Below are 288,358 nucleotides of genomic sequence, written 5' to 3'. Positions count from 1 at the left end.
CCCAAACCTGGTCTTTTTCTCTGTTTCTGGAAATGGCATCATTATTTGCTGTCTTTTGCAAGCCAGGCACATAGGAACATCCTGATTCCCCTCTCTCCCTCATTGCTCATAGCCATTGACCACCAACTCCTGATGGCTTAACCTCTTGGGCAGCTCTCCCGCCTGCCATATTTCTTCCTCTCTACCCCCACAATGCTAGTCCAGGTTTCTATCATCTCTTACTAAAACCGTAGTCCCATTTCTATGAAGGGAAGAAAGAATGGAAAGTGGAAGAATACCGAGTTTCTGTTACAGTAACTGTAGGTCCATAACTGTTGGGATAAGTATGATGGTTGATGAACTCTTATGTTTCTCAAATTTGCATCTTTTTGTTTGATACTAGACCATCTGAAGACCAAGGAAGGGTCTCATTTCTTCAATGCTTTTAGCAAGGGAGTTGCTAAGACCTGTATCTAGCTGTTTACAGTGATGGTGGTGCCACGTCTGTGGGAAGAGGAACAGGGAGACCTCCTCTACTCCAGAAGACCCTAAAGTCCAGCGATCCAGGGAAAGCTGAGCATACTGGCTACCTCTCCCTGGTTTCTTGAGTCCTGTATTGGCTCAGAATAGAGAATTTCCTCAGTCCAGGTGTGACCTAGCCCTTCTGTGTGACAAGTATAGAAGCTGTCCTGTCCTGACATTCCCCAGACATGTGCCCAGCAATGGATACTGCCCCTGGATGGAGATTGGCAGGAGGATCCCAACTCACACCTGCACATACCTACATCCAAGGAGTCTGACTGGAACGGAGCTGATCTGCATGGTTTTGTGCTTAATCCTTACCACCTACTGAGTTTGATGCTTGTGATCCATCCCAAGTCACACCTCAGAGAATGGTTCCATAGACAGTCTCAAGATCAGCCTCCCAGACAGAAACAGTTGTGGCAGGAATTTCAAACAGCAGCTCTCACTGCCCCTGAGCTGCTTTTTCACGAGTCGTTCCCATTTCTGTAATTGCCACAAATGGGCACTAGTTTTTCATGCCAGAAGCAAGGGAATCATGCTAACACCATCTTCTCTCTAACCACTTCCATCCACATTTATTAAATCACCAAGTTCTGTTGTTTCCACCTACAAAGTCCTCCTAGAATTTCTGCATCTCCACACTTTCACAGGTACCACCCTAGTCAAAGCCATCATCTTCCTGTGCCCTGTCTGCAGCAGTCACCTCCTAGCTCGTCTTTTGGCATCAACTTTCCACTCACCTCCATCTATTCTCGACACAGACACCCCAGTGACCTCCCCAGAACATGAATTATATCATGCCCTTTTCCCTTTGCTCTCACTCCACTCACTTCTTTCAGTTCTTTCAACATCATCATTCTCTTTCCTGCCTCGGGACCTTTGCAAATACTGTTTCCTCTCTCCAGAACTTTCTATGCTTTTCGTCATCTTGCCTTGCTCATTTCTAAGGCTCCTATTAAGTGTCATTTCCTTGATTCCCCAAACTAAATTGAATTCCTGTCATACTGTCAAATTTACCTATAGACTTTTCTACTTCTCGTGTTTAAACTGATAGTTATACACTTATCTTTATGATCAATTGTTTAATGTCTGCCACCTCAACCAGAGTATAAGCTTCAAGAGGGCAGGGAATCCCATCTGAGCCGAATACCAGTGTAGATTGGCATCTAGTAGTATCTCTGACACAAAGCAGAGTCTCAGGCTGCCATAACATACCCAGTTACCATGGACTGGGTGGCTTAATACATTGACTGCCACACAAAAACCAGAAACCTCTCCTTGGGGACACAGTGTTTTATTATGAAAATAGAATAAAAACTTCAAGTCTAATTTAAAGATAAACATAAATAGAAAAACAAAATTTATTCACTTCTTTTCATTTAATCCATGTTTTTAGAATTAAATTGTCAATATTAATTGTAACAATAAGAACATAACAAGTAAGATTTTACATATGCTTCTCTCACCCTGGGGTCAACACTAGAGTGAGTTAAATACAACTCTCATGGCAGTTAATGTGTTAAACAGCAAAATTTTTTTCTCACGATTCTAGAGGCTTAAAAATTCCACATTAAAGTCCAGGAGGGTCCGTTTCGAGTGAGGGCTCTCTTGCTGGCTTTCAGACAGCCACCTTCTTACCATGTCCTCACATGCCCTTTCCTTGGGCATGTGTGTGGAGGGAGATCTCTGCCTCTTCTTCTTAAGGACACCGATTCTATCATAGTAGGACCCCATTATGACCTACTTAGCCTTAATTACCTCTTCAAAGCCCTACCTCCAAATAGAGTCACAATGGGGGTTAGGACTTCCACATATGAGTGGAGAAGGGACACAATTCAGTCCATAGCATAGCCCAATATTTTTTGAAAATTTGAGTATAAAGTACAGTCATCAATGAAAAATTACTTGCCTTAGATTGATAGCTGATTGCCTATTGTAGCTAGGTTTCGTGAATGGAAGAATTAATTTTTTTGAAACTTTGCATTCAAGTACATTTATCTTAATAAACATTTTGCCTTTACTGTTTATTTTTCCTTTGCTGTGATAGGTTTCCAGGTAACAATGTGGAATTGATATATGGATATATATGTGACAAAATAAAAAAGAAAATGTTTTCTAAAAGTTTGTTAGGATTTAAGGGGGGTTGAAACTTAAGTGTTTTCTTGTCACTTGAATTGAAGAAAGTTTAATCCTAAAGTCCCTTTAAATCTGGTTATATAATTGATTTCCTAATATGATGGTTAATTTTATGTGTCAACTTGATTGGGTTAAGAGATACCCAGGTAGCTGGTAAAACATTATTTCTGGGTGTGTCTGTGAGGGTATTTTCAGAAGAGATTAGCATTTGAATCAATAGACTGAGTAAAGAAGATCCACCCTCTCCAATGTGGACTGGCATGGCCCAATCTGTTGAGGGCCCAGATAGAAGAAAAAGACGGAGGAAAGACAAATTTCCTTTCTCTCTCTCTTTGAGCTGGGATTTCCATCTTCTTCTGTCCTTGGACATCAAAGCTCTGGGTTTTAAGGCCTTCAAACTTACACCAGTACCCTCGCCCCCCATTCCTTGGTCAGGCCTTAGAACTCAGAATTTTTTACACCACTGGCTTTCTTTGTTCTCCAGCTTGCAGATGACATATTGTGGGACTTTTGGGTCTCTAGAATCACATGAGCCAATTCATACACACACACACACACACACACACACACACACACACACACACACACAGAAATATATATTCTATTCTGTGGAGAACTCTAACTAATGCACTAGGCAAATCATTGGCAATGAGATAACCCTGGATCATTGGAAGTACAACAGGAATGACAAATTTGACAGATCACCCCACTGTTCATGCTTAGTGTCTATCCTAAAAGTAATAGAATAAGAACCTCTACAAAACTTTTTGACTATGCTCTGATACCTGTTTTTACTTTCCAGAGTGAATACTTCCTCTGGGTTTATTTCCTGGAACTTCTTCTCTTGTTTTTGTTTGTTTGTTTGTTTGTTTGTTTGTGTTTATGTACAGGGGGTGTGGCGCTATCTAATAACCGTGGCCTCTTCCAGCTAAACAAACTGGCCTCCTAACATCTATTAATGACAAATTGCAATACTTGCTGGACTAGAAAACTATCCATTAGAATCAGTGCAGCTACCAAAGTTAATTAGGTAGCACATTTGTGGATTTCTTTTTCCTTGACTCAGTGCCCAGAAGGTATTTTATATAGCTTCAGCTGTTTTGAGTACAGTTACACAACTGGCTTGAACTTATTTGGGCAAAATCTTAGTGAGTGTGTCATCAGCAATAAAAATTTCCTGGAAAATACGTGTTTTCATACAAAGTACCATTACTTCCACTTTCTGGAAGTTAATTTCATGTGAATCATAATGAACCTTTGATTTCTAGCCTCATACAGCTAGTTGATTCTGACCAGGAATTATGTGGAAATCTGAACAGAAGTTGGTCTAGAGATATGTCTCAGGGGCTAGCCTGAGATAGTGGTTGGCACTGTCAGCCATAAAAGGCATGACTACCAAGGGCTGACACCTTTCACCCTAGTATGCATTCTATCTTTTGGTGTAGTACTTTGTCAGAATGTAGCAAGTAGAGAAATCCCATTGCGCAAATACTTTGTGGGTATCTGTGGTTAGGATCTGAATCTGGTAGACATTCACAAGTGACAGGTGGCAAAAAGGCTGATGAGGAGAAGCTGGGTGATGAGGGTAAGAGCTCTGAGCTTTGTCCTGTGTTTGTTGCTGAGTGACAGTAGAGGCAGACTGCCACTTACAGGCTCTGCGACCTTGAGCAAGCTACCGGACCTCCCTCTGCCTCCGTTTCCTCATCTCTAATAGGCATAATGTTATTATTGCCTGCTTCATAGGCTTCTTTGAGGATTAAATCAGTTGATACACAGAAAGCACTGAGAATAATACCTGGCATGTGGTTAGTACTCCATGTTGCTTACCTCTTTTCCTCATTTTTTTTGTTTATTAAATAATTATCCAACTAACTTGCCTCCACTGAATGTGGTTATGGATAAACCATTAATCCTGCCATGAGAAATGTCTAAAGCAGAGGTTAAAAATGATCATTTGATGCAATAGTTTATAACATAATTGAGCAAATAAATACTTTCAAATATGAAAAGCTTTGGGCCGTGCGGTTTAATTCTTCCCTCTGTTTTTTAAAAAATTCTCCTCTAGATGCTCATTAGGGGTTTCTACCACTCTTGTTTGGGGTCTCTCCTCCAACCTCCCTTTCACTCCAACTCCTTAGTTTTCTTAAAGTTTTTTCCCCTTAGGAAAGTGAAAGCATAACAGCTCCAGCTAGAGTCGCCTGCTTGAAATAGCACTGGCACAGGCAGCCTCCTCTGCAGGCCTCTGCCCACGAGCCGGCCGCCCGCGGACGCTGGGTGTGCGGCTGCGACACAGAACAGACCCCGGCCGCGGGGCCTGGCCTGGGCCGCTCTGCAGATAAGGACGATCCCCCTCCCGAGACCAGGCAGGCACCTCCCATCCTGCCGGCCTTGGAGTCTGTGCCAAGCGCGACACCAGGAAAATCTCTTTTTCATTGTTTGATTTTTCCATGGGTTTTGAAAAAGTTCCCATTGATATAGCCAAGTCCAGAATTAAATTCGACTTCACTGAGAGTTGCTGAGACTCTTTGGCCGGGATCTGCTTGTTGGGCTCGGGGATGGCGCTGCCGACGCGCCCCAGAGCTCCTGCTCAAGTCCCCTTCGCGCACAGCGACCTCTCACTCTGCTTTGCCGTAGGAATTATTCATCTGATGTCGTCAGCGTCAGAGAGACACTGCCGAGGAGTGCTTCGTTCTCCGGACGTGAAGTCATTGACGTTTTTCTGCTTTCCTGCTATGTAGTGAGGGAATTATTAGAAGGGACCTGTCTTTTATAGTCAATTTCTGCTGGGTCTTGTGGCTCCATAGAAAGCCACACTGCCCACCTCCTAGGGCGGTCTGATGGCCGGTGAGCAGGGAACTCTCCAAACGCTCTGTCTTCATACTTCTCTATTTCCTTTCTACGTCATCCTTCCGAACGCAGACAGGGAGAACGGCAATAACGTGAGAAGTTTACATGTGAAAACAGCAACAACAAAACTCACAACCTAAAAGATCCCCTAGGAGATTGCTTTCAATTTCCCCTCCCCCTCCTTTTCGCCCACGCCACCACCAACAGTGACACCTAGTGGTCAACTGTAAATTAGTCCCTTCATTCTAAGTTGCCTTAGCTTTTACTAGTCATTATTTTTATGAGAAAATAAGATTTTCTGTAGAAGCAAAGGAAGGCTGAGTTTTACCTACTTCTAGGAACGCACAGAAAGATATATTCCTCATAATGCAAAACTAAATCATATTATTTGGAAAAGGAGGCAAATGCATATTTTTTTCTTAAGAACATATTGAAACTTTTTATCTTTTTTTATAGCTTCTATAGACAAAGTGTTGGTTTTCTTTCCTTAGGTAATGATCACTTTAATTTTATCATAATTTTAAAAGTTGGAAGCTGCTCAGCAATATTTTAAATTTCAACACCTATAATGTGTGTTTAAAGTATTTTTAGATGAGTGATAATACAAATCAGTCATTTGCATAATCTGTCTCAAACTCTTGGAACCACATTTACTGGCAAAAATGGCTTCCATTTTCATGATACTAATCTCCAGGAAGAGGTGAGAATTTTTACCTTAAGAATTTTTTCAATAAGTAAAAAACAAAAACATCTATATTTGTAATGAAATCTTTTAGATTTAGAGGTTAAAAAAGGAAAAACATCGAATTCATTTTTTAAACTTTTAATTTTTAAATAATTATAGATTCGCAGGAAGTTACAAAATAGCACAGACAAATCCCGTGTACCTTTCATCCAGTTTCCCCCAGTGGTAACATCTTACATAACTATAGTGCAATGTCAAAACCAGGAAATTGACAGTAGTAGAATCCATGGACTTTGTTTAGATTTCACCAGTCTTACTTGCACTCATTTGTGTGTGTGTAGTTCTGTGCAACTTTATCATATGTGTAGATGAATGGACCACCACCACAATCAAGGTAAAGAACTACTCCATCACCACAAAAATGCCTTGTGCTATCCCTGTATAATATTGACATGTGATTGAAACTTTGTCTATGACAGGAATCACACGTATACTGAACTCTATGGCCTGTGTTGTGTTAATTGTTCACATGATAGACATTATTTACTTTTCTTTCTTTCTTTCTTTCTTCTTCTTCTTCTTCTTCTTCTTCTTCTTCTTCTTCTTCCTCCTCCTCCTCCTCCTCCTCCTCCTCCTCCTCCTCCCCCTCCCCCTCCTCCTCCTCCTCCTCCTCCTCCTCCTCCTCCTCCCCCTCCCCCTCCTCTTCCTCCTCCTCCTCCTCCTCCTCCTTCTTCTTCACAATTGCATTCATTTAAAAGGACAAGGGTGGAATTAAAGAAAGAAAAATGATGATTCATCTGATGTGCTCTAACACAACAGATAGGATTTGCTCGAATCCTGGTTCTAAATTTGACACAGAATCAGTTCAACAAATATTACTGGACACTGTGCTGGGTGAGGAGGGGATTACAGGTGCTGACAGAGTGTGTTGTTGAGCACCAGTCCTCAGTTCCCCAGGTCGGGCTTCTCATGGGCCCTCCAAGCCAAAGCCAGCCTCAGCTCCCTAGAGCCCCAGGGACAAGGCCAATTCTAGCTGGAAAGATTGGCAGAGTCACTTCTGATGGATTACAGTCTTTTCAATTCCTCCTTGCTAATTTTTTCTTAGATGTTTTACATTTTCAAAAACGTGAATACCCAAAGAGTGACAGCATGTTGAGAAATATAACTTACCATAAAATATCAATATGATTTGAATTAGCTCCTCTGGAGTAAGGAAAAGCATTTGCTGAAAGGATGATTGTTTTCATCTGTCCATACAGCCCATTTGACAGAAGGGGTACCTAGAAGAACGACAGGCTGGGAGTCAGATGTTTGCCCCACCGCTGCTTTTGGCACTAAGTTACTTGTGATATCAAGTAACATCAAGTGTCTTAGGTTTCTCATGTAAAGACAAGGGGGTTTGGCAGATGATGGCCAAGGTCTTTTCAGTGCTATCTCCATAAAGTAAATGTAAAGGTTTCTTTATGGTTCAGGCTTTTAATTATTGGGTAAGTGATAAAAGTTAATTAGAAATGCTCCATATAACTTAAAATAGGCTTCCATCTCAGAATGAATGCTTTAGAAGCTATGGATTCTTGTAAATATTCTTGGAGGGTCTTGGCAAGACTTTCCTCTGGAAATCACTCTCAATTTTGAAAATTTAGTGAAATTGATTTATTAGTAAATAATGTGGTAATCCATGGTATTATTTGAATACAACATGTCTGGTGAGCAGAAAGCTCACTAGTGAGGAAACTGTGATGCTGAATTCCTGGTTTAAATATGTCTCCTTCCAGCCATGTGATCTTCGGAGGTCACTTCTACTTGAGTCTCATTTCTCCTCCTCAGTTTGCTATCTGTATACTGAAATTTTCTTAGATATCTTTTGGGAAACTTACTAAAGTTGGACATACAGGAAAACACTTTGTAGTCAAAGGCAAGTAAGATATTACTCCAATAGTACTAATGTTTAAAAATATATATATATATGGAAAAACCTCTCAGATGTGTGATTTATTATATGTGCAAAAGAAAAATAGCCTTTAATGACTCGGAAATACTTATTTCTATCTACCAAAATTTAGCAATTACTTTTAAGTATTAATACTGGCAGTACCCTACTTTTGGACATAATACATTTCCGAAAACATGTATGAAATTTAAGTGTGTAAAGGTAGAATAAAAGATTTCATATTTTAAGAGAGGAGGATGTCCATTTCCAGAAAGTTAAAAATTTTGATTGGTTTGATTCATTAAGTCAGTCAATATATGTTAATTGAGCATATACTATGTGCCGGGCACTGTGCTAGATATTTGAGAAATAGCAGGGAAAAAAAAAAAACATAGAAAAAGAGAAACACTACTGATTGGTGGAGCAAGGTGACCAAATAGATACCTCCAGTGAACGTCCCACTTCACAAACACCAAATTCAACAACTATCCATACAAGGAAGCACCTTCAGAAGAACCAAAAATCAGGTGAGCAATCATGCTACTTGGTTTTAACATTATGTCAAGGAAAGGGGCACTGGAGAGGGCAGAAAAGATAATCTTAACATTGTCTATGCTACCGCACCCCCCCCCCACTCCCCAGCAGGGTTGCACCAGCACACTGAGTGGAGAGAGAGTCTGTGTGCCTGGGGGAGGGAGAGTGAAGTGATTGTGGGACTTTGTATTGACACTTAGAGCTGCCCTGGCACAGGGAAACATATCAGAGAGCAGAAATCTGCCAGTGTCCATGGAAGGAGCATCTAGACCAGCCTAACATAGAGAAATCCTCTGCCCCAAAGCCAGAGTTCCAGCTAGCCCCCCACCGGCTGACAAAAAGCAGCCTGGGAACTGGACTAAATCTGTAAGGCGGTCAGACCACAAAGGCTGCAGTTCTTGGGCAATTCTTGCGACTGTGCTGGCTCAGAGCCAGTGGACTTGGGGTGCACATGACCCAGTGAGACACCAGCGGTGGCAGCCAAGCCAGTTGCTGTGTCACCCCTCTCCCAACTACAAGCAGTGTGGCTCAGGGAGAAAGTAGGGGGGAAATTTCCCTGGACTTTGTTTTGCAACTTGAGTACCAGCTTGCCAGAGTAAAATAAAGTACCAAGCAGACTCCTGAAGCAGCTGAGTCCAGGCTTTACTTCCTGAGTCCAGGCATTTCTGGACCCACTCTGGGCCAGAAGGAAACACGCTGCCCTAAAACGAAGGACCCAGTCCTGGCAGGATTCACCACCTGCTGAATAAAGAGCCAGCCTGGGCTTTGAATAAACATCAGAGGTAGCTGGGCAACAGTCACCACTGCTTTGAGTGAGACTGGGCTGGCTTCAGGTGTGACCCAGTGCTGGTGGCCATGAGGGAGTGCCCAAGTCACTCCTTCCCCAACTCTAGAAGCCTAGCACAGAGCATGAGGGAAGAAAGTGAGAGACTTTGCCTGGTAATCCAGGGGATTCTCCCATATCTTGCCCTAGTGCACCAATGCTGTACCACCAAAAGTCTGCAAGAATCATAGCATTACTGGGCTTGGGGCACTCTCAGTGCTGACATGGCTGCAGCGATAACAGCACCCAATTTCCTTTGAATAACTGGAAAGCCTTCTGAAGAAAGATGGGTTCAAAAAATTCAGACTGTGAAGATTAAAATGAATACCTAACTCTTCGATGCCCAGACATCGCCAAACATCCACAATCATCAAGAACACCCAGGAAAACATGAGATCATGTTTTCTCATGTTTTCAGATCTCACAAGATGAACTAAATGAGGTACCAGTGACCAACTGTAAAGTGATGGAGATATGTGGCTTTTCAGACAAAGAAGTCAAAATAGCTGTCCTGAAAAAGCTCAATGAACTTTGAGACAACACAGACAAGGAATTCAGAAGCCTATAGAGAAATTTAATAAAGAGATTGAAATAATAAGTGGAAATTCTAGAGTTTAAGAATTGAGTTGACAAACTGAGAATGCATCAGAGTCTCACAATAGCAGAACTCACCAAGCAGAAGAAAGAATTAGTGAACTTGAAGACAGACCATTTGAGAATAGCCAGAAGAGAAGGAATAAAAAAGAATGAAGCATGCCTACAGGATCTAGAAATTAGCCTCAAAAGGACAATACTAAGAGTTATTAGCCTTACAGTAGAAGGGACAGAGAGAGAGAGAGAGACATGGAGGTAAATGAGTTATTCAAAGAAATAATAACAGGAAATTTTCCAAACCTAGATAAAGATATCAATATTCAAGTACAAGAAGGTCACAGAACACCAAGCAGATTTAACCCAAACAAGACTACCTCAAGGCATTTCATAATTAAGCTCCCAAAGGTCATGGATAAAGAAAAGGTCCTAAGGGAAACAAGAGAAAAGAATAAAAATAACATGTAAAGGAGCTCCAATACATCTGGCAGTAGACTTCTCAGTGGAAATCTTCCAGACCAGGAGACAGTGGCATGAAATATTCAAATTGCTAAAGGAAAAAAACCTTAACACTAGAATATTCTATCCTGCAAAAATATCCTTCAAACATGAAGGAGAAGTAAAGACTTTTCCCAGACAAAAAAAAGCTGGGGGGTTTCATCAACACCAGACCTGTCATCCAAGAAATGCTAAAAGGAGTTCTTCAATCTGAAAGCAAAGAACATTAATGAACAATAAGAAATCATCTGAAGGTATACAGCTCACTGGCAACAGTAAGTACACAAATACGGAATACTCTATTGCTGTAACTGTAGCGGGTATATAAAACACTTGTATCTTGAGTAGGAAGACTAAAAGACAAATCTATCAAAAATAACTACAATAACTTTTTGAGAAATACATAGTATAGAAAGATATGGGTGGAATCAACAAAAAGTTAAAAAGCATGGGGGATGAAGTTAAGGGATGGAATTTCTGTTAAATTTCTCTTGTTTATTTATTTGTGTGTGAGCAGAGTTTCCATATGTTTAAAATAATTGGTTATAAAATGTTTTTTGCAAGCCTCATGGCAACCTCAAATCAAAAAACCCAAAAGAGATACACACAAAAATAAAAATCAAGAAATTAAAACATTACCAGAGAAAATCACTTTTAACAAAGGAAGATAAGAAGGAAGTAAGAAAAAAAAAAAAAGAGGACCACAAAACCACCAGAAATCAAATAATATGGCAGTAATAAGTCCTTACTATCAATAATAACATTGAATGTGAATGGACTAAACTCTCCAAACAAAAGACATAGAGTGGCTGAATGGGTAAAAAAAAAGAAAGAAAAACAAGAGCCAACTATACATTGTCTTCAGGAAACCCACCTCACCTATGCAGACACACATAGACTGAAAATAAAGGGATGGAAAATGATTTTCCATGCAAATTGAAACCAAAAACAAGCAGGAGTAACTATCAGATAAAATAGATTTCAAGACAAAAACTATAAAAAAGGGACAAAGGAGGTCATTATATAATGATAAAAGAGTCAATTCAGCAACAAACTAAAAGAAAACATTGGGGAAATGCTTCAAGACATTGGTCCAGGCAATGATTTTTTGAGTATTATCCCCATAGCACAGGCAACCAAAGCAAAACTGGACAAATGAGATCCCATCAAGCTAAAAACTTCTGTACTGCAAAGGAAACAATCAACAAAGTGAAGAGATAACCCACAGACTTGGAGAAAATATTTGCAAACTACCCATCTGACAAGGGATCAATAACTAAATAAGGAGCTCTAACAACTCAACAGGAAAAAATCAAATAATCTGATTTAAAATTGGGCAAAAGATCTGAATAGATATCTCTCAATAGAAGAAATACAAATGGCCGGCGAACAGATACATGAAAACATGCTCAACATCATTAGTCATCAGAGAAATGCAAATCAAAACCACAATGAGATATCATCTCACCCCAGTTAAAATGGCTTTCATCAAAAAGACAGGCAATAATGAATGCTGACAAGGATGTCGAGAAAGGGAACCCTTATACCCTGTTGGTGGGAATGTAAATTAGTACAACCACTATGGAGAACAGTATGGAGGTTTCTCAAAAACTAAAAATAGAACTACCATATGACCCAGCAATCCCACTGCTGGGTGTATATCCAAAGGAGGGGAAATCAGTATATTGAAAAGACATCTGCACTCCCATGTTTATTGCAGCACTATACATAATGGCCAAGATTTGGAATCAACCTAAGTGTCCATCAACGGATGAATATATAAACAAATTGTGGTACACACACACAATGGAATATGATATAGCCACAAAAAAGAGTGGAATCCTGCCATTTGCAATAACTTGGGTGGAACTAGAGAACATTATATTAAGTGAAATAAGCCAAGCACATAAAGATAAATCTCTCATGTTCTCACCCATATATAGGAGTTAAATATTAAAACAATTGATCTCATGGAGACAGAGAGTAGAATTATGGTTATCAGAGGCTGGGAGGGGTAGCAGGGAAGCAGGGATAAAGTAGAGATGGTTTATGTGTGCAAAAATATAGTTAGATAGAATGAACAATATTTGATAGCACAACAAAGTGACTGTAATCAAAAATAAATTAGGGTATACTTTAAAATAACTAAAAGAGTTGAATAGGATTGTTCCTAACACAAAGAAATGATAAGTGCCTGAGGTGATAAATACCCTAATTACCCTGATTTGATTAATTCACATTTTATGCCTATATCAAAACATTACACTATTATGTACCCATAACAATTAAAAATAAAAAATTTTAAAAACAAAAATAGAAAAACTACTTTCATGGCCTTACATTCTAGGGGATGGGTGGAGGAGACAGGAACAGACAAAGTAAAAGTATATTTAATTCATTAGGAGGTAATACGTGAGAGAAATAAGCATGGGAGAATAGGGTGTATGTGTGTGGGGGGGGGCATTTATGAAGGGTGCAATTTTTTGGAGTGGTCCAGAAAAGTCTGTGTGAAGAGGTGATGTATGTCAGAATCTGAAAGGCAGAGATGGCTGATGGATCCCAGTTACCTTATGTGCAACTTCAGTTCCATACCAAGAGAAAGTTCTTAGAACTGAACTCAGGAGATGGTGCCAGTTTGCCTGCTTGCTTGTTTGTGCACCCACTCACCAGTCTGAGGAATGGCCCCGTGGTTCTCTATCTAGTCGGGCAGAGGGCCCGTGGTGCCTTCCCTGTGCCCATCAGCCATGACTCCTCAATTTCAGTTGTTGGGTTCTCAGGTTTGAATGGGGACCATGTCATCACTGTTAAGAGGGAAAAAGTATTATCAGGGCTTTGGGTCACTTTCTTGTCTACTTCCTCATATTGCAGAATTAAATAATAATGTCCCTTTACAATATAAGAAATAAAAATATAAAAAATGAAACGAAAGTTCACCTGGTAAGAGCGATAACTGTAGTATTGAATGAATAGCTCCAGGTATAGCTTCCTTGAATCATGAGATCTGCGCAGCCACCCTCCCCAGCTGGGAGCCCAGCCAGCAGCCGAGAACTATTTAGTCTCCCGAATTCGCTCTCCTACTTAAAGTCATAGCCAGGACGAGCATCCTGCAAAGGCACTCTTGTGGTTTTTAGCATGCAGGGAATATATCTCTCTAACCTCCTTCTAAGGAGGCCACTCATTTAATTCCCTAATTCCTTGATATTAAAAAAAATGTCCCCAGAGAGATAAAATATGACTTAAAATTGCACTTACATGTCAATGACTGATTAGATAAGAAAGGATTGTGCTGGAAATAAAGGCCCAGACGATGGCTGGATGAGGGTGGGAGGGAAGAGGCTCAGAGAGGGAGGCTGGGGCTGGGACATAAGAACAGAGCATTGGTTGGAAGAACAGCATCACCTCCTTCCTTATTTTGCCTCAAGCCAGCTCTGTCCATGCTAGACAGGAAGGGAATGTACAGGGGGCAACGCTGGCTCTGCTCCTTTGTGTGAAAGCCTCATGGAGTCTGTAAGCTCCCCAGGACGTCTTGGAGCTCTAGAGAGAGTGGAGGGAGCTCAGGACATCTCTCCATCAGGAGCCTGGAAGTGAGTTGGAGGAAGGTGGAGACCATGCCTGGCTGTTCAGTGTAGCCACTGACTAACCAATGCAGGTTTTCCTGCTGAAGGGACCAGTGTGAGTGACCAGGGCTTTGCCCAGTGAACCATGGCCCTCAGTTGGGTGTGGGGAAGAACCAAGAGAGCTGTTTGCTCGAGGCAGCTATGAACAGTATAACTGGAAGTATAATCTAGGCGAACCTAGTTGAGGGAACATGGAGTCAGTGTTGGAGTTGGGAAAACTGAGAGCCATACCAGTGTCCCAGCAGGAGGCTGAAAGCAGGAGGATTGAAAATAGGACAGAACAGGCACAGAAGAGTCTGGAGTAAGAATTCAGAACTGAAGTTGGTTACAAGAGACAGCATGGTTAGGGGTTTTGGGGGCCAGGGAGTGAGTATCAGGATCCTCTGGGCAAGCCCAGAGCCAATAACAGGGAAGCGAGATGGAATCTCTCCCAGAGCGTTTTCCTAGTCCAGTGAGAGGAGCTCCTTCTTAAAAAGGTTCCCACGGGCCCCCACTAAAACGACATTGATGAGACGGCAAACTATATTCTCCTTGCAGATTCATTAGCCTCTTAAAACTCCAAGAAGTCCTGAAACAAATAAACCCATAATTTCCCCAATTAATTTGACCTTGGACCCCTTTTCTTATCTTGGACCTAATCCATTCCTAGAGGCACACTTCGGGAAACACTTTTTTATAGCTCTTTCTCCCAGTCTGGTTACAGTGAATGCCCACCTGAAGTGTCCCTGGCCACTAGGGTGGTGCCTTGCAGAGATTGTGCTATAAAGTAGAGTCTCCTTGCCTTTCTGACACCCAGGTCCACCGGAGGGCACAGGCACTTTGTTCACATCCTCTCCCCTCGCTGCCCCTGTGAGCATGTGGGTGTCTGTTGAAATGTAGCTCAGAGAACATCAACAACCTGCTATATTGGCTTGAAAACTGTTATGACTATGTTACAGGAATACCTTCGATCTACTGGGAAGGGTATTTTTCTCATAGATGGAGAGAAATGCCCTTTTCTCCCGACTTCTCTACCTGTACTTTTCAAATCTGGAGGTGTTTTTTTTTTTCTTCCTTACTGTGATGCTTGACGCTACCTCAAGGCATAGCTGTCAGATAGCTGTACTTGATTGCAAGCTGGTGCTGGCTAACAGACCATGAACCGTTGATAGCTAATATCCTTAGTTACATCTCACCCCTACTGAATACAGGAGCTGAATTGCTAAATTTGTTTTTCCAAAGGACATTGATTAAAGGAGTTGACAAAGCCACTTGAATGCGAAATTTCCAACTGTCTAAAATGAAAAGCTTTCTCGATCTTCCTGTCTTGGGCTGGGGAGAAGGTTTATTTTCCTACTGTGTGTAAATAATGGACTTTGCCTTTTCTGGGAATCCATCATCGTAGAGTATGTTGAATACTCAAACAATGGCAGTCTAAATTGTCCTGCAGTGACACTAACTAGCTGGAACTAATTCAGAAATATGCGGGGAGCATGATGAGGATAACTTCGTGTGTGGGGAAGAAGCAACACAGCTCACCTGCCTCCGTCATAGCCTTGCTGAGCTCAGGACAAATGCTGTCCTGTACAAAGCTACCCAGAAAATATCGAAACCTTGTTATAAATTACATCCAGCTTTGGTTTTTTTTTCTTTTTCTTTCTTTCTTTCTTTTTTTAAAAGAGGCTCTTTTTCAGAGAATGTAAAAGCTCAAATACTTTTTACTCATTTTCTTGCAGAGAGCTGCAGGCATAACCCGCAGCAACAGCCAGTAATTAATCATAGCTCTGAAGATGGGAGCGCACGTTCAAAGACATTTTCAACCCACTGAAACACGTCATGGGTTTAAAATTCTACCACAGAGCAGAATCTCTGGAAGGAAGGTTTACATTCTTCTTGATTTTGATGTTCCTGCTGAGCGTGGCCAAAGGTGGCTCCTGGTAAGACGTCAGAGATGGTGGAATTCCTCGTGAGGGATCTAGCAAAAGGCGAGCATCTCTGGAGCAGAGTGAGGACAAGCAGCAAGATGGGCAGAGACAGCATGTGACACCGAGCAAAATATTAGATGAGTATTTTGGCTATGCTCTTTTGCTGCAATGAACGGAGACTCTTCAAGTTATGCAAGTGATTTATTGGAAAGATGCTTGTGGAACAGCATTGGAATGGAAAATGCTCAGTGATGAAGAAGTTCTAGAAACCACCTTGGCTCTGCTGCTCTCAAGAGCCACAGAGCTGCCCTCTGTTGGTTTATCTGCTTATTTTTGTCATCTGCTCCATTCTTCCTCTCCGTGGACTGGCCTTTATTGCTTACTCATACCTTCCCTTTCCTTATAATTTCAGGTGGCACAAGCTCCCTCTTGCTTTATCCTCTCTCTATATATCATATCATCCTTTTAAAACTTCAGCTCTTATTACTAACCGCCTCATTCTCTTGGCATTTTCACAGTTCATATTCCCAAGACAGCAAATTTGGTTCCGATTACAACTATGGGTTGGGCCACACCATTGGTTGTTGGCCAGTCTATGGATGGCCTGCCTCGGGGTCAGGTGCTCACCCCTGGTCTCATGAGCTGTGACCAGGTGGCAGAGGGTTACAAATTCCTTTAGACCTGTCCCTTCCATGGGGGTAGTGATCGGACCAGGAGCAGTAATTGATATCTGAGGTCACCCTTGTATTCCTGTTCCATAAATTCAGGTGGTCTCTCAAGCCAGCCCATGCAGTGCTCATCCACAAGCCCACACAACTATCAGATATTAGTTCTACTTCTAAATAAGCTTCTAATCTGCCCTGTTTCCTCTATCCTTACCACCACTACCCTACTCCAGGCCATAATTACTCCTGCCCAGTTTCTCCTTAACTAGTCTCCCTGCTGACACTGCCATGCCCCTTCAGTCTTGCTTCCATCTTTCTATGCTGTGAATCTGATTGTGTTTATAATATTCAGTGGCTCCCAACTGCCAGGGGGAAAAAGTCTAATTCCTTGATGTGATTTAAAAGGTTGATAGGCTTCCATGACCACCTGACCCAGGCCAGCTTCTCCTGCTATCACCTCTCCCATCCTTCCCTTGCTCTTTGGCTTACTCAACTCCTGTCAGTTTCTCCTATGCTCCATGCTCTCTCCTGACTTGGGGGCCTTTGTACCTGTTTTTCCCTTTGCCCATCCCCAACTCTCCTCCTTCTCAGCTGGAAGTTCACTTCCTCCAGCTTTTCTGACACCCTGATTGGGTGTGATGAGGCCAGGAAGCTCATCTGCCATGTTTGTAGTTCCAGCCCTGCCCCTGGCCGGTGCTGGCCATGGTAGGTGCTTTGTGACCATGCCCTGCTGATGTGTTGTTGAATCCCAGCACTCTGGGAAGTGATCATTTCCGTGTGGGAATCCAAAGTGAAAGATAAATAAAAGATTGATTTGGAGAAAGGAAGAGAGTGAAGTGAAATAGAGAAGAATGTGGCATAATGATTTTGAAAAACTTGTGGAGTGTAGATGGACCCCTGAAGGAAGAAAAAAGATCTATGGACTTTGATTGCTGAGACAAATATGCAGCCCCCAGAGGGCTAGCTGAGATCAAAGGATTTCGCTGAGGAATCCATCTCAAGGCTATTTAGCCATTAACAACAGCGGGATTTAGGCTGTGGATTAATTTCTTTAGCAGAGAGTTCACCTCCTTTCTAAAACATTTGGAATAGCAGTGGCACTTCGATGAGATATGAACCCAGACATCTGTTTCTTGGGGTTTTCTGAGACAATCTGCCTTCCATGCAGCTTAACACTCCCTCCGTGTTTCCAGTTCCCAGGGCTTTCGGTGCTTCCTGATAAAGGTTCACAAACACCTACGGAACAGCTCATTTGCCCTTTGAGAAACTTGGCCTGTGCCCCGCTCCTTGTGTGCTGCCCACAGAACTTGGAGGTGAGAAGAGACTGGCAACCTTGTGTATCTCTGCAAAGGAGAGAGGCTCACCCCTCTCTGACATTAGCTTTCTCTAGGAGGGTCCTAGAGGAAACCAGCTGTAGTTGTTACCTTTGCTCTACTGGTGTAGAGGAAGTAGTGGGTTTTCACAATAGCTGCGAGAAGCCTGCAAGTGACACCGTTCTCCCATATGTTTGAATGTGAGAGTCTAAGTTATCAAGGTGGCAAAATACACTGGAAGCCAAAATGAGAACAGCCCTTACATGGAATTTAGCAAGTGGGAGATACAGCAGGAAAGGGAAACTATAAACAGCTGGTCAGTAACTCGGCATCAAGAAACTAGTTTTTTCTAGGTACGCAAATTAGCCACAAAATCTAATGGAATCCTTTCCTTCCAATAGCAGATGGTAACCACAGAACAGTCTTCCCACAACCTAGGAAGAAGAAGTTGGCTGAAATCAACATGCACTGCAAGAACTGGGATTCATCTCCATTGACAGGCATTAAAGAAGGAAGAATTTGGCCTTGGAAGCTCACATGGGTGTTGTGGCCTGAATTAGAAAGGCTTGTAGACCACACTCCATGACCATGTCCCTCCTAACTTGCCTCCAAATGTCCTGCCAGCCATGAGGTTTGGTGGAAAGCAGCCCTTGTCTTCCCATCCAAAGCAGCAGTGGCCTATCAGAAAAGCAGGGAGCTAAGTTATTAACTTCCTTGATTGTTCAGTCTGAAGAGATACAAGTTTCTCTCCTCTCAGTTATCCAATCTGAGACTGATACAAATAAACATTAGCTGCATCATTTAAGTCTTCTTTATTCCTGTTTTCCTCTGCAAAAAAAAATAAAACAAAACAAGCAAAAACCAAGCTGGGTTATCCATCTGAGCCTGGTTTTTTTAATCTGCAAAATTGGGGGATTGGAGTTGTTGAAATTCTCTTCTAATTTTAAAGTTCTATTATATGTCACTCAAAATAGTCAGAGGCCACAGGAAAGAGGAAGGAAACATTATTTTCACTGATGGGCCATTCCATAAGAAGAGTAATGAGTACTTGGGCGCAGGGTGCACAACAAGCCTGACTTACAGACTGTGGGTGCCCCATTAAATGGTGGCCTCCCCAAGGTCACAGCCTCCTTCCTGGCAGTGTCATCTCTCCCCTCAGCGCCTGCTGCTCCATAATGCTATGCATGTCATGGACTCCCTGACAGCTGTTGACTTAACTCTTCACAGACTTTGTTTATTCTTCTCCAAGGTGGATCACAGACCTGAACCCAAGGCCCGAGTGGCTGGAGGCACAGGATTGCTGTAGAGATTTGCATTCATTCTCTCTTGTGGTCACTGACCAACGTGTCTGGTGAAAGCTGGATTTATGAAGAGCCGCCCCGCTTTTGGCGGCCTGGCTTCCTCACTCACAGTCAGGCTGTCTTGGGATGTTGATTTTTGTTCTTTTGCCATTGTTTCCCTGCTCCCTATTTCTAATTTCTTTTTTTCAGAGGCTGACGCAGTTATTTCCACCCCGAGTGCTTGGCCCCACTCTCCAGTTCTGGGCTCTGTAACCCATGGCAACAAGACAAGTGAAGCAGGTGATCACACACCACACACACATGCACACACACGCATGCATGCACACAGGCACGTTGTTCTCTTTCTCTCTCTCTCTCTGGCTCTGCCAGTGCTGCAAAGGGGCACACAAAGGGAGGAGTCTCTCCTGGCTGCAGTGCCAATTAGAGACACAAGCCTCATGGTGCTGAATGCTTGGGGCTTCCGGGTCACGATGCAGCAGCTGCTGGGAGCGGGGCAGTGTCTCTTTCTGCTGGCTCCAACTCCTCGTGTTTCTTCAGGCAGCAAAGTAAAATCAGACCTGGCACGCACAGTTAGAAATGGCTTCACAATAGTCCATTCCCTGCAAGCTGGGAATCTTGCTGTATGTCATCATGGGGACTAATAGAATCGTGCCTATTAGTAATAATTGAACTTAAATATATTTGCAGTAAGAAGAAACTTCCTCCCACATAATTTTACAAATGGAAATCATAAGTCATTTAAAATCTGAACTCTCACCCCTCTGCCCCACTCCTGTATTTATGAGTTCTGGGAAGCTTCAACCCAGTTCAACAATTTTTTGATCCTTGCCAAATTTCCTAGTTAGTTTGACCAAAGGATTATGCTCAAGTGGTAAAAATCCCTTTTCTGTTCATGGACTAGAAATACATGGTGGGGCGCAGTGGCTCATGCCTGTAATCCTAGCATTCTGGAAGGCTGAGGCCAGAGGATTGCTTGAGGTCAGGAGTTTAAGACCAGCCTCAGCAAGAGTGAGACCCTATCTCTACTGAAAATAGAAAAAAATTAGCCAGGCAACTAAAAAATTGAAAAAATTAGTCAGGCGTGGTGGCACATGCCTGTAGTCCCAGCTACTCAGGAGGCTGAGGCAGAAGGATTACTTGACCCCAGGAGTTTGAGGTTGCTGTGAACTAGGCTGATGCCACAGCACTCTAGCCTGGGCAACAGAGTGAGACTGTGTGTCAAGAACAACAACAAAAACAACTAGAAATACATGGTGGGTACATTCTTATCTGACTTCGTCAGGACTAGTGGTACTAGTTTAATAAGAAAGTCATTTGAAGTGAGGTATCGTAAAAGTGCTACATACAAACCCATGTAATATTTTATTTTCATTTAAAATAAATTTTCATTTAAAACTTACAAATATACATTAATCTCCCACTCTTTTAATGTAGGGCCAAGGTCTGATGCTTAGAGTTCAACTTGCATAAGCTACATCCTTGATGCATCACCAACCACTTCCAGTTTTAGTTGAGAAGCAATCTGAGCCCAGAATCTATCTAGTTTTTACATTTCCCCCTAACTTTACAACAGTCTCATTCTCACTTTGTTGAAAAGCTAAGTAACTTGCCTTTTTCCCCCAAACAATTCAACTTATTATTCTTGGAAACAACAACTTTATTTTCTTTTGCATTCATATTGCATTGGTTCACATATTCAATAACACTACAGATGACAAAAACAAATGGAACTGACAAAAACTGGTTTGAGGATAAACACAAGTGCTCTTGATGAGGTGGACATCCAACTGGTGGGAGTGAGGTGTGTAGACACATAGAGAGCAGCATTCAGTATCATGGAGCAACTAGGAGCTTTTAGCCCTTCCAGCACATGCCAGTTGAATGTGATTACCAGTATCAGGCATACTAGAATGTGATTCCCAGTGCTAGGAAGCTGATACCAGCATGAACCTAGGCAGCCCCTTTCACTGATTTCCTCCACACATATGCTCCTGAACCTCTATCTTCATCCCTAAGATTAGTTCTTCATATTTAACATTTGCACACCTCCACTTGTCCCATTTGCTCCTCAAATCCAGTATGTCTGGAAGCAAGCCCTTCTCTTCTTTTGTGGAGTAGAACATACTGATTTTGTTACCAGGAGAATTCCTTAATCAAAGGAAATCTTAAATCAGTTTGAAGCCAAGATGAGGGCCCAGGAGCCCAACCTCCTTCATGCTCCTCCAGAGTAATCCCAGAGTAAAGCCTCTGAGGATCTCTAGCATTTTTCAGAACACAGATGGAAAACCTTTGGAATAGGTACACTGTATAGGCTTTGGAGCCAGACAGAGCTGAGTTCCATTCATCATTGTTTCACATGCTATCTCTGTGACTTTGGGCAAATTGGTTATTATCTGAGTCCCAGTTTCCCCAGAAATAAAGTGGAAATAATATAGCTACCAAGAAAAATTGTGAGCATAAGATGAAATGATGCCAAAGAGTACTTGACATGCTGAGGTGTTCAGCAGTGTCTCCAAATCAGTTCATTATTGATGGTCTGTTTCATTTAATGACACCCAGTTCCCAAGGTTCTCAAAGTTTTAAAGTTCAGCCACCAGTGACTTTTCCTTCCCCTTGGACCACTGCTCTTCTACCACATCCATCTAGTCATTTGGGAGGTTCTGCATTTTCTATCCTCTTAACATGATACCCTCACTTTAGCTTTCAGTGCATTCCCATTGTTACTACTCTAGCTCATGCCTCCATTGTCCTCTAACTTCCTGCTAATTTGTACCCATGAATTCCGGCTACACACTGATGACCAATGACCTTCTTGCATCACAGACGTCATTGGGCAGATGGTGCACATAGTCCCTCTGTGGTGCCCAGTGGTCAACCACATAAAGTCCATATGACCGAGATTGTCATTTAAAGTGTTTCAAGCTTTAGATCCTAATCTTGACCACTTCACCACTGACTTCCTATGTCCAGTCAAAGTGACTTTTCTGTTCTCAGAATACAAGAATCTCATTCTTCCCCAATTTCATGGCCTCCATCTAGAACGTTCCCCCTCTATACTTCTGGCTAAGTCTCGTCAAGGTCTCAAGCCAAGGTGGTACTCTTTTTATAATGCATTTTCATCTTTTCCTATTTTAAACATCCTCTTCTGTCCTCCAAAGTTTATACGAATCTTCCCGTACTGTTATTGTTTGTGCAAGATCGTTTCCCTTGTGAACCTGGCTTAGAACTTTGCCATAGAAAGCTTCAGAAAATGCACTTGGGTAAATACTCTCTGACAGATAAAATCCTGATGTAATAGATAAGATCCAGATGAAAAAACAAAACCAAAAACAGATGCTACGCTGTCCTGTGGGTTTATAATGTACTATCTCATCAGCAGTCTCTCAAATGAGGGGAATGGTTACCATTCAAGTCTTGGTTTTCCTCCTGGGTTCTACAGGTAAGCAAGGACAGAGATTAATCCAAAGGAAACATGATTTTCCTTCACTCTGTGTTTTGTTACATGCATAGTTTATTCACGTTTTTTAGAGAGAGAGAAAATGAAACTTCTACAAATTACTACACTGCTATAACCAAGGAACACCCACATGCTCTTTCAAGTGTCTCTTGCTGCCATTTTATTTTCTGTCTTCCAAGCTTGGTCATGGGGGATAATTGGTCACAATTTCCTGAACACACATATAAGAAATTATGACCCCAATAACAATTTCTGACTTGCCCACATCAAGTACAACAAATCTAAAACATGGAACATTATAATGAATGGCAGAAAAAGAACTCAATCGGCATTACCAACTGAGCAAAGCCAAACCTCCCTTATCCTTTTTTATTAAGCTGGACAGACTGGCTAATGGAGGTAGGGGGCCTTGGGCTCCGACAACTCACGGAAGCCACCATTAGCAAACAAACATCTGCTTGCTTCCTTCTGTGGTCCCTGCCAGCTGCAGCTGAGCCACAGTAAATTACGCTGCTAATTCTATTGGCTCGTTCCTGCATATCTCTAATGCAGAATATTGATTTGTGCTGGGGAGCCCGGGCTTGCAAAGATTCTAAAGGTGCAATTCGGGCAAAGTCTGACGTTTTCTAATGCCAGGAAAACTTGTGGTATGGGGAACTGTTGCTGAAGCTGAACGATACCCAGTGATAAGAATTAGAAGAAAAATGCTAAGGTTGAAAACAATATGTCAGTTCATTGAGGGAGTCCCTTTAAGGGTAAGACAGTGGGAATCCCATAGGAGAAGAAAGGCCACCTTTGTAGTCATTAGTGGAAGGCAGGATGATTTGGACCCATTTTGAAGCATGGTGGGAGTGGAATGAGGAAATATAGTCTATCTTTACTGGTTATTTGATGTGGAAATTCTACTAGAAAGAAAAAAAAAACCCTCTAAAATAGATACATGGTTCTTGATTTTTCAGGGGCACCAGTACGTATTGGCTGAGAACTCAGGTTCTGGGATCCCCTACTATTTAGCAGTGTGACTTTGGTAAGGTTGAGCTTGTTGCTTCATCTTTAAAAGGCAGGGATAACTCACACAGATTTGTGCGAATGGAATGTAATATTACATAGCAATCACTTCTCACAGCCCCAGGCACATCGTTGGATTCACTTTCAGGGCTTGATATTCTTCATCCAGAAAACCTTATAGACAGTAGATGTACACCCCTGCAGGCTTGTTTGAGAAAAACGGAATGGGAGTTTGAGACCAGGATGCCACTGAGAAGAAATCCACCAACCACAACACCCTCCAGAGTTTACTAAGCACCTACTTATCTGGCTGGATGAAGTGTGAGAAAGCAGACCCCCCTCCCCAAGGAAATTAACCCACATAAGTAAGGCCAATGGGAATAATACCAGCAGGCATTCAGGGTTATCAGGTTGCTTATGAAGTGTCAGGGGCTTGACATAAGCTACCCCGCCCCCAATTTAACAGCTATTGGGTTTCAAAGAATTATTCTCTGAGTCATCCTAGTCAATTTAAATTCTACTGTCCCTGAAAGGATGAGGTGTGGAAACAAGATTGGGATATGTTTCAAAGATGAAGCTAATATTTATTCCGAGCAGATATTCAGGCAGGAGGCCCTCACCTATACTGACAGCTGCCTGGTGTTTGGTGTTGTGACTTTTCTGTTAGGTAACCAGAAGCCCAACACTTGAAATCATGGGTCACCTCAGAAGGTTCTGTAGAACCTCAGGCTTCCTCCTTTCTGAATTCTGAGCTATTGACTTTAAAATGAATGTTTTGGGAACTATCCTTTCATTAGATGGGGACAAAACCCTGTGTGACTTTATGTGGAATACTCATTCAATCCACACAACATTCCAAGAGTAGGTACAATGATGCCCATTATACAGTAAGGGACACTAAAGCTCAGAGGGATTAAAGCATGCAATTGTCTAAAGGATCACAGCTCGTAAAGTGGTAGAACTGAATGGAATCCATACATGTCCATTTAATTTCAAAGACTATCTTAAATTGCCTACATTATAAGATATATTACAACAGATGAATCGCATGCAACTGCTAAGGTTCAACCAGTTTCAGCCTTGAAAATGGCAGTTTCATATGCTACAACCAAATACCTCATTTGACCCATAGCACATGTTTTATTCAACCTACAGTGTTGATCTAAATTTTCTGTATAGATATTACAAAGTTATCCAAAAAGGAATGCAAGTAAATGTATTCATATACTTTAGTTCAATTCTTCTCATTTTTCTGCTGCAAAATACTGGGGGGGGCAGGTGGGGGGGAACCTGACTGATCCTGCCTCAATGATTCATACATTACTTGACATTTTTCTAATAACTTTGTAATTAATCTTTGTATTTTTTATCAGCTTTATTGTGTTCTGACCAACTGAGCTTATAATTTTGTTTCCCTCTTGTTGACTGCTGAACTTCGACACATTTTGCCATTATGACTTTTACATTACTTCTCAGTTCTTTCTATTCTCAGTGCAGCAACTTTGCTGGAGTAATTATTGCTCTTTAGACCTTCCAAACATGAGTATAATTTTAAAAAACATAAATTATATGAAACTGTATTAAATTTTCTGGGATCTAGAAGATATTCTCAAGGGAGATGAAATCCACTAAAATGATACATACTTTACATGCATTTTAATAGACATTTTACTAGAAAAACCATTTTTGATAACCTGAAATGGCAAAATATATTACTTGTGATATATACGTATATAGGTGAATGTTTGAACATATAAATAATTTACTTAGTAATATTTATTGTCTACATTTCAAATTTACAGCTAGTTAGTGTGTGGGTTTTATAAGCTTTTCTCCCTCCTTCCCCAGTAACTCTGTATCTATCACTATGACCAGATAGTACTTTTAAAGGAAATTTTACCATTTCTCTTTCCCAATGTCTTTACATCCAGTTTTTTTCTATAAGCCTTTTGCTCTTGTTTTCTGCCAACTCTATTGAAAAACATATTTTCTCAATTTACAATTATAGGGACATTCATAAGTGGAATTCAATTATCTTTTGTCTAACTCAGCCAAGAAGAATGTTGGTGAAATAACATTTTTCATTTGCTTAGCACCTTTTATTTTTGGAGAGAACTTTCACCGGCTATCATTTGACATGAATATTACATGTATAGTACCCATGTCTCTGTAAATGCTTTTTTAATTTTAAAAATCATGTAGATGTAGTTGTATGTATTTTAAGCAATGTCTAGGTTAGGCTGTCTAGATTTCCCATTTTTCAGTAATTTTTCAGTTTTGAGATCTTTTCTAGTTTTCAGTCTTCAAACCTGCTCATATGGACATTCTCTGTCATGTTTTTACTTGTTAATGTTACACAGCCGGGTTCAGTACTCTTTTGCTGTGATACTTCACAATGAAGTATCTGACAAATGCAAACACTTTCCTGCACTAGTGGGTGGCATGCTGGCCACTTTGTCAGAAAGGCTCACCTTAAAAGCTAGAAATTTCTGAGAGGTCTAACAAAGCTCAGATGTTTTCGGGTGGTTTTCTCAAGATCATTTAGATTTAAATATTTGAAAAGAATCCTCTAGAGACAACCTTTTAAAAAAAAAGCACATCTCACAAATGATGGAGATGTGGCCAGAGAACTCCCAAAGCCACCACCGCTGCTGCAACAATTTTAACATCCTGTTTTTGTCTTTCTCATCCAACAGCCGCCCCAGTAGTCCCAAGGCGCGTTCCTGCACGCTTATTGCAGGATGCCACAGCCATTTCCTTATTTTGTGTAGCTATTTTTATTAGCTATGTGCACATTGGTTTGGGAAGGGTTAACCCTCAGCTGTGCTGTTGATGTGCCCTTATTCACAATATGTTTCCTTTGAAGCAGGGCTGCAGTGTTTCCAAAGACAATTGCTATAATTCTATGCAGATTTTTCCTGATTAATGAATAGGAATTTTCAATTGAATCTTTAAATGAGTCAGAACAATGTAAGAGATGAATATAATCCTTAAATTTTTTTTTATTAAAAGGCATTTCAAATTTGAAAAACTTAGGCATTTTATACATATCTGATTTATTGCCATCTGTGTTTCTTGAGTCATCAAGCTGTTGTAAAAGTTATATAATGCTTGCAAAAAAATAGTGTGATCTCTTTGTGAAGCTAAATGAAATAAAATATAAAGTTTGTGATACATTAAATCACAAACATAAATATGTACTTTATGGCCAGCTGTTATTTCTAAATGTGCACATTTTAAAATAGAAACATTTACCCAATGTGCTGATTAGCAATTTCCCAGTTCCAAAAGCCCAATTGCATTTAAGATGCAAAAGATTAAAATGCCTAAATAGATAAAGTTAATAGTTCATCTTCCTAAATCCTTTTATATGTTTTAAGTTTTACAGTTTCTTCCAACCCTGTAGACTCAAGGCTGGAGCTACTTTGATGTGGATTTGTGTTTTATGCATATGCTTTCATTGGAACCAAATCTGACTGCATCTCAGACACCCAGAGAAATGTTCGGCATATGAATGCAGGCCATCTGGCCCCATGTTACTTCACATTGTGCATACAGGTTCTTGGAGAAAGTGAACTGTTTTTCCATTACCGTGTTGCAAATATTCAACCTTCATTTTGGCTAAATATCATCTCGCTTGCTAACATTCCATCTCTTAATGATTTTACTCCTCCCCCGAATAAAAATTGGTCAAGGAGAACATGCAAGATTATGTTGACTGTAAAATACAATTCCTCAGGGAGACCTTATTTGCTCGTCCATATAGCATGTCTATCTCCGCAGGTAGAGCAGAATTAGTAAATGCCTCTAGTCCTTTAGGACACATTGGCAATTGGCAGTTCAAAAGTTCATGTGATGCCATATGTCCCAATAATTTTTATCTACATCTAAAACAATGTGGGACTGTCAAATAGAATCCTGCATGCAAACAAATGATGGAATGCAGGGGAACCCTCTGCTTTAGCCTTTCCCTCTTTGTCCGACAAGCTAATGCAATAAGGCCAATAATAAAAGGTTGTGTAGTAGACCTAAAGCCTGTGACAGATAAAAAAGAAATGTTGGAAACCAATGAAGCTTTTGCACAATTAGATTTTTTGAGGCTGTGCTGTAAGGATTGCCCAGAGCCTGTTCAGTCCTGATTGATGGTAAAATCATAACTACATCATATTAGCTCTAGAGTTCACTGACAGGTTACTACAGATTAATATTGCCACTGCTGTTCACTTACCATCAAACCAGGGGAAATATGAATTGAGCTGTTCTTCTAACAAACCCCGCATATTAAAAGGTAAGGTGTTCTACTGAACAATCTCCCCCTGCCACTAAGGAAAGACACAAACAATGTCTATTTGAGAGATAGGGAGATACATCCCAGCATACTAATTAGTTTTCAGCTAGGGGAGCCCCATCACATCGGGCTGGCTAACGACCCTTCATGTGAGCTTGTTCCTTCAGAGCTCTTGGCTACAGGATTGCAAACGACACCCTAAAACGTGGAGCTGCAAACCTTGCTGATTTAAATGCCGGCTGCCAGGCAAATTGCAGTGACATAAATTTGGCCATGTGTTTTGCATCGTGTGAATACGAAACAGGGGACGCCATGGAGCTTAGTTTTGTTTGCATGGGACTCTGGAGGTTTGGTGGGCTATTTTCAGAAATGCTATTCATGGCAAGGGGCAGGGGGATCTTTTGCTTTACTTTGAAAATGCTGACCATATAAGAAATAAACATGTTGCTCTCCTAATTAGATCGTGCTGATAATAATGACATCCTGAAATGAAAGCATTTCATCTTTTTGCTATCCTAGGCCTTGGATAAAAATTCAACTGTGAAAAAAAAAAAAAAAAAAAAACAGGGCTCACTACACAGTATTTGCAATGGAAGGATTATTCCTGATTAGAAGATGTCAGTAAGGAACCACTGGAGTAAGAGAGGTATTTGCACACCCTGCCTTGTGTGATAACAAGAGCCCAAGCTGGTATGAGGCCGGAGACCTGTGCCTTTGGTTCCTCGGTCAAGGTGCTTGTCTTCCCATGGCTTGGAATGTAAGTGAGGGGATTGAACTAGGTGATCTCTAAGGTCCCTTTCAGCACTGTAATCCATTCTGCAGGCCCCAATATCTTATACACTAGACAGTGTTTCTTTACAGGTGGCCCTTGGATTTCAGCATCAGCATTTCCTGAGGAGCTTGTTAAAGATGCTGAGTCTGAACCGCACCCCACATGGTCAGGTGCATATTGAATTTTAAGAACATAGCCAAGAGGGATAGCAATGACTTGGCTAAAGTCATTGTAGACCTTACCATTGTTTTAAAAAGCATAAGCAAAGAGCTAGAGAGTTAGCTAGAGCCGGGGGAAAAAGAAAATAATGTCTTTTTATATATTTAAAGAGAATCTTTAATCTATTATTTGAATTTACATTATCTATTTATTTGAAGAGAAAATGGTGACCCTTTCAATGATCAACTATAAACTCAATAGCAAACTGTAAAATGTATCTGTTAATGGACAAATGACAGACTGGGAGAAGATATTTGCAATGTTTAAAACTGATTCTGGGGGAAAAAAAAAACCTCTGACACTGATTGTTATCTAGAATGTACAAAGAACTGCAGATTAACCAGAAAAAGACAAGAAAACCCATAGAAAAGCACACAAAGGATATGAAGCTCAAACAGTGAACTGGTATCAGAAGGGGTGCTCAGGTTTACTGGTAATCAGAACAGCATAGACTACTTTAGACAAATTAGAATGTCAAAAATTTAGAAAACTGGATAATGCCATGTGTTGGCAAGGATGTGAGGCTGTGGAAACTCTTTTTCATTGTTGGGGGAAGAGGAAATGAGTATGATCATTTCAGAAAGCAAGCTGGCAATCTTTATGAAATTAAGTATGAGTAATTCTTAATGAATAAGGTGGCAAGAGGCCCTCACCTGGGATAGCATGGAAAATCTGAGGTTCTGGCATAATTATTAATAATGCTTATTTTCACTTCCCAAAATGTTTTTAGGAAATAAATTTTATAGTCACCCAACTTCTGCAATCCCACTTGTGAACATATACCCCACAAAAATTTTCACAAAGGGACCATGTACAAGAATGCCTTTTTAGCATTATTTGTAATAATGGGGGACCAAGCTTGACACCTCCCACCAGGGGAATGGATATGTCAACTAGGAGGCTGCATTCTATGTAATTCCACGCAGTAGATGGAGGCAATGTTTTAGATGTATATATAGCAATATGGATAAATTTGAAAAGCAAAATTACAGTGAAAAAAGTAAGAAAGAATGAGATTTAAAGCAAAAATTCCATTTGTCCAAATTTTAAAAACAAATTCAAATTTGTTAAATACAAAACAATAGTAAATATACAAAAATATATGCACATATCAAAAATATCAAAATGCCTACATGAGGGTGAGAGAAATAGGGAATGAGGCTCTGAGGTGAGGAGGAATAAATAATGAAATAAGAGAAGGATATTGGGTAGAGTTATATGATGTGCTATAAAAAGAGGTGTAGGATTATTATAGACCTCTGCCCTTGAGGTCAAATACGTAGGATAAAAGAATGGCTATAATTTTAGTTTCTGTCTCTGGGTAAGTAATGGAAAATTTTTCCTTCAAAAAATATGATTGCTAGCAGGAAATGATAGTTCATATGTAGGAAGGCTTTTTAGTTTGTCCTGTACAACTTTTTCACCAGGAAGATGGAAACTTTGGTCCAGATAATTCTATTGTCTAATAATCTCCTGATAGTAGAGCCACTGACATCGTTATCAGTGAGTAACTCAGATTTCACAGCAAGGAGTGAAACAAATGGTATTTGTAAGGTACATATTTTTAACTCTGTCCTACAACTTTCAATGGCTCCCTATTTCCTATAAAATAAAATGTCTCAGCTTGGCAGTAAAGACCCTCTACCATCTGACATCAAACACCTTCTCCCATTTACTTCCCTAATTTCTCTACATTGATCCTTTGCTCTCCTAAAATGGTCCTTCTGTCTCTGTCATTGCTCACAGCATGTGCCCTGCCTGGTGTACCCTTTTATCCCTCTCCTGTCTCAGTCTTATTCACTTTCAGGACTAGTTTGAGGTTCAGATCTATAGAGCATTGTGTGACCATCACAGACCCAAGTGACCTTGACTTTCTCCTTCATGCTGCTATTGTAGTGCTGCTTGAAATTATAATTACCTTTTCATACATGTGTGTTCTCTGCAGAGACTATGTTATACTGACTCAACACTCTCTTACAAATAGTCCTAAGCCTCTTAAAAAGTATAATTGAATAAATATTTATTGACCCCTGTTTGGATACTGAGGGAGGACACAAAGATTCCTGGGATACAATTCCTGACTTCAGAAGAGCTTATAGTCCAATGGAGAGGCATGTCAATTCCCAGAGAGAAATAAGAAAGTGGAAAATGTCAGGAAGTATCTTAGGGAATGGGCTAGGGCTGTGGAGAGTGATACACGGAGGCTGGATGTGGATCTAAGCAGCCTCCCTGTTTCAGGTTGGACCTTAACCTTTTGTGTTCACTGCTATAAATCTAGGCCTGGCATGTCACTTCAGAGCTCAGGAGAGTTAGACACATAGAAATTCTTCAGGAAGGTCTGCTAGTGATGGTGACTACAGGGTCATAAAGTAATTTGCCCACTACATAGCCAAGGCACCTCTTTTCTGTCTGGTGTATTCTGGGGATAAAATAATTGTCGAGTGAATCTGAACTTTGCAGAAGGAAGTGTTAACCGAGAACTGAGAACAGGGAGTGGTGCCCTTGACTGATTTGGGCCCACAGCCCTGATTCACATGGCCAGAAAGCTGTCATTGGATTGTATTTCTATGTAAGACAGGAAGGCAGTAAGTAATAGAACACCCATCTAAGAATGGGCTAAATAATAGAGATATTTAATGATCTCACATATAAGGATGTTTGGGATAAGTGGTTTCATGGATGACTTAGTGACTTAACCATATTTCTCCATTTCTACTCTGCCATGCTCAGCATGTTTACTTTGTCATCCTCAGACTTACTGCATCTTGCACATAGGTGGCTGCCATAGTCCTCGACTTCACATCTTTGCAAAGCCATATTCAAAAGCAGAAGGCTTCTCTTCAAGATCACTCTCTCTTTGTCAAAGAAGGACATATTTTCCAGAAGATCCTAGTGGGCTTCCCCTTATATCTTTATTGGCCAGATTGGGTACATGGGCATGACTAGCCACAATAGGTGTGGGCTGTTTTAGTGCTATTGTAAGAGGCAGGCTTTGTCAGCATGGAAGAAAGGGGAGGGGATTGGTGGACAAGTAGGCAACCAATAGGAGTCTTCCACAGGCCACAGATGTGTCGGGTTTGCCATAAACTATGAACCTTTTCTGCAATTTCATGCCACAACCTTATGGAATAAAATCACATTCATGAGGAACAGATTCTCACAACTGTCAGATCCAAGTCAAGCTTCTTTTCTTTGCTGGGTGGTGGAGAGTTTTCTTTCATCTATTCTTTCATTCCTTTGTCCAGCTACTCACTCTTCGTATATTTATTGAGCATCTAGCAGATGTTCTTAAATTTGTTTATACCACAAGGCCCCTCGGCAACCAGATGAAACCTAAGGATGCCCACTCAGAATGTTTTTTTAAAGCATTCAATAAAATATACAGAATTATAAAGGAAACCAATTAAATTGAAATACAATTTACCTTTGGACTGTGTGGCCAGATCCTGTGCTGGTGCTAGGACATAAAATAACAGGAATTAAGGAAGGAACGTTGGTTTCGTGCAGCTTAGAGCCTAGTGGAGGAGCCAGCTAAGCCAAAGGTGACTTAAGACTCTGACAGGATATTCTGGGGGCACACATGAGGCCACCCAGCTCAATCTTTGGTTAGGGTTGGAGGAAAAGAGAAAGATTCCTGGGTATGTAAGACAATATCCAAAGGAGTTAACCAGGAAAGAGGTAGTGGAAAATTAGTTCTGGTGGGAAAGAAAAGTAAGTGCAAAGAAAGACGGTGAAGAATTTGAAGAACAATTAAAGTTCAGTATTTCTGGAGCCTAGAGGCCAAAGGGCTGGCTGGTTCTGGAGAGCTGGGCAGAGATGAGCTCAGCCCAAAACATTGCTGAAAGAGTCTGGTGGTGTGTTGAACGAGTGTATTATATGAGGCAGCTTTGACTAGTGAAGACAAGTGACAAGACTGTAGTGACCTTGCTGGGTTTGCTCCCTGTGGCATCTGCAGTCCTCAGCACAGTGCTGCATCAAAAAATGGTTACCTCTGGGTTTCTAATTCCTAGTCCAGCATGTTAAAATACATTTTGTTAGGACTCAGGCAGCTGTGTATGAGAACATGCTCAGTCATGCTCAGTCTCCTAAAACAGAATCTTCTACAACTCTTATTCCTTTCCCCCATCATATGCCTGGCTTAGAGTGGCTGCCCCACCCTTCCATCTTTGGCCAAAAAAGTCAAATTCTTGGCGGCATCTGTGGGAGTAAGGCCTACAGGTGTGAAGGGAGCCCAAGTATTGAGGGCTCACCCAGGACCACGTGGGAGGCTGAGTGGAGGCACTTGCCTGCAGGGCCACCACACATTCAGGGCTCTCGCCCTACTCTGTCACCAGGCTCCATGAGCCCTCCAGTGGCTGCTCCCTTTGTCCACTTGTTTCCTATAAGAGCACTAGAGTCATCGTGCTCTAGATTGCCAGAGTTTCCTTGGTCCCCTCTACCAACAATCCACAGAGTTCACAAAAATGTGGCTTGTGAGGTGGTTCACATATTAGCATACACCTGTCTCCCAATATTCAAGAAATGAGCTAAGGATGGATAGAACATCCAGTGGGAATAGGGCACCCAGATTACCTGAGAAGAAGTAATGACAGTTAGACGTTGTTGGAAGGAAGCTTTTTACATGGCTAGTAAAAAGGACCATTTTACAGTTGAAATAAGAGAGTTGGACTTGACCATGACAACTGTGGCCCTGATTAGGGTTGTAGAAGCTAAGTTATCTAACCTCAAAATTTAGCATCTTGATCACTAAGATTAATGGCTTGGAATGTATGTCTTTGGAAATCCTGGCTAAGCATAAATTCTATGATTTTGAATTGCACCAAACTCTTTCAGTATACATGAGTCTAATTCTCCCTTAAATTGTAACCTTCTTAGTTCTTCCTAAGAGGGATTGACATTCAGCTAAAATTTTTAAATTGATCCACTTTTTGTTATATGGACACTATTTTTTATGGATATCCTATGATTCATGAGTCAATTTGCTGCAAAAATCTCAGGTGATGTGAGTGAATTATTCACATTTCATAGTGGAAACATAGTAGTTTTTCATTTCCCATGTCAGTTAAAATATCTCCTAGATTCTATGTTCTGCATTAAAAAAAAATTCTAGCAAACATGTACGTTTTGTTTTGGAGCATGTTAAAGAACTTTGCACTGTGAGCAGTGTGTTTGTGAAAAAGTAATAGAGCTGGGTAAAATTCACATAAGCTGGTATTCTCTATTCCAGGAGCTAAGAAATGTCATTCTAAGTGATAAAAAGATCCTTATGTCAGTAGCCTCCTGATTTGGTTGAATCAGAGCCTCAGCTCATCAGTTAACTTCACTGTGTCTGATCCTTCATTTGCAAAATGAGAGATAACCTAACTGACAGCCAGATAAGGAGGAATAAAGTTTGCAAAGCACTTAAGACATCTACAGAATGATTTGAAGAGAAAAAGATAATAATCCACTTGGATTATTCTTTGATGACATGGTGGACTGGCCTGGTGACATAATTTATAGGCCCTTTTCTTTGTCCACAAAAGGCTCTTAGGATCTGTGACTGTGTTTCCCTGGAATTGTACTAATTTTTGGCATGTATCAGGCCCTGACCATGACCTAGATTTTGAACAGAAGATCAAGTGAGGCCAGATTAGACCACCAAAGTTCTCTTGCTTCGTTTTGTCTTTTCTCTTGATAAATACCACAGCACATAAAGGTTTAAAAAGAAAAAATATGAAAAAGGTGTTTTTCAAGCAAAATTACTTTTTGAAAATTTTTTCTAAGAATCCTTGCAGAGGGGCACTGAAAGTGAGTGAGGTGAGCTGTTTTTTTGTATGGCAGCTTATAAAATATCAAGGGGAAAAATGTATATATTGTAATTATACAAGAAGAGATCTTATGAAGAAAGTCAGGCACAGAAATATGGATTTCCAAAATATGAAAGACATTGAGTAAAGCAGTGCAAATATTCTAGAAGTTTCTAATTAGGTTTTTGACTGTGGAATTCGCCTTTGGCTAGAGCAAGAGCCCAGCTGTTTTACAACAGGGTCTTTTACCTCCTAGCAACATGCAGACAATGTGTGCCTTAAATAGCAAGGCTATTTTCAAGGGCTACATCTCTTGGTTGTCTACAGTTTCAATAACACATTTTCTGGAATTATAATTCATGTTGCACAGCAGTTATTTCTTTTATTGTTTGTTTACTCAAAATTTTGACCTAGCAGTAAATTCTTACGGATTTTATTTTTTGATGCATTAAGTTTAATTGGAGTGCAAGACTTTCACTTTGAGGTTTTGGTATTTTTTTTTAAAAAAATCATTGGTCTTTAAATGGAAAGGTTTGATGGAATATTAAATTTGATGAATCATAGCAAGTGTCTGTGTTTGTTAGCTTTTATAGACCACATTAAAGAATTCATTAATAAAGTCACACTACGTTGCTTTGAGTAGGTTCTAAAAGGTTAACGACTTGATGCAGGCTGGTGTTCTCAAGCTTTGCTGTGAGGGTGGCTTGTGGCAAACTTAGTTCACTTTGAAATTGGAATACAAAGGAGAGGTTTTATTTCCTATCTGAAACTCTAGAAATGTCTTGGTCTTCTTTCTCTTTTCCTCTTCCTTTCTCTTCTTCAATCATCACCAAAATCTTAGGCACTCAGATGCACATGGTCTAAAGCTGCAGGAAACCCTGGGGGAGCAGTGGTATCACCAGAGAAATCCTCCTCCCTCCTGGCTGCTCCTACAATGACCTTCTAGCAAGCAGAAGATGACTCAACCATGAATCACTCATTTTGAAACAAGAGCTGTTATTGGAGAAATATATTGTTAACTGTTTGATTTTTTTTCCCTTGGAGGCTCTGTTTTGCCAGACAAAATATTTGCAAGGCTCCCATAAGAATAACTTATACATCTATCTGTATCACCTATCCAGAGGGCACCCAATTATGCATTTGTTGACTGACTGAGTAACCACTGGATTCAAGACTCAGGGATGCATATTCTATTCTGTGGCTAGGAGCATTTGGAGTAATTATTACACTTGGATTGTTTACCCCAGAGAATTTTTTAGTCAAACTTTTATTTTATGTGTTAGAGACAGCATTAAATTAAATCAGACTGGAATTGTGTGGCTGCTTTAAAAATTTGCTCAATTGTGCAGTTCCTTAATGTTAAGTAAAGGCTCTGGAGACACTTCATGAAAATTCATGAAATCTGTATCTTTCTCAGAGGAAACTCTTTCTTGACAAAGTCAAGTGTGAAGGTAAATTTCTCTTAAAAAGAGACCTATCCAGGTCTCTTTGGGAGAATTGTGTTGGGAATTGTTAGTAAAATAAATGACTCAAATTGGTTTTGTATGGGAGACAAATCAAAGCATTTCCATGGGGTCGCAGGGCTGACCTGCAGTAGCTTAACCATTTCCTGAGCAACTAGAAGCTGCTTGATTGGATGGGTGATAGTTCCCATGTTAGTCATTGTGGAGAGAAAAAGAAAAGTTCATAAAAAAGAGGCCACCAAGGGTTATATGGCTGCAATTGTTTCCAGGCTGAAACAACTTTGTATCTGTTTATTATTGTCAGTATCTTGTTATATTGTTCTTTCAGAATCAATAAAAGCTAAACTCCCTGCCTGGTTTTACTACTAAACTCTCCTGGAAGGATGTATAGTACTGAAAGTCAAGAATGGCAAAACAGGGACGGAGGCAGAACTCACAGTAATGAGTAAAATTTAAACCAAGTTTATTTAACAACCCTTTTCTGAGAGGAAGTTGTTCTATTAATGTAAAACATATGGAAAGATTCTTGGTCTTTTTGGTTTTTTTCTTAATGTATGAGGTAAATTTTTTCTTCAGAAGAAAAAAGGAACAAACCCCTATAGTAGGATATTGTTCTTTTGACTAAGAAAGGCTATTTTTAAGATTCCTAACTCAGCTTTTCTACACTTCTAAGAGGTCCCAGCTGTCAGTCATCACATGAAGTTCAATTTATCCTATTTAATAGTAGTTTTTATATTTAATGAAAAGGTGGTTTTATAAAAACTAGTTTAACAAGCATAATCATTTACATTTTTCTCTTCTCTGCATTGTATCATTCATTCATGTCTATTTTTAGCATGAGCAAAATAGACACTATTAAGTTTATAATACTTCTTGATGATTACAAAATTCCCAGAAATAACTTTCACCAGCATTGGAGTCTAGGGCTGGACTGCAGTCCTGCTAAAGTTGTGGTGTGCTGGTAAATATTTAACAACCAGCTCCTGGGAGTGGGGATATGGAGAGGACGCACTTGCCAGTGTCCAAGGTATAGATGCTCCCATGATGGCTAATTTGAAACTACCAGCCTTCTCGTGCTGAATGAGGAGTTGGGAGGAGATGTACACAACTGGCTCTTGCCAGACAGTTATGAGCTGTCTTCAGCATGTCACTGTAGACGCCTCCCTAAGTTACATGATTATGATTCTATGATTATTTAACCGATTAGAAAAGGAGAGCTCTGTTGGTTTAATTATTTTTACCCCAAATCTATGAAAACAATTGTATGTAAGACTGGAAATACTGCCCCTTGGTATTAACATATGCTAACTTTATCCAAGCACTGCAAGAACCAGTTCTGGTACATTTCTTTTCCTAAAAGCTTTTGGTTGAAATCAGCTTAACAGAATGTGCTAGGAAAGAAATTCTCTGCATGAGGAACAATAGAATGGTGAATTATTATTATTATTTTTCCCCAGCTTTATTGAGATATAACTGACAAATAAAAATTGTATATATTTAGGGCATATAATGTGATGTTTTGATATATGTATATATTGTGAAATGATTACCATAATCAAGCTAATTAACATATCCAGCACTTCACATAATTACCTTTTTCTGAGTATGTGGTACAAACACTTGAAATCTACTTTCAGAAAATTTTGAGTGTGGATTATTATTAACTGTAGTCAACATGCTATACATTAGGTCTCCAATACTTGTTTATCTTACAATGCAAGATCTGTACCCTTTGGCCAATATTTCCCCAATCCCTCCACCCTTCAGCCCCAGTAATCAACATTCTACTCTGTGTTATTCTGAATTTGACTTTTTTTAGAAATTTCACTTATATGTGAAATCATGTGGTATTTGTTTTTCTGTGTCTGGCTTATGTTACTTAGCATAATGTCCTCAAGGTTCATCCATGTTGTTGCAAATGGCAGGATTTTCTTCTTATTTAAGGCTGAATAATAGTGGAATGGTAAATTATAAAGGGTGATCTACCTCTGAAATTTAAAAAAGTTTATTTTTTAAGATATGGTCTCATTATTGAACTCAGAGACTCTATAGAATGAGGGCATCTTTGAAGGACTCATTCATAGAGTCAATAAAAAATGATGGGCCAATGAAATCTCTAGATCTTTCATAGAGAAACAGGAAAAATAGGATCCATCTATGTGTGTGTGTGCTTGTGTATGTATGTGTGTGTGTATATATGAATGTATATGTATATATGGTTAATCATATCTCTAAGGTGCTTTAAAGGAAGTTATATAGAGTGAGACTTATCATTTGCAGCTGTTTAGGAGGAATGTCTGCAATGTGAGCAGCCCAGTTTTGAAGATAATAGATTTATGAGCTGCAGGAAGCCAAATGTGTGATCACTTGGACCAGAATCTGTTAAGTATCATGTTGCTATTTCTCCCCTTTCTTCTTCATCTTAGGTCACATCTCAAATATGAACGTCACCCAGAGGTTACCCAGGTGATCTCAGGCCATCCCAAGTGTGCAGCTGTGCAGAACTTGATCTTGAAGGACAGATGGCATCAGGGAGAATTCCTTTGTACCTTGCACTGGCCAGGGCTAAGTTTCTGACATTTCTATCTAAAGACAACAAAACGCTTTCACTGCAAGCTGCTCTCTGATGCGTGCTTAAAACCAAGTTGAACGCATTAAAAGGGTAAAGAGGCACAAATTTGCTCACTGTTCTCTGTGATGAATTAAATAAAATTTTGATGGCAGTAGATGGAAGGAGAAGTAGATTTTTAAAAATCTTTCTGCTCTCCCCTCCAAAAATTAGATTTAATATTTATTTCAGGTTGATTCTAATTTTCTATTCATTCCAATACACATTGTATTTATATTATATTTTCTTTAATAAAAAGACATTTTAAATAAAATATTTAATATAAATTATATCTAGCTGAGTTTGATCTCCCTTTCTGATCTGAATAATAGTATAATTCTTGCAATCCCAAACCTTTCCTTAGCAAAACTTAATGTCACTAGGACGTGTTATCCTTTCATGGATTCGCCTCCAAATTTTTCCTTTTTCAACTAGACCATTTTCTCAGAACTCCTTCTCTCTAGAGTTACCACGATCCTTTGAAGTATTATCTGATTTCAGAACTAAGGCTTAACCACCTTCTTTTCAGGAGACTTAAAATAACTCTTATATCCTTCTAATTTAGTAACTTCATTCCACCATGTATCCACTTCAGTCCTCTTCATTCATCATATTTCTGAAAAGTACAAGGCAAAACTGAAATTTAGCATTTAATTTGATTGCTATGTGCTTGAATGAAAAAAAAAATAGTAATAGCTAACATGTCTTGAGTGTTTTTACATCCCAGGCATTGTTGTAAATGCTTCATGTGCCTTCATCACTGACAATAATTTAAAGGAGATAGGTCATATTCTTACCACCATCCCCATTTTCCAGATGATGAAGCTGAGGCACAGGGAGATCTTGGAACTTTTGTAAAATCACGGGACAAGTCAGTGCAGCCAGGATTCGAACTCAGGTTGTCTGATTGGAAAGTCCACATGTTCATCCACCATTCCATGCTTCACAGACGGATCTTACAGTCGTTTTGAAAGCTCTATCTAACCAAGGTAGTGTATGAGGTGGATGGAACACAGGAACAAGGGCCAGAAGATGGGCCCTTAACCTGATGTTTTTCATGAATTAGTTGCATAAATTTGGACAAATTGACCTCTCTGGAAAAACCTAGGCAGAAATTCATTATATTAAGTTCTTAACAAGGATTTTATTTATTTAAAATAAATACTAAGGCTCTCAATGGGAGGCCAATTAAGCAGAGCTTTTAGGATCAATATTGAACACAGGTTCTGGGATCAGAAATGTGGTTGACACAGGGCTCCAGGCAGGATTGGTGAGTTGAGTCCATTCTCTGCCTTTCACCAGACAGGAGATGGGGCCAAGTTAGTCAATCTGCCTGTGAAATGCAGATAATAAAAAATCATCCACCCCAGAGGGTTGTTGAGGATAGATGAACAGTGCACTTAAAACACTTAGCATAACATACATATGGTTCTATTATATATATGATCTGGTGAGGTCACTATTATTAGCTCTACTATACAATGAATAAACTGAGGCTTAGTGAGGTTAAATAACTTGCCCAAGGTTATTCTTTTTCTAAGTGGTGGAGTCAGCATTCTAATCCAAACAGATGGGTGTTTAACTAATAAAATACCTTTCCTCTAGGACAAGGAGGGCATTATATGTTGTCTATTACCTGAACTAACAGTTCTTTTTCCGGGATATCCTCCACCTTCTCACAATTTAGTAGCCAAAGGATTAAGCTGGTACCTATAGAAGACTTCTGGGATTCCCCTCCCACAGACCCATAATCTATTGTGATTGGATAGAGTCTGCCTCTATTCTGATTGGTCAGTGCTACACACACACACACACGCACACACACACACACACACACACACACACATATGCCATCACCAAGCTTTGGTTTCCTTTTCTGGAAAACGAGAGGGTAAAGGAATGCAATCTCAAGTCTCCTTCTAACTTTCAAGTTCTACAGGCATAGGGCCAATCTCCTGGCCCTATCCCACTTCCCACATGCCCACATAGATAAGCTTGTTTTACTAAAAGCTAATTCCTATTTAGCACACAATATTGAGAATCCGAAAGAGGCTGGAAGAAGGCAGACCAGAGACACCAGCTGCCAGATCATCTCAGAAAGAAGAAAACTTTTAGATGACAAAGAAAAAACAAACAAACATAGATCAGGTATAATTCCAAGGGAAACATGCCAGAACCTACCAGAGATTCCACAAGAAGAATGTGCAGAGCAGAACAGGAAGGAGCAAGGTATCGGCAGAGATCAACCCTGGAGAGGCTTGGAGTCCAGTGAGAAGGTTAGGTGGAGCAGTTTGTTTCTCTCTCCCTCATATCTCAGACATTGGGTTCCTGAGCTGCTGGAGAGACTTTCTGCCCACATGAGCAGCCCCGGTGGCTGCTGCCGCCAGTGCGATGGGAGCTTCTTGTGGACAAAGCACCAGGCTCCCACCCTTCTGGGGCACTTCCCACCCCAAAGACCTGAACTGGGATGGCAGGCGCCATAATGTTTCTCTACCCACCATGTGTCTTTGTCCTCCCCGAGAGGCTTAAACTCCTCGGGTTTCATCTTGCTCATTCATACACAGACATTTCCCAACTCTGGCCCAGACTGCAGGAGCCACAGGGGTCCAGTGGGTCCTGGGTGACCTGCGTAACTCCAGTAACTGGACATTCTGGGCGGGAGACCTCCCAGAGAGAGGGACGGGCATGACCAGAGTGCTGGCTTTCCTCCACCCAGACTCTTTTGCTCCGCTTCCCTGCTCCACCCATGGCTGCTGAGAGAGACAATTGAGCCACCATATTGAGGCTTCCACAGACAGTGGGGTTCAGACTTTTCTTCTTGGGGTCCTGCACCAGACTGAGGGGTTCCTGGACTGTGAGCTCCCTGCATGCCAGCTCTCCCCAGTTCTGCTTTCCCAGCTGCTCCATCAGAGCAGGGAACACACTGAGGCAGAGGGACATCAAACCTGCTTGGGCATCCTATGGGCAACTTGGGACCAGAGCATTTCTTCCTGGCATGATCATGGACTGATCTTCAGGAATCAGGGGATGGACCTGCAGGTCAGATCCTATACCCCCAAGTCTCAATTGCATGGCTCAGGGGCAGGGAGGGGAGATTTGTGAATTAGTCTTGGGAGGTGAGGGAGCCCACCTGGGCAGATCAGGAGGAAGAGTGCAGTGTGGGTCCTAGTTGCTACGTGCTCATAGGGCAACTCTCTCCACAGGAGGGCCACACTCTCAGCTCAGGCTGGGGGATCTTGGGCAGAGAACATCCTGGCCCACATCACAGTTGTGGGGGAGCTTGGCTGGCTTAAGCTCCTGCCTGCTGGCAGACACTGGAGGGAAAACCTTTGAAGAAAGAGAAAGTGGAGAAGAGCAAAGCCTACTCCAGACTGCCAGACTGTGAATCTCAGATGGTCCCACCTCCACAAGCAGACTTTCTGGTTGCATGGGGCCACTTCAGCCCCTCCCTGGTGGCTTTGCAGACTTTTGACCCCTACCAAAACAGCTACCTTGCCAGGTTTTGTGGAGCCTGAGGGCAAGCTCACATAACCCAGTCCCACTCATCCACACTCCCCCACCCGCTTCTGCTGAGGCAGAGAATAAGGACTCACCTGGAAGTTCCAGGGCCCCATTCACCACCTGGGGCATTCGAGTGCTTCCCCTGAAGAATAAGAGCTGGTCAAAGGACCCAAAAACAGCGTAGATTCCTCCTTCTGGCAAGCACCACCTACTGACAGGGAGGTCAATTTGCATGCCCTTTACAGCATTTTGTGACCCAATTATACAGGTTGTGGGTTGATTCTCACCCAAAGCACCACCTATTGTCTCAGAAATTAAACTGGGTGTGCCGTTATAATTGATACTGTTAAGAAGACAAGAGGGCTGGGGAAAAAGAAAGGATTTCAAAGACGTCCATCCTCCCTCATCAAAGAGAGATAGGGAATCTGCCTACACACATAACTCACTACTGGTACAGCCCATAAACACTTAGCAACCTGGAAATCCACCACACTAAGCAAATCTACAACCACGGCATCAATCCAGAACCTAGATCACCATGAAAGCACTAAGCAAAGCCAAAAGTTCTTACCTAACATATGCCATTATACAAACACACCTGTACGGGTCAGTGCAGGGGAATAAGCCATATCTAAACAAAATAAAATCCAAAAATAAGAAGCACCAACCTTTCCAGGTGAGAAGGAATCACCAAAAGAACTCCAGAAGTAGGAAAATCAGAGTGAAAGGTCACCCCCGAAAGGGAACAGCAGCTCTCTAGCAGTGGTTATAAATAAAAATCAGTATATTGAAATGATAGATAAAGAATTCCAAATATGGATTATAAGAGAAAATGGAAAAACCAACACAAGGAAACCACAAAATGATTTCAGGAAATGAATGAAAAATTCACTAAAGAGATCAAATTATTTTTAAAAAATCAAATGGAACTTCTGGAAATGAAAAAGTCATTCAAGGAAATCAAAACACAGTTGAAAGTCTTAAGAATAGACTAGATCAGGCAAAAGAAAGAGTCTCTGAGCTTGAAGACAATACCTTCAAATTAAACAAAAGTCAGTAAAAGACAAAGAATAGAGAATTAAGAGGAAGGAACAAAGCCTACAAGAAATATGGTATTATGTAAGGAGGCCAAACATAAGAGTTATAGGCATCCCTAAGGGTGAAGAAGAGGTCACACAAGGGTTGGAAAAATTAGCTGAGGGAATAATTGAGGAAAACTTCCCTGGTCTTGCTAGAAATTTAGATGTCCAGATACAAGAAGCTCAAAGAACACCTGGGAGATTCATTGCAAAGAGGCAATCACCACGACACATGGTCATCAGACTGGCCAAAGTTAACATGAAGGAGGAACTCTTGTGAGCTCTAACATGAAAACATAGGTACTGTACAAAGGAAAACCCATCAGGCTAACTGTGGACTTCTCAACTGAGACCTTACAAGCCAGAAAGGGTTGGCACCCCATCTTGAGTCTTCTTAAACAGAATAATGGCCAGCTTAGAATTTTATACCCTGCAAAACTAAATTTCTTGTATGAGAAAGAAAGACTTTTCTAGACAAGCAAACACTGAGGGAATTTGTGAAGACCAGACCTGCCCTGTAGGAAGTACTCAGATCTGCACTATGCATCTATAAGCATAATAGAAACTCACCAGTGTAAAATTACCCAAAAGCTAAAGCTCAGAGCTCATATAAAATAATGGCTCAAGAGGTAAAACAAAGCATGAAGGTTCTACCTAACAGGATAAACAGAAATGCATCCCACTTATCAATCCTTTCAATAAATGTGAACGGTTTGAATTCCCCACTCAAGAGACATATGCTGGCTGGTTGGATAAAAAAATACAAGCCAAGTATCTGCGGTCTGCAGGAAACATATCTAACATACAAGAACTCATTGAGACTCAAGATAAAGGGATGGAAAAAATATTCCATGCAAATGGAAATCAAAAGAAAGCAGGCATAGCCATTCTCATATCATCAGATAACATAGACTTCAAATCAACAACAGTAAAAAAAGACAAAGAGAGTAATTATGTAAGGGTAAAAGGGAGCAATTGATCAAGAAAACATAATAATCCTAAATATTTATGCACCTAACACAGGTGCACCCAGATTCACAATGCAAACCTTACTAGATCTAAACAAAGAGATAAAGAGCAACATCATAATTGCCAGGGACTTCAACACCCCACTAACAGACATTTACAGAACATTCTATCCCCAAATTACTGAATATACATTCTTCTTATCAGCACCTGGAACAGTCTCTAAGATCACATCTTAGGCCACAAAACATGTCTCAACAAATTCACAAAAATAGAAATTATACCATGTATCTTCTAAGACCACAGTGAGTAGAACTGAGTAACACTCAATTCTACACAAAGTCATGGAAATTAAACAACCTACTCCTGAGTAACTATTGGGTCAACGGGGAAATTAAGATGGAAATAAAAAGATTCCTTCAACTAAATAACAAGGGGACACAAGTTATCAAAATCTGTGGGATTCAGCAAAAGCAATCCTAAGGGGAAAATTCATAGCCTGAAATGCCTACATCAATGAAACTGAATGATCACAAATCAACAATCGAATGAATCGTTTCAAGGAACTAGAAAAGGAAGAGCAAAACAAACCCAAACCCAGCAGAAGAAAAGAAATAACTAAGGTCAGAGTAGAACTAAATGAAACAGAAAACAAACAAACAAAAAATATAGAAGATTAATGAAAAAGCAAGTTGGTTCTTTGAAAAGATAAATGAAATTGATACACCTTTCACTAGATTAACCAGAAATAGAAAAGAAAGAACCCAGATAAGCTCAATCAGAAATGAAAAAGAAGATACTACAACTCATACCACAGAAATACAAAATATCATCTGTGAATACTATAAAAATCTCTGTGCACATAAACTCAAAAAAGTTGAGGAAATGGACAAATTTCTAGAAATACACAACCTCCGAGGCTCAATTAGGGAGAAACAGAATTCCTGAACAAGCAGTTCATTATGACGAATGAAATTGAAGGAGCAATAAAAAAATTTTCTAACGAAAAAAAGTCCCAGACCAGATGGTTTCACAGTGAATTTTATCAGACCTACAAAGAATTGGTACCCATACTGCTGAGATTATTTCATAACATCAAGAAGGAAGGAATACTTCCCAACTCATTCTATGAAGCCAATATCACCTTGATACCAAAGCCAGGAAAGGGCACAGCAACAACAACAAAAAAAACTACAGACCAATATCCCTTATGAATATAGATGCAAAAATTCTCAATAAAATTCTAGCAAACCAAATTCAACAACACATAAAAAAAAAATTCACCAACATATGTATGTGGTTCAACATACGTAAATCCTTAAATGTGATTCTCCACATAAAGAGAAGTGAAAACAAAGACCATATGATCATCTCAATAGATGCAGAAAAGGTATCTGACAAAATTCAGCACCCTTTTATGATAAAAACTCTTGACAAAATAGGCATATATGGAACATACCTCAAAATTATAAAAGCCATATATGATCAACCCACAGTCAACATCATACTGAAGGGGGAGTTGAAGGTATTCCCACACAGAACTGGAATAATACAAGGGTGCCCACTTGTATTCAACCTAGTTTTGGGAGTCCTAGCCTGACAATAGTATGGAGATTCCTCAAAGATGTAAAAGTAGGCCTACCATTTGACCCAGCAATCCTACTACTGGGTATTTACCCAAGGGGGGAACAAAGTCATCTTATCAAAAAGACACCTGCACTTGAATGTTTATTGCAGCACAATTCACAATTGCAAAGATATGGAATCAACCCAAGTGCCCATCAATTCATGAGTGGATTAATAAATGTGGTATATCTATACCATGGAGTACTACTCAGCCATAAAAAATGAATTAATACCTTTGGCAACAATCTGGTTGGAACCAGAGACCATTCTCCTAAATGAAATATCTAAAGAATGGAAAAACAAACACCACGTGTACTTACTATTAAATTGGAACTAACTGATCAGTACTCATATGCACAGATGGAAATAAAACTCAGTGGAAATCATGCAGATGGGAGCGGGAAGAAGGGGATGGGTGAAATCATAACTAATGGGTACAATGCACACTATCTGGATGATGGGCACACTTATAACTTTGACTCACTCAGTACAAAGGCAATCCATGTAACCAAAACATTTGTACCCCTGTAATATTCTGAAATAAAATTAAAAAAAATAGGAAAAAAATTAAAGGTTTTTCATACTCTGAAAAAAAAAAAAAAGAGAGAGAATTAAAGTTACACAAAACAATTACTAGTAGGAATAGCTTTAGGATGTATTGAAATCTGCTTATGTCCTATGTCAAGTGATTAAGAAAATTAAATGCTGCACCTGAGAAAACAGAACATGGACAGACAGGAATAATGTTGTGTGTCTTTTAGGACACACATTAGAACACAAGAGAATTAGTGCCCAGATCTCACTGAATTTATTTCTAATAAAAGTTTCAGAAGGCTGTAACCTTTGAACTACTGCACACTATCTAAAGAAAGATGCAAAACTATCTGTGACTTGTAGTGATTTCATCAGATTCTCTAAAAATGCTTTCCCCCCCTTAATCAACGGCTAGGATATTAAATTTTCAGAACAGTAGGATTTCTATATTTTGATCCTTGCCTGATTTCTTAAAGTTCCCCAAAGTGCCATATCACTTCCTAATTGATTCTAATATACACATGATTTGAGTCTATTTGGGTTCCCCTTTGTTTAAGAACATTGGCAAAAGAAGTTACCAACTGGCATCTCTACGGGGACACCTTCTGTCCAGGAACGCTGTTTAGTGTCTAGATTTCACGACAATGCTGACTTGAATCAGTGCTACTGGAAATGAAGCTGTTTTGTAAAATACTTCAGATTCCTAGTTATTCCCGCTGCTGTCTCTCTAGCCCTGAACATCTCTGGGGTAAAACGAGAGAGGTGCACTCTTCTCTGTGAGGTGAGCCTGCATCCACAGAGGAACAACACCCAGGCTCCCCCATCATGATCTATGTAATTTATTTCTAACTGAAACTCCATCTTTAACTCGGTATTATTTTGTCTTTCTGGCACCCTCCCTTCCCTCTGTGCTGTGTATATTGGGGTTGGTTTGGGGAGAGATCACCCAGAGGGGGGCATCTTTAGCATGGTAAGATCCTTTGGTTGAGCTAAACATTCCCCTCTTGCCTGAAGTTTTTCAGTTTTTAAACCTCATTTTTCACTGTGTGATGCTTGATAAAGATAGCAAAATAGTGTGAGTTGGTAAATAAATGTTAACACATGCTGCAAATACAAAAGCAGTTTCTCCTGCAATTGATAGCATAGGAAAATGTGCAGTAGTATTTGATTTGCACCAGTAGGTGAGAGCCCTGAATCCTTCATTACGACGCAAAATCTGATTTTTGTTTGTGACCAGCATGAATGCTGACCTCTACCCTTTGAATGATCTTTCTGTCTCCCAGAAAGTTCATGAAAAGGTCATGGAGCTGCACTGACTTCCTCTGTGTGAGCATGGACGTGTCTTTGCTATTGATCTGGGAAAAGACCATTCAGTGGTTTTGTTCATTCTATTTTTAATGGAAACCTGATCAGTAATTATAAAATTTTTCTGCTGGAACTCATGCCTGAGTAAGTGAAGAAAGCTAACCTCATTTCATGCTGGTTCTGTAACGTTGGTCATAACTCCCAATTAAATGCATTTCCTGAACCCTTAACAAAGCAAAATATGGCACTTACTGATCGCAAGTTCAAAGCAGGAGAGGAAAAAAAAAAGGCTTAATAGCTGGAAATAAAAACATCAGTGAATTTTTCTTATAGATTCCTTCATGTCAAATTCACATCATGAGTGACTCTCAGTTTTCCCTTTAGATCATCTCGCCATGATCGAGGAGCAAAAATAAAAATGATTTCTAGTATATTCTTGAGGTGATTCCTTCTTTTGATGCTGCCTGTCACCGTAAAAGGGGCTATGAATCTCTGGAAACCTGCTCCACTGTCGGCAGCATAGGCATCGGTTTTCAAATCAGGCTGCAGTAACTGGTACAGTTGGAGGGTTTTAAATCTCTACTAGAAAACTATTGCCATTAACAAACAACAAGGATTGTACAGAAATGGTGAAAAATGCACTTGCGTCATATTTAGAATGATTGTGTGCAGGGGGATATAACAATACTTTTCAAGACTGTAAGCAATACGTATATTCATATCTCGTGTTATTTATCTTGTAGATATACAGCACTGGAAGTTCTCGGCTGCTAGCTGTTAGGCTCGTGGCATTGAGAAGGAAAGATCTGAGGCTTGTCACTGCCATATATCACGGCAGCTGTGCCCTTTGATTACACTGGGGCACCACCAGTCATTAATAACAGGGAAAGCTTTTTGTCTGGCAAATGCATCGCAGCATAGTCCTTTCTTAACACCTAGGCATCTTGGTGTGGTAGCAAAGGTAAATTAAAGATGAAGCTTGTTTATTTTGCAGCCATACTTGTGAAAATAGAGGTGGCCTTTCCAGAACCATTCAGGAAAATGTATTTTTTCCTTGTCTTATAAACTTGAAACATTTTCATGTTTTGCATTTGCTCAAGAGAACCACGTCATTAAGTCTCATTCCAACAAACAATATCAGCACAATGTAATTATGATTTTCATTCCATCACTGTCACATTCATTTGGCTACCAGTGGGTTACAAAACAAGTGATCATTCAAGACAACAATTACAATATAGGCTTAAAAACCCAAGTGGGTCCATGGTTGAAGATTTCTTGAAGAGCGTAATGTGAATGGAATTTGCAAAGTGGAATGCTCTCTGAAAACAACATGGTCAAATTTGATGCTTACTGAGTGTGTTGTTTTGAAGGGTTGATGCCAGCAGCCTGTTTTCCAAGCAGTAGCACTTTCCCATCAAAAGTCATCCAAAAGTTGCCAAATTTCTGGGGAGTATGATTCACAGTAAACTAACTCACAAGAAATGGATTTATAAATCCCACCTCTCTGTGTCAAATGTTACAACTTTTTAAAGGTGAAGTATAATGATCACACTGTGTCAATTTTACCTCTACTTCATTTCTGTTGCCACTGGAATCCATTAAGACCCATCATTTCTTGCCTACACTATCATAATAGCCTCTTCAGTTGTTTTCTTACCTCCAGTCCAGCTTCCCTTAATTCAGAGTTTTTCAAAGTATGAGGCTTTCACAACCCATTGATGGGGGGTGCTATAGTTTGAATGTGTCCCTTCCAAAATTCAGGTGTTGAAACTTAATGGCCAATGTGATAATATTAAGGGTGAGGACTTTTAGGAGGCAATTAGCCCATGAGGGCTTCTCCCTCATAAATGGGATCAAGGTGCTTACGTAAGAGGCCTTGTATAGCACACAGTGTTAGGCCCTCCTGCTCTTCAGCCTTCTGTCATGTTCAGGACATAGTGCTCCTCCCCTGGAGGATGCAGCAACAAGGCACCATCCTGCAGACAGAGAGCAGCTCTCTTCACACAACCGAACCTGCCAACACTTTGATCTTGGACTTCCCAGCCTTCAGAACTGTGAGAAAATAAATTTCTATTCTCTATACATGACTGCAGTCACAAGTATTTTTTTATAGCACCACAAATGGACAAAAACAGGTGGTGAAATCAATTTAGTGTTTCCTCATCAATATTAAAAAAAGGAAAAAGAAAGAGAGCAGAATGGGCTAAAGCATACTGCAGCACACCACAGCGAGTAAGAGTATTATTGCCGGAAAGGATTCCCTTCAGTCATGTGTACATCAGGGTGTGTGTGCGTGTGTGTATGTATGAGCGTGCACACTCTCACTGGTTCCAGATGTAAAATGTACTTCTTCTGTAGTTCTCATCAAAAAAATTTTAATACCTCCACTCTAGTTCATTGTTTCCCAAAGTATAAGATGCTTATAGACATTGGATCGTGTGATGAGAAAGTTATTACCTTTTCATTTCTTTATCTAATCTACATAATTGGGTCAAGAAGAAAGTCTCAGGTTGGTGCTAGCATGTCTTTAACACCCACTTGACACTTAATAAACTCCTTTTTTGGGTCTGTTTTTAACATAATGAGAACAGTCTTCAAGCTCAAATCTTTTGACAAATGTCTGGATTAAATTTTATAATATTGTTTCATTAATATTGCTCCCATTGTGTTCATTTTTAAGGAAAATGACACTGACTTTCCACTGATGCTTGTTATATAATGTTTATTTTAAAATAATTTTAGGAAAAAAAGGAAGCCAATTTAGAGAAAAATACCAAGGAATTCAGAATATTCAGAATACAGGAAGTAGACAGGGCAAAAAATTGGACTGGATATGTAAATTACCAAAGTATTTACTGGAGTTGGGACAACACTATTAATCAATTTTTAAAACTACTGCCAGGATAATCTTTCTAAAATAGGAATCAAATCCTATCATTGTCTCTGCATAAATTTTCTCAGCCTTGTTCCACTGTCTACAGTGTCTGAGGCCTGACTCCTTTTTCAAACTCATCTCTTTTACAATGCTACCCACATCCAAATTTTGCCCTTTCTGTGGGACTGCTACCCTCCCTGTGAGCTCTTGCTCACCCCTCAAGACTCAGCTCAAATGAGAAGACTCCAGCCCCCTGCCCAAGCATCTGGGCACCCTATTCTCCAATCCCTCATAGCACCTTATTTACACCACTGGGATCCATCTGCTACAATGATTTCTAAGGGGTTTTTTTGTTTGTTTTTACATTTTTATTTACTCTAAACCCCAAAGTGCTTTATTCATCATTGTCTCTTAAGCACCTAAGATAGTTTTTGGTACATGCACATGGTGGATGCACGGAAACATGTGAGAATGAATAAATTCCTCATAACAGAAGGTAAACTTGGCCCAAGAGCAGGACCAGACATAATTTAGGAGCAAATTACAAATCCTAAATTTGTTTCATCAGCATAGAGAAAGCCAAAGGAAATTTGAAATTAAGAATAACATAGTCATAATATTCATCAATATTTAGCAAGTGCTTACCAAGGGTATGACCTTCTACATGCATTATCTCATTTAATCCAACAACAAGCCCATGAGGGAGGATCTATTGCTGTCCTCTGTGTGGAAACAGACTCAGTAAGGCTAGGTCGCTTGTCCACAAGGTCAATAGCCCTTCAGTGGTGGAGTTGGAATGCAGAGCCAGGGCTGTCTGCTCCCAGAGACTGCCCCCGCCACCATGCTGTTTGCAAAGGGTGGATAAACTGCCTCTCTACTCTCTAGGCAGAGTGTAATTGGCATTGAGAACCTGTTTCCCAGGGCTCTGCCCCTCTGGGTCCCAGCCACACCCATGTCTGTTGAGAACAGCCGCAACATCTTTGCTCTGCTCACAAATTTCTCTAGCACTCTGCCACCCTGGCTCCTGGGCCTGACAGCAAGTCCCCAGACTTCATTCTGCCATATTGGTCTGACCACAGGCTTACCTCATAGCCACCAGTTCACAAAACAGCATCAAGTCCTGGTTATGAGCAGGACTCTGCTGCCACACTGCTTGGCTATGCAATTCAGCTGTGTGATGAGTCACTCAACCCCCTTGCATCCTGGTCTCCTCAAAACTAAATGATTTCTTATTTCAAAGGTGCTTAGAACTATGCCTGGCACATAGTAAATGTTAAGAGTGTTTGTTAAATAAAGTACAAATCCTCTGGCTTCTGCCAGTTTCGCTTGCTCCAGGTAAACATTTCGCTTGTTTGAGTCTCATCTGCTTCTCACTCTTTTCCAGTGCCCCACAGAGGCTGTCACCCTCTTGAATAGTTGGTCAGAACACTGCCTACCTTTTGATATGTTATAATTTCTTTCATTCTTAAACAATCCTTGCTTTAGGGCTAGTACTGTGCGAAGTGCTATAGGACAAGAACAGATGAATAGTACAGTCTTTGTCCTCAGGGAGCTTAGCATTGCTCAGAAAAGCAGAATGAAACAGAAAGCGTTGTCTCTGTCATGTGGCCTGCTGGGTGTCCCCAAAGGGAAGGGAGAGCAAGTGTTAGCATGTGGGGTGGGGTAGGCACTGAAGGTACCAGAGAAAGCCTAGAGGCTGGGCAAACTCAGGCAGGACCTGGGCAGGGCCACTGGCCCAGGGTTCTGGGCTAGAAGAGGCGGGGCAGGGCAGGGCATTGCAGTAGGGACTCCGGGTGGGTTTGGGGCAGGCCTTGGGGTGAGGTAAGACGCTTCAGTGTAGATCACAGAGGTCTGCAGAGGTTTCTCCAGCACCCCTCCTGCTTCTGCCTACTTGGTGTCCATATCATGCTGATCGCTAAGCCAGCTCCAGGGAAAACGGTGGCAGGGAGTAGGAAGGCTTGAGGGCCCCATCCAATCAGTAACCAACTCTGGGCTGTGATCCTCACAAAGACCCTGAGCAGAAGGCAATTACTAGGGTGCCACACCCATCAGAGAACCAGGAACATGGGATGTGGACAGAGTGAAGAGGCTGTACCTCAGGGATCGGGGAGCATCTAAGTCCCGTTCACCCTGAGTCCAGCAAGACTGAGCCTGCCAACCATTCCAGGTCATGCGCCTGCTGGGGAAGCCCGCAGAGATGAAGCAGACCTGGTTCTCATTGGCCCCCAGCGTCTTTGGACTGGGCCTAGACTGGACAGATAGCAGGCGGGGGCCTTTCGAGTCCTATCAAGGAGAAGCAATGTGTCCCCCAATAGGATCCGTAACACAATTCTGGATGTGAGCAGTACAGCGTCCCGAACCCAGGTGCTTGTGTGCTTTAGAGCAGTGATTTCTTCTCGGGGGTGATCACATAGAGTGGCAATAAGCTAGACCTGGCAAGATACAAGTATTAGTCTGATTTCAGCAGATGGAGTTGGGACGGGAACACAATCCCTGGGGACAGAGAGGAGGTGGGGTGAGAAAGCACCGGGTGCAGGTGAGATATATTTAGAAGTTAGGCATAGAAACTGGGAACACTGAACAGTAAAATTGGCACTGTTTTTAGAATAATCACATTAATTTTCTCATTCTAGAGACAATCTTGACCTATTCTTAATCTCTAGAGGAATTCATTGCTTAAGTGTCCCTTTTGACACCAACCCTCTGTCAGTAACTAAGACTCAGTGTGTCCATGATCCTCAGTAAGGGAGGAGGTACAGTGGTGTGGGGGGTGCAGATATCAGAACTGAGGAGGCAAGAGTCCAGCCGGAATAGGCCATTATCCTGCTGCAGCCCCGGATGACAATCAGTCCATCTCTGCTCCCAAGAGAAACAACCACTAGGTTGGTAAACTAGTTTTGGTAAAACACATGGGGTTGCATTTGATAATATTTAAGTTTCCCTCTGGCCTCAGATTCCAAGCCTCTCTTCTCAATGTTTGCTCATGCTGACAACATCATCTCCAAGTATGTAATATTTAAAGGAGCTAAAAATATTTTGGTTTAACTAGAAGAGCAGCTGCGAATTTTTCCATATCACAATAGAATACTGGTTTTAGCCACCTTGGGAATAAATTGCAAATCATTTCAATAACTATGTATTGCATACCTACTGTGTCCAATGAAGGTAGTGTGCTGAGACAGCGTGAGGTATAAGTGAGTATGACGGAGTCCTTTACCTTGAGAAACTCACCATCTAGTGAGACTAATACTCAAACACACAACCAGGTGAGGCAGTGTAACACAATGCCTGAGAAAGGGGCCTTACACAGTGTGTACTGGTAAATATTTAACTGGTGATCCACAACAAAATGAGGGGTGTACCTGCTTATAGTTCACACCCATTTTCATGCCGTAAATACCCTTACTGTAACTTATTTCAAGCTACCAACATGACATTATGGATGTAGCATTGGAAAGAGATGCTACCAACAGACTCGCTAAAGCTTGTCCGAGCTGGCTCTAGAGCTGGCTGTCTGGTCCTGAGCCTGGGCTCCGGCACGCGCTAGTGTGGTACCAGATTTGTAACTCCTTTAGGCTTCGGCATCTGCCTCTGGAAAATGGGAGGACAGCAGTGCTTATCTCACAGGGTCATCTGAGCATTGTATAAGATAAGCCGTGTAGAACACTTAGAGCAGTGTCTGGTGCATGATCTCAATAAGCATGAATTTAATCATTATAATTAAATATAAAGAGGATGGAAAGATGGCCTCCAGGTAGGGGAGTCTAAGGTTTAAGGCAGAGGTTAATTTTTCTAAAGGTGTGGATGGTAGATGGTGTCCCTCATCTCAAGAGTTGGGGGAAAGCATGGCAAAGCCAGGTAGGTGAGAAAGTACTAGTCAGGTTCTGAAAATTCCGTGTAGCTCAGTTTGGCTAGAATATAGGTTTGCCTTTTTAAAAGCAGAGAGATTATGTGCTTAGGAATTAGGCTGGGCCATGTCATGGGGTCTTCAATGCCTGAAGATCCGACTTACTGCAGGGGGGCAGCGAGAAGCCATTGACTATTTAGAAGCAGTGGGGTGACATGAGGCCCAGCAGTCCTAGCAAAACTTCTTTAAACTAAAGGGGACATGAATGTCCAAGTGAAGTGAGGTGACTGCTTCAAATCACCCTTTGGGAATGCGTACGTAATCTATTATTAAAACAAATATTGACTGGTTACTGTCAAGTCTGGCACAAGACTAAAGAGTGTCTGGGATTCAATCCATGGTTCAGTACTCCACACAATTGGGCCCATGAAAGTTTTTAAATGGTTATACCTTCATAATTTTTAACTCACATCAGTAAAATTTCATATCATGTAGATATCACAAAGACATATGATCTCACTGAGCAGAATCTGTAGTTTACAGAATCACTGATACAAAATAAATTGCTGCCCTTTAGAAGTGACTTGCAAATAGAACTTCCTCAAATATTAATGTTACAGGATAGGAGAAGAATATCCCTTTCTACAGAGCTGATTGAAGGAAAAATTACTGTTGATACTGTTTTCCAGAATGTCACTTCTTTAGAAAATACTTTATTTCAAAATGGTTCATTTGCTCTGGATCTAATTTATATCATTTTAAGGCTTTGTTTTATAAACAATGTTCAAAGAGCCATTTTTTTTTAACAGTTTACAAATTGCCCCAAATCACACTATTTTTATAATAGTCTTAACATCATGCTCTGCTTACCAGTGAAATAAGCAAAGGGGACAGTGATACAAGATGACGTAAGAGGCATAGACAAGGCCCAGATTCGGAGGACTCTGAAATTCTACCCTAGCCACTGAAGGGTTTTAAGCAGAGGGGAGGTGTGTATCTGCTGGGAGGTGAATGGACTTGTCAAGGTACCAAGAGTGCAGGCAGTGAGACCAGTCGGGAAGCTGAAGCCCAGAGAAGGAAAACAACTTGCTCAAGATCACTCAGATAGTTCATGGAAGAATCAACTCTAGAACCAGGTTCTCTTCCTCAAGGTTCAGTGTTCTTGTCATTTTGCAAATAAGGAAATGTTCAAGAGACTTTAATTATTGTTTGTACAGGAGCATCTGGAAAGTTTATCTTCTTAGTCTTCAGAAAAAAATATTATTTTGAAGAGTTTTTACTGTGTGGGTGTGTGTATGTGTGTGCATGCATGTGTCTCTGTTAGGAAAACTGAGAGCAGTGTAGACTGCATAGTCACTAGGCATATGGGTGTGGCAAGCACGTCTTACTGTCTATCTAATCTCCCTTCTTTTCCTGTCTCTTGACCACAGATCCCTTATTTTGCTCAAGATGGCATCGTGTTTTCTGGTCTCCTTTGCAGTTGAGTAGCTTAGTTTTGACCAAGTGCAATTTTGCTGTGGATTTCTGGGGAAGTTTTACTTTCCTGATAAAGCCCCACTTCTTTCTACATCTTCGCCATTTTCTCCTTCCTACATGAAATCATGGAGATGGAAGCCGGGTGTTAGGAGGACAGAATGAGAAGCTGGATGGAGCCTGGTCCTTGAGGGTTTAAAAGCTGCCACGCCAACTTCGCACGTATCACTGCAGAACTTCATGGCAGATGAGGCAAAGTCTATTTGTAATGATGACTATGTAATTTAAACCCTCAGTACAGCATAAAGTCCTATGTGTTATTCCATAAATATTCATTGTGTATTTGACTCAGGGACACAGAAGGGCGTTCTCATAGCTCCGTAGAAAAGGCTGAATAACAGGTCATTACGCAGGTTTATAGGGGCAAGAGGAACCTCGGGCTTTCCAGACCCTCAGAAGTGGCACAAATGCATGACCGCTGAATGTCCTCCCTGAGTAGTCTAACCCCGGACTAGGCTACGGAATCCAAGTGGGTGTTATCCGTAACAACAACCGGTGACATTGAAAAAGTATTTTCACTTTCTAGGCTTTTTGTTCTTCTTGTATTGTCCACTCACCAATCTATTCATGAAGCACACATTTATTGCTTTCTGGTTTCAGTTATTGTACAATTCTTTTAGCTTGCGGGGTATCTGGGAAAATAAAGCATCTGGCAGGTTACGAAGAAAGGCTGACTGTGACCTCGCAGTGCCACGCGGCCACAGCCCCGCAGGCCAGGCTTGTTCTAGGAGACCCGCCATGGAGGTGGATCAATTACCACCGAGGGGTTACGTGCTGCGTGATGGGAGCACCTCACATGTTTTAGCCGTTACAACATCCCCTCTTAAGAGGCTTATGCTTTGGTATTAAAAACAGAATTTGTATGAGACATGAAAACTGGTTATGGCTCACGTTTGGGGAATACAGTCGCTGAGGTAATTTATTTTTCTTTTAAAAAAATACATCTTAAAGTATTTCTTGACATTCGTTGGTTTCTCTTTCAAATGGTGCCCCAGGAAATACTGGCTTTGTGGTCATTAATGGTTCTGAGGGGGGGAACTTGCACTGGTTTTTAAGCGCGGGTGGGGAGAGAGGAAGAAGAGATCAGTGCGTCTGTTATCGGGCAGCAGGGATATACTTTTCAAAAATGCACAGCATCTTGAAAGTTTGGTTTCGCATCACCATTTATATTCCTGAGGAATAGACGTGTCTCTCACTCTGCAGCAGCGTTTCGTGACATTTGGATTTACAATGTTCAAGCTGAAGTCTCTAGCCCCTTGCAGTCTGTCAAAAACAGCTTCTTTGTCCATTTATTTTTGTCTTCCACACCCAGTCTGAATATCTTTTGTAAATTTATACTTGACAACCCTCGTATTTCAGTAGCTGGCTTCGGTTTCACAATCTACCTTGCTTGCTCAGTTACATTAGCTGAAACAACAAATTTAATCCATGATGTCAATAGTAAATTATAGTAGAGAGGTAATATATGTCTGACATCATAAGGTCAAGGCCATGGTAAAAACACTGCAAATTCTGGAGCCATTGCGTTTGATTAAGCGGTGGGCTTGTGCTAAACACTAACATTATGAAAATCAGATTATAAAAACTGCATTTGGCTAATCTTATTTTTTTAATATCTTTTTTAATGGAAAATTTCTAAAAGCAGAAAGCTCTTTTATTCTACACTGCACTGTAGATTTTGCTCCCATGGACATTGGCTGTGTAATTATATTTTATATTTGGTAGTGGATAAATAATTAAAACGAGAATTACTTTCCTGAAAAGATTCATTTAGAGCACACATTTTCTATTACCATAGCTGTTAGATGGGGGAGGGGACGTCGCCTCCTACCTACCTAAACTACCTTGCCATTAAAGTATCTAAATTACCTCGGTGAATTCTGAGCACAGAAGTGGTTGATGAATTGCTTTTGCATAAATGCACTTTCCCTTTGCTAGAATCTAATTTTATGAAACACTCGTGAGTGTGTGTGTGCGCACACACTCACCAAGAGACACACACATATACCAAAGCAACCACTGAACCCTCTCAAGAAGAAAAATTGAAGGCTGGAATTTTCTCTATATAATGAAGTTTTTTTAAACGTTGCCAGTAATATAAGCATCTCTGAGGAAAGCCCAAATGGTTTCATCTCCTGTAGGGAAGAGCAGTTCATGAATCATTGTTTCCAAGCAAAAGTGTTTCATTCCTTTAACTGGTGCCATCAATTGTATTGGCTGATTTTTTTTAAGTATCAAAATTTGATTCTGGCTTAAACTCATTTATTACAAGGAGGGAAAAAAAAAACCTTTCTGCAGAGTGAACCCAAAAGCCATTCTATGGATGAAAGGGTCTGAGAATCGCATCCTTTTTGACATTACAGTGTGTTTAAATGGTTTGATCTGTCATAGGCAACCCCTAGCAGCCAACGAGGGTTTTTAAGCAGCGACATCTCTCACTTGGCTCAGATGCATTTTTATTTGTTAATGAGAAGCACTCATTATAGTTTCTATGAGTTCTTGCTGCGTGTTAGACGTAGGAAAGAAAGCAGTATCTGAGCCCCAAGATGCAAGGTGGTGGAATAATCTGTGTTAGGTATTAGCTCATGGCACAATCATTTGCCGTTTGTGTCCCTGAGAAGGGAGAAAATGACTTTAGCCTCCTGCGTGCCAGGGCTAACTCGCCGCTTACGGGACGTGAGCTGGAGGGATCTCTCTAAGGAATCTGGAGAAGACAAACAGGCTGGCAGAAAAGAAGTAGCCTCCAGTGTCCCCAGTCACAGCCCCTCTGATTTGCCCGCCTCCACTGTTGCACAGCACGTGACGAGTTTGGCTGTGGGCCAGAGGAGAGAGAGAAGGTGGCCAACCAGGAGCAATCCCACACGCCTCGGCCTGTTTCTCTGCCGCCCTTGCAATCCCTTGCCAGGAGCAAGCTGAAGAAACCTATTCCTCAAACTGACCTTGGCTCCAATCCATAAAGCACTTCAGGAAAGAAAATGACTCCTGAACGCTAAGATTATTGCAATGGATAACTATCCATCTTTCATGTCCAAGATTTCTTAAATTTGGTAATTGATGCTCAAGAGAACATGAACAAGATACAATTCCTGCCTTCGAGAAACTTAAAATTGAAAATCCTGACAAAAACCCATAGCCCTCTAAGTCAGCGGTCCCCAAGCTTTTTGGCACCAGGGACCGGTTTCATGGAAGACAATTTTTCCACCGACTGGGGATGGGGGAGTGGGGTGCCATGGGTGGGTCTGAGTGTGGTGCGGATCTCAGGCGGTGATATGCGGCCGGTTTCCTAACAGCCCTGGCTCAGGGGTTGGGGACGGCAGCTCTAAGTAGTCTCTCAGCCTGGAATCCCTCTCTATGTCACAGGGCTGCAAGGGAGGCCGGGAGGGTGAAGAACAGGTGTGTGTCATTCATGATGGGCTTAGTCACGGAGTCTACACGGTGCGCACTGATCCATCACAGCATTACCCCCATTGACTCGCGTTGGCTTACATGCCAGTGAAAGATCACCGGTGAGTATTATGTATCTTGCCTTATTTCGTCAACATGTAATTGAGATATTTTTCGTGATAATAAAATTTAAAAATTATTTAATTTCACTAATTTTTGTTACAAAGTAAAATAACATCCTACAAAGCAGGTTTTCATCATTTCTGGCTGCAATTAGTTTTTTTCTCTACTTTAATCCAAGAGTAAATTTTGCTTCCTGAATGGATGAATATGTGAATTGTTGCTGGTACTATGATCTTCCCATCTGCCCTTAATGGACTTCCCTTTCACTTTGATTGTGAATAGAAGCTTGCAAAAGTTTACCCTCCTAGTTTGGCCTTAAAGACATAGAACTTTGGCTTCTGGACTATTGGGCTGCTTCTTTGGCTAAACAGTACAAATAACTAACAATGGCTGAGTGTGCTCCGTGTCCCCTAGGTATGTGCTTGGAACTTTATTTGCCGTCTCTCACTCAGTATTTGCACCAGCCCTTTGGGTTAGCTATTGCCATTTTCCCATTTTACAAAAGAGAAAACTAGGACTCAGCAAGGCTAGGTAACCTTTCAAGGCTACACATACAATAGGTTGGTTGCCAGCCTATGAATTGATTTCACTTGAGTCAGGTGTCCACCTCTGCTTCAAAAATCCATGCCTCGACTGCCTCCAAATACCATGTGCCTAACCACTGCCCAATGCTGCTCCATCGCTGGTTCCCATTATAAAGTTCCCTTGATATGGATTGTTCTCCTTGCTACTTCTCTCAGTCCCAGAATGACAACTGAATTCCTTTACTATTTAGAAAGCAGTAGGTTCCTGGGTTCACCTCATCACCCCAAATGAGCCCGTTGGCAGCTGCTTGTAGCAAGAGCACCTGGGAACATGACGAATGATGCCCGCCTGCTCCAGGAATAAATAAACTCTTCATTATTCCGTTACCTATTTTCCATTTCCTGCTAAACCTAAGGATTTATTAGCATGATTTAGGTTAATGTGTGACTGTATTGTTTTACATTGTTTTACTTTATATTCTTCACATGGTGACATATTTAGGTGTTCAGATCCTCTGTGGCTTTCTGAACACAGAACTGGATGAGTTTGAGAAGATAACTCTCCCAGCACTGGCACCACTAATTCCTCTTCACGGAGCACCCTTTCTCTAAGGGCTGAGAAGAGATGGGCAGATGGGCACCACGAATCCAATAGGTTTGAAATTTGTAAGGCAGCATTAGGAAAAAAAATTTGTGCTCACTTCTCAGTCATCCTATGCTGAAGGTAAATCTTGTGGGGTGTACTGAAAGCAGAACTAGACAAGACCCCAAAAGGGGTCTACTACTATGTAGCATTTTTTATGAAAATCAGCAAAGGCATGTGTGTGGGTAATGACTGTGAAAAAAGAGACTGTCACTCAGCCCCTTTAACAGAAAGACAGTTATTGCAAGATCACATGTGGACTGAAATAAGGAGGGTGCTGTAGGGTTACCTCTGGCCATGTCTCTCTCTCTCTTTTTTCTCTCTCTGTCTCACAAGTGACATGGTCTTGCTCTTGTGGTGTCTGTTCTCTGTGACCTTGCTGTCCTCTTGGTGTGTCCACTGCTCTGTCCACTCTGCCGAGTTTCTTCTTTCCATCCCCTTTAAGGTTTAGGAAATGGTGGCCAAACACAGCCTGAAGATGTGCTTCATTTGGTTAGCTTAATGTTCAAAACAAACTTTGAATTTGAGTATTTTTTGGTAGGGCATGTATTATTGATTTACATATAATTGCAAATTTGCACATTTACTTTATTCAGATAAAGGAATTTGAGTTTAAAACCACTGTACCCTGCATATATTTTCTCTATTTCTGTCTGCTTATTCATAGTTTTTGCTACTTCTTAACTTTCTATGGCTTCTCAGGCTCTCAGCCCCCATCCAATAATGTGCTCAGCTACACACACGCATGCACACACACACACCCATATCTACATATCTTCACTGCTAACCCTCATTAGATCTGTTTCTCCCCATTTACATTCCTGAGAAAGAGCCTTGCTATACCATACTACATAATAGCAGTCCAAAGCATCACTACTGACATGTTTATTATAATGAGAAAGTACTTTGTAACTTATACAATGCTATACAAATGGAGGGTGTCCATTATTATTATTGTTATTATGTGGTAGTATATATTAAGGTCATATAGGTAGATCTAACTTCCAAAAAAATTCTCTCCTGGCACATGTGAAGATTTATTACTTTGGAGTTTATCCAAAGACCTTAGCTAAGAAACACAGCAGTTAATCTAAGGACCAATTTTTTCACTGGTGTGAACATACCCATGGGTCTTCTGTATGCATCTGTGGGGGAAATTTTCAGATTCAGAGAAATGGCTTGGATTCTTGGTTGAGTGAGGTAGTCTGTAGGCAGAGTCAAGGCACCCTAGAGATACACAGGCAGACATAGATCATTTGGGGGTTCCTTGAAAATAGTTTTCATTTTTGACACAACAAAGCCATCAATGTTGAAAAATGTTGTATGGTCTTAATTATGCTTACAAATTTGGCCTCTTCCTCATCTTTGATACACCCACCAACTTTATTAACTCAGTAATTTACCTGTTTTATTCTGTTCCAAACTTCTCTGCCAACTGGGACTTAGATTAAAAATAAACCCTTATTAGAAGACAAATAGGGGATGATAGAAGCTTTTCCCTGGACACTAAGGCTGGATGAGTCTCTCTCAATGTCTCATTTTATAAAGAGATAAAGACAACCATTATCAGAGAAGCCAAACTACTAGATTGAAAGATTTTATAAATACTTAGACTTAACTAATAAAGTAGCATATGTTTACAAAAATGTAGTCTTGGAGCTCTCATAACTAGAACTAATTAAGGTTGGTAATTAACTTTGGAAAGAACCCAAAAGCAAAGAAAACAATTACACAAATTATCTCTTAGTCCAGAAGATACAAGATTTTGCAAGCACCAAGACTCAGTTGACTGTCTCTTAAGCTTTCTACTGGAAACACTGGAAACCCAACAGGCTAGATGTTAGCCTGTGTGTTATTGTGTTATCTGACTTGGCACAATTCACAGGGATGTTGTGAAGATAAATGAGGTCATAGGTGTGAAGATATATCAAGCGTTTAGAAGGAAAGGTGCTATGTATACCTCAGGTGTTATTAGCATTATTACCGTTACCGGTGCTAGCAGGCTTTTTTCTTCAAGGATGCTGCAGCACAATATCCAGTTGTAAAAATCTTAAGAAGTAAAAACAAACAATAAAAACAAGACAAACAAAGCAAACAACAAATCGCTTGAGTCAATCCAGGAGTGCCTGGTCCCAGCATCCTTTCATCTGTGTGGGAGCTCTGCCTTTTGAAGGCTGCAGGGGACTGACCACAGAGCTTGAGAGCAACATTATCATGGGATCAAATCAAAATTGTGTGTGGGGGTGGGGGTGGGGGGTGGGTGTGAGGGTGTCAATTAATCCCTTCTAATGCCTGCAAGATAATGCAAAGAGCTTTAACACAAGAAAATCGAATCTATGTGGATACTAAGAATTGTTAAGTTGATAATGCCAATTGATCTGCCCCAGGTCTTCGAGTAGTAAGGCCTTTACATTTGAACAAATATGGCAGGGATTGGAGCAGTTAGCTAATGTTAAAAGACATATTTATTTTCAGCATCGTATGAACATCTGCCCAGGATATTTTTTTAAAACTGTGTCTTCCAAGTACCTAATCACTAACTGAAAAAGCCTGATCAAAACTAAGCACTTAAAAATATTTTAATAGCAGGTTTTCTTTGGAAGGACAATATGGGCATTTTAAATAAAAAAAAAGAGTCAGATGCTTAAAAAATGATGTAAGGTTGGTATATGGTTATACACATCTCATTCCCAGCAGTGTTAAGTCAACCTCAGTGGAGCATTGTGTGGAAACAATGTTGAATTAGGGCATTATGACTAGAGAAAGGGAGAATACAAGAGGAACTTGGAAAAATGGGAGAGAAGACATTTAGCAATTATAGTCATTAAACCAGAAGTTCTGGGTTGGAGAGAATCGCAATCGTCATCTACTCTAGCTCTTCCCAAACTTGAAGGTGCACGTAAAGATGCACTCAGAGATCTGGTTAAAATACAAATTCTGACTCAGAAGGTGGATGGGTGGTACTGATGTTCTGCTTTTCTAACCAGCTCCCGGGTAATGGGTCCATAGACCACACATGAGTAACAGGATCTACCCCAGTTCCCTACCCAATAAATTCATGTACTCAATCACATCATATCTTTCACATCTGGTATGGGCTATAGAGGTCACAAAGCACTTTCATATGTCTTCTCATATGATTTTTGTGATCCGTGAGTTGGGGCACAAATTATTATTATCTCCATCTTCTCCCAACCCTGCTTCCTCCACCTGGTTCACGAGCAAGAAACCCAAGGCTTAGATGAGTTGGACAAGGTTTTGTGGTTGCAATGAGGACAGACCAGAACTGAGATCTTCTTACTCCTAACCGAGATCTCTCATCTTAGGGGATGTAAATACCAAATAAATAGGCAGAGAACAGCAGCTAGTTAGAGGAGAAGTATTTCAGTAATTTCTAAGTGTTTCTTCTGTGAAGTTCAGCAGTGCTTTGTATGCATTACTATACAAGCTGATTCTCTTTTAATATTTTTTGTATGAAGGGCCCTTTAGAGACTATGTCAAAAGTTATGGACCTTCCTCAGAATATTACACTCACTCACACTCACACCCAAGTGTTCGGGGTAATGAACTTCCTTGAAACCTGTATCACTACATCCCAGGTTAAGGAGCCTGTCTCTGGCTACCTTTCAGTTTCTTGCTCACCTTGTATCTTGAATTCTCCAACCAGCAAAAACATATTTCCCTTTCTCTGTCTTCTTTTATTCTCTTGGAGATTATGATATGGGTGACATATAATTTATATATAAGCTTCTAGGTGATAGCACTCAAGATATTATCATTGTTGTTTCCCTCCCTTTTGTCCCCTCCTCCCTTCCTCTCTTCCTTTCACTTGCCCTTGCTCTCTTTCTCCCTCCCTCCCTTCTTCCCTTTCTCTCTGTCTTTTATCAGAACACGCTCCTGTCTTTGACTGAATTCGTCTATTAACATCTATATTTTACATGATTTTCTTCCAGGCCAGTGTCTTCACCTAGGTTCCCCTGAAAGTAGAGTCTGATGACCAGGGCTTGTGTGAGTGGGTGTCTTTGGGGGTGATTGCAGGGATCGGGGTGGGAAGCAGAGAGCCTCAAACAGGGAAAGTGGAAAAGCTCATCAAAGGTGCCTTATGGAGCTGGTTCCTGCTGTGGTCAACTAGACCATTTTGCCAGGACCATCTGAGGATATAGACTGCTTCTCAGAATTGCTCACAATGTAAACCACTGCCAACAAAATGTGTTTATCCATCAGCTCTCATGCTCCTTGGTTAGGGATTGCCCCAGCTACTATTATTGCATGTAAACTGAGCAGGCTTCTCTAGTGTGGTTCCTAAGAATCCTAGGGCTTTATCCATTCCTCTAGATTTTCCTGTTTATTGGTGGATAACTAATTTATTATACGCTACAACACAATATACTGTGATGTTCATAGTAGTCTCTAACGATCCTTTTTATTAATATTACTGTGGTATCAGTTGCAATGTCTCCTCTTTCATTTCTGATTTTATTTATTTGCTGGAATTTTTTCTCTGTTTTTTTTCTTAGTCCAGCTAAAGTTTGTCAATTTTTTTTTTTCTTTTCAAAAAACCAACTGTTAGGTTTGCTGATTTTTTTCTATTGTTTTCTTATTTTCTATTTTATTTATTTCTGCTCTAATGTTTACTATTTCCTTTCTTCTGCTAACTTTGGACTTAGTTTGTTCTTTTTCTAGGTCCTTGAAGTGTAAAGGTAGGTTGATTACTTGTGATCTTTTTTCTTTTTAAATGTAGGTGTTCATTACTATACAAACGCATAGAAGCTGAGAGTAGAATGGTGGTCGCCAGGAGCTGGTGGGAGGAGAAAATGGGGAGTTGTTTGGGGGGTACAAAGTTTCAGTTATGCAAGATGAACAAATTCTAGAGATCTGCTGTACAACATAGTACCTATAGATAACAATACTGTGTTGAGCACCAAAAATTGTAAGAGAGTGGATCTCATGTTAGGTGTACTTACCACAAACACAAACAAAAATGAAACCAAAAAAATACAAAGGGGCATGAGGAAACTTTTGGAGGTGATGGATATGTTTATTACCTTGCTTGTGGTAATGGTTCCATGGGTGTATGCATATATCCAAACTCATCAAATTGTATACATTAAATATGTGCGGATTTTGGTACATCAGTTATACTTAATAAAGCATTAAAAAGAAGAAAAATAATCTCAGGGCAGGAAGGTGAGCTCTTTAAATGAGATGCCATTAGCAGAAGTATCTTGCAGAGCCTCTGAAGGAAATGAGCTGTGCAGCGGCTGGAATCCAAGGTGAGGCTGGCAGGATACAGGGTGATACTCAAGAGCTTCTGATGTGCCAGGTCTTCCCCAGCCTGCTTTTGTGTGATTGACTTATGTTAATCTAATAGAGGAATTGAAATTTATTTCTCTTAAATTTTACAATATTGATTTTTGCCTGGCAATGTAGCCTAGAGAATATTTAAAATATTCTATTTCTTTCGCTTACTGTTTCACCAACCCTATCTGGTTTTGCTTGTCTACTTAGGTGGTTTAGACCTTTGGATGTGGAATCTGCTGGCCTGGACTCAAATCCCAGCTCCACCATGAACTAGCAATGCTACTTCAGGGAAGCTACTTAACTTTTCCCACATAAAAATTGGGGATAATTACAGTACCTACATAATAGAATTTTTGTTCCAAAGATTAAATGAAATGATTCTTGTAAAACAATTAGCCTAGTATATGGATCATATAAAATAAGTGCTTAACAAATATAAACTATATTTTAAGTCTGATGAGCATAATTTTATATCTTCATCTAAGTCATTGGGAAAAGTGTGGAACAGGAAATGTTCAAATGAAGACCTCAGTGGTAATTTTTCTGAATCTTTCCTTTAGGTTAATCCGTGAGATCATAAAATCATAGTTTTGAGAGTCTAATCACCAATCTCATGCTTGAGTTCATCACAAAAGAAAACCTCAATTGCTTTGGTGAATTACAGGAATCCTTTATCTACATAACAGTGCTACTCAAAGTGTGGTTGATCAACTATTACTAGTCTGAAATGAGATGTATAGAAATTAACAGTAAGTGGTTACACATTTTTATAACAATTTGACATTGCCTTGACATCTGAATGCATTATCAATGGATTCATTTTATTGAACAGTATATAGACCAGATTAGGGATGTTGAACTCATGAGGTGAGTTATATATAGTGAGCAGTAAGAACATTGTCAACAGTAGCTAAAAAATACATGAATACGGAATCCTTGTCTGTTCAGAAGTTAATTTAAACTATCACTTTACAGAATAAATTGTTAGAAATGCTTACTTGTAAAGAATTGAAAACTTTCGCAAATACAGTATCACCTCCTACATTTTGGAGAAAAAGTTAAAAATGGATATCCTGCTTCCTTTTTGTTGTTACCATGAATATATCTTTGTAAGACTGCTTTCTGTATTTTAAGTGTTATTAAAACAAGGACAGTTTTGATATACATTACCCCCTAGGAGTAGCATTTTCATCAATTTAACCTTGATTAGATAAGTTAACAAGCAAGAAGTGAGCTCATTCATCACATTAAAATCAAATATTGATGTAAACAAATTGTTCATTAAAAGCATGTCTATAGGTGTTTAATGTGAGGAATTTATTCCACTCATAATTTCATGTTGTGATTGCAGAATTACAAAATTTATGAGTATAACAGCAATTTTCTCTATTATTCACCTCTACAGATGTTTTCAATGAACAATGTGTACAGTTTTTTAAAATTCACTTCTTTTTCCTATGTTATGTTTGATAATTATGGAAATGTAATTTTATGTCTACCATTAAATCTAATATTAAAAGAGGGAATGTGTTTCACATGTCTTTTTAATACATTTTTAATTGTCACATTGTGATTATAGACATATACAGGGTAGAATTTGATGTTTTAATACATATATATGTTGTATAAGGATCAAATCAGGGTAGTTAGCATATCCATCGCCTCATGTATTTATCATTTTTTGTGTGTATTGAGAACATTCAAAAACTTCTCTTCTAGCTATTTTGTAATATACAATACCTACTGTTAACCATAGTCACCTACTGTGCAACAGAACACCAGAATTTATTCCTCCTATCTAATTATAACTAGTACCCATTGACCTACCTTTCCTTATCCTCCCCCTCCTCCATCCCCTGCCTAGTCTCTGGTAACCACTGTTATACTCTCTGCTTTAATGATATCAATTTTTTTTTAGATTGCACATGAGTGAGATAATGTGGTATTTGTCTTTCTGTGTCTGGATTATTTCACTTAACATCTTCCAGGTTCATCCATGTTGTTGCAAATGACAGAATTTCATTCTTTTTTATAGTGGAATAGTATTTCATTGTATACACCAGATTTTCTTTATCCTTTTATCCATTGTTAGATACTTGACTATTGTGAATAGTGCTGCAATAAACATGCCAGTGCAAATACCTCTTTGAAATACTAATTTCATATCCTTTGAATATGTACCCAGTATGGAATTGCTAGATCACATGGTAGTTATAGTCTTAATTTTATTGGAAACCTCCATCCTTTTCTCCACAACCTCACCGACACTTTTCTTTTGTGTCCTGACAATAGCCATTCTAACTGGAATAAGGTATATTTCCTTGTGGTTTTAATTTGCGTTTCCCTGATGCTTAGTGATGTTGAGCATTTTTTCATACACCTGTTGACCACTTGTATGTCTTCTTTTGAGAAATGGTAGTTTATTATTATCGGTTTTACAAAAGTTACCAATCTCTTGAATATTTTTGTACTAGATAGTTTAAGCACTGCTCTATGCTATTCACTTGATTTACCGACCCATCAAGAAAACAAAAATGAGTAATTCTTATGAAACTGACTAATATAACCCTTATAAGATCTTATTATCTATAAAACTATTGCAATTGTATCACACAAGACCTTGTAAGGCTGAATTATTGCTAAATGAATTTGCTTTGAAGATAAGTTAATAAACACCAATTTTGACATTCACAACAATGTCCACCAGTCTCATCCATAATCATAGAATATTAGAAGTGGAAGCTATCACAGAAAATGGCACCTTTCAAATGATGCCTGAGACCACAGTAAACATCCCCCCCAGAGAAGGCAATAGGAAGCCTGGAAGGTGGGGTGGGCTGGGAGGGATGCAGGAGCACATGAAAAGCATCACACTGGGTCAGTTTCATTTCTTAGTATAATTTTTCTTGCTGACCCCATGACACAAACAATATGGCCTGGCCTGGTCTGGCAGCTCTAAAATTGGAACAAAGCTGTAATTCATTAGCCAACATTATCAGTTCTGGAATATATCCTGGGATTACCAAGACTTGAAGAAAGCAAAATAAAAGCACAGAAAGAAGGAAGTCAATAATAACAAACCCAGTGTATGATTTTCTTTTTAGGAAAAAAATGGATAAATATATTCATTTTTAAAAACAACTTTATTGAGATATAATTCACATAACATAAAATTCACCCGTTCAAAGTGTATAGTTTAGTAGGTTTTGGTGCAGTAACAGATTTGTGCAATCATCACCACAATCTAAGTTTAGAACAGTTTAATACATCACTTTTATATAAATATTAATCATGCACATATAAATATTCTTCTGAAAAATTTTTAATTATTATGGGTACATAATAGTTGTTTATCTTTATAGGGTGTATGTGATGTTTTGATGCAGGCATACAATGTGAATTAATCAGATCAGGGTAATTGGGGTATTCATCACCTCAGCCATTTGTCATTTCCTGAGTTAGAAACATTCCAATCCCACTCTTTTAGTTAGTTTAAAGTATACCCTAACTTACTGTTGACTATAGTCACTTTGTTGTGCTATCAAGTATTATTCATTTTATCTAATTATATTTTTGCACCCATCAACCATTCCTTCTACATTATTATTGAATAAAAAACTACCTCAATGGTCACCTTAGAGGAATTAAGAGTGCCTAACTAAAGGAGCTTAGCCTCTTGCCACTTCGTTCTTGCTCCAGAGGGAGGTGAAGGGACAGTGCAGGGCTGGAAGCCCTTGCCTCCCAGGGAGAAGCTGGTTGGAGTAAGTGCTCTGCTGTTCCCTCGCCATGTGCTGGTCCTGACTGTGCGTGGTAAGGGCAGGTTTGGGCCAGTAGCTGAGCCTCACCAGTCAGCATCAGTGGTGCTAGTGGTTCCTTAATGTTGACACTAGTCTGATCGCAGCTACCAATGCATGTCTGAGGTGGCCACAGAATATCAGATGATTTTACTTCCCATGAACCTGGATTATATTCAAACCGAACATCTACAGAGGAGAGGGCATACGCATTCCCATTTCTTTTCCTATGTTTCAAGTTTTAAGTTCCTTGATCCACTTCCCACTTCCAAACGTGGTCTGTCCTTCTAGTTTACTCTTTCACACAATTCTTACCCTTTTCTTTGATTCTTTAGGAAATCTGATTGCTACTCTTGGAAGGCTAACTGGGATGAACTGTCTTTTGATAAACTGTTATTATTTTAGTGGCTAGACATTCAGCCAACAAAGTATTTTTTTAAATGCAAATAACACATTCCTTTCCAAGTACACCACTCCAGAGAACCCCAACCACCAATCACAGCCCCATGTGGAACCCTTCATGGATTAAAACAATAAATGTGTTCATCTGGGAATAGGGAAGAAAATGAGAATGTGATTTCATTGAAAACCCAAATGATTTAAAAATAAATATGGGGAAAATATAGTTCCCTAATGCAAACTTCACTGTGAAAAGGCAAACATCATAAAAATGTGGTCTCTGTTTCAGGTGTTCTGGGAACAAACTCACTTTTAGGGTTTGGGGAGCAAGTAGGGAAATCAACAGAATGAAGGGAGGAATCCTGTGTTTGCAGGCCTGTGTAGCATCCTCCTTCCTTTCTCAAATAATCTTTTCTGTTTTGCAGAAGTCTTAATACTGCAACTTTAGTTCTGATACAGTTAAACAGTTTCATCCACATGAATGTAAATAATTCAAAATTTGAAAACATTAGGCAAATATAACACTGGTTTACCTTTGCATTGTCCATAAGGGGAGTGATAGTGAAAACAAACTGTGCAAAGAACTTTGATAACATAAACTCACAACCTAAACAGAGATCTTCAATATTTTTTAAGCACTGCTCATGCACCAGCCCTGGGCACTGCACTCACAGAGTGTGCGTGTCAGAACAGAAGCACTCAGTGAACAGCTATGATAAAACCTAAGTGTGCCATGCTGGACGAAGGGCATGGTGCTATGGGAGAGCATGGCAGAGGTCCTCCCAGAGGAAGTAACATCCTTATGGCAAATGGAAATCATGGTGTTCCCAGAAATGAAATGATTTTAGCTTCACTGCTTAATACTTAGATCAGTAGACACCAACACACAATGGAAACCTACTTCTCTGTTCCATTCAGATTAGAAGCAGCTTCCTCAACTTAGGAAGCTGCCAAAATAGAAATGTTGCCTCAATGCATTTGAAAAGGATTTTTCAACATTAAAGGATGTCAACTGCATATTTTCAGAACGGGAGCACACTGGCAATCTTCTCCATTTATCTTTTTTCTCTAAGATGCTGGCGTCTGTTTCTGCTCTGTTTGCTAAGGTTTTCATTAGAAAAAGTACAATTATATAATTCTTCTCTATTATTAATACAAGACATGTTGTCTTTTGTGAGTGATGAATTTAGACAAGTAAAGTATCTCTGTCTTTATTTTCCATCGTAGTTGGTCATAAATCCTGCGACCTACAAGTGATAATGTGCTTTGGCTTTATGTAATTGTGCTGGCTGGAGCTGTGGATGCTCGTGTCTCCAGTTTTATTGTGTTGGGAAGACAGACAAGTCTTCCAAGTCGCTGATGGAGACGCTGGCAGTGGCCCAGCTCTCTTGGGTGATGATATGTGGATTCCTTTCTCTACGGGATTGCTTTCCTCTGGCTAGCAATTTCCCTCGTGGCAGTGTGTCCATCCTTTGGAAGACCATGAAAAAAGTAGAAATACTCCCCCTCTCCACTACTTAATGGGGGGATGTGTGGGAGGAATGGGAATGGTCATGTTGACTTTGAAAGCATAAGAGAAGTGAGTCACCTTAAGTGCATCCACATTAATTCACTCCTTTCTTCCTCTCTCCTCCTTCCTTCCTTCTTTCCTTCCTTCCTTCCTTTCCTCCTTCCTCCCTCCCTCCCTTTCTCATTCCACATGATTTATTAAATACCTTACATGGCCTGCACTATACTGGGTATCATGAGAGTCCTAAAGGTGTTTCAAGTTCTGGCATGGAACACACACTTGTCACAGGAAATGTGGGGAAGAGTGTCGGCTTTGACAGTAGGTGCTAGAGCAAAATTGGCTGCTACACAATCGACTTCAAAATTTCAGTGACTTCACACAACAGAAGTTTATTTCTCCCTCAAATAACAATCCAAAGCAGATGTTCCTTTCTGTGGCAGGTTTTCCTCCATGTGGTGATAAAGGATTCAGGCTTCTATCTTGAGGTTTGGCCTTTCTCTATGTCTTCAGAATGATTTCCAGCTCAGAGCGAGAGTGGAAAAGGCACAGCCACTTCTTAGAAACCTACTTCTGCTCATTTTCTACTGGCAAGAGCTTGTCCCGTGACCCAGCTAGATGCACAGGAGGCTGGCTGGGAAGTGCCGTCCCTGGCCGAGTAGCTGCATCCCACAGTACAGAAGGAGAACAAAAACACTGAGTGGATAGTTAGCCACAAGGAGAATATGAATGATTTCTCAATCTTTCTCTCTCTCTCTCTCTCTCTGCCCCTCCTCTTTCTCTTTTTTAACAATTAATCTTTAGATGATAATGGAACACTTAGCAGGAAAAGACTGGTGGACATACATAAATAAGGTAGAAAAAGGACAAGGAGATTTGGGAATCTAAAGGTTGGGATACAAGCAGGTCCAACAGCCTATTTTTCAAGTAAGAAAACATGATATTGTTTATGCTACTTCTCATTTTCAAATCACCTACCATGGTGTGATTTGGCTCATTTTCTTTTCTTTTCATTTTTTTTTTTCTTGAAAGGATCATAAAAATTAAATCTAAAACGAATGGAGTTCTTCAGATAGCAGGTTTGGTTGCTTTTCAAGACACCTAATTTACAAAGCTCCCTTTAATGGGTGCCATCTTATAGTCGGGGAAATGAGCCACTGCCTTGGCAGTCAGGTTTGTTAGCTTTTTTGCCTGAATCCCCTCCATTTTCCTCCCAGCCTCAGTGAGCACAGTTTCTTTTCATCCTAATGTGGTGGTGGATAAAACGAAAGGAAATTTTCTTTAATTCAATAGTGAAACTTTCCAGTTGTGAAGCACTTTGAAATACAAACTAATTAATAAACACAACTCTCTTCCAAAGCAGTAAGGATGGCTGTTCTCATTTTTCACAGCTGAGAGGTCTGCAGTTAGAATAGTTTGCCCCAGGCTGTGCACCTCGGCTGTGGAAGAACTTTGAGGCACCAACCCTGTATTCTCTCAAGATGGCATGTTGCCTCTCCAGAGAGTAATTGGCTTTATACGGGTTGTAGCTAACAGTGACTTCCTCAATGACTCCACAGTGCCCCTGGCACCAACTAGGCAATTAGTAATGTTCTTGTCACAAACTGTGAGTGACCCACTACAGAAAATAAAGAAAAAGTGACTCACTGGATGGCCCAATCTCTTACAAATACTTCTAGAGATTGACGAAATACTTTTGCAATCATAAGCACTGTGCTGAACTGGGAATCGGAAAGAGGAGAGTATTTATTCATATCCTCATGGTATTAAGACCTTAGAGCCAAAATTATTATTGTCATTTCACAGATAGAGAAATTGAGACCCAGAGATAGTTGCTTCCAGTAGTAAATCATTAATCGGTCTTTCATCATTATTTTGTCTTGGTTCACAAAATGATAATATGCTGTGAATAAATAGTAGCTATTTTAGTAAAAAAAAAAATTGTGATAGGTGACATCATGTGTGAAAGTTTGCCTTGACCACATCTTTTGTGATGAAATAATTGACTCTGAATTGTATCATGGTGGCATAATCACAAACTGGCCCTTCTGGTAGTGGCATCTGTAGTCCACTGGGGAATTCCAAAATGCTTTTACTGTACCCACAGTTAAAACATTTATATTTCCAAGACTGCATCACAGTTTGGTTATGAGGTATAGGGGCTGTCATTATAAACACTGTTGGCTGTCAAATATAAGAGAAATACCTAGGACAGCACATAGATCTTTGCAGAATCTTTGTTTCTCCCTTCTTGAAGTATATGCTATTTATGTAAGCAAGGGATTAAAGGTCATGAATAAATACAGCCAGGACACTCTGGGTTCATTTGCATTTGTGGCCATAGTGAGATTTGATATTATGTTACAAAACTGCTTGGTTCAATAAGGGAGGCACAAGCCACCTGTGGGTCCTGAACATGGCAACACGGCTGGTGCAAACTGAAACATGCTCTACCTGTGAAATACACACCAGATTTTGAAGATTTTCCTTCATAGGAAAACAAGATTGCAAAATATCTCATTATTTTTGTATTGATTGCATGTTGATATAATATTTTAGAAATATTGGGTTAAATGCAATAGACTATTAAAATTAATTTCACCTGTTTCTTTATATGTGGCTACTATCACATTTAAAATTCTATATTCGAATCACATATTTCTACTGGAAAATGCTGTTTTAGAATTCTAGCCTTTTAAAAGTTTCCTAAATATGAAAGCTTATGCAGGCATTCAGTCCCCTAGACCACCACCAACAGCTTCCTTTCAAATCCACAGAAAGACAATGTTCAAGTGAAAGAATGTTTCTTGACTTTGGACTTTGTCCTTATTATTTTATTTTCTAATATTAGAAAAGACATTAAAGAAAATATTTTTCCTATCTGTTTCCCTTGGCTAACTCCTGCATGTCCTTCAAAACAGCTCCGTATCACTGCCTCTTGGAAGCCGTCCCTCACCACAACACCCTTCTTCCTCTCCTGTCTCGTGGCCGGAAGCTGGCTTAGGTGCTCCGGTTCCACGCTGCCCTAGCTGTATTAGGATCACGGTTTACTTGTCTCTCTATTCCATTTCCTATAAATTTCCATGATCAGAGACTGTCTTTCACTTTTATGGAATATTTACCATATCTAGCACAGTGCCTGGAAACATTTCACAATCATTTGTTGAATGATTACTTAATTGAAGAGTAAATGAATAAAAATAATTCTTTAGTTCATTGTTATTTCAGAGCTATAAATAATAGTAGTTTGCATTTGATGAATACTTTATAAAAGTTATGTTAGCTGATTTTCACAAAAGTATCTGAGGGAAAATCCTTCCTCGTTAGAAGCACCCCATTTTATTAACCATGTTTCTTTGTAATTATCATACTCCCCCGCCACAGGAGTGCTGTGAAAATGATATTGACGGCTACAAATTGCCATGTGAAAATTATAAGGTAAAACTGTATTTGTATTTGTCAATCACAGGTCAACTAAGTTGATGGTAGAGAGGTATTAGCAATACACGTGAAGCATTCATTGGCAGTTGAGAAAGTGTCTATAGAAAAATTAATGTTGTGTTCAGGGTGTCATATAATTTATTGTCCAGACCTAGATACTTTGAAAGTTAATGGGAGTGCTATAATATTTATTCTGGCACAAAAAGCATAAACTGGACTGTCAGGAACAAATCAGGACATATCTTTACCCCAATTACATTAAATGAGAACCATTTCTCAGGCAAGTGACCCATGGGACAGAAGGCATGGATGGGCTGTTCCCACAGTTGATGCAAAGGAAGAGACTCTCACTCTTCATCGAGGTCCCAGGAGTTAGGACTAGCAGTTCCAAGACTCTATCTTTTCTGATGGCCAGGCTCTCTGGAGTGGAGGAAATCTCTCCAAATGGAGCAACCTAATGGGCGCTGTGAGTGGGAGCTCTGTCCCTTCCCATCAGCTCACAGACCCAGAAAACTTCTGGGAGGGATCTCTCCCAACAGATTCCTTCCTTTATCAGTGCTTAGTGACCAACACCTTCCTCTTTCCTTCTATGCCCCCCATGAAGTGGGCTGGAAGGAGGAAGGAGCATTTGAGCTACAGTTCATTAATTTCACAAGCCTCTGTCACTGTCCTCAGTCTGTTCCTACTAACCTTGGGGAAAAACTAAAAGTTGTGTTACCTTGATAAGTGCTTTCAATCAAAACCAGTGCATACATTATTATTATCTTTTGAGAGATGAAGAAATTGAGGCTCAGAGACATTAAGGGATTCACCCAGAGACAGAGTCGTGGTGGAGATTGTCAGGCCCAGCCTGGGGCATTTTCCACTGTAACACATGCTTCATGGAAACACCTCATGAAGACTGCACTGCCTTAATTACATTTACAATATAAGTCTGAATGTTTCCAAACAAATGAAGTGTGACATTCACTCTGTTTTCCATAGGTGGGGCCACCCTGTGCCATTCCTTAGGCTCATTGTCCTTGGACAAATGTGACCTTGTGGATCTAATAACCACAGCCAGGCTAGCGGATGCCTGTGCTGCCCGAGAGCTTCATAGATGCCAACCAGGATTATTTAAGTTTTCATTCAAAATCTCCTTTAGGGTGACTTTTGTGCACCTGAAGTGCCCGTTCAAGAAGATCAACAAATGGCTGAAGACAGATTTTTCAGCCAGAGGAAAGAATTATTACCTTACCATCAGTCTAATGAAAACAGAGGTGAAATACCAACCCGCACTAGATAAACAGCGCACCAAGCCATCCATCACACTCAGCCGCACTGAGCACAACACCCTAACCGATTTCACCTGACTTTCCTGCGCCTCACTCAGACAGGCATTCACAGCATCCGAGAGCTGGGACCTTTTCCAGCAAGTTTCTGTCAGAATAAAGACCCGAACAGGAATCCTTTCAGCCATTCCCTCTCCCGATCTAAATTCCCTGTTCTCTCTAGCTATGGACAGCACTGGCTTCTTAAAGACTTCCTTCTCACTTGCAGGCTCTGCTGAGCTGGTGTTTCCTTCCAGGACCTGGTTTCTACTATTGGGTCTCCTACTCGGCACCTCCAATGGGCAACCTCGTTCTCAGAACCTCCTAGTTGATAATGAGCATATCCACTCATTCAGCAGAAATGCCTGCCCACTAGCAAGCACTTTGGGCATAGAGATACAAGGCCCCTGTCTTGTAGGAGCTCAGAGTCTAGGGCAAAAGAAATCTTGCCTATGTATAAGGTTTTCTTTTACTTTTCACACATATTATCACTCATTTGCGTTTGTAAGCCTGAGTGACTGCTGTGAGTGTTTGTATCTTTCCAATGGTGAATCAAAGACAGCAATGCACGCTTTGTTAACAATGGCCTGTTGAGGGACATGTTTGAAGGGCTCTAGCACATTATAAACTGTCTTGATGTCTGTCGATCTTTCAAATAAGGAATCATAATAGAAACAACATTGAATATTAAATAGATTTATGGAATACTTGTGATGTGAAAGGCATTAAGCATATATTATCTTGTTTAATACTTTACAGCAATCCCATGAGGTTTTAGAATCCCAAATATACAAGAGAAGAAATTGAGCCCTGCCTAAGAATATACATCTAGTGAGCAGCAAAGCTATTATATGGACCCAGGTATTGTTAATGATATTTAGAGATGGTTAATTCACAAGAAACCAATGGTAAATGAAAATGTGGACTGTAGTGGAGAATATCCCTTTCTGAGGCACAGAACCCCTTTTTTCCCTATCTATAGCAACACCTTCCTGGTATCACATTATCTGAGAAGCTGTGTTATTATCATTCAGAAATACGCAACGGGAAACTGAATAGTTTCAGAGGATGTTCCATGCAGACTATGGTAAGGACCATCGCATCCTTGACACTTCAAGCCACACATACATGCATACACACACACACACACACACACACTCACACACACACTCATACACACACACACATGGACACAATCTCCAGTGAGTGGAGTGATTTCCACCTTCACCCCCATCACCATCTCTCTGGGGAAATTCTAGATAAGTCACGAAACTCTGCCTCTGATTACTTATTTTGTGTTCCAAAGCAGTGCATCCAAGGTCACCTTCTTTCCTTACCTTGGGCCATGCTGTATTTCCAGAGTAGTTTTGCAAGTCAGTTCCTTAGTATGCTAATGAGTATGACTGAAAAAAAAAAAAAAAACCGCTGGGAATGGTGATGAAGTTCCATGGCTTAAAAAAATGTTTGAGACATGTAAAGGTAAACTAAGTGAAATAGGCATCGTGACTGTGGAAGCTTGTCCCAGACTGATTTGAGAACAATTGTAGGACTTGTGTTCCTCAGGATTCTGGGCTACCCTCCTGCTTCTTCTGAAATCACTTTTCCCAACGGGTAAGGAAACATTTTGTCCCCTTTGATTATGCATTTATTTCAGTAACTTAATGCTTAAAGGTCAACTGCTTTCCCTATTTCCAAGCTTTTGAGACACCTTGCTGTCACGGCCAAGAACCATCTATCATTTATTTCCATTGCCTCTAACACTTACACTTGTGGAGGAATAAACTTGTAAGTAATCATTTTACCGGAACCATGTCTAATCATATTAGCATCTCACCCACTGTGGCTGCTCCACAAAATGTCAAAAGATAAGAAGAACTGAGATTTTGGGCTTTTCTTCTGTGGCTGTGAACTTGGAAGTAATCCAGCTGTCAGGTCAAAGACGAACTTCACCTGCGCTGTTTCAGATCCATCATGCGTACGATGCAGCAAGATAAGGTTACACCCAGTGAGGTGTTGAAACATGGGAAATCGAACCCACCCCAGGGCCATGTTAATTAAACCAGAGCTCTGCCAAGCAGGGCTTATCAACTGAAGGGGCTGGAGACTCCTTAAACGTGTGCAGCTCAAGATCAAACCCAACCAGCCCTTTCCCCATGGCTGAGAGGCACTCCGAGGACCCGTTTGAAGTACAACCTGAACTTTGCTGGCACCCACCCAAATCCCTACACTACACTTTGATCATGTAGCTCTAAGTGCTGCAGGATTTCAGGCCAAACTGAAGCTCAACTACCTTCACTAACAACGACAAAAGGTGGAGATTAGAGGAAAGCAAGGAAGTCCCAAAACTTCAATCACATGCTAAGGAGATAACCCTACACTGAGAAGCAGTCAGTGCCTCATGAACTGTGCTGTGAGCTCCCCTTTAGGGCAGAGGCATCAACGTCTCCCTCACAGAGACTGTATTTCTATATTTCCTTCTTGCTATTAAGTTCATGGTCATCAATAGCTTTTTGCATACTAACATTTATTTCTCTAATGCATTTATGCTCTCTATGCCATGTCATGTGCTATGGCAGTCAGAGAATTTTGGAAGGAGCTATATTCTGGACAAACACAATGAAGATTTGTTTTTCTTTGTCATAATGGAGCTCAAACCAAGCCTAGACTGGAAAGCTGTTCTCATAATGAGTTCGCCAGTTTTGAGAAAGATGTGGTATTTGTCCAGCCTTTATTTCTTGTGCACCTTTTTCTTGGGGGGCTGTGAAGGGCTGAGAGCCAAGTGTTGAAAGAAGAAAAGCTGGTGTGTGTGGTGTGTGCTGGCGGAGCACGGAAGCTCAGGGAGCCCGTGAGCCGTGCTGAGTGACGTTCTGCATCGTCAGTCTGGCCCAGATGTCCTGTACAGAAGGGATTTGTGGCACCCATACAAGTTTTGAACTCTGGTGTCTCTGTGTATGAAGGGGTATTTCAAGAAAGGAATTTCTTCTGCTTGCAGCCCCTTTCTGGCCTAATTACTCTTTCCCTGTGCATGAAGTAGCTGTGTATGGTGCTAAGTGTCACCTGATGAAATAGTTACTTTTACTGCTAATTTACTAGTAGTAGCCAAAGAATAAGGTCCCTGAATAACTAGATCAAAACAACAAAATCACAACTATTTTCTATGATATCATTATTAGATAAGCATTCACTACGCTGCCTTCCCTCAAGAAGGTGGATTCTAAAACAAAATTCTTTTGTAACTGACGCTACCTCCCTTCACGTCCTTTCACCTCCATAGGTGACTCTCCTGCAAAGACACTATATGGGGTCGGGTGCTCACTATGTCACACATGGTACTTTTGCATTTTGCCCAAGATCCCTGGGCAGTGATTGATTGTGTTGGTATCTTTTTACTCAACAAGTTCATGATAGCTGAGCTTTGCTCCATGTTGGATTGCTATTATTCTTTTAAATCATTAAAACTGTCACGTAAAATAGTCTTTAAAGCAGAAAAGGACACAGCCTAGTCTATCTACTTGGATCTCCCAATCTAAAGCACACATACAGTCCTTCTCCAACCATTTGCTAAAGTGCATGACCAGTGTCCTTCCCCACTGCCAACCCCCACTCTCTGACCTCACTTCCTACCTGTCCCCTCCTTGTTCCTGGTGCTCCATCCCCACCCCACCCTCTGTGCCCCCAGCACACTAGAGGGGGCTTCTGCACTTGTTGCTTCCTACAGCTGACCGCTCTTCTCTGGCTGTCTGCATGGCTCACCCCTACTTCCTCCAGGTCTTTGTTCAAAGGTCACCCTCTTAGTGAGGACTCCCCTGGCCACCCTACCTAAAGCTCTCCTGGCACCAGACACTTTCTGTTCTCCTTTCTTGCTTTATTGTTCTCCCAAATATTCATTGCTATATTGTAAACATATATATATACTATATATTTTATTTTTAGTTTGTTTTAGTGTTTGTCTCCTCAAGTAGAATGTGAGGACAGATAGTTTTTGTTTGCTTTGCTCTCTGTTGCATTCGGGCACATGGCAAGTTTTAATAGGAATTTTTGAATGAATGAATGAGGTCCAGTCTCTCTGCTGGTCACTACTGATGAAGCCAAACATAGTTTCCCACTGCAAGGAGTTTATAGTCTTATGAGACAGACAGATACCAAGTAATTAAAATAAAATATGTGTCCACACAAAAACCTGCACGAAGATGTTTATGGCAGCTTTATTCATAATTGCCAAAATTTGGAGGCAGCCACGTCCTTCAGTAGGTAAATGGATAAATAAGCTTTAGTGCCTCCAAACTAAGTGGAATATTATTCAGTACTTAAAATAAATGAGCTATCAAGCCATGAAAATACATGGAGGAAATGTAAATGTATATTACTAAGTGAAAAAGTCAATCTGAAAAGTCTATGTCCTGGATGAATCCAACAATATGACATTCTAAAAAAGGCAAAACCATGAAGATGGTAAAAATATCAGTGGTTGCCAGAGACCAGGGGCAGGGAGGGGTGCATAGGTGAAACACAGAGGAATTTTTAAAAAGCAATGAAACTACTCAGTCTGATACTATAATGGTAGATATATGTCATTATACGTTTGTCCAAACCCATAGACTGCACCACACCAAAAGTGAATCCTGATGTAAACTGTGGTCTCTGGGTGATCAAAATGTGTTGATATAGGTGCATCAACTGCAACAAATGTACCACTTTGCTGGGGGATGTTGATAAGGCTAAGATTGGGGGGCAAGGGGTATATGTGATAGCTCTGTACCTTCAGTTCAATTTTGCTGTGAATCTAAAACTGCTTTAAAAAATAAAGTCTATTTAAAAAAAAATAAAGTCTATTTTTAAAAAAAAATAATTTGTGAGCAAATCTAAGTGTCTCCAAGATCACTAGTTTGAACATAAAAAAGCAGTGTCTACACTATGAAAAAAAAAATGCTTAGTGCAGGGCTTGTGAGAGGGAAGGGCAGTGGAGCCAACCTGGGCTTCCTGTGGAAGAGATGTTTAAACCAAGAACTGAGCTTTAGGTGAAGGGCCGGGGGCAAGAGAGAATAGGGCGGGTTCCAGGAGCAAAAATAGTAATGGCAGGTTCCAGGTGGCTGAAGTTGGGGTGTGAGAAGGATCCAGAAGTGCAATGAAGCTCCAGAAGAGGGGAGGGCCAGGCCACGAAGGTCTAGCCAGCAATCCTCCAGAGACTGAGCAACGGAGAGCCGTGACCCAGTCGGGATAGCATTGTAACTGAATTTGAGAGAAGCAAGATGAAAAGCTAAAATGAAATAGACCACAGTGCGTGCAGACTGTCAAATCTGCCCCTGGGAGAACCGGTCAACTCTGGACAAACAAAACTAGTAAGCACATAGGGTACGAGGGAAACAATTTCCTGGAGTCCTTACAGTTTGGGGAACACACTGAGCCCATCCCTGCCTCAGCATTTTCACCCACCACGTCCCCCTCACTGGAAAAAACATTCTTTTCACCCATCCATAGCTACTCACCCTTCACAAATACAGTTGCTGTCCACCTCCTCCGGAGAACTCTTTCATAGCTCTCTCTGTCCTTTTCTTTGATCTCCTAAAGTACACACCACACAATTTAGCTCTTAATGCTCTACTTTCTTGAATAACCTGATACCTTATTACCCCAAGTAGAATGTCCTCTTCTTGTTAACAGGGACCCCACCTCCTCCCCACCTACTAGATGGGGACATACTAGGTCCTTCCAAAATGTACCAATTAATTTAGTACCAGATTATTGAATATATCCTGACATTTTAAAATCTTGAATGATTCTTTAAAGAGTGACACTTTATAAATGAGAACACCTGGGCATATGTAGGTCAGCAGGGAAAGTCAGGGGAAGAAGCAAGCTTTAGAGCTATGATCTGGCTATACCTGGCTAGAATTGAGTCAAGTGATCCCAAACAAAAAAAAAAAAAAAAAAAAAAAAAAAATCTGAAAGCCCTCTAAGACAGTTGAGCATTTATGAAGAACAAAGACAGAATATCCAAAATTTAAGGGTAAATCTCAAATATAATCCAAAATTAGCCAATTGCCACAAGACTACCCAGTAGGACCTGAAAACAAAAAGTTTCAGGGGAATTTGGCCAACTGAATAAAAGACTACAAACCTCAGCATGGTCAGTATTGATATCCAAAATAATGGAGTAAAACATACAAGAACAGCTCTATTTCTGAAGTAAGATGTCAGAGCCTTTCTTTCTTTCTCTTTCTTTCTTTCCTTCCTTCCTTCCTTCCATCCATCCTTCCTTCCTTCCTTTCTTCCTTCCCTCCTTCCTTTCTTCCTGATATTGAGAATATTATTAATAGATTCATTAAACATTGCCTCATCATTCATGTACTCTTCCAGTGTCTTCTCATCAGCCATCAAGGACCATTAAATGGATGACATAAGGTCATCTTTACTTATGCTATCTATCTCTTGACTCCAGCTTCAAAATCTCAGTATGCTGCAGCAAACCATCTCTTCAGTGAGAATCTGATGATGTTTGACTGAGGCCTTGTTGAAAGAAGACAACAATGAATGGGTTACACATTGCTGATCTAAATGGAGCAGTCTGTCAGATGTAACAACATGCACACACATAAAAGTTACAGCAGGTCCTCACTGCCCACACTGTTCAGCAATTACCCTAAGTTTATTTGGGGTCAGTAGGCATGATGAGAGTGCCAACTACACAGCTCTAGTTACAGGTGTGTCAGCATTACTATTCTCGGTTCCCATATTCAAGAGTTGATAACTTGGCCGTAAAAACTTATCATGGAATGAATCTTGGCAGATAAAAGTCACTTCCCAGAAGAATATTTTAAAATTATGAATTAGAAAAAAGCTCCACATGCTTTGCCTTTCTCATGTTACTCACAAACCCCAACATGAATTAGCAAGTCTTTTTCCTTTATTTTTTCTTTCTCCAAAGAAATTGTGTAGTTCAGAGACTTTGGGTCAGTTTTCTACCTGACTTGTCTAGTAAAGATTATCATTTGGGGTGAAAAGAATTAAGTTCTTCTGTGCTACACACAGACATTTTCCTTCAGATGGTGAAGGTAGAGAAGGTTGGCTAACACTGAAATCTCGAGTTTGAGTTCAAAGCTATATTTCTGATGAAAACAAGCTAGTATTGAAATTGTGTATTCAGGTGCTCTCTCTTTTTCTTGAACAATCTCTACTACAATTTTAAGTAATGAAAAACGGTAAGAACAAAGATTCAATTTTGTTTTTACCTTACAAATGTAGTAACAGACATTTACTGACTGCAAATTGTGTTCCAGATATTTTGTGAACATTATGCCATTTAATACTCACAGTATTAATGATACTGCAAAAGGCATTAATTAACTGCCTTTGTTTTATAAATGAGGAAACCAAAGCTCAGACAAGTTAAGTAACTTGCCAAAGGTCACACAGCAGAGCTGGAACCAAAACCCAGGCCCATGGGCAGAGGTCAAATCTGTGTTTGTCATATATCTATACAATAATAACAGAGGCAGGTCATGCTAAAAAATACCAACACTTAAGTGGAACAAATTACTCACAGTTAAATATATACTCTAAAGCAGCAGTCCCCAACCTTTTTGGCACCAGGGACCAGTTTCATGGAAGACAATTTTTCCATGAACAGGGGCAGAGGGGAGGGCTCTGTAGCCCAGTCACTAACAGGCTGCAGACCAGTACCAGTCCATAGCCCAGGGGTTGGGGACCACAGCTCTAAAGGCTTAATTTTGCTAACATAACAACAAGTGTTTGAATGGCAACTGCTAGGGCTTTGCAGGACTGGGCCAAAGCAAAATGCTGATACAGGCAGCCCCGCCATTTAGCATGCCCATTTTTGCCCACGTTGTCTTTGGCAATGTCCCTAGTCATCTCCAACTCATTCAAAAAGTTTACAAGAGTTAATTGACCATGATGGCTCGTGGGTAGTATTAACTAAAGCTCTCAAAGATGACTCCCATTTCAGCTTAGTGGGTTACCCTCAAACAATGATTCACACTCATGTAAGCTGAACTTGTACTCAAACAGCTGCTGGTTATTAAAGTTTAATTTTGATCACACCCTTCCCCAATATTTCATAGTAAAAGTCCAATTCATCAGGTTTCCAGGTTTTTCATAAACCACTTTTCCTTCTCATGGTTAGTAATTTTGAGAAAGGGAAAATAATCTCCAATATACAAAATCTTTTACCATCTTTCCTCTTTTTTGTAATATATTCATTATTGTCTTAAGTTCAACAGGCAAAGACCAAATCAACTTCAGTAGTTGGCATGGGGCCTGCTGCAATATTGATGAGATAATATCAATCATGATTATAAGTTTCTCTATCATTATGTGAATATTATTTTATAAGCTTTAATAAGATGCTTGAGTATTTAAGATGAATGGTTTAAAAGTCTAAATTCATATTCATGCCAAATACACAGGACATATTTTTCATAATTGTTCTTGTCCCTTGGGTCAGTAATGCAGTTTATAATCATCATAAAATTTCATTCCTAATTCCTTTTAATTTATCAGAAAGAAAATATGGATGGTTATTACCCAATTAAAATACTCCTGATGCTTTTAAGGTAGACATTATGGGAGTTTTGGAGTTTCACTGAAGACAGTTAAAAAAAGAAAGAACAGCTGCATGACTTCAAAGTGTTTTTAAGTGCTCTGAGTTTGTGGCAATATTCAGCTGTTCAGCAACACCCTTTCCCACCTATCTGGTTCTCATCTCATCTGTGATGTAACCAAGGGAAGACTGGAACATTTTGCCCACATGAAAGACACAGGAGCAGGTACCTAGAGACAGAATTTTCGTTTAGTAGCCATAGAATCCATTCTGACACTTACACACACTTGGCTTACAGTTGCCAAGAGCAGGAACTGGGAATATAGGGTCACCAAACAACCTGACAAATGCATGAATCGGAGTCCACCTCCTTGACTGGATGTAGTGCCACTTGTTCTGTGACAGACACAGGAGCTGTGCCCTTGGGATGGATGCTTTGTGAAGGTGTTTGCTGAAGGTGTTTTCTCTAGATGATTCACATGCTACTTGTTAGAAAGCAACCTGGAAGGTGCCTATGCACAACTCAGTAGGAAAGACTGTTACAAAGGCTATAGTTTCTTCCAGAGAAATTAAATGGATCAAACTGATCAGTAGCCACAAAAAGAAATGCATAGTCATCAAAATTGCATTCCAACTCATTATGAAAGAATTACAAACAGAATTTAGCCTGACGCTCCTTCCTTTGACACACTCCATTTGTCTAATTTCTTCTCTACTTGATCATGATCTTAAGCCATATCTATATTGAAATCTATTTTTATTTTCTTCCCTTCACTTATCAGAATATCTTAACTTCATACACGTGTGTCCAGTTCTCTGAAAAGAAAGCCCCCCAAGTCCATAATATTAAGATAACAGCATTCTTGATTAGGGACCCCGTGAAGATGCTGTATTTGTGTCCAGACTTTCAAATAATCGGTGAGCCTCTCCAAAACAGAGCAAAGTCGAGTCTTTGCAGTGGGAGAAGGATTAGTTGGTCGGTGTGGTGAAGGCAGATTTATTTAAATACATGCAAATAACTCTCATCTGTAGGTGTGTTACAGTTTATAAAGAGCTTTGGCATGCCCATGTTGTATCCTTTGGTAAAAATAAGCATATCCGGTATTCCTAGAAACAATTCACAGTTGTTTCCTAATACACCAGTCATGTATGGATGATACTTGCTTTCCAAATAGGCAAATTTTCACTAGAAATACTTAACTGTAGTATCCACATCATAAAAGGTGATGCAGTAGTATCCATTCTTAAGTAAAAATAATACCATGTTCTTAAAAGGACATTTGTTGGTTTATTACTTAAATGAGTTTCACACACTACAGTACACTTGGCACTAGTTATTGTGTTTTGCTCTAGCATGAGACTCTTATGCCTGAGTACTAACTAGTTACTCCGGTTCTGAAAAGCTATGAATGTTGATATATGGCTCCTCATTATGAAAGCTTACCTCTTTATGGCTTCACCCAGGGGAATGTATGGCTTTGGGCTTTTCTTTTAGGCTCTCTGACCTAGAGGAATGAAGTTTGGAACACAGGATCTGCAGGTGCTAACTTGTAAAGGAGAGTCTCAGAGCTGCAGGTATCACTGCATTCAATAAGCTGGGAAACTCTAGCCAGGGAACAGGGAACAGTCACTAAGCCTTTCAAAGTAGGAAAGGAGCCCCAACTTTTAAGGAGGCTAGCCAAACAGGTGACAAACTGTTGTACTTCAAAGACAGGAAATCCCCTCAAATGTCAAGTTTTAAGGACCCAAAATGACCTATGTTCAAGAAAACAGAGAGCCAGTAATTCAGCATAATGTCTGTTCCAGTCTAATGAAGCGTGTCTGGTGGATATTAACTGGTCCTGAGGATCCCTACTCTAAGTAGATGCCAGCCTTTTCCACTGAAAACCCATGTTTTCAAGATCTTCTTTTAAAAAAGTTATTTGAGTTGACATCAAATTGAAGTTACTATGTAAAGACTCTCTCTGGACCAGTCTTCACTCATAAAATTAGTCTGGTTTAAAATTACAATTACTCAGAATGTTTAAGAAATCTATGAAAATGTTTACAAATCTTCCTGAGCATGCAAACTAAGGGAAAGCAACAGCCTTGGAAAAGGAACAGATGGATTACTGAAAGTTTGAAAGATAGACTGGAAGCTCCCCAATATCAAGGCATGAGATTCCCCAGTACCTTTTCCCAGCTCAGAATGCAAAATCTAGATGGATTTCTTGCCAATCCCCAAAAGTACTTAGGGCTGTGGATATGGTAGTCTGAACCATGTGTCAGTACTAAATTCCTGTCCAATAAGCTCAGAATAAAGGGAGAGTTGGGGGTGGGATGGCTGAAGGAGGGCAGAGAAATGGCATATGCTATTTTCTCAAGGCAGGGCCTCTGTCCCTTCGCACTTGGAAGAATTACTGAACAAATGCGTAAGTGGGAAGGAAATGGATGGGCCAACCTCATCTCAGGACAGAAAAGTTGTCCTGTGTTTACATTTTCAAAAGGCGAAAATCCAAAAAGGGTTGAGATTGCAAAATTCCTGGGAAACCAAAAAGCTTAACCCACATTCCATAATTTTATCAATTTAAGCTTCTCTGAGCAGGGAGGTCAAACTTCACTCTGCCTCCCGCTGACACAGCAAGTCAACTTATTTTGTATGTATAGCTATAAACTGTTTGCAAGTTTCCTAAGTCAGGCACTCGGGATGAATTATGAATGGAATTAGCCAGCCCGACTTGGAATTTCCTCACTTTTACTGGTCTTTAAACAAGATTTTTACACATTCATATGTAACCGATGGACCCAACACATGAAATGGCCCTTCACATAAAACACTCTGTTTTAGAGTGATTTTGCAGTTAAGGAAACCTAAATATGAACTTCTAATGTGGAAAAGGTAGTTTTTATATGCTGTTTTAAAACTGATCTGGAAAACTGATGAGCTGACCACAAGATTTCTGTCAGGAACTGAAATTAAGTTTATATTTTAAAATACAATTTTAAATGCTTGCTTTCTTTCATAAAGCCAATCTGCTTCTCATATTCTTAGCCTTAGTCACCTTAAAAATACATAAATTTGGTATTTGGTTATTGAGTTTTGAAGTTGCAAGGTACAATAATTTAGATATTCATAAATACAGAGCATAAGAAAATCCTTCCTGAGTGCAAAACTATGTCTAAAATTATCATCCAAAGGAGTGAATACTGCGCCTCCTGATTTAATTTCAGCCATTAGCTATGTCACACCTTAATATATATTCTTCCATATAAAACTTGCACTGTCTTAAAATTTTCATACAAACTGCCATGTCCAAATTGATTTCAACAGTAATTTGTGTGCATAAAAAATGAGATCAAGATCAATGCCAAGTTTGAGAGACAGAAATGAACTTGGATTGTTTTTTACTCCAACAAGGCACATGTTCAAACTTATCCCATGTATATAAAAAGAAGATTAATATAAAATATTCTCAACTGTTTATGCAGAAAGTAATACAGAACAAAATCCAATAATTTTTATCATATAGCTGATATAAATATTGAGAATATTTAAAGAAAGGTACTAATTAAAACACATAACATTTTCAAAGTTTAAAAAGCAGTTGGAAAAAATACTTCTGCTATTTAGATAGGATATAATTGCTTGCATACTTTAATGGTCTTATAGATTTCAGTAGTAATATGTGTTTACAAACTTCTTGTCTTTTCCAGTCCCTCAAACATATAAAGGGCAGAGAATATTTTTTCATATTTTTCACAACACGTTAAAAAGTATCCACCATTTTGACAGAACTATAAATTACAGTAATTTTTTTATACCTGATTATGGAATTTCTGTAAGATTGAAAATAGTCTCTGAATTTTTTTCAGAGGTGGGGAGGAACTGTGTGGGTAAACTACTTTAAAATATGTTTTTATATTCATCTAAAATGTATAAATTCCTAAGTCTCTTTATGAAAAGCTTTGATCTCACAATTTTATATAGATTGCATTTACAGGCTTGGAAATTTTGTTCTTTCCATTAAACTCTTTGAATAAGGTTGCATTAATATTACTTAAAAAATTTTTTTTATAAAAATACTTACAGCAATCAAATATCTAGCTGGAGAGAGTTAAAAATAATAGTTGCAATATTTTAATATTTACAAAAATATATTTTTCTGAAAGAGAGATGAACTTCAATCTAAAATATGAACACAGAACAAAATAATACAAGTGTAAAGTTTTCTTTTGAAACCTTTCCTTTTGAGGAAATGTTTATCATACATTTCTAAATGCAAAACTTTTAGTGTACACTATTAAGAAAATCCTAGGTAGTAAAAAAATTGTTTCTGTGCTTCCATAAACATACTTGCTGTACATTTTCAGAGGCAACACTGGCCCGTCACATTCCCAATTGCTATCTGCAGGGAATGGCTTAAAGGCCAGTCACTCGGTATCATCTTGCCCCTTCCCCGGGGGAGGCACAATGAGTCAAAATGGAATTTTATTATTTATATCCATTCTTTTAAATTCTGTTTTTATTAGCTCTCAAAGCCTTTGGTAGCAAAAGTCAGACCACACTGAAGTTAACCTGTTTGCTGTTTTAACCCCGCTGCTCCAGGATATTTCAAATTCAATACTTTGCAAATGACAACAAACAGGTTTTTCTTTTAATTGTTAATAAACACCTTTTCCATATAACTTATAACAAAAGAAAGTATAAAACATGGGCTTATAATTCTCACTGTGAATTGATTATATCTATTTCAGGCTAGAATGTTCACTTAATAAAGTGAACATTGTTTATCAAACGACCCTTGGATGCTCCGTTTGCCCTTGAACATTAAGCTTGCCAACTCAGAACCAAACGCTCTTGCCATCTGGAAAATTAAAAATACAAGCCGTCCTCATCCTAGTAACCCGTGCAAGCCTCTCTAGGAAAAACTGGAAGATCTACGTGGTAACTTTAACTTACCTCTTCTAGAATTTATCAACAGTTTTACCTAAAAAATGTTTTCCTTCTGGCAAAATGTAGCTAATTTTTAAGTGCAGCTTAAAAACTTTGGACATCCCTAAGGAAAAATGACGCCACAAAACGTGTCGCTGAGCATTTATTTCCTATTTCACTCACACTGATGTTGACTCTTCGGATGGCAGCGTGAGCATCATTTTGGAACTGCAAACCAAGACAGACGTGGCACGTCGATGATCTCCAGCTCCAGAGCGCCCGTCTTTCACCGGGCTCAGTTCGCAGCGTCTTTCTCCCTGGAAGGCAAATACTTTTCAGAACTCGCACCTCTCCTTACAAACCTGCGCGGGGCTTTCGGGGGGAGGGAAGGCAAGACCGTGGTGGGAGCTGCTTCTCTCCAGCAACGCGAGGGCAGCTGGGCGTCCGAGCCGTTTCCTGCCGATGGCAGAGTCCACTCGGAGCGGCATGCAGAGGAAGTCGGCCCCGGTTCCAGTCGGAGCCTCCGCGGGCGGCGCGGGGAGATCCCCGGGCGTGGGCCGAGGTCGGGGCCCGGGAGAAGCGGCCGCCGGTGCCCGCCCGCGCGCCTCGGCAACGACCCGGAGCTGGGCGTCCCTGCGCGGCGGGGCGGGCGGGGGCGACGGGTCCCCGGGCCGGCGGGGCACTCGGAACTCCGGAGGGCAGGCCGGGCGGGGCAGCGCTCACTCCCGGAGCCGCGCCGTCCACGCCGGGAACGCACTTGACCCCGCGGCCGGGCCGCTGACCCGCCGCGATCGGAGCGCACCCGCGCCCCGCGCGGAGCCGGACGCCGGCCTCACTCGTTCTTGGCTTCCCGCCGCGGGGCAGCGTGTCCCCGGGCGTCGGCCTGGGGGCCTCGGCGGGTCCCCCGGGGTTTAGCACTGCCGCCAAGGGCCCCTCCTGCCACTCCCAGACCCCGAATGCGAAAGCGGAGACCAAGGGCTGCCTGCGGCAAAGCTCGACTTACACATTTTCCTCCGATTTGGGGAAAATGTCACAGGAGAGAGAGGGAAAAATCCCCAACTGTAAATACGCTGCGGAGGGGGGCGCGGGCGCGGCGCGGCGGGCGCCCTGGCGGGCATTCCCGGTCTCGCAGCGCGCCCTAGTGGACGCCCTTCCGCTCGCCCGCTCCCCCGCCGCGCTCCCCGTCTCCCCGCGCTCCTTACAATCTGCCGTATATTATTTCTTCCGAAGTATTGACAATGTGTGAGACTCCAGTAACCCCGCAGCTCTTGTCTGTAATCAGCACATTTATTCACATTGAGGGGGGAAAAATCCGAATGAAATCCCCGTGACCCTTATTGGGTTACAGTGTCATTTTCCCTGGATCCTCTTTTAAATCCACTCCACACTGCTTCTCTGTCTATTACATGCTAATTTAATTTTACTATGGAAGATATTTTCAGCATTTGCTGAGGACAGTAAATTTTGTAGTTTATGTTATTTCACTTTTTATGACTTTTTAACACTTAATAAAATTTTATTAGAGCACTTTTGTGTTTACAAGGCCACAAAACTCTTGGCAGGTTGTCAGAAGTCCTTTTTATTATGATCCTACTGATATACTGCGAGTAATGAAATAATCATGTCCAGAAATGTATCAAAGGCCAGAGGGATTATCCCACTTAATAGCTCCACAGATGCGCCCAGAAGAATGCGGACACGCGGCGGGACGGGCTGAGAGGCTGCGGGAGGAAGGAGGCAGCCCCGCTCGTTTCTTTAGCGTTTCGGTTGCTTTCCTGAAAGGCTCCATGCAGGGTCATGTGACTTTCTGCGGTCTCAATAAAAAAAAAAAAAGAATTTATTCTATTGCAAAATGTGCTTTTCTTTTTATTCTCCTTGTGTGGGCATTTAAGGCTGTTCCAGTGGCAGTGGGGCTGGCTCAACATATCCGTGTCAGTCACTTTCCTCTCATTTCTAAGTGTACTTTTGTGGCATTTAAGCAGCCGATGGTGACATTGGTGTTGAGCGGTGTGGCTTCCACAGCCCACACTGAAGACATTGGGAGGGACCCAGGAGGGCACAAGGTGTTTTAAGGTCCTTCCCCTCCTGCCAAACAACACCTTTTTCTGTTGCTTTTGGTTTTATTTTGTTTTGCAAAACAGGGGAACAGTGACTTAAGGACTCTGCTTTCTGCCTTATGCCAGAGAGCCAGTATGCTGCTTTTATTTTATTTATTTATTTTGTAAGACTTGCTATGAGAAGGACTGAGATATTGCAGCTTTTATTTCTTTTTTAAAAACTATTGCTTTTTCTTTTAAATAGATATGTGATCATTTAACACATAGGTGTTAAGTTCATTCTTGCTGCAAGAGAAGGCCATTGTACTTCCTGACCCTGAAAGCAAGGTGGGTGGCTGTTTTGTAATTAAATTTTCTGTCTTCAGAATCCTATTTCTCTTTCTCTGTTGTTTCCTAAAAAGTGTATCAACGTGATAAAAAAGATGAGGAATGGACTCATAAAAGGAGTGATTTTGAAATTACTGTTGCTATGTCCATAGCACGTGTTTTTCTAAACTTTAGGTTTGAAGAATTTCAGAGATGTTTTTCACAAGCAACTGTGTATATATACATGTATGTGTGTGTGTGTGTTTCATGTTCCAGCATAATCACATTAGGATTTGATAATCTGTCATGGTTTAAAACAGCCCCTCTCTCTCTCTCGATTGCCTCCATCATACGCATGTGTGTACTCTCCCATTCGGATATATATATCAGGCTGCTCGTGAGGGCTCTTTGATTTCAACTTCAAGGGAGCAATTTAGTTCTTTGTATGTCGTTCGCTAACCACGGACAAAACTTAAAGCCTAATAGTCTACTCTGTGCCCGGGATGGTCTAGATTCTGAAAAGAACATACGAAGGATTGCACTCATCCCTTAAAAAAAATTATGTCCTAAAACTATTGGGGCAGCCATTTTTCTTCTTTTACGGTGTTTTCCATTTACAAATATGAGGCAATTTTCTTTTTCAAATTATTTCTCTTTTTCAAATTATTTCTCTAACAGTTGAACAACTAGGAAAGGAAGTGATGTTAGGCTCTGAGTAAACATTCTTCCTCCATTCTGGTTATTACTGATGGTTTTTGTTCTTCACTTTTTATTGCAAGAGATACAAGATTGGGCAGAGAAAAAGGTTCACATTTTAGCTCTCCAAATTCCAGAGTGTTTTACGTAATGAAATTTATGCTCAAGCGTAGAAATAAAGAGGAGCGTATTAATTTTCATTCAGCTATAAAGTGATAGTTCAGTTTTATAAGTAATTTGTCTCTAGGACAATTTAAATAATACTTCAAAGGCTGCAATATTGTTCAAGTTAGAAATCTGTTTTATTCGAATTATGAAGTAAACCTCCCCTAAGGTAGATGTTTTTAATGCATCAGAGTATGTTTATAACCCTTATTCAAAAATGTGAGAGAGATTGGCTTAAATATGATAACTGATGATGCTTGGTTAGTGTCCATAGGGATTTTAGAGTTCCTTCTGAGGTCTTCAGTGCTGAAAGGAAAGGAAAGAGTGAAGCCCCAATCCTGTGGGCTAGGGAATCCATCTTCAAAAAGAGGAGTAAAGGAACCAAGCCAGAGGCATGCAACAGTCCCCTCCTGTGACCAGGTGCTGTCAGGAATCAGGAAGGTATGGGTGTTAGAAGAGCAGACTCTAGAACCATTTGGCTTGGTTCTGCTCCAATTTTGCTGTGTATTACTTGTGTGGCCTTGTTATCTAATCTTTCTGTACTTAGTATTTTCATCTGTAAAATAGGACCATTGCTAATATCTCCCTCCTAGTTTTTTCGATGGGTTAAAAGAGTTAACTTATCTGGAATGCTTAAAACAGAACCTGAATGCTTCTTAAAGTAAAGGCCAGGAAGACAGATATATCCATCACCTGGCACAGTGCCTGGCACATAGTAGGTCAATACATATTTGTTGGATGAATGTGATTGTTATTTCATTGACTGCCCTAGTTGGTTCAGGTGTGACCCATGAGACAATAATCGAGGCACTGTCAGTCTCAGGGGTGGACTTGACTCTACTGCGAATGGACAGCACTCCAAGAATGTCCAATGCCATTTTACTTTTTCTATAGGTTTCTATGCTGTTTCCTTGATCAGGAACTGGGCTATAAAGTTTTCAAAGAAAGAGAGAGTCCGAAACTTTGAGGGATTTCTATACCACTCAGCGCAGTGCTTTGTACTTAAGTGACAGTTGATAAGACAATATAATATACCACACATATCAAAGTTGTCTGCATTATAATTTATTATTCAATAGATAGTAGTTGCAGACACTATGCCAAATCCTTTGCACACATTGTTTCATTTCATCCTCATACTCATCTTCATACAGGTAGTTATCAAACCCCCTATTTTACAGGTAAGGAATTATGAGGCTCAGAGATGTCTGGTGGCTTTCCCAAGGTCGCACAGCTAGTAAATGACAGAGCTGGGAGTTTAACCCAGGTCTATGGGAATGTAAAACCTATGCAGTTAGCAATCCTCTACACTGCCTCCCAATCTGTTTGGCTTTATAGAGACACTAATCAACTAGGTCATTTACAATTATTGTGTAAACCATGATGAAAATGGAAATGATTAAGGCTGGGACCCAGGCCTATTATTCTTGAATTATCTTGAATCTTGTGCAGTGATTAGAATGTTGGGTTGAGGGGGGTGAGATCCAGGTTCCCTCCCAGGGCTTTTTCTGTCCTCAGCTCCTTCCATTACTACATAGATGTCTGAAAAGGCCTACAGGAGAAGTCAGAGTTAGTTTTTCTCCCCTTTGGAAAAATATTATTAAGCTGAATTTACCTCATGTAGTATTAAAACATCAAGTGACCAGATTTACATGTCGATTAAAGACTAAGAAAGCAGAACTCAGACAAGTGGGTGGCAGATCATTTTTTCCTTTTAACCAAAAGTTTTTAATGGACTTTAAAGATACCTTTCTCCTGAGATACTCAATGGGTGTTCTCACCATTTCAGGGAACAAAGAACAGCCTGAAACCACAAGGAAATCCTTGGTCCATGTACGAGGTTATTTAGTGAGTAAGTGAGAGTAACGCAGGAGTGCTCTGCTATAACCACATGATTAATTCTGTACCCTTGAAACAAACACATCCAGAATCCTAGAAGAGAAAACTAAGGACCCCAGGAGTTGTTCTAGGGAACGTTCAACAACCCCTTAGTGAAAACTCCATCCCAGGATAAATTTCAGAAGCGGATGATGAAACGATGAAAGCCACTGGCCGATATCTGGTAAATCCTATACTTTTCCTGAGAAGAAAGGGCTCATCAGTCTTAGGTTTAGTGAAACTCCACAGCCAAAGAATTAATCTTTGACTCGCGACTTTGTGACAGTTATTGCTGGGAGGAGAGAGAAAGAGGGAGGAAATGAGGGATACCTCGGAAGAGCTCTTGAGTCCACAGACACAAAGCTCCCTGCATACACGCAGAATCCGGGACTCTAAGCCTCAACTGACCGCTCAGGAATCTAGGGCAGTACCAGGCCTCGGTGGCCTTGCTGGGAAAGAGTTCTGGGGTTTTCCAGTCCTCTGACACATGTGACTCTTTTCTGTCTCTGAGTTTTCATTTTTGAAAGAGAAAAGTAATCAGACTTTTAATTCCTGTTTATGGGGTTTTTGCAGTTAAGGATATACTTACAGCTAGTTTTGAGCTCTTCACTATGAAGTATGGATAACTTTTTTAAATAGATGAGAAACTTGTGTCTTGATGAATGTTTGATAAAAGCAAGAGAAAACTAAAAAAGCAACATCAGCTGCTCAAATTCAATCCCATTGAAATAAAAATGTAGCACTATGTACCTTAAAACTGAGCTTAGAAATCTCTAGAAAGAACAAGCGAATAGATGCTCAACCCATGTTGCAGCAAACATAATTTTAAGCTATCAAAACTTTTAAGGACCTTGAACCATTTTCTTCAAATTTGACTTGCCTTTCTTTCTGCATCTATGAATTTGCCAAGTTAAAGTTTATTGCTATAACAGGTTTTGAATGATAGTGCATCTCTTTTGAAAAGGTCTGAGTACTTTTTGATTATTTGATGGAAAGAATGTACCCTTTTTCCATTTTAAGTATCTTTCAAACCAACAGCTCTGATATATATGAAATCTTTAAAAAATATATTCACCCTTTTCAGGCTAAAACCATGAAAGTCATCCGTGGTTGCTGAAAGGATGTTGTGAATGAAATGGTTTCTCAGCTCTAATCGCTGCAGCTAGCCTGTGGATCAGACCTTATTCCTAAAGCTTCAGCATCTAGAATAAATGCAATGATCAGAAAGGCCAAAATACAAAACCTTAGGCAATAAAGCAGTGAGCACACTGGCCGGCTCCCAGGACAGGAAGCCACTGGAATCTGGTTGCTAGGAGACACTCGTCTTTCACTGGCAGCAGGAAGATGTCCTTGAGCATGGCTTCCCCTGTGGTTGGCTTTGGACAAGCCGTGAATCAGACTGTCCCCAGCAGTGCCGCCCTCCCAGCAGGGCCCACCAGCCCACGGCACAGGTGTCACTGAGGGGCAACGATGGGTCCTAGTCCCTCAGAAAGTTTCTTACCCATACCTGATTTTCTGATGTAGTCTTCTGAAACCAACAAGCATTTGATATGTCTACTCTTTGATATGGTTATAAGAATATGGAAAAATAGCTTCCTGGGCAATAATTTAGGGCGTAATTTTATTTAATTTTACAAAATAAAATTACGCCCTAAATTATATGAAGCAGCCTACAAGCGCTGTAAGAAAAAAGAGAGATAAGATAATTAGCTCGTGGTAATTAAAAGGTTTCCTAGAGGAGAGGGCACCAGAGCGGGAGGATTCTCCTGGGGAAGAACGAGTCTGGCGGCTGAACACCCCGCCTGCTGCAGAGAGCGCTCTCAAAGGGCCCTGGGGGGCAACGTGCTTGTCTGTCTTGCTCACAGAAGCGCCCCCCTAACCCCACTCCCCACACACAGGACAGTGCTTGGCAGGGTGTGTGCTCAGTGTTCAAGGGCTGTAGGAATGAACGAAGATACAGGGGGATGCACAGTGGGAGCCTGGTGGTCGCCCGGTGCTCCACAGAAAAGCCAGTGGAAAGAACGCTCAGTGAAGAAGGCTGGCCTCACTGTTGCTGGAACACCAAATCTGTATCAGAAAATGGCGAGAAATGAGGTGGGCTGGGTGAGGTGCAGCCGGGTTATGAAGGCTCTTAAAAACCAAACAGAAAATGGCTTCAAAAATTAGGGAGCTACTGTGGCATTGTGAGCTTGGTGGAGATAAAAATTTTATGGTTTACAAATGCTCTTTCAAATGCATTATCTCTTAAATATGTGCAGTTTATTATATGTCAATTATAACTCAATAAAGCTGTTAAAAATACATAATCTCATTAGATGTTCAATATTTGGTGAAATGGACCTTATCATTATTTCATTTTTACAGATGAGGAAACTGAGACCCAGGGTGGTCCGTGGCTTGCCCAAATTCATAGGGGTCAGGTGACAAGCCAGGGCTTCCAGGTCTTCTGCCTCCATACGCTCCATTTGCTCCTTTCTGAACTCAGCCCTCTGCAGGGGGACTTGGAACAAGGCCGGCTGGAAGCTGGGGAAGGCAGTTTTCCCCTTCTCCTTCTCCCTTGCTTCATTCGTCTTACCTTTCCTTCCCCGTTTTTCCTCCTTCCCAGCCAGTGCCTCAGCTTCGGAGTGACGCCCTGCTAAGCCACACATGTGTGGGGGCTCCTTGGACTGTCATAGCTGATGTAGGGACAGCTCAGGGGCAATGCTGGCCGTCTGGGACAGGAAGGGCAACACCTTTGGATCTGAAATATTATATCTGTGGCACCTCTTTTGAGAGATCTGATGTAAAAGGGAACACAATGAATGAGATTTGGAGCCCATAAAATGGTACAAAGATTTGGACAATACATGGGAAAGTGGCGTTTAAAAACACATTAACTGCCCTGTGAGTTGTATTTAACTCACGCTAGTTTTAAGCTCAGGGCCTCATGAAGCAAAAATTGGGCAAAATCCTGCAGCTGGTTTGTGAAAAATCTTACTTTTTGATATTCTTATTATTATAACTAATATTGACAAATTAACTCTTAAAAAGTGGATTAAATTAATAGAAGTCAATAAATTTCATTTTTCATTAAATGAGAAAGGATCATTTTGTTTTCGAAGTTTTTATTCTGTTTTCATAATAAAACACCGTGGCCCCAAGGAAAAAATTTTTTTCTAGTGTGGCAGTCAGTATGTTAAACATGCATTTAAACGACCATCTGAATGGTCTTCCAGACCTGGCTTCAAAAGCAGTCATCCAAACCTCACGTGTGTGTAGTGATAATCATTTAGATTTTGACTTGAATATTAAATGGCCTCAACTATAAGCACCTAGATCACATTAGAGAGGAAGCATAGTGCTGTGGGCTTTGGAGGTAGATGACTCTGAAGTTGGAATCTGCATTTTACCATTTACTAGATGTTATTAGTATTAGATGTTAATTAGCCTCTGTGAGCCTCAGTTTCCCTGTCCGTAAAATGGCAACAATGAGTCCTATTTAACAAGTTTGTTGTGGCAATTAGATGACAAAATGAATGTGAGGTATGGTGCACAGTGGCAGGCTTGCAGTGAGCCGTCATCAAGTGAATGGTGGCACTGACATCATCATCAGCTCATCTTCATCATTGCCATTATCTGAAACACTCTGGTCTAGTCCATGACATTAGAGAAAAACAATCTTTTTTTTGGGCTTTTGGACTCTCCCAAGGCTGAAACTTATATTTAGAATGCTACAACCTTGATACTTTTTTTTCCCTTAACAGTTCCTTCAGCAGCCTTTTCTTTTCTAACCAACTTGCACATACATAGTTATTCAGCAAATGACACCAAAGAGTTTCTTAGTAAATGTTTGTTGAGTGAATATGTGAAAGGAGCAACACTATATCCAAAGCAAGTTTACTTTCTTCCATTGATTCCAGTGAAGACTCTTTTTTTCATGAAGGGGATGGCGGTGGTTGGTACCTGGTGTTGTGATAAACAGGAGTGATATGGTACATGTAGTCTGTGTCTTCAGGGATTACTGGCCCATGAACCCAATCATTCAGAAATTCCTTTTCATTATATTGCAAAGCAACCAGCTGCAAAAGGAAAATCTAGTTGTTAACTAGATCTAGTTGTTAACTAGTTCTTTTACGGAAAATATTCAGGTTGGCAGGAATTTTTTCACTGAATCCCCTTCTCCCATCCCACCCAAAACCCCAGTCTGCATCATGGGTATAGACATGCTGTAAAACATTAGTATTAAGCAGTTGAATACATGGCAAATGGGAGTAGAATTAAGACAAACAAACAAACAACAGCAAGGAGGTCAAGAAGCCTGCTGGGGTGAAAGACAGTTTGGGACAACAAGACATTTCTTCCCAAGGGGCATTATATAAACAAATGGAAATAAGAGGTCTCTTCTTAATAATAGAGTCAGACATATACACACTCTTTTGTCTTTTATTTTTATTTATTTATTTTTTTGAGACAGAGTCTCACTTTGTTGCCCAGGCTAGAGTGAGTGCCGTGGCGTCAGCCTAGCTCACAGCAACCTCAAACTCCTGGGCTTAAGCAATCCTTCTGCCTCAGCCTCCCAAGTAGCTGGGACTACAGGCATGTGCCACCATGCCTGGCTAATTTTTTCTATATATATTTTTTTAGTTGGCCAGATAATTTCTTTCTATTTTTAGTGGAGACGGGGGTCTCGCTCTTGCTCAGGCTGGTCTTGAACTCCTGACTGCGAGAGATCCACCCGCCTCGGCCTCCCAGAGTGCTAGGATTACAGGCATGAGCCACCGCGCCCGGCCCCCTTTTGTCTTTCAGTTATACGTTGAAAGTAAAAAAAAATTTTAAGTATTGGGCCTATATTTTTCTTTATTATCAGAGGCTCTTCTTCCAGATTCTACCAAGAATGCTGTTACTAGTAGTAATCTTGAACAGGTTCTAAGATCCTGGGAAACCTCACTTAGCTTCAGAGGCAAAGCTCAGATCACCATGTCAGAACCTAGTTTCAGGCCCCTACTGGGACCAGTCTCTGCCACTGTTTCTGTCTTGAGCTATCTCACCTGGGAATCTGGCTCTATATTTCTTTGAATGTGCTCAGCCCAAGAGGCTCTTCCTAAAGGAATATCAGACTAGACCACCAGACCTGTGTCTGAGTAACGCTGCTTTTTCCCAGCACACATTTTGCCATCCATCCATCCCTCCATCCATCCATCCATCCTTTCAACAAATATCCTCACACAGGTTGTATAGAACGGTAAAAGAGTTTATACCATGTCTGTCTTCTTGACTACTTTATCTCCAAAACTTAGCCCCTACCTGGCAGAGGCTAACTATGGAAGGAATATTTGTTCAAAAAATGAATGAACAGTTATAAAATGCCCACTATGTGTTGAATAGAGGGGTATGGATTTGACAAGACACAGTTCCTGCCTTCTTGGTGTTCACAGTTATTTTTCAGGATGGCTTTGTACCCCATCAGAAAAAAATAGGTTTCAGGGTTGCTAATGCTCTCTTTCTGTTCTACTGACTGGCCGTTTCAATAATTGCCTGCATAATGCACTAAAACAGATGCACAGCTCCCTTCAGAGAGAAATGAGAAACAAACCAAACAGCTTCACATCAGACAAATTCTGATCATTTCTTCCTAAAGTGCACAGCACCTTCAGTCACTAATGGTTGTAAGAGACACTGGGGACACTAATCTTAATGTGCCATTTCCTACAGGTCTTGTTAGTTCCTAAAACCATCTGTAAGAAGTTATTGTATTTGGCTTTCTTAAGCCATATTTTTTAAGCAAGACATTTAATTAGCACTTGTTAAGATGTTTCGAGTGCTTTGGCCACTTCTCTCACCCCTGCTGTTTCTTCTTGGTCAGCAGATTTTCTGGAAGTGTTGCTTCCGGGAAAGGGGATACGATGCATCTCTGTTTGGGGGATTGCTGTGCGTATCCACATGAGGCAAGTCGCTGGGGCAGTTGGAGAGACCGTCTGTCCGGCTGTGCAGAAAGGGCCTCCGTGTTCACAGCGGCTACCTTGAAAGGCTTCTGGGTTTGACATTTTTCTGGAGAAAGCTGAGACCTCAAAATTGGTTTGAAACCAACAACTGAAGGCGTGTACACTGGAGTCCTAGAGAAGAATGTCACAAAAGGGAAATGTATTTGAAATATTAAGTCCAAGCACCTTTGTAGAAAGGAGTTTTCTTGTAAGGACATAATTTTTAGGTGCTCTAAGAGACCTTATGAAAACTGAAAAATAGTTCATGACACTGCAAAATCCACCAATACTCACTAAAAGAATAAATAGGTTGAGTATAGTTATATTATTTTTGCAATTATTTAATGCCATAAATTAATTAAAACTTCAAACTGTTTTACAAAGTAAGACATTTTTACTGAATTTCCCTCCAAATCTTTTATCTATATTTGGATTAGAGTGGCTTGATATTTATACTATTTTATGAATCACAAATGCACGTCAAATCTGGTCATACTTATTTTAAGACTATATGGAATCTGTGAAATGAAGAACTGTGTATCTAGATAGGTTAAAAAATGTCATACAATCTACTAAGAGAATCTGTTCATATATATTTTTTAAACACATATTTCAAAAGGAACAAAAAGCAAAAGGCTGCATGTTGATTACTGCTTTAATGATAATTAAAACAAATTTTCCTTCTCTTTGAATTTTAATGTGCTCCTTTAAGGTAATCCTTAATTAAGGGGGAAGTGCAATAAATGTAATATAGAGTTAGCCAAATTATTAAATCTCCATATTCCACATGTAAAGTAATTTCTATTGGAATCCCTTTTGCCTCTGTAATCTAAACATTTACATATATTAAAGGCGGCAGTGAAGGATTAGCGTTTGGCACTGGGTGTCAAAACATTTCCTGCTGGGCCCTCAACCACTAACAAGCTTTTTTGTTTGGGTAGGAGGTAATGGGAGGGAAGGGGGAGAAGAGGGGTTGAGTTGGCCAACTCTTGACATCTGAAATCTTTATCAGTCACAGCAACTTTTTCAATGTGTGTTGATGATTTGTGGTATTGTTGTTTATCCGTATATCATTCACTCAGACTCTCTGTTTAGATGCAAAGTTCTCAAGACCATCTGCAATCTTGATGGGTAGTTGTAGCAGCCCAGCCAGACATCTGGCTGTCAGTTATAATTGCATCCCTGTCCCTAAAGCTGTTGTTAGAGTCTTGTGATTCCCTTTGAACGTTCTACTGCGATGCACCACAGGTTCGGGCGATTGATGTGAGAGTTGGAGTCAATTCCTGGCTTTAGTCTAGTTGGAAACAAGATTTATGAAATTAATCCATTTTGCTGGAAGGGTGGTTGTTTTTGTATGCATTGAGTTTAATGATACATCAGTTTTCTCTGCAGCCTGTTCGACTCAGTCTTTGAACACAGAGAGAAATAATGCATCCGAAAATTATTTTCATGGTGTTGCCATGTTTACTGTTTCCTGTTGTCTTTGCCTGAAAGTGTTTTAGCAAAAATTAGGGTTGAGCATAAAAACATTTGAGGTAGGGGATGAAAGGAGTTGTTATTATGTTTCCTCTCCAGGTTAGCCTCGTTGCCTTTGATTTAAGCACTCTAGACTTAGGACAGGATATGACACCAATTAAAAACATGAAACTTAATTTTTGGACTAAACAATCACATAATCCTTCTTCTGGTATCTGGTTGAGGGTTACTGACATGACATTTATTTTTCAGCCACAATCCTAAATTTATTGGGTTGGTTTTATTTAAGGTACATGCGGCCACTAATATTAGTGCACATAAAAGCCTAGCAATGTCTCAAAATTGTAAAGCTGCTATTATAAAGGGAACATATTTTTTCCTGATGACTGTCAACACGAGGTCAAGAACACATGCAAACTTATTCCATCAGCCCCAGACTCATTCTTCTCGGTTGGAGGCAGGTTTTGATTTAAGATCTAAATTTCAAAACAAATCAATTAATTTTATCTCATAAAGTACAATAGGGAAAAATTTTAATAATAAACTCTCCTTAGCCTTAAATTTAAATTGCATTGCTGTCAAGAGAATTTTACTATTTATTGAAAATCAAGTTTAGATAGTCATCACAAAATAACATTAATTGTTTAAAAACATGAAAAGTAATGTACTGTATTTTGGTAACATTTAACTCACACAATTGAATATTAGTGTTTAATTTTAATGCAAAAATAATTAAAATGAAGGCATGCAAATATAATGAGCCAGGTCAGCCTCCCCATCTTTTCACTTTGACACTTTGTTTAACTCTGGCTAATGATGCTATGAAAAAAGTATTAGCGGTTTCAGTTCAGCCCCTGGTGGTCTATGTCACATATTGCATAACCTGCTGGTGGGTCCTACAGGGCTATTTCTCATTTGCAGACAGTAGCCTTTTATAGTTCTGTCTGGAAGTGGGGGGATCTTGGAGGGAGGGTGGCCTGTTTTAACCTATTTATTATGCACTTGAAAACAGTGAAAATGTTTATAGAAGGGAGTCCAATTAAATTTGGTAAGACACTTTAGTGCATTTATATGTTCAAGTTTGAACCTACAACTCTATACCAAGTGTTCAAGTAAAGCCATTATGTTTAAAAGAAAAAAGTCGCTTATGACTTCTACTCCATGTGGAAAATTACCAAAGACTGCAATTTTTCTAACCACGAACTTTCTCATTTCCCATATGCAGTAGGTTAGCTCCTCCCTATATCCCCAAGGAGTCTGTGTGATTCTGAAGCACTGCAGAAAAATGAGAATTTCCACACTTAGAAAGAGCCAAGGCAGCATTTGTAATGATTAAAAATAAGAGCAGAAGTGAAAGAGGAAGGAAAGATTGGCCCTCAGGTTTCTTTCTCCCCTGTGAAAAATGAGAGTGGGGGTTCCCAGGTGAGAGTCAAATGTGGGCTTGCTTTTAATTTTTACAGGACATTAGGAGGAAAATGAGAAAGAAAAAGAATAGCAACTCTCTTAAATTTCCTAACTCAAAGTTGCTTGCAGTGAATGCTAAAATGAAAGGAGTCATCAAGGCCAAATTCACTCTGTAGCTTTTGTGAACTGTTAGAAGCAATTTCCAGGAACTGTGCTTTTTACTTAGGTTTGCTTTCACTCTCAGCTTGAGTGTTAATTTTTGACTAGTCCTTTCTATCCTTTCCTCGAATGTACACAGCCGGATTCTTCCAGCATTCCTTTCTCTCTCTCATACACACACACATACACACACACATTCTACATATTTAAAGAAAGCAAACCCCTAACCACTCACTAACAGTATTTTAAAAAGCAGCTCGATAGTTGGGTTAGAGAACAGAATTCTTTCAAAGACAACTCTTGTGGGCACAATGTGTTAACTGTTTTTTGTGCCACCATTTTATTGTATGCGAGCGGACGGCAAAATGGTGGTTCCAGCATTTTGTTCCATAAGGGCTTCTTCACATTCAGCCTCCGATCGAAGAACCAGTTTGTATACCAGTAGAAAGCCAGATCTCTCCGGCTGGGAGACTGATTAAATAAAGCATACACACAAACCTTCCACTCACTGCTTTGCAGATGCTTAAGCAAAATTTTAGATACATAAGTACAAAGAGAACAAATTCTGGTTAAAATTAAAAATGCAACAGAAATGATATTTCAGTTAAATATGTAACTCCATGGTGTTGGGCAATGCATATGTTATTAAAAGACCTTCTAACATCACAATTAATAAGCTACCTTGAGAAAAGATCCAAGACAGAGTTAGCATAGAGAATGTGAATGTTTTACTTGTGAATAAACGATCTTTCCAGATCAAGGTTGAGGTCATTGGTAAGCTAGTTTAGGTGAGCTCATTCCACAGTTATTTGCACATGCAAATTGGGGTTCCAATTTTTTAAATATGACTGCCTTTTGTTCATGAGATGAGCTTTGATTAAGTTCTTAAAATATGAATATTAAAATAATTGAACAATGTACCTTTGCTAATAGTACTCAGTTTTAATTAGCTCCTAAATAGAACCAAAACTAAAATGGATTTTTACTTACCCTTAACTGGCTTTCAAATTGGAGACAGAGAAATTTGAGTAGGAGTAGATTTTGGCATTGTCCTCTATTACCTGCCGCTGGATTAACACTCTCTTTTGTCTGAAGAAAAACATTTTCTTATCAATGAGGTATATATTTTTAGACAGAAGAAAACTGAGAGGCTCATAGCATATAGTATTTGGTTGTTTGGGATTTTTTTTTTTTTTTTTTGGCTTTTGACTGCAGTTGCCAAACATGTGAGATTATAAAAACGATCGTGCTTCATAAAATAGACCTGCAGCAACACTGTTTATGGCACACACAACAATATTATTTTCTGCTGTTTGGTGTGCAGAAGTTGTAAATAGGAAAATGTGTAAGCTATTAAATCTAGTAGCAATAGGACTCTTAAAGCAAGGTTTATTATACCAGTGCCTGAGAAGCTTTACTTTTTTATCTCTGTGTGTTAAATTTTCGTGTTTGCAACAGTATTTTAGCTCTGGAGCCATTTATCTGGTAGCATCTTGGAGAAAAAAAAAAAAAAAAAAAAAGAAATGGACAGATGTCCATAAACAAAGGGCTCCACCTGGTGGTAAAGAGGAGGTATGAAATGTTGATGAAAAGAACTAATGCTGCAAAGGCAAACAGATGTTAGGGCAGCATTTGTATGTGTTTGTGTGTGTGTGTGTGTGTGTGTGTCTTGTAATGAATATGTTTGAAGGAAAGAAAATGACACAATCCTCCAAATTTGAATTCAAGTGTTATTATAGCTTTACAGCTAGTATTATTTGATTATTTCAAGTTCAATCCTTCCATTTACAAATTATTTTATTCCAAATACATACTACATCTAAGCAGATATTAACATGTGACCCTGACAGATATTGAGCACAATAGAAGGAAAACTATCCATATCACCTGATCATCTTGCTTTTTAGTAGAATGCCACCTAGCAGACAAATTTAAACAAAGAAAGCATTTGCTCCAACACAAGGGTGTGCTTTGGGTGGCTTTGTGGCTCACCTTGTCAGGAAGACTTGGAAAGCATGTGCTGCTGAGCTCAGTCAGGGGAAGGAAGATTTTCAAATCCATGACGAACAGAAAATTGCTCACTTTTAAATGCCATTTGTGGCTGAAATGTTGAAGAATTTGAATCTACATATTGTGATTCTTCCACCTTTTCAAACTCTAAAATTAGGATAGGAATTACATATATCAAATGCTATGCAAAATGTAAAATAGGCATGCGTTTATGGCTTTCTACGTAAGGTGGAAATTAAATCTTCAGCCTCCAATAAAATTGTATTTCTGTAATAAAACTGCTGCACCTTGACTCTAGACTACATTGAATCCCAAATTAAACACCCCATTTGCTGTACTGTAACAAGCAAAAGGGTTTGCTACACTGAACAATATTACAGGTAGGAAAAAAACGTATTCTATTTTGCTTTACCATCTACGGGGAGTCCACCAAAATGGGCTCATTCCCCATCCCTTCTTTCTTAGAACACGGTGCATTTTGATGAGGGAAATTTTTAAGGTTCATCTTTCATTGCGAAAATTTGTATTTCTTCCTAAATTATATAAATCAGCATAGGTGACTAGGCTTAAAAAAGTCAATCAAGTAGGATATTTACTACAAAATGTCCTACTGCATTTCATGGATAACTCAGGCTGATAAGCAGAAACAGCTGGTGTGCTAAAGGCTAGGTACATTTCTTTATGCATTATATATAGTGTAGATGCTTTTCCCTGTAACATACACACACCGTTCACTCCATATCTGCATCTGAAGCACACACATACTGCTACAAAATCTATGAACGTTTTAAGCTTAGAATCGTTAATACATGTTCTGTATTTATCTCACCCAGTATTGATTTAGAAGAATTAGACTGGATGTTATTTAAAGCAGTGTAATGTTACAGATTAATTTTTTTTTCTCCACCATGCCATGGCCCAGCCAACACTGACTTCTGGCCATTTGTGAAGTGTCTATTAGAAATGAAAGCCTACAAGGGTGAGGAATGGAGAGGGATGAATGGTAATGTTGCTTCGTCTTGCCAACTCAGGTGCAGGCGAGCAAAGACAGGGGGCTGTCTGTGCCTCTCTCTGCCTCAGCTGTCCTCCCTGGGCTCTACTGAGCCACCCTCTAGTGGACTGAGGGGGGAATTTCCTTTCCTGGCAGCTTCATGCTGCTATTCGTTTAATAAATAAGCTCCCCTCCCCCTCTCTCAGGAGATGGTGGATATTATTAACCTTCAAGCAAGATACAGCGAGATGAATGTTAATCACGAAGGGATTTCTAATCAAGTTTAATGGTGTAGGACATAGAGAAGTTGTGTTAGCAGTTTCAATCCTGCTAAAAATGCTAATTGTTATGTTTCGTATGATAGGTGAGGATAATAGGAAAATGGTAACAGCTTTAGAGTTTCAATTTGGAAGTTGTTGCCTATAATTTTGAGGCATATATGGAGGAAAGGGGTAGAGTCTTTAGTATGAATGACTTGTCAAGAGACTAATTAATTTAGGGTTGCTTCTTTAGAGAAATTGGAGATCTTAGGCTTGATGTCTACTTTGCTCAAGAAAAGAGAATTCTCTGCTGGGAGGAAATCTCTTAGTATCAGAAGCCAACAGGAGAAATTTCGGACTTAGAAACAATACGAGTCTACACCAAGGGATACAGAGGTTATAGCATCAAGTACTGATCTTTCAAACACTTTCTATCTTTTACATTTCCCTCCATGTCACTTTTGCCAACATATAAAGACAATGTTTTTAAAGCAGATATTTTATCCTCACCTAGGACATGTAGTAAGAGCACTTAGGAGTCCTAGATGATAGCCGAGAGTAACAGCATTTTTGTCTTCCTCAGTACATCTCTTTACCTAGGCTCTGGTGTAAGGACACCCCACTGTCCCCAGCTTCAGTGCGCCCAGTCTTGTAAAGTTGGCATCTCATGTACCTCTGTGTTCTGTCCTGGCTATTTGAGCTGGGGTTCTTCTGGGGCAGATACACACAAGGAAGTAGAGGTTATTGAATGCTAAATGAGCAATGTCTTCAGTATATACTTTTACTTGACTTCAATTACCCTGAATTCTATGGATCAAGCTTAAACTTCTACTATAATATGTCATGGTGTCACCTACTAATGAACTGGAAAGTATTTGCTGCAGTGCAGCTTACCAGTTGAATGTGGGCCTTGAAAAATTTCTTTGTATTTTTGTAATGTGCATATTTAGTCTAAGTTTAGAAAACACCTAAATAATAAATGAAAGTTATAAAAAAAATCCTTTAAGAATATGAGCCTATATGGGCATGGACCATTTTAACTTTATTTTTCTAGCCTCCATGTGTGGCTTTTGTCTTTTTTTTTTTTTTTCAGACACCTAAAAAACTGATTCAACATAGAGAAGATCTAAGTGATGCCCAGGTGCTAACAAGAGCTATGATATTAGTGACCAACATTATTTTCCTGTTAATAATGATAATTATACTAATTAGTCCAGGCATCACACCTGTGTAAAACCCTTATTCCTATTTTACAGATGCAGTAACTGAGACATCAAAGGTTAATTGCTTGCCCAAAGCCATGTAGTAACTTGGTGAGTACCACAATTTAAAATCTCACACTCTCGTTTCCTTGGCAATGGAGCAAAATTATTTATTGCTTGTATCACAGGAGGTTGGTGTTGATGAACAATGGAGCAAAGAGGTCACACATTATTTGTTTTTAAATTGTAGAGTCTCTCTCATATGAGCAGAGTCTTTTACTAGATGAGTTTTTTAGGTTGAAGTTGCTTTAGCATCATAAAGTGCCACGTATATACTTTTAGCAGAATCAGCAGTCACCCACGCACATGAGGAGATGCTAATTAGAGATGAGACAGACCCCAACATATTCTTGCTTTGAAGACAGAGTAAAATTCTTTTCATTTTCTCTCACAGAAGAATGTATGGGTTTTTTCCCTCTACCCAAATGTTTCAGTGAAAACTGCAACTGTGCTTCAAGAGGCAGTTTTACTTGCATGGACTCAGAGAACAATGTGGAGAATCTATCCCTTGGGATAAAAAAAATTTAAAAAACGGCAACAACAAACTTGAAAACAGATGGTTCTGATACAGTCTGATAAGAATGTAAACAGGAAAATATCTTTGTTGACTTATTTCTCAGTAATCAGTAATAATTATTTATTGTCTAGAGATGAATTACAGATTTCACAAGCATGGCCACAAACAGCCTCTGAAAAGTGAAACTAAATTTTTAACATCAGTGAGGAATTAGTGACCCTTGTCCAACGTTTCTTATTAACATTCTCCTTGATTGATATAAAGGAATGAAACCCTTGCAGAGGAGAATTTCTGCATTCTTCCTTTTTTCTTTGGTCATCATTAGATTTAGAGGTATTATGCCCCTCTGACTAACCCATGAATGGGTTCATTTTAAAAAGAAATTAAAATTGCTCTACAGAGAACTGAAGTTCTCTTTATTCCTTCCCTCTCTCCCTCCACTCTTCCTCCCTCCCTCCCTCCCTTTCTTCCTTCCTTCCTTCCTTCCTTCCTTCCTTCCTTCCTTCCTTCTTTCCTTCCTTCCTTCCTTCCTTCCTTCCTTCCTTCCTTTCTTCCTTCCTTTCCTCCTCTTCTTTTTGGAGGGGGATTTATTATTCTAGATGAAGATGGAATATTCTCTCTTTAGAGTCTGGACTGAATAAAATAAACCCCTTATACTTCTTTGTCAAAGACTTTCTTTCCTGATGGTTACTTAGAGTCAATAAACATTAAATGAGTACTTCTTACTTGCAAAGCCCCGTGCTAGACACTGGGGATACCAAGATGAGATCAGACATACTTTCTTCTTTTATAGGGTCCATGGTTTAACTGGAGAGGCAGGTATGTAAACACATAACTCTCGCTCAGTTTGTCAGACAGTGGACAAAGTGGCATGGACAGGGTGAAGAGAAGGGGTAATCCCTTGGGAGATCAGAGAGCTTCACAGAGGAGCTATTGGATCAGATATTAAATATTGCTATTACCAATTCCTGGCTGTGGCGATCCCCAGGTGTCCGCTGTGACATCCTGAGTAACAAAAATTCAAATTGCTGGCCAGTTTTCTGGATCAGGCCATTGTACACTATCTGTTGTTTGGGCAGCATGTAGACAAGATCATGGGATCCTTCTATGATCCAGAAGCTTTGCGAGGCACCCTTCTTTTATATACAATACTTGTAATAGAAAACTTAGTCTATATTCCTCTGTGATAACATGCCTTTGGAAAGAGTAGTCCCTTTTTTACCATGTAATTCAGGCATCTGAAAATACTTGTTATTAAAATAAACTAGCACAAATAGTCTATGCATTACATCCTAGAGGCTCTTGGTATTTATTTTATTCAACAATATTCAAGAACTATTTAGTAAGTGCTTATTATATGCCAGACACTGTGCTAGGGATGTAGATTAAGAGGACAAATAGTATATGTAACCTCTCCTTTGTAGAACATAAAATATGGTCGGGCAGGACAATATTCAAATTATTTATTAGTGAAAATGTGACAAGTGCTATTGTAAGCAATAAATGCTGTTTTGTCTACCCTAATTCTATTCTTTCTTCTGGAGACAGCATCTAGATTTTGTTTTGAGAACTACCCTTCCCCATTGCGTGCAACCTCAGTGGGGATTCTCAGTCAAGGTGCCCCACCCTGAGCTTGTGATCCAAGCTGGGCCAATCAAATGCTCTTGTCCAGTAATGAGAGCTCTCTCTCTCCCTACAGTTTCATAGTTTATCTTAAAAGTTTATAGTTGATTCATCCTTAGCTTTTCTTTTGATTTTGAGTTACCCTTCTATCTTCCCAGTGAATTTAAGTTAATCAGTTTCAACTGCTCGCAACAACTTATAGTATTTATAGCACTGCCTAACAAGCCAGGCAGGATTCAAACAAGAAGTAAACTAAATTGTGGCATGATTTTGACGGTTTAGTGCAGTTTAAGAATAGACAATCCATTTGACTATCTGTTATGCTTGGAACACACTATTTTGAATATCATGAGTTAGGTGACATAGGATTAATTTCCACCTTCTTGTGTCTACAGTAAAAACATTTCCATAATAATAATAATATCAGGAGTTATAAAATGTATTTTAAAATGTAAATATAATAAACTTTGATCATGTAAAAAGCTATACCTTGACAGAAGTCTAGAGTTGTGTTAACTTTCTTATGTAAGAATATTAAGGTCAATAACTATTTTAAAAAGCTGCTAGATCCAGAAATGTAGGTAAAATACAGCTACCCAACTGAAGAACTAAAAAAATCACAAATTAACTGAAACTGGGGAGAAGATGGAGAGAGAAAGCAGGCATATAAATGAGTGAAATTCTTTGTCTTTTATGGAGAGACGTCAATAGGTATTGACTGCCTAAGGTTGGAAAATCAAGAAAGAGAGATGAAGGCATATTCTTTATTTAGAGTTAAAGTGGAAACCACTGGAAGAACTAAAATATAAATTTATTAACAGTGGCTTCTTTTGGGGAGTGGTTAGGAGGAAAGAGGGCTGGATAGAGGGTATAATTTGACATAAACTTGGCTGGAGAAGATCTGGCATTCCAGAAATATATGAGTCATTAACCTAGTGATGGCATTAAGAAAGAGATATTATACTGGGCTATGTTGAGACAAGTATCATTTGCAACCAGGAAATAATTCTTGTGTAAAATTTATTGTGGGTCGGGCTTTTATTTGAATGTTACACTTTGGGTGTGTAACTTAAAACATATGTGTGAAAATTGCAAAGAATTCATGTACAGAAAGAAGAAAATGATGACAAGGCTTGGAAACTATGTACACAAGAAAGGAGGCAAGTTGTTTATCCTGGAGAAGAGAAGGCTGAAGGGAGATGAAATTAACAACCTATGGGCAGTGAGCTGGAACCATGGAGAAAACCAACCAACCTTCTCCATCTCACTGGACCCAGCAGAAGAAAATGGGTTTAGACCGTATCAGGAGAGGTTCTGTTTTTAAGACACAGAAAGACTTTATGATCTGAAAATGTGGCTGAACTTGGGAACAAGCTGTTCCAAGAACTTTTGGAGTACTTTAGAAATAAAATAGAATGATTTGCTTTCAAAATAAGAATTTGTACCAGACTAGAGATCCCTTTAGAGACACAGCAAGCACATTCTATAGTTAGATGTCTGTGAATTTACATATATAGAAAGGTTAATGATAAAATGGTCCAAATAGTCCTACCTTGGCTGTGATTTCCAGGTGATATCTCATTAGGGAAAAAAAATCAATATTCACAATTTTTTTCTTTGAAGTACTATGCTAACCACTGGTTTCTTTAAAATATATATGCATGCACACATACATATTACTTTATATATCATGTTTTAAAAGAAATTCATATATTCTTAGCAGTAATAGTTATCAAATTCACAGTTTGTTTTTTTTGTTTGTTTGTTTGTTTTTTATTTCAGCTCATCATGGGGGTACATAAGTTCAGGTCATATACATTGTCCCTGTCCCGCCCATCCCCCCGAGTCAGAGTCCCAAGCGCGTCTGCTCCCACTCTCCAGACAGTGCGCCTGGCACTCACCATGTATTCATACCTCGATCCCCTCCCCCCCCACCTCCCCGGGTCTGCACCCTCAAGCATGACCATTCCCCAGAGGGTGCGCAACGCACTCGTCATGTAGGCATACACCCCAAATTCACAGTTTGTACCATTATTAAATATTTATGATTTATTTTCCTAACAACAAAAGTAATAAGTTTTTAATGCTGAAAATCTTCAAAAACACAGAAAGCACAAGAAATACATTTTTTCCCATTAAAAAGTAAGCAAGCAAACAAAAACACATGAATAGATTTAGTCCTCCCTTATCCTGACTGCTGCCAAGTGGTCCAGCTGGGTTTCTCTTTAGCCAGAATCTGCTACCCTCGGCTGATCCCTACAAGAAGGAGATCTGAGTGCAGGATCAGCTGCATCTTCATCTTTCCTCCTCACTGCAATTGGATCTCACTTTCCCATTCTCAGTCACATATGTGTTGAAACAATCATTAGAAAGGTGGTGAAAGAGTATTGACTTACCTGGCACCTAAATCAGAGTTACTCCCTTTTGAAATCTGGTTATATAATTGGTTTCCAGGTAGCTGAGGCCCTGGCACATTTAGTTGAGACATTAAAATTAACATCTGAATGTTGGTTCAGGCATTTGTATTTAACACCTGGGTAGAATTCTTCAACTTTGGACTTTGGGTCTGAAGAATAAGCCTGTCTACCTGAAGCTAATAGTTGCTTGAGATTTGGTATAGTGGGGGCAGGAAGGGGAGAGTGAAGGGAATGACTACTGGTTCTTCAACCAACAGTGGCTGCCACAACAGGATGCCATAGTTTAAAAAAGTCTGAAAATTACAAGCCATACTGACTGCAAGTGACAGAGGCACGTTATTGGCCACATCTTCCCATGCATACATAGACTTGAGTTATGGACAGACACCCCTAATTTTATCGCACGTTGCTTTATTGCACTTTGTAGACATTGCTTTTTTTTTTTAAGTGAAGGTTTGCTGCAATCCTTTGTTAAACAAGTCTATTGGCATCATTTTTCCAACAGCATATGCTCACTTTGTGTCTCTGGATCACATTTTGGTAATTCTAGCAATATTTTCAAACTTTTTCTTTATTATTATATCTGTTGTGGTGATCTGTGATCAGTGATCTTTGATGTTGTTATTGTAATTGTTTGGGGGCACCACAAATAGCACCCATATAAGATGGTGAACTTGATTGATAAATGTGTGTTCTAACAATATATGAAATATTTCAAAATAGCTAGATGAGAGGACTTGAACTATTCCCAATATTTAGAAATGATAAATACTTGAGGTGATGGATAACCTAAATACTCTGACTTGATCATTGCAAATACCATGCATGTACAAAATATCACATATACCCTATAAATATGTGTAAATATTATGTATCCATTAAAAATGTGGATTTATGCAAGTAGGGCCAACCTCAGGCATGGTTAATCAGACTCCTGCTCTTTTCCTCTGAAATTCTCTTTACTCTCACTCTTCCATGTGTCAGCTTTGTTCTCAGACTGACTCTCTTCAGGTCACAAGGTGATTGCTGCAAGCCCTGGGGCTGCAGTTTCCCCATTCATTTATGGGACAGAAACCACTGGTTCCCACAACCAGAGCAAGTATCCTGGGTTTGCTCTGATTGGACTGATGCAAGCTGCAAACCAAGCACAGTGGCAGGTGGGATACGATTATGAAGATTGACTAAGACCAGCAGGGCCCTCCTCTGAAACTAAAGATGGGGTCAGCCCCACCTAAACCCTATCCTGGCTATACAGAGGAAAATCTGGAGCAGCTGTTAAGAATGGGGTAGAGGGGCAATGGATTCTGGGAGAATTACCAAAAAATGGTAAGAGTCCATAAAATTAGGGCTCTAGGTAAGGCTTCCTGGCTCTGGGAAGTGTCTGCGGTGGCCAGAATGTTCCTTACTGATTGAGACCGAAGAGTCTCATCGGCCTGGTCAGACGGGGGCTGGGTGTCAGTCAATTTGACTAAAGAAAATAGATGGATATTTCTTGTAAAAAAAAAATGTTGTGTGTGTTCTGACTGCTCCACCGATCAGCTGTTTTCTAGTCTCTCTCCCTCTCTTCAGGCCTCTCTGTTCCCTGAGACATGACAATATTGAAATTAATCCTAGTAATAACCCTAAAATGGCCTCTAAGTGTTCAAGTGAAAGGAAGAGTCACAAGTCTCTCACTGTAAATCAAAAGCTAGAAATGATTAAGCCTAGTGAGGAAGGCACGTTGAAAGCCAAGATAGGCCAAAAGCTATTCCTTTTGAGCCAGTTAGACAAATTATGAATGCCAAGAAAAAGTTCTTGACGGAAGTTAAAAGTGCTACTCCAGTGAACACATGCATGATAAGAAAGCAAAACAGCTTTATTGTTGATATGGAGAAAGTTTTAGTGGTCTGGACAGAAGATCAAACCAGCCACAGCATTCTCTTAAGCCAAAGCCTAATCCAGAGCAAGGCCCTAACTCTCTTCAGTTCTAGAATTAAAAGGCTGAGAGAGGTGAGGAAGCTTCAGAAGAAAAGTTTGAAGTTAGCAGACTTGGTCCATGAGGTTTAAGGAAAGAAGCCATCTCCATAACATAAAAGTGCAAGATGAAGCAACAGGGGTTGATGTGGAGGCTACAGTGAGTTATCCAGATCAAGCTAAGATAATGTATGAAGGTGGCTACACTGAACAACAGATTTTCAATGTGGATGAAACAGACTTAAGTTGAAAAAATGATGCCATCTAGGACTTTCATAGCTAGAAAGGAGAAGTCAATGCCTGGATTCGAAGCTTCAAAGGACAGGCTGACTGTGATATTGTAAAATATAATTTGGTCTTTCACACTGTTTCCTGGTGTACAGCCCCTAAAATCCTTAGAAACTCCAAAATGATGCCTTTTGTATGCTAATGAGTTGACTGGCGGCTGGCAGCCCCAAGGTAGCTTCAGGATGGGGCTGGTTACCTGAAAGACCAAGGCCGGAGGTCTTGGTAGGGCTGGGACATTCAGCCCACACTAGACCTTCAAAGAGGGGAGAGAAGCTTAAGGTTAAGTTGATCACCAATGGCCAACTGTTTAATTAATTATGCCTATGTAATGAAGCCTCCATAAAACCAAAAAGGTAAGGGTTCAGAGAGCTTCCAGATATTTGGATGTGTGGAGGCAGAGGCATGGAGGTGTTCTCTGGTGAGTCACTGGTTCCTAAAAGTTAATAGTTTACTACTTAAGAAAAGTCTATTATTGTCCATTCCCTGTAACTTAACATGGTTATTTGCCCAAGAAGATCCATAGCATTAATATATTAATATTTATATAAGAAAATCTATGCACACAAAAATTTACTTTTTTATGACACCAATTCATTCTCTGTCATTGTAGATTTTTACAGTCTCAGAGAGCAAAAGATTCTTGGCCTTTCAGTTTTCACTTTCCTTATCTAGGAAATAAAGCAACAGGAGGTGGTCTCTAAGATCTTTTCAAAACCTGAGTAACTTGGATCTCTGCATCTGGGTTTTCCAAAGAGCTAAGATTGGGGTATTTTTCCTTAATTTTGAATACTTCATTATAAAGCCTTTCTAAAGTGTGTTATCCCTTGCCTGATATTGTAAATAGTGTAGGCAGAACACTTGGGATCTCTTCTTGGTGAGCCGTGGGCAGGTGTGTGAGAACACGCACATGGCTGAGTTATATACCAACAGCAATGTCCTCAAGGACTAAACCAACATTCAGACTCCGGCTTTTTGAGTTCTTTTATCAGAAGTGATATAATTTCCGAAAAAAGCAGAACAACAGGAAGAGAAGTGAAAAAGTCTCAAAGGCCACTAATGAATGAGGAAATTGGACAATGGCGAAAAGCCAAGCAACTTTTCACAACCAAAATGTCATTATTTATTTATTTTTTTTTTACCTCTGGCATCTATGTTTACCTCCTGAGCAACTGGCTGGTCTTGGTCTAACGTTTGACCAGTTTAACTATATGGAACAGGAAGGGACAGGAACATGTGAGGCTTTGGGGATGGGGAGGAACTGAGATAACTGAGAGTCATTACCGGGGTTGAGAAGAGGCACCTGGAGGTGAAATGCTTGCTGTCCAGTCATATCGTCAACCAGGGTTTTTGACAGGTTGGTTATTCATGTAGAATGTGCATACATGGTATAATTAATAGGACTCTAAGTTCCTAAGTATGCTGACATGAAAGGTAGATTCGAATCGCTTTCATTCTAGGAGCTGCATAACTTCTTTCCACCATTCCCAATGTCACTTGTGCAAGGAAATGATTTTAATATGCTCTCTCTTTAGCTAGAGGAAGGCGGAAGGGGTGGACACTGAGGACCAGGACTGCAAAAGATTACCCTCTAGTCATGTACCAAATCTGTCCGTGACACAGTCAATCCACTCAGTCTAGTTATTTTCACAATTGGCATCAGCTCCAGGTATAGAAGCTTGAACATATTAAAAATATTCTTTACACTCTGGATAGGTAGTAGGGATATGTGTGTGTGTACACATCCATATTACATGCATATATTTTTTGTAATGCATACATATTATATGTTTTATATATATATATAGGACACACACACGCACACTCACGCATAAAAGCAGAGGTGCAAATTTGAGAAGCACAGAAAGGAACCACTAATTTTATATAATAAAAATGATTGGAAAGGATTAAGGAGGAGAGAAGAGCCCACCTGGGAGTGTGGTGAAACGTTTTGGAGGAGTTTTAGAGGGAGAAGAGAGAATTTGGGGACATCGTCCCAGGCTGTGAGACTTTGCACCTGTGAGAGGAGTCAGAGGGGACTTGGTTGTGTGCTACTCTGCGTTCTATCGCTTCACTTCTCTCCACAAGTAATACTCTGCATCTACAAGACTTTTCCTTGTTTTGAGATTCTAAATTGTGCTTTTGGAGAATCTCACCATGAGGAGACTAGCTCTAAGCTGAACAGTTTTTATTTAGGCTGCAGATACTTTCATTAACGAGAACATAAAGGCATCCCACTGAGGACATCTGAAAAGCGAAGTTGAACGCACTGCTTCACACTCTGCCCCTGCCGGCTTGGTTGCGATCGTCACTTGTCACTTGTGGTCTAGTTTATTTAATAGCTGTAAAACTAGTAAAAAAAAAAAAAAAGGAAGAAAGAAAGAAAGAAAAGAAAGCAAGAAAGAAAGCAGGAGCATTCTAGCCAGCTGCGTAATTTTGGAAAGTCATAGATAACCTCTCTGGGTCTTGTTTTCTGTGTCTATAAAAGGAGTTTGAAATTTCTATGATTCTAAGCAGCTAGACATCAAGCCATCAAGCGGATTGACTACCACCCTGTGGCACAAATGCGTTTTTGGAATAGTAGTGGGGGCTGAGTTTGTCAGAGATTGTTTGAATGAGAAATTGATAGACAAGGCAACTTCTTCCCATCAACTCTGAAAAAATGTGTTGACCTTTGTCACTTGTAGGCATCTGATTAGTATCCTGGAGACTAAGCGTGCCCTTCCAGTTTTGCCACGGAATCAATCCCACTCCGGGACATGGTGCAGGTGACAGCGCAGAAATAGTAAGGGAGTAGGACTGCGCTGTTGCCAAAAGGAACCCAAAGCAGTTTTATGCTTCCTTCACTGCGAGGTGGAAAATTCCATTCCATGGAGCAAGACCATCCCAGTGCTCAGGGATGAGCATTTTGTGTGTTACACGTAACATTTCCAGTTACCCTTCTTTGTTTGACTCAGAGCTCATTAAGGAGCCCCTTCCTTATGATTTGGCTTGCTGGTTAGATTTGCCTACAGGGAGAGAATACGCTGGAGTATTTTTGTTCCCGTAACTGTTATAGCTCATTGTAAATTTTTTAAAAAGAAAAGTAGATGGTATTAATGTGAAAAGGGAATTTAAAGGGATAGAGTGTACTGGAGAAACAGTGGCAGGTAAAGGAGGGGCAGAAAATTGGACGAAAAGAGCATAATTCTGTGACCCTTAGGGGAATTTTGTAGATCGTAGGAACACGGGTTGGAGGTTACCCATATGTCTGTTCTGCTGGTTTGTCAATATACACTTGGAGCAAATGTCCACAGTGGATTTGCCTTATAATCAACGTGGCATTTTGCAATTCATCTCTAACAAAGACTATGAATAGTTTATTAAAGACTAATTTGTATTGTGAATAGTATTTATTGCAAATAAATAAAAAGCATAGTGGTCACAAACAAAATGAGTAAGATCAATTTAAAAATGGAGCTGGCATGAAATTGCTGGAGAGATTTTGATGGAGCATTATAAAATCTCTTCTACATGGAAATATCTGTGTATTTATAGATTGACCTACTTCCATATACTTCTAATTGGACTAGTACTAATGATGGAAGAACTTGAACATTTCAAAAGTTGAACAGTTTTACAGCGACTTCTGTCAAGATACGAAGCATTAGTAGTTAATGGAAAATATATATTAATACTTCTTAAAGGTCATTTAAAATGTGTTATAACAACTATTAAATAAGCATGTAGCTTTATTTATGTCCCTTAAACCTCAAACTAAAAATCTTCAAGAAGCATAAAGACAAATACCTTCAATCAAAAAAAAAAAAAGTCTGCTTAGCAGTCTAAGAAGAATATAATTAAAGAAGCCCATTTTAGGAATATATGCAATTATTTTAAGATCTGTTTATAATTTGCATTTAGTAGCAAGATCGGGTTATTAAGCAACAACTTACCATCCTTAGTAATCACATTAACAAAAATAAAATGTCCAGAAACTTTAGGAAGTTGATTAGTAATCTACATTTTATACTAATTATGGAGGGCACATTATAGATTATAAATATACAAGATAAAAATCCCAGGTTACTGAGTGCAAAAAAATAAACTTTCACATATTTTGACAAGCATTGCCTGGTCTGAACTATTTATAATACTTTAGAGTGTACTAGCACTTTTTTGGTAATATAAAAAGTAATAGAATCTTAGTAATATGAGGTCCCACTAGAGATATTTGCTATTAAATTGTTGCTGAGTGTGCTGAGGTTTGGGGGAGAATTATCGAGTTTGCAGATTAGCAAAGCAGGTTCTGGCAATGTTTTAAAATTGAATCAGTGATGCTTTAAAATGGGGTGTATTTTAAAGATTCACAATAAGAATTTAAAAATAGATGAAAAGATTAGTTTGCTGTCCTCAAGCAGTGTATGTTAATTAGTGTTTTTATGTAAACTAATTTCCTGTTTGTCTACAGGTTTAAGCATATATAAGCAAGGAGTTGGGAGTGAGGCAGAGTTCAGGACAGACTAATTAAAAATGAGGTGTGACATTAATTTTAAATAAGTATTTTCCCATTTTCTGCTTTCTTTTTATTTTTTAAGTCTTTCTCTTTCAACTACTGTCAGAGCTGCAAACACAATATGGCCCAAATATGTGAAATTAGCCTTTTGCCTGTGTTTCTAATTCTGAATTTGATATACTTTAAATGTCACCCTGAATGTTGCCAGTGAGAGCTCTCTTCTCTCCTGGGCACCATAATCTTTGTGGGGACACCAAAGGCAGGGATATGCCACGTGTAACCTTTTGCCACTCGCCGTGAGAAGCTTTCCTTTGTGTCCTTATAGAAACTCTTTCAGCAATGAGTAAAGTTGTCCAATAGAAAAAAGCTACTTGATGATGGCAGAGTTGTTTTTTCTATTCTCTTAACTGTGTCCATCAGTTTAAAAATGAAAAGGTCAGTGGTATGGCAAGAAAGTAAAACAGTTGCCAAATAACTGTTTTAATTATTTTTATTGCCTGTGTTCCACCCTAGAATTATCAATGGTGAGGAGATAGTTACTGGAAATTCAAAAGAGAAATCCTAGTAGGTTGTTAGCAATAGTTTCCAGCAGTCATCTTTGATTTATTTTGAAACAATTATTTAAACCAGAATGAGTTTGTTATTAAGTCACACAAAAGGTAACTTGTATGGTATGATTGATTATTCAAAGGAAATTTGTAATTAATTATCATGAGATATCTATACTAGAAAAAGAACTCCTTTATAAATTAAACTAATTTTCATGGTACTAATAATTGTATTTATACCTATTAGAGCCTTTATTAACTATTAACATTATTTGTTGTTATAGGATAATCTTAGATTTGCAAGGATCCTGAGAAGTTACCCAATTTAGCTTTTATTTATTTATTTATTTTACCTTCAGAGAAGATTAAGCTAAAACTCTATCTTGAAAAGGATTCCTTTTGTGCTAAATCTTGAAGAAGCTTTCCTTCCTTTGAATTCTGTGCTGGACATTTGGCACTTAATATTGGTTGTCCTGTACTGCAATTTTATGTGTGTTCTACCTCCTCAACCAGAGTGTCAGACTTTTCCAAGTCAAAGACCGGATTTAAACATTTTGGCCCACTTTCTCTGTATCCTATCATAGTGGTCTACGATAGAAGATGCTCAATATGCGTTGAAGATGATGATACAACTTATCTTGAAAGTCATGTTATTCCTTAACAATCTTCTCTTGCTATTTGATCAACAACTTGAATTAGAAAATGTTGGAGCTGCTTGGGACCTTGGAGATGTTCTAATCCAATCTCTGTCTCACAGATAATAAAACTGAGTAAGGCCAGGAGAGCAAAATCACTTGCCTAAGAAACATTGCTAGTTAGTTGATAGGATTTGAACAAGAATTCCAGTTTTGTTAACTCCAGGTCCTGAACCTTCTTTTTAGGATACCATCTTATGTTAATACCAGTGTATATACCCTACTTTAGAATGTAACTTCTCAGGTAGACTCTACTCTCTTTAAGTTTGTTCCTTTGAGTAAATGAATAAATGGTTCCTTATAAATATCAGAGGTACCAGCCCAATGTTCTTTCTTTGTATATTCATAGATAGGCAGCAGCTTAGAATGCTACAGATATATTCTGATATTAGCCAGTGGCTCTGGAACTAATTTACAACATCCGGGTATTCAACATTCCCTTGAGCATGTGATTTTTTTTCTTTTGAATTCTAAGGTTTTTAGATTGCTCATGGTAGAAGGTTTGGGAAATAAATCATCATCATTTGCTACTGCTCCAAATTGGGAAAACCAGGTCAGTGAATTGTACATCTGTATTAGCTGGTGTGGAAGGACCATTTAAAGCATTCTCAGACATGTAGCTAAGCAAGTCTGGGGCTCTCTGACGTTACATAATTTCTCTGCTAAACCAAAGATCTCATTGAGTTTGCTGCTCAACCACGTCTTAGTTGGATTAGGGGTGTATTTGTTCAAAGCTCAGTTTCATCATTTGTCCAGCTTCACAGTATTTCCCTAGATAGGGAAGCTGTCTTCCAGGCTTGACTGGTTTTTCAGACATTGCTGGGAGAATTTTCACTTGTCACAGATGTTATCTCATTTCTAATTTTTGTTCAAGTTATTTCAAGGAAAAGCACCACCCATTTTCTCTGACCAATTTTTTTTAAAAAAGATGAAAAGATCTTCTCAGCATGAATAATAGCAAAAAGCATATGACAATCTAAGCTTTTGAACTCTCAGACAGCTGGGGTGCCCAGAATCGGAGTGATTTTCTTTAACGATTTCAGAGCACCATGTGTGTGCAATCAGAGCAGACTGTGTGATCTTAAACAGTCTGCTCATGGTGTCACATGGGGAGTTTCCATTTCTTGACTAAATAGACTTTCTGGTTGAGAATTAGCATCCCATCATGAAAAGCAGGGCTATGTACAGGGAGGTTGGCTGGGAACTTTGCTATCATTTGAAACATGCCCTTCCTTTTGCCTCTCCTAACTCCAGTGCCTTGGAATGCTGTTGGGATTTGGGTTCCAAGTGATTCTAAATCCTCTCCAAGAAAGAAGAATCTAATGAAGATTTAGCAGCAAGAACTGGGATAAAAGTGCAGTCCATGTCTGCATAGGAATAAAGTAGAAACAGACTGTGAAAACCTCACCTCTGTTCAGTGTCACACCCAGAAAGTTGCAGATAAGGGGAGGAGAGGAAGGTCTGGGATTTCACTATCTTTGTTGCAGGCGGTCATGAGAGTGATAAGATGTCACTGTGACTTGTGGTCACAGGTCCCATTTACTTTCAGGGGAGCAGGCTGACAGGCTAAATACTATGGTTCATTGATTACCTTACCTTGGCATTTCATAAACTAGCAAAGTTTCCAAAGATAGTTTGAAGACTAACAATATTGCTAACTCCCTTCTACCCCTAGTCAAGTACAGACAATGAGCACACCAAGTCTCTTTTCCTTTGTTTCATATAAGAAAGGAGATTTTAATTTTGCAACATGGGAAGATCATAAGCTAAGACTGAAGTCCTTTAAATTGAATAAATTTGATTTTAGGAATGAGTCTCTACACTGTGTCTCAAAAAATTCTCTCATTTTGCTCTGGACCTGTGAAAATGTTTGCATAGACTTGCCTTTGGGAAATCCCTGCTCTAGAGTGAGCACCATCACAAAACTCCTTCTCTTTATGACCGCTGCATAGCTTTGTTCCTAGCTCAGGCTCACTTTCTGTGTGCGTGATGCTCTTTTTAAAATTCTGATTGAATGCCATTTAGTACTGGCTGGAGCCTTGTTCAATAGTTTTGATCAATGCTGCTGGTATTATCATTATTCATTCCTTCATTCATTTGCTTATATAACAAACATAGGCAGACCCAGGCTACGTGCTGGGAAGATAAGATAAACCACTACCTTCAAGGAGCTTGAAACTCCTTTTCGAAAGTCTGTTATTTTTAAAAAGTGTCTCCTTTTTATGTCATGAGGGCTTATATGCTAATAGAACACAAACAGAAATTGTAAAATAGGTATTTGTCTGTAGATGCTGAATATAAGTTTATTGGTGAACAATTCTCTCTTTCTCTTTTTTTTCTGTACTATTCAATGAAACCCTGTTTTTGATAAAATAAGGTATTATAGAAGTTATTCAAATAAATAAAATTCTGACAATGAAGTTCAAATAATGGAATCTAATGTGATTTAGGGGAATCAAGAACCAAAGAACATTTAGAGTGTGCCCAGCCCATGGAATCTATTCATCTGATCAACGCAGTTCATCAAAATATTGTTCAGCCCTCCCTTTCTTCTCTCAAAATATCCCAGCCACTAACAGCAACAACAATAAATAAAAAGGAAAGGAGGAAAGAAGAAAAATCTCCTTAGGGGCATATATTATTCTAATTTGCTTTCTGCAATGATAAAATTAAGTAAACACCAAATAGCTACATCACTTTGCACTGTAGACCCACACTTTGATTGCTGGGTAAAGTTTCTTACAGCTGATGGAGCTAAGAAATTACTTTTTCTTTGAGTAGAACAGTGTGTATTCAAAGCCCTGCTCAGTTAAATTCAACTGTTTGCAAATGTAAAATTGAATGGCTTTGTATGTTATCCTTTTAATTTGCGACTTGTTTCAAAGGCATATTACTCACTAGATGAATTACTGTCCACAATTCCAAACCAAAATCAAAGGGGTCTTCAGGCAACGTTGACACTACCAAATATTTGGCATTGTACTGCTACATAATGAGCACTAAGTAAATATTTGATCAATGAATAAGTATGTGAATTCAATTAATGAATTAAATTCATGATCATATCATTTTGCATTTGTATATTGCTTTATTTTATTTTATTTTTTTTATTTATTTATTTTGAGACAGAGTCTCACTCTGTTACCTGGGCTAGAGTGCCATGGCATCAGCCTAGCTCACAGCAACCTCAAACTCCTGGGCTCAAGCCATCCTTCTGCCTCAGCCTCCCAAGTAGCTGGGACTACAGGCATGTGCCACCATGCCCGGCTAATTTTTCTATATATATTTTAGCTGTCCATATAATTTCTTTCTATTTTTAGTAGAGACAGGGTCTCGCTCTTGCTCAGGCTGGTCTCGAACTCCTGAGCTCAAACGATCCTCCCGCCTTGGCCTCCCAGAGTGCTAGGATTACAGGCGTGAGCCACCGCCCCCAGCCTGTATATTGCTTTATAATTTGTAAAAGTGGTGTCACATTTATCTTCACAATAGCACTTTGAATCAAGAAGAAATTAACTTATCAGGTTGGATTCTACTTTAAAGTTTTGAAGCCACCAAAATGTCCTTGGCCTAAAGTAAAAACTAGAGTAAAAATGTGCTAGGAAGTGTGAATAATTAGAAAAACAAAACAGAAACAATAAAATTTATACAAATAGTTTAATGAATGAAGTAAAAATAAGCTAAGGATCAAAATAGTGGTTCAAAAGATTATATTACTATTTTTATACAGTCTGGGGCAGAGTTGATCTTTAAACCAGAATGCCACCTCCAATTAATGTTTACTCTCATATGTGTGTGTATGCATACATAGGCATGTATGAGAGCTGTCCAGAAATTATCCAGCCATTGTTAATATAACGAGAATGGTTTGCACAACATCGATGTAACCTGGCAACCAAGGAGAGTGGACTAGGATGTGCATATGTGAACAATGACGACTTCACTATACTGGTCAGTGGGGCGCTAGATGCTGTTGAGTGAGCATGTGCACTGTGCAGCCATCGCATTCAAAATGACTGAGCAAGTAGAGCAACGAATCTGCATCAAATTTTGCATTAAGCTTGAACAATCCTCCAAGGAAACTATTCGGATGATTCAGAAGGCTTTCTGAGATGATGCAATGAGTGCAGCACAAATAAAAGTGTGGCACAAATGCTTCAAAGATGATCAAGAATCTGTTGAAAGAGATCCACATTCTGAAAGGCCTGCAACAAGAAGAACACCTGAGAATGTTGAACGTGTACGAGTTAGGTTAACAGGTGCCGGGAGAACTGTGTGAGGTCCCAAGGTGCCTACTTTGAAGGGGACTGAGATGTCATTATCCTATGTACAATATTTCCTGTATCTTGTATCTTCTTCAGTAAATGTCTCTATTTTTCATATTATATGGCTGGATACTTTCTGGACAGACCTTATATACTGTAGCTTTTCTATTCTCCTCAGAAATATAATAAACAAAATCTAGAGACTTACAATCAAATATTAATACCAGAGCTTCAGTGCACTCTGACCGCAGACTGCCCAGAGTGCCTTATCTCCTAGGGCCACCTAAAGAGTTTCCACCAAGAGACTTCTCAGAAGTAACCAACTAGCTAAATTGCAGATCCCTGCAAAGACTGTGGGCTGACCTGAGTATTGGAAAGAGACCTCTGGGATGGAAACCAGGGGAGAAAGTGCCGGTTCCAACCCTCTGTTAACTCTTTATGCTGCTGGACCTCAGTTTTCTTGTCTACAAAATGACCAATTTGAACTGGATAGTCTTTGAAGTAGATTCCAGTGACAGCATTTATGAGTCTGTTGTTTTGGTGGGCTCTTCATGAACCAGTGGGGGCCAATCAGGAAGGCAAGACCCACCTGACGTCAGCACAGGGCACTTCGTACGATATTTCCAGGTGCCCTCGGGAATCTTGAACACCACTGTCACTCCATGTCACCCATAAGATGGGAGAAGGGAACCCAGTCAATAAAAATTATGGGGAGACTGTTCTTTGCTCGGTTTCAAATGTCTCCATTTTACTCTTGTTTCCCTGGGTGGATGAAAAAAACCACAAATATGGTTTTGTGAATTGTGAATTGGTTACAGATTTTGTTTTCTCCAGGAGGATGAGAAGTAGACAGATTGGGTGGAAGAGATAGAACTAAATGAGAGGGGAAAAGACAGAGAAGCATCTGTTGGGAAAGACCAGAATTCCTTTTGCCTCTAAAGGGAACAATAACATGTTGCCGGGCATTTAAACCTTCCTTCTGACAGTGGCTTCCAGCCTATGTGGAGCCCTTGGAGTATTCTGGAATGAAAAGTTCTTAAATGGAGTGTCTAGATAATAACATACAGATTTAATGTCCGGGTTCTTCAACCCCAAATCAGCACCAGCCTCTACACTGATTAAAGCAAGCTTTTACAGAGGATTTGGATCTTTTCAGCATTTACCCAATCAAGGCAATTTACTGAAAATTTGGGTCAGCTCTTGTAATAATACAATAAGAATACAACCTTTTTTATTCTCTTAAACTTGTCATCAAGAATATTTGCTGTCAGAATGTTGTGTCAGATATTGAAATGTGATTGCTCAATAAAACAGTTTTGCTTTCACTTGAGTGTGAGAACAGTATATGCCAAGCTCTGAAAGATCTGGGAGTTAAAACACAAGTGGTCATTACAAATGAATTCTTAAAAGCATACAAAATCTAAACGGTGGATTTCTTTAGAACATAACGAAATACGACTTGAAAAGGTAACTTGCCAAAATGACACTGCTTTCACAATATTACTGGAATAGTCTTCCTGACTGAATCAGTAATACACTATTTTTTTAAAGTTAAAGTGAGGCTGATGTACTGACATTAAATTCCACACAAATATTCTGGTTATTTAGGAGTAATTTATTGTAGTTTTACTGGAAATTTTCTTCTCTTAGTTCTTAAAAGGTTTTACAGGCTCAATTAGTACCTTTACTTCTAATAATCAATATTGATTTTACTGTATGCATTTTAGATTTAAAAAATTTTGTCTAAAACTCAAATTTTAACCATTTTTAAAGTAACATATTTCATTAAAAAAATCAGGCTTATTGGGTGGACCTTCACTGCCATCTGGAAAATGATGAATTTGATAAATTTGCGTTTATTTTAGGTGGGTTCTTTATTCAGAAAAGAAATTACAGTTCTGGGTAGTATGAGCTCTTTGGATTCTGAATTGTTGGCAAAGTGTTAAGCAAGAATGCATGCATCATTTTTCCAGTATCTTCTTAAAATTGGGTAGCAGTGGTTATTTTTAATCATATTGCAGATTCTTTTTTTAGCCTGCCTATTTATCTCTATACTTCAGTACACTTGATGTGTCTAGGAGCTGATCCTCCTGCTCACGACGTATTTCAGTTTCACAGGGCACATTGCATGACTGGGGACCATGGAGGTGGCCCCCAGTGTATTATGAGTTGTGCTCATGGGGAGATGAGTGACAATCAGGGGTGATTCCTATTCATTCAATAAGCTGTGACAGTGAGCTAGAACTACCCATTATTTTTTTTTTACATTATTAGTTTTTTCCACCATATGACTGGCTTTCTCTGATAACATTGCATCTGGAACACAAACATTTCACCAAACCCTGCAAATTGTTTTGTTTAAAAGTTTCCTGTGGTTTTTTTATATGGCATTTAATTTTATCTTCTTTTGCAGTTTAAAAGATCAGTTTTTTGGTTGTTTGCAGCATTCGGAGGCACTAGCAAAATACTAAAAGGATTTCTAAGGACTACCTTTTCCAGTCACACATTTCACAAACATTTGAGCTACCTTGGGTTAGCCAAGAAATGTCTGCCGCCACATTAGTGATGTGATAATGGGCTTCACATATCACCTGGACATTAATAGAATGAAATCACTTACTGCTTCTGAAAGCAGCTTTGTTCTCAGCGGGTGTCCTGAAGGCACTATATGAGCACAATGGACTTTCTATTACAGAGGTGAAAGTCAGAAATAACTTAAACCCATCTTTATCGCTGGGTGTGTGTGTGTGTGTGTGTGTGTGTGTGTGTGTGTGTTTCATCTTTATTTAACGGGTCCACTGATACTTGATGTAAATGACCAAAATTCAGCTAGCTGCATAAAGTATTTGTGTGGGGGTCTCCAATCTGCTCTACTCTATGACATGCAAAAGTTCTAATGACTGGGGACCCCTAACTCAGCTGCAATAGCCCATCAAAGGTGCAACTTTATTCTCTCATAACAGCCCTGTAATGTGATCAGCAGACATATCTGCAAACTTTTCCCTGAGCTGTGCAGATGTGGCCGTAAAAGAGGCATTATGCCATTGTGTATTTCCTACTTGCCTTCGAAAATGAATTTGCTTTCTGATTATAGCAGAATGGCTGCTGTATAAATTTTCTTACAGGTGCACGTCCACTTAAAGAAAGCCCAATTTATGAAAATCAAGAACTACACAATGAGAACGATTCAGGAATATTATTAATTTTATAAAAGCGCCCTTTGCTTTGTAAAAGTATTTGCGGTAGAATTCTATAAATAAAAGGCATCTCCGGTGCATTTATGGTATTCTTCAATTAATCAAAATTAGGCTTGTTAGCATTTTTCAGATAGACACCGGTCACACAAATTAAAACTTAGACACTATTAAATAATTAGTTTTGTAATTTTTTTTTGCTTGAGAAAAACTAAAAACTGGGAAATGATTTGCTATATGATAGTTTTATTTAAAACTTGGAATATGTTTTACTGGAAAAAATCAGGCTTTGAATTATTGTTCACAGAAATAAAATGTATGGTTTCTAAATTTTAGTTTTGCATTTTTAACCTATTTCTCCTCTGAGGAGTATGGGCTTGTGAATAGTACACATTCTTCATATCACATTCAGAGTGTAATCTGGTTTTTCTAGCAATCACATGGATAGGTGTAAACAGATAAATAGTCAGCATACTCCATTGACTGCCGTGGCTCATTTTTCATCTTTTGAAAGAGAAGCCCAAGAGAATTTTTGTCAGAATAAATTGGAGATAAAAAAAAGTTCTCTTTTGAAGTGGATACTTTGAACATGTCAGATTTGTGGGGAATTTTTTCTTGCCTTTGACTCCTTTTAAGATCTAGGAGGCTCCACAAAATTACAGTTTTGATTACATAAACAGTGTTTATCTGACCCTGAATTAAAGAACTGCTTTTGAGCTAGGGCTAGAGTTGTTTTGGTTTTTGTAATTTCAGATATATTATCAGGTTTAACACTAAATTTAAGCATTATAAATTTAGTTGACTTTTCCCTTAATTAGCCACAGCTACATTCCTATAGAAAAACTGAAAATATGAATAGTTACATTTCTCTCTAAAGGAGTCTAATTACATGATTATCTGAAATAATACCCCCTTAACAATTCTTGGAACAATACTGCCTATGTTTTCTCCCTCCATGAAGACTTTTCATAAATAACATAGTCTACATTAAGACAAACAGTACATTCAGCAAGTTTTGTGATACATAGAAAGGCAAGTTGGAGAAACCAAATGAACCAAACCTCTGTATTCATAATAAACTTCTCCATTCCTTTAATGTAGAATTCACAACAGATATGTACATTGTTCACAGGAGTAGTTTAATAATTTTTTTCATATAATACTACCCACAAAATATCCAAAGTAGGCAAATTGCTCACAGGAAAGAATCTGGAGAAGCCCAGAAATATTGAGCTATGTACGGAGACATTGTGACGATAAAATATGCAATGAATAATAATAATATTACTAGCTACTAATAAAGAAAACACTGTCACTAGATTAGTGGTCATATTCAAAATGGGCCTTCTTATTTAAGGCCAAAAAAAAAAAAAGACCCTATCAATTCTGATCTATCTTCCTTATTTAAAACACAATAAAACAACGCTTCTAGCAAGTCTCTCTAGACATTTTAAATCCTACATAAGATATACCAGAATTAGAGAGCATTACATGGACTTCTGGATGGCACAACTACAGAGTTATTATCCACTGTACTATAAGGAATGGCTTCCCCTTTAGTCCAGGGTATGGTTTTTTCCCTGTAGTCAACATTTAACCCATTCTAACAGTTTAGCGAGGCCAGATGTGTCGGTTTTACTTTTCCAAAAACTTTTGTTCAGAAAATTACATTGCAGCATGGTGACATGCATTGCTCTTTAATACAGGTTTCTTTCTTTTCCAAAATTCAATTTTGTCCTATATTTATTCATTTCTTTAAGGACTACTTGAGTTCACAAAAAAAAAAAAAAATCCTTATACGTGCTACATGCCATGGGTCCATGGGCAAAATAACATGATGTGAATTCAAATACACATCCTTTTCCCATTCGTTTCCATTCTCAGTGCCAACTTTGGCTCAATAAACAATGACCTTCAGCTTAGTATGAAGGAAGCATCCAGTACGTAATGCACAGAGCAGTGCCCCTCCAAAGAATGAAACCCTTCAGAATGGCCAAGGGTAAGAATAGAACAGAAGCTCATGAGAGCAGAAGGTGACAGCAGCAAGTGTGGCTGCATCAGGGAAATATTTCCAAGCGCAGGTTCGCTGATCATTTTTAAAAACATGACCCAGTGATAAGCCTAGAAGATATTCATGAAATGAGGAGTCGATGTGGTCATAGAATTTAATAAGAACTGAGATTGCCTAATTCATTCCTCATTGCACATGTTCCTCAGCTTCCCCAGCAAGAAAATAAAAGCATGAATCCTTTCCACATTTCTCAAAAGCATGTTTCAAGGATTAAAGAATTCAAGGTGGCAAAGGATCAAATTACTATTTATCTAGGACTCTTTCTAACCAGCAGGGCATCATGCAGTACACTGGAAGAGCTTACTTATTGAATCCCCAATTGAATTGGCCTCAGAGAGTTAATACAACATCCATGGTGACAAATTTACTCACTACAAATGAATTGCATTAGTTCCATTATTTGTAAAGCACTTTACCACCTGTGAAGAACGTTGTAGTATAAATCCCATTCTTTCCAGTATCCTGGCTAGGGAGGTTCCAAAGAAACTAGCTAACCTTTTATGAGCTGGAAAAGTCAGGATTTTTCTTCTATTAATTTCCTAAGTGTTCTTTGCCCTGTGAGTTTTAACACATGGGAAATATGGCAATTGGTAGAGGATGAGGACAGGGAAAAGAAGTGGGTCCTTTGCCCCACTCAGTTCTTCAAAGTCTTGTGGTTTTGCAAGATTTGGGGTTGACTCCAGCTCCAAACAGGGGCCCTGAGTTAACAACCAAAAAAATCATGTTAGTTGAGACTTACCTCTAGGCCAGAGAGCATCTCAAAATTTTAGAAAATTCAGCATGGGTCTCAGAGTTCCAACATCTTATGTTCCCTACCCCTAAGCATTTCACAGAGGCTATTATATAATGTCAGGCATATATATTTGGGAGCCCAATGATCTAGATTCAAGCCATAGTGCCATCATTGTTAGTTTGACTTTGGCTTAATTAATTTCACCTTTCTGCACCTCAGTGACAGCCTCGTAAAATGGGAATAAGAATAGTAACAATCATAACATTAGAGAGTTATGATAAGATAAAATATGATAATGCATGCAAGTCACCTAGTATGATGCTTCATACATCATAAACCCTCACCAAGTTCTCTCTCTTATTTTTATCACTGGATGGAGCTTTTCAGATATGTGACTCCACTAGAAATGGCACCCTGAGTAATATGAGAGAGTCCAGTAGACATTAATCCAACTCCCTGGCATGTAAACACTAGACTATAGACATTTTTGCTGGCTCCTGTTGACACATCCTGCCCATTAATTTTGAACCCTATTCTGGATAATAACCGGGACTCATTCATCCATTTGTTCAGGGAGCACCTAGTTAGGGCCTTGTGAGTAGGTCCTATGCCAGTCCCTTGAAGAAGAGAAGGGAGAGTCCTTGTCTTTTGGAAAGGTGAAAATACATGTAATTACTTTTAAAACAATATAAGGCATATCTGTACATGCAGATGAGCTAGTAATGAATTGTATGTAATTTGATTGATCACAGCTAACACTTACTGAGGGCTCATCAAAGGCCAAGGGGCACTGTGCTAAGAGCTTTGTGTAAATTATCTCATTTAATCCTCACAAGGATCTTAAAAGGCAGAGACGATTATTTATTCTAAACTTTAAACCCAAGGGTTCTAACTCTGGAGTCCATACCCTTGACTGCTATCCTAAACTACTGTCCTAAGACACTATTGATTGCTAACCCACTTTTTAAAATTACCAGATGTTCCTCAAGTACAGTATGTCTTCTTTGAAGACTTAGACCTTACACTTTGTTACCTTGCTGTGTTGATCCAACACAGTTGCAACTGTATTTATTAGCAGTCATAATCTTTTCCACTTTTATCTTCAACTTGCAGTTTATAGAGAGTATTATATGTTTAGTTATTTAGACCCCATGTTTTACCAAAACTATTGTAGAGTTCTGTATTCCTAGCTGGGAGGTCACTACTATCCCCACTTTACTGCTAAGGAAGCTGAGCCTTGGAATAGAGCCACTTTAGTGACGAGTAAAATCAAGTACAGCTTGAACTCAGGGCGTTGACCCAAATAAATGATGAAGTCATTGTTAGTCTTTTAAAATCTAAATAATGCATGCATTTTATGCAACCAATGCAAAAGTGACTTTAAACGTGATGGGTGAACCATTGCATTATCTTGCTGTAGCCAGCTCATTTCTAATTCATTCAGTCAACATCACTGAGCTCCTCCCAAGGGCTAAGTGTTGTCGGGGAGGCAAAAATAAATCAGACACAGAGCCTGACTGCAAGGAACTTATTTGAAAGGGGAAATTAGAATCTTCAATTAAAGGAAAATAAATAAATGAATAAATAAAAGAAAATAGTAATATAGGCCATAAAAGAAGGATTGGAGTTCAGGGAATTGAAGAAGTCTTTGCAGCTGACTTGCAGCCTCTGTCGAAAAAAGTGGCTGCCTTAGCAGGGAAGGGAGCTCATATTAAAGAACTGCTAAGCTGGTTTACTCAAGTAAACAGCTAGCTAGGTAACTGGGGGGTAAGCTGACAGGGGGAGCACAATTTGGCATGAAAATGAAATACATTATTGTCTACTAATTTAACTTTTCTACACCAGTTGTTTTGTTTTCACATATACAGAATGAAATATTTTATGAACTCAAATGAAAGGTTTCATACACCAAATGAAAATATTTACAGTACATATTTTCAGTTTTTTTTTAATATTTAGCATTTGATTCATTTTAAAGCTATTCCATGCTGTTCAACTACTGTATTGAAAATACCTCTGTGTAAAACACCTATGCAGTTTCCCTTTAAGAAAAGATTCTGGGTCTCTTTTTCAGATGGTCATTCAGTGATACAAACCTGTAGGACTGAGATAAATTGCTCCTGGAAACATTTTCCTCTTGGAAAATCACAGATGAGACTAAATGAGACATTTTATATATATAGTAGCAAACAGTCATAGGTACATTTCATTTTGAAAGTCCCATCTGTCTTGCAACCCAAACAGGTTTTGACACTGCAGAGTGATTGCAGCACTTCAGGACATACGAAGCACCAGATACACAACAGGACACCAAAGAACTTGCTCCATTTGTACGTTTTGGATTTTATTTTTAAAAAGCAAAAATATAATTAAAACTGTAATTGTCTCTTTTGATCTATGTGGCTACTGTATTTTGCAAAGTATAGCTTGGATACCTCAGCCCTGCATTTAAGTATAACTGCAGCTTTTATAACAAAAGAGAAACAGCAAAGCTTTTTGCTAGGATTAGAATTTTAATTGATATCATTATAGCTAAAAGTTTGGACATGATAGGAATAAAGATTCTGGTGTTATTTTCAGCACCGTATTATTCATTTTACATCTTTCTGTCAGCTATGTGCTCAAGTCCACAGAGTCTGTAATATTTAAATTAATAATGTAAATTTAACTATTGCCATTAAAGCAAAGAGCTAATTAGGTCCCTGCTTGCTGACTGGCAGTATGATGCAATGAGTAAAATGATTTGAGCTGATAGCTAACATTGCCAGGAAAATGTGAATTGAGTTCATTTGAGATTAAACAACCTCTGAGACTTCAAAGGAGGGGAAAATAAAAAGTATCTCATCCCATTTTTCTAAAAAAATAAAATAAAATCCATGAAGAGATGCAAATAGCTCATCAAGCAGCTGAGACCAAGTTTTCTGAGATGTGCAATTATTTTGTGTCTTCCATTCAATGGCTTTTCTTCTAAGCACTTTGTGGAGATGCAGTTTTTCTCAGGCATCAGTTAGAATGTCTGCCTTCTTCCATAGTTTTCTCATCCTAAACTAGCAAGGCAAGGCAAGCAAGCTGAACTTTACCTGTTTTATAAACATCTTTTCTAAATAAGCCCTAGCATTAAAAAAAAAAAAGAAATGAAAAACCTGAATGGCATTTCTGTTTGCCATTATTCTCATCCCAGAAAAATAACCCCAAATTAAATTAGATAGCAGACATGGAGAGGAGAGGCAAAACAATGTTTATGTCAAATTCAGGTATGGAGAGTTTGCCCTGGAAATTGTAGAAGCAGAAAAACAGCGTAGAAATGCACAAAATGCATTAAAGGCACAAGGACATATTCCATTTAATAAAAGACTTTGATGATCGTCAGAAACAAAGAAAGGGCTTTCTTATGCTGAAATGAGTGTGGGCTTTTTTGCCACCACACACTGGCTTATGGGGAGTTGCTTTCAGAACATGGGGCCTCCCAGCCTCTCCTTTCTTGCCTGTGACACAACCAGTGGGCTGTTGGAACACCTGACGGGAAGCCAGGCTGATCAGGTAATCCCGGGTTGAGGGCTACGATGGAGCAATAATTGGATGTGAGACAGAAAAAGGTAACTTGGCTCAACGTGCTTTTAAAAAATTAGCTTTGAATGTAATAAAAGGTGAACATTATGTTCATTGAGGGATAGTTTCTATGTCGTATGAAAAGCCTCCATTTTTAAGGACAGTGCTCTTACTCTAAGGAAACTGATTATTTAATTGGATTGCTACAACCTAGCACTATTAAATATTTGCCTCATTTAATTTCCTCAAATGACAGTTCATATATCTGTGCTAATGAATCCATTTGTTACTAAGAATATTTTCTCATAGCAAATTTACTCATGTTCTTCTATTTTATCAAAGCTTTTCTTTCCTTTATCCTCATTTCTAAAGTGTCCTAACATGATTCTCCAAGGATAAGTTGTCCTGGTTGTCCATCATTGCAGAAGGCTCTTCCATGGAGAATGATGAAGAACTCCATTTACCTAAAGCATTGCTTACCTTTTTCTCCAGCTTGGTAAGGAACTGGCACTCAAGTGACAGAATGGAAGTCTTAATTACTGAAAGCCTATGCTGGCTGAAGGTGTTGGTCCAATTATTCTTCTGGAACTTGTCCACATGGCATCAATGGTTTCTGTTTCAGACCAAAATTTACTTTATATTTTTCTTTTTTTCCCCTTCTTCTTTCTCTTGATACAGGATCTCACTCTGTCACCCAGGCTGTAGTGCAGTGGTCTTATCATAGCTCACTGCAGCCTCAAACCCCTGGGCTCAAGCAATCCTCCTGCCTCAGCCTCCCAAGTAACTGGGACTACAGATGTGCATCCCCACACCTGGCTAGTTTTTCTATTTTTGTAGAAATGGGGGGTCTCACTCTTGCTCAGGCTGGCCTTGAACTCCTGGCCTCAAATGACCCTCCCACCTCAGCCTCTCAAAGTGCTAGGATTACAGGCGTGAGCCACCATGCTTGGCCTTTCTATTTTTAAAAAGTTGGATCATTTAACATCACCAGAGGCTATGTTGCACAGTGATTTGTAAAAATAATAGCTGCTATGTACTGAGAGGTTACTATGGCCTTACACACATGATATCTAATCCTCCGGACTATTTCATGACTGGCTTTGAAGTTAGACAGATCAGTTGTGTTGCTTTGGAACTTGGCTTCTGATATGGCTTGGACGTTTGGCCCCTCCAAATCTCATGTTGAAATTTGATCCCCAGTGTTGAAGGCAGGACCTGGTGGAAGGTGTTTGGGTCACGAGGGCGGATCCTTCATGAATGGCTTGGTGCCCTCCCTGTGATGATGAGTGAGTTCTCACTTTATTAGTTGACAGGAGAGTTGGTTTTTTAAAAGAGCTAGGTACCGTCTCCTCCCTCTCTTGCTCCCTCTCTCCCCATGTGACACACTTGTTCCCCTTTCATCTTCCACCTTGATTAGAAGCTCCCTGAAGCCCTCACCAGAAGCAGAAGCTGGCACCATGCTTGTACAGCCTGCAGAACCATGAGCCAAATAAATCTCTTTTCTTTATAAACTACCCAGCCTCAGGTATTCCTTTATAGCAACACAAAATAGACTGATACAGCTTCCTTGTCTCTAAAATGAAGTAAGAATACCTCGTGAGTTTTTGTAAAGATAAAATGAAATCATATATGTAAATTGACTAATAGCATTGTCTATATCCTTCAATAAACAGTGCTTATTCTACTCATTTATCAAAAAGTATGAGTTGCCATCCCTGTGCTACTGGGGTTTAGCAGCGACATCAAGGTGCTGTCTACTCATTGTGCCTATATTTGAACACAATTGGCTGGCCATTTTGAATATATCCCCTTTCAAAAGGAGACTGTATTAAAAAGGCCATTAAATTTTTTCTTTCAAACCATCCTTCCAGGATAAACTGCCATGGAATCTTTCAGAAAGTTCCTGATGGAACCTCAGAATTGAATTGCTAATATTCCATTAATTTGATGTATCAGTATGAATTCAACCACAACTCTATGGGTAGATATTTAGGTTGTTGACAATTTTGAAATGATTTAAATAGCACTGTGGTTAATATCTTTATATTCTTATTTTTTTCTACATTCTGAATGATTTCCTTGGGAATTATCTCCAGAAATGAGAAAGATGACTGACTTGAGAAATATGAACATTTTTATGGATCTTGATATATATTGCCAATTTGCTTTTCAATTTACAATGCGTTGTGTGAATACAGTTTCACTAAACTCTAGCCTAAGCTTTAGCTCTAAATAAAATCTCCAATTCAAAAATATTTGCCAAAAGATAGGACTATATTGGATAGTGCAAGCACTTGCTGCCAGATGCAATAATGAAATATATACTCAAACTCCCAATCATCCTTGAAAATCGGTAGACAAGGAAGAATTGCCACATTGGACTCAGGACCTGCAGGTTGAAGTGAAGAATGCATCAAAATCAGGCTGGCTCACAGGAACCACAAGAAGACTGGTAGCTAACCTTGACTGAAGTTTTCTTATAATAGCCAGGTCTGTGTTTAGCTCTTTACATGGATTATTTTGGTAAATCTTCCCCAAACCCCCATTTTATACCGAAAAAACTTTACCATTAGTATGTGGAAGTGAGCATCTGAAAGCAAATTTTCCAAGGGGAAGGAACAGTCCATAATAATCAACCCAATTTTCCTACTTTGCATCCAGATTAGCAATCACAGTATGTTCGCCAAAAACCATGTGGGGCAGGAGGGATCTCCTACGGGGTTGCACAAAGCAGAAAAGGAGGAAGAAGAAAGGCAGGGGAATGGATCCCCTCCCAGAAGCCTTCAGAGGTGCTATGCCACCATGATCTGTGATCTGCTGGGCCAGCAGTCCCCTTGAAGCTTTGCAGGATGGAAACAGCCAATGCTCTGCAAACTGTCAGGTATACTGATAGCAGTTAATGCCAATAGACTGGCCTTCCATGATGCATTTCTCCATCTCTGAAACATAAACACATATACATTCCTGTCCAGATCAGACACGTGGGCTTTCCAGTTCACCTTTTCTTTTCTGAACAAGCATATTTATCATGGTCAATACGTGAGAAATGCCCTTTTTGTGCAGTTCCCCTTTGTCCCCCTTCTCATACCTTAAGCCATCAAAAGAGCACAAAACTCTGTGACATTTTGTAGGATTTACCTCTGAGACTCCGGTGTCACAAAAGCAGCTGGGAGTATTGATGTGCCCGGGTAGCAACCAATGTCTTGGGGTTCTTTCCATTGATTTTATTTCTGAGTTCACAGGACGACCCTGGTGTGTTTGCCTTGACTCAGTGCTGTGATGTAGTTATCTTGGGACGGTCTGTATAAAGGGAAAAGAGGGAACTTAAGGAGGAAAGAGATGGCACAGGCCAGCTTCAGAAGTATAACTGAGGTAGAGTGAGCTGAACTATCTCACCTGCTATATTTCAAAATAGAACCTTAGTCCTGTCCCCCTAAAATACTATGCTATGAAGTCCCTACTGCTCTCGGGATTAAGCCCAAGCTCCTCAATGTGGCACACACGGTCCTTTCAGATTCGACTCTCTCCTCCGGCGGCCACCACTCACCTTCACGCCAGTCTTACTGACCCATTTCCAGTGCTAGGATTACGTAACTCTCTGGCCTCAAGGGTTCTGTTCCTGTTGATTCCTCTGCCTTTTGGGACTCTGTCCTCTTTCCTTCCTGGCTAGGCCACCTCTTCCGGGAAGCATTCCCTGACCACCCAAGACCTGGTTATGCTCCTCTCTTATGGGCTGCTATAAATGCCTATGTACTCTGTTCTTACAAAATACTTTTCTCATTGGTTGAAATTTCCTTTTACTTATCTGTTCTCTATCTAAGCTGAAAGCTGGCAGGAAGGCTGTGTCTTAGTGTTTTCATATCCAGTTCTTAGAACAGTGCATGACTCAGAGAATTACTTCATAAATATTTATTATTGTGGAAGTCCTGACTTTGGCTGCTTCTTTAGATGACATATATTTATACTTAAATGCACAAAGTGCATGGAAATTAGTATCCATATGCTTGTTCCACTGAAATGCAGGGTGTCTGAATACCTGTCTGAGCTACCACACAGCGCTCATGCACTCTCTCTCTCACATATGCACATACACACACACACACACACACAAACATTCACGTGGTTATTCAGCTACATTGTTGAACTAGAATCGTGCCTATAAACACTACTCTAAACTCAGAAGGCATGCTTTATACATCCACTCTGCATTTATCCAGAAACAGTGGTTACTAACTTTACTAATTATTCACACAACCTTGGTAAGCAATTGGTATAAGCTCATAGGAAGCTGAAAATGTTCAATCCTCTTTTTATTCTGAATAGCTGAGTTGCGAGGTGGGGAAGGCATGCATGTTTTATCGTGGCTATTGTTTCCAAGACTCAGCTAAGACCTGAATAGATAAACACAAAATGTATCACAGAAGCAGCCTATTATTTGTGGGCTTACTGTGACTGTCCCCAGGGCCTTGCAAATCATCAGTGAAAAATACAACATACTTTCACAGAATTAAAATGCTTGTTGTGCAGATAGCTCAACTTTGAAGAGAGGCTTTGCTTAGAGCCACCTGGTAACATGTTCTCAGTCCTCTTCCCTGGACAGAGAGTGGGAACCACTCCTTACTACCTACCTCCTGCCCTCTTAACACAAAGCTTGTTACATTAAGGCAGGAAAGTTTTATGTGTATGTGAAGTTCTCTTGAACAGACAGTGCTATAAAAATGCTGTTATTAATAATAAAGGTTGGCTAACCTAAGAATACTGTAGAATTAAAGTGATGAGATTCTATTTTTAGGCAGGCTTGCCAATAACATGCAAGTATGGTAAGGCTATGATTTAAAGCTCACTTGAACCTTCCATTGCTCTAAAGAGTACATTTTCGGGGCCGCCTGCACGCAGTACTCAGCCGCACAGAGCTCTGTTAATGCTAATGGTGGCTCCACACTTGAATCCCAGCACGCCCACATAAAAATAGGCCTTCATCTTTCAGACATGGGAGTGTATCTCGCAGACAACCTGCTTTCATAAAACATAGACTGGCTTCTTCAGTCACTTGCAAACACCCATCACTGTGTTTGAAAAGATCAAAAAATCCTCTAGAATGTGTTTTGAAATTTTTATACATCTGTAATTTTGTGATGATAAAGGATGTGCTTTGGAGGCTCAGGTATGTTTGTTTTCAGATGTGAAAAGATATTTAATAAAGACCCAGATTCTAAGTGATTCCTAACTAAAAAAGAAGTCCTACCCCTCAGGAAAAAAAAATAATTAGCTCTTCCACCACTAATGTTCAGGTCAATGCTTTGTCAATAACAGTAACTCTTCTTTGCCAATTTAGTGCCGCCTATAAAGATCATTATGACTCATAATTACAGATGTAGATTTATGTCAAAATGCACATATAAATCTCCAATTCTGGCCACGGGTCACCTCTTATCAGAAAAAAAGATTTGTAGAAGGAGACACTCTCCTTGGTCCCTGTAGGCATTTTCCTTTTTCCGTTTTGGGGGTAGAATTCTAAGAGCTTAATATCAATGACCCAAATATAACCCAAAGCACATTACAGACTCACAGCTGGAGGGAGTGAGGAGCTGGCTGGCTTTGGTGGTAGGTGATGGGGGGAGGATGATGTAACTATGGAAATATACTTTCTGGGATCATTATTATCTAACTAAATGAAGAGCACCTTTTCAACACCTGCAGGCCAGATACTGTAAATCAGAGGAACGGTTATCTGAACAGAGGGAGATGGCTGTTCAAGTGACTGAGACTTCCCAAGGCTGAAGTCTACTGCTTGATTTGGGACCCAAGGCCATCGTGGTCCTGGTGGGTTATCAAATTCTCTGGAAGCCTGAGTGACCACGAGATATCAGGTTGGCCTTGCCAAGGATTCTGTCATGCTGGGGTTTGTTTTCTGATGCATTTTCTACTAGGAAATCCAAGTTCTGAAACATTGTGTCTCTAGAGAATAATCTCCCTGATGGCAAAGGGGCAGGATTTCCCCAGCATCTGTGGAGGATTTGAAAGATGCTCCCACTCAATATACGCATGAGTAATTGCTGAAAAATTGCTGACTCTTCTATTTAATACCTGGATGAATGCTGGGTTTGGGGTATTGCTATGAGAATGCCCAGATAGTCCACTTTTTTCCTGCCTGTCAATCTCAACTGTATATGCCTGAAACAGACAACAGATGTTTAATATGGCAACTCTCAGACAGTGCTAATAAAAAATGCGTAGGCAGTTATACACATACCTACCCTATGACCAAGAAATTCCACTTCTGGAAATAGATCGAAAAGAAGCAAGTGCATATGCTCACAAGAAGACCTGTACAGGGATATTCATCACAGCTTTATTCATAACAGCCCAGCCCTGGAGACAACCCAAATGTCCATCAACAGGTGAATGGATAAACTGTCACATGGCCCTGCATTCAGCAATAAAAAGCAATGAACTACTGACACCCACACAGCGTAGATGAATCTCAAAAACACTGCATCAGGTGAAAGAAGCCAGACACAAATGAGTTCATAGTGTGTTAATCCATTTTATATGAATTTCAAGGACAGGTAAAACTAGTCCATGGAAATAGAAATCAGAATACTAGTTACTTCAGTGGGGCTGAGGGGTTTTGACTAGAAAGATGAACAGGAGAACTCTCTGAACAATGAAAATATTTTATATCCTAATCTTGGCAGTGGTTAAGATGGTATATACATATGTAAAAAATTCATTGGGCTGTATACTTAAGATTTGTGCATTTTACTGTTTATAAATTATAGCTCAATAAATAAAAGTTTTAAGAAGCTATGTGCAAAAAAATACATGGAGAAAAGCTCATTTTCTAAGAAGCAGTCATGAACAAAGACAAAATCATGAAGACATCCTAAAGAGTAAATGAAAAGGGATAAATGAAAAAATATGAAGCTTTCACCTCTTTGCACTTTTATCACATGACATGAAAATGCTAGGACTCAGGAAACTAAAATCATTATAGGATGTGCTTAGGAATTCACCAGGAGTTCTTCAAAGGTTTATTTTCAGAATGTTCCTCTTAAATTAGGAAGTGCTTTATTTGCAAGTTTCTCCTTAGGAAATGGTGTTGTTTAAACATAAACAGCCAGAAAATGGATATTTTCAGTTGATTCATCACTTGTCCTAACAAGAGATCAATTAGTTAATGATACTGATGGCCTTAAGCATATTTCAGTAAAATGTATTTTATGCTCTTGAATATTTGGGTTAATGAAGGTATGAAGCTGTGGTGTTTTTATGACAAAAAATTGATATCAAATACACATTTCCGATTTTTCATAAAATACACTTCAATCCTTTTACATTTGTCTTATGGTAAAGACTTTCAAGTTGTAAAAGGAAGTCTTCCCAGGGTACTTGCCTTCATGTGTGGCTCATGAAACAAACAAGCTTATTTTTCAAGAACGATCATGACAGAACTTCCACATGGCATCTGCTACTCATTATTCAGTTGACATTTCCATTTCTGGAATCCTAAAGTTTGTCTGAAATTGTTAATGACATTTATAAAATGCTTGCAGAATTTTAAAATGGGCCCTAGAGATCACGAAGTCTTTCCTCCTCATTTAAGATGAGGAAACTGAGATCAAGGAAGGTTAAGTGTTTTCCCCGGGTTCCGCTGCTCTGGCTGACTTCTTGTGTAGAATTTGGATGCCTTTCTTGAACTCTGTGATAACAGTAGATACTGTGATCAAAGAGATATCACCGCTGCATCATTTGTGAGCACGTGTGCAGGTTACAGAATGGGGAGGCCAGATATAGATCGTCTTTGGGACCCACAGTATTTTCCAGTCATGGGATTTTGTTTCTAATCTCTAGTTAGTTTCCCCACAGTGAAGCTTCTATCGCTCCCTTTAGGCTAAGTCTGTCTGTCCCCCTTACAGTAACAATGCACGGAGAGCCCTGTGAACCACTGTAATGCATATCATGTGGTTTGGGAGCTGCGTTGCCTGGACTCACTTCTCCCTTCATTGCTTACTAGCCGTGCAGCTGTATTACTTGCACTCTAAATCTCAGGTTCCTCATCTGGAAAATGGGGATAATGATATTACCTTACCCCATTTCATTTTTAGAGTTAAATTATACTATGTAAGTCAAGTCAGCTTGGCCCTTAATATTAATAAACATTCAATAAATGTTAGCTAATTAGATCATTTTGGAGTTTTTAACAAAAAAAATTATACTCTGTCTTATTTGGCTTGGTTTTCCCACTTCCAGATTTTTGCACATACAGTTCACTGAACCAGACACTCCTCTTTCCATTGAGCCCTCTGTTGGGCTTCCTCTCAGCTCTAGCCCCCTCCATCATTAACTGTTCTGTTCTCCGTCCACCCCTCATCTGCCTGGTTTTCCCCGGCATGCATAACTCATTTGGTCTTATATGCTCTTTAATATTTTATCTGATGTAAGCTTTCAGAAGGTAGGGGCAATAAAAAGTATTTCTTTTGCATCTTTAACAGTACATAGCACCGTGCAGGGCATGTAGCAGAGCTTGAAAATCATTGTAACAAAGGAATTAAGATGAGCAACTTCAAAATAGTAAACATTGATTTTGATAATGGCTGGCAAACTGTTTCAATGGTGATATTCTATAAAATTATATTTAAAAATAGTTTATATAGCAGGAGCATTGTAGCCTGGAAAAACAAAACCAAAAACTAGAATGCAATCACTGTAATCCAAATTCTGAAAATCTGGTGTTTCCTTTCAGTGCTGTTAGAGTGCATGTAATCTAGTATCAAGACCAAAGCCCTGCTTTTGATTTATGTGTCAAATAATGACCCAAAGCCAGAAAGAAAATATGAAAACATATCTCCAACTCATGTTCATAGTCACACTCTCTATAAATACCAGGAAGTTACAGAGCCATTGAGAATATACAACAGCAATGGTAAGACTTATGGTTAACATTATACACACATCAGAAAATAGAGATTGCATTGTCAAAAGCTTTTAAGAAAGCACCCCAAATACTTAGGCTTTATGGTGATTCTGTACCAAAATTCTTTCCTTCCCTTTTTAATGCTATGACTCTGTAGCATCCATTTTACAAAAGATCTTTCTCAAGTAAAGAATGCAGAAATGTTTGGACGAATGCCATTTATGCTGTAACTTTAACCTTTTCAAGGCCTCAGTCCAATTTTGTGATTTATTTAAACACTAAATATTGTTTTCACATTTAAATGATTTCAGTGCTAACTTAGGCATCTGAATTTTAATTTTTATGTAATTCCTAGGTAGAAGCTAAGATATCCTAAGTGCCAGAAGAAACAAAGCCAGGGAAAACATAGTTCCTGCACTTTGTGTCCCTGAGTCATTGCACTCAGCAGGAGTAAGACTTGCTGGGACACCACTCTGTAAAGAGCTTTGCTTACTGGGTTTGCTCACTCAGGGTGCCAGGATTCAGCTGCAATTGTTAGAATAATGTGAGCACATCCACACAGCCTTGCAAGCATAATATACAGGGCGTTTCTGGTATTTTTATTATTTTTTTAATTGACAAATAAAAATTGTATCTATTTATGGTGTACAACATGATGGGATGGCTAAATCATGCTAATTAGCATATGCATTACTTCACATGTTTATTATTTTTTGTGGTAAGAACACTTAAAGTCTACTCTCTTAGCAATTTTCAAGTATATGATATATTGTTAGTAACTGTAGTCACCACGGATGTACAATAGATGTCTTGAATTTATCCCACCTGTCTCACTGAAATTTTGTATCCTTTGACCAATATTTCCTCAAGCTCCCCTCTCCTTCCCAGCCTCTGGTGACCACCATTCTATACTCTGCTTCTATGAGTTTGACTTATAGAAGTCGCATACAAGTGAGATTCCACATATAAGTGAGATAATGAAATATTAATATTTCTTTTTCCTTGCCTGGCTTATTTCATTAACATAATGTCCTCCAGGTTCATCTATGTTGCTGAAAGTGACAGGATTGTCTCCTTTTTAAGGCTGAATAGTATGCCATTGAGTATATATACCACATTTTCTTTATCCGTTCATCCACTGGTAGACACCTAGGTTAATTCCATGTCTTGGCTATTGTGAATAACGCTGCAGTGAACATGGGAGTGCAGATATCTCTTTGACACACTGATTTCATTTCCTTTGGATATATACCCAGAAGTGGGATTGCTGGATCATACGGTAGTTTCATGTTTAATTTTCTGGTATTGTTTTCTAATTTTTCTTCATTTCTCCAACCATTCAATGACAATTGAATGTCAACTATGTAGTGCTGTGGGACATAGTAGAGAAGAAAACACAAACACCTCTGCCTTCATGGAGCTTAGTTCTAAGATCTTTTTCTTTGCACCTCTTGGGACTTGGTCCATTGCTCCTTTGCCTCAGTTGTCACCATCGGATTTTTTGGGTTTTTTTCCACCATTAGGTTTTGACAACAGTAACAGATAACTCTTTGCATGCCTGTGGCCATTCAGGATGTTAGTTTTAGCATTACTTGTTTCAGGCTATACTGAATATACATATCTCACTCTCAAAATATAGCCCAAAGATATATTAATTACTTTAAAAAATCTGATATCATTTCTCTCTTTAGAGCCTTTGCAGTGAGGCTTTTCTTAATAAAGTATGTAAAGGGAGCATTTTTTTTGAATGAAGAAAATTGGGATCATTTCAATTTACCTTATATGCCCGCATATCTGTGACATTTTGGCAATTAGTTAATGAATTGATGGGACCATTAATGTTTTGCAGAGGCTACTTTTGTTCTTGGTAAATTGTTTTTTACTTTTTTCATGTTCAAGAATAGAATCTATTTGTTGTGCCATTTGGCCCACCAATGTTTCGCTTTGCTATTAGCATTATATTTATTATAAAAGCTAATGATAGTATTTGGAGTCCAGTGTAAGCCTGAATATGCCTCTATTTTTTTAAACAGAAATTCCAAAGAATCTCTTTCATTTCTTAAAATTCATAGCAAGATGAGTCTCTTTATTGATTACAGGACTGAACTAAATAAAAATAGTAAATTAAAAATAGTAATATAGTAACATCATTTATAGGATGCTTTTCATTTGTCAAACATGCAAAGTATCAACGTTACTTTATTTCACTTTTATTTTAAGCCTATGAGATTAGTACATATCCCTTTAGCAGCTGAAGAAACTGAGGCACGGACAGATCCTCAACATTCCTAAGCTCCCATAGTCAGTATTTGGACTGGGGCTCCATAGCCCATACCTTTAACCATCTTTTTTACAATGCCTGTCGGGCTTTGGCAAGAGAAAAGGAAATTCTGTAATATTCTTTTTTATCTCATGCTGTTTATTCAAAGGTTAGATTCACATCTCTTCCAGATGGACATTTTGTGGTTCTTTCTGGAGGATGGTTCATGATTCTTTTCAAAGACATCTTTGACTTAAGGCACTCATATCCAACTTCAAAAGTTGCCTCATCTGAGGAGCTTAAAATTATCTGGTGCTTACTGGCAACCTTTTTAGTAAATGCCCTTCTAGCTTGAGGTGGCTTTGGTATTTCATATTTAGTAAAAGTGTCTGCTACCTGCCCTTAGAAAATATCTTGGTTTTATGTCTCCCAGACTGCTTGTTGCTGAAGGCAAAATGTGGAATGGAGAGTGGTGGAATTTCACTGAGCTTTGGGAATTAGGTGCAACTACTACATTAAAAGCAACGGCAGGTGCTATAAATTTGAACTTTGTTTGGGGGGAGAAAAAGAATAAAAGTAAAACACGAGACAGAACAAGCCAAGGTGAAGACAGTTTTCTTAAAGAAATAATTAAGGTTTCTACAAAGAAATCATGTTTTATTTTGGATTACACTTAAAATATGAAGGTATGATGCAGATTTCTAAATAATTAATCATTCAGTCAATTTCTACAAAGCCATTTCATCTCCTTCAGGGCAATTCTCTTTTCCCAATATTTAAAAAATATTTTCTTATTGAAGCAATTCATATTTATTGTAGAACATCCAGAAATACATGAATAACCCAAAATATCATAATAGAGAAATAACTGCTGTTAACATTTTAGTATGCATCCTTCCAATATTTATTTTGCACACACACACACACACACACACACACATGCACAATTTTTAATGCAATCTGTTCTTTTCAATTATTAATATAACACAGAATCTGTCCATCTTATTAAATCTTCTTTTACAGCATGTTTTTAATACTTGTTTAGTATTTTGCCTGTGATTCTATCATATCTTAACCAAATCATTATGCTGGAAATTGAGATTGTTTCCAGTTTTACACTGTTATAAGTAACACCACAACGAGCATGTTTGTAGCTAAATCTTGGTACACGTTCATGATTATTTCTCTTAGGATAAATTCCTATAATTAGACATGCTGACACCAAGGGTTTGGAAAATATACTGCCCAAATACTCCTCCAGAAAGACACTGATTTACATTCCCATGACCTGGCATTTCTGGTCACTCTTTAGAGAAGTTTTGGAAAGCTGTCATCTCTATACCAGTAAAGCAGGGAGGCCCTCCTTTATCTCTACATCCCATGGATGGGGGGTGGACTGAGACAGTTTGGGAGTCAACTTTCCATTCATTTCCATCTCTACCTCAGGCTTTGCATTTTGCTCCATTGCACTTCGGTGAGGTTGGCACAAAGAAAAGAAAAATGCTGGAGGAGCAAAATGGGGACAGAAGCAAACACACTATCCTAAACCTGCCTGTCGTGGGTATGGTGCTTCCTTGTGATGGGGGAAAGACACTTATTATTTTCATTCATAACTGCATATACACTTCCTCTTAACCTAGACAAATACAACTGCTTCAGATTCTGTAGTAAGCTTTATTAATATGTCCTTTTAGTGTGTCTCTATTTGGACTTGCTGGCTGTTGTCAACCCTGGTGTGTCCTCAGCACAGTAGTCTTCACTACTGGTATATTTTAGTGGTGGAAGAGCTTTTTCAAAACCTCAAATCCACCACCCACCATCCTGAAAGAAAAGACGACTTTGGAGCTGCAAAATACACTCTGATCACGAATTTGTTAATATCATTAGAACACCATTACAGACTATAACCAGGCCAACAAACAACCTCACTCATTTGGAGTTAGAAGAGCCCTAATAGGACTGTATTTTTGAGAATGGTAGCCAGTCAGCCAAAATAACATGTAGATACCCAAAGGAAGCATCTTCCCAAGCAAGGAAATGCAAAGTTTTTATTCACCATATCTTAAGGAAGTAGATCTAATGATGAAAAGAAGTTTAACCTTTTTTTTTTTGGCTGAACAAAGCTTCTTTGGTTCCTTGAAATAATAGTAAATACTTCTAAACTCTATCTAGAGATGTAACCTCTGACTAAGTCAAGCCCAAGGAGGAGAATCACGCAGTGCAATGATTCTCAAACTCTGGGATCACTGAAGCGCTTTGGGTGGGGCTGTGGTGCTGCAGGAGGTTCTGGGGGTGGAGGTACTCCTCCTTCACCTGGAGCAGCCCTGCTATTAACTGAGCTCCACCTTGAACCGCTTTCTAAGTGCTCATTAAAGGAAGGCTTCCTTAGCAATAATAATAGCGATAACAACACAACAGTAGAAAATTACCAGTATAACTGTAAAAATGTGGTCTAATAATGATTAACATATGACCAGAATATTAATTCAGCTATAGATACCAGCACTGAGATATGTCTTAACACTCCTACAGACTGTTTTCTTGGAAGTGAGATTAGAGAAGCCCTGTGCCTAGCACATAATAGGTGCTCAAAAAAAATGTTTTTGGAATGAATGAATATGCCAGTAGAAGAGAGAGAGGTGTTGGATCAGTGGTTTAAAGATCTAGACCCAAATCCTGATTCCTTGAGGGACCTGGGTTTTTCTCTGAGACTCTGTTTCTCAAACTGTCCACAAGGAGTTTAGACTACATCACTTTTGAGATCCCATCCAATTCTGCCTGGAATTATGACTAGAAAAATGTGTGCTGTGTTAGAAAGAAATTGGAAAGAGAAAGAGCAAGTTAGAAATGCTGAAAGTCAGACAGATCAATAAAGATCAAGCCACCAACAGCGTCTCCAATACCCAGCTCAGCTTGCCCTGCAACTTGTGTATCAGTTTGCTGTTCACAAACAATTTCACACACATTCGCAGAATGCCTTCAGCCCCATTTTATAAATGACAAAACTGAGGTTCAGCAAGGTAAGTAATTTTGTTAATGTCACCCAGTGGCAGAGCTGACATTGAGAATTGAATCTTCAGACTTCATTGCCCGATGGACTGAAATATGTAGAAAGCTTTTATAACCTGGTCACCCAGGTGGGAGAGAAACATAAAGTGGCAGAAGGATTCCACTCAGCTGGGGTGGCCTAGTTCTCTTCTCCTGAGAAGGAGGCCTATAACCTAAGTCTCATAATTTCCGATCCAGAGTTTCATGCATGAAATTTTATGGCCTCTTGAAAGGTGAATGAGTAGGTTTGATTCATTGGACATCAGAAACAGCTTTTTAAACATTTGGGAATCAAGATAGGTAGTTAGTCTGCCTTGTAAAATTTTCTTATGGATGTCACCATGAGAAAAATTTATCTTAGCTTAGTGTACTGCAAAGCTCATTCAAACCCATCACATCTTCAGTTTCAGTCATTGTTAGTTAAGGGTTTTAGCATTAATCCTAGCTGCATCTTAATTCATGTGATCTTGGAAAGTAGCGATTTGTTTTGCTATCACCAAATTTCATCCATGTAAAATAGGTCACCAAGATGTCACATTTTATGAGGTTATTTATACAACCTCTCCCTTTTTGGGCTGCAGTTCTGCAGGTTATTTTTCTTCTGTGTATTAATGAGAGGAGTTCAGAGTACTGAATTTTGTTTATTGAAGAAATTGGCATCTGTGAATCCTGAGTAAACAAAAATTACAAAATATTGAAATACTTTGGCCGTGAAAAGGTAAGTTCTAATTTTATAATTTTAGTCAAGAAAACCTTAAAATGAAAAATATTCTCCATTTTCTTGTTTATGTATAAATTCTTTTTATTACATAAAAACTTATAATCTGTACACGTAACTCTCAAAATCACCTGTTTATACTTTAATAATCCTGTATGTGTGTGTAAATGTGCGTGTACATAAACCTGCATATGCACACACATTCCAGCATAGTAATCAACTATTGATGCCTTTTTTAAAAAAAAAATGTCTTGTTAAATAACTACAATTCCTAGATGTATGGACAAGATAACTTTCTACATATCAAAGTTAGTGAACAAATAGCAGCAACATGTCCATTAAATACTAATAACTATAAGTTCTATCTTGTCCTAATTATTTCTAATAATCTCTGCGGAGGCTAATATCTCAAAAAGTATGCATGTGTTGATGATAGAAAGCAGGCTGAAAAGTGCTGATTTATTACAACCCTTCATTAAGGTTAAAAGCATTCCAGTGAGATGAAGACATCTGCCTTGTATTTTCACATTGCAGAAGAAAAGTTAAGGACAGGAAGAATAAAAAGAAAGAAAATGATGCTTTAAGTTGAATTCAAGGCAGTTTTAAGGAAAACAATTCCTGTTTCATATCTGTAAAACTTTTCAAGAAAGAAACTTCCCCATGCCCGTGACCATCATTTATTATCACCCTACCAAATATACTTAATACTATATATTAACAATGAACATCATGCTACATGTCCCTAAATTATTTTTCAAATTTTTACTACAGTTAATCAACACATATGTCTTTCAATAGTTTTTTTTCTTTTTTAAAAAAATTAACAAAGAATGATACTACTAGAGAAAATTAAGATGAATTAATTATGTAATATACAGGAAAAAGATTTTTGAGGATAGTAAGGGTAAGGTTGGCAATTATAGGGTTTAGTGAATAGTCACTTGATATTTTGGAAATCAAAGGAAAAGGCCACTGGAGAGAAGCTGAACTTAGCTGTTGCGGGATTTTTATCTGTCTGAATGAGTGCTACTGATGGGAACCACATGTGTTACTGACTAGAGCTGAGGAAAAGAGCATGGGTGGTTTCACCAGGAGCCGTGACCTGCCTCTGTGTGCATGTCTATCTGTGAGCTCATAGGCAAATCTGATGTATTTATGATGCTTAATAAACACTTAGAGCCACATGTGAGCTTGGGGACTGTGTGTTTCACTCATTCAAAGGATTATATTAATATGTGAATATCCAGGTTGATTTTGCCTTAGAATTAAAATCAGTCTTTGTACTTGGTGGTGTTTGTCACTTACACAAAAACATTCATGAATGTGTGAGGCCCCCTTTGAAATGACAGAGGAAAGATTAAGTAGTTTCTGATTAAGTTTGTATTTAGCCCACTTGAAAATAAGAAATAGTTCAAGCAGAGCTGATCACTCAAAACAGTAAGGATTTCACTTACGTAATCAAATGAGTTTACTTCATATTGTAGTATTACAAGTTCTTGAATGATAGGCATTTTCCCAGGAAAAGCAGATGGAAGTGACATTTTAATTTGTGTTTTGTGGTATATCTCTTTCCAACCTTCCACTTTTAACCCCCTATATCATTATACGTGAAGCAAATTTCTTATAGAAAGCATACAGTCAGGGCAGGGCACGATTTTTTAAAAACTCTATTCTGATAATCTCTGGTTTTGATTGATGTGTACAGACCATTTATATATAATGTGATTATTGGTATGTTTAGATTTAAGTCTATTCTTTTATTTTTTATTTTCTCTTTGTTCCTTCTGTTTTCCATTTATCTGTTTCCCCTTTCCTGTCTTCTTTTTCCATTTTAGTTAATTAAGTTTTTGACTATATATCTTTGTATAGTTTCTTAGTGGTTACTCTAGGGATTGTATTATACATACTTAACGTTTCACAATCTCCTTGAAATCAATGCTTTACCATTTCAAGTGGGATATAGGAACGGTACCACCATAGCGATCCTTTTGTACTCCCCTCCCATGATGATGCAGTTGTCATAACTACCTCTACACATGTTGAAAACTTTATCAGACAGTGTTATAATTTTTTTCCTTCTAAGTCATCAAATGTTTTTTAAGAAGAGAGGAATAGTCTACTATACATACCCTCAAATTTGCCATTTCTGCTACATTTCCTTTATTCTTGATGTTCCAATCTTCCTTCTGATATCATTTTCTTTTTTTCTGAAAAACTTCCTTTAGCAATAACTATTCTTAGTTTTTCTTCATCTAAGAATGTTTATTTCGCCTTCATTCCTGAAGGATATTTTCTTTAGATATAGAATTCTCTGGAGATAGTTATTTTCTTTCAGCACTTGAAAATTATTGGACCACTTCCCATTGTTCTCCATGGTCTCTGCTGAGAAATCTGTAGTCACTAAAATCCATTTTCTATAGACAAAGTGCTGGCTTTCTCTGGCTGCTTTCAAGGATTTTTTCTTTGACTTTAGTTTTCAGTAGCTTAATTATGAAGTGTCTAGGCATGATTTTTTTTGAGTTTATCCTATAGGAGTTTCACTGAGTTTCCTGACTCATGAGGTTTATGTCTTTCACCAAATTTGGGAAATTTTAAGTCATTATTTTTTTCAATTTTTTAAAGCATTATACTCTTTTTCTTCTTCTTCTTGAACTCTAATGGCATGAATATTAGGTCTTTTGTTATTATCCCACTGATACCTGAGTCTGTTAATTTTTTCAATCTTATTTACCCTTTGTTGTTTAGTTTGGATAATTTCTGTTAAGCAGTCTTTACTTTCACAAACTCCTCTGTAATCTCCCTTCTGCTGTTGAACCCATCCAGAGAGTTTCTTATTTCACTTATTATATTTTTAGTGCTAAAATTTGCATTTGGTTCTTCTGTTTATTTTTTGTTTTTCTGATGAGATTTACTATTTTTCTATTTGTTTTAAGAGAGTTTGTCATTGTTTATTGGAGCATTTTTATAATAAGCTGCTTTAAATTCTTGTGTTATCTTGGCATTGGTGTTTGTTTATTGTCTTTTCCTATGTGGGTTGTTTTCTTGGTTCTTCATGTGGGAAGTACTTTTAGATTGTATCCTGGAATTTTGAGTATTATATTGTGAGACTCTGGGTCTTGTTTTAAAGCCTATGGGGAATACTGATATTTTTGTCAGCAAGCAATTGACCTGATTAGGTTCAGGCCACAAGTTCTGACTTGGCTTCTATGGACCATGGTCCCAAGGTCAGTGCAGTTTTTAAAGCCCAATGCTATTCAGATTTGTCCCGTGGATGTGCCACCCAGTGGCAAGTCTGAGACCTGAGTGGGAGTCTACCTATGCACCTTTCAAAGTCTTGTATATGCTGATTACGATGAGATCAACGCATGTGCAGCTCTTGGAATCTAGGAGTTAATAAATAATTTTATAGGGTCGCTTTCATGAACTCACCCTCTCCACAATCCCCTCAGTAATTTCTGGTTTCCTGGTGCTTCCCTTTTGACGCTTCCAGGCAGGAACCTGGAGCTCTGCCATGCACTTCTGTAGCTGTGCCTGCTTCCAGGGCCATGCGGTGAGGAAAATATAATGGTAGGCCCACATCTGTTCAGTGATACTTTGAATTTAGTCCTCTTCCCCAATTTTCTCTTTATTATTTACTTTTGAAAGTCCTGACATAACTGTTCCACACATTCTGTCCATGTTTTATAGCTGCATTCAGATGGATAGCAGGGTGTTTTCTCCATCTTACCCAGAACCTGAATCTCAAGATGACATTTTAAAATGACACATTTTGTTACAATAAGCTCATCAATTAAATTTTCAGGTGCAGTACCCTCAGTAATTGAGGACATTCAATTTAAAGAGAGGTTTTCAGATATTTAGGTCCTAAATCCCTTAATGTTATAAGGAATGTCATGCTTAAGTAATGAACCAGGAAATAGCTGTGACAAAATCAATACAGTGTCATATAACAAGATAGGCATGACAGTATAGATTTATTCGTCTACCTGCATAAGAGACATATGCAACTCTAAAATTTTCTCATTCTGACTTTTGTGGCTTGTCTCTGTGGTGGTTTCCATAATGTATCATAATATGATATGGTAATGTGGGATATTTTTAGCTCATATATAATCCTTCTGTTTGTGTGTACATGTGTGTGCACAGATACATTCTCTCACACAGCTTTGTTCAGAAAATAAATCTGTTTGGAACTAACTTTCCCTAAAATAATGGCTCTTTAATATGCCCACCTTCAGAGTTTTTGAGTCATTATTTTTGGGATGTGGTCCATGAATTTGCATTTCTAATAAGACAATGCCAGAAGATGCCAATGCTGCTGGCTTCAGGGCAGCTCTTTGAGAATGGCCACCATAATGGAACAGCAGGATTTTATGTGGCCCTTCAAAAGGCATAAAATGAAAAGTGAGTTGAAGTTTGTGACTTTCTATTAACTTTGTGAGATTTACCAAGAACAAATTCATTTTTGCTTTGTGCCTACTTCTTATCACAAAATTTAAAGTTTGGATGAAAACAAATATTTCAGTCAGTTCAATTGTTTTTATATATGTATATGTACACAAGAACATTGTAGTATATTCATACTAATATTACCAGTTGAAATGAGAATAATGCATTCAATCAAATAAATTATTTTGTTTCTTCAGTGTCAAAAATTTTTTTAAATTATTATCTTACTTGTTTCTCACACATTTAGGTTTAGTTCACTTTTAATCTAGAACAGAGGTTGCCAACTATAGTAAATGGGCCAAATCTGCCTCATGGCCTGTTTTCTTTTATGGCCAGTAAGCTAAGAATGGTTTTTACATTTTTTAAATGTTATTAAAAAAGAAGAAGAAGAAGAAAAATATGCCATAGAAACTGTATGTGGCTCACAAAGCATAGAATATTTGTGATTCAGCCATTTACAGAGAAAGTTTATTGACCCAGATCTAGAGTGTCATCATCCAGTTAAATTAAGGCAGTGCATCAAGAGATGGGATAGGGCAGCAATTAAAAATATGGTTCTTGCTGTCAGATTGCCCTTGATCAAATCCTGACTCTACTAACCACTTTCTGTAGCCTTGAGCAAATGAACACAACCTTTCCGTACATCCATATCCTCATCCACAAAGTGCGGAGGAGAAATGCCTCTAACTCATAGGATTATTTTGTGATTTAATTAGTTAATACATGTCAAGTCCTTAGAATAGCACCTGGCACGTGGTCAGCATAAAATAAGCATTAGCTGTTATTATTTATCTACTTGATAGAATACTGTATAAACATTAAAAGTGATACTATACTAAGCATTCGTAAAAATATATACAAACATTTCTATTTAATATTAAGTGGAGAAAAAGCACCCCACAAAATGGCTCGCAACACTTTGTAGAGTAAGTGAATGAAACATAACAACTATGCACTGGGAAAAAAATGCAGGAAGGAAATATGCCAGCCTATGAGCAATGATTGCATTACTTTGATGGGACTATGGATGATTCTCCCCCTTCTACCTCTCTATGTTTCTCAAATTTTCTAAAATATACTATAAATTTCAGCCTAATGGCTGTACCTCAGAAGTAGCTTATGCCTCTGCCAAGGTGCTTATCTCTGAGATGGGATATACAAGATGAGCTAAGGCTGCAGCAGTCACCATAATTCTGCCAGTATTTATTTTGGTCCCTGTAAGTCAGGCCCTTCGCATTCTTTGTACATAGTTGTATTTAATTAGGACTTGAGCTAGCCATAAAATGTGCATTAATTGTCTGTTACTTCATAAATGATGGCCAAAATAACAACCCTTGATAGGAACAGTTTGGGGGTAAGCACCACTTGGTCAGTTCATCTTCTAGGGCTCCCTGCCCCAAGCAGAGATTTCTATTTGTTATCTCCTTTTATCCCAGAGAATTACTAATCCTGCACTACCATATTAAGTACCAATTAAGCAGAGATTTGTCATTCCTGCTTGAGAACATTGAGCTGGGCTGTGGCTGCATATTTCACAGACTTCTGACAGAAATTATTTTAATTAGACTGCTGCTAGCAACATTTAAAATAGTCTGTATGACCAGAGAGAGGAAGAATGGCTCCTCAGTCTGATAATTTACTTATTTTTCTTTTTCACTCACCATAAATCTTAGGATTGTGGTTATTAAGCCTTTGAAGGGGGAAGGGGAGAGTCAAGGAAAGAAATCAGCTAAACTTTATCTTACTTTAAACACCAGGAAAGAAAAATCTCCCACAGCTTTACTGAGAAAGACATTTTTAAAAGAAAAATCTGTTTGAGCAAAATGTGACACCAACAGCATATTTTTCCATTATGAATAGCTAACATGTCTAAACAATAAAGAGGATCCAAGCATCTTTTTTATACAATGAAGGTGGCTGGGCTCTTTCCTTTTCACTGCTGTTATGCCCCCAAAATTGAAGTCATTATTTGTCAATCATTAGGTTAATCTGGCACTGAAAAACAAACTAAATAAACAACAACTAAACTGAGTTTCACATTCAATAGACTTTGATTAACCAGAACACAATTTTTGTAATTTTATAGGGATACATTTATTTTATGAACTCACTTACTAAAATGAGAAATTAGATGAGTATAAGCTTTTTTTCTCTTTTAAAATTTTTTAAATGAAGATTTGTTCTCCCACCCTTTAAACTTTCTGATCAATACTCTATGAATTGCAATGTTATTTAGAGTTTCTTATTTCCAAACCTTCTGGTTATTTAATCGGATCAGATATATCTGAGTATATATTCTAAAAATATGCTATAATATTGAGCGATCACAATGAGTATTTTTTTCCTTTGAGTTCCTCTCTCACACATATAGTCCAGTCTTTCCTTTATGAAACAGCCACAACCCTATCATTTTATCTTTAATTGAAATTTTAATGCTTTATGGCTTGAGAGGTTTCCCACATGAAAGCCAGCAAGCTTCCACAATAGAGGATGAATCCAAAGGCTAGAATTACTACAAGTTCTTGAAGAACAAGTTAAAACACCTTTTACGTGTGCATCACTGAAAATGAAAAAATAAGTATCACATGATTCAATGGTAAGATCAGAAGAATAGCACTGCTTCAAATGTAGCCCTAGGACAGATCTGCCCACAGACACCCAGTAAAGAAACCTCAGGAAATCACAAATGGGCTTCCTATTTCCCTTCAGTCTGACCGGCTACCACACTATCTTCACTATTCATTAATTTTATTTTTTTTAAAGAGGAGACATGAAGACATGATTGCACTTCTTAATATAAAGGTTTAGAAATGTTAGCTTGTATAACTCGTTTGAAGAACTTGTGTTTTAAAAAACATAAGTTTAGAACCGCTATTGAATTATGAGAACTCAAAGGTGACAAGATGTGCAAGAGTAGAATGAGTTAGGGAAGAAGAGATGGTGGCCACACTCCCTGGAGCCCCAAGACAGGCAATCCTGCCACACCCATGTGATGGCTGCACGTGTGGTATCTGCTCAAGACGGCAGTGAGAAGATGAGCACATGGCCAGGGAGATGGCAGTGGAAGAGAAACCTGGGCTCTTCCTTAAAACAGTTATTGGCTAAGAATTCATGGTAATTGGTACAGTCCCTAACTCACAGTCTTTATCTGACTTTCTAACTCTTTAAAGCCAAACTCTTAAAGTCTGAATTTCTCTCAAGTAATTTTGAATGGATTTCCTTGTTCCTAATTTATAGTGCTTACCACAACTTTAGTATTACAAACATAGCAAATTTGCATTGGCTAATATAAAAACTCCAAATGAGTGCTTATAAGTACATTTGTTAGTAAAACCCAAGTGAGAGAAGGGTATGAACTTGAGATCCCAAGATGAAATTCTGCCATGCTTTAAAACCAGCTGTTCTCTTGGCCACTATTAAAAAATCAAAAAACAATAGATGTTGGTATGGATGCAGTGAAAAAGGAATGCTTATACACTGTTGGTGGGACTGTAAATTAGTACATCCTCTATGGAAAACAGTATGGAGAGTCCTCAAAGAACTGAAAGTAGACCTCCCATTTGATGTAGCAATCCCACTACTAGGTATCTACCCAAAGCAAAAGAAGTCATTATGTCAAAAAAGACACCTATGCTCAATGTTTATCACAGCACAATTCACAATTGCAAAGATATGGAATCAACCTAGGTGCCCATCAATTGATGAATGGATAAAGAAAAAGTGGTACATATGTATACCATGGAGTATTACTCAGCCATAAAAAGGAATGGAATAATGTCATTTGCAGCAACTTGGATAGAACTGGAGAACATTTTCCTAAGTGAAGTATCTAAAAAATGGAAAAACAAACACATGATCTCACTAATAAGTGGGAGTTAAACAATGGGTACACATGATCATAAAGTGGTGTAAAGGACATTGGAACCTAAGAAAGGGAGAGCATGGGTGAGGGATAAAAACTTATCTCTTGGGTACAATGAACACCATTCAGATGATGGGCACGCTAAAAGCCCTGATTTCAGCATTTTACAATTCATCCATGTAACAAGAACACACATATCTCCTAATATTCTGAAATAAAAATTATTTCTAAAAACCCAGCTATTCTCCTGTCCTTGCTGAGGGCTTTATCTGGTATCTTCTTCTAGAACAGACCAATTCTATGTACATCGAAAATCTGTTGAGGCAGATCACATTCCTTAAAGATCTACCCAAACATCTTAGTAAACAATTCAGCAGCCGCAGTATTGCATACTGGATCAGAGTGTAGATTTACATGCCCCTTGAAACTGAAGAACCAACCGTGGGTGGTAAAAACATTTCATCAGGTGCACTATCACCCTGAAGTTATAGTGAAGTTAGGTTTCTCCTGAATTACTATTGGATTAACAGGATCCAAATCTTGAGGCTGATCCTCTAGTCCAGTGGTTCTCAAAGTGTGCCCCCAAAACAGCAACAGCAGCAGCCACTGGAAACTTGTTAGAAATGCAAATTCTTGGCCTTCACCCCAAACCTAGTGAATCAGAAGCTCTAGAGGTTGGGCCCAGCAAGCTGCAGTTTGGTAAAACCTCCAAGTGATTCTGCTGCTGAAATCTGAGAACCACTGCTGTAGTCCAAACTCCACTGCACATTGTTACCATGTGGGGAGCTGTACAAATCGCTAATGCTTATGCTTCACCACCAGGATGCAATGTGAGGGTTGAAAACCACTGTAATAGCCCAGACAAAGATGTCTCCTATTTCATCAATTTCTTGGTAACAGTTGTCTATTGCCTAGATACATAGCTTTCCACAAGTTGTATTACTACACTTTGCCCTTTTGAATTATTCTTACTATTCAATGTTTCATTCCATATGGATGAATGAGGTTTGTTTTTACTCAGCACATTCATTTTTTTTTAGCCTTTTCACATTAAAAAATGTTTGTTGTTTCCATCATAATCATATACTTAGCATCTTCCAGATTCTCAGTGCTTTTGCAGTTATCCACTATGATGGGATGAATAATATTGGTCAATGCCTCAAAATGAAGTACAGATATACCAAACATAACTTTTGTGACATCTATTTGTGGCAGGCATATTGACCCTATTCTGCTTTAAAGAATCATTTTGTTTTCATCTCAAAATTTTTCCATTAGACAAGCTACTTTACATGATTTATTTCTACATTTCCATTGGGAATTAAATTAAGCAGGACCAACATGCATATAGGTGGATCTACACACATAGAACAATTCTTACCATAGGCCCCCACACAAATTTCTTTGGTACTTATACCGATATCATGCTTTATTCATTGACCTATTTGACAGATATTCATTGAAAAGGCACCACACATTCAATTAAACATTTAAGTAAGGGTACTGTGTTACCCATGCCATTGGTGGTAGTTCAACAAATATTAAAAAACAGCTACCCACTATAAGCCAGGCTGGTAGAAATTTCATCAAGAAAGAGTTGTCCATAGAGCCACATTCTAGGAGTCTCCTTATTTAGTGATGGTGGTGTGTGGTGCTGGCCCTGAGAGAATGGCACTACATGGGAGACAGCATGAAGGCACCCACTTTCCATTGCCACAAAACTAGGGTGGTAGCTTGGCTTTCTGCCCTCTGATAGATAACCAACTCAACCAGTCAGATACTTATTGAGTATTTACCAAATACTTATTAAGCATCTTCTATGTAGAAGGCATGGTAGTTTCCCAGTTGCCAAACTGTGATAACAGAAAAGAGCTGTTGTTATTGTTATGTTACCACAGACAGGCGTTGGTGGCCCCAGTCAGCTATGGGCTAAAGCATTCCACTGTCCGGGGTAGCCATACCTGCTTGACCATGCCTGGATGATTTCGTGGTAGGGGCTTGTGGAGCAGCATGTGAATAAATGCATTGTCTATTATATCCAGGTTTCACCCTGTGTGGAGAAAAGAAATGGAGACATTTCTTATGAAAGGGGTTATTCACTGGCCAAGGGTCCAAGGAGATTTGGAGAATGCCTGCTGTCTGACTCTCCTTTCTGGTGAAATGTCAAGAAAATGCACATGGGAAGATTACAGTCTGAATTAGTATTCTGATTGACTTCAGCACCCCTTCCCCCAAACCACCGAAACAAAACGACCCACTGTTGCTGCGGTGCGGTGGCGCTCCTTGGCCCTCCCAGGAGGTCAGGATGCACGCGGAGGTTCTGACCTGTTTCCCAGCTTTAGGAGGTTGGAGGATGACTGTGGTTGGTCCCCAGAGTTTCCAGGGCTCCCACCCCTCAACACTGTGTTTTGAAGTTCACACGACTTAACCGTGGGGCACGTGGCCAATGCGAAGGCTGAGCAGAGAGGGATGGGCGTCAGGGAGATGTGGCCGGGAGGAAATAAGAGCAAATTCCTCCCAAACGATCTGGCAGGAAATGACAGAGTATCAGCCACATACCACCCCCCTCGGCCGCGCGCACAGGGAAAGGTCCTTCCTAATCACAGAGCCGTGCCAGAGCGCAGTAGGTGAGGATGATGAAATAATAAAGCATTTCCCGTGTGTGTTTTTCATTAGGACTGTTTTGCTTTTCTTCCAAGTGCTGGGGAAACAGAACAGAAGCCCCGCTTCAGCCGGCACCGCGGCGGCCGCCTCCCCTGGGAGCAGCAGCTGCGCTAACAGGAGGGGTGCTCTTGGTGGAACGGGTTCTAACACCTTCCTAATGGAAATCATGATTTGTAAAGCCTTCTTTATACCCTTTGCTACATAATTAGTAGCCCAAAGAGCCCAAGATTAAAAATGCTGTTCTTACGCCCAGCATTTTTGAAAATTTGGCAAAACATTAAATGTTCCGTTCTGAGGGCGAAACAGGTAGAGGTCTTTGAATAGACCCAGCCCTGGCTGGCCGTGCTGGCCCTTGAATCACTCAACACTTATTACGTAGAAATTAACTGGCTTGATGTCAATTAGTGAGAATTTGTTAGCAGACATATCCAATGGACCTCCCCGTCACCCAATTTGGTAGTTATTATGGAAAATATCTAAATACCTTTCATCCACGCTAACTTAGATAGTGTTAGGAGACACAAGCTGTATCAGCTTCCTTTATGTTTCACGTGTGTGTTTTCAAGGCCAGGGCTGAACGTCAATTTTTACCCATCTCTCAGAGAAGATAATTAAGAGGAGCTCTAAAGGAGGCTGGCTGGAAAATTCTCTCTGGCCCTAAGAAATAACCAATCCAAAATGCCTGTTGTTAAATGGGTCATAAAAGCACTGGGAAATCAATATTTGACTTTCCGTTTCAGGAATGGTGGCTGCTACACGCAGTTTTAGATCAATCTCCTACTGTCATTGTGCCCAAGACTCAAAATAATTTCTGTGTTAACTCCGGACACTTTGAAGGTGGAAATCTCATTTGTTTATCTTTTTATAAGTAATTGCTCCCCCATGCCAGTATTGGGTAGCCCATGTAAAATAAACCATGTGATAAATAAAATAAGGACTTATTTTATTAAATATCTAGGAGAAGCACTTGGGTGACCTGCAAATGTAATTAAACCTCTAAATAAGCAGATTACTGGCTGAAAAGCGAGATTGATAGATGAACCCCTTCAGCTAAAAGGGATTGCTTAATGGACTGAACAACAATCTTGGACTCTCTCCACCTTGGAATCACAGGTCCAGAAGTAGGCAGGCTCCACTCCACCACTTCCCTTCCTAAGATAAATGGAGTTCCATGAGGCTGCTGTGAGGAGAGCCCAGAGGTGAGACCCAAGGCTGCGTGTGGACAGGCAGATGTGTGACACTCCTCATAAAAATAGCCCAAGACGTCCACCCGGAGCGGTGTTTCTAGGGGCTCCTCCTGACTTACTATCCAGGAGTCCTAAAGAAATTGTTCATCTCAAAAGGTTAAATTTATTCTGGCATTTTGAAAAGAAGGTATTCATCACATTAGAAAATGAAGTCAAAGCCTCAGTAGGACAAAAAAGCTAAAATAATGAAAAATTACCTGTTGTAATTATAATTATACTCCTACCATTAAAAAAAAAAAGGCCAAATTCTACCCTCGTCATTGACAAAGATGACAAACTTTCTGACACTGAGCTTTTTAACATTCTTTTCTGAAGAAAGTTTTGGAGAAGTTTTTGGTGCCATAAATTTAGGCCCCAATTCTTATAAAATTGATATATTTCAACTTTAAATATTTGGAGCATTTTGGATTTATCATCTTGGTTTTCCTCTTTATTTAATTTATAACCTGGAATTAAATGAACATTTCCCTGCAGCTGTGTGACACTTCCCAAAATTGACAATGTCAAAACATAATGTCTTTTGTTTGATACTGATAGGGGTCCTGTAACCTACATGATCAAAGCAATTTATCATAAGGCAGAGGCAGCAGCCCTAACTCCAAAGCAGACTGATGGAATTGTAGTTATCTTAGTTTGTGCTGTTGGTCATCCAGGCCTCTTTGCTCTCCTGACTAAAGGGCAGTCCATAAGCCAGCATCTCACTGGCAAATTCATTCATGGTATGAATTGGTCCACAACATTTACTATCAACCCTGAGAAGATAACCTAATGGATACCCCTTGTCGAAACACAATTTTCCAATCTAGTTTTGCAGGACAAAGCATCACTGTGTCTCAAACTATGAAAGGTAGAATTCTATCCTCTTACCCCTTCTAGAAGAGGCCATCCGGAAGGGGATCATCCTCATCCCTAAGTCCATGGAAGAACATTTAGTCATGACCACTGTGGAGTTTAGCTAGCTAATAAACTGTAGTTCACTTCCTGGTAATAATACATGACATGGAAAAAAATAGCTTTAAGGCATATAGGCTACCCTGTAGTCGTGTACTCAACCTTGAATAGAGCAAAGAACTACTCTGATGGTAAAGTCAATTTATCCTCCCAGCATTCATCATCAGTAAGATTACTATTTCCCAAAGCACCTTAATCTATCTTTTGATTGGAGTAACTTCATCTAGCTCCCCAAATACCCATCTTAGGCTTTATCTTGGATCAGTTCTTTATCTTATTCCATTATGAACTATGGGAGATTGGCTTGGTTCTAGAACCAATTTAAGAAGTACTGATTTTTCAGATTGAATACAAGAGTCTTGGTCTTAACTTCAAGAACTATCCCAGACCATCTATGGAAAGTATCCTTCTCCATTATATTTGTCCTATTGTGACACCAAGCAGAGGTGGTGGGTGAAATTACTCTTAAAAAATGACCCAAAGGGATCAAGAACTGGGAAAATAATCTCTGGTTTCCTATGATTTAGTTGCAATGCCAGTCAAAATGGAGCCCTCAAAGAGAGGAGACATCCTGAAAGCTGCAGGGATCTTTCACAATATTACTCAGTTATTACCAAATGCATATACCTGAAGAGAATAGGCCAGAGACTAATGAAATTTGGAAAAAGAGTGATTCCTTATATCATGACTTCCGAAGTCTTATTTCCTAAGTTTGTCAAATAATCACCTATTAATACTCTGAGCACATGAACAACTTGACATTTTGGCATCTACAATTACATGTTATTCTTAAAGGGGTGTTTACACATAGAATGCTACATGAAAGGGTACACATTGACTTGGAGTTCAGTCCAGATCTTCAGTTGCCCTTATGACACAAGGCTTACGTGTTGACTACATGGACTTTCCAATAACCTGAGAGGCGGGAAATCACTGTGGTCCAGCGCATAGACCCTGGAGCCAGATTGCCTGGGCCTGAATCTCAGCTATACTACTAAACAGCTAGTGCATCCGTGGGAAGTTACATAGCCCTTGTGTGCCTCAGCTTTCCCACCTATAAAACAGGGTTAATTATAACGCTATTTCGTGGGGTTGTTGCAGGGATTAAAAGGGTTAATGTAGATCACAAGCTTAGCTTGCTGTTTGGCACACAGGAAGTTTGTTTGGGTAGGCATTAGCTGCTATGGTTACTATCTTGTCTGCTGGGCACCATTCCTCACAGCAGGGGTCAGCTACGGGGGGGGGGAGGGAGGGAGGGGAGGGGGGTTCAGCAGAGCTCCCCTCCAACAGCACAGCTATGAGAGCCGGGGCTGCATTGCACAGAGTGAGACTTCCCAATGCTTCTTTTCACTAGAACATTCTTCCCATAGTCCCCTCCTCAGAGTGACTGCTCAGTTTAGCTTCCACAAAGTTCTCAGTTCTTTTTTCTCTGTCCAAGATAATTTTACCTTCTCCCCATTCTCAGATCTCCTGATTTTCTCCAGGCAGCTTTAGTTCCTGTGCATGTGCATCAGTAGGCCTCTGTGTTTTCCATGACTGCCTCTCAGCCCTTTATCCCACCCTATCCATTATTCCTGGTAAAAAAAAAAAAAAAGACAGGGGGTCCTCTTTAGGAGACAGGAGAAGGAGAAAGGCTGTGAATAATTATATTTTTAATATTTGCATTTCTGTCACAGCAAATAACTTTCTAAAATACATGAATATGATCCTATGAATCTTTCTAATCTGAAGGCAATACCTAGAGTCTAGTCATTCGCATATATTGCAGTGGCAAATTTATTTTTTTTAAATATACTATTTGCTGTCAAGCACACTGGCAGCATGATAGAATCATCACTTTATTATTATTTGTTGTTTTTAAACTACTATAGCAATCTACATTAAGAAACCTACTGAAGTCTATATTTCTCTTTTACTGAACCACCAGAATGGATTGAAATTAATTTCAAATCATTTCTTACAAAGAACATTCAGTGTTTCCTTGTTATTCACTATGTGGTTGACAAAGACAAATTCTATTTTGAAATATTATGTGATGTTACCTGATAGTGTTTTCCCATAAAGAAAAAAAAAGTGCACCTATTTTTCTGTTTAATGAACTAAGATAACTGAAGGCTATGGCACTTGATACATCTTGTGGCTTTTGTGATATTGTCCAATTCTGCAAGAGTCATAATTTACAACTCAAATAGAGAAGACAGGGATGGGCATGAATGGAAATTAGAAACCTGTTGGGTAGCACTTTTGAGTGTGGAGGCTTGATGATAATTAGGATGAGAGGCCCCTCTCCAAGTGGGGACCAAACTGGCAGCAGAGACATGTCTGCTCCACCTCCGTTACTGCTGAAGAGGAAAAGCCCCCTAAGGCTGCCACAGGTGGCATTTGCTGCCCTCTCCCCACTGCTCCCTTTTCATAGGCATCCTTCTCTAAGTGGCCCCCCACATTCCTGTCTCCCACCGTTTTCCTGGCCTATTCTGTTCTCACAGTGGCTGTGATGGCTGGCTGCCCACCAGGAACTTGTGCTCGCCCTTCCGTAGTGCCCTGGGAAACGGCTGTCCTGGGGACTACGTTTCCCAGCCCCGCTTGCATCATGGGGGAGCCATGGACTAGTTCTCACCAGTGTCCTAGCAGTGAGGCCTGTCCATCCTTGGCCACGGTATTTAAGAAGCCTTCAGGCTCTCTCTTTCCCCTCTGCTGCTGAAAACACAGGACCCTTAAGGAAGCTAAAGCTACAGTGTGGAAGGAGTCTAGGTCTCTCAATTTCCACATGGAGAAAATCTGTCCATGCACCATGATACCTATCTTGTACTGTTACATGATTAAAAAATAAACATCTTTTGTGTTAAAACACTGAAATCTTACGGTTTGCTGCAGCAGCAAGTTTTACCCCAGCCTAGATAATAAACTCTGGTCTCTATTTCATTCTCAGTTGGCTAAACACCAACGCACAGGGCTAAGTCAAGGGATTATGGTAGTCTTCTTCCTGCCAGGGAGATTTGAGTTTTACTTGGGGAAACTGCCCACCCTGTGCCCCTCCAATGGTGTGGTGTGTGCTGCACCTGCTACATATCAGCATGACGAGGAGAAACAGTGCTGGTCGGAACCAGAGCTCCTGGGTCTGAGTTCTAATAACGTGATACTTGTCTGGTACTAAGCAGGTTACTGAACTTCCTGAACCACAGTTTTCTCATCAGGAAAGGTGGGGGTGGGGGATATTGACATGTCTAAGATTTGATGACCAAATAGCCCCCGGTGTGTGATCTATAAAACCTTGGCAAATTCCTTATTCTTTATAAGCCTTGCTTTTCTCATTGGCAAAATGTGGATAGAGAACCTTTTCTTGTGGGCTTATTGGCTCATGCACTCATTCAATAATTTATTCACTCAGAAAGTATTTACTGAGAACTTTCTCTGTGCCAGACATAACTACGAATACAGGCAACACAACTGTGAACAAGACAAAGTTTCTGCCCTTGTGAAGCATACGGTGGCTATGGCAGGTAATAAACAATAAATAAACCTACATTCGGATAGTGTAGTGAGATGAAATGATATCTGTAAGTTGCTTGTACAGTGCCTGGTACATGGTAAACACTAAGAAGTGGGAGCTGTTATTAATATTAACTACAAATATGAACATATTTAGCAGTTACAACTCACAGAATCCAATAGGGCTATTGTGAGGATTAAATGAAATCAGTGCTTATGAGCTATTTATATTATCCACTTATTTGGTGATTACCTGAAGCAAATATAAAGAAGCATATGCTGGTTTCCACCTCCCCATGTCAGCGAGGTTGGGACATTTTTGGGGGTCATGAGCTGCCTGCCTCATAAGAGCGGAGAAACCACAGTCATAATCCGTCCCTGCCCCATGCCAATCTGAATCACTTTGCTGAAAAGTTTTGGAGGGAGTTTGTGTCTGCCCTCAAGCAGGAATAATTTAGCTTTGGCTAAATTGAATTCAAGAGACCAGGGCCTTTCAAATGGCCTCTGCATTCTGTCATTGCCGCAAAGGAAAAGACGAGTCCTGGGACCCTAACTAGGGGATCTGACTTGGCTGGCACCGCTGTCTCGGCAAATCCTGGTGTGGAGTAACTCTGCGCTGCTCCTGAGTAAAAACCAATCCATTTAAATGCTTGTACAGGAAGGGGAGTATGTGAGAGCATAAAACATGTGGAAGGGAAAAATATGTACAAGACACACTTTTTTGAAATTCTTGCAGTGTGATTTTCCCACAAGCAGGTAAGCAGAGCACACTGTTAGCTAGTAGTCTGGGTTGCATAAAAGTAGGATGACCATAGAATTTATCATCCAATATAGGACACTTCTGAGAGTGCAAGGGGACAGTAGTAATAATTATTCCAGGACAACAGGAGTAAACCAACTGTCCTAGGCGGCAAAACAGGACGCGTGTTCACCCCAGGCACAGATCCTCAGGAAGATAACTCTTAGTTAATACTCATATTTCCTTTGGAGAAGGACAGGATTGTGTTTTAAAAAATGTCTCAGAAGTAATAATATACTAGTATTTCTTTGTTATGGTGACAGCCATGTACTAAATATTTTGGATCCTCCCTCCATCATGTGAAAGCACTTGTGCTGGGCCTTCAGGCAGTATAGAGTTGTCCAAGACATGACCCCAGGCCTCCGAAAGCTTGCAATTAGCAGAAATGAGAATCCATGTACCTCGAGTTAGGATGTGCCAATGCTGTGAGAGAGGCAGCGTGCTGGGGGGCTCCGAGCAGTGGACGTTCTTCTAGGTGGAATCTGAGAAGACCATGTGCAGGAAATGTTACTTCAGCCGGCCTTTTAGGTCTGGGTGAGATGATGCTGGTGTAGAATGGAGAGGAAGGCTCAGGTAGTAAGAGACTATGAACAAAGATTAGTAGACCACAAATCCTGGTTGGGATTAGGGAGCGATGAGCAGTTGAGTGTCGCTGATGCAAGTGTTTGAGGGAGAGAATGAAGGTGGAGAAGTGGGTTGGGGCCACATGGTGGAAAGCTGTGAATGAGACAACTTTGAACATGAAGGGTTAGGATCGCCTCTTACCCCTGCCACCCCAGAGGAGAGGTGAGGAAAGTTCTGTTACGCAGCTCAGGGCAGGTCTTACGCCCAAGCAGACTGTGTGGCCAGATTTTCAGGAGCATACCCATCTTAGTGGGACTAAGGACCAATGTTTAACCCCCAGATGTGACATTAAATGGAAATCCTTTTTCATCTAAACGAGTCTGCCTTTACACAGGTATGTAAACATGGTGAGTGAGGAAAAAGACAAGAAAGCCTTCTGATGTTTCCATCCTCTGAAGACCCAGTGGGAAAGAAAGGGGAAGTTCTAAGAGGGAAGTTAATGGTCTTAGTTTCCCATTTCTCACCAGTCTGGAGCAGAGATTAGCCCAGAATGTTGATAGTGGAGGGGTATGGGCAAAGTATTCCCAACAGGGTCCTCTGGAAACTGATTTGGAAGAGGTACAGAATTTTCACCAGTGGGCTTCAAAGAGGGGAACAGAAACAGCAGGGAGGAGGTAGTGTCCTGTTGCCATGGGCCATTCCACAGTGGTGGTTATGGGGCTCTCTCCCTTCTGGGGCCAGCTGTGCACAGTCCTGACTATTATTAAGAGGGTTCAGGTTGGTTCTCCTGGAAACAGACCCAGAGAAGGTGATTTTCATTAGTAAATTTACTGGGGCATGCCCTTGATTCACCCCTGTGCAGGGGTGAGGGCAGCAGGGCCAGGCAGTGGGAGGAGTTGAGCTGTGATGCAGTCATAACAAAGGCCTCAGTGGACCCCACAGGGAGCTCTGAACTGGGGTGGCCCTTCAGAGCTGGCCCACACTGAGAAAAGCGGGCCAAATCTTTGGATCTCCCCTCCTTATCTCCACAGACCAATCTTGCATGCAGGATGCCCCAGAGAGGAGGCATGGCCTTGGATGAGGCAGCTCTCTTCAGCCGAGAGCAATGCCAGGAGAGGGACTCAGCTGAGAGCTGGCAGCTACCAACACTCCCAGAGCCTGTGGGCTGAGTACTACAGTCCTGAAGGGCCAGCTACCATGGCATACCCTACACCAGCAGTTCCCAAACTTCAACAGGGTGCATCAGAATCACCTGGAGAGCTTATTAAAATGCAGACTCCTAGGCTCTATCCTTAGTGTTTCTGATTCATTAAATCTAGGGTAGGGCCCAAGAATTTGTATTTCTAACAAGTTCCCAGGCAATGCTGACCTGGGAACCCCAATTTGAGAATGACTGCACTATACCAGGCATTTAGGAACTCATGCTCAGGCATGGATAGCTCACCAATCCTTTAAAAAATATATATAGTTAGCATCCATTCAAGTCGGTACATGTCAAAGCTGAACCAGGCAGCTTTTATTATCTGTAAGATCTCAGTCTTCTATTTCTTTAAGCGACAGTTTAGTGACAAAAAAAAAAAAAAGTCTTGTTGCAATGCAGCATTTATTCGGAGGGCTTTAGGTCTCAGTGTCATAAATTATCTCCATTTTCCCTAGGCCAGTAGTGCTATTTGAAATTGTCATGAGCAATTTGTTCCTTGACCTTAAGCATAGTCGCCTAGAAAAGAGAAAGAAACTGGCTGCCTAGCTTCCAAAATCTCTCCCCACAGCTGTGTCTGTGCTGTCCCCCTTCCATTTTCTGGAGAACCACTCCACTTGCCCCCTGCTTTCACCATGTAGTCATTTCAGAGGGATCATGCCCTCATTGGGCTGTGGCCTCTATAACTGGTTTAAGGGAGGAAAGGGACCCAAATGATCCTTCCCCAGGACTTCTATTTGGAACTGAGAGTTAAGAGCCCTTTCCTCTCTGATGTGAGGATCTGAGCCTCTGTGAGGATGAAGGAGCCAGCACATCTTTTGCACAGTGAAGAAGCCTACAGGCAACAGGGGAAACTGAGACCAATGGGCACAGAGAAATAGAGAAGAGAGGCAGTCGTGCCTAGCTACATCCCTACCATTCTTGTTTACAGGAGTAAATAAATCCTCCCTTTCCTAAGGTAGCTCAAGTTAGGTTGCTGCCATTTGCAATCTAATAAGTCCTGTCTTATGTTCCCTTCAAAAGCAGATACTATGGAAAGCAGAATACACGGACCCAATTTTCAGTCCTAACAGCTTAATTGCAGAAAAAGTAGATATAGAAGCCCTGCAAGAGCCTTGGTGAGGCCTGGGTAGCATGCTGCAGTAGGAATCTTTTAAAGCTAGGTTTGCTCCGAGAATACTGGAAAGTAGACTGAGGGAGGAATGGGAGACAAATAGAGCCACAAGTGAATGCTCACTGTATACATATACCAAGTGCTCTGTTATATATGAAACACCCTTCATTCCATTTAGTCCAGGATGGCAGGGGACATAGGCAAAGAAAATGAGGTCCAGAGATGTTTAGAGCATGTCTCAAGGTCACATAACTAGTAAGTGGCAAAGCCATGATTCAAACAAAACCTCTTTCTGATTGCAAGTAACATGTACTTAACTACTGCCCTGTACACAACCTGTTCCAAAAGCAGAGGCTACGACAGAAAAAGAAGCAGATTTATAGTGGTAAGAAGGCAAAATGTACCCATTTCACAACTTTGCCAAGTGTTACTCCAGAGACCGAGAGGTGGGACCCTTCCAGTGACCTAGGCACAACTGTGAGGGGTCAGGTACATTTCTTAAAAGTCATAAAATCCAGGAAGCCAACTTCAGCACTGAAGAATGTCAGAGTAAAGCCTATGATATTGAAATTATATTTATACTGAAATTAACATTTATATTCTTTTGACAGTTCACCCAGAGGTGAAATGATGAGTTTTATCATTTTGTTGTTTGTTACCAAGATGCCCCATGCTGCCATGGTCAAGACACCCTATGGAACTCTTCCAGTCAAACATTGTGAACTCATATTCCATTAATTTGAGCTCCTCTTGTAACTCAGACAATGTCTATATAACACTTATTTAGTAAAAAGTTTGAAATAATTTCTTATTTTACCAATTCCTGGGTGTCCCTCACAAGTAAAGAGAATGTAGTCTAAAAAAGTATAACATTTTCAAACAAAGACTCAGAAATTAAGAATTTCTTCATACCACTGTGTCAACCAGTCTTGAAAATTAGAAGAGATTTATGTTTAGAAGGCATTAATATGTAGGACAGGCCTGTTGTGAATAACTTTTTCATGATGGTCCTCAGTTAATCTGTTAGTACTCATTTACATCTTCCTTTATAATATACACTGTACTTAAAAATTATAAAACATCATTTCTTTAAAAACATTCTGTATTTGAAGCTTTTCTCTAAGTCACAAAAGCCTTTCCATCGTCATTAGATCTGTCAGGCTTCATTCTATGTTGCTGTACTGATGCATTGAAACCAACTGGGAGGTTTGGAAATAGGTCGTGCCTGAATTAGCCAGACAATTGTTTCCCTAACTTGCCACATGGTAAGATTTACCTCTGAGATTCTGATTCAGCAGGCTTTGGTTAGAAACCGGGCAGCTTTATTTTCAACAGGCATCCAGGTATTCTAATGCAGGCAGTCCATGGACCATTCCTTGAAAAACACCAAATTTGATGATGCCTAAGTTCTTTATTCTCCTTTGACACAAATCTGAATTAAGCCCAAAGGATATAGTATAGTAAAACTGTGTATTTACATCACCCATATGTGAACATATGTGTAGTTGGTATGTTTGATTAAAAGCTTAGACAAAAATACATTTATAAAAAAAATAAAAAAAATTCCTTTGTACAGAGAGTATTTATGGTGATTTTTCTCAGTCTTACTCATTTCTTTCAAGGGGAGATTTAATTTTCCATGACAATAATTTCATCAGATGAAACATTTGCAAACACATAATTTTCCTTTGAAAAATTCAATATACTGCTCACCTCCGGGGCCTATTCTTTGCAGTGGAATGATTTGTATAATTTTACACCTTAGCTGCATTCTTTGAATTCTTACTGATAATTATGCATGATTTGTTATGGGTACAAACACACATCAATAGGAGTACTGAGTGCTACAAATTATAAACACAAATAAAAGGAAACAATTGTCTATTTCTGACAAACACATTTCATATACATATTTGACCTTGAAAATGAAACTAGGTTTTAATCGATTATTCAGTCATTTTGAGACAGATTTGAATATGGCCTCCATTCAATTTATTATTTTTGAAATCATAATATTCCAATTAAATATAAATACTTCAAAAGACCACTGCATCTTGCTCTCTAATCGTCAAAGTACCCGATATGATTGCTACAGTATGAGGTTATTTATGTTTCTTTGTTAACTCACAAACTTGCTCATTTTCCCCTGATAGCCAATAACCTCTTGGTTAATAACAAAGGTTTAATGAACAAATTTAGGAGTGATGCGGTATTCTAAGATGAAAGGTTTACAAAACACACCACAAAACATTTACTAGTAGGCAATATATATTATCATTAGTAATTAAAACTACATTACCCCTGTCAAAATGAATGAATAAATGAGTCTTATGGTGTGCTACTCTTGTATTTTATCATGTTTGTTTCTCACCTGCCAATCGGGGTGTTTCATGGGGTCTCCCACTGCAGTTTCTGCATGGCCTAGTAGCAATATTAGAGAGCAACGTGAAAGAATATGATGAATTCATCCCTTGTCTGTGCACCAGGGATCCACTGTGCGAAATCCTGTAATCTGAAGTGGTCTCCCCCTTGTCATTAGTGAGTAAGCAAAGTTCTGCTTTCCTTATTGCTTTACAAAAGTGTTCTCATTCTTACTCTTTACTTTCCCCTTCAATTGCTGTCACACATGAAAATTTTTTCCCTGAAGTGGATGGTGGTGAAATGGAGACAAAGAATATGGTAACCAGTCTTTCCTTTCTATAACCTGCTGCCTGTTTATTCAAACAGCACTTAGTGAGTACCTACCATGTGCCAAATGCTGGGCAGGCAACAGGGAGAGAAGATTAAAATCAATGAGATAGTGCCTGCCCTCCAGGAATTTACATTCTGATTAGAGAGACCAATGCATAAACAAATTAATTGAAATAGAGTGTTCTGAATGCAGTGATGTACACACGTGACCCCTACACAGGGCACACATGTGATACACGTGGAAAACATCTAACTTGGAGGATGACCATCCAGGAGGCTCCATGGTGTGACAACCATTAAGCTGAGACTTGAAGCACAAGCAGAGGCCAAAGAGCAGAGGGAAAGTAAAAGAACATATGACTTGTGGGGTTGGGGCAAGGTAGGCTGAGTGACCAAGTATAACGGGAACAGGGAAGAGAAAGATTGTGTTGAAGACTGGGAAAAGCTCCAGGTTGTGGACTGGATTGTGTCTCCTATGCCCCAAATTCATATTGAAGCCCCAACTCCCAATGTGACTGTATTTGGATACAAGGCCTTTACGGAGATAATTAAGGTTAAATGAGATCATAAGAGCGGGGTCCTAATCTGATAGGACTGGTGTCCTAATAAGAAGAGGAAGGGACACCAGAGCTCTCTGGTGAGAGAAGAGGCCATTGCACACACAGCAAGGCACCTTGATCTTGGGCTTCCCAGCCTTCAGAACTGTGAAAAATAAATTTCTGTTGTTTAAGCCTATAGTCCCCAAACCCCAGGCTGCAGACCGGTACCAGTCCATGGCCTATTAGCAACTGGGCCGCACAGCAGGAGGTAAGTGGCAGGCAAGTGAGCAAAGCTTCATCTGTATTATAGCCGCTCCCCATCACTGGCATAACCGCCTCAGCCCCGCCTCCTGTCAGATCAGCGGTGGCTTTAGATTCTCATAGTAGCGCAAACCCTACTGTAAACTGTACATGTGAGGGATCTAGGTTGTGCGCTCCTTATGAGAATCTAATGCCTGATGATCTGAGGTGGAGCTGAGGCAGTGATGCTAGTGCTGGGGGGTGGCTGCAAATACAGATTACCATTAGCAGAGAGGTTTCACAATAAATGTAATGTGCCTGAATCATCCAGAAACCATCCACCCCCCACACTCCCCACTCCACTCCCCCCCCCACCAGATACATTAACTATCTGGCATTTTAAATCAACCTGGGAAATAAGCACTCACTTCCTCACCCAAGCCAATTAAAAATGTTTGCCAACAGAATAAAAGAGTGTGCTGGTTCTATTCATTTCACCAGTTAACTTCTTTCCACAAGGAAGAGAGTGGACCGCTTACAAATACATGTGACCTCATTTAAGTGGTATCTTACTTAGCTACATTGAAAGATACTGTGTGCAGTGGAGAACCTTAAAATCACATTGAGCCTCATGCTTTTAATTTACAATTTTGTATACTTTTTAGGCAATTAAGAAAGAATTCACTGACAAAAATGGGAGTCATTGATTTGTAAGTGTGACTGAAGGCTGGAGCAGCTGCTCCAAGATGCTGGTCAGCACCGCAGGGCTCTCGGTGGGATTGACAAGGTTGTTCCCATCCAGAGCCTCAAAGGCTGCCCTGATATTATTTTGGTTGGAAACACCAATGGCCACAGCCATCAGGGCTCTTTAGGACTGATAAGGCTGCCCATGATGCCTGACCAGACCTTTTCAAAGCCTCCAGCACACCCAGCAGCCACTCCCCAGTGTCCATGTTCACAGAGGTCAGTATCGACCCTGGGCAGTGCTTCATGTGTCCTTAGGACAGAGAGACAGCCTTGAGTAACTCGAACAGGGTCAGGACACATAGGCAGAGTTATGATTCAGTGATTCTGTGTCTGTAATGAGCTAATGAAGGTCTTAAAGTCTGGTAGAAAAAGCTCAGGCTCACTTCTCAAACGGACGTGAGTATGATCCTAAATCAGTCACTAACTGTACTAATTCACTATGTGATTGTGAGCAAATTGCTCAATCTTTCTGAGCCTTTCGGGTTTCTTCACCAGCAAGATAGATAGCTGGAAACAGGGTTGTATTAAACAAAACAGCCAGCCCAAATTAAGGGACTTAATAAATATTTGCTTTCTCCTTAACAATTAAAACCATAGGATTTATTCAGGGTTAGACACAGTTGCTAAGTTAGTTCTTTCCATGAAACAAGTGACATTAACCACAATAAAACATTCTTCCCTATTGACTGGACAGAGAAGAACTAACACAGACAATGAAGACATATTTTGGCAATAAGCCTTGCCAAGTCCACTTTGATGTTTTTGTTATATAAGAGCAAAGCCAGATGGAAATGATGAAATGGCTAAGATTGGTGCAAAAAATATGAGACAGAAGTGTTGTTGGCCTAGATTTTACCCACAGAAGTATTCAGTCCCCTCCCCAAGTTATAAAAGAAGCTTCTAGTCAAAGTCTACAGATCACACAGCCCCTATCCAGACCCCTCAAAGCCCTTTAGCAAAATTCTGACTTTGAGTTAAAATCAAAAATGGGTTGTGAGTATGTGCTTTGGAGGCCTCAGATAACACTCTTGCTTACCAAACCTTGATCAAAGAGGAGGCCAGAAACACATGGAAAGGCCTCACCCCTCTGACCTTCCCACTCTAATGTTTGGAAATGAGAGGGCTCAGGATACTTTAGGAGGGGCCTGAAAAAGAGGTCAGTGTGCCTAAGTTCAGTTCTGCACACATTTATCAAACCTGTCCCAAATGCTAGACATTGTGCCAGGAGCCAGGGTGGCATTAGGAACATCACAGAGACCAGAAGGCACTTAGTCTCTTGGAGCCATAATGGCTCCATGAGAGTACCAGCTTCTTTGTAAATTCACATTCACCCATTTGATTTGCACATGACATTCTCTGAATATGTTGCAAACCAGTCCAGCAACAATACAGCCATTATTATTTTTTGTTGTTTTATATGTATGATCTCACAGAGTTCTGAGCATTGTGCAGAATATAATCACAGTACTTTCATATTCAGTATTGCATCAGATCTGAGATCCCAGTTACCTAATTTAAAAATAGTCCAAGTTATATGATAAATTATGCTGAAGAGGGTGAGACACAGTAGAAACTCATAATTTCTGAATTTTAGGACTGATCTGAGGATTCAGCAGAATGATTCATGAACAGCACCTAATTCAGTGCCTGGCCCAGGGTAGGTTCCTTGGTTCACAGTGGGTATCACCAAGATTTGTATCAAATCAGCAGCAGGCAACAATCAATAAAATTATGAAATCGTTGTGTTGGAAGAGATTTTGAAAGTTCATCTTATGTCTCCCTGTAGCTAACCTAAATCTATCAGCCTTGTACACCCAGTTTTTCTTGACCTGTCTAAGCATGCTCAGATGGATCAACTTTTGATTTTACTCTTTAGGGGTGCCTAAAACCAGAATTACACCCAGATTTTTTTTTAATAAGCTGCATGTTTTAGACAGAGAGAGATGTTTTTCCTCTAACTTCACAGTCCAACTTCAAACAGAAAGTGTCCTTGTGAAAAGACGGGCCAGATGCAGGTATATATCTCTAGGAGTTGTCCTGGTTTCTTTTTAAATTAGGCAATGAATATACTTCTTGACATACACACACAAGATTTGTGGCAAAAACACCTTTCTTTCATGTAACTGATTTTCCTTTAATCCCAACCTTAATGTATATCATTCTTGATGCATAAATTCAAATGGGCTTTGAACTAGTGAATGCTAACTTTGAATAATGAAGAAAGAAATGACAGTTTACTTTATAGCTGGGTTCAGGATACATGAGGTTGAGGGGCAATGGCAGTATAACTGTTCACCTTTCACCTTGGCACAAGCAGGTAAAGTACTAAAGGGAAGTGATTAGTAAGAGGTGACAATAAGTTAAAACCCAGAGGCTGAGGGTTCCCGATGCATTTGCATTCCTCAGTTTGTAAGGCAGTGTTTAAAATAAAAAACCATCACCAAGACAGAAAAACTGCTATAGTTATATCACAGCACACTGAGTTGCAAACCTTTTAATGAAAGACATAATTCTTGCGTTGTCTACATCATACTATATTCTCATGCAAAACACTTTAATGCCTGGCGTAAATTACTTTAGACTTTCTTAGCATGTATTGCTTTTTTTAATCATGGATGTTCAGTTCTATTTTCCATTTGGCATCCAGAAGAGCAATATCCAAATAAAGCCAGATGAACTCCACACCTCCAACCTCCTCTTCTTTGGCTCACTCTCCCCCCACCACCCTTCTTTTCCTCCCCACCTCTAGGACAACTACATCTCCTGATGCATCCTCAGTTGGAGGGTGTAATCTGCTACTTGGTCAGAAAAGTGAACAAAGGCAGCCTTTCCTTGGACAGGATGTTGGACAAAGGGGTCATCAGAAATGCTCCAGCCTACCCTGTACCAGGTCCATCTGCAGAAAGATGAGGCTTGCCAAGGAGAGCCCTACCCTCTTCACAGCAGGATACGTTAGAAGGGGTACAAAGAACTGCTCATACCCCATATGCCTTCTGAGAAGGATACAGCTGATGATATTTTTGAATATTCTCAGAAAATTCCTAGGCTTGGGCCCAGAGTAGGTGTACAGTATGCCTGTGCTATCTGCTTGACTCTTTACTGTTGCCATGGTAATCTTTCTAAAACACCGAGTAGACCCAACCTTTCTCGGTACATGTCAACCATCCTCTGTGACTCCCTCTAAGGAAGAATTAATCATTCATATCTGCCCCTATAACACCATTCATATGCCTTTTTTGTAGCAAGTGTCACAATGGACCATAATTGGTCCACAATGTCTTCCTTGACAATCTGGAACCCAGATTTATTCATCTAGGAATCCCAGGGCACAGCACAGTGCAGGTATGCTCCAAGTCTGTTGAATGAATGAATGATATATCCTAGGGAGAAAGACGTCAGATTTACACACTGCCATTTAAATCATATATATTTTTATTTCACAGTCTCCGAATTGTGTAATAAAAGTAGAAAATACACTGTGATGGTGAAAGAATTCCATATTCTGTATTCTGGAAAATATATAATGATAGTAAAATATTGAATGTGTTTATCCAATTTTTAATTCAGGAAATAGACAACGTGGCTGCAGTTGAGATTTTTTGGTGAGGAGGAGTGAAGCATGTACTATATCCTCTGCAGGATTCCCCTTTTTTCCCTGATGGGGAAAAAAGCAGCTTTTCCTTATTTGTCTATAACCTTTGGAGGGCTCTATTTTTTCAGCTGGTTCTTCCTATCCAGCCACAGTGTCTAAATAGGGGGTTGGTCCAAGGTTAGCTAAAGGCCTGGATGAGATGAGTGTTGGCACTTGTTCCTATGACTATTGATTCTGGGGCTGTGCCAGGTCTCTGGGGATTGGAAAGATTCCCTATCTGAGGCTACTTGGCTACAAAAACCTGTCCTAGAGCCCTTGCCAACTAAAACACAGTAGGAGCAAATGTTGTGTGGCAACTGGGTATAAACACAACAGTTGGAATGCTTCAGAAAGAAGTTTGGATTTCCTGGTTAAGTGTATTCAATGTTAAAACAACAATAACAGTGTTAAAAACACATTTGGGGATTGTTAGAATGCCTTACCCACTGGTTCTCATTAGTACTCCTACAGGCTCATTGGATGCACTAGTGTCTCTAAGAAATATTTTCTTAGGGACTGTGTTAGAGGTTATGTCTACACAGACAAGGTAAGGTGAACTGAATTAAAATGAATTATAAAATCACCCCACAAATAAGGCAGTTACAATGTTAGTTAAACCAACACCTTACCTTTAAGAGTATGGAATAATGAAAGGGAAGTAAGGTGCATTCTATCATACTTCTGGCTGTAACCCTTACAAGCTCTGAAAGTTTGGGTAAATCATTTCTCTGACTCTCAGTTTTCTCATCCATAAAGTGGGCAGGTCGCTCACAGAAGTCTCTGAAGTGCCTTCTAGTACTGAAGCTCGGTGAGCTTTGCTGCCCTCTGAAATTGACTGAATGTCCTCAGCCCAGCATGCTTGTTCTTGAGTAGAGAACACAACTCTTACTTTGTAAATCATGGCTTTTGCTATTGTCACGAGGACAGAAGACCCTATGAATCTTTCACCCAGAGACTACCTGGTGGGGAAAGGTCCTGTTATGGGTTGAACTGTGGCCTTCCCTGGCAAAAGAGATACTGTATATTAAAATCCTAACCCCAATTCTGAAGAATGTAACCTCATTTGGAAATAGGGTCTTTGCAGATTTAACAGGTTAAGATAAAGTCACTAGGGTGGACTCTATTCCAGTAAGACTGGTGTCCTTATAAAAGGGAGACATTTGGACACAGACAAATAGAGGGAAGATGCGTATAGATACACAAAGGAGAATGCCACATGGAGACAGGGGCTGAGACTTTGCTGCCACAAGCCAAGGAATGTCTGGGGCTAACAGAAGCTGCGAAGGTGAGGAAGGATCCTTCTCCTACTCGTTCCAGAGGGCCCTGCCAACATCTTGATCTCAGACTGCTGGCCTCCAGAACTGTGAGACAATACATTCCTGTTGTCCTAAGCCCCTCAATTGTGGCACTTTGTAGGGAATTAGTATAGGCTCTTACCTCAGTCTCCCGAGCCTAGGTTCCACCTGGTTTCTTTGCAGGAGGAAAGGGGTGTTTTGCCCAAGGCTTCTATTATTTGACATTTGCCAGACGAAAGTGTGAACAAGCAACAAGAACAGAAGAGGAGGAAAAGTAAAAGGAAAACAATTAAAGGGTAATTTATTATGAACATGGAGAAAGCTGGGACCAGGGCTCATAGTTAACTGGTACGAACAGGCACAGGTATGGCCTGTTAATGAATGGTCAAGTATTTCTGTGCCAGTTTGTACATAGTCATTGCCCTGAGCTCCCTTAGTGTCCCATAGCCATGCCGGCTGCCTCTGCTATCGCTCTGCTCCTTCCCTGGGGCCCCGCCAGGACCTCCCCCAGATTCCAAGAAATGTGACCATTAAGTGAGATGAGCTCTTCCGGGACAGCTGAGCTACTGCCTCACCTAAAAATGACTTCTGGCTTTCTGGCCTTTTTCCTAGCAACCCACCACTGATCCAGGGGTAGGAGGGAAGGGAGGAAAGAGGGCCCAGCAGAGAAAGGCAGGGAAGGGCCAGTTGTTCAACCTACAGCAGAGAGAGATTAGGCAGGAACTGACTAGGCCAGGACAGACACTGGGTTGACTGACCACCTGTCAGTGCTAACCACAGAGGCTCAGGCAGGCTGACCAAGCCTGGGGACAGGACACTCTTGAGTCAAGTCAGTCTTACTGGCTGTGGGGTGGGTAGAGGAAGCACTCATAATAGTAGTAACCATTTCACCTCTCTGTGTGCCTCATTTGAGGTCACCTTCACAAGACCTCTCGAAAGTATGTATCATTATTCCCATTTACAGGCGAAGAATCTGAAATGCAGAGAAGTTAAATTATTTATCTAAAGGTGCGTGGCTAGTAAGGAATGGAGGCAGGATGCACACCCAGGTATACTTGCCTTCAACACCTGTCTCTTAGCCCCCTGCCCACCGGCCTTTTGTAGAGAGGTTATCTGGCAACCTGTCATTCAGAAGTCACTTGCTCTGAGAGTGTCTAGTGTGTGCCATCACCAGTCCAAATCTCCAACCAAGTAAAATCTTTTGACCAAGTCAAGATGACTCATGTACAAATAAAATCATATAATAATGAACACTCATGGCTGAATTTCCACATTCTCAAGGGCTTTTGTCCAAGCAACCTCATTTACTGTTTACTGAATGTCCATTGCAAGTTAAGCATAGGCTGCACCATGACCACACACTGACAGTTCTCAGGGTTTCTGTAAGGGAAACAAAGGAGGAACTCCTACTCTCTACTGTCCAGCAGTGGTCTCGAGAGGTTAGATGTTACTCTCACTCTAACCCTACCCATCTACCTATTGAATATAAGGGAACATTTCCCAGATACAATTCAGATTTATGGGTAACATAAATCAGATCATTCTTAAATAAGAGTTGCCTTTGTCATCTGGCCAGCTCTGGAGCATTCTGAACTCTTTATCTTTGTTTACTCAGTCAATCCCATTTGGTAAACACCACCCAAGCATGCTCCCAAACACACCGCCTTTCAGAAATCAATGTAAATGTAATTCTACCAACATCAGCTAAGATAATGAGATCTGAAAGGTCATAATGGTTCCAGACATGCTATGAATAATAGCTGTAAATGCGACTCAATGATTGATTCAACTGATGATGAGGAAGGTCCTGGGGAAAACATGCTGTTTAATTTTCTCGTAGACCCTAGTACGTTCTAAAGCACCTTTAAATTTGGGACTGGCTCTCAGGCTCACTGTGTTATCACCATATGCAGTATTGCAGCCTGCAGGAGGAAAAGAAACAGCAAAAGTAGAGGAACTTAATTTCATTACTACATCCATGGTGGTCCCGCTCCTCTGTCGTAGAAGGGCCCTAACTCATCAGCGTGCATGTTTCATCTACTCCCTTTAAACACATCTGTGTTACCTCCTAAGGTTGCTATAACAAAATGCTAGAAAGTAGGTGGCTTAAAGCAACTGAGATTATTGTCCCACAGTTCTAGAGGCCAAAGAAGATGTCCAAAGAAGTCCAAAGTCAAGATGTTGGCAGAGTTGGTTCCTTCTGAAATCTCTGAAAGAAAAGCTGTTCTATACATTCTCTCCTAGCTTCTGGTAGCTTCTGATAGCTCCAGGCATTCCTTGGTTTGTAGATGTATCCACTCCAATCCTCTGTCTTCACATGGCTTTCTCCCTGTGTCTCTGTGTCGTCACATGGCTGTCCTATAAGAACACCAGTTATACACATCCTACACCAGCATGACCTCATTTTAACTAAGCACATCTGCAAAAAACCCATTTCCAAATAAAGTCACATTGCAAGATGCTGGAGGTTAGGACTTTTAACATATCTTTTTTAGGGGGAATACAATACAACCTAGAACAACATCCAAACAGACATACATTAGAATTCATATCACTATAACTGTTAGGTTACAAATCAGGCAAAATATTTACCAAAACTATAATAGAAGTTTTAGTTATAAGTAGAAAATTTAAATTTTTCTTTTTTACTTTTTAAGTTACAAAATAGTTAATACAAAACAATATATATAATGTATATATGAGGTAGAGAGAGTAATAAAATGAATATCAGTGTATCTACCACTCGGTTTAAGAAATAGGACATGGCCAATAAAAGTCCCCTTCCCATGTCTCTTCCCAATCCCATCCTCCTTCTTCCTTGGTGAGCAAGACAGATGAGGAGGTCCCTGTCCTCAGGAGTTTGCATCTCAGTTGAGAGAGGCAGACAATAAATAACAACAACAAAAAATGAGAAAGAAAATATCAGATAAGGAAAGTGCTATGCAGTGGATTAAAATATGGCAATGTGACAAAAAGTAACTGATTAGCTATGTTGGATTAGAAGGTCAGAGAGGTCTTCTTTGGGGTGGTGACATTTAAGCTGAGATCTATGTGTAAAGAGGGAGGCAGCCTTGGAAGATAAGGAGGAAACACTGTCCAGGTCCTCAGGCAAGGCATGTGTGGCAATAAAAGGTCTGTGGCTGGAGCTTTGTAGGTGAGATAGAATTACAGTTAAGAGTGGGCTTTAAAAACTAAGAGTAAAGAGTTCAGATTTTGTCTAAGAGCAATGAGATGCTATTGGAGGGTTTTCTGCAGGGCAGTTACCTGACTAAGCAGGGAAGAAGGATCAGGACTAGATTGGTGGGGGTGGAGCTGGGCACATCATTGATTTGGAATGTGCTCTAGAGGTGGGGTCTACAATGCTTACTAATGCCGTGGTTGTGGGAAATAAGGCACAGAGAAGATGATGCCAGTATTTTTGGTTTGCGCAACTGAATGGATTGCAGGTACATTTTAATGAGATGGAAAAGATTTGTAGAGGAGCAAATTTGGGGCGAGTGTGAATCACAAGTTCTCTTCCACTAAGGCTGAAAGATGCCTATCAGACAATCATGTGAAGATTTTAATTGGCAGTTGCCACATAAGCCCTTGTACTTGGTCAAAAACCAGTGCCATTTCTCGTGTAGTACAGTCAACCCTACATTAGTCAAGATACATTCTCTGGTTGGTAAATTTCCTCAGCCATTTCCTTGTGGCCTTCTTTCCCTTCGCTTCCTGCATATTAAATAGTCAATCATTCACCACATATTTTTACTGGTTACGTGGATGAGCACAGGGCTGGCAGCTAACATACTGTAGACATAGGAGGCTTTCAAGAATGTTTGCAGAATAATTGAATTAATGAATGAATCTACTGCTTAGATTCACTTGAGGCTTAAGTCTTGAAGGAATGAATAGTCTAGTATAGAAAATAATAAATATACTTTAATAACTAAGATACAAAGTAAGAAGCAGTGAGCTGAACAGGAAAGGCACTAGGAAAGGACAGAGTTCAGAAGAAGCTAGGGGATTCAGGAAAGGCTTCACTAGAAATGTGGCGTATTTACATGATAGAATACTATTCAGTCATGAGAATGAAGAAAGTGAAGCTATATGCACAACGTGGATAAATTCCACAAACATAATTTTGAGCAAAATCAGCTACAGAAAAAACTAAACACTGTATGATTGCACGTATATGAAATTCAAGAAAGGCAAACCTAATCTATGGTGTTAGAAGTCAGGACAGCAGTTACTCTGTGACTAGTAAGGAGTATGACAGGAATTCTGAGGTTCTGGTTATGTTCTATTCCTTGGGTTTTGTTCATATAAGTGTGTTTACTTCATAAAAATTCACCTATTTGTATACTTGTGATTTCTGTACATTTTTAAAATGCATTATGTCAAGAACTGTGAAGGGTCTGAGATTTTACTCGATTTGCAAGCCTGCCACGGTTTTATGGATGCCCATAGAAGACATGATACTCCTAGGTCAGAAACAAAAGAATTCATTACTCATAGCATGGCAAATGGCATGAGCTTTACATTCATTCAGGTTCCCTTTGGTCTCCCTCCCCACAGTTGCACAAAAGAGGCTGAGATGGATACTGTGCACGCAATGGGTTTGTGTCATGGCTGAGGAACCCCAAGTTTAGAGAACCCAAATCATTCATAATGGTATACAAGCAACCTTCTCTACATTTGTCCTGGAGAAAGACAATACCTTCGTTACAGGAGATAGTAAACAAATGTGTCCTCTGCTTGGGAGGGAAACACCATCTACCTTCCAAAGCTGTTCTCTGTACAAACATCCTTGAAGAGATAGTCTAAAGGAAAGTTGTCAGTGCCTCTCAGTGCTATGTCACAAGATATGCAGAAATGAGACAGACCTCTGGAGAATTATCATGCAACAAGACATACTTCATTAAAATGTGTACATTTAAAAATCTGTGGTATTTTAGCTAGGCCTTATTTGGGCATGATCAGACTGAGGGAAAACGACTTTTACTTAACGAACAGTGAGCAGTTGAATTTAAGTAGAGCATAGGGTTTTCCCAACCTGAAAGGTCTTCTAAGATGGGAAGGTGAGCAAAATGAAACTCAAATTGCCAATTTTACAGTCTTTTTTACTGCTCAGATAAAGGTTTGTAGAAGGGAAGAAAATCACATTAAAGAATGAAACAAGATTTTAAGGAATCATCTGTGTATGTCATTTATCCTTTTCCCTACTCCCCCAACTGGACAAGAATTTGGATTATGTAGAATTGAGATTTAGAAAATGTTTCCATCATAATATGTTTACAATTTAGTAGATTTTATTTTGGAAATAAGCTAAGAAATATAGAAAATATAAACTCAAATGCCTTTAAAAGTTTTTTATTTTCATAATTGAAATGTTTAAACCAAAATTATATTGGCCCTAATTAACTTTACTTTGAAAGATAAATCTCTAAATTTCTCTTGTCTTATTCACAATAAATCTAGACGACCTAACAGCATTTAAACAGAAATGTGATATACTTAACACTTAACAGTTTCTTAATATTTTCTCTCTGAAACATCCACTTTTATGCTACCTTGGTAAGAGTATGGAAGTGAATATTAAAATCCCATAACCATATTTTGGTGCTGATATTGCATTTTCACGTTTTATGATCTATCTTGAGCTGTTTGATTGAACGGCAGTCTGCTGTTTAATCAAGAGCCATGTGTTATTCTATATAAGTGTACTGTATTATAAAAGCAAATGTAAAATTAATTTCAGGATATATATGTTTAATTACACAGCTTCGTGTTACATATCTGAATCAAATTGTGCATTGCCTTTTAATAGCTTTAAAAAGTCTGGAATTAATTTAAGCAATGAAGCCTGAGATCTTTTTAAGGGGGCTTTTCTCAGATCATAACTCAGTTCTTGATGTTGGGTCCTTTGCCATTTTTGCAATTTAGCCCCTTGGGTGAGGAAGTCAAGGGATATTACATTTATTGAATGTTTGTTATGCACCAAGCAATGGGAGAGATGGTTTAGATCTATCACCTCATTTTAAAATCTAACAAAATTCCATGACGTAAGTGTAATTATTCCCATTTTATAGATGAATAAACAAATCAAGAGTAAATTACTTGAGATTACACTACTAAGTGGTAGAAGTAGGATTTGTATCCAGAGCTGTATGACTCCACACTAAAATTATTTTTAAATGTATGACCTACATATGGTATGAAGAAAAAGACTAGAAGGATATATGTGTACCATTATGTTAGCAGTGGTGTGAGCGATTAAAGGTAATCTGGAATTCTTCATTTTGCCATTCCATATTTTCTGACTTTTTGATGCTGTGTAAGTGTATGTATTTGTTTAATTGTAGTACTGAGCAGTCATTAAGGAAGATACTATTAATTGCAGGGGCTCCCCTGCGCTATAGCCATATAAAGTCTCTTGATAAACAAGTTTCAGCTTGGTAGTCTCCTGAAAGCCAGGGCCATGGGGCTAATGCCGGGGCCCTGATGATCATGGGCTGATAGTGTGTGCCTCCCACGGAGACTTCAAGGTCAAGTCTGGTCCAAAAGATAACCAATATAGGGCTCCACTCCAAGCTTGGAAAGTTCTAGGGGAATGGACCTCAGATGGCTTGATTATTACTAGGTCACTGAAGCAAGAACCACCCCTGCCTCTCCACACCCCACCTCCACTTTAAAAAAATTGCTCTAATAAATAGCCTATGGAAATCACCTGGAGTCATTTCACTAACCTCTCTATTAAAGCACAGTCTTACTGTTTGTTTAATAATTACCCCTTTAGTTTGCATGTACCCTTGAAATAGTTTGGATCAAGATTCATCTGATCATTTCCCCCCTTAAATGTATCATTCCCCTCAATAATTCTGAATCTAAATTTAATTGTTCATTTAAAAGTACTGGGATAGAAAGATCCGCCAGGAGGGTGTAGTAGATGCTGTGGTGTGCCACCCAGGTTCCCCCTTGTGGACTGAGGTGTCCTTCCCCAGCTGCCAGGAGTGTTTGCTGGCAGCTCACAGCTGAGACTCTGCTCAGGGTTTGCACTTAGTCCAAGGGCGCGGCGTTGCCTGAGGCTGCACGCCCTCCGCAGGGGCAGCCTGCATCTAACCCTGGACTGTCAGTGGGTGCAAAGCCCAGCCTCTTTGCCTCAGTTTGGGGGCATCTCTGAAAAGCCATTCCAACTTCAGACCTCCCCGCAGGATCACAGGAAACTTCTGCTGCAACCCCATCGCAGTTCCACTTCCTCTTCTGCCCGGTCCTCCTGTCCTCGCTCCTTTACAGGTGCTGCCTTTTAAAGCAATCACCCATGAGCCTCTTGTGTGAAAATCTCTACCCCATAGTCTCTTTCCTGGGCAGCCCGACCCGCGATTCGCCGGCCTGTAACTCCGGTGGCTTCCACTCCACCATTCTCCCCTGGAGCTACGGCAAGAGGAGCTGCCCCAGGCGGTAACTCCACCAGGCAGGTGCCCGGAGGGATCCTCCACCTTGGAGGGGCTGAGATACGAGTTGGTCATGTGCATTCACACACTCAGTGTGCTCAGGAAGGGTCTGTAAACCTGCTAAGTCCTGCAGTCAGAGCTGTCCTGCTTGTTGGCCTCTCGCTGGAGATACGGTGTGGGATCTGGATAAAGTGAGCACTGGCCTCCACCATGCTCTGAGGTCTGTGACTGATCTTCACTCGGGAGGTCGTGGAATGCACTGACAGGTCAGAGCTGAGAGTTTTCTGTGATGGCAGCTAAGGCGGGGGGCTCTAGTTTAGGGTGGAGCGAAGATGCCACCTCACGGTGACCCTCTGTGATCCAAAGCCTGTCTTTTGGGCTGGGCTTTGCCCTTAGTCACATTCAAGGGAATCATAGAATTGAAATAAACCCTCACTGCTCTGGGTTTGAGTGACTGGGTAACTTAGCATCCTGTCTTGCATTTGCAAACATTGCCGTGAAGCCCACAAAAGCCAACAGAGTTAGAAGAATAAGATGGTCTCAGAGGACACCGCGAAGAAATATGTTATCTCTTTGTACCAACTCTTTTTATGAAAAATGTACTGGATCAGATTGCAGTTGGGCAATTTGGACAACAAAGACTTAGGAATTTAATCACTCATATGGGAAAACTTTTTTTTAAGCATTAATCAGAGTAATTTTCCCCAGTACTACAAATGATTGTTACACATTTTGTAGACCCCACAGAATTTCCTTTTGATGGTATCTGATAACCACCATCCACACTGATACAAATGAGTGATTGACTTAAATGGAAAAAGATTCCAGGAGAAAAATCTTTAAATACTGTCATGGAGTGGTGGGTTCCTCTCCTGCTAAACTTGCTTCTCTACTTCTCAGATATCATTTCCTCTCGTAAGCATTCAAAAAGTATTTACAGTATAACACAATTTCTTTCGACCAGTAATTTGATTTAGTTTTATGAGGGCAAACTTTGTAGAGAACTCCTCCAGTTAGGCAGGAGGCAGTGCTCCTCAAAAACAGACCATTAAAAAAATTTTTTTAATAATCTGATTTGTCAGCCAGTAGTTCTCTCTGTTAGCATTATTTTTGCCAAAATTGAAACAAAATCATACACTTCACCAGGTTTCCTTCTTGCCTTGACTACTATGAAACTCAGAGCCAAATCTAATGTTTAATTACAATAACAATTCTCAGCTTAGATTTTCTAATAAAATACCTCTTCCTTTTCCACCCACTTTCATCCTCTCTCCCAAACACACAATAGTTTAAAAAATATTTTTAAGAGTTTACCATGAGTAAAAAACAGAAAGCCAAGAAACATTCCGAAAATTATATCTGTTTCTGTCTTTTTGTTCCAATATTTTAAGGCTGATATGGGGGAGGCAGGTACATCATAAGCAACTTATAAGTGGGCAATAAGGAGAAGAAGGAGGTTGAAGTTCAAGATCTCCCCAAAGATCAAGAATTTGCTGATGAGTGGCTGAATATGGGTTATATATCCACCATAGAAAGGGAAAACAGTCTTTTCAATATGGAATCTATTTTCCCAAACTGAGTAGATCTGGGCCTCAAGCAGTTCCATCAGACAAATTGTGTCTTAAATCTTCTCTGAACTGCTGGGTTTAAATCAAATTTGGATATAAAAGGCTTCATTTTACATAACCTATATTTAAAGCTTCTATTGAGTCTTCAAAATGATTTGCTGCAATGCGTGTATTTTGGTGTGAGCCCAACTTCTTAACCTGTCTATAGTTTCAGTGATGAAAGTTCACATTAACTTAAATAATATGCCAGCATTGAAAGCTCTCAGGCTAGTTATCAATGTTCTTCATGTTCCTAGTATACTGAGATAAGATGAACTGAACCTTTATAAAAACTGACATTAACTGATATGATTCTCTATATCAATACCTCAGTCAATCTTAAAATCTTATTCTGTGTTCTGTGTATGTTAGAACCTGAGATAATGGTATGTGTATGTCAAGATAGCATGGGTTCTGATGTGGTAAAAATATAATCTTGGAATCCCAGTGATTTAACATGATAAAAGTTTATTTCTTATTCATACTAGTCCCAATGTGAGTCAGTTAGTTAATTCTTCAGGGTAACCGCCCTCCATGCTGTGATACACAGATTAAGGCTCCTCTGCTTGCACCTTCTAGCTCCACCATCTCTCTCTCTCTCTCTCTCTCTCTCTCTCTCTCTCTCTCTCTGTATGTATGTATACACATATAGGCTTGTGTGTGTATTTATATATACATATATATACGCATATATATATGTCCAGAGAGTATCCAGCCATGTAATATGAAAAATAGAGACATTTATTGAAGAAAATATAAGAAACATTGTACATAGGACAATGACGCCTCATTCCCCTTCAAAGTAGGCACCTTGGGACCTCACACAGTTTTCCCAGTATCTCTGAACCTAACACGTATACGTTCAACATTCTCAGGCATTCTGCTTATTGTAGGCCTTCCAGAATGTGGATCTCTTTCAACAGATTCTTGACCATCTTTGAAGCGTTTGTACCACACTTGTGCTGCACTCATTGCATCGTCCCAGAAAGCCTTCTGAATCATCCAAATAGTTTCTGCACAGGAAAGTTCAAGCTTAATGCAAAATTCAATGCAGATTCATCGCTCTATTCCCTCAGTCATTTTGAATGTGATGGCCACACAGTACACGTGGTCACTCAACGGCATCTAGCACCCCACTGACTAGTACAGTGAAGTCGTCATTGTTCACACATGCACATTACAGCCCACTCGCCTTGGCTGCTGGGTTACATTCATGTCATGCAAACCATTCTCATTATATTAACAATGGCTGGACACTTTCTAGACAGCCCTTGCGTGTGTGTGTGTGTGTGTGTGTGTGTGTGTGTGTGTGTGTGTGTTTGCTCTTCTTTGTATTGTGGCAGGAGAAAAGACAGAGTTGCACACTGACTCTTGAATGCTTCAACATAGAAGTGACACTTGCTCAGGACCTGTGACCCAAACCCAATCACTTGGGAGCAGATGGATATTCAGTGAGCAGCAAATGCCTGTGTCTCGTGTAATGTTCAGAATTCTGAAGGAGTGTGCAAACTTGTTGCATTTGATTCTGTGAAAATGTGACTATTATCAATGTTACTGTGTTTAAATAAGGCCTTGTTTAGTAGTATCATATCTGAATATATACATAACATCCTTGCTTAGAATTATACATCGAAAAGTAGAACATAGTTTTGTTTCATAAAATAGCTGTATCTACCTTGTTTATAAGTGATTCTTGTTGTGTGAATATTTAGATTATTTTTTGGTAAAGGCATTGTTTTATTGTTTGAGTGATAAGGGTCAAAGACATACCCCATGTAGGCAGGAAGTAATGTTTCACTTGAATAAGAGTCTATTCATGGTGCCAGGCATCAGAATTCTAGCAGGCTTCTGAGAAGGAAGCAAACCTCTATCCTCCAAAGGGAAATCAAGAATGAAAGACATTGCTCCATGAGGCAATAGAATAGAATGTTTTTCTCAAAGTGGGTGAGACTGTCAACAGACTTTCTCCTGTGTGTTGGGAAGAAGGATGACAATGGGCAGACTAAGGGCTGGGGAGCAAGGATCCTAGGCAAGGGCTCCTGGAGGGCACCAACCCTTTAGAATAAGAACATAATAGTAGCGGGGGGACAGGCATAGCACCAGGCACTCTGCTCCTACCTCAGTTCTTGGAGAAGATTCTGAAAATCTCAGAGCTCTTGTGGGGGATGGGAACCAAGGGCTTGGTTTACTTTGGGCCGACTTTTAGAAAGGAAGCAGAAAGTCTTATTAGCATAGATGGAAACTGGAATAAAAGAAGTGACAAGATCCCCATGGAAGACTACATTCTGGGAGAAAAGGGCAGAGCTCCAGTCATTGAGTTTGGCTGTAATGTTTGATACATCTGAGGGTGGGGAATGGGGGGAATGAGAGATGATATTGGGGACATGGAAAGTGGCCCTACCATAGATTTGATTCCAAAATCAATGTACAGTATCCTGGGATTCATATTATGATAATACAAAAATAGATTTTTGTTTTAGAAATAACAGCCAGGAAGCTATTGCAGCAATGCAGTCTAGAGATGATGATTTTATGAACGATGGCAGTAGTTGGGAAATAGATCAAATATTTGACAATAGCTGGTGGATGTGGGAAAGCTGGAAGTGAGTTGGGATGACTTCCAGGTTTCAGGAGTGGGAGACTGGGTGATGATGGGGCCATAGTCACTGAGAGAGAACAGAAGAAGGCTGGGTGTGGAGAAGGGGATGGGATAGTTCTGCATGTGGTGAATTTGAGCTATTTGTGACATAGAACAGATACTCGTTAATTACTCTGAATATGTGAATTCCCTTTTCCTTCAAAAGAAAAGAAATGACTATTTCCCATTATCTGGGACCCCCACAGAAAGAGTGCTAAAGCCTTTTGAGTGGTGGCATGTATCTATTAGAAGTTAAGATAACAAAGGCTCAATTTTCATTTAAAGTTGTCCTCTACTAAGAGTTGGAGGCATTCACTATTACTATTATCCTGGTGCTGTGCCCTACACACTGGGCTAGACCCCCTGGTTCTGACTCCTGGAGTCCTAGCTGGGTTTCCTAGATCCTCTGGACTCTGTGCCTACACCAGCATCTGCAAGCTGGGTTAGCACCCACAACGCTCAGTGAGCAAGTCCCCTGCTTACCCTCAGTCAGCCTCTCACCTGCCCCACCCACACCCTGCAGCCTATAGTCATCCGGCTGGCCTATAGCAGTGACCCAGACAGTGTCTCTGGATGTTCACAGGCACTCACTTCATGTGGTGGGCAATCATCCTGCCTAAGTAATACTCATCAACTACATTAGGACTATCACGATATGTTATTGTTCTCCTCCCCTGAACTTCAATGAGACACCTAATTCAGTGGTTGGTACATGAAAAGCACTCAGTCAATGTTTATTGAATAAAAAAGAATGGATGATAAATATATTAAAGGGAGGCTAAAAAAAAGAACCTTCTCATTTCTCTATCTATGTACTTTGTGCTCACACACTTGTGATTTCTTAATAGTCCCCATGCCAGTGATACATCTGCCTTATCTAGTGATGAACAAATGCAGTGGTAAAAAAAAGTTTCACTAACAACTGACTAGAAATAGCCAAACTCATCATATGTTAATATCTATAGCCTAAAATCTCCACATACCCGTGTCAAAGGAAAGAGGCAGACAGGTCAACCTCAACCCCCTTTGTGACACAACTCCCCGAAAGTGGTGTAATAATGATTCTTTTTACAGATATGGCAAACACAGCAGGAACAGGAATAACATATTTTTAATTAGAAACATTCCTATTTACTCTTAATTTAATTCAGCTGCCTGGCAGCCATGATTAGATTTGCATCATGATGTATCTTCGATACTATCTATTTTCATAAATGTAAACTTTCCTGGATATGGTTCTGATGGATCCTGACATTTTAAAATATGTCCTATTGTCCTTTTCTGTGCAGTAGACCAAGCATCGAGTGTTCACTCCTATATCATTGTCACCGTACTATCAGACCAGATGGCTACTTCATCACAGAATCAAGAATTAGGAATAATTTATGCTGTTCCTTGCTCTAGAATGTGAAAATAGAAAGCATTTGCTGCACACATACTCACGAAGAGCAGCGTGACCCAACAGTAACAGCCTCGTCAGAGGACATTTGGTATTACGGCTGCATCATCTTCAGGACCTGGATTTCATTCCATGGAGCCCTAGACTCTCAGGTCAGAAAAAATTGTCAAAGCACGTGAGTTGATGATGCTTCACCTAGTAACCAAATGAAGCCCAGAGGACCTCTTTGTTAAGGAAAACAAGTTGCAGTAAAACAGTTCTAAAATGGGAAAGATTATATCTGAACCTTTCATTGTTTCATATTCAAGGATTTCTCCCCTTCATAGGAAAAAAATTATGAATGTTGGCTTAATATTCAGAGCAGTTGTTTTTGTGTCTGTGAGCATTAAATGTTAGAAATGGAAGAGCTATTTATCCTCAGCCTGCTGAAGAGAACAGTGGAAATTTCTCTTTATTGGTCTATAAATAAGCAGAGTCTGAACACATCCTTTATTGGGAGAAGAGCTACAGCAACTCATTACACATATCAACTGGCTGGTCAGAATTTCTTTATTTGATATTGCCATAAGCATGCAGCTAGAGACATAGACAAAAGATTGTCCTCTCAAACTATCAAATATATTTAACCCTAGGACCAACTAGTATTCCCTAGGTGAAAGAAAAATGCGTATAAAGTCATAAACATCTCTGGTTAACAGGTGTTACCGTTGAGAAAAAGCTAGCGGAATCAGTGCAGTATCATTTAACACAAACTCTGAAGTGACAAACCAAATGGCCATTGGTTTCTTTGCTGCAAAATCACTTACAATCAACAAAGAAATGTGGGGCACTTAGGCTTTATCTGCTTAGTACCAAAAACAACTGGTGAGTTCAGTAAAAACAAAACAAACAAAAACCTGCCCCAAAATATCAGTTCAGATGCCTGTTTGAATTCTTCAAACCAAAGATCTGGTTGCATTAATCTCTTATCAATTATTTGTAATTATGAACATGTAGAAAAGCCATTGAAAATGTCTCAATTAAATGGGCAATATAATCTGTCCTTTTTATTTGAATCTGTTTAATGTGTTCACATGTAATAACTTTTTCAGATTAGATAGGCTGCAAAAACAGTGGCACTGTAGGCAAAAATAGTTTTGTAGGCAAAATTAAAAGGCTATCAGTGTGAAAAGTGAGAACAGACAGAAAGCTTAACAAATTGGAAAGAACAACAGGCAGCTAGCAATAACCGTATTCCCTATCCAAGGGGGGAACTGTATCTTCCTGGTCCCTGTACGTGATTTGAGGCTTATACTCATATTAATGATGATACCTCTTCCATCAATATCTTGGATTATTACCAGTGTCTGGGAGAAATTTTATTGGCTGGTGCAGTTCATTGAAAATTAATTGCTATGACACACTTACTCTACATGAACTTGGAAAAAAGTCCATCGAGTGAATGATTTAATTCATTTTATGTTAATTATAAATTATGCCAGGAAACACTATTGCAGTAGACTTGTTTCCAGCTCTCAGTTTGCCTGTGTGAGCGGCCTGTACTTCCGACATGCTGCATATCCTGACTTCGACTGACTGACACCCAGGAAAGGCATTCATTTGGCATTCTCACTAATATTTGCAATGTGGCATATTCTTAAACAAATTAGGCCAGGAGGAGGCAGCAAAACGGCCCACTTATCTTTATTTGTAATTTAATCAATATTATGAGAGACAGTGTCCAAATTGGGTCATTTAAAACTTTTACTCATACTCTGTATATATTTAAATAATCTCCTAAGTGTTTCATAAAACTGAAAAGGAGGAAGGTGGGGGTGAGGTAGGGAGCTGCTGCCAAGTCAAAGGGAAAATGAAAGATGACTTTAGAAAGAGAATGTGGAGTCGCCGGTTGCACGTGAAGGCAGCATCTTGCAGAACTCTTTATTTTCATTTCCTATTCAATACTGCTGATGAGTAGATCGCTCTGATTCTCCCTTTCCGTGAGCGTGCACTAGCACTTTTATTAAAAGAAGTCCATCAGCACGGGGGTAGTTGTTATGCAGGAGCGGTCGCTCACATAATGGGGGATGGCATTTCTTTCCACTCGTGCTGGTCCGCTGGTTCTAATAGCAACCTGGAGCTCAATTTCCTTCTCAAGAACATTGCATTTCATGTGGAATGTCAATTATTAAAATGCAGTGTCCCGTGTCTTACTTCTCACTAGATGAATTCATTTGCAAAACTTGCTAATTTATGCAAATGATCCTTAACCTGTAACTGCCTGGAATCTATTTCATCCTTTCTAGCTTTCAGCAGCTTGGAGCCTAGATGTGGGAAGGAAATCCATTAATGCAGAATTTGTCAGTTCCGTCATGATTATATTGGTTATTGAGTTGTTGTAAAACAAAAACACCACCACCAGCAGCAGATAAAAATGTGTTATTAAGTGGAAGGCAGCCGACAGCTAGAGCTGAAAAATCTAGAGATTAAATTAAAGATAAACCGGGGTGAGAAGATCTGATACCTGCATCTCCTGACACCCCTGAGTAATGTTGGACACTAATAACCTTTTTTCTGGAAGAAACAAACTGGTTAATAACCCAAGGAGGGTCTATCAGCTACTGACTGAGACAGATACGGATAGTGAGCAGATAAGAAATTTCTTGTTGCGAGTAAGAACCAAACTGGCCTGGGTTTTGGTAAATACAAAGCACAAAAGAAGCTGTATACAATTTTTTATTTTTAGGCATGATTACATGAAAGACAAGGAAGCAAAAAAGAGATGTTTGTCAAGAAGGGGATTATCATGTGTACATGTGTGTGCATGTGTGTGTGTGTGCGTGTGAATATAGGAGGGTACAGGTAGGCCTGCTGATATTTCTTGTGTCTGGATGTGTGTTCCCACAGGTACCTCATATATCAAATCTTGAGCCTTTCCTGTGAATGAGTTGGGCTTCCTACATACCGACATCAGTGGTGCCTCTTTTAATCAACATTTCTGAAAAGACATGTTATAATTTTTGCCCCCACAGACCTTCACTTTTTGAGACACAGTTCCTTTTTATGAACAGTACTGAAAAAGAGCTTTCTGCAAACCCTGGACCTGCTCTTCCTTTTCCTTTTCAGAGGTCAAGAGAAGGATTCAGATTCTTGGCCTGGTTTCTGAATCCACAGGACATGGATCCATGGTTTTTATTTGGTGTTCCTCATTCAGGCGAATTTACAAAGGCCAGTGAGCAGGCTGGATTAGATTAGCCAGGGAAACTTGGCCAGGGAAGCAGCTGGTCCCCTCTTCTCTCTCTCTCTCTTCTTCTCTCTCCCTCTGTGTGTATGTGTGTGTGTGTGAGAGAGAGAGACAGGTCAGCTCTAATCTGGATACTCGTCCTGGGCCATTGCTGCAGACTCTCCCAAGCAGCCCCTGCAGACTCCCGCGTTACACTGACCACCCTCCACAGTCGTCGCTGATGCCTTTTGCCGGGCTGACATAGCCCCTGACTCATCTGAATCCGTGCTACGCACACATGGCTACAAGCTGTCTTTGTAACCTGCCGCTGGGGCTGCCGTATTTTTTCTCTTTCAGGTATATCAGTAGTTGCAAAGCAGGTAGGGTCATTTGTTGTGTGTACTGGAATGGATTCCTTCAACTCCACAATGGATTTCAATTAAGAGAAAAAAAGAATCTGCCCTTGGTAAAACAGACAATTGCCACTTCAAGGAATCTGTCCAAACTCCAGAAGAACAGTAAGAGAGTATATATTTAATCGCTCACTTTGCTCCTGTTTCTTTCAGGACCGTGTCTCTTTAAATCTACTGAGGAAGATATTCCTTCTGGCCCACAGGATGCCAAAATGACTCGATGATTTATTTATGCAGCGCTTGGCAGCCTATAGTCCAGATTGTGGCTGAAGCTGAATTTTATGAGCCTTCCCTCAGTGAGTATATTTTAAAATTATATTAAAAATATATTTTTTGAAAACCTCAGTCATGTTTGTCCCAGCCTCAGGCCCTGAGAACGATGGTGATGGGACTAAGTCACGAAGGAATTAATATTGCTAAGGACCTAGCCAGTGAAATTTTTATTGTGAGAGCTTAGAAAAGTGTTAAGCTTTCATTTGGGGAAGGGAAAAAAAACTGGATTCAGACATAAATGCTTTAGTGATATCGAATGTGACCTTTTCTATTTGTAGCAATTCATCTGGTCATTCAACAACCATTTATTGGGCTTCTTACTGTGTTCCAGGAAGTATTCTAGGCCCAGGGGATTGTGGTGGAAAAGACAAATACTGACCCTTCTGTCCTGGAACAGACATTTCACAGGAGGGAGATGGATGATAAACAGGTAAGTAAATCTATAGGTGGGCAAAATGTTTTCAAATCACAGTAACAGTAATTCCCATGTAATGAACTGAGACCTCACCCCACCCCAACCCCGCAGCAGTACAGTGAGTTTACACGTTTGCCTGAAAGGATGGCTTCTTTAATATCACATCAGAAAAGGAGAGGATCTGCAAAACCATTTCCTGGACAGTTTTACTTCTGCAAAACCCAAACCAAAAGGAAAATATATTGTTAAGCTCAAATGAAAAGGTTTAGACCAAGAGGAGACAGGAGTTGAAGATATGAAGGTGGTCAGGTAACGTGGTTCTAGAAGCAGCTTTGTAGTTCCTCATTGTGCGCTTAAACTTTACAGGATCAGTGATTAATTGTTGTAAGGAAGACCAAGTTTACAAAGTCTGAAATAAGGCCAGAGGGGCAGGGTTTTTAATCAATGGATAATAAAAACTGACACAGCAAGGATAAGAACTTAAAATCTTGGGCAGTCTTTATTGAGAATTATTAATAGTAATACCTCATACTTGCACGCCACTTGATGCTTTTTTTTTAAGAGTACAATTCACATTTTTTGTGTCCTTTCATTTCCACATCAGTCCTGGAAGCTATTGCAATGCTCACGTTAGATGAAGGAACCAAGTCATGGAAGAGTAATGCAGCTTTAAAATGGTGAAACTGGTCTCTACACTACAGTTTGCCATTTACTCAAAAATGCAGATGATATACTTCATAATTTTAAAGGAAACATTTTTTGTGTGATTTCATTACAGGCTGCTTCTGTAGCCAGTTGGAAGTAAAAACTTCTGGTAGTCCGTAATTTTTTTCCTACTTTTATCCCATTTTTATATGGATTTTTAAGACTGAGGTTATGCCTTCAAAATAAGAAAACAACCACTTACTTGCATGAGCAAATGGTAAGGAAAATGCTCAACTTGGTCCTATTTACCAAACAAACTACTTAAAGCTATGGTAGACTCAGGTCCAAAAACATAGTCTGGCTTTTGTTGCTGACATGGTGAGATAGATTTTACTTCACTTAATGCTAAAAAGTAAAGGTCAAAGGGAGGCCTGGGACTATGTCTAAGTCTTGCCCAGAGTATATCAGGGGCCTGTTGTTACTGTTCAAAACCATAACCAAGAGCAACCACTATAATCTAGACCTTTGCCAAAGAACTGCTGGGCAAGGAACAAAAAATTAGTAATTCAAATTAAACTCACTTAAATCATTTTAATATTCCTTTTTGGTAAACGAAGACCTCTTCTTGAAGGGGTGGGGGACCTGTGGCCTTAAGGTGAAATGTGGTCTTCTAAGGTCCTTAAGTGCAGCCTTGAATCCAAATTTTGCAGAGCAAATCCTTTTATTAAAAGGGATGTGGCAGAGAAAAATGAAGATATTCTTGCTTCATTTTGTGCTTAAAAAAGAAGAATCTTGAAACCAGAAGGCCACAGGTTCCCCATCCCAGGATGAAATTAGATACTTTCCTCCCTATTGAGTGCCTAATCATAATTGAATAGGTAGACACTGCTCAACACTCTTATGCTAACATGAATCTGTCACCAGGAAACTTTCTAGTGATTATCTTTTTTAAAAGATTTCATTATTGTATAATCTCTCCATGGTGTAGTCTTCAGTGCCCAAGCCTTTTAAGTAAGATTGCTTTATGAGAGAATTATGTATGTGTTAGTGTGGGTTGCATTGAAGGTACATAAGCATAACTTTGAGCAGGAATTACAGTAATTTCACTGTCCAGAAGTACTGAGAGAGAGAAGGTCCAATCTGTTAAGTATCCCTTCCTGTCATGTGCACAACTACATGCTATACTGAACTAACTTTTAGGGAAAACTTGGGTATGGTCAAACCTCACAGTCTTGACTGTAGAAGCATTCTCCCTGCTCTGTTCCAAGCAGGGAGAATGGTGCTCCTCCAGGGCGATGATGGATTCTGGACTGCATTTACGCCATGGTTCACACTCTGAAGCAGTCTTGGACAAGCAGGTTCATCTAATTCCAGAGGAGAGCTCCTCAGTTCATTGAATGTCTGGATCTCCTGGGACTTTGTAAGAGCTATTCTCATCCAGAGCCAAAAACGTTTGGTTTTTGTCCTACCCTTTGAGACTATCTGAATTAGTCTCATCCCTCTTCTGCATGATGGCTAGTTTCTTTGGTTATTGCAGAAGTTTCTAAGTAAAAGCTCTGGTGGGGGCAGGAGTCCTAAGCAGTTGAGACCATAGTGTTGATGGAAAGGTCTAGCTTTGGAATCACCTAGATCTGGATTTGAATCTCAGCCTTACCACTTTCTTTGTGAACTTGAGCAATTATTACACTACTCTTTAGCCTCAGTTTCCTTATTTGTAAATGGGAATGATCATGTCTACTTTGTAGGACATTGTGAGGATTAAAATGAGAGAGAAAATACCGCATATGGCAAAACTGTGAGCTCCCTTCCCTCCTGACTCTTGAGGACCTTGCCTTATAAATCTATCTCCATCTCATATATCCTTTCAAGCCACAGATACATAAAGTGGATTAATGACTCAGTTTCTTCTGGCTGCATATTTCCTCTGAAATCTCTAAGTACTTCACTGGTACAGGGGAGACTTTCTCTAATGCCTTCCTTGGATTTCTTGTTCTAGAGCCATTTTGTAGATGGGAAGGTGTAGAACACTATTAACTTCCCTCAAACAGGGTTTAAGTTAAACTAACCTACCCTATTATATAGTACATGGTACAATGGGGAATGAGGCCTCCATATACTATCCTCAAAGGTGCTGTTAAATTCCATTTTGTAGTTAAGACTTAATTAGCATCTTTGGCATGCTTAAGCCACAGTTAAAAAAGTAAAGCATTTAGGCTAACAGTTGCTGAGTTCTGTTGTCAATAACATGGAAAATAATCAAGTTGATTTAATTAATTCATTATTTTCTCATTGAGGGCAGCCTTGTCACTTTCACAGAGACAGGGATTTGCTTTCTTTTAATGAATGTGACTTCTTAGAGACAGAATTCTGAATAGACTCTGTGATTCCTATAGTATCAGTCTATTTTCCTAACAGCTATCTAGACAGCATCAGTGTTTTTACTTCACGAGTTATACAATGGAATAGGGGGGAGTTATAGGTAATCCCTTCTTCAGAACTAGCTTGAAATAAAAATTAAATGGGCCTTGAGCGTTTGTGAATTGCAGTGTTTCATTGGGGCCATGGAACACTAAGTGAGGCTCAGAAACAGGGTGTTAATTCAGGCCTAATCATTTAATTCCACTCTGTTATGTGCCGTATTTATTGCCCTCCTGGATCTGTTTTCTATGGCCTGATAAAGAGACAGTGATTCTCTGAAGCTCAGTCAGGGACCATTTTATTTATATCGTTAGTTAGTCCAATAAAAGCACTGGCTTCAGATTCCTGCTGTTATTTTCTGTTTTGTAGCCCTGTCATTAACTATGAAAATGCTGATGGGGTTTTCATCTCCTGGGCTGGAGTTGCTCTGCTTGAATGGGGGCTTGTGAGGAGAGGGGAAGGTCAAGACTAGATAAATTGTAAAAAAGTCAAGTGTGATGTAACCAGGTGCAAACTGGGAGTCAACTCAGGTTTTAGCAGCAAATTCGAACTTTCGATTATTATGTGTGTTAGTGCTGTGAAAACTCGATTGACATTTGTTAGAGTGAACTTAGGCCCTTTCAAGCTGTGATTCTGTTTGTGAACCAGACAGGTTTCTGAATTTTTTTTTTAAATCCCACCTTGCTGCAATTCTCCACTAAGTGAAAATAGTTCTACTTTTGCACAGAAGAGAATGGAATGTAGCTCTAAATTTATTTATGAATGTCAAGCAAAGGAAAGTGATAAAAAACCAACAAACATGCAATAGGATCACACCTCATATCCTCTTTTTTTTTTAATAGTTTTAACTGCATGGTTTGATTGTTTTTTTAACAGTCTCTAAAGTGTTATGGAGAGGTCTAGAATAAAGAAATGATACTGGGAAACAGATTTATAGAGGTCACTTGAATTAATGATATGGCAATCAGAAGATAACACAGGTGAATTAATGTAACATACTGTGTAATTACTAGTGTTTCCAATGGAGTTAATGTGTAGTTATCCATGTAATAACACATTATTTCATAGCAGATATGCAATTAGTTCATCTCATTGCTGTATAGTGCACAAATGAAGCAAATCATGATTATTGTTTCAACACTAAAAGGTGAGGATATGTTGAGGACTGATGGGCCTCTTTAGTAGACAGATTGTATTTTTAAGCCTTTCTAAAGCCTATATTCTTCAAGAAAATGCAAAAAATAATGGTCAGTGGCTTCATACCTGGTATTTAGATGTTTGGAGCAATTAGCATAGCAGAAAGTTATGTTGGGGGATGTGATTGAAATTGCATGAGAAAATTTGAATGGAGAGTATACATCAATAACCAAAAGTTATCACATTCTCATTAAAAGATAAGAAAAGACTTGTTGACCACTTTCTATGGAGATAAACAGCTAATGATTTAGGTCATATCTCCACACACTGGGTAAAAGCTGATGATCCCAGAAATCTTGCCTGTTCCAATATGGTAGAAAGAGGTGGAGGAAATTTCCAAATCCAGAAAGCCATCTGAAGTGAATAAAATGAACAATCTGTCTAATTCTCCTAAATATAGGGAACTATACCTTTGAACCAGGGGTGGGGGAGGGACTGTGCTGTGTATGGGGACATCACTTACTACTTTAGAATTTATGAATCACTTTATTATCCATTATTACATGTGATCTTCAAAATAGTCTCATGAGATAGGCAGGCCAGGTATCTTCATTGTACAGATGTGAAAACTGAGTCTCCAAGAGCTCACTTGTCAAGAAGATGTAGAGTCAGATCTTCTCACTTCTAATCCAGTACAAGTCCACTAAATAAAGACTGAGAGAAGCTATATTAAAAAAATGACAAATGGCCCCAGTCCTGTCCCTGCCAGTTCTAACTATTTATGATTCTGTTATAATCACATCTTGAATTTTAGAGAGAAAAGGAGCTTGGATAATAATAATAAAAGATTTCAAAGAAGATGTGGGGAATGTGTGGAAGGGGACTGGAGAGAATGGTGAAGACACTGGAGGCCAAAGGACTGGGGGAGGGGAGGAAAGGCTGGGATCAGGGGGTGTGCCAGGCACGCAGGATTCGCACAGGGAAGCTGTGGGAAATACGTATTAAATGGTAATCAGCACCCGGAGGGTGAAGGCCCTGAAAACAGAATTTACTTGGAAGTGAAGAGCCACTGACAGTTTGGGACGGGAGAATGATGTACTAAAAAAGGATTTTTGTGAGGATTAGTCTAGTGGTGTGCAAGAAAAAGTAGCTGTTGTTGGCAAAGACACAAATTATGAGCCCACAACAATTGTCCAAGCATGAGGGAGAAACTAATACTGCTTATGAAGTCTACAGCCACAAGGATTTAATAATTCTCTGGTGAATTAGAAAAACTATTTTTGAATGTTATAAAGTATTTAAATAAATCAGTCACAGCTGCTCTCCCTTCTCGAGAAATATCTCCAAATTAAACTTGGCTTCCAGCAGACATAAGAAGCAAAATTAGGCAATCATCTAAAATCTAGGACAATGCCCTATATTTAATAGGGCATTTTTTTCATAATGTTGATGAAAATAGTATCTAAATTCAAACAATAAAAAATCATAGCTTTTTAGACACCTAGCTTTTCAGATATCAATATTCTTGTTAAAATATGATTTATAAGGCTGCCTTAAATCTTCTGTATATTTTAATGAACTATAGAAATGAGCCCTGAAAGTGTAGTCTTATCTTCTGCGTATTTTAAGTGTATAAATGTATATTAAATGAATGCACAATTTTGAGGTCAATAGAAGATTTTTTTGTGTGTTTGAGCTAAGTAACACAGAATAGGAGAGTAGTAAGAATAAAGGAATAAATTTAGTGTTTTGAATTGAGTCTACAGTTTTTGTAACAGTGAATTCCATAAAACTTTGGCATTTGCCAAGCATTCCAATATCAATTAATCGAACAACATGGATTTAAGATAAGTAAGCTCCATTATTTCTAGATAACCTTAGGGTAAATCCTGAACTAAGATAAATTAGCTTTTAGACATACCCAATTCTTCAGTTTAAATTGTCACACTGGCTGGGCAAACTTGATGAACAGGTTGTTTAACATCTCTGAGCCTCAGTTTTCTTGCCTGGGAAATGGGGATATAATAGTAGTGCCTGCCCTTCCAGGTACACTATATAGATGTTAGTCACTAGGATGTTCATTTCCCAAACGCTTTTGGATGCCCCTGCACCCTGTAGTGCCCAGGGCCCTCATGATGTCTTCTCAGCAACACTTCCTTTTCCCTCACGCATCTCACAGTCACCTGTCCAGAGTTCCAACTCATCCCACTTAGGGCCTTAATTTTGGCTCAGTTGATAACCTGCTGCATGCCAAGATGCTAATGAATGCTAATATATCTACTTATCAGCCTTCCCACACATCTTGTTTGCATTGCAACAGAGTTTAAAAGCCTTAAGCCAAACAGTGAAAATGGTATTAATTTTAGGTTTTTCAGTTGGCTAGTGAGAATGATTCTGGCAGGGAGAGAGAGAAGAAAGGCCAAACCCATGCCACACATAAGGCAGACCCTGGGGAGAGCCTGAGTTTCTGGTGGTCCCTTAGTCCATAATCAACACCCGATATGGTGGCTGCTCCAGCGGTAAGCCTGTTTCCTAGACCCTGGGCCACAGAGGTCTATGCTATCATCAGGAGTCCTTCTCTGGTTAATAGAATATTTCACTGTCCCTTTCACATTCAGTGACTGTGAAGATGTCCTCATTGGGTTCAGCGTCTATGTTTCCTGTAGGCTTATAGCAAACGGCTGCATCCTGGTGTGTAATGTTCCAGCTACAGTGAAAGCCCACTGGGTCCTCCTCCTGTGTTTGCAAACATAGGCATTTAGTCCGCAACCCTGCTTCCCTGCAAAACAGGCTCTTTCCGCTCAAACCAATCGTGGCACTTGCTTCCCTTGGCCCTGGCGCCTACCTACAGCTGTGCTTACTGAAGTGAGACTGTAATTTGCTACAGCATGCCAGAGTATTAATAGACAATTATTTATTGCAAATCTGAACCATTTATACTGTTTACTGGCTGACACAATGTAAAATTTTGATCCAAATGTTAATGTGTCCATGACATTGCATAATTCTGTTCCATGCCATGGTTTTTCTCTTCTAAATGAATCGAATTTGCAGTACAAGGAAACGGCATTTTTAATGGATGAATGATTTACAGCCTCAAACTTATAAGGTTATTATTTGTGTAACTAAGGGAGAATTGACTAATTGCAATAACACAGCAAATTAGACAAATTTAGGTTTGTACTGGAAGCAAATTCATAGCGAGAAAATGAAAATAGCTTGCAAAGTTCTTAAAGGGTAACTGAATAAATCTCACTTTAGCTTTACAGAGCAATTGTATTTTGGGGGGAGATCAGGTACCTTTGAGGCCAAACAGACTTATAAATATTCAATTGAGTAGAACATAGATAAAAATTACCTCTTCATAAAGAACCATATGTGTAGGAGAGAGCACTTCCAATTCTCCAAATGTTTACTGAAATTGCTTACACAAATGTTTTCAGCAGTTGGGTGAAAACAAAGAGCTTTACAGTTATGTGGTTTTCATGAAAAAGACACCAGTTTTAGCACATTTACCTTCTATTTGTTGAGCATGCAACACAATGCCAAGGAAGAATGATTTCCTAATGGAGACCTTCATGCTTTTTCAAAATAAAGAATGTGCAAAATAATATTTTGCAAGATAATATTTCTTTCTGAGATATTCCTCTTAGGTTGTTTATATCGATTCTTATTATACTGTTACCTCTACTCACAGAGAGATTGTTAAGATAAAAAGTGTCTCAACACAGCTCTAATTAAAGCTCTTAGAACTACATTGGGGTGTCTAAACACAAGGTCATTCAAAGTGAAGATTCCTTTAGTATTTTAGTACATGGGGCTCCCACACATTATTGATGAAAGAAAACTGATTTGGGGGGGTACTCTAAAAATGATAATAAAATATTTGTGTGTCAGTCCAAATTACAGTTGATCTTTGAACAATGCAGGGGTTAGGAAAGCCAATGCCCACGCAGTCGAAAATTTGCATGTAACTTTTGACTCCCCCCAAATTTATCTACTAACAGCTTATTGTTAACCAGAAAGCTTACCAATAACACAGTGGATTATCACATATTTGTATGTTACATGTATTATATACTGTATTCTTACAACAGAGTAAGCTAGAGAAAAGAAAATGTTATTAAGAAGATCATAAGGAAGGGAAAATATATTTACTATTCATTAAGTGGAAGTAGATCATCAGGTCTTAACCCTCATCGTCTTCACGTTGAATAGACTGAGGAGAAAGAGGAAAAGGAGGGGTTGGCCTTGCTGTTTCAGGGGTGGCAAAGGTGGAAGCGGTAGAAGGGGAGGCAGGAGACGCAGGTGCAGTTGGTGTAAATTTCATTGAAAAAATTCCACATATAGGTGGAGCCATGCAGTTCAAACTCATGTTGTGCAAGGGTCACCGGTATATACAAAACGGCCTTCTCCTCTCCAGATGGCGAGGCCCTCCCGCTCACTGGCTTTAGTGATTGCTTCCTGGTTTTCTTTCCTGCTCCCTGACACAAGACACACCCCCTTCCTATCTGTTTTCCACAATTTAACTAATCATCTTTCTCAAATGTATGTCTTGTCTTGCCTCTCCCCTGCCAGACACCTTCCCCAGAAAGATCAGGGTAGAATACAAACACTTTAGCGTGCTGTACACAGTGAGTTTCACACTGGATGCCTTGCTACCACCTCTCCTGCTGGTCCCCTGTTCCCCTGCCCTCCTCTCCCCACAGTAGCTGGCTCACCCGACAGGTGAATGAGAAGCTCTGGGTGACTTGTAATCCTTGGAACAGGCCATGTGCCTATCTCTACTCTCAGGGCCTTTGCATATGCCTGTTTCTCCTCCTTTTGTGATGCCCTCCTTGCTCTCTTTGCTTGGCTCTCCGTGGTGCATCAGGAATGATTTCAGATGATATCTCCCCTGGGAGGCCCTTGCCGAGCCCACAAGCTAGTGGGCTGCCCCTTTCCAAAGGTGGCCTTGGCTAGCCCTGCTTTCCCCCAGCACTGCCACACCCAGTTGAGAGCACATGTTCTTTTTTTTTCCCATTCTTTATTAATTGACATTTATTTATTTATTTTTATTTCAGCATATTACAGGGGTACAAGTGTTTAGGTTACATATATTGCCTTTGCCCCACCCAAGTCAGAGCTTCAAGCGTGTCCGTCCTGCAGATGGTGTGCACCGCCCCCATTAGGTGTGCATATACCCATCCTCTCCTCCCCCCACCCACCTGCCCCACACCCGATGGATGTTACTACTATATGTGCACATAAGTGTTGATCAATTAATACCAATTGGATGGTGAGTACATGTGGTGCTTGTTTTTCCATTATTGTGATACTTCACTTAGTAGAGCGCTCGTTCTTTAATCATCTTCTCCACTGGGCTGGAAGCTCTTAGAAGGCATGACTTGTCTTCTTTACTGGGCTTGGCCACAGCGTAAACACCTGGTAAATACACAAGGAATAAGTGAAATATCTCTTGAATATCTACTTTGTCCCAGGCACTGAATAAGGTCCCCTGAGGAACACAAAAATAGTTGGCACATGGTCCATTCTCTCAAATAGAATAGCTTATAATTAAGTAGGTGTTGTAGAAGAAAACCAGAAATAACAGCAGAATATGATAAGAGCCAGAAGAAATGTAAGATTTGCTATAGGCTTACAGAAAAATTAGATTCATTATTTAAAAATCATAATCTCTGAGTTTCTCTCACTCTCACTCACTCACTTTGAAATCAAGCAGATCTGGAATTAAATCCTCATTCAACTGCTTATTAACAATGGTGACCTTGGACAGTTTACTTTACCTAAGCTTCGATTTCCTCATCTGTAAAAAGGAGATGATAATATTTACCTTACAGGGTGCCGTGAAGATTAAGTGATATCATGCAAAGGGCAAGTGCGTAGAGAAGCCTCAGCAGATGGTGCTAGGAATATTATTCTAAGACAACATGCTGCTTTGCTCTCTCAGACCTGCTCCACTGTACTTTAGGTTTTGTTATTTCGTATCTCATATTTCAATTACTGGGAAGATATATTGGAAGATATATTTAGAGCAGGAGTCTTACCTACATATCGAAAATAGCTTGTTTTCAAATTAGGACACAATATACTACTCAGTTCCTTTCAATATTGATTGTAGATTAATATTTGGAAGGGTTGCCTTGCCACTACTAAGCTTTAATCTAGGTCTTTTTGAAATTTTAAGGACCCAAGGACAGAAACCATACCTTAGTCAGATAGTCAAATATATTTTGATGGATTTGAATTGGAGAGTTTAAAAATCTGATTTGTTTATTCATCACATATCTATTGAGTTCTTGGATAGACCCTCTTGCTATATCCAGCTTTCCTTCCACAGACTTCCATCTAGAATGAAAAAGTTTCAGGGGAAATGGAAAGTAGTAGCCAGCCACAGCAATGTAGACAAGTAGTGATGCAATGACTGGTTGAAACTAGATCAGCCTTTAAGTATTAACTGTAGTGCCCATGTTGGATAGAAGGACCACATGCCATTCCTGTAACTTACATGATAAATGAAGCCAACACTATTGTCCACTATATTAGTACTGGACCCAGGGGTATATAGTGGTCAAGAATTTGGGTTGCAAAATTAGACATACCTATATAACTGTGTGATTTTGTACAAATTACTTAATCTTTCTAAACTCTAGATTCTTCAACCATTTCCTAGGGATTATAAAACCTACTTTGCAAGATTGCTTTACAGGGTAATTGACATAATGCATGTAAAACACTTAACACAGAGAGAACTCAAAGCATGGATATTTTTAGTATCATTTTGCAGATAAGTCATGGCATCTCTGGCATTTTAAAATACAGTCCATTAAGGGTGCCTTTTTGAGGGAGATTTTTATATTATTCTTACTCAGCGAAATGCCTAGTCCAAACTCACTGAGCAGTGCAATCCTGTCTTCCTCCAAACAGCCAAAGAATGGGGCAGGTGTGAAACAGGCATTCAAGAAGCAGAATCAACAGACCTTAAAGTCCTAACTAAATCAATGCAAATGGAAAGTTTGGATAACTCCTGAAATAACCAGCTACCATCTTTAGTACATGACATCTCTTGGCCTTACTTTCTTGCTATCAAACAAAATTGGGAAGTGGAAATATTAATAAAACAGGCTCCATCACAGAGAAACCAGAAATGTCATTTGGCTCAGTTCTCTGCATTCAGGAAAAGCCTCAAATTGGTTTTTGAGCATTTGTTTCTAATCTGTAATCATAAAAACACACTGACAAGAAAGAAAATACACATCGGACAAATGTCACCCTGGGTTCCCATATTGGATCATAAGGCTTGCAGCACACTACATTAAGAAAGATTATTTACACATAATTGAAATATCTTTGGAATAACACAATTATCTTGTATTAAATATTTTATGTTAAAAGCATTAAATTTGTTATTTTTATTAATTGAAAATATGCTGCAAGTTCTGTAATTCTGTTTAGATGCTTCTTCACTTTTTAGGACTCAGATCCTCTAAAATTAGAAGTAGGCTTGGCCACAATCTTGACTTCTAAGGAGTCACACCCTTTCTAATGCACTCATCTGGTTAACGCCTGATTTTGAGCAACAGGGGGAAATTGCTCTCTTTTCATATTAAATTTATTTATTTTACTTTCACATCTCATTCAAGAAGAGAAACCATAAATAGGGATATATTGGTTAAGAGCCAGTTTTACCTGTGTCCAGTGGAAAAATTCCACAGGAGTTGCGTAGGGCTGTGTCACTGATGTACATCAAGAAGAATTCAGATTTTATATTATTTGCTCTAAACCAGAAAATTTTACTTATTATTCATAATACATGTTGAAAGCACACACCAAAATGGCTCATTTGGAGCCTTTTTGTGCTCGCCCGCTAATGCACATTAACGCCAGTACACATTCTGTATTACAGATCCATAAAATGCATTTGCATAATATTGAAATTATAATCCCAAATGTGTACTAAAAACCTTTATGAAAAATTGTTACTGCTCAGCTACTATACACTGGCTAATTTTTAATCTTCAGCCTCTCAGCTGCGAGTAAAGATGAGGTATTCTTTAAATAAAAATCTCTAGAGTAAGAGCCTGGAATCTTAACTCTCCCAGCTTTTAAGCAGGCTATTTTTGGGGAAAAGAATATGCTATCCAAGGGGTTAAACATTTGCCTTCCTAGTGATCCTGGTGTTTGGAGACTGATGTCTTGACTTTTAAAATTAGGTGAGAGTATCTCTAATTTACCTGCCTTGTACCAGCAATGGGATGAGCGTTTTATGACCCCACAGGGGGCCTCTTCCTAGTCAAGAAGCCCTCTGGAGCGCAGTCAAAGTGGCTGAGCTGAGGTGGCAAGTATTTGAGCGGAAAATACCGCTGGCCAGTGTTCCTTGCATGCCACCTATGCACTTGGTGCTGTGGTGGACTCTTGAGTAAACTGTAACAATGAGCCCTCACAATAATTCAATGAGGCATATCCCTTATCATGAACCTCAGTCACAGAGGCTAAGCACTTGCTGAGTCTCTCATCTCTTGCATGTAGACCCCTATCTCTTGACCCCCATATTCCAACTACTGCCTCCAACAGCAGTGTTAAACATTAATGCTTGATTCTTCCAATGATTCCACAACTATGTTTTCAAATAATTTTCAGAGAGTTCTAGATGAGAGTTTCCAGAATTAACATCACTTAGTTACATTTCTACCAGGACTTTTTGACATTCACTTTAATAAAGGGGAACCCCGATGGACAGGATAAATTGTCACCTTGTGCCTAGGGGGGCCCAGTAAGAGAGTGGCCCTGCATTTCCTCTGTGGAACTGGTCTTCTCTTGGCCACTGGCCCTTCTTGCCTTTCCCTGTGGCCCTAGGCAGAAGTTTACCCTCTGGGCAGCCTTAAGCAGTTCTACTCAATTCGTCAAATCGTGAAGCAAGGAAACATTCTGGTACCCTATCACTAGACTCTACCTCCTTCCTCCTCTTCTCTCTCTTCTGAAATTTATAGCTGCAGGAAGGGAATAAGAAAACCAAAGTCAAACAGGCCTGTCCCCTTCTGGATGGCCATCTTATACTACTGGCTTTCTGGCCAAGACCAAGGGAGAACTAGAGATAAGACAGAATAAAGCCCCTACTTTATTTGGGGGATTTTGGTCTGGAAAAGTGTTTCCTTATTTTCCCTTAGTCATTTATTTGATTTTAACAGGTATTACCTAAACATAGTACAAATTCAAAAGGTGTAATAGTTCAAAAGTTGTGCTTCATACTGTGAAAAGTATGTCTTTCTTTTCCTTTTTTAAAAAACAAACAATAGCATATTATACATGGTATTTTGAACCTCATTTTTTGTGGGTGTCCTAGAAATCCTTTTATACAGGAGCATGTAGGGCTGCTTCTTTCTTTTAATGCAGATATGTCACAACTTATTTAATCAGCCTTCTTTTGATGGATATTAAGGTTGTTTCCAATTATTTGCTATTAAAAACATTGCTGCAATAAATCACTAATTCTTGGGTCATTTTGAAATATGTGAATAGATCTGTGAGATAAAGTCCTGGAAATATAATTGCAGGGTCACAGGATATGTGCACTTTTAATTTTGGTAGATTTTGAGAAATTATTCATCATAGAAATTGCACCAATTTACACTCCCCCTCCCCCCAACCCACCAGTAGCAATACACAGGTCCCTTAGCTTAACCCTTTAGATAAGAGGTTCTGGTAGGACAGGGTTCAGACTTGGGAGAAGGTGGATTCAGCAGAAGGTCGGACAGAAGCCTGGCCTGGTGGACAGCTGCTAGACTGCTAGCCTTGCAGGCCCCAACCTCCGAGCTGTGGGCTATTACTAGTCTGTGGTCCGTTATGAACCAGGCCTCAGTAGGAAGTGAGCTGCGGACCAGGGAGCAAAGCTTCATTTGTATCTACAGAAACTTCCCATCATTCGCATCCGCCTCCTGTCATATCAGCAGTATCATTAGTTTCAGGAAAACAAGCTCAGGGCTCCCACTGATTCTGCATTATTGTGAGTTGTATAATTATTTCATTATATATTACAATGTAATAATAATAGAAATAAAGTGCACAATAAATGTAATGGGCTTAAATCATCCTGAAACCATCCCCCCCCTCCCCATCCATGGAAAAATTGTCTTCCATGAAATGGGTCCCTGGTGCCAAAAAGGTTGGGGGCCACTGGTGCTAGCCTGTTCTCAGGCAAGTGACAAAGAGAACTAGGAGATTCTTGATGAGCTCATTTTATTCATTTCAAATGACTGAAATAAACCCAAACATAGGAGTCTCCTGTCTGCAGCTAAAAATCTCCAGGAGGTAAATTCCACAGCCTTCCTGGGTAAACTATTTGGGCTTCTCACAACTCTTCTGAAAGTCAGGACATTTTTCCTGGTGTCTAATATAAATCTTTCCTGCATACATCCACTTGTGAAAAACGTGTGCTGACATTTCCCAAAAGCAATGCAAGTTCAACTAGCTAGATAACATGATGCTATACTTTCATGGCTAAAATATGTATCCTCCTTTTTTTTTCTAAATAGCAGACATCTCTTAAGTCATTTTAGAAAACTTTAATACCTACACAAGGGATAGCATGAGCCCTTTTATTTTATCCCATATTTGATTTAGCTATGGATTTTACGGAGAATGTGTATGTGTGTGTACTTTAAAATTTTACAGTGCTCTCTTGCTTCCCTCTTCTCATTATATTATAATCAGAGAATTTAGATGCCTTCTCATTAGATGCTGATCAACATAGAGCTTTCTTAACAGCATGTCCCATATCACTTCTGCTAAAGGAGACAATGTCTCTGTAACTGGGAGAGATATAGGTCATTCCTGTGTGTATCTTTCTCCTGATGTCTAGATACAATAACTATTTTAGGAACATTTGGTATCCAAAATATCCCAGCATTGTGCAAATTAAAACATCTGCTTATACTTTGACACCCTTCATTCTTCAAAGGTTAGTTGGATTTGTGGTTGCTTTGTTCAACAAGACTGCTCTTGGAGCCCAAGGATGCACATCTAATTATTGGGAAGATCTGTTTGACAGAGCTGTGGGGGAAAAAAATTACCCTTCATATTCAGACCAGCATTAACATTTTTATAGAAGGAGATTGCCTGAGAGTCAAAGAAAGGGGAAAAACTCCAAGAAAATAAATATGCATCTATTTGGTCACTGGTCTTCTCCTACTGATTTACAAGACTCCAACCAATGACTCTTTGCTCTGTTTCCTAGAACTCATCAGCTTGCTGTTAAACTGGCATTTCTGATTTCTGCTGAGGTTAAAGACAGCAAAGTAAACTCTGCTTCCAACAATAAATAACAGAGGGAGTTTTTCTTTTCATTCAAAGAGGCTTTAGATCACAGCAGACAGCTACAACCAGGTGCATTTAACTACATTTGTCATTGCCACGAATGCAAAATATGTAAAGAATCTGCTGCAAACGGGACTATATCCAGCCTTTTTCCACCTTAAGTATTTTTTTCCATTCCTAATTATGGCTAAATCCAGCCTTTTTCCACCTTAAATATTTTTTTCCATTCCTAATTGTGGCTAAATCGTTGTCACCCATCACTATTGCCATAACAAAGGGCTGAGGTGCCTGTAGTAACACCAGCATCTCCCGATTGATTTGTTTATTTATGCAGGTTATTGGTGCCAGGTAGCAGGTTGTATACTGGAAGGCTTTCTGTATCTCAGGCCAAAGACTAGTGATCTTCTCCCTGGGCAATGCGGAGATAACACATGTCAAGAGGCAGCAGTGGCTAGTAAGCCAACTCATCACTCACCTAGTCCCACTACCCTGCCTGGCCCTCTCTCCTCGCAGTCTTTTCATTGCCATTCCAGAGGCCAACAGACCTTAGTTGCTGGTCAGTGAGGAAGGGGATAGGAGAAGGGGAAACGCATAACACACGCAGCAAGAGGGATTCAGTGAGGCAGGAACCAGCAGGTGAACAATGACTCATTTGGAAACATGCAGCTGTGTGTGTGCTGTTTGCATATCAGGGACCCTTTGTTAAAATGGTTGCCCAGCTGTGTGGGTGCATCGGTTCGGGGACAGGTTTGAAGCAGAATATGAATTCTTGGAGATAGCAGAGTTACTTCCTAGCTAATTTGTGCACAAGTTGAGGGAAGGTGCTCTCACTGGGGATCGCTGCAGAAAAGCTGCGTGGTTCTGGGATTTATCTTCCTTCTGCCAAGTCTATTATTTCCAAGCTCGCCTTTTCAAGATCTTGCAAATTCCTTTGAAAAAAAAATGACTTAACAATTTAATGAAAACAACAGCAAAACAAAAGCTGTGTTGATGAGGGACAGAGATAAGGTTGGGTTTGAAATGAGTGACGAACCTCATAATAAGGTGTGCAGCTTTGTATATTAAGTGATTTCTCTATGGTACTTTTCCAGATGTGATGGAATACATTTATTTGTGTGCTCATCTGAACTGAAATAATACAAATGAGATACTAAAAAGATATCATTACATGCAGAAGTAGGCAAAGAATTTAGAATCCCAATTCTATAAGTTAACAGCTGTGCGTAAAGCAATTCGGAACAGCTTCCAGTCTGCAGGTTGCCTGGGAACCTCTGTCTGGCTCGTATGGACTGGCGATGATCTACGTGTGAATCCTGCATGTTGATAGTTCAAGGCTACTTTATTCCAGACATAAATAAATAGCTGGTAGTAAGAAGTCTGTCTCCACCGAAAGCCTGCAGAACGGCTGAATACAGCCGCTGCAGTAGAGCAATAAAACGGGATGAGTTTAAAACTACCAGATGGTACCCTGTACAGTGCCTGAAATAAAACGGAGAATTAGGGTGCCCCAAGGTGTGCACAGGAAAGGCAATTACATGAAATAAATGGGCCTCGGGCCTACAGGATGCTCGAGTATGCTACACAGGAGACATATAGTACATCTGGTGAACAGATTTTATCACACACTGGAAAGCCATAAAGCACGCCGTTGAATATCGGAACCCCGTCTCGCAATGACATTTTACCTGTGTTGGTATTCAGTGCTGTTTATTTTAAAAGGTGCTGTAATCTCAATGATGTGTTTTAAAAGCTTCCTTAACATTGTTTTCTGCTACGTCCCATTTTGCGGGGTGCAGATTGATACAATGCAACGAGCGTCTGTGGACAAATAGCCACTCTGGTCACACGAGATCATGTTTTTCTTTCATTTATCTCATCGCTGATGTGATTTGAGTAATAGGATTATACTTGTCAGCACTCCCCGTTTGGGAAAATGCCAACATATTTTTAATGCTAGTTCCCACATCTCCGTTTTATTATCTGTAGCTTCACTTGCATTCCCCTCCCCACCCACCCCTCCATTTCTTAATGTTCAAAGAAAAAGCAAATTTTTTTTTTTGGTGGTGGGGTTTTGTGAGGAGGATTTATTTGTTGGCACGGAGCGGAGCCTTTTCTTGTCTCTTCCTCCTCAAACACAAGCCTATTTTCTGTTTGAAAATGGTGTGCTCCTTTCCTATTGTAAAAAAGGCTGAGGAACACATAACGTTCATTATTGTTTTAAGAGTTGCTGTAATAAAATCCTCTCAGTACTTAAAGATAGTTTTAGTGTCCCTCCTAGGATTCATTCTAGCTTTGATAATTGGGTAATTGCATCCCCTCCCCCACCAATAAATATTTTCACCCAATTAAGTTTAAAACTATAATAAATTTTAAAGAATTATAGTCTAAAAATTCATACCCTAGAACCAATATTAAGTATGAATATTTATCTTAAGCCATCAAGCAGCGCAGCCCGTCTCTATGCTCCCGCACCTTCTGTGCGGGGCAGCATCCCGCGTCCGCCGCTGGGAGCGTGGGCTCAGGGGCAAGAGCCAGAGTGCCCTTCACTGCCCACGCGATTTTTGGACAAAGCAGCCCATCACTTCTTTGTTCCTGCCCTTCGTGGTTTCCAGACAGCATTATTCATTAATTCGCTCCCTCATTCATTCATTCACTGCTCGGTTCAGCAAGTTCTGGCCGAGGGATCCGGGCGTGCTGTGGCTGAGGCAGGGCCTGGAGAGACACACGGAATAGACAAGGTGGCTGCTCGCACACAGCTTGCAGCTCCCCTTCCACTCCCTCCCTCTTCTCCACAAACCAGTGTGTGCAGATAAATCTTCCAGGCTGCTATTACAAGTTAAGCCCTCTGTTGCACCAAAGCATATACTCTCAACACTAAGGGACAACTAAGTGACACGGGGTACTACCCTCGTTGCTCCAGATGTATAATAAATGCGGAGCAACACCCAGAAGACAGTCCAGGAGTTCACGTTGCAAACTCCAGCCCACTGGAGACCCCAAACCTCCTGTTCCCTCTTGTTGAAAATAGAAATTCAATCACAGCCCCCAAAGTCAGTAGCTTTTGGCAATAGGAACACCTGAAGCCCTGGAGCCAGGAGCAAGGACAAAAGGGCACCACAGGCAAAGCTGAAGCTGAGGCTGGGAGAAGGGAAAAGTGCAGCCGTGGCAGGGATGAAAGTGAGAGGTGGGAATTGGGTACCAGGGGAAGAAAGAGGGCCAAAAAAAATCAGTAGGCCCAGCGGTGGGTAAGGGGAGGTTGGACCCTGGACTCTGGGCACCCCACCTGGCCTTCCCACCACCATGGCTTCCCTCAGACCTGCCACCTTCTTTCATCTCCTCTGTCCCCTCCTCCTAAGACAACCATTCTGTCATGCTGCCGCCAAATAAATGCCCAGGTGTGTTCTTCCCTGCTCACCCTTTCTACCTCCACCATCAAAGCTTCACCATCTCCACCCCACTTCCACCCATCACCATGCAGGGCAAGTGCATGGTGGTGTTGGATGCCCAGGTAGTCGTATTTCAAATGACACATTGTGGGAGAAGAATAACTTAAAAACACGAAAGCAGTGATGCTGAATCTCCAGGGAATGCGGTTTTGCATGCTGAGCTCTATTAATGAAGAATATGCCAATGATAGTATTAAGTTGGCAGAAAAATTATAAGGTATCTAGGAAAAACTTTATCTTCTAAAGCTCTGTATAAATTTCAGGAATTTCTGAAGACATCAACAGGGAAGTTGTTTTAAAAATTCAGGATCATAATACGTGAAAAAAAAAATCAGAATCTAGAAACCTTTGTTCTTCAAAATCTTTTGTGATGGGGTTCCAGGTAGGGGCGTTGGTGGTGGAAATCAGGTTTACAAAGAAGAAACATCCTAACGTTTGAGGGTCAAAGTTGAGCTTGAGCTAAAACCAATCAGTATTTAGCTCTTTATATCATACACAGAACTGATCAAGCTGATGGCAATAATACTTCATTTTATTTACTCTGAAGTATTCTAGACAATTTAATTGGTTTCAAAAATTTTATTGAAGAAAATCATCTAAGCAAAGGGCAGGAAAAGATGACAGGGAAGAACTTTCAAGCAAACCCTTTGTATCTGGATTCAGTTTTTACTGTATTCAGATTTTTCATTAGTTCATCCTAAGCATTATAAACAGAAGTTGCAGGCAAGGGCAAGGGAATGACATTGGTGGTTCTACGTTTTCAGGAAGCCATGAGGGAAAAGTGTGTGGAAGAAGGAGCTCTTGTTATGAAGTCTGTAAGTTTTGTTCAATGCTGTTTCTCCAAGGGCAGTTTGGGCTACAGGTGGCTGCTTGCTGGTGTCACCTGCCCCGAGGGTGGAGTTTTCTGAAGTAAGGGATTGGGCCAGAATTAGCCAAGGTTCCAGGGAGCCTCCCCTAGATGGAAGTAGCCTGAGCAGGTGTGGAGAAAGGTCGTTTCCATGGCAGCTGTCACTAGGCACTTTGCCAGGGAGGCTGGCTGGTACTTAGCGGACTGTATGCAAGATGTCAGCATCTCCGCACTGCCCTGCTGTACGAGCAATCCACGAGCAGCACCCGCTTTCACAGAGCAAGGCATTATAGCATGGTGGATAAAGAGAGGGAAGGAGTCTAACTCCTGCTGCTGTTGTTTTCTAGCTGTGTAAACTTGGGCACGTTATTTCATCTCTTTAAGCCTCAGTTTTCCACACTATAAAATGGGCACAAAAATAGTAGTAGTTTCCTTGTAAAACTAGAATGAGGAGTAAATGAGATAATCTACATAAAATTACATTGCCTTGCTCAGAGTAAGAACTCAACCAGCCAGGCATGGTGGTGTGCACCTGTAGTCCCGGCTACTCAGGAGGCTGAGGTGGGAGGATCGCTTGAGCCCAGGAGTTGGAGGCTGCAGTGAGCTACGATGGCACCTATGAATAGCCACTGCATTCCAGCCTTGGCAGCATAGAAAGAAATAAATAACATTTATTTCTCAACAAATAATAAATAAAAGTGGAATTATTTTTTTAAAAAAGAACTCAACCATTTTAAGCTATTGTTACAATGATAACTCTGTAGTCAAGGATGAATGGGCTAGAGATGTAGAGAAAAGCAGAGGGAAATGAGGCCCCCTTTGGGACATCATAGAAAAGCATCCGAAAGCATACAGAAGAAAAGAAGTAGAGGAAGGCACAGTGCAGGTGGAAGACACACAGGTGATGAGGAATAAAATCAGATTGGACCCACTCTCCACCTAATGTCACAGGGTTTTCTATCATTAAGGAGCCTCATTCAAGGAGTAGGAATCCTGTAGGATAAACAGAAGCAAATTGTGGGTGCAGGAGAGGAAATCAAAAACCCTTCTAGAAGCTGCTGTGGTGGCAATAAGTGATGAGAACTGCACAGGAATGTGCCCAGTAGCTGCAGATGTGGTGGGAGGTGGGTCACAGCTATCATGGTACATGTGGATATAAAGACAGGGGATAAAGAGGTCAGATGCTGGCATTCAATTTTTTTAAGGTGACAGAGTAAAATACATTTCAATTTTCAGGGAAAATAAGAAATGTAGTAAAAATATGAGACTTGAATTTACCTACAGATAATTCCAAAATGTTCTGGAGATAAACAGGGTTGAAAAAAAATAGCTGATGTGTCAGAATGCATCAGCAATAATGTAGGATGAAGCAGAAATGAAACCAGACTATAGGAACATTTCCATGCCAATCTCATTAACTAAACAAATCTGAGGTTTGTAAGGCTGAGTGATCAGTGGAGACCTTGCTACAGCTAACTCCTCTGTGCTGGTTAAGGAATGATAAGACATGAAATTTTCTAAGCTATAGAAAAATAGGAACAGAGAAGCTAGTAATGCATGAGAACAACCTCCATAAATACAAACTCCATAGATACATATCATATTTTCATAATATCATTTTGCAGGAAACCTCTATTTTCTCACCACCTATTCTCACCTTACTATCTTGAATTCTGAGTTCTGTCTCTTTGAGTAACTCTGCTTTCTCAAAAATCCATTGCCAAATTCACTTACCTGTGTACACATACACTGCCTTTATGCAATGCATATTTACTAATATCAGCTTCATAATAGGGCTCCACGTTAGATACTGGGTGCTATGATCCCTGCCCTTGGAGAGTTTACAATCTGGAAAAAAGGCAGATGTACCCAGATAAATAAATATATCACAATGCAGGAGGTCCATAGTCTGAGTTTTATAAAGACAGTGCTTTGAGGGTACGAAATACAAGACAGGAGCTATGAATTCCCACTGGGTGGGCTGCAGGGGCTACATGGGTGCTCAGGATTTCAACAGTGAGGGCACGGATGTAAGAGGATGTCCTAATCAGAGAGGAACAAGAATGAGCCAAGATGTTTTCAGGAAACTGCAGGAGGTCTGATGGTGGGGAGGACACAAGTAGAAGAAACACCTTCCAATGGTGGAGCGGCAGTTTGACATATGATCAGTTCCATATATAACAAAGATATTGCTCTCAGCAACACGAAGCAAACCGAGAGACATATAGTCCTGGGAAGAGGTAATGATGGCCTGAACCTAGGCGACAGCAGGACAAATGGAAAGGAGGGGTTGAGTTTGAGAAACACTGTGGGAGTAGAATCAACAAGACAAAGGGCATGTTGGGTGTGGGAAATGGAAGAGGTTAGAACCCTGGGTTCCTTTCCAGTCTCTCGTTCTCTTTAACCTTCCTCTCCCACATGGCATTGCTTACCACTTCTGGCTTCTGGAAGCTTTCTTCTGTTTCTTTTAATGAGATAGCATGGCCCTGTGTCTCCTTCTGGTCATGAGCAAAAACTTGATAAATGACTTTTGGTAAGAAATTTGGCTCTTCATTTCAATAGTCATCTCCGCAAAAGATTAAGTGATTTATGGGACTCAGGTCAAATCTGAGTTAAGCAGCAGGTCTGAGCCCATGAGACTTCTTCTATCCTCTGGAGAGAAGAAAAAGGGAAGCGATTTGGTTGCAGGTGTGTACAGATGAGAGCTTAGGGAATTGAAATGTTCCTAAGATCTCTTGGCGGGAGAACTTAATACTTCATACCAGCAGGCAAAAATAGTTTGAAGTTCGTTCCCAAGATAGTGAGTTTTAAATAGAGATAGACTTGGAATGGTCAACATATAAATCTTCTTCCCAGGCTTCCACATGAAGCACACGTTTGATCCAACAGACAGCAATGAGTCTTTAAAAGCTGTAATGGCCCATCATGTCAAGGGTATTTATGGATTTACAGACTCTTCAGATATCTGGATCTTGTGCAAGCATGATAAAAGCCCTCTGAAATTTTTGCTCAAATAAATGAGTGCTTAGCTAGCTGTGTTTCCTAAATTATATGACTCAGCCATTGTTCACTTGTTATAAAATACCCAAGGGTCCTAGTCTACATTTTGGAGTAATATGCTGCAACATTTCTGTTGCAAGAACAAAGCAACAGAAATGGGGCTGTAGGAAATCACTAACTCTTATTCTTGTATTTCACACTGCTAACTTAATAAGAAATATGCTGCTGAGGACAAGTTTTAGGACAGGCATTCTTCGGGTCATATCTTTAGGACCAACAAGAGTGACAGGAGCAAAATAGTTTTGTATTTGAAAAATAGATTTGTAACATAGGTCAATAATTTTAGGAACCAAACATTTTGTTAGATTCCTAACTGGTAGGACATAGAAGCTAATGATTGTAGAAATGGAAATCTTGCCAGTAGAACCATTGAGTTCTCTCATTCCCAGCAAATAGTTGAAGAATTTTTGCCATTTCACAGACCCTCTTCTTTGATAAGGAGAGAAATTAATAGTTATTCTCTGTGTCTTCATTAAATGCTTGTCATCATACGGAATTAAGTTATCCCTTTTCATTCAACATTTGAAACAAAGTATTTCATAAATCGTAGTAAATAAAACTTTCTGACAAGTATTCAAGCTCCCTGGGATCTTCCATGTGCTATCAGTCAAGGTGCTTTGGCTCAACTCAAAATCAGAGGCCAAAGGTTTTCTGATTTGTGTCAATTAGGTAAATCTGAACCCACAGAGATCATTGCTTTAAAAAAATAAAATAAAAATGTTTTCCCAGTCTATATTTTGTGAGATCAGTATTGGAGAAGGGCTGAATAAAGTGTTTCTTTGTTTCAAGTGTTGAAATGGGAACATGTCATATAATGATAGCCATGTCTGGAGCAAAGTCTAAGGGCTTCAGGAAGGCTGCTGCCACTGTCACCACCACTGTGGCCCTCTTAGGCAATCTCCGAAATCCCCAGGAGAGAGGCAGAGTTCTCTGGCTTGCTGATGTGGTAGCTAAGAGTTCGAAAAAAGGTGGAGAAGAACAGGAGGACCTTTACCTTCTACCCCTGCCAAAATGACTCGTCTTGCCTTCAAGTCAAGCCCTCCTAGGTTTGTAAAAGGAGTTGTTTCTTTAATTGTTAAAGAAAAACTTAGTTTTTCTGAAAAAAATGTGAAGATGAGCAGTCTCAGCCTCTATTATATGTGATTTAAATGAGTGACTATTCAGAGAACACCAAAAAGCCATATGTAACTGAGGCTCCCCAGGACTCAAACAGAATCCCATCAGATAACACAGGCATGCATTTAAAGAAAAAGTGGAAGACTGGTGAGTCAGAGGTACTGGGGCCACAGAGAAGAAGATTTGGTTCCAAAAAGAGAAGAGAATCAACTGAACAAGCCAAGGCCCAAGTCCTCTCTAGTGACTCTTTCGGGAAACTCCAGATTGAACAGCTTTTCAGATACATGAAGCCATAAACATTTCCTTGGTTGTGAAGATATTTAATCTCCAGGCAAGGAGGGAAACTCCTATGTGGCTTCCTTCCACCAGGTCCTCGGGGGAATGCTTATCTGGAGTGGTGAAAAGCCTTGCTGGCATTTCCAGCTTCCTCCTAGCACTGTCCCCGAGCGTGGGACCCACGTCCTGGGATCCAGGGCTCCAGGGATTGGCAGTGGTGCATAGGTCTAACGGGCTAGCCTGTTGGTTCTGGCCGCTAGACTTAACTTGGGTAAGCCACAGGGACCAGCAAAGACCACCGAGCAGAGGAGCAGCATGGTTAGAGCTGTGTTCTATGAAGTCCACTCTGGCAGCCGTGTGGAGGGATGAATGAGAGCAAGAAGAAAACAGTAGCAGGGAGCATAGTCATAGCTTTTCATAGACTTTAAGGGGGAGATGAGGAGAATTTGAAGGAGGACAGTGGGAATTACATTGACCCATCCATGATTGCAGTTATGATTTCAAGAATAGCCATGGTCCTAACAAACCTCCTCATGACCCAACCACATAATGCCTGCCTTGGTGGCTTCAGTGTCTGTGCCTGCTTTCTCTCAGGAAGCTCGACATCTTCCTCAGATACGAATTTACATGTCAGAAGCATGTCTGCTTCTAATAGGTTTTAATGTGCATTCCTTACTATAAGAGACTTCTAGTAAATTTACAGTTTTGGCACAGGGCCATTTCCTCATCCTGCTCATAGCTAAACCCAGCAAGATCTTCTTTGCCTCTGTCACATTCTAACTGTGATCACAGACAGGTAGTGCAGCGGTAGATACATGGTGACAGCCCAGCAAACAGCCTTTCTTTTTCAGGATAAGTAAGGCCAGGAGCGGATTCTATATAGCTGAGATCACTGTGGGCTGGTAGACTAATAATATTAATAAAATAAATATTTTATTGCATAGGTAGTTGGTGGCAGTGCAGGGATTCAAATCCAGGTCTGTCTTATTCCTGAGCTGAAGCTCAGTGACCTTGTGCCATGAAGAGCATCATCATTTCCTGCACAGATGCTAATCTATTTCTGGTCCAGTCCCTGGTGTAAGGTCGGACTAAACTAAACTGCAGGCATTTCTTCCAGTCCAATTCAATACAAGAAAAGGATCCTTTCTCAAGTCACAGAGGACTCTCTTAGATAGAATCCAGTTCTTGGGATCTGCGTCTCAGCAGAAGAGGATTTATGGAAGGATCCAGACGAGATGAGCTCTCAGATCCACTAAAGCATGGGCCTAATCTAGGTCCTATGAGAAAGGAACAGAATATGTCCAGCCCCAATAATGTCCCTCCTTCAACTTGACTCATCACAGTCACCTTGCAGGGACTCCCTGGCATGAATGGGTTCCCGTCCCAAATTTATGACATTCATGAGGCAGCAGACAGTCTTTACAGATTGAAAAGAAGCTCAGGTGAGGTTTTATACTTGGGCATTAATGATATATTAGCTCCAAGAGCACTAGGCAGCCATATCTGCCGAGGAAAGTGGGTCTATGAGACAGGGCTCTAAGATCAAGCCTTCACCTGCCACAGTGAATTGTCAGCTGAGAAAGTCACTCAATCCCAAATGGAGAAGCTACTCCTGGTCATCAGTTAGCTGCACATTACAGAGAACATCTAAAAAGTCTGATAGCATAGAGAAAGTAAACAAAAGATTAATATCCAACATTTATATGCAAGCAATACATCATTAATGATCATTATGGAGAACTTGCTTAGTTCAAATGAGGTTCCAGAAGACTGGAAGCGTTTCATTGTAGCATCAGTATTTATAATAGCCACCCCGGGGAACAGCAGGCCCATCAGCTTGACATAGCTAATATGCAAGGTAATGGAAATAAGTAGAGGTGAAATGGAGCCATGCGGACACTGAATTATCTTGGGAGCCAACTTCCATGCAAATAATTAAAAACTGCCCTGATTATTAGCAGAGTGGAGAGGACACTGCCTCAGACACCTTAGGTCACTTTTTAACTTACCATTTAAAGCTGGCACATCGTGTTGCCCTGCTGCTTAAAATCCCAGCAAAGAACCTTCGATGCAATTGACAGAGGACAAATAGTTTCTAGCAAAATTTGAGGAAGGAGTTTGGTCACATGGTTTGGGAAGCTGCACAATATTGGAGAAGAAGCAGGGTGGGGTTCTGGATTTTAGTCCCTATCCCAGGAGGCTCACTGTGCAACATTTTAAAATTCTTTAACTTTTTATTAGTTTCTTCAGCTATAAAGTATGGATAGTATTACCTAATCTCCTGCCTTATAGTGTGTATAAAACAAGATAGAAGAGCTTATCTGAAAGTGCTTTGTAGAGCGTAAGGCAGGAGAGGAAATGCAAATGGCTAAATGAGCCAAGTGGCATGCCTGGAGGACACATGGCAGACATCACAGGGATTCTGCTAACTGGTGAGACGTGGCCTCTGACAGGGCCCCTCAGCTCTAACCTGCTGTTGCTTTGCAGGAAGGGAGGATTGGTGTTGCAGGCAGGTCTCCCTATTTTACAGCAAAATTAGAAATAGCTCTTCCTTTTTGGGTGAGAAATCTCTTGATTTAAAAATGCAGCAACTGAAACAAAAGTTTGTATAACTTTGTTCATGTGGACTGCATCCTGTTCACAATCTATATTAGTCCTTTTCCCAATGCAGCATATAGTATAACAACAATTGGAAATCGTGCTAGTTGATAATAATAATAGTTGCTAACATTTATAGAAGTACAGAATAGAATACTTACAGTGTACTAGGTACTTATTTTTAAACCATGGAAGTAAGTTTTTTCCCCAGCGTTACTGAGGTCAAATTGACAAACGGAAATTGTATATATTCAAGGTGTACAACATGATACTGGAACAGGTACTATTCTAAATGTTATACAAAGTAGCCTTGGGAAGCCCACAAGAAGGTAATATTATAATTCCCATTTTACATGTGTGGAAACTGAGTGAGATTATCCCTGGTTAAAGTTATATGAGTTTTATGGAAGCCTTAATTTAAAAAAAAAATTTAAGGAAGCCTAAACGTTTTTATTAATAATTCAGCAGAGGATGTGATGTAGAAGCCTCCCCCTAACTATTTTTTTAACAAAACCCTTCACTATGACCATTCCAAGGAAACATTTCTTAATTATGGATCTTTCCTAGAAATAAGTACAGAGGATTTGCCAACATTTCCTCTCATACATTTACTTTTGCCAGGGAAGGCAATTTCCTAGCCAGACTTAGATATTAGAGCTAACCATCAAGTGGGAAAGTAAGCTGCCCAATGTCAAGCCAATGTCCACTTCAAACACAAGGTAACTTGAGTCCAGAGGTGCCACAATGATATTCTACCTTCTTGTTCTTGCACATTAAAGACTCCACCAGAGGCCTTTCATCCTCGAAAATAATATCTAGAGTGGGTCTTCAACTTTAAGAAAGGTATTTCCAAGATCTAGAAACAAAGAGCTAGGACATCTACAGCAGAGGCAAAGCCTCTATCAGGAGATCAAAGGATAGGGTGAATATCCGAATGATGAATGAAACGTGACTTTCTTCTCCTCCTTTAGCAGGTCTTTGCCAATCTCTTTGCTTCTTAGCAGAACTGCCAGAGAGTATACAGAAGAACAGTTAAAAAGCAATGTTCTTTGTGGGACAAGTAGTAGAAAATGATCATCTCTAGTGATTATTCGAAAAGGACTAACAATGAAAGAAAAGTCTGATTCTTTACAATCCTTCAGCGTGCAGGAGCCTTCTATTTCCCAGCTCGAGTTTGTATCCTGCTCCTCCAACGCTCTCCTTGCCCACACTTCTGTTTGCTCTGCCCAGTCATTTCCAGCATCCTCTTCCAGCATGAAGATGCAGGGCTCCCAGGCGATAGAAAGCAGTTAACAATATCAGAAGGGGCTGGCAAATCAAGGTCAGAGTTAAGGGAAGTAAGAAATGGAATCTTACCAAGGGTCAGCATGTGGCACTCAGATGATTCCGGTGCACATGAATGACAAGCTTGGGCACAAGAGAAAACAAAGTGGGCAGCCCAGACGCAGAGGAGCCTTGAGTCATCTCCCTGTCCATGGGCTCGGGGCCTGCGTCCCTTCTCTTCCTGTCATGGCCTGAGTGTTTCCCCAAGGAGCTGGAGAGTTAGAACAGGATGTGTGTAAACCCCAAGGGTATCTGAAACAAAAGCAAAGCAAGAAAAAAAAAAACTTCCCTTTATGTGCCCTGCACCAAAGGAGCATTCATTCTGAGAAGCAGCCAGAGTTCTCTTCAAAGGGCATTTCCTTGGCCTGTGAGAGGGAACTAGTCAGTGAATTCTCAGAAGCAACCACAAAAGAAGAGTCTTGGGATCATGACAGCTTGTAGGTACCCTTGACACTAATCATGAAAAAGGAAATGGTAACCATTAGAAAGTTCCCAAGAAAGGCTTATGCTGGGACAGAGGGAAGAACCGTGTTGTTTGTTTTTTTTTAAAGTGAGCAACATAGCTCCCGTCCACACCTCCTAAAACAGCCTGTGGAGCCCGTGGGTCCTAAGCCCTTTACATCACATGTAATTGTGTAAGTGTTTGTAGAGCTTTGGTATGTGCTTAGCACTGCGCTAAGTTTCTTTCCAGTTTGCTTTCAAGAGAAGGCTTTTTTCATTAAGCAAAGACATTACCTTTGGGAATGGAGTTAGTGGGGTCAGGAGAGGTTCTCATGATCCTCTTAATGGAGGACTTATGTCCTGGCTCTGAATTCAAGATGGGAGACCTGCATTGTGCACATTCCAGAAGTGGGCATCCCAGAAGTGAGGACATTTAAGGCACCATGAGTATCAAAGAAGTCACAGGGCTTTTGGACAACTTGCAGTCCATTGCAGGCCCAAACTTAGTGCTCTGTGGAGAACTAGACCCAATTAAATTGGGGACTGCTTTGCAGTTGCCAAGTTTCATGCAACTTCTGATAGATTTGGAACCAAGAGTAGAGGCAGGCCCAGAGCAAAATGAGCTGAGTCGGGAAAGGGGAAAATGGATTCAGAATGTAAAAGCAGGGTTCTTTGATGGGCTGAAGAACTGACACATGGAAAATGTAATGCATTATTGACAAACACGTATGCTGGCTGCAAAAATAATTAACACAAGCAGAAAAGAAATAGGAATGAAATGGAGCAGAAAGACTTTGAAAGATTGTGAAGTGGCCGCTGAAATTGCCAAGATAATGTCAGAGAGATGATTAAAATTTTCCAATAGAACAGGTGAATAGGTACTTAGGAGAGTGTGATGTAAACCAAGAGAGAGTGGATCATTATATGAATCTGCACTGAGGTACTAATCAGCATTTTATGTGCAACTTTGCAGTGCACATTTTAGCAGATGGAGGAAGCTCTTAAAAGCTCATAGCTAAACCGAGTCTGACTGCCTTTCTGTTTCATAATAACCATCCCTGGAATGGGTACTTGTTCCAAGTGAGCACTGCAGAACCAGTTCCCAGAATAGAATTCCAGACATATCAATATGCTGACAAAGTAAAGATACCTGCAAAACTCTAGGACCAAGGGAGAATAGGGGCAAGGGATGGGAAGTTTAAGTCTTCCTAAACGGGTGCCTGGCTTAACTGGCTTTAACAGACAATCAGAACTCAAAGCAAAGATCAAGTTGCAACAAGGAGAAATTCTTCTGCAGGCCAAACTGTATATAGGCAAGCAAGTGTGCACATACACACATTCTTGTAGAAACTGTATTGCTGCAATAACAAAAACAATTAGATGGTGGATTGTGGGTATGTTAAAAGAGAATAATTCTTCATGATCAGAATGACTTTTTTGCTCATTCAACAGAAAAAGACTCTTATTTTTTATTTGTTGGCAAAGCCAAATTAGAAAAAATATATATCTTTACGACCATAGGAGACAAATGAGTGATACCAAATATCACTAAAAATGCTATTAATCTACAGTGATATAAAATTACCATCTCAGCACAAAGAAAGCCTATATAATCTGAATTTCTCTAGCGTCGTAAAAACGAATGAGAAGCGAAATTGAGAGTAAGTATGCTTTTGAGATGCCGTTAAGAGTTACATGCATTGTTAACAAATGTGGCTAGACAGACTGGTGATTTACCTTGAGTAACAAATTTATAGAGACACAGAAAATTTCCAAAATGGGCCAACTCATTGCCCTTCGCATTGGTTGATGACACCTTTGAGAGTGTTATTCTCCTTACTTGGATATTTAAGTGTGACTGATTAGTCATTGACTTTATGTATTATTTTTCCTGTTTTCATTTACTTGTTTTCTGCGTATTTAAGAAGACAAAAATAGCTTGAGGTGGAGTGAGTGCGTGGCAAGGAAGCAGATACAGGTTCATGTACCAAAGGAGCCCAAGTGACCTTACAGGGTGACCAAAGAGGAACACAATGGACTTCAGCTCCATAGCTGGGGGCCTTCCCCAAATCTAAGCAAGGCCCACCCTCTGTTACTCTTCCATTATCTCCTAATCAGTCTAGAGGAGGGGAATAACATCCCAGTTCCAGGATATTTTCACAAGCCCACGGAACAACTAGACAAGGCTAACGACCAGGTCAGTAACTAACAGGAAGTAGAAGGCAATATGTGACAGGAAGTAGAGGGCAGTACCTGACAGGAAGTAGAGGGTGGTACCTGACAGGAAGTAGAGGGTAGTTTCATTGGGTTGTTGAGGGGGAGGCCAATGAGGATGTAGAGAAGGAAAGGCTGAGTGAGGTAAAAAGATGGGAGCAGATGAGAAATCAGTATTCCTACTTCTTTCATATTTAAAAATAAGGAAAAAGAAAAAAAAGAAAGAAAACTCACCACCACTGCCAACAAAAAAACTTAAGGGAAATTTAGAAAGGGATATGCATCAGTTTTCAATTTGTCTGAAAGGTGATGTGGGAACAGTTTATGAAGTTGGTAAGGCTTTACCAAGATGTTACCAGTAACCTCCAACAGTTTGCATGTAGCTAAGGAAAAAAACACAAGGAATGATAGCAATGGTGTTTTCTTTTGTGTTGGTTGCCTTCTACAAATATTTTAATATTTATATTATAATACTAATGCAAGACATCCCTGTGAGATGAGCAAGGGCTCTTATTTAGAATCCCAGCTTACTGAGTATTACAATCTCCTGCCCAGGGGCACATAATTAGAACAAGATTAATCTGGAAATAGAATTGAAGTCCCACTCCAGCCCATTGTTCTTCCTGTGAAACTCAATCAGGCATCTTTTCCTAATATCCCTGTGGTTAAAGACTCCAGCCCTAAGAACATGGGGATGCTGAGCATGGCCTTTTATGTCACAGCAGAAGTTTCAGGGTTGGCTCCAGGAACAGATCCAGGTTGGTGGGACCTGAAGCTTAAACTTGCGAAGACACTCTTTAAGAAAAATATTCAAACAGATGGGTTCAAAATCAAGTATAAGTGGGAAAATTTATTTCAAATAAATAAAGAAATTGCATCAAATCATACATTTTATAAAGCTGACTGCTATGGTTTGGTTTGTTTGACCCCTCCAAACCTCATGTTGAAATTTGATCCTTAATAATGGAGGTGGGGCCTCATGGGAGATGTTTGGGTCATGTGGGCAGATCCTTCATGAATGGCTGGCTGCCATCCTCCTAGTAATGAATGAGTTCTTGCTCTATTAGTTAATGCAAGAGCTGGTTGTTCAAAAAGGTCTGGCACCTCCCCACTGTCTCTCTCTTGCTTCCTCTCTTGTCATGTGATCTCTGCACATGCTGGCTCCCCTTCACCTTCTGCCATGAGTGGAAGCAGCCTGTGTCCCTCACCAGAAGCAAATGGTGGCACCATGCTTCTTGTACAGCCTGCAGACAAGGAACCAAATAAACCTTTTTTCCTTTACAAATTATCCAGCCTCAGGTATTCCTTTATAGCAACACAAATAGACTAAGACACTGACAAATATTACAAATTAAAAAAAAAAATTCAAGAAAGTAACATCATGTTTTTAGTAATTAGTTGCCTGATTACAGCTCTGTAATGCTTGTTTCCCATTATTTTTGTATTTATACTCTTTGATTACTTCTTTATATTACAATAATTTTGTAAAATTTTCTAGAGAGAGGATAAATAAGTAATTCAGTCATTTCTTTAACATAGTTGATCAAAATGTAGTCATTATTGGTTTCAAAACCAGCCTTTTATTGGCAATGCCGTATCTGTAAATTCCTCAGCAGTTTTTGCCTAAGGCCAAAGCTTTTGGATACTGCCAGCCCTCTGATCTGCATGGACAGCCCCTTACTCCACCCACAACCCCAAGTTGCAGGTCCTCACTGACCCCTTCCTCACCCGACTGACCGGGGGAGAGGAGGCAAGAAAGTCAGGGAGCTCTGAAGCCCAGGTTAGAGTGGTAATGAGCAGTGCCTGGTTCAGACCTCTGTCACTGCAGGCAAGGGTGGGTCAGGAGGCCCAGAAGAGGTTTTCATTAGGTGCTAGGCAGATGGAGATGTTTTGCTGAGCCCACAAGCCCAGCCAGCAGCCCCAGAACCACAACAGGCAAGGGCAATGATGCCCCCAGGCTGAGTTAGCATTCTTTGTCTCCTTGCTGGAGTGGCTGCTTTCTCCTGCAGACAACACCTGAGCCTTGGAAAAGGCCTTGAATTTTAAGTTTCTCCAGCTATGACCTGCCTCTAGTTGGCCCTGGACAAATTATGAAATACAAGGTTCACTTTCAGGACCTCCCTTTCTCCTTGGAGCATTTTCTATTCTTGGGATGTAACTTCAGGGAAAAATTCACAGAGAGGGTATTTATGTAATAGGTTTGAAGCTCAAAGGGATTTTTAAAATCTATCGACAGAAAACTATTAAATTTTTATCAATTCTGTTAGAGGAAACGTTGAATTATCTTTCTATGTTCTCTATGGTAAATATTACAAAACTGTCGTATGAAGAGTCAACCAAAGAGTATGTAGCCAAAAATGTGTAGGAAAAAAGTATGGTAGTGATGTGGACCCTCATCTGCCCAAGAACCCAGTGGAGATACCCCCATCCCTGACATGCCCTCAGCCCTGTAGGACTTGCTCTTGGCTTCCTGGTAGGCTCATTAAGAGGCACTTCCCTTTTGATTAAATGCCTGGGTGCTGTACACCTTGGGCAATTGAATTTAGATCACAATCTTTAAAACAAAATCCTGAAGACTTTAAGGAATTTAGCTGTGATTATGGGATTCATTGGAACCAGTAGGGAAGCTATTGTGATGTCGAAGGATTTCCCCTCACTTAAGTCAAGAGGTAGACATGCCCATAACATTTATGTCTAAAATCAACACCATGTCTGAGCTTAGTAGGTGTTGATCATTTGCCAGCTGTATGGCCTGTGACAAATCTTAACCTTTTTATTAGTCCTAGTCTCCTCATTGATTAGAAAGGAGAATGCCACTATGGTTAGGCTTAGCTTGCAGGGTGTGAAAGCACCTATCATAGTGCCCTATGGATGATCCTCAATAAATGTGGTTTCCTTCCTATGGTTTTACAACAGGGGATCTTGAATTTTACAGACAGTTTTCTATGGTGTCTTTCAAATACACTAAATGGTCCATTTATGCAACTCGTGTTCCTGCTGGAACCTAGAGACTCCATTGTTCTTAAGTCTTACTAAATCCTGACAAACCCTTGACTTTTGCTTCCATCCTATAATATCTGCTGTGTGTGATGTTGCTACTAATCCTTGGAACAAACGAGCTGACAATATTAAATCCTTTCTTTACATAGCTTCTGATGCTCAACCTTCCTAGGAAGATTGGATGCATCTCTCAGATGGCAAGTCTGAGGCATCATGATATATCATGCAACTTTTTCTCCTACTCAGACTTCTCCAGGCTACACATATTTTTAATTTTAAGAGTGCCTGCAAGCAGTTAGGGATCGTATACTCACATATTCTATGGCCTGTGCCAAAGCTGCCCATGTCTGCCAGATAATGTATGCTCAGTTATTTCAAATCCTTTCCTTTGAAATGGAAGCTTTACTGCTTCAAAGTTTTCTGATATCCAGGGATGTACTTTTCCAGACCTCTTCCTTTTAAAACATGTTGATTTTAAAGTCTGCTCTGGGCTGTTGAATACATCTGGCTTATTTATTTAGAAAAAAATCTCTGAAAGATTTTAAAAATTAAAAATTCTATGTCTGTCCATAGAGGTGTAGGGGGCTGGGGAGGAGAAGGCAGGTAAGGTAGGATTCTGACTCAAAACGAGTTGATTAAAAGGTAGCTGAGATGGTTGTTTTCAAAGGAGAAAGAGATGTCTGGGCAGGCATGTTGGAAGACAAAAGTGATCAACACAGGCACAGTCCGCATCAGCAATGCCCTCTGAATGCAAAGGGAAAGGGTACTATATACCCTGGCTTCTTTCAAACTGATCTGTGTTCCCAAACTTAAAGGACCAAGGGAAACACTTGCAGAGATTTTAACTTGAGAAAATAGGTTTGTAGCATTAGCATAGCACCTTGAGTTCTTTGGAGTTGAGTTGCTGGCTAAATTTTCCCTGCTGATAAATGTTTTCATCATAAAGTACACCTACCTCCATAATCTGTGTGGCGCATACCAAGCTTTTTGGTTTCTAGCAAGACCATTTTGCATTAAAGTTATTCAAAAATCACTGATCAGTTACTAAGATGAATTCTCATAAGAAATAAATTATTGTCATGACCCATACAAGTATATAAACTTAAAAATAACTTCGCAATTGGAGTAATTGAAATAATTAATTTAATCCAGTCATTTTACAGTTAATCCAGTTAACTGAGGTTCAAGTTGCTTGTGTGATTTGGTCAAGGGAAGCCAGCATTCTTTGACCAGCATTAACATCTATGTATTCTGATGTCTACTAGAAGTCAAAATAGGACATAATATTTGTACACAACACTGGAACAAACTACAGGGGACTTGAGGACATCTATACAAGCTGGGTGAAAACATTCACTATATTTTACTTATACCTTATTATGATGATAATAAAAATAAAACACAGAGCATTAGAGATGCATTAGATATAGATATTGAATACTGAATTTCTGTAAAAGCTCAAAATAAAATCTTTTCCAAAATTTTTAATGAGAAAGCTGAGCTTACTTCCATGCACATAACTATTTTATATCAAGTTTTATGTTTGAAATGGCTACAAGCAAGTCCTGATCAAGTTTTTTTAATGATCTCTTCAAATTCTTGATAGTCACCATTGATGAGAAACTTTGTTCTCACAAGTAGGTGATAAAAAATTTAAAACCATTTTTTACAGCCATTCAAAATTTACAACAGTTGAAATTATCTTTAAGGAATACTAGCTCTTCTTTTTTATTTTCTTTGACCGATGTAAATGTCGAAATTTCTTTTGATGAGAATGGATTTCAAATCCAGTCAAACTCTTTCATGCCAAGTATTTCAAAAGAAAGGTGCTTAAACATGCAGAATGTGCCTGCAGTGCTAGAGCCTTTGCCCTGCAAAGGCTTGCGTGGACTCCATTAAAAGGGCACCGTCCTGCCAGTGGGCGTAAGCTCCAGCGTATGTGAAGCAATGGATGCGAGGCTGCCTTCAGACCTCTGCCTTGCCGGAGTCCCACCTGGCCTCACACCTCGCCATTTCCCACGCTCCACCCAGACTTGGATGGCACATCATCCTGCTTGTGCCGCAGAACAAGAAGTCTCTAGTGCAGGGGTGGGCAACCTGCCCGTCGTAAAGCCACATGTGGCCTTCCAGGTCCTTAAGTGTAGCCTTTTGACTGAACCCAAATTTTATAGAACAAATCCTTTTATTGTTGTTAGTATACTTTTGGTAGTCTTTTGTATTTTTGTTTTATTTTTAAAATGAATGTATTTAAAATACCAAAGAATAAAATAAGTTTCAATGAAATAATCCTCCCAGATTGACTGGCACAATTAGAACATTAGTGAGCCATAAGGGCTAAATTGACAGCTGCAATGCTCATGATTTTCTTCTAACTTCCCCTGCCTGACTGGCACCACTACCACAAGAGGCTGGTTGGTGAGAGTTTATGGGGGTCAAGTATGCCAGTCTGCTATCAACTTTTGACAGTGGTGCTCTGTATTTCTGTTTGACGTGTTATTTGTGAATAGTTGCACAGCTCAACAGTATTTTTTAATTCTACCTGCTTAACAGCCAGCCCATCAAGTCAAAGACCTAGAGAATGCTGAAGGAAGAAAACAGACTTTGTAATGAGGATTGGGAATTGCAATATTATCTTGTTTCTGCTAAAGATAAGATGATTTGCTTGCTTTGTGATACTGCAATATCAACATTAAAGAAATTCAATGTTCATCATCAGCATTATAACACTCATAAGAACCACAGATATTTTAAATTAGAGGGAGAGGCGCAAAAGTTTGTATTACAGACATTAAAAGATGAAAAGCAAAAGCAAAGACAATTCTTTCAAGCAGCGATAAGACCTGAAAATAATAATGCCACTGAAGCAACTTATAAAGTAGCTTATATACTTCGGGAAAAAAGGGAAGCCATTCAGTGATGTAGAAATTGTAAAAGAATTCATTGTTGAAGTTGTAGGATGCTTAGACCCCAATAATGTTTCAAATTACAAACAACCACCTCTTTCAAGGGGAACCATAACAGATCGGCAGCATGAATTAGCCTTCAACTTAACAGAACAACTTCATGCAATTCTTCAAAATATATATTATTCAATAGCTCTGGATGAATCAACTTATATTACTGACTTGGTGCAGGTTTTATAATTCATTTGGGTCATAACAGAAGATTTTCTTTGCTACGAAGAGTTACTCGCTTTGGGCACTCTTGCGAACAGAACACGGAATAGATATCTTCAACAACTTTCAAGATAAATGTCATGAAGTGGGACTGAATTTGGTAAATTTAGTGAGTGTATGTACAGATGATGCACCTTCCATGACAGGAAAACATGAGTTTATTGGTCAGATTTAAAAAGTATTAACAGATCCAGATGCTCTCATTTCCTGTCATTGTATCTTGCATCAGCAAAATCTCTGCGCTAAAGCTACTATTTTAAGTGACACTTTGCAGCTAGTTATAAGAATTGTTAACTATATTCCTACAAATGCAACAGGGCATTGTCAGTTTTGTAACATGCTAAAGTTGAACCATGAGGTTTTCAGTGTGGATGGATTTTCCATAATGTTCTAAAGTGCGTTGGCTATCACAGGGACAGGGGTTAGCCAAAATTTTATCTCTGTGAGAACTCATAGTTAAATTTTATGAAAAACAGAATCAGCAATGTGAATTATTGAAAGGAGTTATCTATAGGAATGCATCATTTCTGTGTGATATCATGTCAAATCCAAACGACTTGAATATTTCTTTGCAAGCTAAAACAAAGTCTATGTATATGTGGCAAAAAATCCAAACATTTTGAAAAAAGCTATCTTTTTTCAAAACATTTCTTCTTCAAAATGAAATTTCAGATGAACATTTTCCCCAGTTAGCAAAAGTCATTGATGAGCAGGATGATATATGCTAATCATTTGAAGAATTCACAGCTATTATAGACCTATTAATTGAAGAATACAATGAAAGGCTCACTGACTTTGAGAATCATGACATCACTCTCAAATTAGCATTTCAGCCTCACCCAGTTGACATTACCAAGCCACCTAAAGAACTATAGATAGAATTGATTGGGCTCTCAGTAGATGACATTTTAAAGTCATTGTTTGATGCTAAGAAAGACCCAATTGAAATATGGAAAAATGCAGTAGAATACCCACACCTTTGGCAACATGCCTGAAAAAAGTTTTCTTGCTTTTCCACCAGTTAATGATGCAAATCTACCTTCTCCTACCTAACCCAAATCAAGACATCCTTAAAGTCACAAATGACCGATACCCATCTAGAGGATCAGCTGAAACTGCAGACCTCCATGCTGCAACCAAATATTCAAATGCTTTCCAACAAAAAGCAGATTCAGCAAAGTTGTTAAAAGGTTAGTTAACTTTAAAATTAACAAATCGTTTTCATTTTTTGAAATTATTAAGTACATAGTAGATTTTTACAAAATAATGTACATTTTTAAAGTATATCTAATTGAAGTTTCTTGAATGCTGCCTTATTTAATTACAGCTGAATGAATGAGGCCTTCCAACATGAAAAGGTTCCGCACCCCCTCGCTTAGCATCTCTGCAGACCTCTTTCCTACTGTGACAGCAGCATGCACCACAGCGGACTGCTGAGATGGATATCGAGGATTACCTTTTAGGCAGCACTCACTGCGTTGCAGACAAGATGGTGTTGGCCATCATGCTCTCAGAGGCCCCTCGGGCTGCTTTTGAGGTGTCCTGGGCTGACAACCAGCTCAAGACTCAGTTACCCCAGGCCTCAAGGGCCAGCTTTCACCAGATCAAAATATACCTATCACTCCTTCATGATGCAGCCATTAGGAAGCCCAGAGAATGCAAATGGCTGGCCCAGGTCTGCAAGTGACAGCCCAGGAGTAGAAGGAGATCGTCTACCACTCAGTCTGTGTCCTTTCCCCTTTCCATGGTTCATCTCATTAATAATTTGACCAACATACATCCTCAAGGATGGAAGTAGTGTCTCCTGAGTTCTACCAGTGAACCAGCAAATGTGGTAGTTTTACTTCTCATGTATAATAAATGGTGGTGCTAGAAATTCATATAATTAGCATCCAATTGAAATTTTATTTTACAAATAAATTAAAAATAATGAATCCTATTACATCCACTGTGAGATCACAGAGATAGTGCTGTCCTCTTCCCCAAATGTTCAATGTCAATGAGACTGGTACCACTGACCACTGTTCATCCATCAGTACAGATAGAAAAACAAAAACAAGCAATTTCTTTTATCATGTTTTCGCCCAAACTCCATTCATTATCTGACTTTGCATGTGCTTCATCCATTTCAATTCCCCTGGGCTGAGCAGTTTACGTTCTAAAGAGCTGCAGCCTGCACTGAAAATGCCCTTCTTCCATCTTTCCTTTTAAAAAGAAAAACATTTTTTTTTTCTCTGCCTGGAAAGAAGTGCTGAGTGGACAGCCCTGGTGGCTTCTGTTTATACTGTGAGCAACTGCGGCACAAATCAGTGCCAGCTTTCTCTAGATTTCTGCCTGGAACAATGTTATTCTGCAGGGACCCACTCTGGGGGGCCAGAGGTTGATGTATTCCTTGCTATCATGTGTGTGTGTGTAAGAGGGCAATTTTAGCCCTGCTGATGCTGCCAGAGACAGTGAACAGTGACAAGTGGAGGCACCATGCCACCACACCCTTATTATATCCCATTAGCAACACACATTTATTGAATTCCTACTATGTACAAAGCCATGTGTTAGTCCTATGTCCTAAGTCTATGTGCTAAGTCCAGTCCAGGATAGAAGAAATAATAATAAATATTTGCTGAATATTTCCTATGTGTCAGGCACTAAGTCAAGGGTGTTACATACATCATTTAGTTAAGCCTCAACATCATTCTGTGAAGACTGCATTATTGTCCCAATTTTATGCATAAGCATGTTATTATTCCCAAGATCATGGTGCTTCTGTGTAAGGTTCTCCCTAATTACATTGTCCAATCCAGGTACTTTTTCTCCACTTCAGCTCTTTGTATTCCTCATAATACTATTTTGCTGTTGTTCATTTATTGGATCCTTCCTCCTCCCCCTTTGTTTTTTTGGCATCTTCCTCACTAGTGAGTTATGCTCTATGAGGTTAGAGGTTGTGTATCTTTTGTTTGACTGCCTAGCAGAGTAACTGGACACATAGTAGTGTCTTAGTAAGTATTGGTTGAATGAATGAATGAATAAGGGAGGGAATGAACAAAACTGAGACAAAGAAGTTAAGTGCCTTGCCCAAGGTCATGGAGCCAGTGAATGACAGAGCCATGATCCGATGTCCACATGCTTACGCACACTTGTACTCCCCTAAATATATGATAACCCTGTTTGGGATTTGAGATGTAGACACAGAAACCAATACAGAGGATTCAGGGTGTCTGCACCTAAGAGAAAAATGCTTTTCTCAGGTCTAGTCTAGAACTACTTCCTATTTTAGAACTCAGTAGATCCTCAGCTGAAAGTATGTTAGAATTCCTGCTGCATGTGTTGACCCACTGACCACGCATTACCCTTTTGATTTTTCTCCTCCACTTCTTTTTGCCACTCAGGGACCTTGGATATTGTGGATTCTCCTTGGGCACTCTGGAATGCAACTGTGTAGCCTGAGTATCATGGTCCCCTGAGTAAGGCATGGGACGGGCTGGAGAGTGAGTGCATGAGCTGGTTGGGCCAGCACACAAGCTGCAGCCAGATAGGCTCATTCATTATCCAAACTTCATTTAGTATCTGACTTTGCTCCCAAGAGCTGCACAGCCAGAAGCCAGTTCTTTCCATTGATATTGGACCAAATGGAAGAATAGAAAGATTAAGTTGGTGAGGGGATTGGCTGTCTTATAGAGCTTTTCTCTCCTCCCAGGCTGAGAAGGGAGAACCAAACACCGTGCCCAAGGTGTCAATCAGAGTAGACACTCAACCAATATTTTTTGTCTGAATAAATGAATGATTGGGTAAGTGTTTCCCTTTATTAATAATCTTTCCCTTAACTTGTTCAAGTTCCTTCTGTGAGAAATTTTTAATGGGAAGCTCTGACTCAACATTGCAAATACTGCAGTTTCTATCTAACAGAGTTCAATTGTTACACTAAGATTATAGTATCTTTTACCATTCTTTCTTGAGGAAAACTTCCCAGGGACAGCGAGCCTCCTTTCAGACAACCAGCTGCTGTGGGATTCATAAAACCAGTGATATTTTAAACTCTGCAGATGATGTGCACCAAAATTTTTTTAAAAAATTAAACAGAATAGCAGATGGATTTTATTATCTCATCTTGGGTGAAAGGGTGGTGCAGCAAAGCCCCCCTTTCTGTGTATGGGATCAAGGCATTTCCTGAGTTGTGGGTGGGTGTGACTCACTTTTCATGAAATAGTAAGGGCCTTTCCATCACTCTCTTCCTGAAATGGTGTCTCCACATCATTGATGCTGAATTTCTCAGGTTTTCTATTAAATATCATATTATCTGGAAAGAAAAAGGCAATGGTGTTATCAGTGGTTAGAAAAGAACCTTTGTATATTTTATAGTAAAAGTTTTTATATCTTTTGCTGGTGTTCTCCTCCTTTCTCTTCTCACTAGCTTGCTCTCCACCCTCCCTCTTCTTTTTCTTCCTTTTTTCCTCCTTCCTTCCTTCCTCATTCCTTCCTTCCCTCCTCCTTCCTTCCTTGCTTCCTTTTTCTTTCTTTCTTTCTTAACACATATCTACTTCTCTTGAGCAATCAAACGTCTCTGGCAACTCTCTTCAACATATATTGGCAACAATATCATGAGCCTGTGAGTTTTCATCCTGAAGTGATGCAGTGGGATTTTCACAGAGGCAATATCTTGGTGGTGATCTTCTTCTGATAGAGCTGGGTCATCTGTTGGGCTAATACGCAATTGAAGAGAGACATACCCACCCCCCCACGCAATCCAGAATCATCTAGAGAGTTTCATGGGTATTGACAATGGGAATTGAGCCAACCACAGTTGGCTTTCAACCACATGCATAAAGTAACTGGAATGTCTCTGTGGCCTCATCAGCATGTGCATTCAAATGAGCTCCCAGTGACATTGTTATCTCAAGTTTCTTTCTCTTATCCCCACCCTGCTGCAGTCTCCCTGCCAAGTCCTCCCAGTCTATTCCTGGGAGTCCCCAAGGAGTGTCTGGTGTCCTCACACAGCTGTCAGTGAGCTTCAGGTCCCCAAGCAGCCCCACAACTTCCTCTCCTGGATCTTCCAGTCACGCCAGGCTGGAGGGAACTTCACTGTAGTAACAGTGGGATTGCCATGGTGAGAACACAGTGTTTGTAACACAGGTGACATCTTCCTGGCCCCCAATCTTCAAGGAGCCAGTGCTGCCTTGGTGCCTCAGAGAAGTAGGGGAGAATGGTCTTTACCCTAGTTCTGTGCCATTCTTTGGTGTGCACAAGAGTGGCTATTTTGGGGTCCAGGTGACAAAGTCTCTCATGAAAATCACTCCTTCAGCTTCTGGCCCTTACCTCTCTTCCCATCAGGTAATAACCTAGTCCAGGGATCAGTTGCAGAAAGAGGCCAGACCGTGTCTTCAATTCTCCATGTCTGTGTGCCCCTCTCAAAACAATGGACAACAAACAAAAACAAAGAAACCACCACTGCCAACAACAACACTGCCATCACACTCTCCTTGCTCCAAAAACAAGAGCTCTCATGGATACTGACTCATACAAAGTTGTACACAGAATAGTCACTACTCTGCCCTGCTCCACAAGCAGCCAAATTCTGACCCTCAGTCTGTGCTCAGCAAGAGCATCCTGCTACCGGGTGCAAAGGTGGTGCTCCATATGGTAGCCCCTACCAATCAGGATTCAGGACTCTGGCCACCCCTCGCTCACTGTGCCTTATAAACACTACACAACAAACATTCCTGGCTTCCTTAACTTGCTCATTCAGCAGTTCTGCTGGCATCAGTTAGCAGCAGCCACAGTAATGTTACACAACAAACCAGCCCCACAAACTCAGTGGCTTAGAGGAATAATCATTTATTCTCCTTCTCATATTTGGGTGTGGCTGGTGCAGGCTAAGTTCAGCTGGACTTGATTTCAAGCTACAGCTTGGGTGCAGATCTGCTCTTTGTGTTTTCTTCACCCTCTGTAGACCACCAGGCTAGCCACATTTTCTTCTCATGGCAGAAGCACCAGAAGGGCCAGCCCCACTGCACAAGCATGTTTCCAGTCTCTGCTCATGTCAAGTTCACTAATATCCCCTGGGGCAAAACAAGTCACATGGCCAAACCCCACACCAGTGGGGCAGGATGAACATTCCTCCATGGAGGTACATGGGGTGGGGTTGAGGGGTGAACAGGGAGTGAATATTTGCCAGATAATCTAATCTACCACAATGCTCAAACCCAAACTTAAAGTGGTTGGTAAACATGTCATCAAATGTAGTCACAAAAATACAGAAGAAGCTATTTTTGCCTGAGACAATTTGCTCTAATAAATTTATTTGGAAGAATTCTTCCATGCCTCATATTGTGGGATAATGTGTACAGATATTTCACATCAAACCAGTGCCACTTGGCTTCTTGGTCAGCTCTAAGCCAATTTGGTTTGAAACAGTCATGACTTACCCAGGGAGGGATCCCTAGCTTCCAGAACTGATTTCACTTTGTCCTTAAAGAAATTATTCCTTCTTTCTCTGACAGGTATTGCATGCTGTTTGAATTGCCTGCACTTCCTCTCTGTCTATCCCCCCATTTCTAACTCTCCTGTGTTCAGACTTCTCTCTCTGTCCCAAAATATTTCTGGAGAAGTCTGATTGCTTTGTGAATTCAAAGGAAGGAAAAAACAGAGGTTCTTTTCTTCTCCTTCCAGCTCAAATTATGTATCTGTGTGTTGTGTTTATATATATGTGTGTATTGTGTGTGTGTGTATATATATATATATATAATTATATAGTGTGTGTGTGACAGAGAGAGAGAGAGAGATACTCATTGCTGGTGATAGAGCAGAGGTTAAACAAACAACAACAGCACTGCCATGTACAGCCCTTGCCCCTTCCTGCAGGTGAGGAGGGTTACAACACTGTGTTTGGGCCCCTTCTTGCCTTTATTGTTCTGCATTCCCTTTGGTCTGAAATAGTCACATAGAAACTTTCTTTCACAGGGACAATGACATCATTTTTAGTCACATGTTTAATTCTTCAAAGTCGATATTTATAGAAAACATAAGCATAGCATGATATTGCATTGGAGTTGTTGACTAACCCTTTTCTGAGGTTTTTCTTCTTTTAATTTCCTTTTGATCTTCAACTCATCATTGGTCCCATAATGGTGCAGGTACATGTTATTATCCTGGTGCCCCAGAGCCTGGTATGGACTCTGGTGAACCTTTATTCTGGATTAAGTCATTCAGACTTCCTCATCCCCACCCAGCTCCATAATCTGTAAGAATGGTAGGAATGACTAAACTTGGCTTCCTTGGGAAACAGAGACCAGCCCTAGACGCCTGAGAGAAGTAACGATGGCATGCATGTAATCTTCAACCTAGATACGCCAGGGATGCTTGTCACCTGTTTAAGGAGCTAAAATGTTACCATGAAGTATATAGTTCTTTGATACCCATTTCATCTACAAAGCAAAGGAGGTGGGTGGACACATGAAATGACAAATAAGAGCCACACTGCCAGTGAGTGAGTGGGTGGGAGACCTGAACGACCTTCAGGAGTCTCTATTTCTCGGGGCACTGAAGTCCTCTCTTGAGGCTGGACAACAGGAATCTTTCACTGTGCTAACCCACTTCCCTTCCCCACTCTGGCTTTTAGATGGGAGCAAGGAGAATTGAGAAGTATTAGAAAAGTTGTTCTGTAAGAGAAAGGTGAACCATTCTCAGTCTCCTAACAGTCTTCCATTTCTCCTTTCTTGAGGTTTAAACAAACTTTAATCACAAATTCACTGGGCTGTTGGCTTTCCAACCCATTCTCTACAGTATGGGATCAAGAATTATCATTTTTGTATCTGTTTCTATGGTTGCTCGTGTAGCCTGCAGACTCTCAGAAAGATGTAACATTGGTTTCCTTCAAATATTAGGGCTTTATTTTATTTTCATTTTCAGAAAGGTAAAGTCTGAGTGTCTTAGCTTGGGTTCGTTAAGTGGCAAGAAATTAACTGAGTAAATTGGTTCATATAACTTGGGGACAATTTTAACTTCTTGCAAAGCTGGAAAGAAGAACTTCTGAGTCAAGGTTGTTCAGTAAATCTCATGTTAAATGCAAATTCCATTCAGTTTTGTAAAATCTTTTTGCTGGGCAAGAAGTAAAAAATAATTTACAAACCACTTGAAAAACCTCAAAGTCATTCAGACTTCTCTGGGCAAACTTCATCAGGTTTCTGCCTATTACTGGAAGCCAAAGTGTCCAATGTCCAAATCAAATGTTGAGTCCATTCTTCCCACCCAGAGCTGAGCCCAAATGCCTCACAGTCTGCCTGTTTCCAATTCCTCTGTGCCAGCATATCTGTTAATGTCCCAAGCGGCTTCCTTTACAGCCGCGTGATCATCTGTGTATTATTAACTAACCGCAAATTAAAGTCATTACTTGGTGCTTAATTTTATGTAACATTTCTTTGTAATGTGTACAAAAGAAATTTGTTTTTAACAGGAGTTTGGTAAATAGCATGTGCCATGATTAATTAGAGGATATAATAGGTCTGTTGATTTGAAATTAAATTCAGTGCAATAATTTTCTTTAAAAATAATTTCTTAAATGACATTTCAAGGTATGTGAGTCTTTTAAAAAAAAAAGTAAGCATCCTGCGTGGATTGTCCTAATTCCCTATCTCAGATATTTGTTGAACTTTACCTGCTAGAGAACTCACTTTTATTTTTCTCAAATCTGTAGGCACTCCAAGAAACAGCAGCATTCAAAGAGCGATTTTCAATCCTTTTTGGAACAAGACAGAGTGTAAATGAATAAACTAACAAACAAGCAAATCCTCCAATATTTTGAGGTCAATTATATTTCAGTATAGTTCACACTTCTCCAGCTACTGTGCTCTTTCTCTTCTTCTTACACACCAAGTGCTTTCCTGCCTCAGGGCCTTTGTACTTGTTACTTCTGCCTGGCCCTAAATATCACTCCCCTTGGGTCTTCATGTGGCTCAAATCTTAGTCAGAGACTTTTCTGATCATCCAAGCTAAGGAAGTTCCCTGCCGCAGTCCCAATCACATCACTGCATTTCATGTTTTATTAATTGCATAAATCACTCTGTGATATTATCTGGTTTTGTGGTTGTTCTTCACTTTTCCTCTGTCTCCACCCATAGAATGTAAGATCCTCAAGAGCAAAAACTTGTCTGCCTTGTCCTTCCTGTATATGTAACACCAAGAACAATGCCTGGCACATTAGTAGGTGTTTAATAAATCTCTGTGAAATCAATGAGTGGATTCCATTGCTTTCACAAGTCAATAATTACCATAGCCCTAATGGAGAAAAAGCATCATTGGCTTTCAAAGTTTTCTTAAGGGAACAGAAAGAGAAATTCAGTATTTGTTGCCCAGGCATGAGATACCTTGCATGGAAATGAAGAATTAAAACATGAACAAATTGATGGGAAGGGCAGGGAGTAAAGGTTAGTTCAGTTTGTGTGAACACCAAGCACCAACTGAGAAGTGAAGTCTTCAGTCAGTTGGCACCTTCTGACCTTAGGAACCCAACAACCAGTTGAATTGTTCCTATTAAAATAACTTAGTCAAGCCACTGTCTTTGCTGATAATAAATTAAAAGATCTGAAAATTTTTTCAAACTTCATATATTTAAAACTGGATTCTTAGGGTTGATATGGTGTTTCATTGTCTATGAGCGAGAATTAGATGAGAGTGCTGCTGTGGTATCACAAAGAAATTCTGAACAAGAGAATAAGAATTAAAAGGTATAAATTTCCATGTTAAGTGTCATACTGTATTTCAGGTTTATCTGCAAAATATACCAAAGTCTCTCTTTCTCCCCAGAGTCCTGTGCTTTTTAAACCTCTCCTGCAACTCTTCTTCTACATTACATCTACAGCAAACCAATGGGAACTAGCCTAGCAGTATTGACAAGATTTTATTCCTCAATTGTGAGTGGAGTCTAGAAAATGGTTATTTTCTGATTTTTCTCAGTGTTCTTAGAGTGAACAGAAGTCTGTGTGGCTCAGTGTGCAATGAGTTGCAACTGTGGCATGTTCAAATTCCATCTCTGACATTTACCATGTAAATTTGGGCAAGATATTTAATTTCTCTGAGTCTAAAATTTCTTATCTGCAAAGTGGACTTACGGTAACTCATGTGGATTGAATACCAAGCATTTGTTTTCATGTAATTGTAAGTGTCAATTCTTTTACGTTTTCCTTTTGGATTTTAAGGTATAATCTAGAGAGTTATTCCCATTCCAGGTTATAGATTAATTCACCTTACGGTAACTCATGTGGATTGAATACCAAGCATTTGTTTTCATGTAATTGTAAGTGTCAATTCTTTTACTTTTTCCTTTTGGATTTTAAGGTATAATCTAGAGAGTTATTCCCATTCCAGGTTATAGATTAATTCACCCAGGGTTTTTTCCCCTAGTATATGTTTTATCTTTTATACATAAATTTCTCATCCATTTAGAATTTGTCCTGGCATACAGTAGAAGGAAGGGATTCATTTTATCTTTTTGCATATAGCTATCCAGCTATCCTAACACATCTTATTAAAAAGTCCATTTTAAAAAAAAACGTAGCATATTGGGCACGTGGGAGTTGTGTCACAGGCACTGTGGGATCAGTAGACCCACCTAACTTAGAACATGAGATAAAAACGTGTGTATGAAAGTGGATGTCTACACTGAGATGCTCAAGAAATTACTGGGTGAAGAAACAGCGTGTGCTAATTCCACGAGATAAGTGACAGCTTGCTGTACACAGTGGTTTGTGAATTGTTTGTGCAGATGTCAATTCAAATATGAAGAAAATGAACAAAGGGTCAGAGGCAGAGCTCATCAAAAGAAAAAAAGTCCATTTTTCCTTACTAATTAGAGATGCCACTTTTATCATACATTAAATTTTCGCATGCAATTAGGTCTAATTCTAAATTTTCTAATATTATACGATTATATGATACCTAATTTTTTTAATATTATACCACTGTTCTTCTTTTTGAGGGATTTCCTAACTATTTTTGCGTGTTTATGCTTCCAAACATGTTATATAATCAATTTGTCTAGCTCTAGGAGAAAACCTAGTGACCTTTTTATGGGGATTGCATTAAATGTTTATATAAACATATAAATAACTTAAGATATTTATGATGTTGGCTTTTTTCTGTGGACATGGTTTACCTTTCCAATTGTTTAAGTCTAATTTTGTATCTTCATGAGTGTTTATAATTTTTCTTATATGGATATTGGACATTTCTTATTAAATTTACAGTGAGGTGTTTTATTTTGTTTTATCAGACATGTGGTCTTTTATTTCATTTTATCTTCTAACTGGTTTTGTTTGTATCTATTGATTCAGGAATCGTGTTGTTATGGCAGTACTGGTATTGGTATTCTGAAACTGTATGTCGTGTAGGATAAAGTAAAAATGTATATATATTGGTGTCATTGAGAGCTGTGATTTTTCAGTTTGGGTGAGAGAAGATACAGCTATAAGATCAATGAGTTCTTATAATCTCGTAGTTCTGAAAATAAATCTGAAGTAGTAATACTAATTCATATTGTGTTCTCTGTTTAAAAAGCACACATTTTCTAGTTCTGTCCACTGAAAAGGCTGAGGAACAATGGCCAACCTTATAGCAATGAGCATCTCTGGAACCCTGATTGTGTCTCTAAACACTGTTTCCCCCCAGAAGGAACAAGGCCTCTTGAATAGATGGCTGATTCCAGGTCTGAGGCAGGAAGTTTATTAAATGAGTCTAGAATATCTTCTCATAGCAGGTAGCAAGGAAGTTATGAAAAACTACTAGAGTTCTATCTAAAGGATTCAGATAACAGCTTAAAGAGGATCCCACCAGCCAAAGATGGGATATTTTGAGTGTCAGTAGGATGATAAATGAAATGAATTGAAACATATCAAGTATATTTAAATCCGTAAATTCAGTATGATACCCAAAATCTAAACTCATTAATCATCTTTGAAGAATTCTAGGGAACCAATTCATTGTGCTAAAAATCTGGTCTCAGAGTAATCAGGGTCAAAGGTAACTTCCTCTTTATAAAATTTTTGCAGCTAATAAATAAATAAGGAATGATAGAATTAGGATATCACCATTTTGCAACCTTCTATTGAATTAATAGCTCTGGACAATGATCACTAATGAATGGCTGCTAACATCACCAAGGAGAGGCAATTAGACATTATGTACCTCCTCACAGACATGCAGAACACCATGTATGAAAGATTCTTGACAAAACAATTGAAACTGAATCTGTCAAGCCTCTAAATCTACCAATTTACAGTTTGCAATGACAAAGGAACACATTAAACAGCATCACAGGGACACAATCAGCAAACTCCAAACCGTAGGAAATTCTAGGAAAACCAGTTTCTTCAACCATAACAAGAAAAACAAATCTAGAGGTAGCGGATATGGTAGGGAAAGCTATAAATTTTTTTAGCATATGAACTTATTTACTTGATCATATTTCTAAAAGCAGGGAAGAATCACATTCATTTTCTTAATAATATCACTGTAGACTGGCTTGCAGAGCTCTTAGTTTGCTCTGGGAACTTTGAAGAATTGACCATTAGCAGCCCAGCAAGCTTTTTTCTTCCCTTCCAGGCTCTCCTCCACTTTAGGGGGTAGGGGGCACTGTGTTGGTGACAACTGATGCTAAATAAAGTGTGTGGTTGTGCTCACCAAACCCTTTCCATCTCCTACCAAAAGCAACAGGCTGACTTGGCTTATTCTTTATCAAAGTCACTGAATGAGCAAGTAGGTTATCAAACCCAGAGAAGAGAGGGACATTTCCATTGTAGATAATTTCCATAAGTTAAGAATGGATGAACTTGGAGCTTAGCTGTTCAGTGCCTTCTCTTGCTGACCTGAGAGAGGTATGCCAGCAATGGAGCTCACATCCTTGGTCCATTGAGACAGGGTAATGTACTCACTTCCTTTGTTTAAAAAGCCATCTCTGGATGGGGAAGAGAAGTTAGTTTCTTACAATCATGGTGCTGGAGCTCACATCCTTGGTCCATTGAGACAGGGTAATGTACTCACTTCCTTTGTTTAAAAAGCCATCTCTGGATGGGGAAGAGAAGTTAGTTTCTTACAATCATGGTGCTGTAAGAGGCAAATCACAGCAGTCAGTGTACCTTTCCTCTTGAACTCCAAGGATCAGTCCACTCCTGTCAGTTTTATGGGCCAAGCAAACTCTACTGGGAGAGCAGAGGGTGGCACCTGAGGCAGAGAAATGAGAAGCCCTCTCTCCGGATCTGTGGGTCACTTCAGATCCTCTTCAATTCCCACACTGTTACCTTTGCAGTTGAGGTAGTTATGGGGGATTCAAGGTTTAAGGCTCCATTTTCTGGCCAGTGCAGTAAAATGGCATAAACAGCTGATCCATCGGAGATATACCACACAGATATCATGCTCTTTTCTGATCACACCCTACATGGTTTAAAGGCCTGGACAGCCTATCCCTGGATGCTCAGCCACTTCCCAACAGTAAGAAGGCTTTCTTGAAAGCCGGGAACAATCAGTCCACCTTTAGCCAGTCCAATGCTGAGAAGATAGTTGCCTGCCAAACCTAACGTCGGAACCAGCGCCAGAATGCTTTCAGATGCGCTTGCCAAGTCAGACATCGCCATGTCCTGATGATAACCCCAGGGTTTCTTGTCACTGGTGCACATCTCCCACTTGTGGTCTGGCAGCCTCCCAGGCTTAAGTTTATCTTGACAGTTGTGCTATCCTTCACGGTGACAGGAGCGTTTCTGACCCTACTGGTCGTTTATTGCCACCTCTTCCTTGACGGGGCTATCATTGTAGATCCCAGAAAGAAAATCTATAGCGTTGCAATAAATACCAGGACATTCCCAGGCTCCATCCGATCAAATCAGATCAGGTCTGTGCCTGTTAACAAGGTAGTAGAGCCCTGGCATTGTTTCCACACTGATATTAATAAAATGCTGTATTTTGAAGCCATTTTTGTTGTCCAGAAGGTAGCGTGGGTGGAACCCTAGGAAGAGGGAGTGGTAGAGTCCATAGCGTAAGTTCCTGCTCCGGACAGCTGTTCCGACCAACCAAATCTCAATGGGGCCCTAGATCCTTAGGGTTCCAGTTCCAAGATGCGGGACGAGGCCAGTTTGTACAGCCCGGTGACGCTCTGTCGTCAGGACTGCGTTCTAGGGCCCCGCGGCCTGGAAGAGACGGGCTCGCCGGTGGGTCTGGGTGGAAGATGCGCAGGGCATTGCTGGCGAAGCGGGCGCGGCTGAAGCCAGGTGTGTAGCTGTGGCGCATGAGGCACTGGTGCTGGGCCACCCCGGGCCCCTGCAGTGCCACCAGAGCCACTCGCTGCCCCAGGCGGGCACCGAGAACACGCCCCAGTGCGCGAACACCCTGAACTTGGCCTTGCTGAGCCCGCGCGGCAGCGGCGGGAGCCCAGGCCCGAGCACCACGTGGCAGCGACAGCGCAGGGGTGGGCGGGGGTGGGGGGACGTCCTGCGACCTCACTTGGGAGCCCCAGAAACCTGCAAATCAACGGAGACTTGTAATTTACCAATCGTAATGAATGGACCTTGTTTGGATCCTGAGTCAAGCAAGCACACTGGTTACGTTCGGTTTTGTTTTCAGGAGAGCAGGACCGTGTGGCGTTCCTGGAGGTAGACGGAATGCGCTGTAGAAATCAGAAATGCGTGTGCGGCGGTCGCAGGCCGGGGGAGCTGATGTGCTGGCACCTTCCCCACCTGTGTGGCACTCATCACCGCCTCGTTTATCATCGATTGTCTCCAATCTGCTTCTCGGGGAAATACTTAGGTCTAAATAAAACCCCAGAATGGGGATCCAGAAAGAGATTAGCTAGATTAAACCGCGCACTCCAGTTCGACTAGAGATAAAACAAGAGAGAAAGGAGACATATCTCCAAATTCAATTCTCCTATCTTCAGTTATGTTTTATGAAGAACTTATGTCATTCACAAAAGAGATGTAGCTTCCCCAGGGGAGACAGCAGGTGTACATTTTCTCCCAAGGTTATTTAATTGCTGTCAGGAAGACATATGATTAACAAAACCAAATGCTGGAAATATGAAGTATAGACAATTTTAAAGTTGTTTATATAGTTGATTACAGTATATCATACAATGTGTGTATTTGCCATAAACCTGCCTATCACAAACTGTTTTCACACCTGTGCATCTGCACTAAACAGCCTACTGTTTAGCTGTGTGTAAATTCCTGGCTGGGAATGGCCAGCAGCCAGGGCACAAAGCAGCGTCCACTGGTGGCCTCTCTGAGTCATCTCTGATGTACTAGCTTCACACCGGGGGGTTTAGACCACCTCAGTCTGGGGCTGCGGCCTGCTGACCACAGCATCCCCAGCTTTGATGAGAGCCCTTTGAGCTCTATGGAAGGAAAACAGTATGGAAACGGCAGACCTTTGGCTTCATCACTGTCCTTTACGACTCCGCTACCCAAAGTGAGGCCCACGGTCTGTCATCTGTCGGTTACTGTTTGGAGATAAGTACAGAATGGAGAGGAAGCGTTTAGAACTGTTGAGAGCCATTTGGCAGCATACGTTTATGTTTGTTGAATCTTAAAATTTAAAAAGGGACTTGAATTTTATATGTATTGTTTCTTTTTATTTCACTTTAAGTTACTTTTTATTACACTTTGCCAAATATCAGTCTGGGACAGATTGGAAATTAAAAAAAAGAACTGATCCTTCACCACAAATAGTTTGAGAAGCACTGCTTTAGAGTGTTGGCGTTGAGCATACTGCATCTCAGGGCTTTCCCTTGACACTCTTGACAGTTCCAAAGGGACAGCCAGTGGCAAAAATGTGGAGTCACAGAGATGGCCTTCCCAAAGGGGCACTCAGTGGTAAAAAGCTGACATCTAATCTATTTCACATCTGTTAGGTTCATGCCAGAGGTAGCCAGAGCTAACAAAATCAGACCAGCTGACCCGTATTTGCAACATTACTTGTAGGCCTTTCTATACTAGCAGTGTAGTATAGTAGTAGTAGTGGTAGTAGAAGCAGCATTGAAGACCATATAGGACTTACTGGGATCCAGGTAGTGTCCTAAATGCTTTACATATACAAAACACCAAATTGTCTTCCTCTCTCTTTGAAGTGATACATATTCTAACCTACACATGTACACGGGGATGTATAGCATCAAGTCTGTTTATAGTGTTTTTTTGTATAGCCATGAAAATTTACTAATGACTGACACCTTATTAGGGTATTTTAAGACATCATGCCAGACATACTAGATATACTAGATATGCCAATTATACTAAAGACAGTAATAAAAGAATGGAAATTTAATATGCAGAAAATAACAGTTTTGTATCCAGATATTGGTCATAGAGAATATCTGGAAAAATTAGTAGTACAGAAACAGCATTAGATTGTGGAAAATGCAGAGACAGTTTGACTTATGTTTTCATTTTTGTTGCTACATCTGGAAATTCTCAGGCCTGAATCACAGACAAAAGATATGTAAGAAGCAAAGACAATACAACAAAACTTGCATCACTACATAGAGACATTATCCAAGACCAAGTCTGTCATCTACTACTTTACTTCCCCCAAACAGACCATAAGACCAAGTGGCATTTCAGATATTTCTGTGCTCCTTACCCCAAAGTTGGGATTTTAAAAATGTTTGAATTTTATAAAGTCTATATTTAATAATATAATGGGGGTCTATTCACCCTATTCCTCTAAGAATGAGCCTTCTTAGACTCTTTGAAAGGGAGCTACTCTCTGCCCCTCCCACAATGTCTTCAATAGCCAGAGTTACCCCCACTCCTGTTGGCAGCCGGATTCTCAGCTTGGCTTGGGGTGGTCAAAATAAAAGTTAATCACAAACAGATTTTCAGTATACGGATGTAGGGAGGGATTAAGGAGCTCACTTTGGGGAAACATGAATGGTGACTGGTTGAGGGGACTAGCTCTTACCTCACCTTTCTGTGGCCTTGTCCATCCTCAGGTCCTACAAACAAGCTGGTGCTTGACTCTGGCATAGTGGATGGTTGCAAACCTGTGTAATCAGGAAAGGAGATGTTTTCTCCCAACTGACTAAAATCTCCTTCTCTTCCCACAAATTTAAAACCTAGCAGTAAAATGGTAATGCTAAAGCCCAAACAGTTCATATGCACTGGAAGCCTGTAACATTTCAGAGCTATGATTCCAGCCCTTGGGAGCTTTACCTTCATCAAACATGAATCTTGAGAGCACCTCCTCCACATTAACCCTGTGTCCCCCTCCAGAGGAGGTCATAGTTGTGGGCCTCCTCCTACACGTGGAGAATCAGAAGGACAGGAGGGCCAAGGCAAAGCAGTGAAAGACACAAGGTGAGTGAGTGAAAAGCCAAGAAGAGAAGGACATCTGCTGTTTGGTGGGGATATTTCCAGGAGAGAAAGTCCCAACTTCTTCCTCCCTTCCTATCTACCTACCTACCTTCCTCCCTCCCTTCCTTCCTTCCTTCCTTTCCTGCCTCAGGTTTATTTGTACAAATAGCACAGGAAGTCACCAGCCCCATGCAGATAGTAGCTCTGGGGTCACACCAATACTTCCACCTCACATTGGCAGACAGAGGCCTCTACTCTGGAGCCTTGGTAGGGGCCTGGGGACATTCGGGAGCCTGAGCTGGAGCCATAGCCACAGCCTGGGCCTTGATTTGAGCCTTGGCCTTGGACTTTAACCAGCAGAGCCTGGAACTCTTGGTGTTGCAAGCATGAACATGCTTCCTGAGTTTGGGTTGGGCCACGTAAGCAGGTTAATTGAGTTTGCAGCTGACAACTTTTGGGATGTTGGGTTTGACCTCTGTGGGTTTTATGAGGCCCTTGACAGTGTTGGCTCTTGCCATGGCCTTGGTGCTGTTGGCCTGCATCTTCTTCAGACCCATCTTGTGCTGCTTGGCAAAGCATGTGTTTCTTAGGAACTCGGGGCCCACCTGCTTAAGAGAGTCACATATTTTGGATAGGGGTTTCTTGATGCCATTTCTGTTTCATTTTCAAAACTAGTTGTGCACAATGTGGTTCTTGGATGTGGTCATGTCTACACCATAGCCCAAGTTTCCCAAAGCAGCTGGGACGGGAAGAGAGAGAGGGCCCGACTTGTTTCTTTGTGTGCTATTTCTTATGTCTCTATCACAACAAGCAGTAGAGTAGCTCCTTATAAAATACCTTCTAAATTGTTTATTTTCTCTTCCCAACAAGTTGATAAGATAAATATTAATATGTCCATTTTAGTGATGAGGAAACCAAAACTCAGAAAGAATAAGTCTCTGCCCAGTCACGCAGAATCAGGACCTAACCGAAGTCCTTTGCCTTCAAGCCCAGTGCTCTGTTGCCATTGTAACTGCCTTTAACAGTCTTTTCCTAGATTTTTTCTTTTGGATGTTTCACAGTCATCTCAAATTGAACTTATACAGAACCAAATTCCTGATCATTCCTTCAGAACTTTTCCTTCTTCTATTCTTTGAATAATAAGAAATTTGGGGATCATCTTTGATATCCTGTCTCTCTCACTTTCCCATATCCAATCCATCACCAAGTCATGACAATTTTACCTCCAAAACACCCCTCCTGCGACTTCTATCTACTCTGCCTGGTTCAGGCACTCCAGACATTTATTTGTTAAGTAATCCTTGAAGTGGAATGTGTCCAATTAAGAAGGATACCAGGAAGACAGAGTAGTTGGTAGGTGAGCTAGGTTTCCTTTTAAAAATAATGATTTTGAGAGGTTTCTTCAAAAGAAAATAAGATACATTAAGCTTGTGTGCCACTATATTTGCTTTAATGTATTGGGTATTATTAGTACAAATAGTCACAATAAAATTTTAAATTTCCATTTTAACTTCCCTAAGTGCAACTGAAATTCTTTCTGGAACAAAGTAGTTCAAATTAAATGCATTGTAGTTTAAGTAGTTTAATAATAAAAGAAACTAATACTTTAGATCTGCAGCCCCATCCCCTGGGTGCTGACTGGTTAGGTCCAAGCGGCCTGGTGGGAACCAGTCTACAGAGCTCAGCCTCCCACCCAGCTCTGCCTCCACCCGAGCTCTGTCCTTCTCCCCTCCCCAGTGGAAAAATTATCTTCCATGAAACCAGTCCCTGGTGCCAAAAAGGTTGGGGACCACTGCTTTAGATCAATTATCTAGTTTTCCTTGCACAACCAGAATCTTAGCGATAGGCAACGGATATTATTGTAATTTACAGATTGAAAGCTGAGGTTCAGAGAAGCAAAGTGACTTGCCCAAGATCATATAGTTTAGACTAGAATCCAGAATACTCATGCCAACATGGGTGTTTTTTTTTTCCCAGTAGGCTCTGCTAACCTCTCTAACGCATCCTCCCCTCATATTTTAATGCTATTAATAAAATAGAGAAACCTCAAAATAGGGAACAATATAAGAAATTCACAGATTTAGCAGAAGCCCATGCCACATACACTGTGGCTCAGAGACCATAGTTGTTGTTCTTGTTCTTCTGCCTCCTCTTCCGGCTTCTCCTGTTGTTCTAGAGACTGTGTATGTGCTTCAAAAACAATCAAAAGCAAAGACCTTAATAAGAAATTTTCTTTATTGGTAAAATGACAGCTCTGAGGAGGAAAAAATCCTATAAGAACATATTTCTGTGATACTCTTTTGTACACTGATTCTCTTAGCCCTCGATACAAATCCTTCATTAAGTGACCGTCAATCTTGCTGAATCTTTACTCTTTAAAATACCTTCAGAAATATTGTTTTCTCTTATGGTCCTTCTTGGAATCAGAAATCATGTATTCTAAAGAAATTCAAAAGCCAATTCAAAATAATTTTTTAATTTACCATTTTACATAGATTGGATTTGGTTGTTACAAAATATAATCTTGTTTTGTCAGCTTTCTGTTGCCTAGAGAAAGCATTTCTTTTCTCTCCAAATTCATGTCGTTGAAAAATTTACCTTGAGCCTCCTAAAACCTGGGTCTTATGGCAAAATGCACTTCTAGAATGGCAAAGATAATGAGTTAGAAAATCCCTCAGTGATGTTGATAAAAATGAGTGTGAGAGAAACTCCTGGGCCGCAGAAAAAGACTCCAATGTTTACATAATCCCAGTGTGCATGTATGGCTTCTGCTATACTTTCTTGCTAAAACTCACCTGGCTTTGCTCAAGACCCCAAATGCAGTGAATTCTAGACAGCACCTAATATTTATTCATGCCATTGTCAAGAGCATCTTTGCAGTTCTTGCCAAGGTCTGTCGTTGAATATGTTTATCCAGCTGCATGGCAAAAATATAATACACAGTCATCATTTTACTCAGTCACCTACTCAATATTTTCTTCTATGATTAAATTAACTCATAAATATTACACTTTTAATGCCAGAAAGCCATGGTTCATCCAGCCAGTTGAATGGTTGTTTGTCCATTATCTAATGTTGCTGGGCACTCAGTCATTTCATTATGGAGCTTGAAATAATGAAAATCATTGCATTTACTTAACATGCACAATAAACAGAGCTGGATTCTACCAAGAGCTCCTTTATTATGCAGTGCAAGGCCATAGAAGAAATTTTGTAAGAAGCACTGAAGAACTGTGGGGGCTGTGTTGGAAACGATTTTGGTGTATATAAGCAAATCTGCTCTGATTGTCTGAAGCCAAAGACACACATGCTGGCTCTATTTGCAGCTGGCATCATTTCTTGCTCAACTAAGTAGGGTTTCAAATAAACACACACATCTTGATCTAGCTCATACCCGATTCACTGCCAGACTGTGCTCATGAACCCAGTAGACTGTTTCCGTGTACTAAGGCATTTTTGAGACCCCTTCCTCTAAACAGCGACACCTGATCTGGTGTGTTAAATAGCCCACAGAAGGCCTTACACAGTCGTCTCCATAGTATAAAGATTGAAGCTTGAAAACAATCTGCCTTTGCCCTCTGATACTGCCCCAGTGACTGCAGCATAATGTGTATCCATGTGGATACCCGGACCTGGAGGCAAGAGCCACATTCCCCAGGACCCTTATCAAATCACCTTCTGAATGAAATATTTATAGCTGGCACTGCAGGGCAGTTAACTTTTCTAGAATTATATCCAAATTTGCTCACTCATTCTGGGAATAGCCTTGGTTAGCAATTGTTCATAATGTCATCGCTTTTGGAAACTTTTTACGGTCATTTTATTGTTTTTATTTCAAAAATAAAACTTAAAGGAGCTTGAAAAGTAGAATTTTAGATGATCATACAATGGCCTGATTTCAGTGGTTTCAGTTCTGTGCATTTTACTTTATGTGCACCCACTGAAATTAACCAAAATTAATCCATATTTGAACAAAGACTATGGATACAAATGAGCCCTAACTTCGGAGATGACTCAGTGCAATGCACTAGCTGAAGCGTTTGGAATGCATTGGCCCTGGGAGGCGAAGAAGTTATAGCAAACAACATATGGGCTTTAAAATGTGGAACTATCCAAGACAGAACAAGAGAGCTATTTTCACTTTACTTCTTTCTTTCTTTTTTTCTCCTCCTGAAGATGAATGATTTCTAATCACATTTTATTCTCATCTTTAGAGCTGGATCCTGAAAGAGCCAGGTTAGTTTAAAACCACTGGTGAGTTTGCAGCCCTGTCCAAGGATTACCTAATGCCTTTGTGTCATCTGCTTTCCTTGTTGTGTGAAAACATACTGAGGAAATGTGTAAGTCCACTGAATTGTTCCCAACTCTTTTATTCACCTTTCAGCAGGCTAGTTCCTTCCCTTGGCATTGATATCATTATGCATTTGTCAAAGATAGACTGTCACTTTAGGGCCTCTATTATGTGCAAGAATTGGCAGCAAATTTTGCCACTGGGATTTGCTTATATCCTCTGTATGTTATTGTACTTCTTGGGCATTCAGTAAATTCCGTACACCCACTTCTTTGATGTTCATTCCAGCCCCTAAATGTGGAAACAATGACTGAAATTTTGGATCAAAGCATCCCATAGATGGCAGGCAACACAGCTCTCTGATAATTCACTAGAGCAGAGAGAACCTCCCCTGCCCCCGCTAAAATCCAGGCCAATAGTCCTCCAGTAACAGCTCTGGCTTCCCCAAAGCAAAGGCACGCGAGGAAGTTAAAGAAAACAACTCCAAGGTTTTAGTAAAAAGAAAGAGACTCAACTGAATAGCTCTATTGAAGCTCATGGTCATTTCTAACTACAGAGAAAGCTAACTACTCTGCCAATTGGTTCACCTGTGTCTTTTCACTGGTCCTGCTCTAGCTAGCACTTGAACTGGGCCAGGCTGTTTTGGGGTTTGGAGCAGTCTCTAGATCTAATTTCTGTATCATATCAGCTGCATGAGATGGCCCAGATTTCTTTAAACAACTTTTTAAAAGAAGAGTTAAAGCGTCCATGAATGAAGGAATTTTTTAAGTAGTTGAAAAAACCCAGAACTACCAAAATTTCAACCAGTAACTTTTGCAAACTAGAATTAGCCATCTGGAACACAGTTTCAATATTTGCTTTTGCTTTACTCCTGGGATGCCAGTGCAAATAATTACTTCATTCAATTTATTTCACAGGTCAACTTTGACTCATAAAAGCATTAAAGCAGGTAACCCCCTAGGGATGCTGGGAAGACAGATGAGCAAATAGATACGAAACTGCTGTAAGCAATTTGGGGAGGGGGGTAGTTTATAAATCCAGAGTATTTTATGGTTATCTTTTCACGTCAATTCATGTAGTATCCAGAATGTGCTAGTTATAATTAATATACATTGTTGGGAATTGTTGTAAAAGTACCATACGCCTTTTAAATATAGTGAAGAAAATAATTGTGTTTGGAGAATCTAATTCTGTGTAAATTAGAATTCCCAATAGAGTGGCATAATTGAGAATTGAGCTGACTGCACTGAATGGGGAAGAGAGTCATCTTAGCATGATAGCATGTGTTCAATCAAAAGGTAGAGCACCAAGGAGGTAACTGACAGCTCTTAAAATAACAGCTTCAGATCATCTCTCTAGACAGGAAGTTTTTACAGCCAGACGTATGCAATAGTGACATCCAGCGGTTGTAGAGATAATTACAAGTGCATCTCATTTTAAAATATAAAGTATTTTGTATTATAATCATATATTCTCTGTTGTCCAATGTTGTCTATATTCTTTGTCTTGACAATATGTAAGTAAATAATTCAGGCTGGATGCCAAGTACTGCAAAATATACTCTGTTTATTTACTAAGTAGTTTCCAAAGTCTGTTGCTCTGTTACTGCTATTTTCTTGTTATTTAATTTTACCAAAATTGCAGTGGGGTGTACTCTCTAAGGGTCTCTCTGGCTCTCCTAAGCATACTAGATACTTTTACAAGCATAAAGGAGATGGTGCGCGTGCTACACACACAGCAAAAGTGGAAGCAGCACTTTACTCCACTGTTAAACACTCAAGGAAAGGCATCGTCGCCCTGAACATTTTCATTGTTGTAGAATTGCTCTGAGAAGTTCATTAAGATATTTGTCTAAGTCATTGGAGAAGAACAGAAAAAAGAAGGGGGAAAAGAAGAAAAGGAAAAAGAAATAAAGGAGGGAAAGGAAAGGAGGAATGAAAGAAAAAAACAAGAAAGAAAAAAGAAAAGGAGGAAGAGAGGGAGGAAGAAGAGAAAGCAAGGAAGGAGAGGAGGAAAGGGGAGGATAGCTGAGAGGAAGGAAGGAAGAAAGAAAGGAAGAGGAGGAAGGGAAGAAGAAAGAGCAACTAATCATTGATCTTTATTATGTGTTGGCAATAGAGCCATTAATGCAATGATATACCCAAGAAGGAATCCATAGATATTAGCCTCCAAAATAAATTCTATATTAATACTTCTTCAACTGCCAGGCAATTAACTTAGCAAGAAAAACAATTTTTTTTTCACTTAAAAAAAATTGAGAACAATTGCTACTGCTGCAAGATACCTAGAACAGGGCACATGTACAAAGATATTTAAAAAGCATCCCCCTGCTCCATGTTGGGGAGGAACTCTAACAGAAGCCTGTGATTTCATATTGGTCTATAAGTAATTTATGTTCATGTCGATACTGAGCACACCAGGCGACTGCCTACGAACTTCCTGAGCGTCACTCCTTCAGACAAACTGTCATCTGCGTCAGGCTGTTTCTCCATCTTAGAATCCCTAAAATTGGAGGGATTTTCCCCCTCAATTACCTGCCTCTGTAAAAGGTTCTCGAGAACTTAGAGGTGCCTTCTTTCACTTCTTCCTTGCTAAAGGAGAAAAAAAAATCAAACAAAACCAATAAAACATCTACCCAACTCCAATAGAAAGTACTAAAATGAAGATATAACTCCATGAAAAAAAAAATCCACAGAAAATGTGTTGGATTGAAGGAGACTGTGTGTGCGAAACCTGTGATTTGCATTAAGCAAACAGCCCCAGGACAAAGAGAAGAGAACGGCCTCTTTCACTGGGGGAAATGATTCCCATCTGTGTCAGTGCAAGTTAGGGGAGAGGCGTATTGAGACAGAGCAGGTGAACCTGCAGCCTTTAACCAGGCTGGTTTGCTTTTAAAGAGCTTTGAACTGCAAGCTGGATTATGCAGATTCAGAAGTAAAAGAATGCTGCCCTCCTGGCACTGCTGTCAGGGTATCTTCACTGGGAGATTCCTATGGCTTCTTGCTTCTCTTAGCCATTTCACAGCAGGGCTTTATCAAGAAAATATGGAGGATTAGCATGCCCAGGTCTCACCTCTCCCTTTAATGCTGCAGGAGACTGGCTGGGCTAGCTCTAATCTCATGCACCCTGGAACCCTGATTGGATGATTTCTGGAATTGAGCCAGAGCCCATCCAGAGTGAAGGTCAAATTTTCCCTTAGCGTGCAGGAGACTCCTGCACCAACATTGCCACGACCACCGCATTACCAGCTCCTGCCAGTCTGAGGAGCAAGAGGCTGGCATGAAGAATTGGTTCCCTTCTTTCCTCCCTAAAGAAAAAGCCTGCCTTGCAAAGCTTTCTTCAGTGTTTCAGGACAAAAAAAAAAAAAACAAAAAAAAAAAATAGCAGTTGTACAACATACGTATCCTCTCCTTGCCCATGGCTCCAAGTATAGTTTTACTGTGGTATATAATCTAATAATCCATTTAATTTCTTTAGAGAGATGTTATATATACAGGTGGCATTTGGGTGGAATCACATGCCATAAACCTGTCTGCTCCTATCCAGGTTCAGAATACAGAAGAAGAATCTGTTTTACAGGCCTTCTAGAATTTTTACATGGTCAATTGGCTGGTTTTTGTATTCTGGAACATATGAGAGCATCTGCAGGGAAAAATATATATAAATCCTATAAAATGGTGGCAGGATTTCTGATTTACTGATAGTGCTGGTTTGAATTTTCACAAAAATATTTAGCTATAGGACAATGTATTAGGCGTATTCTTAAAGGTAAATAACTGCAGCCAATAAAAGTTCGGCCTATAAAGGGTCCCATCTTCTACTAGTTTTCTGCACCAAGAATTACTACCAGTATAATCATGGCTCCCTGCACACTAATATTTCCTCTGATACAGTATGATCAATGTTGTGGAAAAACATTTATTATATTTCTTCTAGCTACTTAAAGGCATTACTGAATTATGGGCATCGCAAAACGAATCCACTGTGCATTTTTTCTTTATGTGACGTTTTTACAATCTTCATTTTCTGCTTTGCAGCCACTGAGCTATAGAGATCCACACTTCGTCCCTCTTACAACTGCCACTGGGGCCACCCTCTCCTTTCTGCTTTATTACGTTTGAAATGCACTTCATATGATAACGTTCCTTTTCATTCTGTGCTGGACTCTTATTTGAAAGGAAGAAGTTATGAAAGAAATTAAACAATCAGTGTTGTTAATAACAGTTCTTAATCTCCTTACTTAACAAAGGTTATGAAGTTTAGACTGAGAAAAGGACGAGGGGAGGAGATGGTATTTTATAGATCATTCCAGAAGAGCTGATGAACTCTGAATGGGTGTGGGTTTTGCAGTTTTGACATTTAACAATTTTATTAACATCTTTGCTTATTATGCACCTTAATCCACAGGATCTGCAGCTGGGAGAGAGTGTCCAGCTAACAGCCCGTGTCTCAGGCCTTGCCAGGGGATGAATCAATTAGCAAGAGAAGCAATGATGCAAATGCTCCGGGGTCACTTGGGATGCTGTTTGCCTTTTTGATAGAGAAAGCACACCATAAATAACATCACACCTCAGGAAATCATTCCGGGAGGCCCAGATGCCGGCAGGGTTGCTGCCGCGTACGGAAGGAACCATTTGCTCATTGTGTATATTTCCCCCATCTCAGTCAATGGAAGATTTGTAGTAAAATCAAAGTATTTAAAAGGACAGTATGTGGTAACAGAGGCATTGGTTAGTAATTTTTTTAGTACCAGAACCCGTGATTTATGACCCAGAGTTATAGCCAACTTTATTACAAAAATGACTTCACCCGTAATAACCTTATTCAGGGCCCGCTGGAGAATGATGTAGTACCCAACAGCATGATAACCCAGCAAATATTCACAAACAATTCCCGCCTCCATCCAATTTCCACCCTACCCCCGCCCAGAAGCAGGCTTCCCCCTGTACCTGCTGGGAGAAGTGGGGTCCCAGGCAAGGTTTTGTGCTCTTTCTGCAGCATCCACCTGCATATCAGGCATTTGTACTAAGCCAGGACAGAAAGCTGCCTTCTGGGTCTCAGTCATAGCTTGCCCAACCTTGAGCCCTGAGGAGTAATGAGAAGACACCCACTCACCCTTCATTTCCTCCCCACACCCAGCCTCTTCCCTCCCTGCACTCTCCTCACCACACCAGAGCTCCTCCCCACCACCTTTTTAATTACCATGGTAACCGGCGCCTGCACTAAAACAGCCAGGGCTGGGTGTCCAAGCAGGGTCCCCTGGGCGTACCAGGATCTAGGAACTAGCCGTCCATCTTATTAAACTCTGATGTCAGTTCCTAGCAATTGTCTTAAATTTACACCTTCAGAGTGGCTTAGTGGGATTACATGTCCATTTGCATTAAAACAGGTTTCTGTCATTAAACTGCCATACAATAAGCTTCCTTGGGACAAATTAATGAGCTCTAAATATCATCAAGTAGAAGTTCACTTCACCAAGACAGCCAACAAGGGGGGCAGAAGGAACCGGCTGCTCAGAACCTTAGCCCAGGAGAACTGTAAGTGCCAGCTAAAGAAGGGTCTTGTCCTGTTCCTTCACTGTAAGATAAGTCGTCCTGATTTAGAGCTGACTGGGGAGAGCTGGTGACATTCTCTCCACTCACCAAAACCCTACAGCTCATCTCCCCCTATTTCCAGTTCCAAATACGCCTTTACCCTTGGCTTTGTCTGCTGAAATTTGCTGATGGACCACTGCCCTCTTGTCTCTGTGACAAGTTATTGCCACACAAATACATATACGTATCTAAGTAGAACTTTTTCATCAAAAACAAATAAGTAAACCTCCAAACCTTCTCTTATACAAAGGAGCTAAGACTGGCTGCTAGACAGACTTCCTGGTCCACATAGGCTGTGATCTCATTTCTGTGTAGCCTTAACAGGGGACAGTAATGCATGATTGAGACACTGCTATATTTAGGAATGACAAGATGGGCATTATTAATAGCTTAATTGACATTAAGGCAATTACCCCTACCCTTATTACAGTTTGTAGAATTACACAGAAAATATTGGCTGAGGCCCTTTTTTCCCTAGAGCTACCCAAGGATACAGCATTTTATTTCATGCCAGATCTCGGCTTTGACATTAGATACTTAGCCATAGAATGATTCCAGTAAATCATTATAAATGCATTATAATAAAGATGTTATGAGCTATCAGATATTAACCCCCAACCCCTAAAGAGAGATAAATAGTCCAGTTGCATGATTCCCACTTTTGTTTCATAAGAAATAAGCTTCTGCAAAGAGCAACTGACTAATGAATTATAAAATGGTGTGTTGAGCTCAGATAATTAAACAATGCATTTTAGTGTCTAGTGCAGGATGAACACTAAATCATACACAAATAAAAAAGGGAAAAACCTAAACCCCCAGCCCAATGCCTATTTTCAAATAATAGTAAGGTTGATCTACAGTCCAGAAATGCTTCAGCTCTTTTCTTATCTGATGAGAGGAGCATATCAAGCATAAGATTAAGGTGCAAGTAGGTAAACCAAATGAAGAGTCAGAACAAGAATTCTGGAGGTGCTAATTTCAGATAAGCCCACAAGGTTATTTTAATGGCAATTCTACGTGGAGATTGTTTTTTCCCCTCAAAGGGTTAATGGGGCAAAAGTCTAGAAAAACCTGTAAGTTTCCAAGTTTCCTCACACTTTTCAACTTTTATATAGTCTCTGAACTCATAGTACAACATATAAGTGAGGCTGGGAGGGAGAGTAAAAACTATGGTATTGATGGTGGTCTTGGCCTTGCAGTGTTGGAAAGACAAATGCATGTCCTAAAATCTTCTCTATGCTGTGGAGGTGGAGGGGTGCGGAGGTTGGTTTGGGTTCCAACCATGATCCTCAGGTATGTTTTCATGCCTAGCAGGGCTCCACCTAGTGGTCAACCTTGGATCATCATGACGTTTTCACTAGTGACCCTACCCAGGGCTGGCCCGAGGTTGGCTGCCATTTCCTGGCATGTCCTGGATTTGCTGCATGATTTGAAGCTGAGCTTCAGCACATCCTGAATATGTGTTTTAGTCTCCAGCCTCTCAAAGACACAGTCAAACAGCACACTAGTAAGGACTGTGTGGCCAAAATTAGAGATGGCCTTGGAGCCTGCGTGGGCAATTACCACCTATGCTGGTGAACAGGGCTTCCCTAGAGCACCTGCTATATGAGGTACCTCTTGGCCAGTCCTCCCCTGTGCCCAGTCAAGCTGGACCACACAGCCCAATCCTCCCTCCACTTCCCCAGCTCTACGTGTCAGCCGCTGCTGACATCGATCTTTCTAAGGCTATTTTCTTCAAATGTAAAATAAAAATAATAATGCTTACTCATAGGGTTGTGTGAACATTCAATGAGATTGGATATGTACAAGTCTATCTATGCAAAGTACCTATTACAGAGTAAGTTCATGATTAAAGGTTATCTATTTTTACTTTGGTTATCTTGTATTTTTCCTATCCCACCCTTTCTCCCTCCACTCATATCTCCCAATCTCCTCTCTCTCTGTCTCTCTCTATCTCTCTGTCTCTCTCTCTCATACACACATACACACACGTTCACAAATCTCTGAAGGCAGAGACTCTGACCTATTTACTCAAGTGCACCTTGTTGTGTCTAACACACTGTTTTGTTTGTGGCACACACTCAGTACATGCTTGCTACCCTGAACAATATTAATGATAATGACAACCAGTAATAGTTTTCCAACTGCTTAGTATGAGACAGGCACTATGCCAAGTATTGTAACCTCATTTAATTCTCACAAGTATATGAGACAAATACTATTTTAATCCTCATCTATGGGAAATTAAAGCTTAAAGCTGTTAAGGCACTTGCCCAAGGTCACACGAGCTCGTAAGTGGACAGCCAAGACACAAACCCAGAATCAGCTGGGATTTGAAGTCTCAGTTCTTAACTATCACTGTGTCAGCTTTCTCCTCTTTTTAAGTGGGCCCCATCAAGGGATCACTCATGAGCATGTACCCATTCTTAAATGAATGACTCTTAGGACCTTGATCTTTGGAGTTCCAGGAAGTCCAGAAATATATGCCAACTCTAGTTTACAGCTGCCCAAAAGCCTCTTGTCTAAAAACTCCAGGGAGATTACATAAAACTACCCAAAAAGATTTTTAAATTGCACACCCCATAAAGTTAATTTCACTTTGAAAGAATGTGTCTGAGGGAGGCGATGCACTTGGTTATGTATTCAGGTTGGTGGTCACAATAGATGGGGCTGTGCTGTCATCCTTGACACCCTGGATTACTGGCAGCCTCGCTCCGCCACACTGTCACAGGCGAGGGATGGCCTCCCGGTCTTGGCTCAGAACACTTATGCTTCCTAATGGCCCAAGACTCACAAACCCCACACCTCCCTTAATTAAAAAAGTAAATTAAAAGGAGTATTTCAACCTTAGGAATGAATTATCTTAGTAATTTAAGATTGACATTTTATTGGATAAAAGGACATGCATGAGTTTATTAAAAATGCTGCCTTCATGAACAAGGAACCATGGAAGAGATAGCCCTGAGGTCACGAGGGGTTTGTGTAGCCAAAAAGATGCTTTTGCAAAATAGCAACTGGAGGGGCTAGGAGGGAGGCCTATTGCCGCAAATCACAGGTCAGCTACTTGTTCTACACTTGTCCTTCAAGCACAACAGCCAGACATTTGGGATTTTCCATAGTCTTCATTTTAGATTTGATTATCCTTAGTGCTGTGGTGTACACTACTAGTGTCACAGAGAACCAGATACCCTCTCCTCCCAGGCACGTAGAGGCTGTACTGCTTGGTTCCTTTGCAGTTAGCTAGGCAGTGTGATTTGTCTGTTGTTGTGAGTAGTTACTGTTGTGAGTGTCATTTCCAGGCCAAAGCATTTGACTGTTGGTGGAAGCCCTCAAGCTTGCTTCTACACTGCAGAAGTGATCTTGGAAGCATGTGTTGAGATGACAGAGTTCCCAATACTCTGGATTTGTGAATTACTTGGTGGACCCGAATCCTTTACAGCCCCATGTTGGACATGTAGCATCAGCAAAAACTAAACTTTTGTTGGATTAAGCTGCTGACATTTGAAAGTTGTTTATTACCACAACAAAACCCAGCCAATCCTGACTAATCCAGGAGTTGATTTTTTGTTTGGAAAATACGGCCCTTCTTTCCAAATCATAAACCCTTATTCTTTTTCCAATAGCTTCATTCACTCATTAAATGCTTTACACATTTTTTTCATCCTTATAGTATACTCTCAGATGCCTAGAATTGCCACAGTGACCTTGAATTGGGCAAAGTGGTGGTTTTTCTTCCATTATTTAATAAATATTGCTATGAAATAGTGGGGAAACAGACAAAGTTGGCCTTTTAAAAATAACGTGGCATGGTGTAATAATAAAAAGGAAGAGGAAAAGTAGACAAAGAAGAGAATGAGAAAGAATGAAAAATGAGAAAAGTAGATAAAAGAAAAGAACATAAAAGATGGGAAATTTGTTTCAAGTTATCTATAACCAATTGGTTACAGTTGAGTTCCACTCCAGACGGCATCTCTTAAGATATCTTTGACCTTCAGCACCTATCTGTGTATGTGCCTAGCATGCCAAGGTGCTCAAGAAATGTTGGTTGAAAGGGTAAATAAAGGAATAAATCTCCGTTTTATAATCTTGAAAGCATATATTACTAGTCTATGACTACGAATGGGCATTCCATCACACATTGAAAGGCAGTACGAAAAGTGAGACAGGAACTAGAAATCAATGAGTTTGAATAGCTCTTTATAACCTTTAAACCTGAGTCTCTGCAAAGAGCAACCATGGGACCAGAGCAACAATTCTTTGTATTAGAAGCAGGACACCACTGATAACTCAGAGTAGTCCGTTAAAGAAAGTGCTTCAAATAAACTGGTTGAAAATGTCCTTGGTTTGTTTGCCTCAGGTGGGGCAGAACTGAGGGTGCAATTGGCACTGAGGCCTGTAGCCTTGATGTGGTGGGAGGTGAAATCAGGGGAACTGAATACAATGTGCTGAATAATTTATTTTTTCAAAACTTCAAATGAGGCAAGGACTACCAATGTTCCATTGGGACAAAAAGGAAGCGGTGTGAGTCATTCTACTGCTGATGCCATCTGGGACCCCCAGTAAAATATTTACCTGGTGATGAGGCAATTCACTTTTTCTGAGATGAACATAAGGTCTATGGTAAGGCTGCCCCTATTCAAGGTTGCTCACAGGTAAATTTAATAGAAGGCAAGTCTAAGAATACAGAAAGAAGTTTGCCCTTCCTCTGGGGGAAAATGGGCCTCCAAGGTCTCTAGTCTGTGAGTTTATTTGTGTGTGTGGGTTTTCACATGCAAAGCTCAGATGTCTAGCATTTGAGATGAGAATGGAAAGCATTGAGAAGCTACTGCACAGTGGCTGAAGGAGGATGACTACAACCTTTAGGCTGGAAATAAAACCACACCCCACAGTGGGAGGTATCCCTGTGTATCACATGGAAACACAACCAAAGTGTTGGTCCCTCCTGGTTGCAGTTTTAAAGAAAGGGAAGCTCTCTTGGCATGATCATCTCTTGGAGATGAACACGCGCTATACATCCAAATTCAAATCTGTCATCTTCTACCAGTCATCCCTACCTTCCTCTCCCATTTCTTATCAAAGGAATAAGCATTCCTCTTGTTTTCCTGGATTCACTCCTCAAAATCATGAGCTTCTTTTCCCTACTTTTCCCTTCATTCAAATTCTTCCTCTTCCAAATGTTTCTTGAATTCACTTTTATCTTCTTCCTGCCTGGGCATATATCTAGCTGGTCTACCTAATTTTAGATCATTGCCTTTCTATACGAAATATAAAACACACAAATAATGAAATACTATCCCATAATCCAAGGCAGAGAAGATGAGTGTTTTAGTAACAATAGCCCTAAGAGTTAGATTTTCCCAGACAGTTCAGATTTCATGTAATTTTATTACTTTCAATAAAATCAATTTGTCAGATTCATTATGTTGAAGGACAAACATTTTTTAGTATTACTTGATTTTTTTTTTCTCCAGTATCTCTTTTTCCCCTTTTGACCTTTCTCCTTCCCTATTCAAGCAGTTGGACATGTCTCTGCTCTTAAGGAAGGAATGAGACAGCGTTAAAGAGGAGAATTCTCTTCCTGACTCACATATTTCCAAAGCCTAGCCCCTTTCAGAAATAAAGACTTTGGGTAGAAGCAAAAGAGAAAACATGAATACAAGGTAGGCTCTACCCCTCCATCTCTTACCAAAGAAAAGATGCCCAGGATTGATGGAGAAGAGAGATTTGGAAGGAAGCAATGAGAATGGGGACATTTGTGGGCTTAGGTCCCCCAAGAATAAGGGTCCTGTTCACCAATTTTAGATGTGGGAAAGTGTCAAAAACCCCAGAGCAGTTTCTGGAAGTAGAGGTGAAGGGAGCAAAGATTAGGAAATTGGTATAGTCACTTTGGAGGGTGATTCAGCATCATTTGATAAAATTGAAACACTGGAGACATTTTTACACATATACATAAAGAGCTTTGTACAAAATCTTTATTGTAGCATTACTTCTAGTGGAAAAAAGCTTCCCAAAACCTAAATGTCTATTAATAGAAGAGGGAATATATAAAATGTGAAATCATGTTGACCATAGACTATTGTGTAGCAATTAAAAGAAATGGTTAAAGCAATAGAAAGAAATTACAGGGAAATTTAGACTTTAGAATTCAACTGTCTAATAGCCTTAAGAGTTAAACTCCAAGTGTCTCGTTTGACAGATGAAAAGGAATGGGCCAGGGCTGAAGATTAAAATCAGGCTGTTGCTCAGACTTCCAAACTGGCCTTTTGTCCATGATGTCATCAGATGCTCCAAGCTACCTGGTATAGTTTCAGTCTATTCCAGGAACAGAACTTCACCCTCTCTGAGCTCCCCATTGTGCTAGCACAGAAGAACAAAAAGGGGGGCGGGGTGGAAACGGAGAAGAGAATGAGAAGATATTGCCCTTGCTCTTGAGATCACGGTCCAGATGAAGAACAGAATCAAAATACAAAACCATAAAAGCCACCCAAGTGACACAGTTCTCATATTTCCCACATTCACAGCTAAGGAGTCTCTTGATCCTGCCTGGATCTCCATGTTCTTATTAGCAAAACAAGGAGTTCACACAGAAAGAATTATGATTGACCCCTTAAGTTCAAAACATCCTTGCAACAAATCTAACTTTTAGCTACAGAATCTAAATTGATTTGAGTGTCTTGATTTCACTGCTGAAATCTATACCCACAAATTAATTTTTAATCCACTTTTCCCAAATCTTTTTTCTATACCCTAACATTTTCTTCTGGTGGGTGAAACCTGGAGACCATAACTGATGCTTCTTTTCCAATATAATGTTTAATTCTCAGCACTCCTATCAATAAACTTGTGGGATTTTTTTTTTTTTAAGATCGGAAGCCTGATGTCAGTGAAATGGCCTCAGCTCCACCTCTCTGCAAGCAGGAGGTGGGAGTGGAAGTCTCCACGTGCCCCGCTGACCTCCCGGCATGGTCTGATGGGCTGAATGGGGGTGGGAGTCGGGAACTCCATGTTAAGTACTAATTGTATGACTGACTTGGGCTGTGACACTAGAGGAAACTGTTCCACCTCTAGACTTCTTTTGCGAAGGAGGAGAAAGTCGTAAAGAGAGAAAGTTCTCTGAGAAGTACATCATGTTCTGGAGGCCAAATGTTATCGTCATTAAGGAAGCAAGAGGAGACTGGGCTTCTTCCTTAGCCACGACTGGCTCACTCCTGGCATCCCCACCCACACGGCCAGGGTCACAGCCCAGCCACGAAACACAACGTCTCTCACGCAAGTGGTTCACATTCACTTTTCACATTTAAAGTAACACCCTTTACGTAATTATTAATGGTTTATTCGTGTGGCCACCCATGAGTGAAGGGCATTTCCATCTCCCACATCTTTAATGGCAAATAATTAATGATGTGTTAGAAATTAACAACAATTAACAGTGCATAGGAATGATGGCGGAAGGTCAGAGACTCCAAAGAAATGCAATGTTTAGCTTTTCAGGCAGAATCTTGCAATTTCAAGGAGGGAGACCCCAGGAGAAGTTTTCCTGTTGAATATCTTGCCACGGTAGTAACTTTTCAAATGGGAACAACATCGACTATGGCGGTGACACTAGTACATCTTAACAGTACAGATTTCTCTTACGGACCATGAGAATTAGCCCTGAAATGCCTCTCATAGCACAAATACAACTATTGCTCTAGAACACGGGCCCAAACCCAATCATTTTTTAAAATTAAGCAAGTTAATGGAAGGAAGTAAACAACTACCTGGCACTTCTATTAAGCTTATTAGTTTTGCTAAACAAGCAAAATAATATATTAAATTTTTAGCTTAGTATTAATAAACACTGCCCGAAATATAGAACAGATTTCTAATTTAGCAATTACATGATCATTTTAGAATATAATAGATTCTACTGAATTTCTGGAAATAACTTATTTTGAGTAATATATAAATACATATATACAATTAAAGAAATTGTATATTTTTTGTGTTTTTTGTGTTTGTAGGATCTCTGCAAATACGATTGTTCTATATAGGCAAATTAATAAATTGCCTTAACTTTATCTACATGACATATAAGTATCCAAGGATATTGCTACTGAGGTGTTGAATCTCCCAGCCTCTCTCTACGTACTTGTCCCCCATTTTCTAAAACACAAGCAGAAGTCCTCATGCCAAAGTCTCACACATATTTCAATGTTGAAAATAAAGTTGGAGAAAGTGACTTGAGCTCAAATATACAAATTGATGATCTAACTAGGGATATCTACCAAGGGTATCCTGTTATAGAACGGGCACAGGATATATATATTCTGCTTTCACCCACAAAGTAATTATAATTATAATTACATTACCTGTAATTATAAACATAATTAATTATATTCCTGCAGTGCTTTAGAGCTTACAAAGTACATTCACATACATTAATTATTTAACCTCATCAGCACCCTGTGAGGCAGACATAGCAGAAAACCCCCAGAACAAAACCTGGGGTTTCGCATTGAGCCCAGGTCTACTGCTTCCAGCCGGCCGCTTCCTTCTTCCTCTCTGGTAAGTAGCCCCTGAAACCACACTTATGCTGAAAATGAGAAAAGAATCCATTTTGTAGGGGCAAAGATGTTTCTGGCTCCCTAGTCAAGCAGCTTCCGAAAGTGGTTTTAAGGGAAGGAAGGGCCCAGAATTTGTGAGAAGGGGTACCATTCACAACCACTGCAAGGCTCTGGTGTGGCTCAGGTGTGCAGGAGCAGGTGGCATGCGCTGAGCCTCAGTCCGTGTTTTCACAGATAAAAGTAATTCACAGAATGACAGACTTTTGGAGGTAGAATAGCAAACCCCTATTGTGCATCTAGGACATGCACACTGCTTGAAATGCAGACAGAGCCCAAGCTCCACAGCAGCTTCCGGTCAGTTGGAAGCAACTGTCATGATGAGATCACAAAGTTCAGGCCTTGAGCATTACAGGTTAGGAGGTCAAGTGCACACTCTTCTGCCTGCCTCTCAAGGTTCTCCTCCATGCTCCCCTTTTGAAATCCACATATAATATTGAATATATAGCACACATCTCTCTGGGCTTGTTTCCCATCATGCCTTAATATGCTCCCCACTCACCCTACCACGCCACTCTCTGTTCCTGTTCTTGGGCTTCTCATTTGCTGTTAGTGGAATCAAATCCTGCCCGGCCTTCAAGTCCCAGCCCAAGGCCCCCCTGCCTCCACTAGATATAAGAAAAGGTAGACTTCGGCACTTCTATGGAGAGCTTATGGTCTCCTTGCAGAAGAGATGTGTATTCAAATAACTATGGTAGAAGTTGTAATAACAACAATGAACATTTATTTATCTCTTTATTTATAGGACTTCTCTCATTCTATTCTTACAACCTCATTGTGTAGAAAGTGACATTAGGTGACCCCCACTTAAAGATGAAGAAACCAAGGCTTTGGGCTTAAACTTCCCAAATCACACAACTTGGGTTTGAATTTTTACAGCAATAAGGGTATAGGTTGAGTTTTGAGCTCGACAGCACCAGGATCATAGCTTGACTTTAGGACAATTTGGGAGCCATAGAGGGATGGTTGACACACAAACAGTCGGCAAGGAGACCCAGGTGGCAGCCATAATCCAGGAGACAGGTAATGAGAGTGAGGATTAGAACCAGACAGGTGAAAGTAACAGGAGGGGTGGATTCTAGACACTGAGACATCAGAGAGCAGGACTTGAACAGGGAGGAGACAGAGGGGGCAAGGGAGAGGCTGGGATCAAACACCTCAGTGGGAGCTCAGTCTGGAAGGAAGCTGGGGTCATTAACCAGAGCAGAGAACAATACCAACAGCAAACACATCGTCCTCGTGTTCATATTGGATTTCATTTCTCAAACACTTACATACCAGGTACTATTCTAAGAGCTTTACAGTTCAGTTCATTTAGTTTTTACAACAATATTAAGAGGTAGTTACTATTATTCTTCCATCTTACAGTGGAGAAAACTGAGGCATAGACATTTTGAATAACTTGCCCAGGGCCACACAGTATGGCCAGTCCTTCCTAGTCTATGCTTGCTATAAAATAGCACTGGCATCTTTTCAGTGATGGGATATTTGTTCCTTGAAAGAACTCATAGGTTTCTCCCAAACTTGGAAGCAAATAGAACATAGCCAAGTAAAGCAACAGGTTCATTAATTCAGTAGTTCTCAACTTTCCCATTGCATCAGAATCACCTGCAGCTGGGATCCCACACCCAGCCATCAAGATTTAATTGGTCTGGGGTGAGGCCAATGCAACATTTGTTGATTTGTTTATTTGTTTGTTTAATGTGCAGACAGGACTGAGATGGTTGAACAATCAATTGACACGCATTTATTGCTTACCTACTAGGTGGTAAGTGCCGTGCTCCATGCAGCGGTAGACTCCAAGGGTGAACAAGATACTGCCCCAGCCCTCAGACTTGATCTCTTCCAGGATCTGCATAAGTCCAAGGAAAAAGACAGAAACAATATTGGGGAGCAGAGTATAGGTACTGAATTTAGCCAGAGACCCAGAATTAATCTTTGGAGCCTGCTAGAAGAAATAGGGAAGACTCAAGAACGACAGTGTTTATACTAAATAAAACAGATAAGGAAACCTCCAGAGACTGCTGTGTAAAGCTGTGCCTCCTCTTTGGAGGTCAACTGGTGTAGACCAATTTGTCTTCCTCTGCCTCCCTTCCATGCAATAGGAGCTCTGAAGGGCTTATGTGTCCAGGCACAGGTCAGGCCCTGGCGCCTAAACCACTGATGGCGGGGCACATCTTTTCCTTGGCCAATAGGAAAAGAAGGAAAACATTTCAGCAGCTGCTAAATTCCAGTGTCTTTATTTGAACTCCCCTGAAACAGGCAACTTAGTGGTATTTATGGCTTAAAAGAATTTCCATCTGTAAGTTTATCTTCTTGTTAAAACTCAGCCATCCCCCTACCCAAAACAACCAAAGACAATAAATCAAAGCTTAAGTGAGAAGCAAAGACTTAGCTGGACAAATAGAAATCCCTGTGTTTGCTAACATGCTACATTTTAGTATCAGGCATCACCAGAGGTTTAAGTGATTGGGGGGCAGGGGGTGAGCTTCCCTTTAGCCGGGCACACAGAAGGCATGGAAATGAGACCAGATGTTGTCCAAATTAAGGGAGGAAGAGCAGGGCTGGCATTTCCCGGTGAGTTCTAGTGCCTTGTCAAGGCTTCACCTCTCCCAGATGACGTATGCTGGTGCTGTTGTTATTCTTAACTGATTCTGCCAGTTGATGACTGCAATTTCCAATCTGGTTCCTCTTTCTTTCATAGAGACAATGGTGTCAAAACAAGCATGTCTCATTTCTGAACACTGAGCGGATGTACTATTCTATCATTGTCAGCGAGGAGATGACAGCTGAGTCTGGTGGGAGCCCATAAGCTATGACTATCGTATCAAATGTAAAAAAGGTGCTATTTGGTGCCCACTGGTTCACTCTGTGCTCTTCTTGTCCACACCTGTGCTCAAGTGCAGTGTCAGTGACAGGTGCAGACAGCAGCCCTCGCCCCGACACCCAGGCTGCTCCCACTCCCCACCTATGTCACATTGCATGAGTTGGGTGGGGGTGTCACTTTCCCACTGCTCAAGGACACCCTTACTCACAGGTACAACAGAAGAAGCCCATGTAAAGTAGAAGGCTTTTACTACCAAATGTGTCTGTTCACCAAGGCACCACATTGTCTGAAATATTTTTTTCTGAAGAATTTCTGAAAAATATCAATTTGTATCTTTTGGAACAATTTGGGAGACTTGCTCACTCCCTCAGAACTTCTCCTTTAATTCAAATGCCTTGGAATTTGGGTTCTACATCTTAACTCACTTTCTGTTATTTATTCCCCATCACACAGAAAATTTTCTAGTAGTGTATAATAGTAATAGCATACGCACAGAGAGACTATATGACTTAAAAGCTACAAATCACGTTCCTGGAAATGCTTTGCTCTCAAACACTATCCATGTGGGCAGATGGGGCCTTCACCCTCCCAGTATGGACAGGGGCTGCCTTTCCTGACAGTGCTCTTGTTGTCTGTCATGTAGGCCAGCGTGAGGAGACAAGGAGAGGGAAACAGGCTGTCATCAGCAAAAATGTCTTCCAGAGGAAGCCAAGCATTAGCTCAGTATTTCTTTCTACCACAAGGGAAGTACATATTGCTCAGATCCTCCAAAGCTCAAAGAGAAATTTGTATTATTTTTTTCCCCTGACAAAGTTTCCTTCCACTCCCTTCCCCTTTTCTTGAAAAATGTAAAAGATACAGAAAAGTTAAAACAAACTGTTGTATTCATACTTCCCAGAGTTAACAACTATAAACATCTACTTGTATTTTTCCCCCATTTTTTCTTAAAGAAGTAATATGTTTTAGATTCCAAATCTGGTCTCCTTTAACCAGCCCACTCCCCCATGCCCAAGGGAAAGCACTTTCAGGAGTTGGGTGTGAATCCTTCCAATCCAGTAAAATATATATGTTTTGTACACTTATGTATGCCACAAGTAATGGATAGTGTTGCTTTCTGTATGTACGGTATTTTGTTATTTAAATTAATGACATCATTCTTTATAGTTTCTGAAATTTGCTTTTTTCCCCTACTTAACATTGGGTTTTTGGTGATCTATCCATGTTGATCTAGATCTACTTCATCCCTTTTATTTATGTATATGTCACACTTCCAATCCACTAGTAATGGGCACTTAGGTTCTTTCCAGTTTTTCACTATTTTCTACAATGCTGCAATAAACATTCTTGTACATGTCTTTTTGTACACACATATATGTGTTCCTATAGGAAACAGAATTAGAATCTATGGGCCTAGGTATGCACAATTTCTATTTTGCTTAGGTGCTGCCAAAAGAACCCCAAGTGACTGTTATATATCAGCACAAGGTGATGGGAAAAGTTACCCACATACCAGCCAATACGTGATATTACTGGACACTAAATTTTTTTCCAGTTTGATGGTTAAAAAATAATGCCTAACTATTGGTTTTACTTTTCATTTCCATGCTGGTTAGTAGATTTAACTACCTTTTCACAGGTTTATTGGCATAACAATTTTCTTTTATCATATCCTTTGCATATTTTTTCTATTAGATTATTTGTATTTTCATTACCAGTTTGTAAGGGTTTACAAGTACCCTGAATAGTAATCTTTTGTATATTATTTACATTGCAAATAAGTCTTCTTTTTTTTAATTAGTAATATATGCATATAGCACAAAGAGTTATACTAGTTCACAGTGAAAAGTCTCCCTTTCACATCTATTCCCCCTCCCCCATTTGGTTTCCCTTTTTAGAGAAAACCAATGCTCTAGCATCCCCTTCCAAAGAGCCCTATACATACACAAAAAGTACTTTATATGTTCCTCTACAGTTCCTTTTTATAAATTTAAAAGATAGTATACTATGCGTCTGTTCTGCATCTTACTTTTTTCACTTAAAGATATCTTAAAGATCATTCTACCAGTTTATATGGAACTATTTCTTTTCTTTCTATTTTATTTTATTGGCTACAGAGTCTTCTTTTTTTATTTATAATCAGAATTTATTATACTAGTTTCCTACTGATTGACATTTACGTTGCTTCCAATTTTTTGTTACTAAAAACTGTGCTTCTATGACAACTTTTATACTATTTCATAGGTGTACAAATATCTACAGAATAAATTTCCAAAATTAAAGAACTAGTTTAAAGACTGAGTGCCTTTTTTAAAAATAGGTATTACCAAATTGTCCTCTGTAGAGGCTGAACCAACTTACACTCCCACCAGCAATGTGTGTGTCACTTGTCTTTTTAAAAGATTAATATAATAATGACAGATAATGTGTATTTCATGTTTATTATAGACCAGGGATGGTTCTAAATGCATTATTTGTATTTTAAAGAAATCATTATGGAAAATGTCAAACATGAATAAAATCTAAAAATATAATATAATGAACACACATATAGCCCTCACTCAGCCTTAGTAATTAAGAACATATGGCAAATCTTTTTTTGTCTATACGCCTACCCTCTCTCCCTTCCCCACACACCTGCTGGATTATTTTAAAGCAAATGCCAGGCATTGTATAATTTTATTCACAAGTACTTCAGTAATTTCTCTAAGAGATAAGGATCTTTTAAAAAAATAAACATAATATCATTATTATGCCTTAAACATTAACAATTTTACAATTGGTTAGTAACCAGGCAAGATTCAAATTTCCCCAGTTGATCCCCAAACATCTTTTTACTCTTAGTTTCCTTGAATCAGAATCCAAACAAGGTCCACAGGTTTCATTTGGTCGCCATGTCTCCTAAGTCGCTTTTCTTCCTAATAACTCTCATCCCTTTGTTTTCTCACTATTTATTTGTTAAAGAAAGAAGCATCATATGTCTTATTCAGTTGCATTTTAACATTGTTTATAGTAGGTTTGGGGTTTGGTTTGCCATGAAAGGAGTTAAATTTTGCTATAGTCAAATTACAACACCTTTTCCTTCATGTTATGTGTTTTTTGTATCTTGTTAAAGAAAGCCTTCCCTATGCCAAGAATATTTATGTATTTTTTCTCATGGGTTTAGAATTACATTATTTACTTTTGAAGCCTTTAATCCATCTGGAATATATCTTTGTGCATGGTATAAGATAGGAATCTCTTTTTATTTTATTCCGTGGAGTAGGTCCATTCTTTACCCTTTCTTCGTGGATTTGCAATTTTATCTTTGGCACAAACCAAATTTTAACATATGCAAAGCTCTGTTTACAGGCTCTCTCTCTTATTTGATTAAGCTGAATATCTGATCCTCCTCCAACACTACACTGTTTTAATAATTACAGCTTTTTAATATGTCAGGCCATTGTTAGGACAGATTTGTTTAAAATTTTTTTAAGTGCAACAAAATCAAGCTAATCAGAGCCTTCACAGTCCAAACAATGATGAATTTTGATTTAAGGAAAAAAATGACATTTGGCAAACTGCTCAAATCGAGGTGGGAATCCGTGTTGTCCTAACAGATAAAATTTAAAGGCTAGATTTACTTTGGAAAACTTTTGTGTAGTTCTTCTATAAGAACTTCACAATGTCTTCTCACATCAACAAAATAGTTTATCCTTCCCTTCCTTTCTTCTCTTTCTCTATCCCTCTCCAGATCGAGTGTGAACAGAGAGAAAGAGAGGGAAAAAGTTCTTGAATCCAGGGCTAAGTGAGGATAAACTCAAATCTTTGGTTTACAGATTAAAAATAAGATGCTCCAGAGGTAAGAGAAGGTCAAACCACAAGTCACAAGACTTTTGTTATTTGCAGTCCTGCTAATGACTAAATTTCATAGATTTAAATGCCTCAAAGAGCCAAAAGCAAGCTGACCATGATTAATTCATCAGACATAGACTGCTTGCCCACTCTTGAAAGTGTGGGAGGGATGGCTGCAGTGAATGTACCCATTAGCTCTCAGATGAGAAAGGAGTGTTCTTGCTACAAAAGAAAGAACATGCGGAGCTCCAGAAACAGAAACCTGTCCCATTTCCTCGAAGCTGCTCAAGGACACAGCCTCTGTCCTACCTTGGTGTGAGCACCACTGCAAAAAGCAAACACTGTGTTCTTTACTCCAAGGCTTCAAAGATCTTTGCACATCTTCAAAAGGCTAACTAAATAATGTTTTGATGGTAAAGCAAGTAGAGGTTCAGAACCAAAGAAAATACACAGGTAAAAATTAATTTGCGGTATAGCACAGCATTTGACACGTGGTTTGATGCACTGTGCAGAGAAAAAGACTTCTTGAGCTTTTTAGTCTCTGCTTTGGTGATGCCTCAAAGCTAAGAGACAATGTCATAGCCAAGATGGGTAAAGGAGAAAGCATCTCTTTGCAGACTTAATAAGGGGTCAAGGTAGAAAATCAACTAATGTTATATTTTCTAAAGGGTATATAGCAAAGAGGGATGCCACCAATGATTCCCTGCTTAAGAGAAATGAAATTTTTGTTTAGCAGAATAAGACCAACTAATAGGACTCGTACATTCATCCACCAAGTATTTACTGATCCCTGCTAATACTGAGGAACGCACACTGGACAAGACATGCATGGTGCCATCTTTCATGCAGTTTCCATTCTAGAGCTGAGAAGGCAAAAAGCAAAAAAATAAATGGCAAGCCACAATGACTGGTATGAAGGAAACAAAGGGCTGAGGTAGAGGCCAAATACAGGGAACCTGTGTTCTGTAGGGTGGTCAGAGAAGGCTCAACTGAAGATCGACACTTAAGCTGAGACATGAGGGAGGCAACAGAGCCAGCAAAGCAAAGACCAGGGAGAGGGTAGTTCTTGGCAGAAGCTTGGCAGAGGCAGGGAGCTGAAAGGGAAGTAGCGACTCCAGCCTCAGTGAGCCCATTGAGGCTGTAGGAGGTCGGAGGTGCTGGTGGGGATAGGCCCTAGTAGGTCATGCAGGTCAAGATCATTCCTTTGCACTTTTATTCTAAGAGGAACAGAGAGCCTTGGACAGTTTTAAGCAAGAGAGTGACACGATCTGATTTGCATTTTACAAAAATCTCTCTGTCTGCTGTGTGGAGAATGGAAGGGAGGGTGGATGTTTAAGTGAGAAGAGACCGTGACTTGCACCGGGGGTGGAGTGGGGAGTGAAGAGGGAGGAAAATAGGTGGATGCGGGTACATTTTGGAAGTGGATTTGTCTGGGCTTGTTGGCAGACTGTATTGAGAGGGTGACTCAGTTTCTTCACTTGAGCAGCTGGGTGGGTGGAAGCAGCTTTTACTGATATAGGAGAGACGAGGGGAAAGAGGGCACAAATGGGAAGTGGAAGTTAAGTGTTCTGTTTAGACAAGTTCAATTTGTTCAATTTGCAGGGATATGATTCTGAAATTCAGAGAGGTTTGGGCTGGAAATAAAAATGTAGGAGTTGTTAGCATAGAAACGGTATTGCATACGGGAAGGAATGAGATCACCCAAGAAGAGAGTTTGTGGCTACGTGAGCAGAGGGATCAGAACCCAAGTTCAGTGTCAACACCTGCTTCACCTGAGGAGAGGCTGAAGGACAGGAGCTCACACAGGGGATTCCTCCATCGTCTTTACTGCCCCATAGTGTTCTCAAATGTTAAATCTCCCTTCTTCCCAACTAGTTTTGCTTCAAAAAGTCCTCTTCAAGGTCAAAAGCACTGTGATTCATCCTTGCCCCAGAGCCCAGGAGTTGAGTTATTGTTAATTTTTACTTTCCTTTTGGTCTAGACTGCCACGCTATATCTTGGCTTTCTGAGTCTTTTCTGTAATATTTCTTAGATTCAACACTTTTTCCATTCCAATTTCAGAGCGTCTCTGCTTTTTACCTATAATAATGCAAAATCTCCCTACTTTGAAAATACTTCTCTTAGCTCCAAAAACTCAGAACCACAGGATAGTAAAATCAGAAAGATTCTTTGAGGTAATCTGTTTCATTTTTTGAGGTGGGAAAACTGATTCCCAAAAACAAGTAGGATTTACTCAATACTGCATCTAAACATTCACTTTGGAGACCTTTCTAACTATCTTCCCACACTCTGTTTTTGTCTCCAAAATGTTCTCCCCAACTTGGCTTCCTTTCCTACACAGCTGCCTTCTTGATCTTCCTTAAGATGGAAATGATCCTGTCATTCTCCTACTCAAAAAACAACAGTGGTTTCTAATGCTTCAGTTAAACTGAGATGTCTACTTCACTCTTTCACTGCTCCCAGATTTAGGCTCAAACTCCTCAGCCTGGTTTCTGGCATTCAAGTTTTCATAAGTGAATACTCTTCTGCTAGCCCCAGAGAACAGGAAGAGGATGAATAGGAGCAAGGTATCAGAAGACAAATTTCAGAGCAACATGAAGAGCCATTTTCTAATTATTAAAATTGTTCTCTGATGGCATGGGTTTTCTTGGGAACTGGTGAGCTTCCTATGAGCCTCAGTGTTCAAGAACAGGCTAGATAATACAAGAAATGTTGGAGAGAGACCTTCTACCATAGATGTGGGCAGGGAAATGGGGTGAGATAATTTCAGATTCCTTCCAATTCTTAGCTCCAACACCCAGCATCCTCCCTGTCCTAAACTGCTTGGGATGCTATAACAGAATACCATAAACTAGGTGGCTTAAACAATGGAAATTTATTCCTCACAGTTCTAGAGGCTGGGAAGTCTGCGATCAGGATGCCAGCTAGGTTCTGGGGAGGACCCTCTTATGGTTTGCAGACTGCCAACTTCTTGTTGTATCTTCGCATCTGTGACACTTCTGCAGATACCTCCGTTTTGGTGTCTCTCTCTGTCTCTATCTCTACCTCTATCTCTATCTCTTTTGACCTCCCTTAGCATAGACTCATGTTCCTCAGGGTGGATTAAAAGGAACATTAATGGGCATCTGGTCCAAATTTCTATGATTTTATTCCCTCCCTGTCCCCTCTTACAGGGAGACCTACACACCACTGCTGGATAAATCCACATACCCTTCCTTTCATTGCGTTTTGTTTCTCTGTTAGGGTGCCTCCAGCAATCCCTGCCTCAGACCCGTGCCTCTTCATCCTGCAGCCAAGGTCTCCACCAGCAGCCCCTGCCCTGGCTCTCCCAGCAGGGGTCCTGCCCTTTGGTGGGATGAGCTCTGCCTGCTCCTCTGCACACAGCCTTCTTCTCCTTCCCTGAGTGCCAGGCCATGCTCTTGGCCAGAAATGATTTACTCTTTCTTCCTTGCTAAGAAATGTGTTATACTCCTCTCCAGAAAGACTTTCTTAATCAAGAGGGCTGCTCTTTTTATTTTAACTTTCTTCATTGCATGGCCATACAGTAATTAAATGCCTGGCTCCATACTGACAGTAAATTGTTTGCTAGATGTTTTGAGTGTTGACATCTTCTCTCCCTATTGAGAACATGAGCCACCGCTTATTTCTTTTACCCACCCCACCCACCTAATGTATCAAGTACACAGGAGATGATAAACACTTGTTGATATTTGTTGAACAGGTTATATTGCTGCAGTGGCCATTCTATCAAACAATAGCCAAAACTGTGTGGTGTGCTGAGAAGCAAAACCAGACAGAAAGAAAAAAAAAAATGTATTGGGAAGGGAGACCAAGAGGAGAAATTGAATATTAGCAGTGAAACAAAGAGGTAATAAACCCTTAATAGTTTCCTAAAAGAGCAGGCATGATTGCTTTAATTGAAGCAGAAAGGCATGAACACCAGAGATGTGCTCATTTAACACTAGGAAGATGAATTAGAAAAGCTGCCCCAAATATTTTTTCTTGAGTGATGTATTATGTGATGAAAAGCTTGTAATACGTTATGGTCGCACCTTTGACATATGATTTAACCCGTTGATGCAGTGTCTGGATTTCTTGGTTTGCCTCTGTCTGCCTTTGGCCATTAGAAAGGAGATTCTAAAATGAGAGCAGAATGGATCCTTATAAGGGTTTGATGTGAAGGGTGAAGTCTTTCTGCAGATTTATGCTGAGAATTTACAGTGGCTTAGGAAGCATGGCAAAACGGAACAGTACAATATGAAAGTTATTCCTTAGAGACAGATCACTCTGAAGTCTGGCTCCAAGTGGTCTTCCTTCTTAAGCTTCTAGGCCAAATAATGGCAGACAAATATATTGCTAGAAATTGGAGATGTGGCATTTCACTCTTCCAAATGTTTCCAGAAAGGTAACTTTTACTGCAGGAAAATCTTCAATACAAGGCAGAACTAAGCCAAAGTGTAGACCCGCATCCTGGCCCAGGCTCAGGGAGGTGGGCTGTCCCTGCAGGGCAATTACAGGACTCTGGGGAGGGGGCTTCCGAACATTCCGACATGGCCTCAGTGATCTGGGGTCAGGAGCGGAGAAGCAGGGTCCTCGCTCTATGGAACCCACAGACGTGCTCTTCAAAGACAATTAACACTGCTTGCCAAGCTACCAGCTTGTGCCTTACTATCTCTCATAGCAGAAGGATTAATATTTTAACAGTTCTAACAGAACACAGGGTTTCTTCACCTCAGTGCTATGCTGCTAGCTCATTTTATTTTAAGCGTATTATGACCTCTTAATGTTTTCTGCCATGCTCGCATAGAAGCAGCCCAGCTACATCTCCTATTTGGCATATTTAATGAGTTTCCACTCCTATCTCTCCTTTCCATCATTAAGATTATTCTTGAAACATGTAAGCAGGAGAGGGTTCGGCCCAGCACTCGTAAACCTCGCCCTCTTCTGGGTCATGCTGACCTGGTCTTGAAGTAACCACATCCTGTTGGCTAGTTGAACACTCGTCTCATGGTGGTGTGGTCTCCCTAGCATCGCCCCGGATCTCTGATAACTACGGTGTGTGAGACAGCCTCAAACGCCAGGGTATAACACAGAGTGTAGCCGCTGCTTCCCTTCCACCCACCAGGCCCACCCTGCAGGCCTTGGCCCACACTAGCCATGAGGTATTTCCTCACTGCTACCCTCTTCTCCTCCAAACTGTTCTCAGAAGTATTTTTCTACTACTTTGCTGAGTTTGGAATAAGTGCCACCCTGATTTTGCTGCTCTTCTGAGTTCCAGTTGTGGCAATTATCCTCAGCATTCTCTTTTATGTGCTCTTATAAAAATGATTTCACCACGTGGTCCAGGTCACAATCTCATCCTCAACATGACACCAGGCTCCTCCTTCCCTTCGTCTCTTGCTGCTCCAGGGGACAGTCCTGGAATGAACAGAGCAGACTCCTAAGGCTGAGAGGCTGCTTTAATGCGGTATTGTTTCCCAGCATCTGACGAATTCGTAGCCTGTCTTTCTCTCTAGGGTTTTTTCTTTAGAGAAATGTGCATGGATGAAATAACACAATCCTCACCGTCAGGCTTGGGGGGTGTGGTGGATGCAAAGTGCCTGACGCAGGCTCTCCCACAAATCTGAGCAATGAACCCAGCCAGCTCTGTTATTCTTTAACAGCTATCTTTGAAGGGGAAAGGATGGAGAGAGAGCAGATGTTCTGGACCCATCAAACAAAGTTGACCTCCTGGAGGCAGGTGCTGGGCCAGATGGGCCCAGAGCAGAACAGGCTGACATGACCTAACAACACAGTCTAAAACTTTCACCCCAAGAATTGGCAAACTGGGCGTTTCCTTTAAAAAAAAAACTTTTGCTTTGAAGTGGGTGTTCCAACAGCATGTGGGACCCTACGACTCAGACCAGGAATCTAACTTTTGTCGAAAGCTAGGAGTTTCATTGAGGGAAAAGAGAGAATAACAGATTCCAAGCTACAATATTCAGTGAAGTCCTCGAGAACACTTCAGCTTCCCAGTCTATTTAGGATTGAAATGACAAGCCTCAACTTTAAAAGATATAACTGAGAGAAAAGCAAGTTAGCTTATTTAAAACCCTTTCTTATTAACACTAACAACAATTAATTACATTTATTCTGATTTATGGACACCTGCTTAGCATCAACAACACAGACCCACCCCTCCAATCATTTAGTGATACAATGGCACATTTATTTTGCTCCGTGGAGTCAAGACTTTTCTAATTTCCTGTGCAGCCACCTTCAGCTCTGTGTATATCTTCCTATTTTAAATTACCAACAGGCCTCAAACATATTTGCCTGGTTTTGAAAGCAGCAGGAGGTGCTTTTTGAAGTTTCTGAAATACACGCACGTGTATACATGCATGTGCGTGCGTGCACTGCACACACACAGGTCACTCAATCCAAGCACAACATGATAATATCTTTTCCATGTAAAAATTTTCCAGGGACTTAATAACACCCGGACATACAAAACCTCTATTTTTTCCCCTTATTTTAATGATCTATCACAATTAGATGTGTTTCTTATTTATAACACTATTTTTGCAGCAACAAAGAAATACAGGATAAGTGATGACCAAAATGACTTTACAAGTCAGCTTAGGACATTATTTTCTGCTATTAGTCCTTACCAATGTCAAGTGCAAATTTTAAATTAACAAGCACTTCCCTTATTGGAATGACTTCAGCACTTTTGCTGCCTTTCATTGATTTCTATTTACTTTGGCAGCCACAGGCAAGAAGAACATATTTCTGTGCCTGAAGAAGCAACCTGGGACTTCACTAGGGTATATAGATGTGAATGTCATGATGAAATGTCGCTGTGAGGTTATTCTAAAAATTAACATAATACAAGAGGAACACTATTTATGTAGTGTTTCTACAGGCCTTACCTTCCCGTTAGTATTATGTTTGAGTCATCTCCCAGCTATATTTCTCATATTAACAACTGGTCTATAGTCCTTTAACCTAGCAGTAAATATGATGTCAAAGCCATTTTAGTACTAAACAGCTTACCTGCAAATATGTTATATGCCAGATATCCTGAACCAGAGGTAACCTTGACCCCACACTAGCTCACAGGGAAAGTAGCTAATGCTTCTGCTAAGTCACCAAGTTACTATTGGTGATAGGTGTGTATAAGGGATAGTTCTTCATTAGAAATACCAATCATAAATATTTCCATGCTCCAAGTTGGCTTCAGGAAGGTATAAAAACCTACAGAAGGGCTGAAATGAGGTTTGGACTCATTGTCCAGTTTTTTTAAGTTCTTTATAAACTGTTAGCCTCAGGTTTCTTAGAGTTGAAAAATCAGTGGAATAAAAGCAACTAGAAGATATTCCCTTTCCTTTTTTTCTCTTCCCCACCTTATCACTTGCAATAAAAATTTGGTCATATTATGGCACAGTTCACCTACTAAAGACAAGTAGGCAGAAATATGAATTACCACATTTTTCTTGAACCCTGTCTCCTATATTCTGACATTTCAAACATTTGCCAACACTCAATGGCTCCACTGGCTTTATCAATAATATAGAAACAGAGATAAAGTTAAGCTAAATTAAAAAAACTAAGCTCAGCCCTAGAGGACTATAGAAGACATTTTCTCACCCTGCTTTTAAACTAAAAGACTTTGTTGAGCCAATGTCAACCTCAACCTCTCCTTCTAGGACCTGAGGTGATGCCTACAAGCAGCCCTGGTGTGGAGGAAGAGTACCCCAACTTAGCATAGCAAGGCCTGGGTTCTGTCACCATGACCAGATTCGGATGCTTCAATTTTCTTACAAAGACAGGTTTTCATGGTACAGTGCTAAGGAGCACAGTGAGAGAATGGGGGGCAAAACCACTTCGGAAACCAGCACTTCCCAGACTTGCCGTAGTTACTACGGCCTTTCCTGACCTTCTGCCTCACCTTCCCCAGTTGGCATGCACAGGCCGGGATGGGACCCACCAGAAGCCTGACTGGTTGAGAGCCGGATGGGAGGAGGGGCATGTCCACAGGCGGGAGGCAGTTAATTCAGCCCCAACTCAACCAGAGCACCCGCACTAACCCTCTGGTGTGGGAAGAGGGGGGCATGGGCTCCGTTAACGACCCCAGATAGTCAGGACCTCTGTTTTATGTCTTATCGCAATTACAGGGAGGCCAGGCCGGTAAGTCAAAGCAGCTGCGGGGCCACGTGCACTCTAAGGACGGACGTGCTGCCCCTCAGATCTGCCCGCGCGGCCCCCGGCCCACCCCCCGCCTGGATTAAATCCATTTCTTTGAAGCATTATCCACAAAAGCCACTTCTCAGAAACTCCGAGTTACATTTGAACGATACTACATACCTGCTCTTCACACCGTTGAAACATTGGTTAACGATACTCATGGAAAAACACTAGCCAGTCCCGTATATCAGGGGCATTTCTGGTGAGGAAGTTTCTACGGCAGAAAACACGTCTTGGTGTGTCCTGCCACGGTGCGGGTGACTTCCTAGGACCCGCACTAACAGTCTGTCCGCAGGCGTCCGGTCGGGTCCTTACCCCGCCTCGCCTGCGCTCCCTCTCCGCCCTCGACAAACCCGCCTGGCTCCTCCGGGCCAGGTGCCACGATGCAGCCAGGAGCAATTCGGACAGGGTCTTGCTCTCATCCCCCTTCCCAGTCGAGGGACAATTAATTACTGTGAAGTCGGACGAGTGTGCAGGAAATGTGAACCCCAACTGTACTAACAGTGAGGATGGTGCTTCTCAGGACAACCACAAAAAGGCCACCTTCACCCCATAAGGTCAAGTTAGAAGGACAAAGAGGGCTTTTTGGCTAAAAAGGAATGTGTAGTCTTCCAGGCCCAGATATGATTTCTACCTCTACCCTTGGAAATTTCCCAGGTTAAAAAATGAATCTAAATAGGAACTTTTGCCACCTTAGAATATGCAAGGACTGGATTTTGTTAGGTCCTGCACCCAGTTACCAATTTCTTTGTAAATTGCTTTTCTAAAAGTCACTGGGAAGCAGTATTCAGGGATTCAGAATGTATTTATCCACCACACAGATACCATAGTAGCATTTAGTTTCATTTGTTCAGCCATCACCTGCTTAGCCTCCCTGTGTGCCAGGCACCGTGGGAAGCACTTTGCTAGTCTTAACCCATTAAAGCCTCATTGAAACCCTATGAGGGAGATGCTGGAAACTAAACACTGAGAGGTTAAGTCACTTCCACGGGGTGACACAGCAGGTGGGAGAAGCCACTTCCACGGGATCCTTTCTAAGCTGTCTGGGCATCTTCCTGACAGGGAAGCTCTCTGAGAAGGACCATCTGAACAGCCCTTCCCCATCCTCAAAGTCCCCCCTTCTCGGCTGCCTGCTGGGGATGTTCCGACCTGACCCTGTGTCCCAGGCAAACTGTGCTCGGTACCAGGAAGAGCAGGAGATCTTTAATGCTGACACCTGCAGGACAGGAAGATACAAAGCAGAGTCCACCCCTGGTGGCTCCTTGATCCTAGACTTTTGGGAGAAGAATCGTATGCCAAAAGAGCTCTCAGGAGAAGACAAAATCTAATAATAAAATCTTTAAGGGATGCCAAGCAGAATTTTCCTCACAAGATCTGCAAAAGCCATTGCTCCAGGGTTGGGTGATTGGATAGATTGGAAGTGGAAGGATGCAGCTGGGTGGCACCCAGATTGGCAGTCAGATGTCAGGGTCCTTTGGACCACAGCACCCTCTCTGCATCGGGCAGTACATGGCAGTGGGATTTGACTAGAAAAGGGCAAGCACCAGCTTTTTCCCCAGGATTCCAGATATGTGTAACCCTGACCATGTCTGTGTGATAGATAACATCAGTCTAATTCCAAGCATTTGATGGAGATCTGTCCTTATACACCATAGGCAGTAGGCGTTTGCAGGTTTGCACCACTAAATTAACCACCTGCAGTTATCAGAAAGAATAAATGTTTGAGATGAAACGCAGGTGAAAGCTATTTTCAAGGGTAGCAGAGTAAGTTCTCCAACACTGGAAGTGTTCAAGCATCACTTGGCCCAGATGTGATACAGGGAATTCAGACAACTTGGTGGTGCAACTAGATCAATGGTTTCCAAACCTAGACGTTTACCACAGTCTCCTGGGGAACTTTGAAAAGATACATTTTGCCAGACTCAATGCCATATGATCAGATTCATGAAATCTGGAGTGGGATTTAAGGAACATGTAGTTTTCATAAAAACTCACAGTAATTCTAGTGCTCACCAGAATTGGGAATCTGTAACAGGATGACCTTTGTGATTCCTTTAACCTGGAGAGCCTATGATTTCTTGCATGGATCTGAGGCTCACCTATCACAAATTTACAGGTAGAAAAATGCCTGCATAGATGGCCTGACACGGGGGAATGGTTGTTGCCCCCACACAATGCAGTGGTTTGCATATTTGCTGATGTTTCCCCCCAAAAGCACGCGGGAATGAATCATTATTGAAACAATTTACTTTCAGTTAGTGCATGAATGCCTTCCCATGATGCTCTGATGCTTTTGTTTGTCCTCCTATAAAAATTATTTATGACCCAAGTGTGATCTTTTAAATCAGAATACTTATTCCTGAAATCAAAGCTCTAGCATGCTAATGCAAGTAGAAACCTTGATAATTTTTCAAAGCCATGTTGAATATTCAAAAGCTGGAACTGAAGGAAAGGAGTTAACATTAATTAATATTTGAAGCAGTAAAATAAAAGCAACAGTGAAGCTAATTTTGCAGGACAATTAATCATGAGTCTTGCTAATTACACATGGGATTTTGCAAATGATTTTTTTCTCAGGTAGCAAAGTAAAAATGATAATCCGCTACCCATCAAAATCATTGGCTTCTCACCAATGTCCCCAGCAAGAGCAATTAGTGGAAACAGCAGAGCCCTAGTAATTGCATGTCAAGAGAGGAGAATGTTAGAATTTTAATTGCTCTAAATAAAGACCACTTGCTCATATGTACACCTGATTGTCCAAAACAGCTCTGCAAGCCAGAGCAAGTATGCCACCACTTCCAGGTGCCCGCATAAAAATAACTCTGTGAGAGCAGTATTCTCCCAGCAACCCATGCAGTTTCTGGAAGAAAATATCAATATGCATTCACATTCTGAACTGCAGTGTCATCACTTGAATATAAGAACTGCAAAAAAAAAAAAAAAAAATCACCCACTTGGGAAAATGTGCATATTCTTTATATTTGCCAAATATTTATTGCTGACTTTTTTTTTAAGAACTTTAACTATCTCCAAGGTGCCAAGGGCTTCAAATTTACTGAATTTTAGGATCCCCAATAAAATGTTTTTAACAAGACATCTCAAGAGGGCATAAAATAAAAAATTACCATATTCATGAGTATAAGCCACTAAGATTGCAATGCTATAAACTGGATGTTTATAATTTGCTTGTGGCTTTCTTAATTAAAAACTGGTAATTAGAAACTCAAGTACTATTTTTACACTTCATCTTCTACACTTTACATGCTACTGTTACTTTTCAGTTTAATATATGTACACATGGATGCACACAATTGCAAATGATCAATAATATTTAACTGTGTGTCTAAAACCTAAATGATGATGGATACATTTAAATATTGCTTTCCAGGAGATTATTATTCCAATGACCATGTCCTGGCTTAAACATTTAGTTTAAACAAGACAGCTACCATTTTTTGCTCTCCCCAACATGCATCATTTACTCTCATTTTTAAACCGAATTGCTGAATTGCCTTCCAAGTACTCCTAGTGTCTATTGTCTTCCAGACTAGCCTTGCATCTTAAGTGCACAATATTGAGGTGCTAAACCACCACGCATTTCCTGCCATTAACTTTGTGGGCCGGGCGTTAGGCACAGAGCAGTAACCTTAACTTACCACTATATCTTTGCACATCCAAAATAGTGTGCAGGGTTTACTACACCAGAACTACTTAAAATCAACAAGCAGGGCTTAAGGAAGGCTGCTTCCTTTGCTGAATTACCA

At 40.1% G+C, this 288,358-nt stretch overlaps 1 protein-coding gene and 1 long non-coding RNA gene across 6 annotated transcripts; one reads left to right on the top strand and one right to left on the bottom strand.

The window, feature by feature from the left end:
- Positions 1-72,268: 72,268 nt before the first annotated feature.
- On the bottom strand, positions 72,269-91,234 carry LOC123644115 (translation initiation factor IF-2-like). Its single transcript, XM_045560285.1, has 4 exons — positions 91,186-91,234; positions 90,514-90,947; positions 90,300-90,433; positions 72,269-72,558 (listed from the first exon to the last, which is right to left on the bottom strand). Exons 1-4 carry the CDS (start codon positions 91,232-91,234, stop codon positions 72,474-72,476), a joined length of 702 nt encoding a protein of 233 aa, XP_045416241.1. The 3' UTR covers positions 72,269-72,473.
- Positions 91,235-91,997: 763 nt separating this feature from the next.
- On the top strand, positions 91,998-260,216 carry LOC123643448. Of its 5 annotated transcripts, none has more exons than XR_006736792.1 (6): positions 91,998-92,047; positions 92,418-92,500; positions 108,735-108,791; positions 196,354-196,496; positions 196,805-196,903; positions 259,921-260,216. It is a non-coding gene; the product is annotated as an uncharacterized LOC123643448 (long non-coding RNA). The 5 variants fall into 5 exon arrangements; XR_006736790.1 differs by lacking the exon at positions 259,921-260,216 and adding an exon at positions 237,593-237,630; XR_006736791.1 differs by lacking the exon at positions 259,921-260,216 and adding an exon at positions 234,920-234,986.
- The last annotated feature ends 28,142 nt before the right edge of the window (positions 260,217-288,358 follow it).

The sequence above is a fragment of the Lemur catta genome, chromosome 8 (genome assembly GCF_020740605.2).
Source record: "Lemur catta isolate mLemCat1 chromosome 8, mLemCat1.pri, whole genome shotgun sequence".
Lineage (NCBI taxonomy): Eukaryota > Metazoa > Chordata > Mammalia > Primates > Lemuridae > Lemur > Lemur catta.
This window is presented reverse-complemented; position numbering and strand designations above follow the sequence as displayed.

What these genes read in the sequence shown, in the direction of transcription:
- LOC123644115 (XM_045560285.1), bottom strand. Translation starts at nt 91,234, where the DNA reads ATGCCCGCCAGGGCGCCCGCCGCGCCGCGCCCGCGCCCCCCTCCGCAG. An exon ending in CCCGCGCCCCCCTCCGCAGC is followed by an intron (nt 90,948 to 91,185) that starts GTATTTACAGTT and finishes AGAACGAGTGAG; the next exon opens with GCCGGCGTCCGGCTCCGCGC. An exon ending in TCCGAAGAGTCAACATCAGT is followed by an intron (nt 72,559 to 90,299) that starts GTGAGTGAAATA and finishes TGTGGGATGCAG; the next exon opens with CTACTCGGCCAGGGACGGCA.